Consider the following 202,623-nt stretch of genomic DNA (forward strand, 5'->3'; position numbering starts at 1 on the left):
CTCTATAATGTGCACGCACACTTGATCTATCCATCTATCTATCTAATTATCCATCTGTCTGTCCAACTATCTACCTATATATCTATTTTTTCCAGAACACTTACTTATTCTTTATCACCTTTTTATTTTGTTCTACTGTATTTTGACTGGTCCTATAAAGTTTAGAGAGAGATTTGTGACCTTTTCTAATGTGCTACAATTAATTTTTACTTCAGACTTATAATGAACTACTATTATCCATCACACGCAGATCACTGCCTTATACTAATAAATCATGCCTTACTGTATCACCAGCCACACTAAAGGCGAGATGACCCGTCCCCCTCAGAGCATTCAGACATGCTTGCTGTATTTTTTTGAGTGCAGGCAGCTTATTATCCATAGCCGTGTGTGGAGCTGGAGCAGAAAGGGTCCGCTCGGAGCAGCTAGCTGGAGCGTATCAGGCCATAAAGCTGCGCTCAGGGGTAATACACTTTATTGTATTTTTAATTGCGCTGCTTTGTTTCAAAAGATAACCGCTAAGCCAAGCGGAGTCGCTGTCCCGGGGAGATCATAGTGACAACAAACAGAGCAGTGACAAACTGCACAGGCAGTGCAGCCCCCGCTGCCGTGGGGCAGGACCCCCCCCTCGCAGTGGGGGACTGGGGCTGGGCCCCCCCTTGCCCTCCCTCCCTGCGGCGGGCACCCACCGGCGGGCACCCACCCTGTGAACCCCCCATCCCCGCCACGCTCAGCCCCGGCTCCTCGGGCCCCTCTGCCACCTCTCCTGTCTGGGGGTTGTGCTGGTTGAGATGGGTGCTGCCACCACGGATGCTGCCATCGTGGGGTGCTGCCATCGTGGGTGCTGCCACCACGGATGCTGCCATCGTGGGTGCTGCCATCGTGGGTGCTGCCACCACGGATGCTGCCATCGTGGGGTGCTGCCATTGTGGGGTGCTGCCACCATGGATGCTGCCATCGTGGGGTGCTGCCATCGTGGGTGCTGCCACCACGGATGCTGCCATCGTGGGGTGCTGCCATCGTGGGTGCTGCCATCGTGGGTGCTGCCACCACGGATGCTGCCATCGTGGGGTGCTGCCATCGTGGGTGCTGCCACCACGGATGCTGCCATCGTGGGTGCTGCCATCGTGGGTGCTGCCATCGTGGGTGCTGCCACCACGGATGCTGCCATCGTGGGGTGCTGCCATCGTGGGTGCTGCCATCGTGGGTGCTGCCATCATGGGTGCTGCCACCACGGATGCTGCCATCGTGGGGTGCTGCCATCGTGGGTGCTGCCATCGTGGGGTGCTGCCATCGTGGGTGCTGCCATCGTGGGTGCTGCCACCGCGGTGCCAGGAGCCCCGTTTCCTCAGCCGTCGCGGTGGCGGGGAGCTCGGCGGGATCCTCCCCTCACCTGGGGGGGGTTTATTTCTCCTGCCTCACCCAGCGCGGCGAGCAGACTGAGACGCGAAGTCTCCAGTTCAAATGCAATGTGACACAACCTAATGGAGTAAATACAGATACAACAGGCACTTAAGGTGCTCATAAACTATGTATTGTTTCTTTTTGGATTGCACTGATGTTATTGCAGATACTGTATGAAGTCTGAAATAGGATCGCAGCAACTTCACTGCTCCCTTTCCCAGCTCCTTTTACTAAGGGGAAATTACTTGGCTGACATGCTGCATCCCCATCTTTTAAATGTATTTATTGTTCTATAACATTTCATGCACTTCATATGCGTTCAGGAGAGCAATTCAATATACCTGCCAGAAATGAGAGACGCATCAAGCACACAGAAGCAAGGGAAGATAGGCGAAGCCCCGTGGAGCTGCAGAGCTTGGTGATAACGGCAGCGGGGCTGGGCATTGCACCAGGAGGTTATGGTGGGACTGGGCACCCCGGCTTTGTGGGGACAAACCTTACGCCCAGACCCAGATGGCTCCGTCCCCCAGCACCCCTCGGTTGCCCTCACCCCCGAGCACAGCCAGGGTCGGGGGGTCGGGCTCTCCCCGCCAGCACATCCCCTTGGCCCCAGGTTCACAGCCTGTGCACGGGGCTCCGGGGTTCACAGCACCACAGTGGCTGCGTGGGAGGGGACGTGGGGTTCCTGCCCAGGAAGGGACGCAGGGTTCCTGCCAGGAGAGCCTTGGGGGGTGGTTATTAATGACACTAGTTACTAGTTAATAGTCTCTTTTTGCTCTGCAAGGTGCAGGACCCAGCGCTCAGCCCTGCTCTGCCCCCATTAAGATTCAGTGACAAGTACAGAAACAGCTTAAAGTATTGAAATAGAAATTGCTGGTCTAACAAAACGTTTCAATAAAATAAACCCTTAAAAGCTCCCATTACTTCACAATTGCCCTGCAGATCCTTGTTAACTTTCCACGTGGAATACCACGGAGCCTCACAGCCAGCAGCCGGAGTGCCGGGGACACTGCTGAGAATATCAGGGGTGAGAGGGACCCACGCGGATGCACGCCTCGAGCTGCCACTGCCCCCAATCCCCCCCACGCCCCGATCCCATAGCTGTCTGCCAGCACCCCCGAGTGCTGCATCTCCCGGGGACGGGACAACGCGGACGTGGGGATGCTTTTGGGGCAGAGCTTGGCGTCTTGTGTGGCTTCACCAGAGCAGAAGGGTGGAAGGATGCCCTTCTGCAAGCTGAAGCAGCCCCTGTCCGGCGTGGGCACCGGCACGGGCATGGCAGGAGGGACGCGCAGCGCTGGGGAAGGATCCTGAGGTGCAGGCGAGCCGGGCGCAGGGGGTCCAGCAAAGCCGCCTGTTCTCCCCAGTCATTAGCATGAGAATAGCTTCATTATGTGGTGCCTCCTATTCCCAGTACCATCCTCAGCACCAGAGCCCAGCACCAGAGCTTTGATTGCTCATCTGATCTGCAAAGGCAAAGGCACAACTCGGCGTCACCCCTCTGATCCCCCCATCCGAGGCCCCACTGGAGCGTGGCTGGGCTGGGACTGGTCAGACTGGGCTGGGCTCTGCTGCCCCGTGGGCCCCGGCCAGCACCCAGGCCACGCATGTGCGTGTGTGTGCACATGTATGCGCACGCGTGTGCATGTGTGTGTGAATGCGCGTGTGTGCATTTTTTGGCACAAAGTACACACCGTGCACCTCTGCGAGGCTTAAAGTAGACATTGCCTTTAAACACTCTAAAGCGCACTGTTTAATTTGAATGAAATACACTAAATAGCATGGTGTCAGGTGTAATTACATGTTACCAGCAGTGTGCCAGGAGTAAGTTGCTAACACATTGGCATGGTTACTGTACACTTGGGTGAATTTCAAATACAGTTTTGTTAGTATTGGATCTAAGGGAAAGAAGCCAAGTCTGACTATTGAGGAAAACAAGTGGATGTGCTGTAGACTCATTATTCATCTCTGCTCCTGGAGCTCTTGGATCGAATAACACGCTCCTCTTCCATTGTAACGGAGCCTGCTATCTCACCAGCCGCCTTCCCTCTCCGTGCCCCGGCGCTCGCCGCGGGGCTGCGGCACAGCAGGAGCAGCGGCGGCACAACGCGGGCTCAGAGCCCGGCGCAGGGTGCCCGGCCTGGCCGTCCCTGCCCTGATTTTGCTTCCTCCCTCCTGCGCCGCTGCTTTGGCCTCTCCTCGAGTGCAGGTGGGTACGGGCCCGTCGTGCCAGGCACTGACTGTAATCCTCAGGAGGGACCCGAGCAAAACTCAGGTTGCAACCTCTTGATGCTCAGCGCCTGGGTCTCCGGCACTTTTTGCAAGGTTAAGCCATGACTCAGTGACCGGCAGAGATGAGAGCAGAGCCAGGAGATTCCACCTCGCCGTGAGTATCCTCCCGTGAGCATCCTCCAGCGAGCATCCTCCCGTGAGCATCCTCCTGTCAGCATCCTCCGGCGAATATCCTCTCGTGAGCATCCTCCTCCGGTGAGCATCCCCCCATGAGCATCCTCCCGTGAGCATCCGCTGCGCTGCACCGGCCCTGAGGCTCCAGACTCCCCCTCCCTGGGAAGCTCGGGCAGGCAGCAGCCCTTTGGAGCCAGGGCTGTTGGGCACCAGCCACGCCGGGGCTGCGGTTCAGGGCTGGGGCCAGGGACACCAAGGAGGAGGGGGCTCTGCTTTTCCCCTCCATGGAGCCGCTCCCGGCGCAGGGCTGCAGCCAGCCCCGGCTTCAGCAGGTACCACGGTGCTCTCGGCTCACCGCGCAGACAGGGCGGCCATCTGACTGGGTACAGGACTCACATTAAAATGGAGCTATGACTCCCTAAGTAAAATATTGATGAAGAAGGCCTGAAGCTAGAAATGAAGTAGCCTGACTGTATTTCCTTCCCATTTTTAATAGCTCACTACTTCATGCCAAGAAGACTGAAGTGTGTTATTTGGCTCTGGATGAAAATGATTTCAATTGGGTAGTGAGCCTGTCATTTGCATCTTGAATAAATAGGGTCTAACAAGAAGAGATCTGTTTAATGGAGAGATTTGGGGGATTCAGGCTGAATCCTGCCTGACTTAAGGTCCTGAGACAATAATTGGGATGAGCAGACTAAAGCCGAGAGCTCTTCATGGGACTAGACAGCATATGAGGGTTTAAGTAGAAATTGAACCGTACAACTCTGTCAGTGCGTCTGGAATTGGAAATGGGATGTTTATAGGCCTGGGGATTCATGCTCCCTGCACAAATTGTATATTGTTTATAATAAGCTGGCCTGACTTGTAATGAGTGTAGCTGGAAATTAAGAGACATCATTACGCTTTGAGCAGCAAATTGCAGGCTCCCGTTTTGGGCAGAGGCGTTGGCTCGGCTCCGGCTGCCGGGTTAGTGGCACCCACAGCCGTGTCACCGGCACCGCGGGCAAAAGGCAGAGCCGGGCAGACCCCGACGGGCAGGCAGCCGGGGCTGGGGCTGGGGGAGCCACTCCAGTGCTTCCTGGGGAACCCCCCCTCTCGTGGGGCTGGGGCTAGCAACCCCTGTGCCACTCCTGGGCTTGCCGGGGGTCCCTGAGTGACGGTGCTGGTGAAGGGCAGGGGACAGGGTGCTGCTCCTCCTTCTCCTCCTCCTCCCCCATGGCGGTGGCCAAGGAGCTCGAGGCAGAGCGGGAGCAAAAAGGATAAACAGGAATAGCTGGAAACGGAGAACCTTTGGTGAAACTCAGGAGCCAGGGACTTGCACCCGACAGGGCCGCAGCTCCCACGGGAGCTCCCGGAGCCGGCGATTCAATGTGTGGGGTGTCCCGGAGCTGAGCGAGGCGATGCCGAGCAGAGCCGTGCCGGCACAGAGCCAGCGCGGCCGGGAGCGGGGCTGCAGCGCAGGACTACAGCTCCCACAAGGCATCGTGGCAGCAAAGCCCTTCAAAACGCTGCCATTTTTGCCTGTAATATTTTGGCTTGAGAGAACTGTGCTTTTCAATTCACAGTGAAGATTTTTAAGAGCAAACTGATGCTGCTTGAAAATAAAAGAGTGAAGACACCTCTGTTAGAACCCAGTAGGTGCAATCATTTTCAGTGGCTCCAAAACAAATCAAATTCCTGCTCAAATCGTTGCAGGTTGAAGAGGCAGGATGGGCCTAAGTAGGACAAGGACAGTCACGAGACTTTATATTTGAAGCCTATTTTAAAGTGGTTTGTACCAATGATGGACCCATCGGAGCCAGAGTCTCCTGGCAGAGCAGAGCTGGGTGCTGCCGTGGGGGAGCAGGACTGGGTGCTGCTGTGGGGGAGCAGGACTGGGTGCTGCTGGGCAGGAGTGGGTGCTGCTGTGGCTGGGCAGGACTGGGTGCTGCTGTGGCTGGGCAGGGCTGGGTGCTGCTGTGGCTGGGCAGGACTGGGTGCTGCTGTGGCTGGGCAGGACTGGGTGCTGCTGTGGCTGGGCAGGACTGGGTGCTGCTGTGGCTGGGCAGGACTGGGTGCTGCTGTGGCTGGGCAGGGCTGGGTGCTGCTGTGGCTGGGCAGGACTGGGTGCTGCTGTGGCTGGGCAGGGCTGGGTGCTGCTGTGGCTGGGCAGGACTGGGTGCTGCTGTGGCTGGGCAGGGCTGGGTGCTGCTGTGGCTGGGCAGGACTGGGTGCTGCTGTGGCTGGGCAGGGCTGGGTGCTGCTGTGGCTGGGCAGGGCTGGGTGCTGCTGTGACTGGGCAGGGCTGGGTGCTGCTGTGGCTGGGCAGGACTGGGTGCTGCTGTGGCTGGGCAGGGCTGGGTGCTGCTGTGGCTGGGCAGGACTGGGTGCTGCTGGGCAGGAGTGGGTGCTGCTGTGGCTGGGCAGGACTGGGTGCTGCTGTGGCTGGGCAGGGCTGGGTGCTGCTGTGGCTGGGCAGGACTGGGTGCTGCTGTGGCTGGGCAGGACTGGGTGCTGCTGTGACTGGGCAGGACTGGGTGCTGCTGTGACTGGGCAGGACTGGGTGCTGCTGTGGCTGGGCAGGACTGGGTGCTGCTGTGGCTGGGCAGGGCTGGGTGCTGCTGTGGCTGGGCAGGACTGGGTGCTGCTGGGCAGGAGTGGGTGCTGCTGTGGCTGGGCAGGGCTGGGTGCTGCTGTGGCTGGGCAGGGCTGGGTGCTGCTGTGGCTGGGCAGGACTGGGTGCTGCTGTGGCTGGGCAGGACTGGGTGCTGCTGGGCAGGAGTGGGTGCTGTTGTGGCTGGGCAGGGCTGGGTGCTGCTGTGGCTGGGCAGGACTGGGTGCTGCTGTGACTGGGCAGGACTGGGTGCTGCTGTGACTGGGCAGGGCTGGGTGCTGCTGTGGCTGGGCAGGACTGGGTGCTGCTGTGACTGGGCAGGACTGGGTGCTGCTGTGGGGGAGCAGGACTGGGTGCTGCTGTGGCTGGGCAGGAGTGGGTGCTGCTGTGGCTGGGCAGGACTGGGTGCTGCTGTGGCTGGGCAGGACTGGGTGCTGCTGTGGCTGGGCAGGGCTGGGTGCTGCTGTGGCTGGGCAGGGCTGGGTGCTGCTGTGACTGGGCAGGGCTGGGTGCTGCTGTGGCTGGGCAGGACTGGGTGCTGCTGTGGCTGGGCAGGGCTGGGTGCTGCTGTGGCTGGGCAGGACTGGGTGCTGCTGTGACTGGGCAGGGCTGGGTGCTGCTGTGGCTGGGCAGGACTGGGTGCTGCTGTGGCTGGGCAGGGCTGGGTGCTGCTGTGGCTGGGCAGGGCTGGGTGCTGCTGGGCAGGACTGGGTGCTGCTGTGGCTGGGCAGGACTGGGTGCTGCTGTGGCTGGGCAGGACTGGGTGCTGCTGTGGCTGGGCAGGGCTGGGTGCTGCTGTGCCTGGGCAGGGCTGGGTGCTGCCGTGGCTCCCGGGTGCTGCCATTCTCCACAGCTGACTGCGGCAGCGCAGAGAACAGCTCCGGAGATGTTACGCTCACCCTGTCAATGTGTACTTGGGGAGTCCTTAATCCACGGGTCGCTGACGTGATAAACAATAATGTCTCTTTTGGAGCTGTTACGACTTATCATGTTAATGGGCACTTAGGGAGTCTTTAATTGGTGATTTGTGCATGCACTGTCACAAAATTTTAAAACACATTTACCATCATTTCTGGGGTGTTTTAGAAGCACCAGTTCACTACACTGAGAGATGAACAAGCAAACCCACCTAAAGTCACCCGCCCCGCCTGCTCGCCTGCTGCTTCGGGCTCCGTCTCGCAGGGAAAGGGCTGTTGCTGCCTTTATAAAACCTATGAGGAATCAGGCTGCGATGGTAGCGGCGCCAAGAAGTTCCTCTTGGCAAGTGGGTCCCTACCCACACGCCCTGGCAGCGAGCCCGGCCGTCCCTGGGGAAGCCTCGCTCGCCGCGTTTTGCCTCTCCAGCAGCAAACTGGTCCTGCCTGGGATTCACCAGCGGGGCTGCGGCACAGCCCGCTGTCGGGAGCACACGGTAAAAAGGAATAATGGCAAGAGCTCTACCACCATCCGCCCCAGAGACCTGTTGTCTTCTGTCTAATGTTTGGGTTTGAATCCCAGAATAAAGAAATCTTCCTTACTGCCAGGGTGAAACCCTCTCCGCTCTGCCCGAGGTGCAGAATGCTGAATTACCAAGTTACTGGGCTAGCACTGGGCTAGCTGGGTGAACTGAGCATCCTGCGACAGAGGGGAGGTCAGAATTGCGGGTGCACCTTCCAGAGCAGGTTGCCCTCGTGGAGCCGTTCACCCCGCAGACCCCACTCCGCCGTGCCCTGGATGGGCTTTGTCTGCGCAGCCCGTGCACGGCCCCGGGGCCGCAGGGTGCTCCTGAGCTCCTCGCCGGGCACCAGCACCAGCACCGGGAGGAGCTGTAACCAACAGCACCTGCCCTCGCTGTCGAGTTCTTCATTAGGAATAAAGCGCGTGTCAATGCGTAATTCAAATTCTGCATATTTTTAAAACAGTGCTTTCTAAATAGAGCTCCAGTCATCTGCAGCGATTAATCCAATCAGCCTGGTGCACTCGCTGTCTTCAGGTGAGTTCATCTCGCTCTCCCCATCTCTATTTTTTCCCCAACTCTCCTCCCAGCCTTGCTGGTAACAGGAGTGGATTGAGCCAGAGGACTTTAACTGATGGAGTTACCATAGCAATGCTATTCGTCACTGCTTTGCCATTTCCAGCTCTGCCTACAGCAGATCATATTCTGCTTTCTGTTTACCCAGGACATGGCTGCGAGCAGCCCCAGTGCCGGCTGGCCGGCGAGCCCAGAGGAGCTGGGACGGGCGCTGCCTCGCCGGGGGAGCAGCCCCAGGCCCCCCGGGGAATGTGTCCCGGCACTCCCTAGCCCTGCTCCCCGGAGGGCTCGGGGAAGGGCAGGCACCGCGTTCCACAGACCCTGCAAGGAAAAGCAAAATCCATGACAAAAGAATAACGCTGGATGCGGCTGGGTCCCTGCCATCAAACAGTGACAGCCCGGGGTCAATGACGATCCGGAATGGCTCTCTCGCACCTCTCTCCACCCCTCATCACCCTCAGGGAGAGGTCGCACTGGAAGATGCAGAAACCCAGCTCTCCCAGTGACCCGCAGGAGCCCAAGAACTGGTGCGACTGGGCACCACGTGTCGTCGGGAAGTTTGGGGATCCCGCTCAGCTGGGGATCTTGCACTCGGGGCAAGAGCCCGGCTGGAGCACAGCCCACGGGGACCCTGTCCCCGCCGTCCCCATCGCCCGGTGCTCGGGCAGTGGCCCCGGGGGACCTGCCTTTGTCCCCATCCCTTCTGGCAGGGTGGGGAGGGGGCTTGTGGACCCCTCTCCGGGGTGTCCCCCGCAGACGTTGCTGTGTTCGGCGCACGGAGCAAGTGCCCGGCTGCACGAGATGAGAATGAACGTGGGGCTTCCAGGGGCCGCTGAGCCTCGGTTATTGTTCTGCCAGTGCGAGCTTGTTCGCCTGAGCATCATCTGGCAGCCTGGGAGGGAAAGAGCATGATAGAGTCTGAAAAATTCATTGAAATGTTGGGTTCCAGCCAGAGAGAAAACATCGCTGAATGGCAACATAAAAGGAAATTGTCCCATGACATTCAGAGAGCACTTCAGTATTTGTCCTCTTTATTTTAAAGCGTCGAGGATCTTTGGGAAACACACTGGAATGGGACTTTTATAGATGGTCTAAATTAAACTTCACTTAATATTATAAGCAATAAATCCTCATTGTCAGGTTTTGTTTAGCGGGTATAAAAATGATTGGTAGGTGCTGTAGCTTTTTCCTGAGACTGGAAGATCAGTGTTTTTACTGTACAGCTTTGTCCTCGGCGTGTGAGAAGGAGAGACCCCCCTCCCAGCCCCGGGCGCATCCCGCGGCGGCTCTGCAGGAGCTGCCCGCCGTGCAGCTCGTCTCCCACGCTCCGCTCCTGCAAGGGGACGGGCTAGGAGGCTCCTCCAGTTTGGGGGGCAGATGCACGTTTTCACATGATTCCAGGAGCTGGAGCTTTGAGGAAGCCATCAGCTTCTTTGAGGAAGAACTGAGGCAACCCAGGGGCTTTGGGGGCTCTGCGGGGGGGGAGCCCCGGGAGCTCATCGCGGGTATTTGGCAGATGGAGCAGCCCAGCTGCCCCCCTGGCCCAGACCTGCAGGCGGGCGCTGGACGTCGCAGTGAGATTTTCTGGACACCACAGACCAAGCGTACCCTGGCCTCATTTTTCAGCTGGTGTGAGGCAAGTAAAATAAATGAGAGCATTGAAATACAAAATACTTTCCCTTGCTTGAGCTTTCTGCAACCTGTGGTTTTACTGGCGTCGAGGAAATACATCAGGTGGATTTTTTAATGGTTTTATTTTTAACTCTGACAGTATCGCCAGGTTTAGCCGCCTGTCCCCTGAGGTCACCAATCCAGAAAACCTGAGTCCTTTGGCACTGGGAGCGAGCTGGTTCCCGTGGCTGTGCCGGGAAGCGCTGCCTGCCTCCGCCTGGCACTCAGGCGAGAGGAGGGACCCACAGCAGCATCTGCCAGCAGCCTTTAAAATGATAAAAACCAATTTAGTGCCATTTATGATGGAGGAATAAGAGAAATCATATAACAATTACTTACAGGAGATTTACCCTATTCTATATATTTAGGCTGAACGTGGCGTTTCCAGTGACGTCCTATCTGTGCTCATGGGCCAAGCCGCTGCATCGGGGATGCAATTTCAGAAGAGATCTTTAGGTGCAAATTGATTTTGCTATGAATATTTATGCGGCGTGCGAGGCTGCGCGTGTGCTAAAGGGGGAAATGTGGGGCTCAGCGTGGGATGCCGGAGCAGCCACCTGCCCTCCTTTTGCCTGGAATAATAATTGGAATATTTATAATCTTCTGGTGGATGAAATGCCTGCAGGGAGGGGTATTCCTGGCGTGGCCGGGCCGGGGTGGGACGCCGGGCGGCGGCGGGGCTTGCCCTGCAGCTGATTTGGAATGCGCACAGCATCCTTGCGCGGTGCAGTCCCCGGCAAGAAACCCAGGAAAGACAAGAAAAATGAAGGCAGGCACAATCTCATTTTCTGAGGGCTGCAAGTCAGCCAGGAAATGGCTATTATTCCATCGACACTGTCGGTATTAAGTTATTTCCTTCACTAAATACGAGAATGTTCATGAATATCTATTGAGTTCCAGGTACTGGCGTCTCCCAGCACTGCGGCTCACTGATTGTAGCTTTATATTCCTCCGACAACACACCTCAATCTCACATTGAAGTGAAAGACAATAGTATTTTAAATTGGTTAATAAATCTCTAGATTGATGCTCCTGGAAGGCCCAGGAACTTCATCTCTATTACACGAATAAAAGTGATAACATTTTAACCACTGAAGTGCTAGGAATTTGGGAAGCTCCTTCCCGATGCCCTTCAGGGCGGCCGCGTCCCCACGCCGGGAACGCCTGTCAGGTGTGGCCTCCACAGGCTCTGCCTTTGGTGGAGAAAATGTTTGTTTTTCAAGAAATTAATCCCATCCGGGCAGGACAAGGCGATCGCACTGTCTTGGCTCCTTTTTCCTTGCTCAAGCCTCCACTCGGGCCCATATAAGGAGTGGAAAATTCCCTTTTAACACGCAAAATGGAAGCGGCTCAGCTCGCCCGTGGTGCTCGGAGCCTTATTTGGCTCTGGGGATCCCTCTGCACCTCGTCTCGGCCCCAGCACCCTCCCTGCACCCTTCCCAGGCTCCGGAAAGCAGGGCGGCGGAGGGAAAAACGCAGTTATAACCGTGGGCACTGGCCCCAGCCCGGAGGGGACTGTCCCCATCCAGCGATGCCACTCGGTCCCACTGTGCTGCTGGCCGTGCACGGCTGCAGCACCCACACCCCTCCGTGGGGTCCCGGCCGGCTGCACCCCTGCCCCCCCCCCCTTCCCCAGCCCCACAGCCCCCCAGGCTGGGTCGTGCGTCCCCCCGCCGTGCGCCGGTGCTGCAGCTGAAATGTCAGCAGGCAATTTTCCGCTCCTCTCCTGGAGATCTCCTTTTGTTTGGGTGTGGGGAAGCAGAGCGTGATCCCTGCCTGCTCCCTGCGCCAGCCTGCACAGCTCGGGGTGAAGGTGCAGGATGTGGCCCCTCGTGGTGCCGCTGGTGCCCGGCCCCGGTGAGCACGGCGTGACCGGCACTGCCCCGCACTCACGGTGCTTGGCATCACTGATGCCACCGCTAAATAGGATTTGGAAGAAATAGAGTCCTCTTGCTTCTATGAATTCTTATAAATTATAGGGAGATAAGAATATTTTAATATAAACCAGAGTATTTCAAGTACAAAGAGCTGTTCTGAAAATGTATTGAATATTTTTTCACTGATGTTTAGTGTCTGTAAGATTCCTCAGGGAGTTTACAACAAGTGGAATACTTAAGGATATAGTGCCATAGGTTCTTTCAGTATTTTCTTTTCAAGGAAAGTAACCTCTGAATTATCTAGGAAGTACATGAACAACATGAAAGGAAGATTATGCACAGAAAGAAAAAAATATGCAGAGAATTCAATTATGCAAAAAAAGTGATGTGCTTTGCTTAATTCCCCAAACACATCCCCGCACTGTAGTCAAGACAGCAGAACTCAATGCATGCAGACAAGGTTTCCAGGTCACCCTCCTTGGCTCTTTCTGATCGTTTCTTGTTACCGTTGCTTCTGTATCGTAGGGTGCTTTGCAGGCCTTAGAATATCAAGGTCCATTTATGTCTCTCTCCTGTGCTGTGCCGGGGCAGGGGACCCCGTGGGACCCAACTCTGGAGAGAATCGCCGTGGAAAATCCCACCGTTTCTGGTGGTTGGGGCCAGCTCTGGCTCCGGGGTTACAGGGCAGCTGGGGTCACAGCCCCCCAGATGGGAGGGGAGGTGCTGGGGGTTCCCTGTCCAACTGCGCCCTCCTTATTTTCCATGCAGACACACCTTCCCCACCCATCAGGGCCAGTTTTGCTTCTTAAAGGCATTGCTTCCCGCACAGAGAAGGTGAAACGCTCGCTCGTTAGCCTTCTGCAGGGCTGAACAGGGGGTAATGCCACGTGGCACAGCTGGTGAGCCCCTCTGTCTTTTGGGGACCCCCCTACACCTGATCACCCACTCTGCTCCCAGCGTTCACCATGCGCTGGGCGTCCCTGGGGATGCCCAGACCTGTTATAGATTAAGTTTAACAACTGCTGATTTGCCTTCGGTTTTTCTGAGCCTGGAAGCATCTGAGGAGGCTGGTGCACTGCTGCAGGCTGCGTGGGCTTGCTCAGAGCATCACGGGGAGCCTAAACCACAGCACCCCCCCTGCCACGGCCAGGTCCTGCGCTGGCACCCCCCTTCTTGCTGCTGGGTCTGTTGGCAAATGGGGAAAAAAAAAAAAAAATCCACGTCTTTCTGCCTGAGCAGCTCAGTGTGACTGCCCACAGTGGGGATGGGGCGCTGGCCAGGGAACACTGGGGGGGCTCGGGCACAGGATGGTGGGGGCAGTGGGTGGGAAGCACCCAGGCCCTGCGCAGGGGCGATGGGTGACGGGTCTGCTCTTTATTTACATGTGCTTGCTGTGGGGTCCGGGGCCAGAGGGGGAAGGCAAAGAGAAGCTTTACAAAAGCATCTGCGGCGGTCAAGAGCCCAATTCTTGTTGCTCTGAAGAAGAGAGAATGGGGTAATTTAGATGTCCAGCCGGAGCGAATGTTTCCTTTCAGAGCTGGCTCTGAACTTTTCCTGCGCCCATCGCCCACCGCATCACCCGCCTGTTCTCCCCAGCCAGCTTGGTGCCTGCGGGCACCGCATCCACCCATCAGCCCGCTCACACCTCCAGAAGGGTTTTCTCTGCCGCCTTCATCCTCTGCCTCTGCTGCTGATGGAGGGACCCGGAGGACCTGGCAGGTCCCGGCTGAGCCAAGGACACATCTCCGTCCTGGCTGCCATCCCCTTTCCCAGCCAGCAGCCCTGTTCAGTTATCGCCTGCTTGGCAGTTACTCGGGCTGCTTTTCTGTGATTTTATTACTCTGCAGACACTGCCACTTGCAGCCCTGTTGTGGCACAGCCGCTGCTCCTCCAGCGAGGTGACCCGGCTGGGGCTGTCCCATATTGGGGTGCCGGGCATCGTCCCCCCTCTCCGGGGCTGCGGGGCTGTGGCTGCATCGTGGCTCTGCACTTGTTCCAGCGCTGGCTCAAAGAGTTTTGCAACTAAAACTCCTTTCCGGCCCTGCCTCGCTTTTGTTCTCATCCTCTTCTTCAGTGGAAGAAACAGCCCAAGTCCGGAGCAGCTTTGGGCCAGGGGTCCCTCCCCTGCGCCCCAGGCTCTCCCCTTGCACAGCCAAGTCAGGCTCCTTGGTCTTTTGTTGCCTGTGGCAATGTCATCAGACAACCTGACTGCTAACGAGCACGGTGGTGTCACCCTCCAGGGCCGCGTCCCCCCCCGGCGTGGGGACTCGCAGGTCACGGAGCTGCATTTTGCTGGGTTTGCCCCAGCATTGTGGTTTGGTCTTTGCAGCTCCTGGCTCAAGAGGTGACGGAGAAGGAGGGTTCAGCAGGGGGAGGGAAAAGGCGTTGGGAGCTGCCCAGAGCAAGAAGTTCAAAAGGGACATTTCAAAATAAATCTTCTCTTTGTGCCTACGGCAGCAGCCTGCTGTGCCTGTGCAAGCGTAACTGCAATGCAGCTGCCCAAAAGCGGGGCAGGCCCCAGAAACGTGTGATGCTTCCAGCTGTAAAACACTTGAAAGAGGACAAGCAAAGCACGGAGGAAGCAGTTTGCTGGTGGTGGGGAGAGCCCTTCGCCCGCGCTGCGCTTCCCAGCACAGGCAGGGATTTGCTGCCCAGCCCTGGCAGGGCTCTGCCGCGGGTTCTCCAGCCGTCCCGAGGCTTCTCCTCTGGGTCTGCTCATTGCACAAACTGCCTTTTCTCCATCTCAGCGTGCCCAAAATTTTTCAATTAAAAAAAAAAAAAAAAAAAAAAAGTCCTTTTCTACTGTTTCAGGAGAGCAATTTAACGTCGCTGCGGCTCTTCAGAACTCGTGCCAGGTGACCCGTCCTGGCACACCTCTGGCACCCGCTCACCTCGTGCAGGGGGGTTCCTAACTGCACCCTTGTGAACAAACATTTGCCACCTCCGTGGCAGAGTTCTGATAAATCAGGGATGTTGTTTGTTTATTTATTTATTTATGGCCCCATTAGTTGATACATTTGCATCGAGTCTTGGGGAAAAAAAAAAAAAAAAAAAAAAAAAAGCATCTTCTCCGAATTGAATGACATGAATTATTTCGACCTAACTTACTAATTAAGACCTCATTAGCAGCCCAAATTTGTGATAGATCAGCAGTGGACTTGGCACAGTGGTTTAATTTAATGATTTCTTGCATTACTTTGTTAATCATCTTTAGTCTGATTTAATTTATGCCAATGTGACCATCCTAATTTCTAATTAAGGCATTGATGGCAGGGACACCACCACCGCATAAGAATTTCAATCAAGGATAGTACAAAAACAGCCGCTGCCTCTGGTTCCTCGGGGGGCGACGGGTGGTGGGGGGGGTGCTCTTCGCCCCCTCCCAGGCGCCTGCAGCCCTGAGCCCGACCCCGGCTCTGCCTGGGATTGCTCCTCGTGGTCCCTGGGCTGAGCTGATCCCAGAGCTCGGCAAAGCGCCGGTCCCTGAGCGGGATGCTGCTGGTCCCAGTGGCGGGATGCTGCTGGTCCCAGTGGCAGGATGCTACTGGTCCCAGTGGTGGGATGCTGCTGGTCCCAGTGGTGGGATGTTGCTGGTCCCAGTGGAGGGATGCTGCTGGTCCCAGTGGTGGGATGTTGCTGGTCCCAGTGGAGGGATGCTGCTGGTCCCAGTGGAGGGATGCTGCTGGTCCCAGTGGCGGGATGCTGCTGGTCCCAGTGGTGGGATGCTGCTGGTCCCAGTGGCGGGATGCTGCTGGTCCCAGTAGTGGGACATTGCTGGTCCCAGTGGCGGGATGCTGCTGGTCCTAATGGAGGGACGTTGCTGGTCCCAGTGGAGGGATGTTGCTGGTCCCAATGGTGGGATGCTGCTGGTCCCAGTGGCGGGATGCTGCTGGTCCCAGTGGAGGGATGCTGCTGGTCCCAATGGCGGGATGCTGCTGGTCCCAGTGGTGGGATGCTGCTGGTCCTAATGGAGGGATGTTGCTGGTCCCAGTGGCAGGATGTTGCTGGTCCCAGTGGCGGGATGCTGCTGGTCCCAGTGGTGGGATGTTGCTGGTCCCAGTGGTGGGATGCTGCTGGTCCCAATGGCGGGATGCTGCTGGTCCCAGTGGTGGGATGCTGCTGGTCCCAGTAGTGGGACATTGCTGGTCCCAGTGGCGGGATGCTGCTGGTCCCAGTGGTGGGATGCTGCTGGTCCCAGTGGAGGGATGCTGCTGGTCCCAGTGGTGGGATGTTGCTGGTCCCAGTGGCGGGATGCTGCTGGTCCCAGTGGCGGGATGCTGCTGGTCCTAATGGAGGGACGTTGCTGGTCCCAGTGGAGGGATGTTTCTGGTCCCAATGGTGGGATGCTGCTGGTCCCAGTGGTGGGATGCTGCTGGTCCCAGTGGAGGGATGCTGCTGGTCCCAATGGCGGGATGCTGCTGGTCCCAGTGGCGGGATGCTGCTGGTCCTAATGGAGGGATGTTGCTGGTCCCAGTGGCGGGATTTTGCTGGTCCCAGTGGCGGGATGTTGCTGGTCCCAGTGGTGGGATGCTGCTGGTCCCAGTGGTGGGATGTTGCTGGTCCCAGTGGTGGGATGCTGCTGGTCCCAATGGCAGGATGCTGCTGGTCCCAGTGGAGGGATGCTGCTGGTCCCAGTGGTGGGATGCTGCTGGTCCCAGTGGCGAGGTGCTGCTGGTCCCTGCTCCTCACTCGGGTAGGTGATGTCGGACGGGCGAGAGCATCGGCATGGGATCAGCCGTGGGAAGTCAGAGTTTGCAGGAAAGAACATCTGCTAATGCAAAATGTTTATGCTAGTCGATATAAATTTATTTCGTGCAATAAATGACATAATTGAATTTTTATTTCCTTAATATATTTCACTAAAATAACTAATATTTTGAGTATCCCTGGCCTACAGATGTCTTTCATAGGAATGTATTTCCTGTAATATTACTCTTGTATGAAACTGACATTTAAACCATTTAATAAATGAGCAGTTGTTTGACTTGTTTCAGTTTCAATACATTCTGGTATATTAATAAAATATATTTCAAAAGGAGGCTTGATAGACCATGCTATAAAAATTCGTGATTTATTAGAGATACATTTGCTATTAGTTGGGACAGATACTCAAAATGTCATTAAGGTTAAAATAATAATCAATCAAACTAATTAGACCCTATTTTTCATATGCAAATATAATTAAGCATACATTTCTCAATAACTTTAAAGAGAATTATTGAAGCTGCACAAAGTGTGCTGAGTCCTTACTTGAGCTAATGAAATGACAGCGTCTTCCCTTGCATATGCAAACAAAATTGATTAGCCACTTTGCGCTTCGCCTAATAACTGGGGGGCGGTGGCGGGGGGGGGTGCTGTGGCTGGGGGGGGGCTGTGGGGACCCCGCTGCCCCCCCCGGGCCCCCACAGACCCCCGCCCCGGGCTGGAGGGTGATCTGCCCTCCCGGGCCCCTTCCTGCCGTGCGTCCCGGCGCAGGTAACGCCACCATCTGCAGCTGTGCTTTACCATTCTTTGCTGATGTTTTCCCCGGCAAATCATTCTGACTGTTTATTTCAAGGGAAAAATACCATTTTGCTGTGAGAAGGGTTAATAAGAGATGTTTATTTATGAACTCAGCATATTACTGTTGCATAATTTGAATACAGTGCCTATGAGCTTTTTTTATTGCATGCTATAATTTCATTTTTAAAGCTTTCCCTATGCCATACTTTAAAAATGATATCGCAAACAAGAAATAAATTCTGTTTTGCAGCTGTGCTAACTATATTTACCCATGGGATACACTATTTTGTCCTTGACATAAATCCCTTGGGATTTCACTCAGAATTACTTTGGCACGCCACATTCACTACATCAGGGTATTGTACACCAAGTCTATCACGGGGACTCTGGCTGAGCCGCCCGATCGCTGCGAAGAGAAAGAGGCACTTGTTTAGCATATTACCATGAAAATCAGTCAACTCGCACATTAACGATTGTCAAGAAACCCAGGCGAGGGAAATAAGGGAAATAATAACTGCGGATTAAACCAGCGAGGATCCCCCAAGCAGAGGCGGGGGGGGGTGTGTGTGGGGGGGTGATGCCCTCCCGCCCAGCGCCGAGCGAGCATCGCCGTGCCAGTCCTTCTCCCGCTCATCCCATCACACGGCTGTTGCGCCCATCCTTGGGCACCCCCAAAACATCCCCCCCTCCCGGCTCCTCCGCGGGTCCCCTTCCCCCCCGCAGGGCGGGGGGCCCTGGGTGCTGCTGTGTGGGACCTGCATTCGTTTGAGATTTCTTTGTCCCCCGCCGCTGCTCCGTATGCAAACAGGCGCTAATCAATGTCTGGAGCCGCGCGCGCCCGTCAGCAGCTCCGGGCCCAGCCCAGCCGGCAGCTCGGCTCCTCCACAGCCCCAAGGTGGTTAAGCCAACCCTGGATACAGATCTTGCTGTTAATTGGAGGCCTCATTTTCTGCAGGTGTCAGGCTCCAGGACATCAGATTTAACGAAATTCAGCTTCCTCACTCAACTGTGCAGGCAGGAGCACCGGAGCTGCCATGAAAGGGGGTTTGTGCCTTTTGCACATGGCGGGAACCGGTAGCAGATATGACACTGTCAGCATCTCTCGGGGGACGAGCATATTTTTGTCGATCATGTAGCATCAGGTTCTCGTGTCACTGCATTACGGAGCTTGATGGCACTTAATACACCATGACAAGGTGTAACATCAGAAATGGAACACAAAATGAGATCAAACGGCATCGTGGTCCCCAGAGGGCCCGATCAAATCCAAGGTATGGAAATTTGAAGGGGGAAAAAAAAAAAAAAAAAAAAAAAAATGCATACTCTCCCCCCCGCCCCGCCCCATAGGAACCTTTTGAATTCCATTATCCAGGGCAGCCAGCAGCCAGGCTGGGCTCCCGCAGGGAGGAGGATGTGGGGCCCCGGGGGGTGCCTGTCTCACCCCATCCCTGCACACCCCCGGAGCTCCCTGGCCCCGCAGCAGGGAGCAGCCCCAGCTCCAACCCCGGGGACACCAGGCCAGGTCCCCACTGGAAGGGGGGGACACCCTCAGCCCCGGTTCTCGCCCTACGCCTGCTCCCCTGGGCTTTCCTCGCCAGAGCACCGAGAGCTGCTCACCAGCCTCTCCACGTCAAGACCCAGATAATTAAATGCCCCCCCCCAACGTTGTGAGGCGAGGAGCTTCAGGAGCAGATCCAGGAGGGAGGAGGGGGCAGCCCCACGCAGAGGGGGAAAGCAGGGGGAGGAAGAGGCCCATCCTGGGGGTTGGGTGTCAAACCACTGCTGTGTTTCCTCCCGGGGCTGGGGAGGGTGACCCCCAGGACAGGGTCTTGCCCCGGCTTCACTGGGGGGCTGCGGGCAGCGGGTGCTGCGCAGCAAGAGTGTTTCTTAGAAAGGACCCTGATGGGCAGTTTCTGCTCATACAAGCAGGTTCCTTCAAGAGAATGGGTTAAGGACAGAATAGTTTGGGGGAGAAAAAAAAAAAAAAAAAAAAGAGCAATTTTTTCACATATCTCAGCAATTTTGAAAAAAGGAAAGAAGCTATTTTTCAGCAAAGAAGAACTCTTTTCATTTAGAAAATGTTAACCAGATGTTCACAAAAAGTACGTCATGGAAAGAATGAACGAGATCTCTCGGTTGGGACTAACCCCGCATCCCCGAGGAGCTGCCGGGCTGCGCTGCCGGGCTGCTCTTCGCCGAAAACAAAGGCAGATGCGCTTTGGAAGCCACCGCTGGCAAAAGAATTAACGCCCAGCGCCCCATGGCCGTGGTGGAAACTGCAGCGGGTGAAGAGTGTAATTGCAAGTGCACACTGGCTGGCCCAAAGAACGAGCTCCTTTCATCCTGCCGGCGCCTGAGCCCGCGCTCGGCCCTCTCCTGAGACTAATTTCATCGCCAGTTCGTGGTCCCAGATGCCGTTACCATCCTCGCTTGCTGCTCTCAGGAGCTGCGTCTCTCCCCGTGCTCTGATTAAATTCCCGGTGAGCAGCTCCCGGTGTCCTGCCCCAGCTCTTGAGCCCCGCGACCACCGGGGCTGCTCACGGGAACACCAGCGCCGTTGAAAAATCAGCAGCGATTCAGACCCGGAGCCGCCGCCGCTTGCAGAGTTTTGGGGAAACCGGTGCTGCCATTTGCAGCCCGAAGCGCCGCGTGCCTATCGGCACTGCCGCAGCCCCGGCGTGTCACCGCCGGCCCCGTGTGCTTGTGTGTCACTGCCACGCTGGTCTCGGTGCCGCTCCCGCTGCTGCCACAGCCCCTGCTCCCAGCACCGGCACACGGGTCCCGGTTCACCCACAGCCACGCCAGAGCCAGTGGCCCCGTGCGTGCCCAGGGCTGGCCTGTCCTGCACCCGGGTGGGGACAAGAGGGCCGCAGACCGTGTCCCCAAAGCCCTGGAGCAGAAAGGTCTGCACCGACAGTGTCCCGGTCACCCTGGGCTGCGGTGGGTGCTGGCGATGGGGGAACGTACCCAACCCGCTGCCGTTGCAACCCTTTCCCTGCCCCTGCAGCCGGAGGGAGCTGCCAGACACGGGGCCCGAGGGGGCGGCTCAACGGGGGTCTCCTCTGGGGCTGGGGCTAAGCTGAGGGCTGAGGACCTCTGGTGTGAGATTCAGGGCAGGCGATGACTTTTTTTTAATGATCATTGACACCGCGGACTGTTTGCACGGGGACAAACCTGCAGAGGTATGTGCCCCCCCGGAGCTGTGTGCCCTTCGGGGAGCGGTGGCAGCAGTGCCGGGGTCGGGGCTGGGCTGGAGCCAGTTAGTGCAAATCATGCAGCAAGCCTCGGAGAATCCTCGCTTTTACACTCTTTTGTATTATTGTTTTTTCTTAGTGGCAAAAACTAAATCCAATCACAACAAGAGGCCAAGGCAGCATCTAAACAACAGCCAGCGCCCTGCGAGGAGGGCTAATAACCATGTGCAGGGATCCTGGCGCTGGTTAAATGAGGAGTTTTCAGCCTCTGGCTTCACCCAGGGCCATGAAGATCAGCAAATCGCTAATAGGGCTGAACCTCCGCAGGCAGCCGAAGGGAAAAAACCTGCCAGAGGCGGCTCCTGCGCTGCGCCCCGGCCCTTGCAGCACCCCGGGTGCAAGCCAGCCAGGTCCCCCAAACCCTGCCAGCCCCGACAGGACAGCACAGACCCGGAGGTGAATTTGGGAATAAGCTGAGATACAAACCGGGCAGAGGGACTTAGCAACACTGCAAGGTTAATACTTCAATTAACAGAATTTGTCTATTTATTATGAGTAATAATCACAGTTGTTTTTCCTTTGGATGCCTCAATCTGTCTGTCTCCCCACCCATCCATGTTTGCGCTCTCTCTCCTTCTCCTCGGACTATCCAAGTCCATCACTCTTGTAGCAGAGCAGCGCCTTGCAGAGCGGTTCGTTAGCACAAATGGATTATGATGTTGCATCTGATGAATAGTATCTATAGCAGCTGCCGAGGGTACAGCGCAAACAGGAGCAATTAACGCAGCTTCTGAATTAAATGATAACCCGGGATTGCCAAAGCGAAGCTCTCCCCACGCCCTGCAGTGAAGCTCCCTCCAGCCGTGTGGGACATATCGAAGCAAGAAGAGCGGCTTGTTCTTCCTCCCTCTCAGCTGCCAATTTGGCCATCTGGGCTCCCCACCCCCGGTGTCCCCAGCCCCTGCTCCCGGGCACCTCCCAGCCGCTTCTCCGCAGCCCCGTGCCCCCCCTCTCCCTTTTTCCCAGGGCCTCTCCTTGCACCCATGGAGGCTGAAACTGGGCTCTGCAACCCAGCAGCCCGACTGCCACCTCAGGGACAGACCCGAGCACGAGCGTGGCACCGGGGACCAGCCGGCTCCTGGACGATGCCCGTCCCCACGGCCAGCATCGCCGGTGGTGCTGAACCACCACTGCGCAGGGTCCGCTCCCAGCAGCATCCACCGACACAGCCCCAGGCTCCTTCCAGGGGCATCGCTGGGGCTGGTTCGCACAAGCTTTAGTAGCAGCAAGCATCGTCCCTGCTCCCCGGGCAGGGCAGGACAGCAGGGTGGGCTGAGGACACGCTGGACCCCTCAGCAGATGGCTGCGAGAGGAGCAATTCCCCCGCGTGAGGGGCTGGGAGAGACACCCGCGAGATGAATGCCTGCTGGGGCGGGCTCCGACAGTCATGTGTCTCCATTTCATCCCTAATATACACAATTAATAAACTTAATTACTTGTAAAATTGCGGCAGCTGAGTAATGAGTGCAATTCTTTCTCCTCCAGCTTTGCACCAAGCCTTTGCTGAGGACAAGGGGTGCAAAGGCCTCACAGCAGCAGCCACCCCCCCCCCTCCCTCCTGTCCGGCCACGCAGCCGGTGTCCTAGAGGTGAAGTCTGGCTGCGTACGGGACCTGGCACGAGCTCTGTGCCAGGAGGTGACAGGAGCCATGCAAACAGCCGTGTGGCAGAGCTTTTCCCTCCTTTTACACCATGCCGGGTGTTTGGAAACCCTCCCCGGAGCCCCCTTTGTCTTCGGCACAGCTCCCCCGCAGGGCCCGTTTGCTGGGTCCTCAGCGCCGGCGCGGGCGCGGAGCTGCCTCGTGTCTCTGATTTAGACTGGGCAGGGACGTTCCTTTGTGTCTGTGATGTGCTGCTCGCTGCGCAAAGTAATCAATCCCTGTTTGCTGGAGGATTAAATGAGTCCACAACGCAGAGCATCGCCCCGTGCAGACAGCGCTGATCCCTGACACCCTGCGCTGGTCCCTGGGGGCCTGGGAGATGAGAAGAGAGGGGTGTCCGTCCCCGAGAGGGACGGGTGCGCTCGGGGATGTCGGGGCTCAGGCTCTGCAGGGGTGCAGTGGTGCCCGGCTCCCTCTGGGTGGGCTGCCGTGGGAAGGCAGGAGAGACCCACGCTTGGATCACTCGTGAGCAGCCCACGTGGTGCAGCCGGGAGGGTGGGGATGCTGGAGGTCTTCATCTCTGGTTGCCTCATCCGGAGGAGGATGGGTTAACAGCTCCCTTCAGTGACGCAGCACTAAAGTTCATTACTTTCGCTAATTGCTTTGAAGTCAGTGATTCGGCAGCTAATGGAAAATGTATCTCTTGGTAATAGATTAATTGGCCGCTGCTGACCAGTTTGCAAGGGGGTGCCGGGGAAGGGCTGGGCCGGGCCACCCAGCGCCATCCTCCACGGCCAAATGCGGTGCCCAGCTGGCAACGCCGTGCCGCAGCGGGCTGGTCCCGGCCCATGAGCCCGCAGGTCGCCGTGGCGGAGCCGGGGATGCTGCTGTGTGGCTGCCGTGCTGGGCAGAGGGGTTCGCCGAGGCTGAAGGCTTTCACTCCTGCCTGGTGACAAATGCCTCCCTTTAATCTTCAAAGAACTAACATGGGTGCGTGTGGAAATAATTTAAATGCAGCCCTACTAATGACACCGCCGGTGTCACCAGAGAAGCTTTACTTTCCCATATAATGAATGTGGCCATAAGTACTTCACAACCATATGGTGATTATGTTTAATAAAGGACATTTTCTGTAATTAAACAGTTTTATTAAGGCATTATTAGCCCTTTAAGTTGAAAAATAGCTGAACAGAGGTGTAATAAGGTGCTAGCATCTGTATGTGGTGAACAGACGGATGGGAAGCTCCCATCCTTGTGCCGAGTGCCCGGTTGTGGGCCGGGGGGCTGCCGGTGCTGCGGGGTGCGGCCGGCAGCAGCTGAATGCCAGGCAGCCCCAGCCACCGCAGGGTTTGCTCACTGCCAGCATCTGTTGCTCAGGACCCTGCCACGAAACCCAGGGGGGACAGGGAGGGGACCGTGCTGTGCTTCTGGGGTGCCGTTACCGATGTGCAAGGGGCTGCCAGGTACCACCCGGCTGGCACCCGTTTGCAGGCCCGGCCCCGGGGCTGTGCCACCAGGACGCTGCCGCACCGGTGGGCTCCCGCTCCCCTTCCCCGGTGCTGATTTGAATAATTCAGTGTGGCTTCATCTCGGGGGCACCGTTGTCTTCAGCGAAGGCAAATCAGCAGCCCGGACAGCCTGTTAAGAGGGCCCCAGCCTGCTGCCTTCTTCTGTAAATCAGGATTAATGAGACGGTGGAGGAAACTCAAAGCCCAGCACAGCTCTGCTGGCAGCTCGCGCTGAGCCGCAGCCGGGCTCACGAGCGGCGGCTGCCTCCACGTCCTCGGGCAGTGGCAGTGCCAGCCGGCAGCGTGCTGGTGACCGGTGGTACTGGTCCCTCCCCAGCCTCCCACCGCAGCCGTGGGCTCTCTGGTGCTGGCGGCGGGGCTGTCCCACCGAGCACAGCCTGTGCCATCGCCCTTGGCAGCACCGCACGGCTGGTGGTCCCCGGCACACACCGCGGGGCTCGGCTGGGGGCGAACATGCTGTTGGGGTGCTGAGCAAGGCACGGAGCAGCCGCTGGTGCCCAGGGGACCAGGATTGAGCATCCTTGTTGGCAAGCAGCCATGCACTTGCTGGATATCCTCATCCTCTCAGCCCCGAGACTCCCCTGGGAGCAGAACAAGGATGTGGGAGAGACCCCGCAGGGAGCTGCCCTGTGCCGGCGAGCCGTGCCCTTGCGCTGGAGGAGAGTTCAACGAGTGGGGCTGGGGGGGATCCTGCAACGCAGGTGTCACATTTGGTGCAGTTTTGCGGTCATAAGAAGGTGCAGGGTTTGTGTTAGACCCCACCAGCTCCGGAGCAGAGGAGCCACAGGCACAGCCAGCACTGACCAGAGGGGAGAGAGGTGTGACGTCGCCGGTAACAGTTTTTTCTCCATCTGAATTTGTGCGGCCTGTCCTCTAATCATTTGTACGTTATCCATCATCCTCTGCCTCCCCATCCCTGCTGTCACACAGCTCCAGGCAATCTATCTTACAGTTAAAAAATTGTCTCTCTTACACAGGGGCTTTCAAACAAGACAAATAGAAAGAATAAGATCTGATATTGAGATGCTGTGTACAGGGTGTGATACATAAAGCGGCGGGTAAAAGATCCCATCTGATTGTCGGGAGCAGATCTACAGCGCTGTCAGCGCAGCGCGCTCCCTCCGGAGGGGGATGAGCAGGATTCGGCCCCAGCTGTGAGCAGCAGCTCCTCTCCGCCGCAGCGCTGGGGGCCTGAGCAGCTGGGCCAGCCCCGGTGCTGGTCCCACACAGCTGGACCGGCCGTCCTCGGCGGCTTTCCCGACACCGGAGGATGAAGCCTGGCAGCCTGGCGCAGAGCCCGCCGGCACCATCAGCCTGCGGATCCCAGCCTGCTGGGACTGGCCCTACTGCTGTTGCTGCTGTTGTTATTCTGCCTGTGAAACCGTCTCGGGTATTTTGAACTCTGTTATCGGCGGGAGAGGCAGGGAGGACAGGCACCACCGCGGGCTGAGCTGCTCCGGCGGTTGGATGGAAATCTGAGCAGAGCCAACAGCTCAGGGGTACAGCTACGTGTTTCTGGTACCCACAGAGATGTGCCTGGTCTGTGTTAAGCTCTGTTCCTGCAGCAGCTGAGCGTTGCCTTACAGCATTTCTCCTCTTTCTGCAAGAAAGTTATTGGAACCCCTGTGCTCTTCCTCTTGCCTGGGCAGAGCTCCTGGGGGGGTGGCTGATGCCACAGGGAGCGATGCCCTCGGTGCAGCGGCTGTACCAGTGCTCGTGTGTGCAAAGCTGATGGCGATCTGTGCAAAAGCCTGGGTGTGACTTGAGCAGAGCATTATTGAAACGCTGATGAGACCTTCATCACGCCAGGGCAGAGAAGAGGGGTGCCCGCCAAGCACCCTGCTTCCCCCCAAGCTTTTCTGCTAAAACACACCTGCTTTCGAGGAGGAGTGGATAAATATGCGCCTGGAGCCTGCCAGTGCCTGCGCAGGCTCTGAGTAGCTGGAGAATTGGGCTGAAACAGGCCCTGTTCCCCCCACGCCGCTTCCTGGGGGTCCGGGAGCCTGGGGGGCCGCAGCTGCCGGCGGGAGCCGTGCCGGTGCGGGGCTGCGCGGGCGCTTCCCGTGCGGGGGATGCTGCGGCTCTGTTGCGATGCAGAACCTCGCTTTTTCCTCGCTCCCTAATGAGACAAAATAAATTTACGTGGTGCCAGATTCCCCCCCCCCCGCCCCTTCCCTTCCCTTGCGCTAAAGCAAAGGCAGTTTTACGCTAGTTTAGACAACCTCCGCTCTCGCCTGAGCCGCGAAGCTCGCAAGCTGCCTGCATTTTTATGAGCTGACTTGTTATATGGGGTGGAAGTATGCAAAATATGTCAAGCCCAAGCAGAGATTTGAATCGAAATGACTCTAATTACTTGTAATAATTTTTGCATTCCAACATAAAACAATGTTTAAAAAATTCCATTACAATAGTTAAAAGACAAATCATTTAGTGAGTCCCTTACTTTATTGCTTTATTAGACAATTTACTTTGCAACATTTTGAACATGTGAGTGGGTGATCGCCCAGAGCTATTCCACTGTAAGCTGCATTAACAGAGTTCATCCCTTGTCATTAGCCAAGAAGTCAAACACCATCACCATAGGACCAATGGCCTTGTCAGATTAGCCACCAGCTCCAGCCGTTAGCATGGCACTAAACTGGGGGGAAAGCTGGGTCCTCTCCCTCCACTCCTTCCTTTCTTCATCTCCAAAATAAGCCGGGTTGATCCCTCCTTTGGCGAGAGCAGCCAAAGCCCTGCCCGGCCCCCGCCGAGCTCCCAGTGCCGCACAGCCCCAGCGCGGGACGTAGGAGCAGGGATGGACCCAGTTCATTGTAACTGGGGGATTCACCGCAGCCTTTAGCTGGGAGGTGACAAGTGGAGCGAGCAGGGTGACATGTCCCTCGCAGAGGCTCACCGGTGACCCGAAATTTTACGTTGTCTCAGTGGGAAACTTCTCTGAGCTGGTCCTGCTGGCTACGCGATGGGTTTGCGAAGTCTCATAATGATGCTAAAGCAGAAGGTGTCTCATTATCTGGAATAGAGCAGTGTTTTAGCAGCAAGAGAAACTAAATAATGTCTTGTTGCTGCAATGAAACCATGTCCCCTCCAGTCATTAGTGTTTGGGAGTAACTGGGCTACCAGGGATGACTAATTCGGCTGTGAGCACCAGCTGATGGCCCGTAGCCGGGTTTTAGCACTTTTGGGTTAATGATGCCATAAGAATAAAGCACTGTCTGTTTTCTTTTTCTTTTTTTTTTTTTTTTTCTTCCCTTTTTACGTTTCTATCACTGCACTGGGAAGGCTGTTAAGACTTCCAAAGCCCAGCACTAATCTCTTTCTCTCTCACCATGCCTGAACCAGGCAGTTCCGTGCTCAGCATTTCCCTGTTCCCCCAGGCACCAATGTTTACAAGTCCAGCACCCACTGCAAAGAGCCCAATATTTGCATTTTTGCAAGTATCTTCTGTTTTGCTGCCAAGTGGAATGTGTCTTGACAGGGAAGGGGCACCTTAACCCAGCCCAGTGCAGGCATTGGAGGGCAAGAGCTGAGAGCAGCGTGCAGGATAGATGCTAATGACTGAAGGGGTTATTATGAGCTATTCCTCTCCCTGACACCATGCGTGCCAGTTCAGGAGACCCAGAAGTGTTTGTTGGCTTTGCTGAGATCAGGCAGCGACCAAACCTGCCTGCACTAGCCAAAGCAGGTGAGAACTTTCAAAAGGTCTCCTGGCTTTTGAGAAAATCGTGGCATTGTAGAATCATGGAATGGTTTGGATTGGACCTTAAAGCCCCCCCAGTGCCACCCCCCTGCCCCGGGCAGGGCCCCCTTCCCCCAGCCCAGGGGGCTCCCAGCCCCGTCCAACCTGGCCTTGAACCCTTCCAGGGAGGGGGCAGCCACAGCTGCTCTGGGCACCCTGGGCCAGCGCCTCACCCCCCACACAGGGAAGAATTTCTGCCTTAGATCTCATCTAAATCTGCCCTTTTTCAGTTTAAAACCATCACCCCTCATCCCATCCCCACCCCCTGACCCAGAGTCCCTCCCCACCTTTCCTGTCCCCCCCTTTAAGCCCTGGGAGGCCGCTCGAAGGTCTCCCCGGAGCCTTCTCTTCTCCAGGCTGAACCCCCCCAACTCTCTCAGCCTGGCCTCCCAGGGGAGCTGCTCCAGCCCCCCCAGCATCTTCGTGGCCTCCTCCGGCCCCACTCGAGCAGCTCCGTGTCCTTCTGATGTCAGGAGCCCTCCAGACAGAGCTTGCTGTGCTTTGCGATGTCTTCTCACAACACCTAGTGCACCAGGGAACTGGATCCCTCCCACTCCCTTGGCACTGGGATGCTGGAAAGAGCCCATCAGGAGCCTGTTCCCAATCCCAGCAGCGGCTGGCAGCGGAGCAGCATCACAGCCAGGCAGGGCTGCAGCCTCCCGCACACCCCGGGTGATTTGTAGCTCCTGCATCCAGCCCTTGTCCCTCCGCAGCTCCCGCTCTCCCCAGCCCCTGCGCTGGAAACCACTGAGTGGGGACGCGCCTCGCCGGGCAGCACACGCTGGCCAGGGACCCCCAGGGACCCTCAGCCACGAGTGGGAGAGCCCAGCTCCGTGGCTGAGGAACGTTCCAGCTTGCCGCCCACATCTCGGCTGGTGTTTGTGCAAGGTGGGAGCTGACGCGCGCCGGGCCGCTCCGCCGCTGTTCCCACGCTGGTGACACCCCGTGATGGGGGGAGCTCGCTCCGGTTGCTGCTCTCACCCAAGCCGTGCCGTGGCAAAAAACACTTTGTGCCGCACAGGAGCCAGGGCAGGACCACCCAGCACCACACTCTTGCCCGTACCTGCATCCGTGTCGACAGCATCCTCCCCGGGGGGGCTGGTGCCCACCCTGCACCCCGGGAACTGGTCTGGCAGTGGTGAGCCCAGCCGCTCTGCTGCAAGGTGAAGCCCTTACACCCGGGGGGGGGGGTTTGGCCCCGTCACAGCGCGGGGCCGTGCGGACAGGGGCTGTCGTCGGGCTGCGCTGCCGGGGATGGTGAGGAAGGGAGCGTTGAGCACGTGTCAGCGGCAGCCAACCCAGCCCTTCATTTAGACAGATTAAGCAAGTTGCTTATTGCCTGTGACATAATTTAGATGAATGGTGTGGGTAATCCATCAGGCAGACCCCTGCGCAGGCCCGGCGAGCAGCCGGTGGGGATCCCATTACCTTACATGTGTTAACAGCCAAACTCCTTTGTATAAACAACAAAGTGGCTCTCCTGAAAAGGCCGATTTTCCCTCATTGTCTGGGAGAGGACCGGCGGGTCGGCGGTGATGGATGGCGGCGCTGGCAGGGCGGGATGCGGCCGTGCGGCGGGTGAAGAGGGACACCGTGTGGGGGATGCACCGATGCACCGCGGCGTGCCGCACGCTGCAACGCCGCGGCTGCAACGCTGCATGGCTGCACACACACCCCCCCCACCACCACCACCTCGGAACCCACGCCACTGCACCGCCCCACGGCCCCCACCCCCCCGCGGCCCAGCGGCTCTGCCACGCGGGAGGGGAATGAGTTCCAAATATTGTGGCGCATCTCTCCCCCCGCTGCCCAGGCTCCCCCTGGGTTTGCTGAGCAGAAAGCTGCTGCTTCCCCCGACTCGCCGGGGAGGGGAGAGGCATTGCCGTGGTGGGCTCCTGGCCCGACCCTGCGGTGATTTCACAGGATCTGTGACCACCCTGAGCCAGGTGCCACCAGCCTGCAGCAGAGCTGTTGCAGAAAACCATAAAACCCATCAGTTTTCCTAAGAAATGCCTCCTGGTCCAGAGAGGCTCTGCCTGGGGCTGGTTTGGCAGCCCCACGGCTGTGTCCCCCAGGGAGGCTCGGCTGGGGGGTCCCGCAGCCTCTCCTTCTCTCTCTGTGTTAAGCTCAGTGGCCCCACGTTGGGGTGTCCTCGGGCTGCAGCCTCCCTTGCGCTGGTTAAACAGGGTTTGGTGGGGGGTCAAACACCATGACTGGAGCTGGTTGAGTCCCCTGACAACAATCAACATTAAAAATCTCATTAGGCTTTTATTAGAGGCACGGAAAAGAAAGCAAGCAGTTAGAGAATCTTAAACACTGAGTATTAAGCAAATCTTTTAATTAACAAACCATTTATTTCCTTCTCCCTTGGCAAGAGCCAGGCTTTTAAAAATGGGAAAACCAAAATCTCTCGGGCAGCACAGGAGATGGTGACACCGCTTGGGGCATTCGCTGAGCCTGGCTGCTGCTGCGGCTGCTGCTGCTGTTGGAGCTGATGCCGCTTCCTTGGAGACAAAATAAGAAAAACACACACAAAGGGGAGACAAACAGCAGAGAGAGGCTGCTGCTTTGGTGTGTGGCACCCAGCCCCGCTGGCTGCCTCGGCGAGCACGGGGGGAGCAGCACGGTGACCCCGGCCCTGGGCTGTGCAGGGGCAGTGCCTACGGGACGGGGAGCACAGGCACCGGGGGACAGGGGACAGGCCGTGGCCAGGGCAGCCACTGGGCTTGTCCCCCCAGCGCCAGCGGTGCTAGGGGGCATCGCCGGGCACCCCTGCCCACAGGCACTCCTGCTCCAGCCAACCCCTTCCTCCCCCCACGGGGGCCAAGGGCTCTTTGGAGGCTTGGGGCAGCGTGACGGCCCTGCCAGAGACCCGATGAGGAAGCCTCATCCCCCCGGCACCGCCGGCACCAAGCGCCGGAGCTCAGCCAGCAGCTGAGTCACCCAAGGGCGTCTCCGTCAGGAGCATCTCTGCCTTACTCCGGCCTTGAAACCAGCCACCAAAGTCATTTCTTGCTCCTCAACTCCCCACCAGGAACATTATCCTTTAATTGCTGCATTTATTCAGACTTATTCTGTATATCTAACAATAATGAGTATATTAGATATGTAATTATTACTGTCATAAACGTAATAGTGACAAAACAATAATTGAAATAGTGTCTATGAGGATAATTCACCATTGCAATTAATACTGCCCTGCTTAGTTAATATGTCACAGTTTAAAATAAATGCTGTCATTACTCCATTACTAATCCTGTGTTATAATAATTATTGCGGTAATAATTAAGTGTCTATAGTGATCATGGATTGCCATAGATCGGAATAAAAATCACTGTAAATAACACAGGAGAAATAGCCACCAGAGGAAGGGGTGAGTTTTAGCAGAGAGCTTGACGTGGGGATGCTCTTTGTCTGCACCGGCACGATGAAATTCATGAGCAGCGGCTCTGCTCGCTGACCCCTGCCCGCCCCGGCATGTCAGCCGCCTCGCCGTGCCGCTCCGGCGCTCCCGGCACAGTCCGGCGCTCCCGGCACAGCCCCCCCCCCCCCCCCCCCAAACCTCTCGAGCCTCCGTGCACGGCGCTGGGGAGACGGCGGGGTTTGCAGGGCGGGCTGTGCCTCCCCAGGGCCGCGCGGGCTGGGAGGACGCACAGTGCCGGCAGCACCTTTGCTTTTCCGCGATGCCCGGGAGAGCATCAGCCACCCAAAACTATCAGCAGCCCTTGCTAAGTCCCCCCAGCCTGTGCCTGGCGGGGGTCCCTCTCCTTGGAGCGGTCACCCACAGCCAGATCTCTGCCATCACCCTGCCCTTGCCAGGATGGGCACATCTCTCCAGGGAAATGTCACCCAAGCAGCAGCTCTGGTGCAGAGGAGGGTCCTGCTCTGCGGCTGCGCGTCTGAATAAGCCCAGTTGCAGAAGATGGGAGGATAAAAGACCACCAGCAGCAGCGATCAAAGGCAGATCGCCTAAGCGCTGGCTAGCAGGAGCGAGGAGCAGATCCCCGTCAGCATTTCCCTGCTGCAGCGCCCGCACTCGCGCACCCGAGGTGCCCGCGGGCAGCAGCAAACCTCCCCAGGGATGCCCTAGTCCGTTGGGAAGGGATGGAATTAGCTTGCCTGCTCGGCAGGTTGCTCCCAGCACCTGCAAGGAGGCTTTAAAGCACCAGTGCTGCCGGCATCGTCAGTTGCTCCACTTTGACTTTTTTGGCACAGCAACTTTCACAGTGCCAACCCTCCCGGCCGGTTTGCAGCCGGGCAGCGCTGCTGGAGCCCCGCAGCGAGGTCCCCCCGGCTTCTTTAGCCCACGGTCTCCTCCCGCCCTTTTGTCAAGTGCATTTCCTACCCAATGCAGGTAATTCACGATAACTCAACTTTACTGGAGTTCAACTCAATTTTCTCAGATTAAATAAAATTTCAAAGTGTCACTCACTAGCAAACTATCAGTTGGAAGGTGGTTGATTTTTCTAACCCTATCTCTGGTCCAATTACAATTTTTAATCTATATGTAGATAATGGTGAACAAAACCCCTGTAGAAATGTCAAGAGTGAGGAGGTTATTAGCTTAGTTTTAATTACTGTCTATCATTCTTAGAAAACCGCAGTAACCCGATAAATTAGGTGACAGCTCCAGTTGTAGGAGTTTAGGTGGGCTTTAAAGGCAGATGATTTTTTTAACCAGAGGTATTTGGGGGTGGGCTGTCCCTCCAGGTGGGCAGCATTAACGTTAGCAGATTTTGCTGGATCTCCAGCTGCCTCCCCATCAGCAGAGCAGGCACCCAACCTCCTGCAGCCCCGACGGCAGGAAAGCCCCCGTGACTTCTGCTGGGAAGAGGCTGGTAGGGCGGCTTATTTGTTCAAACCTTCTTTTGAGGTGAGTTTTGTTTCTAAATGAGCAAGGGCCGGCGCCCGGAGCTCATCTCATTGACAAACAGTGTGTCCATCCCTTTTAAGGAGACAAGCTGCCATTTCGCTCCCCTGCAAAGCACATAATATGACAGGTGAAATGTCAGAAATGAGACTAAAGGCGTGGGGCAAACATTCTTCAGCTGGGAAGTATTCCCGCTAGGAGTGTTAAACTGTAGATTAAACGTAAATGTTTCTAAAAGCCTGGAACGCGGCACGCTCCACCAGCCGCGGCCCCCGATGTGTGCACACACGCGTGTGCGTGCGGGGCCGTTTGCAGCTGGATTCGTGTGCCAGCTCCAGCAGCTCCGGAGCTGCCGGGACGGGCGCTGGCCGAGGGCAGGGGATGGGGGCTCGGCGTCGACATTCGCCCCCGCGCTCGGGGCAGGAGCGGGTTCAGGGCAGGACAGGGCTGACCTCCAGCCCCCGCGGCCGGCACGCGGCCCCCGGGTCAGCTCTGGAGGGTTCCCCAAGCCCCCGTCTCTGAAGATGCTGCCGGGCACGGCTCAGAGAGGGGCTGGGGTGGGCTGGTGGGGGGGTGCTCCAGCCACGGCGAGGGGCCCCCCGCGCTCCCGTCCCCGCGCAGGGGCTCTGCGGGCTGGCAGGTCTGCGGGGATTGCCCCCCGTAACAGGGCTGTATCCATCAGCCAATAAACAGTTCATTGCACTGAAAGAATTATCTTTGCTGGCATTAAGGTCGGCTGTAACACAGACATTATTACTAGCAGGAGGCATATAAGTAGAGCCTGTGGCAGATAGCAGCCTGTAACTCTTTATTATTTATACCAAAGCTCCTGGGAGGCGGCAGCGCGGGTCCCCGGAGCTGGCAGGGACGGCTGCATCCGCCCCGGGCTCCGTGGGGACACCCAGGACGGGGACACAGGGGAGCAGAGAGCTGCGGGGCTGGTCCAGTGTGCTCCTGGGGATGGGGTCCCTGGTCCCGACCAGGTCTGCGCACCGCCCAGAGCTTTAGCTGGGAGTAATACCAGAGCAAACAAAACCTGGAAGATGTTTAGGGAGCTGGTGGGGTTTCGGCTGCGCACGCGGCTGCACCGGCTGCCTGTCGGTTCTGCTTGCCGCGGCCCGGTGCCGCCGGGCAGTGAAAAGCATCCCCGTGGCAAAGCATCCCGCTGGCAGCTCGGCTTGTGCTCAGTGAGCCGAGTGCCCCTCAGGAATTCACTAGCCGCGATCCTTCCTGGCAATAAGCTCGATTTTTCTCTGAATAAAACTCCCAGGTACGCGTGCACGCTTGCCTGCAGCACGCTGCCCCGGGCTCCGGCAGCTCCCGCCGAGTCCCGGCGCGATGTTCAATGCCCACGTGGGCCAGAAAACTGCTGCTGCTGCGGCCACCTCACAGTGCCGTGGAAATCCTGACGCCCTTCCACACTTCCCAAAATGAAAATGTGTCTCCGCTATAAGTTGTTATCAAAAATAGAAGCATTTTATCTATCTTTAGTACAGAACACAAATTGCGTGGAGACATTCAATTTGGAGTCAATTTAAATTTCAATTGTCTGTGAAATCTAAATCAATAGGCTATAGTTCAATGGTGCTTTAATAAAACAGGACATAACAGAGAAATCATTAGGGTTTACATATGATAAGAGATTGAAAACAGTGTCTGTGTAATGGTGAAGGAGCCATTAGAGAATTACCTCAAGCATTTGCAAGTAAACCAACAACCTCCTCCTGAGACTAACAAGAAGACTTAATTGTGCTGCGGCAGCTAAAAATTCATCTCTGTCAACCCTGGGATTGGTGGACGATTTACAGGGACATAAACCCATCAGGATGCTCCGCGGCTCCGCTCCCCGGCCACCCCTCGTCCCCTGCTGCCGTCTGCCCCTCTGCCCACCGCGCTCCCGCTGCAGCTCCCCTTCACGGCCCCGGCAGCGTCACCACCGTCCCCAGTTAACGGGAAGGTACCTGGGCGTCTGGGTAGCTCTGGACACACGGCCAGGTATTTAGGGATGGTAACTACCTGCGGTAATGCATTACGCCAGGTTGAACATCCCCCTGATTTATGCAGATGGCGCGACAGAGAGCAGCTCCCAAACAGCAGTATTTAACTTTTATTCGCATTTAATAATAAGTCACTTTTCCTTAGCTCGTTGCAAATTATCGCAATCTGACTGCAGATGAGATTGGGTTTCATCAGCCTTGGTTTCCCACTCCTCGATGAGAGAATCATCTGCATAGAAATGGCGTTCTCGGGGCGCGAGGGGAGGACGGCGATCACTCAGTCGCCGTGCCGCAGAGCTGGCGAGGAGCAGGAGGGGGGACAGACACCCCAGTGCTGCACGGCTGGGTCACCCCTGGGGACATCAGCCGAGAAGGGGCTAATGCTGAGCGCCGAGGAAGGGGCATGGCACAGCGGTGCCAATCCCAGCAGCTGAGAGAGGTGAAGGCAGCGAGGGGGGAGGAAGAGAGGAGATTAGATTAGATTGGATTAATTGGATTGGAGTGGAGAGGATTGGATTGGAGTGGATTGGACTGCATGGCATAGCAGCACACAGAACGGTGTTGCACCTCCCTGCACTGCACATCCCTGCACTGCACAGCACGGCGTTACACTGCACAGCGTTGCACACCCCTGCACTGCACATCCCTGCACTGCACAATGATGTACATCTCTGCACTGCACATCCCTGCATTGCACTGCACGGCGTTGCACACCCCTGCACTGCACATCCCTACATTGCAATGCACAGCGTTGCACACCCCTGCACTGCACATCCCTGCATTGCAATGCACAGCATTGCACACCCCGGCACTGCGCATCCCTGCATTGCAATGCACAGCGTTGCACACCCCGGCACTGCACATCCCTGCACTGCACAGCACAGCATTACACTGCACAGCGTTGCACAGCCCTGCACTGCACAGCACAGCATCGGATGCAGTGGCCTACACTGCGCAGGGAGCTGGAGGGGACCCCAACCCCCGGGGCCACCAGATCGTGTCCCTGCTACTGGCAGGGGGATGCTCCAGTGCTGGGCCCCCCTGGTGCTCCCCGGGGCTGGCCCTGTGCACGGCTTTGCCAGGCAACGTCCCCATTGGCAATTAAACTAAAAGTCATTTTAATTGCTGCAAATCGCATTGGCACTGGTCTAGGGGGGAATCAAGGCAATGGCAGGCGTTGCTGTAATCACGATAGTGGTGCAAGGTTGGCAGAAAAGCCTCAACAGCCAAACCCAAAGCGTCCCCAGCCGCCGCAGGGCCTGAAGCCAGGGCAGAGGTGTGGGGGGGGTGCATGCGTGGGTGCACGGAGGAGTTTGCTAGATGGGAATTTAACACAAAAGTGCAAGGGCTGAGCCAACACGGCGAACTCCGTCCCTCCTGGGCAGTGCGGGGCAGCTGCATGGCCCCAGTGCTGCCCAGGGAGGCACCGAGCTGCTGCTCGAGCAGCTGCCGGCAGGCAGAAAGCTCCGCGGGGCTGGAGAAGTGCCGCTTTTGCCTATTATATACCAGGGTGATAGGGAAAAAAAATTCTAAACCCAAGATTAACAATTTCAATAACAAACCAAGCGAAGTTAAGGGCATTTGAAAAATGTTTTTACAACCTTTGGTTAACCTGCAGTAACAGCTGTTTGAGTGCGTATAAATAAGACTATTCTGTGGAGGAGACAGGAAAAATTGGTTTTATTTTAAAGGACACTGTTTGGCTCCCGCGGTGCAGTGGCATCTGAGGAAATATTGTGTAGCGGTGACTGCGCGTCATGTTTAATACTCAGAAATGCAGCCATGGAGAGCAATACATTTGCTGGCTCCTGACAGCTGGAAAGCTGGGGTGTATTTTAAAAACAGCTTCTCTCTCGGAAGGAAAATTTTGAGAGGGTTGCAGATGAAAAAACCCTTCAATATAGCCAGGACGCTTTTTGGTTGTGAGCCGCCCGGCCCAGGGAGGTGAGGGTCATGGCTTGGGGATGCTCGGGGGGCATGGGGGGGGTTGGTGGGGGCATCGCTGCGGCCGTGTCCCCAGCGCATCCCTCCCTCCTGCACCTCAGCTCGGGACCGAGGTGCCCCGGCCCTGGGTGCTGTCACCCACCCGCCCAGCACTGCAGGGACAGGGGCTGCCACCCGCCACGGCCCTGGGAAATACATCCCCTGGAATAACAGCCATAAAATACAAATAATCCCCATTGCCCCTTTTGTTAGAAAAAATCATGGCCTGGCTTGGAACCAGAGACATTCTTTTTTCCACCTGAAAATAAAAGTGTCACGCTGCTTGCCTCTTCAAACCCTGCCAGAAAGGGCTCGGGAGTCCACTAAAGAGTGAGACTTTAAGCCTCACCATTAAGAATTACAAGAGATCCGCTGGGCAGTGTGGAAATACAAGAAATACTACAATGCCAGTGCTAAAACCTAATGAGAAATGGAACAAGCTGAGACAGAAGCTTAACAAGAAATACTGGACAAGTCCCCCAAGAAAAACTACAGGCAGTGGTGGAGAGGAGCTGCCAGCCAGCTCTGCAGCCGTATTGATCAGGGCCAGAGAAATAAGAGGAGGCCTTTGGAAAGTAGATAAACAGGGAGATATACAGTGGGAGAGGTCCAGAACTGATGAAAACAGGAGAAAATGCAGCTTAAATCAAAGGGCAAATACACAGAAAGAGAAAAGGTAATAGGATTTGTGTTTATGGCTAAAGAGGAGAGTTGTGGGGAGGTGATCAGACACGGTGGTAATTGAAAAGAAATGGAAAATGGAGCTCAGTATAAATATTTTCTTGGGAGAAAGTGGGCTGCAAACTTGAAATAAGCCATTATTAATATCGGTTCTAGCCGGAATCTGCAAGAATATGCAGGGATGTGTTTGTGTGTGTGTGTGTGTGTGTGTGTGTGTGTGTGTGTGTGTGTGTGTGTGTAGGGGGGTGCAGGCAAGGGATGGGGAGCGAAAGTAAGGGGTGATAGTGCAGAACAGCTTCCACCAGCTCGAGGTGGCCAATCTCCGAGCTGTGCTGGCGTGGGTGTGGGGCAGGGACGGCGTGGGGCAGGGCTTCAGGATCCTCTGCCCACCCTGGGGCAGGAGACAGCCATGCAGCATAGCCCACAACCCCTCTGCCTGTGCAGGGGGGACGCTGCCCGGCTCCGGGGGCAGCACGGCGTTAACCCCAAAGCCGTGGGGGTCCAGGGCTCGGGTCCGAGCGAAGGGACACCCTCGGAGCGAGGGGTCCGGGCCGTGCAAGCGTGGCCCGGCGGGGCTGGGGACCGCACGCTGCCCGCTGCTGCCTGCCTCCACCCCCCAGACTCCGGTACCATAAAGCAGGGAGCCCCGTACACAAATTCTCCGCCTCCCGCCTACTAAATCTCGCCTGTCTCTGCCTTGCTGCAAGACGCACTCACCAGCATGCAGAAAATATGTGCCGGGTGCGGGAATTTGCAGCCGCCTTGCTCGCTCCGTCAGCATCGGGCAGGGATGGGAGGGTGCGGGGCCGGGGGCTCAGCATCCCACGCGTGCACCTTGCACAACCGGGGCAGGGCAGGTGCAGCCGGCTCTGCTCGCTGTCCCCGTGGGGGGGGAGGGGGGGGGTGGGATGAGCCCCACTGCGTGGTGGGAGGCTGGGGCTCTGCATCCCACCCGGCTGCAGTGGGTCTGGATGCGTGCACGGGGCCCCGAGCCCCAGGTGGGCTGGGGACCGGAGTGGGGGGGCCCACGGCATCCTACCGGGCACAGCCCAGCCATCCCTCTCCCAAAAGGGGATTTGGGGGGGGGGGGTGTGTGTGTGTGTGTCTATTTGCAGGGAGGGATGCCTCCCCCCCCCGCACCCCTCGCAGCTCTCCAGCCGCTCGCCGAGGTTGCCATGGCAATGAGGGAGGAAGGGTTCCCCTTCGCCTCCCGTGATGCTCGGCGCCCCGCATTCCTCCGCATGGCCGTGGCCGCGCTGCTGAAATATTAATCAGAGCTAATTGCCAGGAAGCCACCCTCACCCCCCCCCCCCCCCGTGCCGAGCGCGGCAGCAGCCGGCACAGCGTCGTCCCCAGCCCACGGCCTGCCCTCCACGCCACTGTGTCATCCTCGGCGGTGGAGGGGGGTCCTGAGGTCCCCAAACCTGGCCCGGACCGGGGCCAGCTGTCCCCGCGGCGGCAGAGCATCATCGGGCTGGTCCCCTAAATCCCGCCAAGCCTCCTCACACCGCTGATATATTTCCCACATCTAAACAAAAAGTAATTAAACGGAAAGGTCGTTCTTATTTATTTTTTTTGTTATGCAAACCCTGAGCTATTAAATAGTCAAATTAAGTCTCGGAAGGGTTTAATGAAGGAAGGGGGCTGGATGCGTGAGGCTGCTCCGGGGCTGGGCTGATGCTGCGGAGGCTCTTCCCAGGGCGAGGGGAGGGTGGGAGCCCCACAGCTCCCCCCGACCGGGGCTTCAGCGGCTGCTGAGAGAGAAACTCCCGGTTCCTAGGTGGGCAGATTTGGGAAAAGCAAAGCGGAGGCAGCGGAGGGGGGGGGGCTGCCAGGAAAACCAGCACCTCACTTCAAACAGCCGATAGCGCTGCAAAGACACGCAGCCAGGGCGCCGGGGCTGCCCCGGGGACGGCAGTGCGGGGTGCAGTGTGGGGGGCAGTGTGGGGTGCACTGCGGGGGGCAGTGCGGGGTACGCTGCGGGGTGCACCCTCGGCGCTGCAGCCCGTGGGCACCGGTGGCCGTGCTGCAGCCGCAGCCGATGCATTACCCGCACAAGAGCGCAATATTCGCAAGGGAAGGCTTTTTTTTTTTTTTTTTTTTTTTTTTTAATAGGGCCCCATGGAGACATCAGAGCAATTTTCAAGGAGGTTTGAAGCCACCGGGAAGCTTATTAGATCCGTTCTGCAGAGTTAATTTGATGTTGGTAATCAGTGAGCAAGTTAAGCAGTTAAGGAGATGGTGGCTGCTGAATGGTTTGGCTGTTTAGCTTGTAAGCAGTGGTTACTAATGAGTGGTTCATGAATATGAATGAGAGATGATTACAGTGTGGAAAGGGCAGTCAGCAAACCATAAACTTAATTTTAATCTTTTTATTATCAAAGTCACGTTATTAATAATAGACTTTACATTAAGGCCAAGCTTCATCAGCCAATTACTGTGGGTCCCTGCATCCCCCAGCAGCGCTCAGCACCGGGCTCTGTGTGTGGCCGAGGACAGGACCCAGCACACTGTGATGTGCCCATCACCAGGGCATCTGGTCTCTTCCATCAGCACAGGCCGGACCACCGGTAGCCTTCACCCCCCCTCCCTGGGGCTGATGCTTTTAGAGCGGGACGAGGAGCCAAGCGCTGAGAGGTCCCTGTCCCTCTCCCCCCCCCCCCCCCCCCCCCAGAGCACGGCAGCCCCGTCCCACCAGCCACGAGCATCCCGGCCACCACCGCCACCACGTCGCAGCTGAGCACTGTCCCTCACTCCTCATAAAAAGATGGTCCTATTGTCTCTGTGTCTAATTAATCATAATTATTTTCTTATGGCACTATCGATATGGGCTGCTTGTGTAATGAGGCAGCAGTTCCTGTGTGAAATGCTGAAGCAAGGAGTGTAGAACATGTTAAAAAATATTAATCTACAAATGAAAATGATTTTAATTGGATTCTGCCTTTGGGGTCGGGTCACTGTTACGTTTTCAATCAGAGTTGTCCAGTCAGCAAAGCAGCTGCACAGTCCTTTCAGATGGAAACGGCGAGTGGCTTGCAGAGGTTAATAGGAATGTTGGAAAATAAATAGGTTATTGATTGATAATAACAATAAGCTGACTCCAGTCCTACCTTGGTGACCTTCCCTCGCCCAACTTAGAGAAAACTCAGTTAGCATCTAATTATGGATCGCCTTACAATCCCGCGTATTAATGAGAGCGCGCAGCAGCGCGGGCCAGGCGCGGCTCTGGGCAGAGGGGAGAGCTCGAGCGCGGGCAGCCGGAGCTGCTGCAGCTGCTCCCGAAGGCACCGTGCCCCAAGGAGTGGGTCAGGGCACCCCACTGCAAGGCAGACCCAGCCTGGGCACCAGAAATCCCCCCGAGCCCTTCCCCAGCCCTCCCGGGGTTTTTCTCCAGTGGGCTTCTCACGCGGGATTAGCCAGGCTGACCTGCCACAGCACGGATCACCGGCTGGGCTTTCCCCCAGGAACCATCCCCGCCGTCCGCGAAGGCGAGTCCCCTCGGGGTGCCGCGGGGTGATGCTCACCCATGCGCTTTGCTCCAGGCAGGACTTAAATATTTATCCTGGTGCCCAACCAAGTCGCAGCCACTGCCTTGGTCTGCAAAGGGGGGAAAGAAAGGACGGTGGCTTTGCACGCGTGGAAGTTCGTAACCGGTATTTTGATTGCTTCAAGATGTGCCAGGATCTCCTGTCTTAAGCTTCGGCTTTACTCATTTTTCCTTGAGTGGCTTTTGGCTCTGTTTGCTGCAAGATACGGAACCGTCAGAACCATCTGGGAAACAAGTGGGTTCCAGCCGCTCCGCACGGCTCTCGTGGAAGGAAGATCTTCCTCACCCGGAGGCGAGCAGCCGTGCTGACCACCTGGGACAGCGAGGCACCCGCTTAAACCCTCCCCACAGGGAGATGCCAGCTCTGCCTGCGCGGCGCTGCCTGCACCGTGCTGTGCAGCAGCGGGCTGATGCCTGCAGGTAACAACAGTTTTCCCATTTAAGGTGCATTGGCCCTTCCCTGCTTTCCCCTGGTTTCCAGGGGTATTGCAGTGCAGATCCCCCCAGGATGGCAAGCAGAGTGATCCGGCAGTTCCAGGCACAGCTCCAGACAGGGCACAGCTCACACTGGAGCACGGCTCACACTGGTGCATGGCTCACACTGGTGCACAGCTCACACTGGTGCACAGCTCACACTGGTGCACGGCTCACGCTGGTGCACGGCTCACACTGGAGCACAGCTCACACTGGAGCACAGCTCACACTGGAGCACGGCTCACACTGGAGCACAGCTCACACTGGTGCACAGCTCACACTGGAGCACGGCTCACGCTGGTGCACGGCTCACGCTGGTGCACGGCTGACACTGGTGCACGGCTCACGCTGGAGCACGGCTCACACTGGAGCACAGCTCACACTGGAGCACGGCTCACACTGGAGCACAGCTCACACTGGTGCACAGCTCACACTGGAGCACGGCTCACACTGGTGCACGGCTCACGCTGGTGCACGGCTGACACTGGTGCACGGCTCACGCTGGAGCACGGCTCACACTGGAGCACAGCTCACACTGGAGCACGGCTCACGCTGGAGCACTGCTCACACTGGTGCACGGCTCACGCTGGTGCACGGCTCACACTGGAGCACGGCTGACACTGGTGCACGGCTCACGCTGGAGCACGGCTCACACTGGAGCATGGCTCACACTGGTGCACGGCTCATGCTGGTGCACGGCTCACACTGGTGCACGGTTCACGCTGGAGCACAGCTCCCGGCGGTGCATGAATCTCTGCAGGGTTCCCTCAGAAATGAGGTTGGGTGACGCAGGAGGCAGAGCATTAGCTGATGCAGATGTGCGTCCCCAGCTGGCACCACTACAGCCCTGGGTGTAAACGCTGTTAAAAGGCACCCAGAAAGTTCCCGAAACAGGTTTCAATTTGCACTGCCCATCTTTTTATCATTTTCTGCATATTAACTTGGTGGAGCATTAGTTGTGAAAATGTGAAGTGGCCAGGAATAAACTAGGAGATAAAGAGCAGTTTGGGACTTCGTGATTTTAATTAGCATTACTTCCACCTTCCTAATGGGGTCAGGCCAAGAGGCTGCGTGTGCAGCCGCGTTTCAATCCTCACCGTGACGCGCGGGCCAGGCGCAGCCTCCCCCTGTGGCAGCAGCATCCTCCCGCATTCCCAATGGTCCGAACGCGGCTGTTTCACCGTGCGCTGCTCCCTGACACCCTGTTTGTCTCCCCCAGCTCCGTGGCCAGCGCTGGGGCGTTTGGGACAACCAGTGGTGCTCAGGGCTCCCAGCCCTTCCCCTCGGCGGGTCCCTGCCCGCGCTGGCCGAGGCGCCCGCGCCGCTGGCAGAAATGCCACGTATCTATTTCGCGGAACCTCTTTCGGGATTTGAAGCAAATGAACAGCATCTCTCCGGCTAGTACACGTTACGTGTCAACACGTGTTGGACAGAGACTTGCTGTGACATGTCAAAACGCTGCTTACTGGGGGGGGGAAGATAAACACGGCGGTTTGGCTGCTGCCTTCCCGCATCGCCGGGAATGGCCGGGCAGGGGCTGGAGCTGGGCCCCCCACTCCCCACAGCCAGGGGCTCCCCAGCCCCCCCGCCCCCCTGAGAGGGCCAGGCAAGCACCACGTCCCCACGCTGTGTGACTGTTGTGCCCCCGGGCAACTCAGCTGCCACCCTGCCCAAACCCTTTCCTCAGCAGCAGCCGTGTCACCGTGCTTCACCCCGGGCAGCACTTTGCCTGGGCAGGGTGGGGGGTGTGCTCTGCAGCACCCAGGTGTCAGTGGCACCTCTTTGCCTGGGGGGGGGAGCTGGTCCCTCTGCCCTCCGTTCCGCTGCTGGCTGCCTGCGCAGGGCTGTGGGCAGGGGTGTGGGCAGGGGGGCAGGCAGGGATGTGGGCAGCGATGGAGGCAGGGATGCAGGCAGGGATGCAGGCAGCGGTGCAGGCAGGGATGCAGGCAGCGATGGAGGCAAGGGTGCAGGCAGGGCTTTCCTGGAACACGAGCTCCACCTGCCGCCATCCTCCCAGGCTGGGCTGGTACCAGCAGGTGCCCAGCACCCATGGGCAGGGTCCAGCAGGGCCGGCAGTACCCTGCACCCCAAGCCTGCCCCCCCTGAACCCCACAGAGGTACCCCTACATCCCCTGGCTGCTGCCCACCCTGGCCCCACTGCCTGTGGCTCCCTCCACCTCCCCTCCCTGGGACCCCAGGCACGTCCCCGCTGCGGTGGGTCCCCAGTGTGGCCCCAGTTTGGGCACAGTATCTGCTGCCGGCTCCATCACCACACCCAGCGCTGCCTGCGCTGGGTCATGTCACAGCCACCCTCCAGCAGTGCCCGGGGGGGGTGACACCCCCTCCCACACTGTCCTGGGGTGAAGCCCCTTCTCCTTGCTGGGCACCCAGGGACTGTGGCATTTCCGTCCCCTCCTGCCCTGACACCCCGTTGAGTGGCACTGGCTGCTCACCGCCTGGCCTGGCCCCACGCACCCCACACTGCGCCCCACGGCACGCTGCGCATGGAAGCCAGGACACCCCCAGCCCATCCTAGCCTGGCTCCCCCCAGCCCCCCACACCCCACAAAGACACCAGACCGCAGGCTCTTTGCACACTTGCCATGTTCACAGCTGACATTACAGGCAGTAGGGACCGTGGGGAGCCGGCGGGACTCCCGCTCGCACCGCTGAGGCAGCCCCAGGACCCCCTTCCCCTAAGCATCCTCGCCCCACGCCAGCGCCCAGCCCCACGGCGGCCGTGCCCACTCCCACGGGCGTGGGGTGGCAGTGGGGTCCCGGCAGAGCCCTGGGCAGGACGATGCACCCCAGGGCAGGACGATGCTGCCCACGTCGCTGCGGGGGTGACCCTGCCCCACGCCCACCATCGCTGCAGCTGGGAATGGGGGAATCTACACATCACGCCCCGCTTGCACTGCCACCTCCCCTCTTTGGACAGCTCTGGGGGCACCAGCCAGGGGGGACGGACAGACAGACAGACTGACTCCTCTCCCAGCCATGGGAAATGGGGGAGCAGGGTCAGGGAGCCCTGAAGTGATGGGGCAGAGCAAAGGAGCAAACTGGCTGTTTTGTGAAGCCTCTGTCCCCCTGCCAATCCCCCGGTTCAGAGGGGGTGGCCCTGTGCTGGTGGCCTGTCCCCACCGAGGGGTCCATGGGCAGCACTTGCTGCCTGTGTGGGGTCACACTTGCCCAGTGCATCCTCTGGGCCATCTGGGTGACTTGTGGTCCCATCGCTCCCCTCAGTGACCAGCCTGGGGGGAGGTCCCCCTGGCCATGGGGCTGGCCTGAGGGCGGCTCTGGAGTTTGAAAGGGGGGGGTTCGTGGGGGCAGGGAGGGCAACCCCTGGTAATAGGAGGGTTCCCAGTGCTCGTGGTGCTCCTGAACTGTGTGGGAGCCCTGAACCTGCCTGCTCCGATGGGCACCTGCCTGCCCTGTGCCCACCCCAGCTTGTCCTCCTGGCCCCACCTCGTCCCTGTGCCCACACCTCTGCTCCATCCTCTGCCCCCCAGCCCCAGCGGGGCCCTGCCTCCCTCTTCCATCAAACACAAGAGTATCAGCCCAAAATCCCCCCTGGTCCCAGCCGTGCCGAGGAAAGGGAAGCGCGTGGTTAGTGGGTTAAGGTGGAGGTCGGGCAGTGTGGAGCTGGATGGAGAGGGGACCCCCATCAGCGTGAGAGCCCAGCAAGACCCCCCCCAGCTGAAGGACCAGGCTGCGGTCGGTGAAGATGCCAAGGGGAGGTGGGACAGTCTTGGGGTGAACCCGGCTGCCCAGGGGACCCCACTCTACCTCTGCCTTCCAGCGGCAGGCAGGAGAGGGGCTGTGGGGTGAGACCGAAGCCGGCCAGAGATGCTGGGTTATCTGGGGATGTCCTGGCCACGGGGCTAGTGAGCACAAGCCAAAGCCAAGAGAGAGCAGCCAGAGCTGGATGCTGCCCAGATCTGTCCACAGAGCCGCCCTGAGCCTTGGCAGAGGCAGCCCCCCCCCCCCCGCTGTGTCCCCCAACAGCCATGCTCCAGGATGTCCCCATGAGCCATCCCCCACCCCGGCCAGCAGCACGGGGCCACCATCCTCTCCTCCTGGCACGCAGGGCTTGGTCCTGCCCCGCCGGTCACCACAGCACCGCTGTGCTGCTGACCGTGGCACCAGGGACCGCCAGCCTGCGGGCCAAACACACACCGACGGGCCAGATCCTGGAGCCGTAACCCCGGCTGCAGTCCTGTAGAGGCAGGGGACGTTTATCCGACTGACAGGCGGACAGAAAGCAAAGCACGGGCTGCGCTCCAGCAGCACCCTGGTTCAGCTGGCAGCAGAGCCACCCTTCACCGCCCACTGCCCGCTCCTGCCCACTCCTGCCTGCTCCTTCCCACTCCTGCCCACTCCTGCCCGCTCCTGCCTGCATCTGCTTGCTCCTGCCTGCTCCTGCCAGCATCTATCTGCTCCTGCCTGCATCTGCTTGCTCCTGCCTGCATCTGCCCGCTCCTGCCTGTTCCTGCCCATTCCTGCCCGCTCCTGCCTGCTCAGCTCGTGGCTGGGGGGGGGGGGGGGACACCCTGCGAGTACCAACCCAGCAGTTAGACGCAGCCCTCGGCGCCGTGCGGTTAGTCGGGACCACGCTGCCGGCAACGGCTTCCGCATGCATCAGAGGCACAAGATCAACTGTGGAGAGACAAAGGGAGTGAAGAGAGGAGCCCGGGAGTGCCCTGCAGCTGCCCCAGCTTTGCGGGGAGCAGCATGAGACCATTCCCCATGACAGGTGAACTGGGGCCCCAGGAGAGCCCCAGGCTCGGGCTCTGGTGGGGCTCGTGGCAATAGCATCGCTCTTTGGCTGAATCTTTCTGCAAACTGGGTTTGCTGGACCTTTACGCCCATTACTGATTGTTATTAACGGTTTCTGCATTGTCCTATTTCCACTCCTCTTTTCCTCATTTAGCCATGTGAAATTTCTTGGAAAACAGAAGGCCAATATGGAAATTTTCAAAACCCTCCAGCCTGAGCATCTTCCTTTCCATCGCACCAAATGGGAGACAAAGATGCTCAGCAGCACTGAAAAATCGGGCTGCTGCAGGTTAATGACCAAGAGTCCCAGAGTGGGCCACTGTTCGTTTGTCATGGCGAATAGCATCCAAGAGTTAAAGTGCAAAGAGTATTTGTTAGTAGCAATAGAGAAACAAGTCAGGAGTGATTAGTACAGGCGGTTAGTAACAGAAGCATGGCACAATTGGTCTGACTTAGAGGACATACGTACTGGAAGAGAAATGAAGAGAAAAGCAGCAACAGTTAGTTTGTTTAATTCAGTTCAGGAATGTGTTAGTAACAGAGATCTACTGGCTTAAAAAGGAACTGAAAAGCTTCTGCTGATAAAACCGTTTTAGGCTCCTAGTCAGCAACAGGCTCCAGAGGCGGACCCGGGCAGGGCGCGCGGGGAGAAACCCTCTGCCCGTGGCGGCGCGGGGCAGGGGCTGCCGGCCCCCCTCCTGCCCGCTGCGGGGGCTGGCGCTGCCCGGCCCTGCCTCTGCAACCTGGCACCGAGGCGGCAGCACCCGGCACTTACAGACCTACTTACCCAGCTTTTCCGTTCCCCTTTAAAGGCAGCGCTGGCTGCCCGTGGTTAGTGGGAGGCGAGACAAGGCCGGTTAGTAGGGCATGCGCTGGAGCCGGTTAGTGGGTTAGTTTGTTTGCCAGGGGCTTCGGCAGCCCTCACCCCCCCCCTCCAACCCCATTGCAGGGGGACAGGGGGCCCATGGGTTAGTAGGTTAATATCGGAGCACAGCGGCAGCATGCAGAGCCCGGCCTGGTTCCCTCCCCCCGCCAGTGGAGGAACGCTTTCCCAGGGGTGGGTCTGCTCGGCTCTCAGGGCAGCAGCAGGGCTTCAAGCCAGCACTTTGGGGGGCTTTGCCGCCAGCTTGAGATTTGGGAAGGTGTTAGTTGAGGGGTTAGCCGGCGTCGTGTAACCTGCTTTCTGAACTAAATGCTTTGCAGGGCTCTGCCCCTTTCATCCATGCGGGTGAGGTACAAAATGCCCCGAGCAGCGTGTGCCCCCACGCAAGGTGTGTTTGCCACCCCCGGTACCAGTGAAGACGAGAGACGGGCTGCAGGGAGGAGACAACCCCGGCAGTGCCGGACTGTGAAGTTGGCATTGGAAGGCTCCAGGGTCGGGGTGCTAAAGGAGCTGGAAGAAGCAGAGAGAGGGAAGGGGTGAAAGCATCGCTGGCGGTGCCTGGGGCAAGGCTACGGCCAGCTCTGCGAGCGCAGGGCTTCTGCCGAGGCAGTGACGGCTGCTCTGGCTCTCCACCGAGCTCCCACTGCCCGTGGAGAGGGGAGATGGGAGCAGAGGAAAGGTGCCGGTAGCTTCTCCCCTCCCCATCATGAGCGGCCCCTCCGTGGGGAGCCGGGCTGATTTTGCCAAGGGGCAGCAAGGAGTTCTGCACCATGCCCTGAGGAATAAGGCTGGGAAGGGGCACCTAGGGCACCCCCCGCCCTGTGTTCCTCTGGGGCGCCTCCTGGAGCATGGGGTCCCTCTGGTCCCCAACAAGGATGCTCCTCCAGTTTGGACTCGTAGGGGCTGTAACGCCTGCCACGAGCTGCGTCTGGCCTCAGCCCCCAGCCCACTGCACGCCCAGCCCTCCCGCCTGCTCAGGGGACACTGGCTGGAGCGCGCAGCGGGGTGACGGTCGCACCCACTCATGGGGTCACTGCTGGCCCCCCACGGCCCCACGGGGGCCATGCCACAGGCTTCTCGGGAGGAGGATGCGCTGCCCGTGTCCCTCCCCATGGCTCCACAAACCAGGCGTTTCCTGAAAGCAGAGTAGAGGCAGGGTCCTGCTGGGACGGGGGACCGGTGGCACTTCCAGAGCAGAAAGCACTGGGACTGTGCTGACAGACAGAGGGACAGGCAGGATCAGTGGGGACAACCCTTTGGGATCTGGCCATGGCGTCTCCTTGAGGAGCTGGCACAGCTCTGCTCCCGTCCCTGTCCCCTTCTCCCTCCTCCTACACTGCATTCAGCAAAGGGGACGGGTCTCATCCTGCCCGTGCCCTGCCCATTGCTGGGGGGGGGGGGGGGGGGCACATGGCGAGACCCACGCGCAGGGTCTGGCCGGGATGGAGCAGCGGGAGGGAAGGGATCCCCAGCACCTTGCGGGAAAACCGCGCGCGCACGCAGACCCGTGTCCTCAGGTGTCACCCCCGCCGTCTCTTCGGCCGTGTCCCCCGCAGCAGCCGGGCCTGCGGCTCCGGCCCGTGGCAGCCGGCACCGGCTCCGGCATCCGTGTGCAGGCAGCGACGGCGGCTCCCCGAGCCCCGGCTCCCCTGCGGGCACGGCCGGGATGGCCAGGCAGGAGCTGGGGCTGTGCCCCTGGGGAGCAGAGATGCTGTGAGACCCTGGGCAGCCCGGTGGCCGCCCCCTCCCCACCACTGGGCACGGGTGGGAGACGTATCCCCTCATGCAGGTGGCCCTGGGGACGGTGTAACCCCACGGACCCCGCTGGAGCCCAGGGAGACCCCGTGAGGGGATGGGACCCTGGGGAGGAAGGCTGGCTCCCGGTGCCCCGAGCCCTCCTGCATCACGAGGGGTGGGGAGGGCATGGGGCTGGCACCATCCGCGTCCCCCCTCCCCGGGGGGTCCTACCTGCGGTCACCGGCTACGCGAGTGCTGTGCAATGTCCCCCCCCATCCTTGTCTGGCTGTTCCACCGCCGCGGGCGCGCAGGGGACTGCGTGTGAACAGACCTCAGGTCAGTCATTAGCAGCTGCAAAAGAAAGCAACCAACGCAGCAAGGGAGAGCAAAGCGGCGCCGGCGGCCCCGGGCAGAGCGGAGCCGAGTCGAACCGAGCCGAGCCGGGGGGGGTGCATCGGGGGGGACCCCGGCAGGAGGGGCAGGCAGGGCAGGGCAGGCAGGAACCCAGGCAGAGCCTCCCACCGCTGCCTCTGCCAGTGCTGCCACTGCCGCCTCTGCTCTGCAGTTAAACCGGGTCACTCACTGGCTGTGGCGGGGGCCAGCAGCCAGCCCACGCTGCCCGCCCCCCCTCCCTCCCTCCCACGCTGCCCCCCCTCCCTCCCTCCCACGCTGCCCGCCCTCCCTTCCCTCCCACGCTGCCTGCGTGGAAAAGCCACGAGCTGGGCTGTGATGACTCTGCAGTTCAGCTGCGGAGCTGCTACAGCTTCCCGCGGGTCACTGCTGCCCGTTGCCGACACTGCCTGCGGGACAGTCCGTGTGTGTGTCCCCCCCCCCCGCTATGGGGACAGCACGTCCAGGCAGCATTTGCAACCCAGCTGTGGGCAGCGGGAACCGGGCTCGGGCTCGGCGGGGGGGGGGCCGGACAGCGCCAGGCACCGGAGATGCCATCGAGCATCTGGCAAGAGGATCCCCTGCCCGGATCCGAGGGGGGGGGGTGGCAGGCGGGATGTGCCAGCACGGGGTGACCGCTGCAGAATGGCCTCCCTCGCTCAGCAAAGAAGCATATCCCAGGAGATGGGGGGGGGGGGGTGGGGGGGGGGGAAAGAAAAACAATTTTGTGCAGGCAGCGCTTGTCCAAATGCTCATCTTGTGCGTGGCGAGTGGCCGTTGCCAGCCGTGAGCTCCAGCTGGCCCTGCTACACATATGGTGCCGCCGGGGCTGAGCACCCAGGAGCACCCGGGATAAATGGGGGGGTAAAACCCCCCTCGAGTGAGGAGGAGGCTGGAGGGGAGAGCAGCTCTGCAGGAGCAGGGTGAGGTGAGGGCTGCAGGACACGATGCCGGCGGCTCTGCTGCCCGTGCCCGGAGAGGTGATCTCCGAAATGCAGCACCCCCGAGCGCCCAGCTCCTGGCAGGATGGGCTGATGCGCCCTCCCCACGGCCCTGCCAGCTCTGCCCATCCCTCACCATCACCCGGCAGAGCCCAGATCTCTGGTGCTGCTGCCGCAGCCGTGCCAGCGCTGCCTCCCTTTGTCTGCAGCTCCCGGGGCTGGGCAGCCCTGGGAGAAATGTGTGTGTGTGTATGTGTGGAGGGGGGGGGGGGGATGGTGAGAAAGCCTCCCTGCCAGCCCAGAAGTGACTGAAGAATCTGATTATTTCTTGTCTCATCCTGGCTCCCCGGGGCAGGATGTGCTCTCACACACAAAAGGCGGTGAGACAATGAGGGCGAGAAAATGGCTCCCCAAAAGGAGCCCGGGCAGCATCTGTCAGGCGAAGCTTTGCAGGGGAAGGGCTGTGCTGACGTGCCCTGGAGCCGTGCTGGCCCCAGCCTCTCCTCTAACCCCCTACCTACGATCACCAGGTTTAGGAGAAAATGGTGGTTTCAAGACAAAGAAGTAAACCAGCATTTTGGCTACATTTCCTTCCAGCAGCATTGCAAATCAGGCAAGAATCCATTTACCTGTCTCGAGCCCTATTCTTGATGAGGTTTCTGAAAAAAAAAAAAAAATACAAACAAGTGGTGCATCAGTTAATATTAACTTTGGGGGAGGGGGGGGGGGGGCTGCAGACGGCGCCCAGTGGGAGCCAGGCTGGCCCAGTGCCTCCAGCTGGACCCAGCATCGCTTGCTGGGCCGGGACCGCGCTGCGGATCCGCTGCTGCTCCTGCCCCTAACAAAGGGAACGGGGCCTGGGCTGCCACCAGCCGGGAACCCCCTGGGAGAAGTTGGTGGCTCCTGCCGCTGCGTGTTGCTTCGCGTGGGAATTATTTATAACCGGGGAATAAGAATATATTGGGGGGGGGGGGGGGGAGGATTTGGGGGTTTTTTGGAGACCGAGGCGGAGGGAGCAGCAGCACCCGCCAGACCCGCAGCCCCTCTGGGAGTGATGCCCGCAGGACCAGCTGTATCCCGGGCAGCACCTCTCCCCACTCCTGTCCGTGCATCCCACCCCGAGGTGGGGGGTGGCCTGACCTCCCGCTGCGCCCCCAGACCCCACCAGCACCTGGCGAGGAGCCACATATCCAGCCAGAAAATAGAAGAGAGGAATGTAAGCGCGGCTTTACCTGCTTTCCCGGGGAGGGCTGGGCTGGGGGCAGCCGGGCTCCGCACGCTCCTGGCCGCCCTGCAGCCTCTTTGTGCTGGAGCTTTCCCGAGAGCATCCCTGAGCAAGATACTGCCACGCAAACTCCTCCTCCCCGCAGCCCCCGCCGGGCCCGCCCGGCCCTACCTACAGCGCAGGAGGATGCTGCAACTCCCATTAAATTTTAATGCTGGAAATGCGGCCCAGTCACCTTCCCCGCCCCTGCACACCCCCCTGCCCCCCCGCACTCCCCGCAGCCCCTCGCCGCTCCCTGCTGCAGCAGACCCCAGGGACGCCCACCCCTCTGCAGCCGGGCCACGGCTCCCGCGCTGCAAAAGCCACCGGTGGCCCCCCCACCCTGCCAAGACCCCGGCCCGCCGTGGTGGGATGGGGTCCCCACAGCCATACGGGGTGGCGTGGGCACCCCGTACCCGTGGGGATGGCACAGGGGCCGTGGGGTGGGGGACACGGGGCAGGGGGCTGCCGGGCAGGCAGAGCTTGCAGGCAAATGGCTTTGGGGACACTGTGTGCAGGATCTGGCCACTCTCGGTGGGGACGAAGGGATGGCAGAGACCAGCCCAGCCTGGGGACACGTCCATGACCACCGTGCCAGCACACTGCCCAGCGGGACAGCCCCCCATCCCGGGGGCCGGGAGGGTTGGCATGGCCCCTCTGCAGCTCTTTGCAGCTGCTGGGCCCTTGCATTGTTTTCCAGGTCCCCACCAGGTCCCCAGGGACCCACCAGTCCCACCTGCCAGCATGCCTGCCGTGCCTGGCTGTGTGCTGGCCCCACTCCCAGCCCCCCTGTGCCCCCCCCCCGGGGCTCTGGGACTGAGCAGGGGTGGGCTGGCCACAACCGGGCTCCCCACCAGACGTGGCCACGGAGGGGCTGGGAAGCTCCGCTCCTCCAGGTCCTGCTGGCTGCCAGCCCCAGATGGGTTTGTCCTGGGGCAGCAGGAGGGTTTTGCTCAGCCCATCCCAAAACTTTTTGTTCCTTCTTCCATTCTGCATTTTTAATTGTGATTTCCTGCGGAGAGAATCCCTTCCTGGGCAGCACTGCCTCCGATGGTGGTCCTTCTGCTGCAAATGTCAGGAATGGGACATTTTCATCACGTCAAAACCTTTTCTCCAGAGCTCTTCTGAAATGAGAATTTTGTTTTCCAAGCCAGCCTTTCCCTGTCGCATTTTCATCTTCAGTTAACCGCCGCTTTCTGGTGAGCTGAAGATGGTTTATCAGCAGCCCCCGGTGGTTTCTTGCTGCCTTAAGTTTCCTGCAGCCACAGTCACCTCACTGCTCCAGGGACAGCACACGGCCCTGCCTGGTGCTGCAAGCTGGGGTGGGTGCAGGGGGGTGCGCGTGGGTGCCGGGGTGTGCACGAGCGCAGGGATGGGTGCTGGGGTGTGCAGGGGTGCGGGAGCTGCAGCCAGTCCCGTCGCCCCCGGCAGGTTCAGGCAGATCAGAGGGGGGTCCGTGGGGCAGCAGGGGGGATGCGGGTCTTGCAGAGCCCCGGCACCAGCAGCCGGGCTGGTGCAGGGGCAGGATGGACGCGGTCCTCGCTGGTGGGATGTGGGGTGCTGTGCAAGGGCTGCACGGCTGCTCCCGCTGGCTCAGCACCCGGCTCCTCACCCCTGCACCGGGCCTGACCCCGTGGCTCCCCGGGGGGCTGGCAGCAGGGCCGAGGGCAGGGGCTTCACCCACCTGCAGCAGGGATGTGTGGGTGCCTTGTGCTGGCTGCAGGAGCAGAAAAGGACGGTTGTTTCTCCCTCCTCACCCCCCATCCTCACCCCTGCAGAACCCCCACTCTGCCCTCGGGCACGCCATCACTCCCAGCCACGCTCCCCCATGGCACCCCCACCCCAACTGCCAGCCTTGGACAACTGAACCTTTATTGAGCTTTGCCCCCGCCGCCCCACGGGAGAGACAGTGCCCAGGGCGCGCGGCCGGTGGCTCCGGCACCGGCACCAGCACCGGCGGTCACTGCTGGACCCTGCGGATGGACTGGACCTGGCCCGTCTGCGCGTGGGAGCCCCACTCCCGCACGTGCTTGTACTCGCCCGCGTGGCTGTCGCTCTCCAGGAGGTACTGGAAGCCCCGGTACCCCGGGTACTGGGAGCAGACCCACCTGTGGCAGAGCAGAGAGCGCTGGTGGCTCAGGGCCGGGGCAGCCCCACGAAGCACCCGGTGCTGCGGGCAGGGTGCCGGCAGCTGCCAGAGCATCCTCAGCTCCGGTGCGTGCCCCCGGCCCGGCGTGGGGTCCTGGCAGGGCACGGAGCCCCCAGGGTACTCACGCGCCGGAGCGGACGAGGAAGGAACCCACGGAGCTGCTGCCCCAGCCCAGGGCAGGCAGCGAGGGGCAGTCGTCGCTCAGCTCCCCCCGCTTGCCCTGGAAGTTCTCCTGCTCGAAGAGCATCAGCCTGCTGCACCCATGGTCCTGCCGCCGAGAAGGGCACGGTGTCGGCATGACCTCCCTGCCTGGCCCCCCCCGGCCCAGTGGTGGGCTGCGGGGACCAGCCCTGTGGCGGGGGGGCTGGGGTGGTGGCACTCACGGCGCAGGTGATGGGACGGAAGGAGCACATCCTCTCCACGTGGTAGGCATTGCTGCCGCTCCACGCCTCCCAGCACGGGTACTCGCCGCGCTCCAGCACAAACTGCTGCCCCTGGAAGCCGCAGTGCTCGAAGCCTGCCCACCTAGGGGGAGAGGGGGGGAGTGGGAGGGGGAGAGTGAGACCCCCGCAGCACCCACCACCCCGCTCACAGCCAGGAGCAGAGCCCGCTGCACCCCACGGGGACGAGGCCATTCCCTGGAGGATGCAGCCCCGTGGCTCAGGGTGGCAAAAGGCACTGGAGACCACGCGTCCTCCAACCCCCACTCCGTCCATGGGGTCCTATAGCACCTGGGGGGTGGCAGCCCCTCGTGACCCCCACTCACGCCCCGCTCTCAATCTTGCAGGAGCGGACGGTGCTGAAGCCGTGCTCCGGGGTGCTGTAGCAGTCGGCGGTGAACTCGTGCTTCTTGCCCTGGAAGAAAGCCTCATCCCACACCACGATCTGGGGAGGACAGAGCGGGTCAGGAGGGGGCTCTGTGGGTGCAGAGGCCCCCAGCAGACCCTGCACCCCCATGTCTGGGCGTTCTCGGGGCTCAGGCTGCGTCGCCAGTCCTCCCCAGGCTCCTGTACCTTCCAGAGACCGGAGGATCTCCTGCAGCTGTGGGTCATGGTGGCTCTGCGGGGGAATGGGACCGTAAAGCCTGTCCCAGGGCTGGTGCATCGCTGGCCCCCGCGAGCCCGGCCAGTGCAGGCTGGGCAGACCCAGCAGCCCTGTGCTGGGGGGCTCGGCCCTTCCCCGGGGACCCCCATGGCCGGGGCCTGGGCTTCGGGCAGCGCAGGCAGGCGACTGCAGCTGCCCAACCCCACGGGGCTCGCTCCAGCCTCCCGGCAGCGCCGTGCAGCACCGCAGCGGGGTGAGCACGCTGCCTGCCCATGCCCGAGTCAAAGCCCCGGCTGTGGGACCCCGCAACCCTCGGCCACGCCACGCCAGCGGCCTCGGACCCTCCTCCACACGTCCCCACGGCAGCTCGGCTCCCAGGATCCAGCCATGGTGGGCAGGGGCAACTGCCACCAGGCTCCCTCTCTTACCTGGGGTGAGGCGCTGGTGCCCAGGGGAGGTGACATGTCCAGCAGCCCTCCGGCTGGGTTTTTATAGCCTCCAGATAGAGACAGAGCCCAGGAGAGCATTACTGAAACCCCTAACTCAGCACATGGCGGGGAGGAGGGACCGGGCAGAACAAAGGCGACGCTGCAGAGAAGCTGATGAGCCGGGACGCCATGGCTCCTGCTCCCCTGGCCCACCGGGCACAGGCTGTGAGCCCCGGCCCCACGGCTCCAGAGCCGGAGCATTGCTCCTGGTGTCCCCCAGCACTCCTGCCCCGTGCCCTGTCCCGGTGTGGGGCTGGGCTGGGACCATACCCCCAGCTCTGGCAGGGCTCCTCCTGCCTGCCCCGTGCCTCGGCTGGAGGCACGGGGAGGTTTTCTCACCCGAATTTTGGGGAAGTAGGAGGAAAGATGTGTCTTTGATTGCAACAGTGCTTGGTCATCCCACTGTGGTGGGAGCGTGCAGGGCTCTGAGGGCTGGGCACCTTGCAGAGGCACCCACAGAGCCTGCCCGTCAGAGGGGCGAGCAGTGAAAGGAGGCTGTCGGGCAGAGTGGTGAAACCCACATTCCCAGGTTGTGCTGCGTTTTGGCACAGCTTTTGCCGGGAAACTGCCGGTTGGCTGAGCTGCAGCATCCTCCTCCGTGCAGCCGCAGCCCCGGGCGCTGCAGGGGAGGCAAAGCAGGAAAGCGCGGTGGGGGGGGGGAGCTGCTCCTGGCTGCAGCGGGGCTGCGCTGGCCATCCCCAACATCTGCAGCCCACAACAAATGTGCCTTTGGCACAAGTTGCCCCCAGCCTCTCGCTGTGGCCCTGAGCTAAACTCAGCTTGCTGCCGGCCACCAGCGGGGTGACCACGGCTCACCCGCTCTCCGGGACGTGCCCCAGCACCGGGACGTGGCCGTGGGGAGCCCGGGCTGCGGCTGGGAGCACCCGCGGTGCTGCTCAGCGCCGGGCAGGGGACGCAGCAGCGGGAGCTCCGTGTGCTGCAGGATTTACCGGGGCAGAACAAACCCTTCGTGCTGGGCATGTGGCTGTGCCGGGGGCTGCCGGGGCTGAGGCGGGTCAGCTCCAGCCACCGGCACCGGGGGTGAGGCTTGGGCAACGCTTCGCTCTGTTTGAGCTGTGCGTCCCACGTTCTGGGGTGGGACGGAGCAGCGAGGGGCTTTCCAAAGCGCCCGCAGTCAGCGGCAGGGATGCTCGGTGGGGAGGGCAGGGGGGTTGTGTCTGGGGGGCTCAGGAACTGCCGAGGGCAGATCCCTGCTGCCAGCCCCTCCACAGCACCGTCTCTGGAAAAATCACCAGGCTGCTGAGTCCTCAGAGTAACGGCCAAAGCCGTGCAGAGCCGCTACCTGGCGCTGAGCTCGGTCCCTCCGAGCACCGTTTTCCAACGCCCGAGTTCAAAGGTGGGGGGAGAAAGGAGCCAGGAGCAGGGCAGCAGAAGCTGGGGAGTGGGTGAGACCTGCTGAGTAATGCCCAGGAGGCAGCACGGTTAAAAAGCCCACCCTAGCTCCGAGGGGAAGAGAACGCAGCTTAAAATAGAAATCTGTCTAACAAACATGAAAATGAATGCAAATTGAAAGCCGTGAATCACAAAAAGCTGCCCGGTGTTAAGGTGAGAGACCGGACTGCGGGGAGTGCCCAGGGGAGTCAGGGCAGCAGCACCCACCCCCGGCCACGCCGGCGGGCACGGCGCAGCCCGCCAGAAAACCCCGGGAAAAGACGAAGGGATCAATAAATGCTTTTTGTTCAGGATTTTGGGCAATAGCCCAGAGGGCGCAGCTGCATCCCACTGCTGCTGGTTGACATTTCACACTTGAGGGGAACAAAAGATGACGGCAAAATTGAGGGCTCTCAGCTTTCTGAACGCGCAGCCTCGGGTGGTTTATGCTGCCAGTGGTGAAAAGCCAGCCCAGGAGCGCTGGTGCTGGATGCTGTGGGAGGCTGGGGGTACTGGAAAAGACTGGGAGGAAACAACTGTGCAGGTATTTACACGATGAGCAGGATCACAGCAGGCAAACAGGGAGAGCAGCGGATCGGGGGCTTGGTGGGAGTTGGGAAAGGTCCCCCCAAAATGCCTCCTGGTTCGGGGAGCAGCCGTGGGGTGTAGGAGATGTGGCATCACAGGCTGAGCCACCGCAGGGACCGGTGCCCAGCGTGTCCCCACCCCGCAGCCCTCCCCGCTTCTGCCAGCGGCCAGAGACAGCATGGATGCGCAACCCTGCGTGGGATTTGGTACCGTGCAGCGTGGAGGTGGCAAAACCAGGGGTGGTATAGAATGAGCACAGCTCAGGTTATAAATGGGCTGAAAACTAGCTAACGCCCACACAGTGAGCAGCAACATCCTCAAAGGACACCATTTTCAGGGGCTGAGATGGTTTGGAAAGTGTCAGCTTCAATTACATGTCATTTGTGAAAAAAAGAACAAAACAAAACAAAACAAAAAACGACTCAAAGCATTTCTAAGTCTTGCATCCCGGCATCTTCAGGGCAGCTCACTCAGGTGTTTGCGGGTACGGAGTGAGGTTTAAAGCCAGAGATTTGGTTTTTGGAGGGGAGGAACGAGCACGGCGCAGCCGTAGGGGCGGGCGGCGTGTGGCCACGGGGCACTGGGCTGGTGCAGCCTCCCCGGCCGCAGCGGCACTGGAACTGGGAGCCCGTGTGGGTCCGGTACTGGGGGCGGTGGGCAGGGGAGGGTGGCGTGCCGGCTCCGGCCGGGCCATGCGAGGGCTATATATGCCCTGTCGGGGCGGCCGCACACGGGGCCGCGGGTGCTGCCGCGCGCTGCAAAGTGGCACGGTCAGGTCTTCTGTTGTGCCGCGGGCACAAAGGAAAGTGCTGGGTTCAGCGGCTGGGCACGGGGCCGGGGAGAGGCTTCCAGCTCGCCCAGCGCTTTGCAGGATGTGATGACTGGGCGGCCGCGCAGACACTGATGAGCTGGCAGTTCCTTTGTGCGCCCGCCTGGGGGTCTGCCCTTGCCAGGCTATAAAGTGGGGGCCTCGCTGCGCCCCGAAACACAAGCCCGCTCACTCCAACAAGAAGCAGCAGCTGCCCAGGTAAGAGGACAAAGTCCCTGGGCACCGGGCTGCAGCCGGACCTGAGGGGGGGAGAGGGAAACGGAGGGTGACCACCGCTGTGGCCACCACCTCTGGGAGCGCCCAGTGCTCAGTATCCCGCTGCCCTCTGCTCCCCTGGCAGCCGCTGGTGACACTCGCCTGTGGGGCCACCGGCCCCAGTGAGCACCGGAGGGCTTCAGGCACCTTCCCAACCCCCTCACACGCTGCCCCGGTGCTCAGCCGGGCTCCCAGGCACAACCCCATGTGGGACGGCCCCAGCACCCAGCGCAGCGTCAGGCCCCAGCCCGGCTGAGGAGAGCAGGGATTGGCTGGGCACCTGTGTTTGGGGCTGCCCCTGGCACCCCTGCAGCGGTGGGACCTCGCTCAGGGCTCTCCTGGCTACAGAAGGAGAGTGTGGGACCCTCCGCAGTCCTCCTGGTGAAGTCAGAACCCCGCTGCCTGTGCCTGCCTAGAGAACCTCCCAGCCGCCCACCCCATTGCTGAGCCCCCCCAGCCCAATGCCACCACCCCCGGGGCAGGGGTGAGGGCTGGGGTGGGTAGTGGGTGCCCATGGCCATGCATCTCCCTCTAACCTACTGCTGGCATCTCTGCCTGGTGCCCTGTCCCAGACTTGAGGCCAACACCACGATGTCTGAGACCACAAAACCCGCTGCTCCCGGCCAGGCTGCGGAGGAGAAGGAGAAGGCAGCCCCAGTGCCAACTCCATCCCTTGACCCTGCTCCCGTCGCAAACAGCAAGGGCGAGGAGCCCTCCACAGAAGCCTTCAGGGTAAGCCCTGCTGCCCCTCACAGGCAGGGACGTGGTCTGGGGGTGAGGGATGGCGATGGCATCTCCGGGGCCATCAGCAGCAGAGTGTGGATGGTGCCAGCCCTCCCCGCTGCGTCTCCCCCCGGGGCAGCAGCTCTCTCCATGCAGGATTTGGGCAGCTGCTTGCAGGGCTGCTGCAGGAGGGATGCTCCGGGTGTCCGGGACGGCTCGTTGGGGACCCCAGGCTTTGGAAATGCTCTCCCCTGGGTTATAGCAACAGGGCTGGGTGCTGCCACCCACTCCCTCCAGTCACCCTCCTTGGGGGGGGGGGGGGGGGAGCGGTGGAGGAGGAGGCTGTGGGTGACAGGGCCAGCACCGAAACGCCATGGTGACGCCAGGGCAGTGTGCCACCGAGGTGCTGCAGTGGAGCTGGGGACAAGAGGTGAGTGATGCGAGGGCTCCGGTGACACTTTGCACATGCCAAGCAGTGAAGGCCACGGCGCGGATGCAGCTCCTGGAGAAGCAGCTCCTCCCCAGCCTGGCTGGGGCCCGACGTCGGCACCGGCACAGGGAGACATGACTTTGCAGCAGCAAAACCACGGGCAGGATGAGGCCGTGTCACCGTGGGGATGGCTGTCAGGAGGGGATCTCCCTGTGCTCAGCCCGTGCTGGGATGGGGCTGCTCAAGCTCAGAGCCCAGCTTAGCTTGCCCGGGTGGGCACCAGACCTGAAAAGCTGTGGGGAGCCCTGGAGAGCTGAGGGGGACGCGTGGGGCAGTGGGCTTGTGCAGGGTCCGTGCAGGGACACACAGCACTGCCCTGACCTCCCCAAGCACGCTTGTCCCTCTCCAACCCTTTCTCTCTGCTCCCAGATTGTCGTCTTCGATCAGGAGAACTTCCAGGGCAGGCAGATGGAGTTCACCACCGAGTGCCTGAACCTGGGGGACCGCGGCTTCGACCGGGTGCGCAGTGTCATCGTCACCTCTGGACCGTAAGTGACCCCAGCCACGGAGGGGACCGTGTCCCTGGGGATGCCCCGGGGAGGTGGGGACACAGTCCTGGGGAGCAGCGTGACGTGCAGGGGCATTTCCCTGCAGCCTGGGCAGAGCGGGGAGCAGAGCTGGGGACCCCGGGTCACCTTCGGGGATGTCAGGGCCATTCGTAAAGCAAAGGGCAGGAGAGGCAAAGCCAAAGGTGTCCATCGGATCCGCTGCCTGACGTCCACAAAATGCAAGAGACCTGTAGATTTTAGGGAAGCCAAAGGGAAGCGAGGTGGGTGCGCTGAACTGGGCTGGGGCTGCTGTGGAGACAAGTCTGGAGTGGGAAGGGGGTGCAGGCAGGCAACCCCCCACACCTGCCCTGGCAGCTGAGCAGCGATAAAGGGGCTGGGAATGACCGAGAGCCACGGGAACAGCTGACACAGGCAGGGACAAAAATGATCGCCAAACTAGATGATAACTGCACAGGCAGATGATCTTTGTGTTGAAAGAGCATCTCCCAGCAACCACGGGACAGCCGGGGGGGGCTGGCAGTGCCGTGGCAGGATGCATGGGACACGGCTTGCCCTGACAGCACCTGGAATGACACCATGTGGCACCGATGACAACTTTTTATTAGGAAGCCAGAATATCCAACTATTTTTGAAACAAAAAGGGGATGGAGCAACCCCGAAGGAGCTCAGTTGTGACGCGTGGGCAGCTGCACTAGATGTAGAAAGGGTGAAACTGGGAGAACAGAGAACTGATCTGTCACCGAGGTCCTCAATCCTCAGAGTCTTCTTGAAAGTCACTGGTGAGACTTTGTGCCCCAGAATTTACTTAGGGAAAACCAGCAGCACAAGCAGGGCTATTGTGGCGCCGGGGGCTATTGGAGCCCTGAGCCTGTGACACGCACAGCACCGCAGCACCTCGCGGCATTGCTGAAGAGGTGACTTTGCAGCTGAATAAGCCCTGAGCGCCCGCGCCCCGGTGATGGGATGAATGCAGAGCGGGATGAAGCTGGCGCAGTGAAGCCCGCAAGCGTGCCAGGATTAGAGAGCCCAGGCAGCCCTGGCCGGGGCTCTGTGGTGCAAGAGGGAAAACAGTCCAAGTCCTGGGATAAGGCAAGGATGAGTGTCCGGTGTGCAGCTGCCTCGAGGTCCCACTGCTCCCCTGGCCGAGGAGGGGGGAGCACTGTGAGCACGCTGCTTCTGCCTGTGCGCTCAGGGCTTCACACCAGCTACAAGCTCCACGTGTGCTGTAGTGCTCTGAGAAAGGTGGAAGCAGGATAGTGGGGCCCTCTCTGACACCCGCAGCCTTTTTGGGTGCTGGGAGCCCGGCGCCGGCACCCTGCAGGCTGGCAGAGCAGGAGAGGAGCTGCTGGGTGGCATCTGACCCGCCGTCTTATCCTTCCCCTCTCCCCAGCTGGGTGGCCTACGAACAGGCCAACATGCGTGGGGAGATGTTCATCCTGGAGAAGGGCGAGTACCCTCGCTGGGACACCTGGTCTAGCAGCTACCGGAGCGACTGCTTCATGTCCATGCGTCCCATCAAAATGGTGAGTGCTCCAGGAGCAGAAAACACCCAGCGGGGGCCGGAGCCGTGCCACTTGATGCCTCGCTGCAGCAAGCTCCAGGGCTTCAGCCGCGCAACCCGGTGCCTTCCCTCTGTCTTCCCCAGGAGGCTGAGGACCACAAAATCTCCCTGTACGAGTCTGCTGACTTCAAGGGCAACAAGATGGAAATCCAGGAGGATGACGTGCCCAGCCTCTGGGCTTACGGCTTCTGCGACCGTGTGGGCAGCGTGCAGGTGCCCAGTGGAACGTAAGCTGGGCTGCAACTGCCTTCTGCCAGGCTCCCCGTCCTCCCCCACGCCCCGGCTCGCTGCCCACTGATCCTGAGCGCCCATATGGGGCTCTTGGGCAGCCAGAAAGGGCCGTACGGCTGGTTTTGGTGGTGCAGCCCATCGCCCACGGGTTGCACCCAGCACCCAGGAGGCAGGGGGGGCTCTGCCAGCTCCCCCGGCCACGCTCCGACCCCGCTCAGGTGCCCTCTGTTTGCTTTCCCTGCAGCTGGGTCGGGTACCAGTACCCTGGCTACAGAGGCTACCAGTACCTCTTTGAGACCGGAGACTTCCGACACTGGAACGAGTGGTCTGCCTTCCAGCCCCAGATCCAGTCCATCCGCCGCATCCGGGACATGCAGTGGGACCAGAAGGGCACCTTCGTCACCCCGGACGCACCCTCCGACTGAGCGTGTCACCTGCTAGCTGCGAGTCCTGCGCCCCGTGGGGCACCCCCGCCTCCCCTGCTCAGCACTTTCCTTGTACATTGCACATTCCCTGGATGTACTCTACCTTGTGAGGCAAATTAAAAAAAAAAAAAAACAGAAGATTAGAGCTGCTCGGGAGTCGGTGGTGCACGAGCGTGGAGTGGCGGGTGGGGGACGGGGGGGGGACGGGACACGGACACTCTGCGCCCTGCTTTTCCATCCTGCCCGAGCCTCTGGGAGCCGGGTGGGACGTGGCGGGGGGGGGATTTTCCCAGGGGAATCGATCCCAGGCAGGACCCCCCCTCCCCCAAAACCGACCGGGGCTGTAAGGGGGTAGAAGGGAGCCCCACAGGCTCAGGCATGGGAAGAGGGGGACAAGAGACTCCTCCAGCCTGGGGGGCTCAAAGCACCCTGGGACTGGGGGGGGGGGGGGGCTGATGGCTCTGTGGGGGGCAGCCGATGGATACGCGCCAAGGGGTGAGCGGCACGCGGTGAGGTCCACCTGAGCAGGAAGTAATTAACAGCAGTAATTGCAGTCAATCAAAGACCTATTCACTTTCAAGGAGTTTCTTTCCCCCGCCCTCGGGATCTGTCGCTCCCGGCCAGGCGCTTCCCCTCCTCCCCCCTTTCCCCCCGCGCGGCATCTCCCTCCGCTCCCGCTTTGCTAATTAGCAAAATTAGCGGGGGTTGGGGGGCGGGGGCGATCACTGCAGCCGTGGGCCCTGCCCGGCCTGGGACCCTGCGGGGTGATGGAAAGTCACGGTCACGGCACGCGTGTCCCGGGCACAGACACGTACCCACGCCCCCCTCCCAACCCCGGTGCGGGTACACGCGTGTCCGTGACGGCCCCGCACCCGGTGCCGGCGGCGGGGGCGCATGCGCGGCGGGGCGGCGCGCGACGCGGGGATCCCGGCCCCTCGTGCGCGTGACGTCGCCGCGTCTCGCGCCGCTCCGGGCCGGCGGCGGCCCCGGTGAGTGGGGGGGGTGGAATCGGGACCGGGATCGGCACGGCGGGGGCTTCGTGTCCCCACGGCGGCAGGTGACAGCGGCGGGTCGGCGTGGGATGCTGGGTGCTCCGTGCGTGGGAGGCGCACGGGATGCAGGGCGCACGGGGTGCTCGGTGCGGCGTGCGTGGCGTGTGGTGCGGGGTGCTCGGTGGTCAGTGCTGGGTGCTCAGTTCAGGGTGCTCAGCGCTCAGCGCAGGGTGCTCGGTTCAGGGTGCTCAGCGCGGGGTGCACAGTGTGTGGTGCGGGGTGCCGGGTGCTCGGCGCAAGGTGCTCAGCGCAGGGTGCTCAGCATGTGGTGAAGGGTGCTCAGCGCAGGGTGCTCAGCATGTGGTGAAGGGTGCTCAGCGCAGGGTGCTCAGCATGTGGTGAAGGGTGCTCAGCGCAGGGTGCTCAGCATGTGGTGAAGGGTGCTCAGCGCAGGGTGCTCAGCATGTGGTGAAGGGTGCTCAGCGCAGGGTGCTCAGCATGTGGTGAAGGGTGCTCAGCGCAGGGTGCTCAGCATGTGGTGAAGGGTGCTCAGCGCAGGGTGTTCAGCATGTGGTGAAGGTGCTCAGCGCAGGGTGCTCAGCATGTGGTGAAGTTGCTCAGCGCAGGGTGCTCAGCATGTGGTGAAGGGTGCTCAGCGCAGGGTGCTCAGCATGTGGTGAAGGTGCTCAGCGCAGGGTGCTCAGCATGTGGTGAAGGGTGCTCAGCGCAGGGTGCTCAGCATGTGGTGAAGGGTGCTTCAGCGCAGGGTGCTCAGCACTGTGGTGAAGGGTGCTCAGCGCAGTGTGTGCTCAGCATGTGGTGAAGGGTTGCTCAGCGCAGGTGCTCAGCATGTGGGAAGGGGGCTCAGTGCAGGGTGCTCAGCATAGGGGTGGAAGGGGCTCAGCGCAGGGTGATGGGCATGTGCGGCAGTTGCTCCTGCGGTGCTGGCTTGTGCGCAGGTGCTCGGTTCAGGGTGCTCTGCGCAGGGTGCTCAGCACAGGGTGCTTGACGTGTGGTTACAGGGTGCTCAGCGCAGGGTGCTCAGCACAGGCTGCTCGACATGGTGGTGCAGGGTGCTCGGTGCTGGGTGCATGGCTTGTGCTGCTGGTGCTCCGGTGCTCAGTTCAGGGTGCTCAGCGTGTGGTTCAGGGTGCTCAGCGCGCGATGAAGGGTGCTCAGCACAGGGTCCTCAGCATGCGGTGCAGGGTGCTCAGTGCAGGGTGCTCAGCGCGTGACGCAGAATGCTGGGTGCTCAGCGCAGGGTGCTCAGCGACATGGCTCCAGGGGTGGTGGGTGCTGGGCACGGGGTGCTCCACGTACCTTTTTCCCCTCTTTCCTGCCTTCCAGCACGCTCCCCTCAGCCCCAGTCTCCCCAGCACCAGCCCGTGCTCTCCATCACCGCGCAGCACAGCAGTCTCGGGCACGCCACCCATCAGGAGGGACCCCCTGGCCGGGGCTGTCCGTCTGTCCGTCCGCCCGGGCACCCAGGGCTGGGCTCGGGGTGCCGCTGCCTGCACCCACGGGTCTTGATCAGCATCAGCCTCAACTTTTGGGACAGAAGGATTTGGCGGCAGCTTCAGCTCCTGTCGGGTGGCTTCGGGGTGCGGGTCCCTGAGCCGGGGGGGGGGTGCAGACGGGCTCCCAAGCGGCTGCGCCAGGGCCTCGCAGCCCGCCCAAAACACCGACAGTCTCCCTGCGGTGCCCAGCTGGTGCCAGGCCCTTGCCCTGCGGTGCTGCATGGTGACATCCATGCTATTTTCGTAGCAAGTTCAAGTTCCTCAGGACTCGTGGCCGGAGTCGTGGCCCCTGGCGTGGCCGGCAGCGCGAGCTGGGCCGCCGTCTTCCATGGGAAGGGTACGGTTTGCATCGCACAGGCCTTTGTTCTGTCCCTCGCTGTGTTTGTTTGCATGCTCGGGCTCTGTCCAAAAAACATCTCTCAGCTTGAAACCCCTTCACACGTCTTCCTCTGTGAGGCAGAGCCTGGCTCCACCAGCTGCTTGTACTTAATATCCGGGCGGCGAGTCTCCCCTTCGCACAGCTGCGCTGTGCTCTCAGGCTCGGGTGCCGAGCAAGGGTGAGCGGAGAGATATTAACACGATTCGTGCTAGCAGGTTTTCCAAATTTGACGTTGCTTTTCTGGGAATGCTGCAGTGTGCTCGTGGGGAGCTTGTCAAGCGCCAACGCAGGTTGCGACGTTTCTTCCAGGCGGGGGTTTTGTAGCAGCGTGCCTGCCCGCGGGCTCGCGCTCGGCGGCTGCCCGCGTGTGGCACCGGGTGGGAGTGGACGCGCTGGGCTGCCCGCGGAGAGCCGAGGGTCTGCAGGGTGCTCCCGCGGGGGGGGGGGGAGGCAGCCCCTGAAATTAGGGGGAGTGGGGGGGTGGGGGGTGGAATTTCCAGCACCGACCTCCATAACCACCCCACGGTCCGTGCGTGGGACCGGGGAGGGGCAGTTCGAGGAAGGGGCTGGTGGATCTCGCCGCTGCACCGATGAACGCCCACCCAGCAGCCGGGTGTTTAGGTCCAGAGCTGAGCTCTCTCCATTCCTGCGAGGGGCTTCTGTGCTCGGGGGGGGGGGGGGGGGGGGGAGCAGCGCCTGCCCGCAGCCCCGCGTTTCCCAGAACACCGGCGCGTCGCTGCTGGGACCCGGCCAGGAGAGCCAGCGTCCGTGCCTTGATGTTTGGTGGCCCGGGGCGAGCAGAACCGTGTTCCCCCACTGAGCTGGGCACGGCACCGTGCGGGTCCTTCCCGGCATCACCTGGAGCCGGTGCCGGGGGGCACGGCTGCAGCGGGGTAGGGGTGGAATGATGCCCTCACACCCGCGCTGGCGAGACATCCCAAGTGGGGACATGGAGGCGGGAGCTGCTGTGGGTCCCCGCAGGACACAGTTCACTGGTGGGCTCACCAGGATGGGCAGGCTCGTGCTGCTGCCATTCTCTGCCTGTAGGTTTTAAAAACCGTATTAGTAATTTCTGTCACTATTTTAGGAAGATACTTCCAAAGGCAGTTTGCATTACGCTTACGCTGAGCCTTCAGGGGATGTGCAGGATGGCAGGAGCGCTGTAAAATGCAGTGACTGTCGAGAACGTTTTTGGAGCGAGAAAACAAACACCCAGCAGGTTGTTTTATTTGGCACTGTACAGATGCGTCTTCTGACGAATTTGTGATGCCTTTAGGAAGAAGCCTCAGCCTCGTGCCTCAGCAGAGCGTGTTTCACTTTGGATTTCACAGCCCTCCGAGCACAGGCAGGAGAAGCTTGCTGTGCTGTCCTCTGCCTGCTTTGTTTTGTACCATTTTGCAAGCCTTTAGTGTGTGCAGTTCTCCTAAAGCCCTGTCTGCCTCCAGTATCACAGGGATTCTCCTCAAATCCTATCGAAAGGTGAACAATGCTTTGCCTTTTTTTTTTTTTTTTTTTTTACCCCATTTTCAGCCCCAGTCCGTCCTTTTGTGCTGGCCTCGCAGTGCGGGTGCAGGCAGGAGCCGGGGGGGCTGGCCGTGCCCGTAGGAGCCGTGCAGCGGGTGGCAGGCCTGGCTGAGGACCCCACACCCCACACCCCCTCGCAGGGTCTGCCGACGGGAACCGCCGGTAGCTGCAGAGCGTTGCTCAATCCACGGCGCTCGGAAGTTAAGCAAGCGGCTGGTTCCCATCGCGCCTTCCCAAGCCAGTGAGCCCAAACCGAGCGCGGGGAAACCCGCACGTGGCTGCGGCGTCGAGGGGCTTCTCCGGGGAGGAATGACCACCGGCTCGACGGCTCCGGAGCCGCTGGCATCGCAGGCTGCTGTGGCGGGGCAGGGAGGAGCAGCTGGGGATTTTCCAGTGCTCCGGTTCCTGCTCGGTGCAGGGGGTGGATCATTTCTGGCAGCGGCTGTGCCCGGATACGCTGCAAGGGGGGTGGGAGAGCCACTCGGTCCCCCCCAGCTCTCCTGGGCTGCAGGCCAGCGCGGCTGGGTGGCATGCAGAGGAAGGGTGGCATGCAGAGGAAGGACAACGTGCAGAGGAAGGACGGTGAGCAGAGGCAGCCCTCGGTGGCCCGGTGTTTGCACATGTAAACGGCAGCAGAGGACCCAGGGCTCGCAGCTGGGCTGCTGAAGCCAGGAACCGAGCCGGGAAGCACTCGGATGCGCTGTTCAGGGTAATTTGTCTTACGGGTTAGCCACGCCGTGCATGGAGCAGTGCGTCTCAGAAGGACCCGCTTCCTTTTTTTTTCCATCCAGTTTCACAAGAAGAGCTTCTCCCGCGCCGGGGCTTGGTGGGAGGTCGTTGCACATCCTCGCTGGGGGCTGCGCAGGCACACGGGCTTTGCACCGTGTCGAGCGGGAGGCCACGTATTCACACGCTGGTCGGCAGCGCTCTGTGCCCTTCCCAAAATTATTGGCTTTGTGAAAATCCCGAACACTTGTCCTGTGGCAGCTGGCGTGTGGAGCCCGGTGGAGATCCCAGGGCCGGTCTGTGCTCAGGACCGTGTTCCCGCAGGGCTGACCCGCACCGGGAGCTGCAGGAAACGGGGCAGGGACGAGCAGAGGGGTGCGGGGAGGTGGGGTACAGCACCATTTCTTCCTCATCTTGCTGCCCAAGGGGTGTGCAGCGTGCCCCTCTGGCCCCGTTACCCTCTCCTCAGTCAGTGCCTTCAGCTCTGGGGATGCCTGGTGTTGCTGCATGGGGAAATAAAATATTTTGATTTTGTTTCTTAAGCAAATTTGAGGTTTTGGGGTTTCTCTTGCAGAAACAACCTTTTATTTGCAAAGCCTGATCTTTGTGCATGCAAGAATGGAGCTTGTTGAGACTTACGGTTTGGCATGTCAATTTGGAAAATATTTTTTTGAAGATACTTAGTAGTTTTTCTAGCCGTTCCTCCGACTTTATTTTTTCTCCCTGTTGTATGGCGGGCTCTGACCACCCATGTTCGAGCGAGGAATCTTTGTTCAGCTTTTGGAGGGAAGATTTGTGTTTGCACCGAGGGTGGTGGGTTAACGCAGAGGCTGCAAACTCCAGCTCCCCTCACCCTGCAGCACTCCCTGCACCCCTCGGCAGTGGGGTTCCCCCGGACCTACACTGGGCCGGGGGTGGGAGCTGGAGGGACCCTGGTTGGAGGAGCAGGGGAGCATCTCTGTGCTTCCTGAGAGCCCCCACATCCCGCTCCGTGGGGGGAGCGGGACAACGGGGCCACTGGCACAAGGGGAGCGAGCATGGGAGTGCGTTTGTCTGTCTGTGTCACCGTCCGCGCAGTGGCACCTGTGCTGGCTTTGCCTTTGTCCCCCTGAGGTGGCGGCTGCGGAGTAATTAAGAGGTGAAGCTCTGTGAATTGGAGCTGCAGGTTGATTAAAAGTCAGGAGCATCCCTGGGAAGTGTGGCGCTCCTCTCCCGTTTTGGCAGAAGCCAAAGGAAGAGCGAGCCGATCAGGCAGGTGGCCCCATCCGTTGCTGGGGGTGTCACAGACACCCCTCCTGCTCCGGCACCCATCCCTCATGGCACGGGGTGGCGGGTGGCTCTCCCTTCCCTGCCCGTACCCCTGCACCCAGCTCGGTCCTTCCAGTGGCCTCTGTGCCTCCCGACCCTGCTCCTTGAGCCGAGGGGGGGACATGGTGAGCCCCCTCCCTCCCAGCTGTGCTGGAGAGGTGGCTACGGTGGCCTGTGCCAGGTCGGTGGGTTGGGTGCCTCCATCGCCACCTTCTGCCAGCAGCTTTCACTTCAGGAGATTCATAATTAATAAGCCAGTTTGAAACAAAGGCTGTTGTCTTACGGAGAGGTTGGCAGAAGTAGAGACTGTGGTTTCCATCACCGGACAATAAAATGCCGTTGTTGCGCTTGGAACGAGAGGCAGGCGGAGTGAAGATGCTGTAAATTGGTGGGATTTTTATTATTTCAGGAACATCATAGCACTGAGCAGGATAATAAAATGTTTTTCTAATCATAACAGCCTCGAGGCAATAAACAAACAGTACATTTGTGCTGTGAAATGCCTGTCGATTCTCTGTTGATGTGATTTAGAGCCTGTTAAAGCAGGCTGGCGCGCCGTGCGCGCATCCCTGGCCAGGCTCTCCGGGGATGGTGTGCCGGGGTGCTGGGCTGGGAACACGCTGCATGGCTCAGGGCTTCCACCTCGCAGGCTTTCCTGAGCGAGAAAGTGGTATTTCAAGCTGGTGCGTGCTGCCTTAATCCTTGGGGCGTCAGATTCTGCTAGTTTTATTTTTCTAGGTACTCGGCAGCGAGAATAAAATCCCGTGTGTCCGCCCCGGAGGAGGGCTTTGTGCTTTGGGAGGGAAACGGTCTTTTGTGAAACCTCAGCATCTGAGCAGAGGTCCCAGAGCCGCGGCGAGCGCCTTTTGGTGTGGAATGTGAAGAGGGGACGTTGCAGGGACTCTGGCTGAAAGGAAGTGGGGCAGGATGTAGGAGCGTGTCGGCGTGCCCTGCGGATGCTGAGGTGCGAGCTCAAACACCTTCCTTGTGGTTTGGGTGCTGAGGTGGCTGCTTAAGCCCTCGATCTTGCAGTCTTTTGGCTTTTTCTTCTAATTTCGCTTGGGATGATGTTGGCGGTGCAAATGCAAACCACAGTGCTGTTTGCTCTGTTTGGGGATTTTCAAAGGGACGCGTAACCCCGCAGTGCTCTCAGACCCATGCATTTTTACAGGGCTTGGCTTCTGATTCCTGTAAATGCGCCTGGGTTTGTGGCCTGCAATGCCTCTTAGCTTTAATAAGCAAAAACTGTTGTGCCATGGATGTTGCTGTTCTCACCACTTGGTGGCCTGAAAGCAACTTTTTGGTTGGTTTATTTTTTTTTTTTTTTTTTTTGAGTGCCGTGGGTACTGTTCAACGGCTTAATCTCATGCACACAGAAGCGGGCTCTCCTCTTGTTCAACAGCTTCATTTCATGCGTGGAAAAGTGGGCTCTTCTCTCGCCGCCCGGAGCCTCAGGCCATTGCTCACCTCCAGCAGAGCGTTGTACAGAGCTCCTGTTCTGCTGCGAGCGGCTGCAGGATGGCTCGGGGTGGGCAGCAAACCGCAGCGTAGGTCGGACCTCACTCCCACAGGCCGGCGGCCCCGCGGCCACCGATCCTGGGCGAGCACGAGCCGCAGGGTTGTGCAACGGGGCTGACGCTGCCCTTGGCTGAACCTCGGCCGTCCCCTCGGCCGCCCCCGCGGGCATGCAGCTGCCAGTGGAGATCTGGTGCTGGCGCCGCGCTTGCTGCTTTCCGGGGCTGCTCGTCGACCTCTCGGTGAATGCTTTAAAATTTGGGGAGCAGCTTTCACGGGGGCTGCTTTGAAACAGATGAAGAAACACCCCGTGCGTCTGCGTGCCAGCAGCCCAGCACTTCCCACTCCTCACCCTCAGCCCCCGCCGGCTCTTCCCAGCTTTCCCGGGGCTCGTTTGACCCCCCGCCTGTTTGCTGTGAGCACTTCTATCCTGCCTCCGAGTCCTCGAGTGTTTTGAAATGAGTTGGCACCAGGAGAGATCCAGAGAAGCACTGGCTTCGTGGTGACAGCGCTTCTGGGCGCCTCTGAGCTCAGGTTGGGACTTTGGGACGGCAGCAGTCACCCTCAGGCAAGCTGTGTTTATTTTTGTGTTGCATGCAGCATGTGAATTAACTGGAGACTTTCAATTCAGTAATTAAATTTTGCTGATTTGTAAAGATGCGAGCTAGATATATTAGGGTATTTCTTGCTGACCACAGCTTTTGCTGATGTTCTGCCACAATGACGTCTGCAGTTCCTCATCCTTTTATTAAGCACCAATGATTTGAGCTAAAATTTTCCAGGCCACACCTATGTCTTTTGGGGAGCTTGCAGTTAATAGCAGTCATTTCTGGGAATGGTTTAAAGAAAAACGCATTTTTGGATCATACGGAGCTTCTCGTGGAAACTGGTTTTGTTGTTTGTTTGTAACACTTTGCTGCTTTAAAAAATGGACTTGAGACATTGCTTCATCACCGGGGCTGGTGCACGGCTGCCTCGCTCCTGCCGTGCTGGCACGAGGGGCTGCTCTCCGGCAGCGGTGGTGGTTTGTCCCTGTCACGACAGCAGCAGGAGGAGGACGTGGAGGCTGCAGTGGGTCGGTGCTCGGTTGGCCGCGGTGCCGCTGCACGGCCCTGGGCTGCGCTGGGAGGCATCAGGAAGGAAGTCTGCAAGCGTGTGTGTGTGTCTGTGTGTGCACGGGCAAGAGCGGGAGCTGTTTCCGGAGCAGGGTGTCTCGGGGCTGGGCTGTTAAACCGCTGCCGCTCCGTGCACCAGACCGTTGTGGCACTGCAGAAGCGCATCCGGGGATGCGGCTGCTGCTTCGCCGACCCGCAGCCTTGTCCGGACCTGAAATCCCGTGGTGGATGGAAGCCAGGCCAGGGTCGAGCAGAAAGCTTGGCGGGGAAGGAGGGCGATGGGTGCAGTGCGGATGAGTTCTCGCAAAGTTCATGCTGGGTGGAGTTTCCCTCTGATTTCTAATTAGTGCTAAAGTGGAGGAGCCGCGTGATGTTTGACGGCAGCTGGGCAGGAGAGGTGGAGACTCTTGGGTGGCTGGAATAACAATTAGTGTCCGTACTTGAAATGTTCTCAAAAACATCACCGGGATGCTCTGTGCTTCAAGGACAGACTCAGCCGAGGCGGCGCGGGCAGCCGCTGAGCTCCTCGGGATGGATGCAGAGCTCGTGGGTGCAAGCGTCATGTCCTTGTGGGAAACCTGGTGTTTGGGTCGACGTAGGGGTTTTGGTTCCCTGCCTGGTGGGGTTTGCGTGCCTTGAGGGGCCAACGCTGCTGCCTGGGCGGGCGGTGAGGCTGGAGGGAACTTTGCTCCTGGGGCTGGAGCCGGGGAGGTCCCGCAGCGTGGGCAGCTCTGAGCGCAGAGGTTGGCAACGCCGTGACCTGCTAGAGCTGGGCAGTCCGTTGGGCCCCATCTCCCTTCGCTGTTACTGGTTGAGGGACTGACCTTTGCCTGATTTCAGCGTTTGTACCCAAGCCTGCAGCAGGCAAGCCTGGAGCTGCTTCCTCTGGGACAGGCTGTTGCGCCGGTCGCTTGTGTGCGATGGCAGCGTGCCACGTTCGGACTGTCGTCCCCTGGGTTTGAAACATCCCAGCTGCTCCTGTCCCCAGGAGGCTTCTCCCTTCCAGGAGGCTTCATTCCCTAAAAGAGCAGCCGCCTTCCTGCTTCCCTTGGTTTCTTCTCTGGCTCAGCCCTGCGAATGCCACCGCGGTGGAGCAACGCCAGTGCCTCGGGGCGGGCGACCGGGAGCTGGGACCACCAGCTCCACTGGGACCACCTCTCCCCAGGGCTCGGAGAGAGGCTGTGGGCAGGAGGGGTTGTGTGTGGCAGGAGAAGGTGCTGAGGAGGAGAGCACCACTCCCCACCGCGCGTGCAGATGTCTGCGACAAATAAACTGACTTTGTGGCTTTTCTTCCCCATTAGGTGTTCTCGCGGCCAGCTGTGTTTCAGCATGAAGCTCGGCTATCAGCAAGATGAACTTACCGGGGGAAGGTAAGCACATACGGGTGCCAGAGCAGTTGATTCCCCTGTGATGCTGGGTGCAGACTGGTGAATATTTCATATGCCTGTCCACACAGCCACTGATGCCCCGTTAATACTGTATTGCCTTCGCAAGCTGACCAGAAATAGTTTAAGCCTTGTTTATGCTAATGTCCAATCAGCATGCAAAGTAAGGAAGGCTTTCTGCATGTAGGACCTCTTCTGTCCTTGTTTGTCGCTGCTCTGCTGTCACTTCCCCACCAGCTCCCATCCTCCCCTACACTCTCTGCTCTCAGTACCAGCCTTGCCCTGATCGCAGTCGGGGACAGAGCCCCTGGCTGTGGGTCACAGCCTGTCACTGTCCTGAGGTGTCAGAGCTGCACTCGGGGGCTTCAGGCTGGGGCCAGCTGCTGGCACTTTGATTTCCACTCCCCGTCACCAGCTGCAGTGGTTTCAGTCCCTGCTGTGATGTGCCAGAGAAGCCCTTGAGAGCTCCCTAATTCCTGCTGGAGTGGAAAGCTCTCGGAGCCAGCTCGGGCGTCTGAAGGACTAGGTCATCTCTGATCAGACAGCCGTGCCGCCTAATTATGCCATGATATTTTCTACCAGAATATCTGCGGCGGAGGAAATTATCTATCCCTCTTTCCTCATAGACTAATAAGCCCCATAAATTTTGTGAAATTCTTAGCGGGGAATTGCACAAAAGAGTTGAAAATAATCTGGGATCGTTCACAGTTGCTCAGCAGCCCGGTGCTGAGCACACTCGTGGGTGGTTGTTGAGCCTGCCCGGGTACCCCAGACTAATCCCACTGGAGGTGTTAGTTCTGCTTCAGCCCGGAGCAGAGCAGGAGAAGCCGTGCTCGCCCCAGCAGCCATTGGCACCTGCGTCTCTGCCCGTCCCGTGCCTTTCCATGCTGGCAGCGTCGGGTGGGCAGCAGTGGGGGCTGGGTCTGCCCTGGCCGGGCAGGCGGGATCATCCCCGGGGATCCCCCGGGTGCTGCCGGAGCGGGGCCGGTACCGCAGGCTCCCAGCCAGCCCCTGGCTTCGTACAGCAAAATGAGTGAGTCCCTTTGTTCCCCTCCCGCCGCCCTCGGAGCGGAGCTACTGGGAGCATCGCGGTGGGAACCGCTCACTGTAAGCCGTTTTTGCAAAGAACAGAGCACTTCTGTGCTCACAGCCTCCTTTTTAAACTGCAGATCTTTCCTGCTAATTAGCCTGTCTTGGTCTGCATAGCCATAATTATTCCAGTTGGCCTTATATCCTGACTGCATTGAAATGGGTCTTGCGGCATTTGCAATTATTTTTAGGGTGAACATTTGAATATATTTACATAACTGAAATGGATCAAGATAGCAGGAAGGAGCGGACCAGCGCTTGTCTTTTTAATAGGTCTGACTCTGCACTTGGTGCTGCAAAAACGCCAGAGCTGTTTGTTGTTCCCTCTGATTTGCATCTAAACAAATGGGACCAGCGTTTGACTTTTTGACTTTTATATAGTATATGGGCATGCATTTGGAACTGTTGAACCGTGGCATGTTAACCAAGCAGTTGGCCGGGATGTTAACCGTGGTGTTAAAGAGCCACAAAAATAATTCTGGTGGTGATGTTACTTTGCTGCTGCGATGGGGAAACACATACCTGGGCAGGCAGAGAGGCGCTGCCTCTCCGTGTCGCGGTAACCCGATGGTGTGAGCAGAAGTGGGTGAGAGCAGGGCGGGTGGTGATGGGCAGCCGGGCGCTTCACCAGTCTGGGTCGATGGAATGGGATGTCTGTCAGGGGAACGGAGCACGTCCTGGAGCGCCGGCCGATGCTGGGGCTGGCAGGGAGGGCAGGGGGGGGCTGCCTGGCTCAGGGGCCGCTCTCCTGCTCGCTCCCCGCCGCAAAGCGCCTTTGCACGGGCCACTGCTAAATGTGCTCTTTCATGGAGAGGGTCGAGAGGAGAAAACGTTTCCCCGAAGCAGTTCTTTGGACTGTCAGCAAAACAAAACGCATGGACGTCCCGTTCCTTCCACTCCATTCAGCTCCCGCCCCAGCCACATAATCACAAAGAACTGGCAATCCCCGGGTGAGCCCCGGGGAGGATTGCAAAACCTGTGCTCGCAAATGGAGCAGAAGTGGGGAGGGTGTGGGAAGCGGTGCCAGCGTTCGCAGGAGTCCCTCCCTGGTAGGCAGCAGAGCGGGGGACTTGCAGAAACTGCAGGATTCCTGCTGGATATCCTACCGAGAGGCAGAAAACCCCCAAAGCCTTAATGCCAGATGAAGTCTTCAAGGATTTTTGTGTAAGGTCAGTCTCTGGAGGAAGGGCATTTAACGCTGACTCTGTGTGTTGCTGTTAGCTTTCAGATGGTTTAATTTCTCAGAGTGTTTCATTCTAATGGGTAGCTGCCTCTCCTGACTCAGACCCTTAAAATTTGCATGAGATGCCTTTGTTTTTCTCTTATTTCAGCTTTCACCCTTCCCCTGTGACAGCATATTGAAGCTAAAGAAAATGTAGGAAGGAGGCAGGTGGCTGAGAGAAGTGAGAAGACGGTGGTGTGCTGAGCTCAGTTTTTGGAAGGAAGGAAGAACTGAAGGGAGGGTTTGAGCTTCATCTGGGGTGGAACTCTCTGTAAAGATTTTTTCAAAGGACTGACTGGGTACGCGTGGCCCCTCCTCTCCAAAATGTTCTTAGAGCTTTGCTCCAGCTGTAAACCTGTGTTTCTGGGTTCACAAACAGTCCAGAAATAAGATCTTTGGGTGTGCTCTGAGGCAGACTTTAATTACCTCCTGGGTAGAAGGCACCTAGCCTGGAAGTTGCTGATAAGTGAAAGAGATGATGAAAGCCTGGGATGGTGTCAGCACCCCGAAGGAGCTGGACGCTGAGGTGCCAGCGGGCTGGGATGTGGCTGCGGCTCCCCTGACCCTGCTCTTGTTTCTCTTGCAGATGCCCGTCGGGTTGAACGCTTGCTAGCCGAAAGCTGAAGCGTGGTCACCAGCCTGTGCGGAGCAGAACAGGATGCGGGTCACCATGAGGAGGGTTTTGCTGGTGGTGGGCTCGGTGGTCGCCCTGATGGTGACGCTGCACCTCGGCCAGCAGGTCCTGGAGTGCCAGCAGGTCCTGAGCGAGAGGAGGCACAGGCTGATGAGACCCGAGAACGAGGAGCTGGTCATGGTGGACTCCAACCACGTCGAGTACCGTTACAGCAAGGAGATGCCCCTGATATTCATTGGCGGGGTCCCGCGGAGCGGCACGACTCTGATGAGGGCCATGCTCGATGCCCACCCCGAGGTGCGCTGCGGAGAGGAGACCCGCATCATCCCCCGCGTGCTGGCGATGCGGCAGGCCTGGTCCAAATCGGGGCGAGAGAAGATGCGCCTGGACGAAGCGGGGGTGACAGACCAAGTTCTGGATGCCGCCATGCAGGCCTTTATACTGGAAGTGATCGCCAAGCACGGCGAGCCAGCCAGGTATTTATGTAACAAGGACCCCTTCACGCTGAAGTCTTCTGTCTACCTGTCCAGGCTGTTCCCCAATTCCAAATTCCTCCTGATGGTTCGAGACGGCCGGGCTTCGGTCCACTCCATGATCACGCGGAAGGTGACGATCGCGGGCTTTGACCTGAACAGCTACCGCGACTGCCTGACCAAGTGGAACAAAGCCATCGAGGTGATGTACTCCCAGTGCCTGGAGATCGGGCGGTCCCGGTGCCTGCCCGTCTACTACGAGCAGCTGGTGCTGCACCCCGAGCAGTCCATGCATGCCATCATGAAGTTCCTGGACATCTCCTGGAGCGACACGGTGCTGCACCACGAGGAGCTGATCGGGAAGCCCGGCGGGGTGTCGCTTTCCAAGTGAGTGCCTCAGCTCCTGCCTCGGCTTTTTGAGGAGCGTCGTCATTACACGAAGCAGGTCAAGTCTAAAAGTGGGGGCAAAGACGCGTTGCTTGTGTTTACGCATGCTGCTTCAGGGGCAGAAGTGGCAGCACGTCCAGTTTTGCTGCAGTAGGTTTTGTGTTTCTGAGTAGAAGACAGCTTGAATACTAGCAATCTGTTGTACCCAGCTTGTCAGGCGAGGATTTTAGGAGCAGGTGACTGCTTTATTCACGTCTCTTGACAGTGCAGAAATGATTTTGGTCTCTAATTTGAGAAGAACTGCTTGCTCTGAAACGTGAGCTCTTTAATGCCTCTTTTCTCCACCCGTCCTCAAAATACCTCCTTACTGCGATTAGTTTTGCTGCTAATGAATGGCTTTCAGCAGCGAGCAGCAATTCTTGCCGGGTTTGGTGCTGGTATTGCAGAATAAAAGAAATACCTGCTCCATGGAGACACACCCCAGCACTCTCTCCTTGCTGGCTGGCTCTCTCTGGGTGCCAGGGGAGTGCTTGCCTTCTCCCGCCTTCTTCTCCTTTTTTAATGTTCTTTATTTTCTAAATAGAGGCTTAAGTCTAACTTAGCAAAATTTAATCAGTGGTGAAAGGGAACTGTACAAGCGCAGTCTCTGTATAAATTGCTCGTGCCCAAGTGGGGAAGGCGGCTGTGGTGTAGGGGAGAGAGTTGCAGGCACCTTCGATGGCTGAAGCGATGATTTCTCCAGGGCTTTCAGCACTATTTGCTCAGAGTAAATTTTACCAAGGTTGCCTAAACAGATAAGGTTTTGGATTTTCAGTGGGGTCACATGGTGTATCTGTGCTACAGAGCACACGTCTTCCATTATTTAACTGTAATAAGCGGAGGTGTCCTGGTAACACCCCAAGCCCGGTGCAGGATGGATCCCCCCCATAAAGGGGACCCAACCTTTGGGGCTGTGGAACCCCCTGCCAGGGTTCGTGCCCCAGAGCAGAGCTGTGAGTGGGAAGGGGCTGCCCCGCTGTGCCTCACACCGGCTCTGTCCCAGGCAGACCCGGTGGGTGCTGAGCATTTGCGCTGCACGCGCGTCTTGGCCATGGGAAGCAAAATGTTGAGGTGGCAGTGAGCCTCTAGCCCTTCTGTCTGAGCCCAGCAAATCCGACTTTGGTGTCTGGGTTTGGGGTTTTCTTTATTATTTTTCCCCAGGATAGAAAGATCAACAGACCAGGTTATCAAGCCGGTGAACATGGAGGCGTTATCTAAATGGATCGGGCACATTCCGGGAGACGTGCTGCAGGACATGGCCCACATCGCACCGATGCTCGCCAGGCTCGGCTACGACCCCTACGCCAACCCGCCCAACTACGGCCACCCCGACCCCTTAGTTGTCAACAACACGCACAGAGTGAGTGGCGCTGCCTGCGGGGAGGGAGCGCTGACGGGGGGGCCGTGGGTCTCTGCACCCACAGAGCCCTCTGGAGCGGAGGAGGCCGCTGAGCCAAAGAGCAGCGGAGAAACAAACGCTCTCTTCCTTTTGGGAGACTGGGAGTGACTGACACGCAGTTAGAGCGAGATGATTTCAGACCAGATGTGTGCGGTAGATTGAGTCTGGCGTGGCTCAGGCTGATGAAGTTCCCTATGATTTCGTGGTGGTGTTCGTTTCTTCTGTTGTGGCAGATAGTGACCTGTCCCCCCCTGACCCAGCGCTGCCGCTCGCAAACCCAGGCGTGGGAGTTACTGGTGTGTGCTGATGTTATCTGGGCGCACAGCCCGGGGCACTAGAGACGCTGGTCTGGCCCCAGGAGGACGCCCAGACTGTGCCATGTCCGTGGGTAGCTCACCAGCCACTCCCACAAGTCCCGCAGGGAATGCGAGTGGAGGCTCGTAATGCATTCAGGCAAAACCAGAAGAGGTTTGGGGTTCTTTTTTTTTTTTTTTTTTTAGAATATTGACTCACAACCCTGGAGCAGAACTGGAAGGAAAGAAGCTGTGGAGCCACAGACAGCAGTTACTAAACAGGGAGTTTCTCACGCTTTGGGGTGGACTGGTTCCTCCCCAGCCAGAGGCTGGACTCTGCAGCCCCCCCAGCTTTGCACGTGCTCCCCATGACGGTGCCCTTGGACGAGGTGTCCTTTGTTACACCAGTGGGAGCAGGGGAACGCCTGCGGGTGGGACTGGTCCCCATGTGAGCAGATCCTGGGCAGGCAGGCAAGTAGCAGCACTGACCTGGAAGGTCGGAAGAGCTTCTCTGGAGCTGGCCTGTGCTCCAGGCTGGTCTCTTACAGCTCCTCCTCGCTCTCTCTGCTTGCTGAGAGCTGTTCAAGGACAAAGGTGATTTGGGTGAATGTCTGCCCTGGGCAGGGTTAGGGACTCTGTGTCCCTGATGTGGACCTTTCAGTACTTCCTGGGATGATTTTGGAGAACTAGCATGATGGCAAAGACAAAAATACTCTCCCCTCCCAGGCTAAGGGGGGGAACCAGAGGATTGCTCGTGTCGGTTCCCTCCCCAGAAGGATGCCACTCCCTGTTTTTGCTTAAGGAGGAAACTTCCCACTTTTGCCCCAGTATAGCACCACAATGTAGAGCAAACACGCATCAGGGTATTTCAGCTGGTTCAGGTATACTGGAACACAGGACACAGTTAATGAGGTGGACTTGCCAATGGTCACAGGGCCACTACCCCAGAATGGTCATGCCAATTTTCTCTTTTCCATAGGTTTTAAAGGGGGATTATAAAACGCCAGCCAATTTGAAAGGTCACCTGCAGGTAAGGGTCTGATGTCCCTTTGAGGGCTTTGGCCTGCTGGTTTAATCCTGGGTGCCTGGTCCCTTGCTCCCTCTTATGGGCATCTGCAGGCTGGGCAGCCGGCTGCGGGAAGCATCCCTGCTCTCTTGCCTGGGTCTGTGGGGACAATGTCCCTGTCCTTCCTGCTGTGCGCCGCTAACACCCACGCTCGTTGATGTCCCCTGTGTTCTGTGCTCCTCAGACCCTGCTCGTTCACCTCTGCCACCTCCTTCCTGGTCTGCTTGTGTGTGTGGTTTCCTGCTGTGGAGTTCTGTGTTCACTCATTAGAAACTTGTGCTCTTCATTCTCTTATTTTAAGACACTTTCTGCCTTGCTCTCTGTTCCAAAACTCTTAAAGTTTTCATTGCTGTGGGTCTTGCCTGCCTTAGGGAGGGGTGGCTTGTCTGATTTAAAGGTTATAGATAGGTTTTCTAGTTGTGCTTGGGTGATTGTGTTCGGATGTCAAAAACACACTGTGGGGCTCCCTCCCTAAGGAGCAGTGCTTGAAATCAGTTAATAACCATCTTTTGTAATGCAGAGCAGTCCGACAGCCATTGCACATACAGACTGAAAAAAAAAAACCCCAAAACAACAAGACTTCTTGACTCTCCAGAAGGCGCTACCTGCACAGTATGGAGATGCCGTAGATTGGTGTTGATTTTTCGATCAAAGGTGCCAGGTTTTACCTGCCTGACATGTGGCCTCCTAAAGAGAGCAGGGGGATTTAGCTGCATCGCCTGCGTCGGGCGAGAAGGTGCAGAGCCCGGTCCCTGGAGGAAGCAGGGCCACTGCTGAAGCAGGCATGCAGTGGCTCTCCCTGCGAGACGTGTCGCCCAGGGTGGTTCGTGTTGCGCGAACAGTAGCGAAGCCAGAGTCTCCAGTCTCGTGGCAGCATCTCCTGGCTGCTGGTTCTCTACCTTTGTGCTGATTTCTGTCCCTTAAACATTTCCTTTTCTTGCTGCTGGGAACGCAGCGGGAATGTTTTCAGTTGCAGATGGTGGCTTAAAGCTGACCCTTCTGTTTCCGGGTTATTCTAGGTGACTCAGAACACATCATCTTCTCACTAAGAAAATTAATGATTTCCAGGTAAGACCTTGTACTTCATGTGGGGACTCAGGCAAATCTTCCTGCTTTGCTTCAGGGGTAGCATTTTGCTTGTGTAATTTCTTGTGCCCCTGGATTAGCCAGTCTGCTCCAGGCACGCTCGTTATGCAAATGATCCCTTTCACAGTTGCTTTAGGTTTTGAGAACAATACTGTTATGTGAGACAGTTTGTCAGAAATTATTTTTCTGAGCTCTGGAAACAGACTTACTTCAGCAAAATCGAAGTCAGCCGCTTGGGAGAGTTATTACTGACTGTCCCCACGGGGAACATAGAGAGGGGATGTGGAAATGTGTAGATGAGCTGAGCTGCTCCCCAGCTGTCTTCTAGGACGTGCCGTGGACCCGTGGAAGGGAAGATAAAGCAGTCACATCTGCCGTCGGTTTGGAGAAACAAAGCTGCTACTCTAGGTTTCTGCTCCAGATGCAACTGTTGATGTGTTGGATGTTTTTCCTTCTCTCTTTTCAGCCAGCCTCTACGCTAAGTCATAAAATGTCTAAAAATTACTAAAAGTGACCCTTTAAAAACTAGCTTCTATGTAAAAGCAGTATATCATTCCAAAAAAGTATCAGAAGCGTTGCGTGAGAATAGAAGTTGTGTGCCCATTATCCCGGAGCTGGGATTCGGGTTTTTCTAACCATTTTTTTGTTATCACAGCTGCTTTAAAACCACCCGTCGGGCACCTGCTGTGCCGGCGTGACCGGCTCCTGCTTCTGACTCCGTGTTTCTCTCTTTCCAGAATGCTGCAAATGGCCTTTTGTTGCCCGACAAAGAAGAATTTGCAACGGCACCCGTGGAAATCGGTTATCCAAGCATATTGCTTGCTCCTACTCTTGCCAAAACGACTGCCGCGTACGATGGATGCATTTGCATTTATTTGCAAAGGCCGAGCGTTGGGCAGGCCGCGCGCTGGGCGGTGGCATCGCCTGCGGGAATCCCGTCCTGGCCTGGGGGGTCGGCGGGTTTTGTCGCATTTCAACGTCTCCTAACGCGGGTCAGAAATGGGCGCGCTGACCTTGGGGAGCCTTTGTCGTGCGAGTGACACCCCCACACCCCCCCCACCCCGCTCCCCACAGCCCTTCACTGTGACTTACAGAGGCTATTGCAGAGTTAATATATGAGCCCGCCCCCCCCCCCGCCTCCTTCCTTTGTTGCACACCATTAAAATATTGTTTTAATAAGCACAGGCTCTGCCCTTTATGCTCCCGGGGGGGCCCGGCCTCACCCCCACCCCGTCCCAATAGAGGGGCAGGCCGCCTAGGCCCGCCAAACCATAGAGGAGCCGCTGCCCGTGAGGCCCTAAAGTGGGCGGTACTACCGGCTCGATGGTGGTGGGCGTGGCTAAAGCCGGAAGTAGGCTGTTCACTTCCGGGAAGAAGCGGGAGGAGCGGGGACGGGCTGGCGGAACCGGTGTCCCCGTGTGCGGGCTGGGGGGTGCTCGGGAGGTTTTTGGGGGGGTCCGCGTGCGAGCCGGGGGGTGCCCCCGTGTGCGGGCCGGGGCGGGGGGGCGGCTGCCCCCAGGCGCCATGTCCATGTCGCACCTGTACGGCACGGATGGGGAAGATGGCGTGGAGATGGAGAACTTCGAGGTGTCGGACTGGGACCTGCAGAACGAGTTCAACCCCCACCGGCAGCGCCACCGGCAGAGCAAGGAGGAGGCCACCTACGGCGTGTGGGCCGAGCGCGACTCGGACGAGGAGCGGCCCAGCTTCGGCGGCAAGCGGTGAGGGCCGGGGGCGGCGGGGAGGGGGGGGTAAGGGGGGCCGGTGGAGCCCCCCCACGGGTGGGTCCGCGGGGCCGCGCCGCTTCGGGGAGGGCTCTAACGACCCTCCCGAACAGCACGTCTCGAGGTGGGGGCTGCCTGTGGGGGCTTTGCCTGTGCGAGCATATCCCTGCTGCCCGGGGGGAGAGAACGGTTATTTCGTGGCAAAAACAGCATCAAACTGCGTGTCAGTTTTTAATAGTTCTTCTGAAGGGCGGTGTCTAAGGCACAACGGCCGCCGGGCTTCTGCTGGGACAGAACTCACTCACAGGTCTTGTTTTGGTGTAGCTCCCGGGATTACTCGGCCCCCGTGAACTTCATCAGCGCCGGGCTGAAAAAGTCAGCAGCTGAGGACGTGTCGGATGAAGACTCTGATGAAGATGAAAAGCCTGTTAAGCAGGAGGAAATCCCTAAAGAGTTTGTGCCAAAGAAGTTAAAAACAGTGAGTTATCCAGGAGGTTTTCAGCTCCGCGTAATGTGTCTGTGAAACCTAGGCTATACCCAAAGGCACTGAAACAATAGTAGAGCACTAAAGAAAGGGAGAAAAAATTAAAACCAGAGCCCCACACGTGATGGCGTGCAGTTAAGGGAGATGTTTTCTCTGTCTTGTGGAACTATTCTGATGTATCGTTGCATGTCCTTGGTAACATCAGTCTTTTTGGGCCCTTTTATCTTCCTTCATACTACTCCCTTTGGTCAGTTCAGGTTAAAATAAAAGAATTCCCGTGGTTTACGTCCTCTCTTTTGGTAGCTAAAATTCCAAAGACTTTTTTATTAATCCCACAGAACAGTATGGCAAATCTAGGCATGTTGTAGGTTAAAAATCAAACTCTTTTGATTTTTATCATGAATCGGCTTCAGCTACAGTCAGGGGTAGAGCCTAATAACTGTTAGGTTGTCAGTCAAAGCTTTTCAGGACTTTTCTGTTGTATCTAAGGAATTTCAGGAAACTCTTCAGGTGGTAGGCAGCTTAGATGGATGCACAAGTGGCTTTTGACATAGTGAACTGAGCTCAGAATCAGCTGAGACACCTGAATTGCTTTTGGGAAGAACCTTCCTTTTGAGTGAAATTATACACAGCTTGGTTATTACAATGCCTTATGGTTGCGTGGGGTTTTTTGTTTATTTGTTTTAACAGGGTGGTAATTTCAAGCCTAGTCAGAAGGGCTTTGTCGGGGGGACAAAATCTTTTGTGGATTTTGGCAGCTGGGAGAGACACACTAAAGGAATTGGGCAGAAGCTGCTCCAGAAGATGGGTTACGTCCCTGGAAGAGGTCTCGGGAAGAATGCTCAAGGTACTGTGATTGTGTGTCTGGTTGTTAGCTAGTAATTTGAAGAAGAGAGGATTCTTCTAAAGAACTGCCATCTGCAGGTGGCTTACAACTTTGTGTTTTGGTGCATCTCTTCTAAGTGATCTGGGTCCTCATGATAAGAGTCTATTGTATTTAATTTAAGATAGTCCTGTTTTATGCTCTTGTTATTTTGCCAGAGAGAAAGAGGAGGAAAGAAGGGAGATAAAATTCCAACGGTAGTCAGCTCATCTAGAAAAGGAGATGTTATTCTGTGTGATAGAATAAAAAAGCAGTAAAATGCAGATGTGAATAATACTCTGCTTTGTTTTTTTTTTTTGTGTGTGTGCTAGAATTAAGTGATTTTATAGCCACTAAGAAATTAGTGAAGTGGTAGAAGATATCATAGTGATAGAGGCAGAATACCAGGCTGGATGTTTGTTCTGATTTGATAACTTAGGGTACTGTAAGAAAAACGCTTGCTGTTCCCTCTCAGTAAATAAACTGTTCTTTCTGATCAAACTGTTGTCCTCTCAGGTATTATCAATCCGATTGAGGCCAAACAGAGAAAAGGCAAAGGAGCTGTGGGGGCATACGGCTCGGAAAGAACCAGCCAGTCTTTGCAAGACTTCCCTGTTGTGGACTCGGAAGAAGAAGCTGAAGAGGTATTTGTATGATTCTTGGGATATCCGTTTCCCTGTTGTGTTGTATGTGCACAATTCAGCGCTAATACTAGCTTCTATGTCAGAGCAAACTGGGCTCATTTTAGAGAAGCCAACGACATAGCACTTGAATTTCATTTAGACATATTTTTCATGTCACTGTAACGTTCTTTTTGTTGTTTCTCGCTCACTTGTGCCAGTAGTCTTGCTAGAACCCCGCCTTTGAGCGGTCCCCCCCAATAAATAGTCTGTCTTTTGTCTAAAATAAAAAAAGACCAGAAACATACTGTTAGCGTTGTGAATAGGGTGGTTGACTGGACCACAGCATCCGTGCTGGTTTGTCACTGAACCTTACTACTTTTCCAGTTGTTTTGCTGCACAGCATTCTTCATTGGTCCGATGGTTATTTTCATGTAGAAAATAGAGGCAAATTTGAGGCATGAAGGAGAACTGCAACCACAATTCTTCTTTGTTGTTGTTTAGGAATTTCAGAAAGAGCTCAGTCAGTGGCGGAAGGATCCTACTGGAGGCAAGAAAAAGCCAAAATACAGCTACAAGACAGTAGAAGAACTGAAAGCCAAGGGTAGGATCAGCAAGCAGCTTTCAGCCCCTCAGAAGGAGCTGTCTCAAGTCAAGGTAAGGTTGATGCCATCTCTGGGAAACGGTTTGTCCACTTTGGCATTGTGAGTGCTTTTTAGCCATTGGTAATCTTAATGGGAGCCAGCTGTAAGAACCGCTTGTCTGCAGCCTCATGAAAATCAAGGTCTTGGACTCCTCAGCGAATCATGTAATAGACCACAGTGTCACCTGGGACATTGGATTTGTTCCTAAGCAACTTCTTTGGCCTCAGGAAAATGCAAATTAGCTTAAATGTGTAAGGAGGTTAAATTGCAAATCAAGTTTAATTGTTTCATGTTTCCCATAAATAAAATGCTCAGCTACTTCTGAAAGCACAGTTGTCCTTACTGGGATTGTGCAACTAAACACCCTTTGAACCATCTACCTAAAAGGGACAGTAAGGGATTTGTCTTTTATGCACTTAATAAAATTATTCATCTAAAATCAACATGTCTTTAAAAAATATAAAAGTACCTGGGACTTCCATGCAGTAGCAAATAATATAGCACTGGAATCACACCTGCTTGTAGAATTACTCAGTGAAATGGTAAAACTGAGATCAGAAGAGGAGACTCTTCCAGCTCTGATTCCAAATTGTTTCTTACTCGTTCTGAGTCTTTATTCTGGAGTTGGCCTTTTTGGAGGCGGTCTGCAGTTGCCTCATTTGGAATACCAGTGTGTATTAGTAGCCTCCTGGACTAATTAAGGTACTCAGAAACCTCCAGGTTTCCATTTGGAGTCAGGGAGTTCCTTCTTTTTTTTTTTTTAAACACAGGATACTATTATTTTTTTTAAGACATGCTTGTTCTTGTTTGTTGGAAGGTTATAGACATGACGGGCCGGGAACAAAAGGTTTATTACAGCTACAGTCAAATTAGCCACAAGCACAATATCCCAGATGACAGTCCTCAGCAGCCACTGGGCAAAGACTCCAAGCCCCAGGGATTTGCCTTGCCTGAGCTGGAGCACAACTTGCAACTTCTCATTGACATCACAGAGCAGGAGATCATCCAGAACGACCGGCAGCTGCAGTACGAGAGAGACATGGTTGTCAACCTGACCCATGAGATACAGAAGATGTCTGAAGTTCTCTCCCATGAGGAGAAAGCCATTAGCAATCTCAGCAAGGTGCTGGAGATGGTGGAAGAGTGTGAGAGACGGATGCAGCCCAGCTGTGAAAATCCCTTAACCTTGGATGAGTGTGCAAAGATTTTTGAGACACTTCAAGACAAGTACTATGAAGAGTACAGAATGTCTGATAGGGTGGACCTGGCAGTAGCAATAGTCTATCCTCTCATGAAAGATTACTTCAAGAACTGGGATCCCCTCAAGGTGTGTACTAGTTAGATTTATCTGTAGTTCTTACTTGATGGCTTAAGTTGACTTTAATGTCTTAACTGCTGCCCCCACTCCTTGTCCCAGATTCCTGATCAGTCTGGAAAGAAAAAAAAAAAACAACCCAAACAAAAAATCCATTCTGCACTCCCTCTCAGATATTAGCTGTGACTGAAGGCTGCTGTTCTGCGGAGTGGCTAACAATTTAGGAGTTTGTAAGGTTAAAATCCCTTTCATGGGTGCTGGGAAGAAAAAGTAGATGAAAGCTAAGTCTCTAGTTCTTGTTTTTTTAGCAAAAGCAGAAGTCTGTCTTTCAGGTAGTCAGATACGCGTTGTCTGTTCTTAATGCCATTTTGGCTCTGATAGGTAAGAGTCTGAATTCTCTCTGTACACCTAAAAAAGTTCTGCCTGTCCTCTTCCCCGCTTTGGAGGTATGTTAATTCCATAAAGTGGGATTTTCCTCTTGTGGGACTTGACCAATCACAGCTGCAAGCTCCTGGCTTGCCTTTTGAGTGGGTGAGAAAGCTGTCTCTAGCCAAACGTACTGTCAGCCTGCTCTTTGTAGATACCAGCTGAAATTAATGAAAAAGGATCAAGACTGCTCATGCTTTATTTCCAGGACTGTACGTATGGCACGGAGATCATAGCCAAGTGGAAGAGCCTTTTGGAAAACGATCAGCTGTTATCACACAGTGGGCAGGACCTGTCAACAGATGCTTTTCACAGGTAGAGAGCAAATGCGTTGTACTTTGTGCAGCATCTTCAAGTGCTGCTTCCTCAGGGATGGAAAAGCACAGATACACGTGTGCTTTCCAGATGATTCTCTTGATGTGTCTGTTAAAATCCAGCTGTCAGCTATATAAAAAGAAGTAGCTTTTAAATAACAGTTGCCATTTGGTTTATCTGCGCCTGGGGCTATGGCTTTAAGCTTAACTTTGATTTATTATGGGTTTTTTTTCCCAGGCTGATGTGGGAAATCTGGATGCCATATGTCAGAAACATCGTGGCGCAGTGGCAACCGAGGAACTGTGGATCGATGGTGGATTTCTTGGATAGCTGGGTAAACGTCGTTCCTGTCTGGATACTGGATAACATTCTGGATCAGCTCATCTTCCCCAAGCTACAGAAGGAGGTAAGACGAGAGGGCTACGTCGGAACAAGGCAGTGCTCTGAACTAGCATTTGAATTTTGGTCAACTAGAGCTTGTTAAATACCAATTTGCTGCCTCTGCCAATGCATTTAGGATTTAGGAGGTTGTGTTATGGCTCTTTTTGTGTCAGTCAAGACTTACTGCTAATGGGTGGACTTAATTTCTTCTTTCCTGTTTTACGTCAAGGTTGAAAGCTGGAATCCTCTGACAGACACAGTCCCAATTCATTCGTGGATCCATCCCTGGCTTCCCCTGATGCAGGCTCGATTAGAGCCGCTGTATTCTCCCATCCGAAACAAACTGGCGAATGCTCTGCAGAAGTGGCATCCCAGCGACTCCTCCGCCAAACTTATCCTTCAGCCCTGGAAAGATGTGTTCACACCTGGGTCCTGGGAGGCTTTCATGGTCAAAAACATCGTGCCTAAACTAGGTGAGACAAGCCAAACAGTGCTGAATTCTGGAATCCGCTGGTTGCCACCTTCCCCCTTAGACCTAGAACAGATTCGTGTTGACCTGGTTGCCAGTGTTATTTCAGAGAACATTATTAGTAAGTTTAGACCAAGCTTGCATCTTTTTTTGTGCTCCTAGTACTATGCGGCTTTTTGAGGCAGACATTTTAGAAAACATGGGGAAGTTCTCTGATTATTCTCAATGTTTTCTGTCTTATTTTTCTAAATCACCCGATTTCTCTGTTCTTCAGCTGACAGGACTATCTGATAGCTGTCAGATAGTACCAAGCTATAAAATGTCTCTCTGTTACTCCTGTATTCTTTGCTCTATGCGAATGCTTTCACCAGAAGATTTTGTACTTCACCTTTCAGCCATGTGAACTGGCTAAAAGGCTCTGTAGCCTAAAAAACAGTCGAACACTTTAAGTGCCTCAGTTCTGGCAGCAAATTGTAATCACTGGAAGTGTGCTGTTTTGGTGGCAGGGATCAGCCAATCCATTTAAAGATCCTGAATGTCCCTTAGGGTAATACGCAATACAGGTGCTCCTCAAATCACGCGTGTTGCTAGTGAAATAGGTCAGGGCACTGATAAAGCTGAACCAAGTCCTTTTCTAACTCTTTTCCTGCTTTTCCCAGGGATGTGTTTGAATGAACTCATCATAAACCCTCACCAGCAGCACATGGATGCCTTCTACTGGGTGATTGACTGGGAGGGGATGATTTCTGTCTCCAGTCTTGTTGGGCTGCTGGAGAAACACTTCTTCCCAAAGTGGCTGCAGGTGAGAAACTATGGAGGCTGAGTAAACAGGCTGGATTCACTGTCAAGTGATTTAGTGACTGCTGCCCCAGTGCTGAATTGGTTTAACTACCACATGGGGGTGATTTCCCCTCACAGCTCCATACGTGTCAGAACAGACTATTTCCTAAGACTGTCAAAGTCCTTTCTTTTCTCAGTAATAAACTAAGTGATATTAAGGACTCTCCTCCGTAACTGTACCTGACCTGCTGCATTTGTGTTGTTTTGCAGGTGCTGTGCTCTTGGCTTAGTAACAGCCCCAACTATGAAGAAATCACCAAGTGGTACTTGGGTTGGAAGTCCATGTTCTCAGACCAAGTGTTAGCACATCCATCGATCAAAGACAAATTTAATGAAGCTCTTGATATCATGAACCGGGCTGTCTCCTCCAGTGTGGGTAGGTGGCTTATGGTAACGGCTCCACTTGCTGTGATGGCAGCACAGCCATGTCTGGTTCTTGTGAGTCTGTTTAGGCACGGCCCTGCTAGTGGGGAGTGTAGCAGCTCCCATGAGCAGTGAAATTCAGAGTGTATTTTACCTTGCTGTGTCCGTAAGTAATACCTGCAAGGTGCTACTTGATGATTGGCTGTGCTTCACTGAAGCAGAAGCAGATTTTTGGTGACTGGCTGCCTGTGCCATTAAGCAACTGATTCTTTCAGCCTTACCTGATTATGGTGTATTTTATGTCAGTCAGAGACCACTGTTTAAAGATGTTGACTTCCAAAGCGGTAATTTGTTGCGGTTTTTTTCTTTATTGTGAGATACCAGTGGTGCTCCTTAGCTTTAGAGCAGCACCCTTTCCTTCTCCATGACCCTCCCCGTGACCTAAGAAATTGTTAGGAATGTGCTGGGAATTAAACTCTGTAAAAGAGAAGGCTGTGCCTGAGGGAGCAACACCTGAGGTTTGCCTTGCCCTCTGAGACCGAGAACTCCTTTCCTGCTGCCTCCTGCTGTACAGCGTGATGGAGAATCTGCCTCAGAAGTGGAGGATTCCTTGAGGCCCATTTTAAGCGTTATGTTTATTTCTGTGGTAAAATGATACAGCTACAGGCGAGCGTTGCACAAGGAGGAGTTCACCTGTTGGGAAATTTCTGGCCTGATAGTCATGCAGCCAAAAAGTGAACTGGGGGGGGCTGGTAGCGAAAGTGCTCCTGATGCAACACTGCTTCCTGCAGGAGGGTTCTGCTCCGGCCTCGGCCTGATTTTGCAACAGCCACTGCCTGTAACTCAGCAGTGGCGTTTGGAGACCACGGGCTGGGTTTTGGCTTTGGGGAGTATTTTTTTTTTTTTTTTTTTTTTTTTTTTGTTGCTGTTCTTGTTCACGTTTTTCCCTTTGCCGGTAGCAGTGCAGCATCCTCCTTTCCTGTGCATGCTCAGATACGATTTGGGATTGTATCAAATCCTGTTGCTTCTGATGCAGTTCTCAAACTCACCTAGCTAGTGTATGTTGTATTAGCAATAACAGTATAAAACGTAATGAATTAGAATGTGTAAAGGAGGGTCCGGAGCATTATTGATTGATGCCACTGTATGTGTCCTGGACTGGGTTTTACCCATACACCCTCCACCAGAAGCAGCCTGGGACCTTGTTTTCACATGTGTCTCTCCACACAGGTGGGTACATGCAGCCAGGCGCTCGGGAGAACATCGCCTACCTCACTCACACCGAGCGGAGGAAGGACTTTCAGTACGAAGCCATGCAGGAGCGGCGCGAGGCTGAGAACATGGCCCAGCGCGGCATCGGCATGGCCGCCAGCTCTGTGCCCATGAATTTTAAGGACCTGATTCAGACAAAAGCAGAGGAGCACAACATTGTTTTCATGCCTGTGATTGGAAAGCGGCACGAAGGGAAACAGCTGTATACATTTGGACGGATTGTCATTTACATCGACAGAGGCGTTGTGTTTGTACAAGGAGAAAAGACTTGGGTGCCAACCTCTCTCCAGAGCCTCATTGACATGGCGAAGTGAGGGCCCCGCTTTGAACTGTGAAGACCATCGTGATAGTAGTTTTAGTGTAACTGTCTTAAAATAAAGAAGTTACAGATTTGTAAATAGAGTGAAACTCCAGCTGTATGCCGGGATTTTTTTCTTAGAAGAGCTGTTCAGGCACTGTCAGGAGATGAAATTAGGTGTGGAAGTTGGTGCTAAGGGAGGCACAGGCGGTTCTGATGCTTGTGTGAGAGGTTTTATCATCAGGTTAGAAGGGACCGTGGGAGGCCTCTGGCAACAGAGATGTCACAGCTTCTCACCTGCTGCACTGCTCTGGCAGTGAGAGTTACTGTCCCCACGCAGCGGGCTCCTCTCCACTGTGCCCAGCCAGGACTTGTCCCACCTCGCTCTGGGTGTGCTGGGGGCTCCGTGTACCCCTCTACCCTGTCACTGCAGAGCTGGAAGCTGGGGGCGTTTTTTCCAGCCAGTTCACAGGCTTTATTTCCTTAGAGGGAGGTGACCTGATTCTTCACAGAATGCATAAAGAGCTGACTTCAGCTGAAGGCCCCTGCCTGTGAGAGCTTTTATAAACCAGCATTTGAAACTAGACACTGCTGCCTTCAGCTACCCACCCCTCTCAAATAATTCCCTCTTCCTGATGCTTCAGCGTGTGCACAGGCTTTGAACTGTGCATGAAAGGGGAGGGGATCAAAAGAACAATCATTCAGTACGGATGGCTTAAAAGGCAGGTTTTAGTTAAATTTGTTCGCTGTAGTTATGTGAGTGTAAGTCAAAGCACAGCTTTACCTTTTATTGAATAATCAAGATACAAAAATGTCCCAGCACGCTCAGTGCTGGGGTGCCGCCACTCTTGGCGGAGCACGAGGACACTCTGGGTGCTGGAGCTTCACCTTGGCTGCGCAGAAGGTGCCGTGAGAAGAGCTGCAGCCCTGAGGCCCCCCCGCTGCAGGGAGCGGTCAGGACTCGGCGGCAGCCGGGCTGCGCCGCTCGGCGCTCACCTCCTTTCTGATGATCTCCAGGTCGTCACAGTCTTGGTACGTCGGCTCCTCCACGCAGTCCCAGACCTCAGGGGAGAGCTCCTCCAGTTTTTGCAAGGGAAACCAGTGGACGGCGGTGTCGTTAAACGTGTCCAGGTACCGAGGGTGAGTGGGGAGCGCCACTTCCTCAGCCCCTTTCAAGACCTAAAGAGCATTTGGGCAAAAAGTTACGTACGACATGGCAGAAAAGTTCCCCTAAGTTCAGAGTTGGTGAGGATGGTGTTACATTAATCCAGGCCCCTGCCTGCAGCATGGTCTGCAGGTAATGTAGAAAGATCCTAAAGCAATTCGTTTTTATATTGTAGCAGCCAGGAAAAAAGGCTTCAAAAAAATCACAGAACCATGGAATGGTTTGGGTTGGACCTTAAAGCCCCCACCCCAGTGCCATGCCCCGGCACCTTCCCCCAGCCCAGGGTGCTCCCAGTCCCGTCCAACCTGGCCTTGAACCCTTCCAGGGAGGGGGCAACCACAGCTTCTCTGGGCACCCTGGGTCAGCGCCTCACTGCCTGCACAGGGAAGAATTTCTGCCTTAGATCTCATCTAAATCTCCCCTCTTTCAGTTTAAAACCATCACCCCTCGTCCCATCCCCACCCCCTGACCCAGAGTCCCTCCCCACCTTTCCTGTCCCCCCTTTAAGCCCTGGGAGACCGCTCGAAGGTCTCCCCGGAGCCTTCTCTTCTCCAGGCTGAACCCCCCCAACTCTCTCAGCCCGGCCTCCCAGGGGAGCTGCTCCAGCCCCCCCCAGCATCTTCGTGGCCTCCTCTGGCCCTGCTCGAGCAGGTCCTTGTCCTTAAATACCACTCTCTTCTTTTCAACTCCAATTAATGTCCTTTCTCAAAACAATAATGTTAAAAAACTAGTGACTCATACCTTTGCTATGTAAGAATAATCTCTCTCCAATATTCTTGACAACAATCTAGAATGACACAAGGTAACCAGCATTAGGCACCATGCTCCTGTGAACTTCAGACAACTTTTTTGAACAGGGTTGTGGGATGGAAGAGGTAGGAGAGGGTTGATGACAGCAAGTTGAAAAGGAGCGAAACGTGGAAATCATTGTCTGAAGCAATAAGGAGTAGGGGAAATGGTGTTGGAGGCACCAGACCTGTCCCAGCGGGGAGCTGCACGCACCTTTCCTCGATTCCTTTAAAGCTGTTCCCGATGATGATCATTTTGGACAGGGCCCCTGCAGACCAGTTCCTCCACAGGAGGTTGTTGTACAAGGCTTTCCCGCAGTGCACCATGTAGAACAGCGTGGCCGAGCCCTCCACGCTGTGCTTCCCCTCCTGCCCGGGAACCCCGTGCTTCTCTGTTACAACCGCAGATGCCCCGTGCCCCCCCCCCCCCGCCCCACATCCCGGGGTGCTCTGGCTCGGGGAGCCCCACTGGGGGGTGGCCAGGGGCTGCGCTCTGGCCCTGCTGACCCCCCCCCCCCCCCTCACCTCATTGTCCGGGAGCAGCTGCAGCCCCAGTTGCCCCAGCGCTGCCGCCTCCAGGGAGGAGAAGGCGGGATCGAAGAGGCAGCACTGCCCGGGTGGCACCTGCGGGGACCACCCCCCCCTTGTTACAAAATCTTAGGGTTTCAAAAATTGCGTTTAACGATTTAACTAGATATGTAAGTAGAGCAAGTGCAATGAGTAAAGCTGGGCCGTAGCAACAGGGTGAGCTGTTCCCATGGGAAGGGATATGCAAGAGAAGTTGAGAAGAAAGGGAACATGCTGTGATGTGATGCTTTGCTCAGAGTTGTAACAGGGCCATAAAACATTCAAAAGAATACTGGGAGAGATGGTTCTAAGAGGAGAAAACAGAAAGAAAGTGTCATTTATTGTACTATTAAGTTGATTATCGCCCAAAACCCTGAACCGTGGTGACCTAAGAGCCCAGGTAGTCAGTAGTTTAAGATAAATGGCCAAATGACTTTGTAACTTTTATGAATATGTATGGTTCAGAGAATAAGGAACTGATAATCCAGTGGTGATGTAATAAGTAAAAACTAATAGTAACCAATGCAGGTAAAGGGCAGCTTTTGAGCAATTAAAAGCGGACAGTGTATGCACATAATGAGCAATTAAAAGCAGACAGTGTATGCATGCCTATTATAATAAAGGAGAACAAAGAACATTGGGGTGCAAGTATTACACAGTTTCAGTGGACACCTTTGGGCGTGATCCCGCGTCCCCGCTGTGCATCGTTAATAAAAGACCTCCCTGCTTCTCTGAGTTTGGGTGGGTGAGTTTTTCTTACCCTGCAGATTTGCAACATGCCCCCCCCGGCCCCGGTTCTCACCCCCAGCTCCTCCAGCAGCAGCAGCAGGAAGGCGAGTTGGTGCCGGGCGGCCGGGCAGGCGCCGAACCGCCCCAGCCCGTAGCAGACGCAGCGGGCGGGCGGCTCCGCGCTGCCGCTCAGCGGGGCCCGCACGGCTCCTGCGGGCGGGGAGAGGGGGGGTTAAGGGTGCCGGGGGCGGGGGGGGGGGGGGGGTACCGGGGCCCGCTCCTTTCCCCCGCACGCACCGGCGCTCGCCGCCCAGAAGCCGGAGCTCAGAAGATCGTCCCTGCGGGGAAGGGGGGGGGGGGGGTGCGGGGTCAGCGGGGGCCGCCGGAGCGGGAGCGCCCGGGGCGGGAGCGGGCACTCACCGCGCCTGCCGCACCCGCCGCAGCACCGCGCCCCTCGCCGCTTCCTCATCCTCCTCCTCCTCTTCTTCCTCCCGCCCGCCGCCGCCGCCGCCTCCTCCCGCCCGCCGCCATCTCCCGGCCGCTCACGTGCCGCTGTCATGTGACGGACGGGGGTGGGGCGTATCCCGGAAGCGGCGGCGGGAGGGCCGGGACCGCTCAGCCCCGGTGGCGGCGGATCTGCCCCCTCCCCACCCCCACCCCCACCCCCCCCCAAAAAAAAAAAACTACACGACACCCCCGGAGGGTGACAGCCCGGCACCCATGGCCCGACCCGCCGCGCCGGACCCCGGCTCAGCGCCGTGGTGAGCCCCCTCGCCCCGCCGGTCCCTGTCCCGCCCCCGGTCCCCTTCACCCCCCCCCCCCCCGGTCCCCTTTTCCCACCCCCCTCGGTCGCTGCCCACCCGGCTCGTCGGTCCTCAGCGGACACCGGCGCTGCTCCCGCCCGGCCGGGGCCGTGGGCGGTCACGCGTGGCGGCTGGCCGCCCTCACTGCTGCCCCGTTAATGCGCGTTTCTCCCCGCGCCCCCCCCCCCTTTTTTTTTTTTTGTTTGTTTGTTTGTTTGTGGTTTTGGTTTTTTTTTTTGGCAAGGAAACGTTCCCTGGCCCCGCTCGCAGCTCGGCGGGGCTCCGGCAAAGCCGGCGGCGGGACCCGCGTCTCCCGGGAACCCACGCAGGGTCCGCACAGCGAATCGCAGCGGGGGGACCGGTCGAAGGCCGAATTCTGCCTTTTTTTTTCTTGGCCAGACAGTAACTCCTGTTCTTCAGCTTCACCTGTTGAGCTGCCTTTTGCTTTTGTTCCAGGCTTGCCTGCTTTTGCTGGAAAGCTCTTGAGTGCAAAGCTTGTAATGAGCTGTAACCAGCTACTTAATAGTAACAGCAGACAAAATTATTACATATGTACATCCTTGCAGTGATGAGCTGAATAATGCTACGATGTAGGTCATCTGCAAAAGGAAACCTCCACCTTGTGCTCCTGTCACATGCCGTCAGCAACTTAATTAAAAGCAGCTGATTGTGGGAGCTGTTTGGACCACGTGGTTAATTTTAATGATCATTATCCCGTGTGTTTGGGATAGGAGAATATCTCACAAGCACGTATCTCCTTCCTCGTGTCTTAGTTGTAGAGTTATGGAGTCTAGCTTAAATTTAACAAAAGTGATCAAATTTAATAGTATGGGACCCTTTTAGTGCTCCTTTCATGTCTAAACTCAGTGTGATTGTGCAAGAACCATGTCTCTCTTCATTTGTAATAACTTTTATTGCTCCACCTGAAAGAGTAGGAAGGAGAGGGAGAAGCGTAACAGTTTTCAAATATAAAGTTGTTTCTGCTAATGCTTTGCTTTTTTAGGTGGAATTACTTTTTCCTTTACGATGATTCAAAGGTTAAGGAAGAAGGAGATCCTACAAGTGCCGGGATTTGTTATTTTTATCCTTCTCAGGTAACATTTGCTTTTATTTTGGTGCCTGTGTTGTGAGTCAGTGCTGGTAATTCTGGTTCAGGAATGGTCGGGCTTCCAGGTGGAGCTCTGGATTAATTCTTATTTATTATTCACAAAAGCTTTCTTAAAACTCATGCAACTAGAACCAGGCTTGGTGGCAAAAGTCCTTGGGCTTCTGAGTCTGGGCACGGTGGTGTTGCGCTCTGCTCCCTCGCTGTGGGTGCTGCTCAGTGGAGTCGCCCGGCTGGTGATGTGAATAAATACACGAGGGATGAAAGTGCCCCTATATAATTTCTAGGCCCTTGTGCTGCCTGAAAAAAAGCAGTCTGATTATTTTTTTCCCCAGAAACTTGCCTGTCCTACTGCATTTGATTTGTAATTGAATTGAACTTATAATTAATTTTTATTTATACCCAAATACAATGCTTTTGCCAAGTCCTTTTAAAAGGATTAAAAAAAAAAAGTCTTTCTTCCCTGCCTTCCTCGACAGACTCTCCCCGACCAGCAGGAACTGCTGTGCGGACAGATTGCCGGAGTGGTGCACTGCATGACTGAGATTTCTGGAGCTCCTCCAAGCCTCGTTCGCCTGAGGAAGCTCAAGTTTGCAGTTGTAGTGGATGGAGATTATCTGTGGGTGAGTTCTGGAGGCAGTCACAGAGCGAAAACAGTGAGAGAGTCCAAACTGCTGTATCAAACAAAGAGGTCTCTTTTTTTTTTTTTTTTTTTTTTTTTTCTTTTTTTTTTTTCCCCCAGGGTATGGGCTTCGCACAGATAGACCCGGGGAGAGCTAGGGTGGGAACTTGCAATGCACACAACTTTGCATTGCAAGGTAACTTAAATTTTATTTGCCTCAGCCTACGACTGCGTGATGTGGCAGTCACTTCAGCTGTTCTGTAAAAAGCTTCACGTGCCTCATCTGTGTGTCCACACCCAGCGTGTTTTCTTAGGATGTGCCGGGCAGTGGCTGTAAAGCATTGAGCTCTGTGTCATTATGTCTATCTGTGTGTTACCAGCAATGGCTGGAAACAGGATTCTGTGTGCTGCAGCTTATAATAAGGACTCAGTTTCCCTATTTTGATAGTCTGATTGTTCTTTCCTTCTAACCCCCAGTATTCCCTGCTGCAGAGCTTTGTCACTGTCAACAGACACTTAGTACATAAGGAGCAGTGTGCCACAGAGTTGTGACAAAAATGCCCCACACCATCCCCTGGAAATTGGGGTGTCACTGGTCAGACCTATTTAATTGGCAGTGCTGCCTGAGCCCTCTCTGAGGCACAAAGCCTGATGCTTCTGTTTCGGCAACTCAGAAATTAAATGAAGCATCTTCATCACTGTAAATGATGAGTGAATTTGAATATTTTTAAGTACTTAGTTTCAGGAAAACATTCTTAGCTATTAGAGCACCATGCTAGGTCATCTAACGTGGGAAGGGAGTGTGTCTAAAACACTGGATTTCTGATATCATTTATTTATTCTGTCTGTGCCAGGGCTCTTCTGTGGGTATTTTTGAATTTCCTTTTCATCTGACTTGTGAATCCGGGGGATGTCTGCCTGCCACAGAACTGCCTGTATGCCTTTGATACTCATTTAAAAGCGATAAGAGTTGTTCTCACCTGCTGTGCCTGGGTTTTGTCAGTAAACATTCTTCATTCACAGCTTTCTGTATTAAAGGTTCTGGGCTGTGCTGTTGAGCTCCCTGATGTCAGCTGTAGGCGGTTTCTGGAGCAGCTGATCAGCCTCTTCACCTTCTACAATGGACCTGTGCACCGTGCGTACATGGTAATGAAAGATTAGCAGCCCTGATGTTTCTGCTTAGGAAGAAATCTTAAACACTTCCCATATTGGCCAAGCTCTGCCCAGGCATGTGCACGCTGGCATGTTCCCTTACGTTGCCTTCCTGCTAGCAAGAGTCAGAGCAAGCTCACGTATTGAAGAACTGGGAAACTGAGACTTGGAAAGGTGTACAGGCCCATCCTATTGCACTGAGGTACTGTGGGTATCTGCTAAAAGTTCCCTAGGTGTTCAGTCTAAAGCAGTTTCCTCTCTATACCATTATCCTCCTTCTCCTCACAAGATAGGGCACATAGGTACCATCCCAGGTTGATTGCATCTAACATCCTGAATGCATTAAGGCCTGCGCAGTGACGGCCGTTTGGATTTTTGTTGTCCACAGGCATTTTCTCAGGAGGAACTGAGCAGACAGTGGGACAGATACATTGAACATATCCAAAAAAACACCAGTGACCTCCACAAGATTTTCAATTCTCTCTGGAATCTGGACAAAACCAAGGTAAAAGCCTGTCCTCTGCAGTGTCTGGCTCTAGAGCTGCCCTAGTGATATTGGGTTTGTGTTTATTTGCTGCTTTGAGCATTTTCCAGCATTCTCTGGACTAACTTCTTGCGGTTCTCCCTGTCTAGGTAGACCCCCTGCTTTTACTGAAAGCAGCTCTCATCTTGCAAACTTGCCAGCGGTCTCCCCATGTCTTGGCAGGCTGCATTCTCTACAAAGGCTTGTAAGTAACCAGGCATTACCTAAAGGGCTATCCTACACATTAAATCTGCCCCTTCCCAGGGCTGTGATCCTGGGAGCAGAGCGAGGGCACTGGCCATACACACAGGGCTGCTCCTTGTTACTGGCAGGAACATGAATGCTTCAGGTAATCCCTGTCTGCTGGTGTGTTTCAAAGAGGAGAAATGGAGTTTGTGTTTATCAGTAGGAGAAATTGGAAGCGTGAGGAAAGTCAGGATTTGGGTTTTAGTGGTAATCTGCTGTCTCTGATATTTAGCAGGACCTGAACACTGAACTTCTTGGACTTTTTAGGTGGAAGTCACCAAGAAAAAGAAAGGTGTTCGAATATTATTCTTTCCCTTTAGCGTTCTCTTTGCAGTCTTGCAAATCCAGTGCACGTGTGTGTCTGTCTGTATTTTTGACTGACATGTTAGCCAGGACCACTGTCCATACGGGTAGAATGCCCGCAGAAGAACGAGCCAGAATTTCCCATGAGAAACGCTGGCTTCTTTCAACCGAAGATTAAACATAGCTGACAGTGCTGCAGATGTGGCACTGAACGACATCAGGGAAAGCCTCAAAGGTGGCCTTGAAAGGCAGGAGGTGGGGGATTCTGAGAACTTCTTGGCAATAACATTCAAGCACCGTTTCTTTTGGTGTAAACTGTTCCTATGACACCTTTTACAAGCGCTGGCAGCGTGCAACAATGTGTGCATCTTGCCAGGTCTGACAGAGGCAGGCCAGGCATTTTTAAGGGAATGATCTCATACCTGCAAGCAGGACGCTGAGCACGAGTCTCTGCATCACATTACAGCTGGCAGCATGTTGCAGTGGAAGTGGATGTCTGACTTGAGAACGGAGCCTTGTCCTGTGTCTGCCCGTCACCAGTGTGCGTGTGTGTGTCCTGCTGTATCGCTGCTCTGTCTGCTAGAGACTTCACCAAATGTCATCGGAGTTCTCTGAACTCTGAATCTTACTACAACACTGGAAACAGCTTTGTACTTGAGCTACACTTCCCCTTCTTTAGAGTCTTTTGGAGATTCTCCAGAATGTGGATCTCAACAAGATGTAAATGGAAAGACAGAGAATACCTTTGGAAGCCCTGTCCAGGGGGCCTCTGTTGCAGTACTTTGTGTGCTGGTTTTTCCAAATCTTCTCCACTGCCTGCAGCTCTTCATGGGGTGGCAGGAAGCCTGTGTGGATTGGTCTACCAACATCATCATTGGTCTGACTCGGCAAAACCAGATTTGTTGGCCCAAAGTAAATGCCAGCAGGCGGTTTTCCTGAGTTTAGAGTGGAACTGGCCCAAAGAAAAGAAAACGAGAGTCCTGACGGTCACTCCATTTGAATTCCTGTTGCGTGGGGATGTGTTAGCTCCAGCCCGTGTCTGGGGCTGGCCCTTCAACCCTTGCAGAGGTTCTAGCAGGACTGGGAGAGGGGGGTGCAGTGGAACCTCGGAGGCTCCCCCAGCGATCTCCCAGCTGTGAAGTGGGGCTCTGCAGCTCCGTCGCTTTTGCTCAGAGTACAAGTATCAGTCTGGTGTGAACGTCGCCGCTGGCCCTGCCTGTCCTGGGGCACTCGTGGTGGGAGGCTGGGGCTGAGCTCCAGGAAATGCCGCGCAGCTCACGGCTGACTTTCTTCTGTCCTTTCAGGATTGTGAGCACCCAGCTGCCACCTCCTCTTACTGCCAAAGTCCTCCTCCAAGGCAATGAGTTTCCAGGCCAGGTATGCTGCCAAACATTCCCTGCATGCAGAAAACCCTCCTGTGAGGATGTGGTGTGGGAGCTCCTGTCACATAGATCCTACGTGTGCTCTTGCTGGGAAGGACAAATATTGATGCCTGTGCTAAAACTCTTTATTGGTTATAATTGAGTAAGGCTTAAAGACTTCTGCATTAGGAACTTGATTTTTTTTTTTTTTTTTGGTATTTAAGTTACTGAATTAATGAGTTCTAATCTGTGTGATGTCTTGATTAGCTTTTTATCCAAGCTTACGTATTTAGCACTAAATATACAAAATAAATGTCTGAAAGTGACAAATAGATCAATTTCTGTTGCCATTAAAACCTGTCAAAAGTAATTATTTATGTGGTCGAGGTCTTCTACACAAAAGATAGGAAGAAGGCCTCTGGCTGAGTGAACAAAGTTTTTTGTGCCCAGAGCAGGCAGTAATAGCAAATTGTTGTATTTGTCCTTGTGTTCAGGTGTATTTTGGTTCCTGGAAAGTCCTCTTGACTTTGAGGGCTACCTAAGGGACAAATCACTGCCCGGCATGGTAAACCAGTCATTGCATCTGCAGAAGGGGATGGTCTGGGGTCTGCTGTAGTCACAGGGAGGCCGAGGAGGCTGGAAGAGATGTCCTGGTGGCATCGATGGCAAGTGTTGAGTCACGCCACAGAGCTGATTCTTGGCTTTTCTTTCAGGGTGAGCCTGGAGGTGAGGAGCAGCGGGAGCCTGGTGAGCATCCAGCTGCAGAGTGCTGGTTGCCAAGTGCACAGCAGCAGCATATGGGCAACCTTCTGGGGTTGCATTCTCCACAGTGAGAGCGTGAGCTGGTTCTCTGGGATTCCCGTCAAAGCTCTTGCTGGGTGCAGGAGTATATCCCTGAGGGTGTTGCTGCCACTAGTCAGCATGTGCCAGTGGGTGTTGTGCAATCAGAACTAGTCCCTTTGGCTAAGCAAACGAATATGCTCTTTTGGGTTTAATTATCAGTTCTGCAGATTCCCAACATGCCTGCTTTAATTCCAGTTACCCATGTGCCTACTTGGCCACTGACAGAGCCCTGAAAACAGATGGCTGATGCTTTCAGTCCAAACCTTCAGTCATCGTTCCTGAGCGTCAGTTTATAGATATTCTGCCAGGATGGTTAGGAAAAAACACCGAGGGAAAATTTAAGTGTCAGGCATTAAGGGTATGAGAGAGGTGGGAAAATGCTGCCTAGGCAGACATGGTCAGTTTGTGGTCACCCAGGATGCAGGGGGATAGCATGCCTTCTCCTCCTGCAAAAGCCTTTGGGCTGATGGAGTTTGGCTTCTGTTCTTTATGCTGGGGCGTGTTTATTTAACCCTCAAACCTCCATTGCTCTTGCAGATTCTCCGCTGCCGCAGGGTGTCCGTATCATCCCCGTATTTCTAACAGAAGATGAAGTCTCAGTGCTCCGAGACTTTCCAGTGGAGTGGATGACTAGGTAGGAAATCAATCTGGCGCATGGAGAGGCTTTTGCAGCAAGGGAGGTGATGCGGTGCTGTGTCCTCACTAGCCATCGTTACTGTTTTCTCTGATACTAACTCAAAGTCTGTCATCTGGCTGCTAAAGCTGCCTGAGGTTTTTCAGGCTGGACAGAAGTTATGGTGGCCATCTCTCTAGTGTGAAGCAGCCTAAAGCAGAACTGTTTCCCGAGACCAGCTGTGACCTCCTGTTCTTTCTCAGCTCACAGTGCTGCCTTTGTGCTTTGTAAGGAACAGAATAGCACTCCCAGGAGTCTGCAGTGTAAGAGGCCCATGCTTTTCACCTGTGTTGGCGCATCCTTTTCTGAGATAGATTCACCTATTGAATGCTACCAGGAGGTGACACTGTTATTAGGCATGTAATAACTCCAAACAGATCCTACTCAGAATTTTAATCAACTTGTCATCTCCCACTAGGTCATCCGTGTCCCCAGCAAGCCCTAGAGAAGAGAAGAATGCTCTCTGCTCCCAGGCAGTTTCAGAATCAACAGGAGACCTGAATAATATCTCTGTGCAGGAGTGCCCTGAGCAAGCTTCAAGCACAGCTGCACCAGAAGATGCTGTGCAATCAAGCAGCCTTGCAAACACAGGTCCTTTGAAGGGCTTCCCCGAAATGGAAGCCGGTACAAAGAATTCTCCAACTGCAGGATTGAGCAGCCCAGACAGCAAAAGCTCAGAGTTCAGTAGAAAAGCACCCTTCCCATCAGAGAGAGACACAAAGCAGCTGCCGAGCCCTTCCACACTCCATACTGCTGAATATGCTCAAACTGCAGGTCTGTATCTGGAAGGCTTTTCCTTTCCAAATCCTTACGCCCAGGAGCAGGAGAGTCAGAGCATGGGCAAATCCCTCGTGGACTCTGATGTTGAGCAACACGGTTTCCAAAGTGATGCAGCCAGTGGCAGCCCAGCTGTTTGCTCGCCTGCCCAAGAGTTGAGCAGAAGGAAAGCAAGTGAACAGGCCGAGCAAGGGACTCTGAGCCAAAAGAGTGTCTCTGGAGAAAGCAGTGGTGCAGCTGGTGGCAATGTGAGGGGTTTGGATTGCCCAGCCCCGGCGGTACAATCAGAACTCCAACAGAAGAGTCAGCTGCCAGCTGTAGAGGCTCGGGAGAGTCTGCCCGGTGACCCAGCAGAGAGCACAGACTGTCCCCGGAGCGGGGAGAGCGGCTGGCCGCCTCGGGGGGACAGCCTGGGAGCCCAGGCTGGTGTGGAGTCAGGCAAACGGTGCAAACCGGTTCAGATGAGCTTGTATGTTCACTGCATTAAGGGGCTCGTGCTCTGCCTGCTGGCTGAAGATCACCTCCGCGAGGACCAGAGCTCCACTGAAGACGTGGTAAGTGGGAAAGCTCTTCCACACCTGCAGATACACTCGCTGCTGCTCGTCCGGTGGTGGGGACGGGGGTTACGACTGAAGAACGCGTGTTGGATCGCTGTTCCCATCTCTTTCCTCACCTGCTCTGTGTTAGGCAAGGCAAAGCCATTTGGCTCGGGGTTCGTCACCGCACCCAGTGCTACGTGGGAGGCTGTTCCCAAACGTCAGGCAGCGAGCCTGAGAGGTGAGAGCGTTGTCTCACAGGCGACTCCTGTTGCCTGTTGTTGTCTGTCGGTGCCAGCGCTGGAGCAGAACGTGTAGGTGTGCCCGTCAGACAGCCCTGCGGGCTGCCAAAGGCCTGTGCTGGATTTGGGATTTGCTGGGAAACCCCCATCGGTTTTGTAGTGCTTTTTGGAAAGCAAGGTTTGTTCTCTCTTTAACCTCCACTTTGCGTGTCACAGCTTCTCACTCTGGAAGCACCAGAGAGACGTGTCTGGCAGCCAAGTCCCTGAAGCGTTTCCTTTCTGCGCGGAAGTCTGGCTCTCTCTGTCCCCAGCCTGCTCTCCCTGGAGCTGCTTTCCGGGGGCCGGAGCGAAGGGTGCCCTTTGGGTGCTGCAGATAGGTGCTGTGTCAGAGCAATCCCAAATCACTCTGCTGCGGGATTTGCTTCGGTGCACAGGCTTCCCTGCCAACCGGCGTGGCTCATGGGGCTGCAGGGGAAGGACGTGCCGTCCCCCAGTGTTTCCCGGTGAAGCATTAGTCTGCAGAGCTGGAGCTGCTGCCTGGCCTCTGCTTCCCTACCAGGGAGCTGAGTCAAAGCTGCAGAGGCCTGCTTGATATGCCAGTTGCCATAGGAACAACCTAATTTCTTTAACCATCAGACTGGAAGGTGGAGGGAAGCTCAGACTAACGCTGGCTCCCAGCATTAGCAAGGTTGCTCCTTTTACTTCTGAGCTCTGGGACTCGGAGGCTGTGGCTGTGACCCCCCTCCAGCCCTATAAACATGGGGACGCCACTTCCACACAGCGTGTGAGAATTGGCGTGCCCGGGAAGGGATTGCTGCAAAATCAGCAGAGGCCAGGAGGTGCAGCCGTGGGCTTTTGCGCCAGATGAGGCACCTTGCTCTGTCCCCTTTCTGCTTGTTTCCAACAGGCAGCTGTACAACGGCTCCTGCTCTGCTGTGTCCTCTCCGGTTGCGGGGAAGGAGGGAGGGGTGGGCAGGTAGGAACTGATGCTCCGGAGAGCTGAAGGGTGTCCTCATTGCACAGGCACCCTCAGCTTCTCTGGGATTTCTGCGGTTGCAGCTCTGCTGTGCTCGGAGGCGGTGCGGTTCCCGGCAGCCCGTGTGGCACCAGCAGCTGGAATCCAGCCTCTGCTCTGCTTCATGTCTAACCTGCCGTGAGAAGCAGCGTCTGAAGGATGTAGCCAGCGTGTGAAATGCCTCACCGGGGGGTGGGGTTAGCTCTGCTAGTGACATGTTGCACGTCCTCCTCCCGTCAGATGCCTGGGCAAGGCCAGCCGTGCGCCCGGCCTGGCTCAATTTGTCATTCAGTTCATTAAGTCTCAAGATCAGCTGCCTGACACTGGTGCACGGCATTTCAGTCAATTTTCCTTTATGCATTGCCCGGGGGGTTCCAAAGCCCAGTTCCATCCAGGTCCCTCTTTTCCCAAACACGCTGCTTCCATCTCACATACTCTTGCTTTGGATCTCATCTTGGCAAAACTACTTTCCCACAGCTTGGATTTTGACTGTGGTTGGGTTCTTCCACCTCTACCCTTCCTCTGGGCGCAGGTGTGCATTATCTGTTGGGAGAGATGCACTGCGTGTCCCGGCAGCCCAGGAGGAAGAGAATTGTTCGGGGAGGTAGAGCCGGGCTCTGCCACCAACGTCGTGGTGGATTTGAGGCGTAACCTCAGTTTGTCTGTTCCTTTGTTTATCTGTAGATTAAAAATGACCCTCAGCTCTCAGGGATGTCAAAGCTTAGTTATAATTAATGTTTGTTGAATGCTTGGAGGCCCCTGAATGACACCAAAGAAGGGTAAAATATGCTACTTGTGCAGCTGAGAACAGCGAGCAGTACCGATCATCCCTCTGGGAGGGCGGTTTCCAATACAGGCTTTCCCTGCAGAGCAGGAGGCTTTGGAGGCTTGCAGGCTCGCTTTCTGCCTGTCTTTAGGTCTTATCCCTTCATTTCACTGCACAGAAAAGAAAATCTGTTCCATGACCAGATGGGTCAAGGGTAGGCCAGGCACTGCTGTCCTGCTGAACTGAGGCTTGATCCTCTCCGTGGCAAAGGAAAGCCCACGGGCAGGCTGGAGGATTATGGAATTAATCTTCCCAGCCCTGTCTGGGAGGCTCAGCAGGGTCAGAGCAGCTGGGCTGCTCCGAGTCCAGTCGGGAAAGCAGCTTGGCTTTCATGTTAGTATGTTGTTGTGTGAATCCATTGCTCTGTGCTGGGCCTGTTGTTACCCCCCAGGTGAGGCTGTTTCCTTGGCTTTTTGTTTTTTTTCCTTCTGGTGATATCCCAGTGCCCGCAGTCTGCAGCTGGCCAGAAGCTCAGCACAGAGGCTGGGTGCCCATTGGAAGATTTATGCATGTGTTGAGAGGGTGCTGCAGGAAACACTGCAGGCAATTAAATCCATCCCAAGTGTGTGAAGCTGCATCCGGTGTTGTAGTGTCTGTCTGGTGTAAGAAGGGCTGGTAAACAACGAAATATTCCTTGCTGTGGCTGAAAGTCATGGCCGGGATGTGGAAATGAGCCCTGGAGAGTAATGTTTGATGGTAAATTAATGGAGTCGTGCATTTCCCTGTAATTAATAGCATCAGGTGGTTTAATGGCTTATTTTTAGGTTGGAGTGCCCTTTTCTGAGTCCCCATCTCACTGACTTGTAAGCTGAGAGACTTGCCTGCTCTCCTCTGTGCCCGTTTCTCAGCCGTTCCTGGGGGGAGTGTGGAAGGGTCCAGCCCCGCTGTCATCAACATCGGTCACCCCAGCTGCCTCCGGGACCTCCTTGGAAGTCTAGGCGAAGCAGGACTTCAGCTCTAACACTTGCCTTTTTTTTTGCCCTGTCTGCAGTACCACAGCAGTCTGGCTTCTCTAAATGGCCTTGAGGTTCATCTGAGGGAGACTCTGCCCAAGGGCTCCTCATCCTCAGCCAAGACAACTTACAGCTTCGCTCACTACGACTGCGTTCAGAACGTACTCACAGGTAAGCCTTCATCTTGTGGAGCAGCAGCTGCTTCAGAGGGGGAAACAAGGAGGAAAGCAGGGTTTATGGTCACCTTTTCTCATGCATCAGGCAACTTCTCAGAAACATTGCTTGCTATAACTCCTACCAGACAGCCTAGATATAAGGCCCTGTTGAGGGAGCTTTCTCTTTTCCAAGTTTATAATCTGCTGAAGCCTTGTTGATCGCTTTGCTTGGATGAGAGCCAGAGGCTGCTGGGAGATGGAGCAGCTGCCACCGGCGTTTTGCTTGGAAAGATGTCGCTTGGGATTCTGCTGAGGGCCAAGTCCGAGGACAAGACTCGATACCCTCTTCAAACCCGCCCTCCTTCCCCCAGCTTCATTCATCCCTGGTGTGATGCCTTTTGTCCTGCGGTACAACAGAGTTGGCTACCAGAAAGCAGGAACTGGAACAGGTAGTAGCCAGCAGTTCAGAGACTGCTGCCCTGATTGATGGGTAGACCACTGACATGCAGAAAGCCCTGTGTTGCTCCAGTTCCTTCTAATGTTTCCTTTTCTCTGGCAGCCTCACAGGCAGTGTCCCACCTCTCTGCAGCTTAGAAGTGCTTTAGGGAAAGAGACAAACGGCAGTGATTTTAGGGAACCCAGGTCTCAGGCCACCTTGTCACCCCTCTGACGTGTGGGGTGGAAAGGTACGCCGGGCTTTTGTTTGGGCATGGCTGAGCAACGGTGTGAGCCGCTGTCTGGTTTCACAGGGGTCACACTGGGGCTTAGGGTGTCACCTAGTCTGTAGATAGCGTCTGTGGGAGAGGCCCACAGCCTTTTCCTGCCCCAAAAATGGGGGCACACTCCTCTACAGAGCGGGCTTTTAACCTGCAGCCTTACTCCTACTCCGCAGCCAACCTGCCCCATACACCCGGCCCTCTGGATCGGCACTTCCTGAGAGCTGCCACGCTGATCCACTCCGACTTCCACCAGCTTCCGACTGCTTCAGAAGTGATCGTTAGGTAAGGTGTGCTTCTAACTCCCTCCTCTTCCAGGCGCAGGAGTGCTGTGTGGCATGCAGAATAGGCAGAAGGGGGGAACCCCTTTTCTAAGGCTGGCTGAGGTTTGGCACGCGTTGTAATCACACCGGTGTCTCTTGTTGAGGGTCAGTCACGTCGCCGTATTCCCTGAAGTTCTCTTAATGTTTAATATTCTGCCTGCAGTGTGATCTGGGTGTTGAGATGCAGTGTGTTCTGGGCTAGGATAGCACCAAGGCGAGTGACCTGAAGGCACAGCCGAGTTGTGCCACGGGTTTGGATTAAGATATAACGCTAGAATATTGCCAGTTCCTGGCACCATAAGGTTCTAAGACACAGTTTTAAATATAGCTGTTCTTAATAAATTTGTGTCTCGGCTGGGAGCCAAAGGCGCCCAGAATTGGCAACCCAGATCTTGTTTTCTTGCACGGCTTGTTGGGTTGGAAACACACTGTAGTGTGCGTGGCAAACTCAATTGTAATGCGCCAGGCAAGATGGTCTTATCACAGCCAGAGCCCTCCCGCACAGCCGTGGCTAAAGCTGATGTGGGGCTGCAGCACTCCCCCGTTCCTGTAGCTTGATCGCGGGGAGGTTGGCTGTGTTGTGAGTGTGCAGAGATTCTGCTTGCCTGGCCACACTTGTTTGACCAAAACACGACGAAATAAAGATGCTTCTGGGAATTACTCGGTTTCACTTCTCTGACACAGCTTGCCAAGGAAATGTGAATCATCCACTTCGATGCTGGAGGACTCCTTGTTTAGCGTTAGTTTGACTGGCTCCTTAAATCCTATACCGGCTAAGCTTGGCGTATTCTGTGTTGCCCCAAAAAAAGCAACTCCATGTGTGAATCAGACTGAGTAACAAGATGACTAAAACTGCTTTCTTTTACGGGGAGTTGTCACAGAAGGGTGTCAGCAAACATATCAGTTGCTGCTTTCCTCCGTCAAAGAGGAATGCAGAGTCCTTTGCTTTGCTCCCTGCCAGCCTTCTTGCAGGTAAATACCGAGTGGTAGTTTTTAATCAATGACTTGAGTTTTCGTGGTTACGGTATCTGACTATGGTGACTGAACAACCTCGTATGGTTCCTGCTGCAAGGGTGCTTTGCTGGGATTTGCTTACGGACAGCAGCAGTGAAAGGTTCCTCCGGGAAGGAAGGGATGTTAGACACGTGGAGTATTTAAGTACCAGCTCTTGATGTACTGGGCTGGTCTGCCAGCAAGGGAACTACTCAGAGGATGGTTCCATGCAGGAGTGTTAATGCCGCTTGGTAGGTCCCAGAGGATGAGACAGAGGACACTTTCTCTTTTCGGGTGCCAGGACCCTTGAGCAGGAGTGGCTGGTTCCCTGTGGCCCTTCAGGCAATGTACTGCAGGGCTTTGGGGCCCACTTTAGCTCTGCATTCCTTTGCTCCGCTGAGAGACCTAAAAGTCCCTCTCAATAGGTGGGAGTCTGGTGCCACAAGCATCCCAATGCCCAGCCTGGTGAGTTGAAGTGGATCTTGCACAAAGCCGTAAATCCTGACCGCTGCCTTCTCTCCTGCCCTGCTAGGAACGCCTCCACGGCCGTGTACGCCTGCAGGAGCCCCGTCCAGGAAACCTACTTCCAGCAGCTGGGTACTCCACTCCGCAATTCAGGTGTCCCCAACCCTCAGGACAGTGCGTTCAGCTTGCCGAGCAAGGCCAAGCAAAAGCTGCTGAAGCATGGCGTGAACCTGCTTTGATGCACTGAGGCAACGTGTCTCGGCCCGTGCGGAAAGTTAGTTCGTCTCCAGTATGTAAAATCTCAAGGCTTTTTATTCTGTAGGAGGCACGAGGCTCTGCGCTATGTCTGGGGGGTCTCCAGCCTGCCTTGCCCTGAGGAAGGGGCACTCTTACTGCCCTGTTCCTGCAGCACACTTTGTGCTAGCGCGGGGTATTGTTGACGTTAGCACTTACCAAAGACTGAAGCTAGAACATAGCTGTGGTGGGGTGCTTGGTTTACATTGACTCTAGGACTGTTGCTGGGGCTCTGCCGCCACAGGCAGAGGCTCCTGGAGTGCCTTGACCTAAAGTAAAACTTCTTCTTGCTCTAAGCTACACCGACACTGGGCTACTGGGCAGTGCTGGCTTTCAGAGGTGTCAGTCAGACACTGCATCTGCCTGGGCTTCAGCGCCTACATTTGCCCTGGGCAGACTTGGGCTTTATTTATATCTCTTGATCTATAGAAATGATCCCCTGTCACAGCAGAGCCCTGATTAACAGAGCCTGCGTGTTCTCAGACTAACTGGAATAGAACAAGTGCTGCAAACCTCAGAATCCTCCTTCAGGTGCTGTCTGGAGGTTTTTATACTGTAGCTGAATCTGGGAGATCCTTGTCCCTCCCCGCCGGCCTGACCGGTGACTGCGGCGCAGCGCTGCCTTCCCCGCTGCCCACCGAGGCAGCTGCAACCTGCCGGCCCCTCTCGGGGGTCCGTGGGGGTGGTGGCATGAATGCCCTGCACCTCCTGCCTGCTCCTCGGCCTTCTGCTGCCTCCCCTCCCTCCTCCTGTTTCACCTCCTTGCTCTCGCTGCTCCGATTCTCTGTGCTGCCTTGACAGCAAAGGCGAGGGGGAGCCCCTGAAGCTAACGGGACCAAAGAGGTTTTGTATCTCCTCGGCGGCTGTTTTTCCACTCAGCTGGTGTGTGAGTGTGCCCTCTCAGCTGCTGCTGGGGGGGTTGGTGGTGGCAGCTTAGACTCAAGGTACCTGCGTCTGCCTGTGCTGCGTGTTTCAACGCCCGCTGCTGTTACATACACACACACACATCGCTGTGACTGTGAAAATAAAAGAGAGTCTCCAAGACTCTTCCAGTGTCAGGGGCTGGAGTCCGACTTCACTGCTTGGTCGTCGCGTTTGTGATTCCTGGTGTGAGGGCTGGGGGCTGGGTGACCCGTTAGCCCCAGTGAGCTCCGTGCCGAGGGCCAGTCCCTGCGCTGGTGGGGTTGAACGGGCAGGGCCTGTTGCTTCGATCGCTCCTGCAAAGTAGCTGCTCGTCAGGGTCTTAGAAGGTTGCTGAACGTGGACGTGTTACCGGCTTTCCTGTGAAACGGGGAGCGGGCTTTGCGTCAGTGTTGGCGGGGCCCCCCCAGGAGCTGGACACGGTAAAGTCACCGTCGTCGCAGCTTCTCGTCCCGCTCTGCCCTCGCAGCGCTCCTCTGCAAACCGTGGCTGGGAAGCTCGGTGCGCTCCGGAGGAAGAGCCAGCTGCTTGCTGGGCACGGATTGCCATCTGCCTTCCAGCTCTGGCAGCTGAGGAGGTGTTTCGGCAGCAGGAGGAGCCGTGTGGCGGGGGACCCTGCTGCTGCCGCCCTCCTCCCGGAGCAGCGGAGCTGCTCTGCACCGGCCCACCATCGGTTGCCCGTTGGCTGGCGGTGGTGTAGATGTGAAACCTCTTTGGAAAGCCTGAGCTGCAGCCGTGGGGGGAGACTGCCCGCCTCGGTGGTACCCCGCTGCTGGGGGGGGTGGGGGGGGGGGCACAGGGTGAGGCACTGCTTCCCAGAGTTACGGCTGAGCTGCTCTGGTCCCGGAGCGCGGCACAGAGAGGCGGCCGGCGAGGGGCGAGGTGGTGGGAGAAGGCGGGAGGGTGGATGGTGGGTGCTCCAGGCCTCTTGAGATGCTCTGGGCTCCTCTGGTGCTGAGCCAAGAGGCTCCCTCTGGTAGACAGTGCTCGGCCTGTCTCTGCATGCTCGCAGCGCAGATCCAGCTTCCCTCCGCGGCGCTCGGGAGGCGAGGAAGCCTCGGACTGCCGGGAAGAGCAGCGAGACAGCAGGCAGAGCTGCGAGGCTGCTCCAGGCTGCTCCGCTCCCCCGAGGGAGATCCTGCTGTCTCCTGGCTGGGTGTTTGGGGAAGTGGTTGTGTGCTCTATCAGGAAACACGAAGTTGAAGGAAAAGCCTGAGAGGGACAGGAGGGAGTTTTGGCAGAGCAACAAAGCACAAAATCGATGCTTTTGCCTGCTGTCGTCAGGAATCTTCCACGACAATCTGCTGTGCCGTCTGTCGGCAGTGGAACAGCTGGGGCAGCTTCAGTCCCTTTTGCTTCTTGAACCGCATCTGGCCACCAAGACCTATTTCTGTCCTTTGATTGTGAAGAGGAAAGTTGTCTTGGGGTAGTATAGCAAAGAGCTCCAGGCCCTTGACTTAAGGGTTGCGTTGTAGAGAGAATATTTAAAAACCGGTCCTTTCAAGTATAACAGGATGAGGAGCAGCTGCTGCACTGGCTGGGTCCTGTCTGAGTGAGTGAGAGTGCTGCTAACGAGGGCCAGGGGCCGACTTCTTGCGTTGCCAAGCTGGCCCCATGCTTGGGCACTGGCTTTCGGGCAGGAATGGAGCGATAGCCCAGCACCCTCCTCCCCAGAGCTGCTCCTGAGGCAGCTGCCTCCTGCCTTCCCTGCGTCAGCGCAGGCAGCTGGAAGCATTTTCTGAAATTATTTGTTTGAAGGCTCTCCAGCAGGCTGGTGGCCCTGCTGTGGAGCCTGGAGAGCTGTAGGGGAGGGGGGGGGCTGAGCTGGGGGGGCTGGGCTGGGGGGCCCGCAGGGCTGCCCAGGCTGTCTGGCTCTGCAGGGTCAGGAGATGCAAAGCAGATACTCCCTGTGCTCCTTGGCAGCGTGGGCTGTGGGGGAAATCCGGGCCAGGGAGGCTGTAACCAGTCAGAAGTGCCACGGGGCCGGGTATTTTAAAGCACTACCCCTTGCTCACCTTGCAGGCTCAGCCCGGGCCCATCCCCTCCTCCCATCATGGAGCTCCGGCTTTTCCAGCGCATTTCTCCCCAGCAGCAGCCGGCTGACCTGGGGTACACAGGACCCAGCCCCTCGGGGCTTTGCTTGACCCTGGACTAGTTACAGCAGCAGGCAGAACCCTTTCTGTTTTCAGCACGACTGTTTATTGATTAATCTTTGCTTTTCCACTGTATGAATGTTACCAAACTGTAAGACAGTTACCAAGCCAGCCTGCTTCCTCAGGGTCTGGTTCCAGGTAGTCAATGCGTGTAGAAATCATGCACTTCAGATATTCTGTATCAAGACAGGTGTAAAAAATATCTCGGATGTATTTGAAATCTCTGCCTTAGATTGCAATCTAATCACTGAAAACTCTGTAAAGAAACCGTAGGGGAGGGGGCTGCGTTCCCTCCCGGGCAGGGCGTGGAGGTGAGCGGTCCCCAGAGCTGTGCCGAGGCCACCGAGCCCGGCGCAGCCGCTTCCCGGCCAGAGGCACATGGAGAGCGGCCACGACACGTTATAAATCACACGGCAGCTCTGCACCCCGGAACCCCCCAGAGAAAACCCCGGGTGCTGGGAGACTTCAGGAGAAGCGTGTTGGTTGCTGGGTGGGCAGGAGTCCCGGGGGATGGAGGGCTTGTTCCTTGGGCTGCAGAATTAAACACCCCTCGCCTTTGGAAACCTTTCTGTTGCTATCAAGTATGTGAGCTGCCTCTCTGTATGCTTGCCCTGGTTCAAGGAAAGAAGAAGATGGAGCAGCAGAAGGAAGCTGACCTCCTTTCTTCCCTGGCCTTTGTCTAGGGACAAACAAAAGCTCTGCCTTCCCAGTGTCCCTGCCCCTGCAGCTTGAGCTGCAAAAACCGAAGGTTGCAGATAAAGCAAGGAGGGGATTTAGGCAATTGCTAATGCCCTCGGTCAGGTGAAAAAGCAGGGCTTGAGGTGTGTTGTCCCCTCGACCGGGTGCATGTCAGGGTGCTCCTGGGCTTGCTGGGGCTGGAGGCACCCGCAGCTGCGAGGGGGGCCGGGGAGCCGGCGCCGTGCTCTGCTCCCTGCCCGGGGGGCAAAAAGATTTCTGGGGGCAGGAGGGTTGGGGACCCCCGGGCTGGGGCCCTGCTGGCATGCGAGGGAGGAAACGGGAGCCCCTGGGCTCGTGGTGCGAGAGCTCACTGCTGGCAGAGCATTGCCCTGCCTGCCTCAGCCTAGGGGCGTGCACTGTGCCCGCTGCAGCATCCGTCTGTCCGTCCATCCATCCAGGGACTGCAACCAGGACAGGGGCAGGCTGTGCGCAGCACTGGGCTGTTTGGCTGGTTTGCTGTTTTGGTGTGTGTGTGTGTGTGTGTATGTTGTTGTTCTTTGTGATGACCACGACAAGTTTTACATTATTACATTCAAACGAACACCCTTGGTTTTGTTACTCTACTTCGGAACACCGCAAAACACAGTAGCAACATAACACGTACGAGAGTGGTGCTGCAGCTAACCACGGAGGGAAGGCGATGCGCTGTCATGTTGGAAAATAATCCCTGAAGCCAACGATGGAAGGAAAGAGATGGGCGTTGATACACGTCGCAGTTTCCATTTACAAGAACCCCCGGGAGGGAGGAGACCCCGCGGCCGGGGGCTGGGAGGAAGCCTCCGCTGCGGTGCTGGACCCGCGGCGGAGCCGAGCCGGCACGGCCGCCCGCCCGCCGGCTGCCCTCGAACCCACGACACCGGGCAGCGCCGTCATCGTCCCGGGGCGAAAATAAAGTCGAGGGCTTGGCGCTCCGCGGCGGCGACGTTGGGGTGCCACAGGTCCACCATGAAAACCACGCGGGGACCCTCCTCGGGGGGACCTGGGTGGGATGCAAAGTGCGGGGTGAGGTTGTGCTCCCCCCGGGAGAGGCCAGCGCTCGCCCCGGCGTGCGGGTTCTCCCCAGGGGATGGTGCCTGTACCCCAAGGGGATGCTGCCTGTACCCCAGGGGATGCTGCCTGTACCCCAAGGGGATGCTGCCTGTACCCCAGGGGGATGCTGCCTGCACCCCAGGGGGATGCTGCCTGTACCCCAGGGGGATGCTGCCTGCACCCCAGGGGGATTCTGCCTGCACCCCAGGGGGATGCTGCCTGCACCCCAGGGGGATGCTGTCTGCACCCCAGGGGGATGCTGCCTGTACCCCAAGCAGAGCGTGCACCCAGCAGCAGGACCAGCCTGCGGCCGCACCGGACAGCAGGAAAGCGTCTGCCCAGTGCAACTCCAATAAACACCTGAACTGCTGCTTCCTGGGAGCCCAGTGCCAGGGCTCCGGGCTTGCTTTTGAGCAATCAAACCCGAAGGTTTCCCGTCTCAGGGCAGTGGGCACACTGCTGAGCTCGCCCTCCTTTGCAGCTGCGTCGCAGAGCAGTGCAGGGAGCTGCTGCTGCGCTCTTCCAGCCCTCCCAGCCCCGCGGCTCCGCGCTGAGCTGTGCTTCCCAATTCCACAGCAGGGTTGATGTGGCAGCAACAGCTTTTGTTCTCCCACTCTCTTCACACGCTCCCCTGCGTAAAACAGCTCTGCTTGATGCTTTTATGCCATCAGTGACTAATGCCAGTTAATCCGGGAGAGCTGAAGCGGAACAGCCTCAGTCAGTGACGGAGAGAGGCACCAAAACAGGCCGGTGCAAAGCTTTTCTCCCTGCACGGGAGACAAAGGCACCTCTGGCACGTCAGCACTGAGCTGCTGCCTTGAAACAGGGCTGCTGCAGCCGCCAGCGCTGCCACCAGCAAGGGCGAGGGGATGCTGAGGCTGTCGGCATCCGAGCTGCCCCGCCAAGCTCTGAGGGACGAGGGAAGCTTTTCTGTGCTGGCTGCCACGGCGGGGAGAGGATTGCCAGGCCCTGTGCTGGGCTGGTAGGGCTGCAAGCAAGTCAGGATGGGAGCGAGCCCTGGGGAGGGGGCTCCAGGGGCTCCACCACCCTGCAGCAGCGGGGAGAGTGGATGATGCCAGGAATGGGGCAAACCAGGGGCAGCAGCGGCGGAACCCACCCCCCCCCTGGGGCTGGAGGTGCCTCCAGCCCTGCAGACGCCTTGGCAGGGGAAAGGACGGGGCACGGCTGCCCTGCCCCGCTCCTCCCCAGCGCAGGCATCAGCGCGGGACGAGGCCCCGCGTTGGGCTTTACCTTCGTGGAACGCCGTGTGCAGGAAGGAATCGTCGAAGAGCAGGCAGCGGCCCTCAGCCCAGCACTGAGGCTCGCCCCCCACCACCAGCTCGCAGTTGCTGGGCGTCTTCAGACCTTCAGGCACAAAGAGAAGGGGACAGGGAAGGTGAGGCGGCGCTGGGCAGCCCTGACACACGACCGGCGAGCTCCACGGTGCGCTGGACTCGCCACGCGGGTTCAAACCGCGCGCGAAGCTCGCCCAGCGTTTGCAAGCTGAATTCCGAGCCCGGCGCAGCTCAGCCCCTGCCTGCACCCCCCCACCCCCCGAAGTCACTCGCTGCACCCCGACGAGCTCAGCATCGTGGGCTTTTGCACCTGGAATGGCCATCGAGTCCCCGGAGGCCGCAAACACAGGGTGTGGGTAGGAAGCCAGTTTCTGCGTGCGTTTTCTAGCTACAGGGCCAAAAGCAGAGCCTGCCCCCTCCTCCCCCCCAGCTCTGCTGCAGTCACTCTGCCCGCTGCAAGGCTGGGCTGGGAGGAAGTGCTGCACTGGGACTCGAGAAATGGGCTCAATTCCTGGCTCTGCCACACGCTCCCCATCTGGCCTCCTTGTCACTCGGTCCCCCACCCGAAATGCTGCCACACAGTGACCCACCAGGCAGCTACAGGGACAGAAATTCCAGGGGGGGAGGTCGCAAAACCCTTGTGGGAAAGAGGCTCTGCGAAGGCCACGTGAAGGAGGATAATCCTAGAAATAAAACGGGCCTTTTCCTAAAATACTAGCCCCAGTCAGGCCAGTTTGACAAGGGTTGATCCCATCACCGCCTACGTCAGGAATGTCACGCCCTGCAGAGCTGGGGACCGTTGGAGCTGGTGCGGAGTCACCCTGCCCCGAGGATGCAGCCGTGGCGGAGAAAGGGGTCGGGGCTCACGTGGCTCGCAATCGGAAACGATGCAGCAAACGAGCAGGAACGGATCTTGCAGTGGTGCCAAAACCAAGCGAGCGCAGCAGGGACTCCCAGCTGCCCGGGAGAGCCAGGAGTGCAAAAAAAAAAAAAAAAAGCCGCTCTGATTTTCTAACGGGTGTTTTCAAAGCCTACAAAACCCAAAGCCGTTCCCCTGCACAACGGCTTCAGCTGGGGATGCTCCAGCTGGAAATGAGGAGCTGAGCAGCGGGGACACGCAGCGGGTCCTTCGCCCCCACAGCCCGGGGGACGCTGCCCTGTCCCTTGGAGGGGCAGAGCCGGTGCCTGGGCTCGGCCCGGCACGTTCAGCAGAGTGGGGCTGGAGTTAAATCCTGGAGAGCAACTGGGCTGTGCTGACAGCTGTTCTGGCTTTTCATCTGAAAGGGCAGATCTCTTAAACGCACCCGTGCCCTGGGCACAGCTAGACTGAGGTGGGGGTGTCGGGGAGGGGATGAGCAGCCCCCCCGGCGTGCTCCAGCATGGTGCTGTGTCCTGGCTGGAGGGCCAGCAGCCGCGGAGCAGAGGGAGCTGGAAAACGTCGTCACAGGACAAGGGAACGACCCGCATCTCTCATCTCCCCTGGGGCATGCGGGGCAGGGTGTCTTTGAGCCAGCTTGGACCTCGCCTCTCTGGCCCCCTCCCAGGAACCGCTCTCAGCCCCTTGCAAGGGAAGCGCATGGCCCCGGCGCCCCAAAAAGAGAGGAGAGCCGGTGGGCGGGTGGGGGCCTGCCTCCCGGCACCAGCAAGGGCAGATCCCCAGCCCTGGAGAGTTCCCCAGATGAGCTCTGAAGACTGATCCCCCATTCAAAATAAATGGCCAGCCGCCGCCTGAGCGTGTTTACCCAGGAGGAGTTGGCTGAACAGGCGCGTTCGGTGTTTGCCAGCAAGGCCCGTGCGGTGCCTCCCCCGGCACGATCTGCGCCGCTTCCAGCGCGGCAAGTCCCGACCATCTGTGCCGTGTGGGCTCTCCCCATCCCCGCTGCCCGTGGGGTGGGGGGAGCACCGCGCCGCCAGCCCCGGCGCTCGCCCCGCCGGCGGGGATACCCCGGCACCCCCCACCCCTGATTTGTACCCGAGCAGCAGCGTTGCACACATCCGCCCGTGTCCCGCGCAGAGCACCCGAAATCCCAGCAGCGGGGGGAGCTGCCGGAGGGGTGGCGCTGGGAGGCAGCTCGGACCCCGGAGCAGCACCCCAGGCTGCCCCCCCTGCATCCCGTGACGGGGAGGTGGGGCTGCCTGCAGAGCGGGGGTCGTTCAGAGACCCCCTGCACAAAATCAGCCCTGTATCCCGCAGCGGCAGGAGCCCACGCCTCCAGGTCGGCGGGAGGAGGTGGCGAAACGCTCCCGCTGCTGAGCTGGGGACCCCGGGGAGGTCGGGCACCTGGGGGGACCGAGCACCAGCCTCTCCTGGGGAGGCTGCCCCTGCCAAAGCCCCAAAACCTCCCTCAGGCCAAAGCAGAGCGGGCACCCGAGCCGGCCCCGGGGCTGCAATTAGTGGCTGAACTCAGAGAGCACGGGGTGAATGAGGCCTTTTGTGGGCTCCTGCACCCAGGCCCCCCCCCCAACACCGCCCGTGGCGGGGCCACCCGGCCAGGATGAACCACCCCGCCGGGCGCTTACCTAGATGGCAGCGGATGCGGATGTTGGTGGGTCCGTAGTGCTCGGCGATGACGGTGCCCGGGCTCAGCACGGAGATGCACGCGTTCCCAAAGACGTTGTTGCCAATGCAGGTGCGAAGGCTCCCGAGCAAGCGGTACGTCCGTGGGCATCTCCTGCAGTTCCTGGGCACGCACATGCCCTGGTTCACCAGGTAGAAGGTGAACCACTCCCCGCTGGGCGTGCTGTTCATTTTCCATCCTTGCGGGAGGCTGCAGTTTGAGAAAGCTTTGTAGAGGGTCTCAAACTCGCACAGGATGGTCTGGAAGTTGCGCTCCAGCAACTCCACGTCATGCTTTTGAGCGTCCCGGGAGAAATAGGGCATGGTCGGCAAGTCCGGCAAGAAGAAGACTTCTGGCTTCTGGATGGAGGGCCGGCTGTTGAGGTAGCGGCCCTGCTCGCGGATGCCTTTGTGGATCCTGCCCATGCCCGACCAGGAGTAGCGCTTGGCGTATTCCTGGAGGTTGTGGTAGAGTTTCTGGTTGAGCCCGTCGTGGTGCGTGCAGCGCACGCACTCGGGCGAGTGGCAGTAGACGTACCCGTTCTGCACGCCGTTGGCCTCGGCGCTCTGCATCAGGGCGTTGACGGTGGCGTAGGCGCGGGGCTGCTCCCGGCCCACGTGGTAGCAGTACCACACGAAGAGGACCAGGAGGCAAGCGACGGCGGCCAGGGCGGTGGCGTCGCAGTCCCGGAAAGACTGGATGCCAGTGGCGATGAAATCCCGGAGTCCGTCCAGGGACCAGCTCCAGTCCATCAGCCACTCCAAAGACATGGTGGTGCAGCGGGTGGTGGGTGCGCGCAGGGGGGCCCGGCGGTCAGTCCTCGTGGTCCTCAGGGGCACCCACACCATGCAGCTGGGCCGGGGCACGGGGGGAAGGGGCTGCCATGGGGAAGCGGAGCTGCGGCTCTCCCCTGCACACCCGGGAGCTCTGCATTGGCAGCAGCGGCCGGCAGCTCCCGGGGAGGCGGGCGGCCAGGCTGCCCGGGGGTCCCAGTACCGTGGGTCAGCAGCGACGTGCCCGGAGGGTCCCCGCTGGTGCTCCTGGGCTGGTCATCCTGAAAGGCAGCGCTGGAGGGAGGCTCTGGGGAGAGAAACCCGGAGGCATTAGGGAGGTGGTTTTCCCTTGGGGTCCCTGCGGGGGGCTCGGTGCACCGGGTGCAGCCAGGGCCGCATAGGGAACCAGCTCCTTGTGAGGGAATGACGGACGAGGAGCCCTCCTCTCTGCCCAGGAGCCCAACATCATCCCATGTGGAGAAAAACCCTCATCCCTCCCAACAGCATCTTCCAAAAATATCCAAATGGAAGGTCAGGGGAGAGAGCCAGGTCCCTCCGCTCCCACTGCCCCAGGGCAACCATCTCCCCTCCTGCTCCTTCCTCCTTTACTCTCCTCCGTTGCTGCCTCCTCATGTCTGAAATCTGGCTGATAAGGCAGCAGGGCAAAACTGGGAATAGACACTTAACAGCCCTGTCTTGCAGCACATCAGTTTTTCCCCGGGATCTAAATGCTCAGAAATGACCCTCCGGAGGCTGAGCTGCCAGCCCTGAGCCCCCCGGGGATGCAGGAGCCCGGCACCCGGCCAGCTCGGGGAGGGCACGGTGGCCATGGGGCAGGACGGGTTTGGCTGGTTTGATTTCACCAACTAGAGGTTACCAGCTCATAGGTCACAGGAGCTGAACGGCTCCCAGCACCACCGCAACATCCTGCGCGTCCAGCCCGAGAAACAGAGCCTGTCCCTCTTCCCCGGGCAGGGGACAAGTCCGCTACACAAACAGCGGCCACTGTGTCCCTTCTTCACTGACCTCCTGGCACCTCTGTCCTGTCTCACTGTCCCAGCTCCTGAGAAAGCAGCTCGGTGTAAAGAGAGGGTGCTCTGACTCCTCAAAACCACGAACTCCATCCCTCGGCCCCTCTGGGCAGTGGGGGCAGAGGGGTGGGCAAGGCAATGGATGAGAAACAGAGGGGAAACACAAACCAGGTTGGGAAGCACGCTGAGAGCCTAAAGCACGCTGCCAGCACCAAAGGAGAGATTGTAATCGTGGATGAACAGCATTTAAAGCAGCTGAGCAGGAGTGTGCGTGGGTCAGGTCTCCACATCGAGCAGATGCTGGGGCTGGGCATGCTGGGGGGTACTGCACGCCCTGGGCAGGGCAGGAGCTGCAAGGCAAACGCCTCTCCATCTGGGAGGACTGAAATGAGGACGGTCCAGGTGAGGGGAGGGAAGGTGCCGTGGGAGCTCATCCCTAAGAGCACTGACCTGAAGGAGCAGGATGGATTTATCAGCCAGGGAAACCATCCAAAGCCTTCCCAGCCCTCCCCGCCAAGGTCCTGCAGCTCGTTGATGAATGTGCATTTCCCTATTGATCGCAGTGGTGATGCACTTCAGCTGGTGGAGCTTTGGCTGGGACCTGACCCTGCAGCTGTGGACCTCGGGCAGGGCGGGGGAACACCGGCTTCGGGGCAGCTTTACACTCCTGGGGCGGGGACTGACATCCGCACGGCCGACCTCCCTCCAAGCTACTTCCTTATAGCAAGTTGCCTGTGTGCCCCGTCCTGGGATCTGCAATCCACGTGGCACGTCGCAGCTTCCTGGGAATTTTAAGATAACTTTCCTCCATCCCCACCGGCTGGCATCCCTCCAGACACGCCAACTTCTCCAGCCCAGGCCTTGCTGGGGAGCTGGTCCCAGGGGGTGTTCCCCGAGCCTGGCACAACCACCCCACCGCTGCTCCGCGGTGCCGGAGCATGCCCGGGAAGCAGGCAGAGCCCTGCCATGATCTGTATTCAGGGTGGCTCTCGCCCTGACAGGCGAGCAGGGAGCTGCCTCAGCGCAGTAACCAGGCTCGTCCAGAAGCCGACTGACAAAGCCCGTGCACGGGGAGGGTGGGGGGAAGCAGAACTGGGGGGTCCGACAGCCTCAGGGTGCCCAAGCCCAAGTCCCTCACACCCCTGCCAGGGCGGCACAGAACAAATACATCCCTACTGCTGCGCCGGGGCTGCTGCCAACACCTCAAAGGGGGAAAAACGGGGGGAAAGCGTCAGAGCAGTAGGAGACCAAAGCCCCCGCGCCCACGTGCTGCCTGTCTCGCCCCGGAGCCTTCGGGTTGCGCCGAGGATGCTTCGGGCAGAGCCTCCGGCCGGGATCCAGCCCTGCAGCTGCACAGGCAGCCCCGCTGCAAACCCACCCAAACCCACCTTCTGCAGGGGCAGTGCCGGTGGCAGAGCAGGGCCCCAGACACTCGCACCGCTGCCGGCAGAGCCTGGGACCCGCTGCCGTCACCCTTCCAGCCCGGCGCGGCCCTGCGCCGAGATGGGTACCTGAGTAAAGCACCCCTGGCCTGACGTCCAAGAAAAGGCTCGTCGGCTAATACAAACCAGCGGAGCCAGTCCGGAAAAGTGGAAATCAATTCCACATTGCACTGAAGTTGTGCAGGACGTGGAGGCGAGCACCGTGCCAGGCAGCAGCGGCGTTACATAATGAAGGCAGAGAGGCTTCGATGCAGCAGAAAGTTGCATCTCGGTGGCTCCGTGGGGGCTCCGGCATCTCCCCGAGGAGGTGGGTTTTATTCAGTCCGGCCGGGATCCCCCCCCCCCAGGCCGTGGGCCCCGTGGTGACGGGGACGCGTGGCGGGGCTGTCCCTCGGCTCGGCACAGGCGCCTGTCGCCTTCGGGAGCGGTGCGAGGAGGGGTGCGGGAGCGTTTGGGGTGCCAGTGCTACTACGGAGCTGGAGGAGGGCCAGGCGGGCGCCGGCTTCGCCCCTTCCTCCGGTGTGCCACCCCCGGCGGTGTCACCCAGCGCGGTGGTGTCACCCGGCACGGCGGTGTCACCGGGTGCCGGTGTGGCAGCGCCGGTGTCACGTCACCCGAGCGTGGCGGTGGTACCTGCCACCGCGGTGTCACCCGCTGCGGCCGTGTCGCCCGGCCGCCGCCGAGCCGGGCTGCGCTCCCCGCTCCCCCCAACACCTTCCCCCCCCCCCCCGCCATGCGATGCGGTTCGGGTGCGATGCGACGCGGCGGTACCGACCTGCTGCTGCCCGGGCCGGGCCGTGCGGGGCCGCCTCTCCTCTCCGCGCCGCTCCGCTCCTCTCCGCGCTTCTCCGCTCGCCGCCCGCGGAACCACAACTCCCAGCAGCCCGGGCAGGAGGGGCCCCGCACCGCCCCCGCCGGGACCGCGCCGGGCAGGCAGCCTGCGGGCCCCGGGGGGAGGCACCGCCCGCCCTGCCCTCCGCTGCGGGCCGGCCCCCGCCCCCGCGCCCGCCCCTCGCCGCGGCCTCGGGGCGGCGCGGCGCGTCCCCGCAGCGCGCAGCGGGGCGGGGCTGCGGCACCTGCGGGAGAGGAGGAGGAGGAGGAGGAGGAGGGGGGGGGGGGTGTCTTGGAGGACGGAGGGGTTGTGAGGTGGGGGTGCAGGTCCCCATCCCGGCTGCGGGCACCCCCGGGGGTGGTGGGGGGGGGGGAAGCGTTTGGGGCTGCGGCAGCTGGGCTGCAGAGGCACCGGTTGTGGTGGTGGTGGGGGGCTGGTGCAGGAGGACACGCGGGGAAAACTGGCTCCGAGGATACAGGCACTGGGGGCTGCAGCAGTGGGGGATGCTGACCCCGGGGTGGTTGGCCCCAGGGGTGGGAGCACGCAGGGATGCGGGCACCCAGGAGGCAGGAGGCTGGCTCCAGAAACACAATCTATCCAGGGATGCGGCAGTTGGGATTTGCGGGATGCTGGCTCCGGCGATGCAGGGAGTACCGGCTGCGGGGGCGCACGGGCACCTGGGGATGCAGCACCCAGTTTGCAGGGTATTGCTGGTCCCTGAGGATGCATGCGCCTGGCACTCAGGGGACAGGAGCGCCCAGGGAGGCAACAGCCAAGGGGCAGGCAGCCAGGGGATGCCTCAGTGAGGATGTGAGGGTGTGCTGCAGCACCTGGGATGGGGGGAGGCTCCTCCCAGGGGTGCTGCCTGCTGGAGATGCTGGCCTGGGGGCACCTGGGACGCAGCACCGTGGAGGCAGACACCTGGGGAGGCAGCCCCCAGGGATGCTGGGCATTCCTAGGAGGTGGCAGAAGTGTGTGAGCCTCTCCCCTTCCACCTCCAGCCAGGTCCTGCCCCTCCAGTTAGGAAGATCCCTCGGTTGGTAAATGACAACCTGTCTGCTGGTGTCTCTTGCTCCCGTTCCTGCTGCTCCGAGGTGCTTCCTCCCTCAGCTGCGGGCAGTGTTGGGACTGAGGCTCCCAGGATTTTCCTCTGAGAGCCCGTAGGCAGTGGGCACAGGATCTGTGGAGCCCCGGCAGCTCCCGGCCGTGTCTCAGCACTCAGAGCAGACAGGCTGTAAGTGCAGCACGCACTGGGCTCCATCCAGTTCAGCCAGCCCAGGAGGGTTGACAAAAATGTTCTCTTTCTAATCTGACCTTTCATGCATCCTGGCTTTGGCCCTATGGCAAAGAAGAGACCAGCTTTACAGGTTGGCTGTGGAAGAAGCACAATTTTTAGCAATTTGGGGTGTCCCTTAACAACACTTACGTGCTGATGGAGAAACAGTTTGTTGTGAGCCTTTCTGCTTCCTGCTTGCTTGATTTTTTCCTCCCCAACGCCTTTCCCATTCACCTAAGCGAGCACTATCAAATCCAGGGAGCCCCAGGGTCCAACCCTCCCTCCACTGCCTCTGGAAGGGTCCAAGGCCAGGTTGGACTGGGCTTTGAGCAACCTGATCTAGCGAAAGGTGTCCCTGCCTGTGGCAGGGGAGGTGGAATGGGATGATCTTGAAGGTCCCCCCTGACCCCAGCCAGTCTGAGGTTCTGTGATAAGCTGCTGGGCCGAGGTGACTGCAGGCAGCGTCCGGGCGCAGGCAGAGCCCTGGCAGCACTGCCCTGCCCTGTGGCAAAGAGCCACGTGGAGCTGTGTGGGACACGTGTCACGGCTCCCGGCGCGGGGGAAGCCCTGCCTTGCTGCCTTGTTTCACAGGTTTCGTCACCCAGTGCCTGCGCGTCCTCCCCCGTCACGGCTCTAGCTGGGTTTTAAAAGTGAAATAAGGGCTGCTCTGCTCAGCCCCTCGGATGCATGTGCTTGCCCCGGAGCAACCCCATCCCCGGCTACGGCAGCCCTAGGCTGCTCCTTGTTTTCTCTCCTGGCACATTTTCCACCTCCTGTCTGCTGCTGCTGTTCCCCTGTGCTCCCCCAAGCACATTCCCCACCCCGGCCCCCCCGCAGTTTGCTCCTGCAGGGCTCTGGCTGCGTCGCATGTTGCAGGGTGCACGGAGGGTGACTTTATTCCTTCCTGCTCTTTCCCAGACCCCTCTCAGCCTCAGCCCTCAACTCCTGCCTGCTCTTGGCAGACAGCGCGTCCTTGTAATGGCAGTCACAGAGTCCCCTGCCTCTGGGTGCTGGGTGCTGGGCTCTGGACTCTCCCATCCTTTCTTCCCTCCATCTGCTCCCCGTTGGGCCCCTCCAGGCCCTGCTCCTCAGCTCTGCTGCTTGTCTCTTCTCTGCAGGATGAGCTGCTGCTCTTTTGCCTCTGCCCTTAGCATGTCGCCCGGTGCTCGTCACCCTCCAGCGCAACAACCCCCTTCTCAACACTGCACCCACCCCAGCAACCGCTCCACCGTGCAGCTGCCCCACAGCTCTGGGCAGAGGAGGGAGTATCGGAGATCTGAAGGACTGGGCTCTCATCCTGACTCGCTGGGGTGCATATCCCCAATAACGCTAAGCCCACCGCACGCAGCACAGAGGTTTCTTGCAACATGACCTGTACTACCCATGCCTGTCCCAGGTGGAGGGTGCAGGGACCAGATGCTTCTGCCCTGTGTGATTCTGAGGGGCTGGCAGGGATGCAGTGAGGGTTAATCCTCCTCCTGGGTTTGTGCAGGTCCCTCCTCTGCCTTATCAACTCCTCTCCTCTTGTTTGGCCTGGGTGATTCACCCAGCCTCGGTTGCTCAGGGGAGATGTCATTCCAGCAGGAAGGTCCTGGGCCTGGGATGGTTCAACTGGGATCCCCTGGAATACTGCAGGCACAACCCCCTCCACCTACGGGGAGCACCCCGAGCACCCTGAGCCCCCACCCTGCAGCCTCTGCAGCCCCCACTTCACCGGTGCCAACAGCCACGGGGCGTCTGTGGGATGGAGGTGTGGGGAAGGGTCGCAGGGCTCGAGGCAGGGACAGCGAGGGTCTGGCAGGGGCCAAGCAGGCAGCAAGAGCAGGCACAGGATGTGTCCCATGGCAGAAGAGCTGAGCACAGCCCCGGGGTGCGCTGGGCACGGCTCTGCCAGCGAGATACCCTGGCAGGAGCCCTGCCTGCGCGGCAGCCTCCTGGCTCCAGCCGTTCCTTCTCCCTCTTCCCCAGGCGTGCTCCCGGGGCAGACACGGCCCCGTGTCCTCCCCTGCGCCGCTGCCAGGACGTGCCTGCAGCCAAAAATGCCCTCATGTTCTGCCAGGGACAGGATTTCCCCCAGCGTTTAGGCTGGAGCTGGGACAGTGCTGCTGGAGGGGTCCTCCCCGCACTCCCCGAGCCGACAAGACCCCCACCACGCACCCTCCTGTTCCCCAAACCCCCTCCAGAGCAGCTTCTGCCCCGGCACAGTGCAGGAGCCCCTGAGCATGGCTTTATCCCCCAGCCCTGCGTCCCTCCTGCAGCGTTTCTCACTCTGGGTGCTGCTTTGCCAGCCCAGCCCTGAGCCCCTCACTCTTTGCTCTTTGGTCATATTCTGCCCTGTTGCTCTTTTCCGATCCTGCACTGAAGGGTGTCAGCGCTGGCCCCAGGGCTCTGTCACCACCGACACTAGTGACCGTGGGCACCCCGCGGCCGGTTCCTGCCTCCCAGTGCAGAGCAAAGCCCTTAGCAGAGCCGGGGTGGGGGAAAGGTGGCTGGGGGCCAGCCACTGCCCCAGCTCTCCATCCTCAGCACAGCTCCCCAAAAACCTCTTTTGGCTCCTGCTGAGAAACAACCCCACGATGGGGGAAGGTGCAGGAACGTGGCCAGCGAACGGCCGCGTGAAATCCTCCTGGGGAGCACGAGGCCCCCACGCCGGGGCAGAGCAGCTACTCTGCTTCACCGCCCTGCGACACGGCTGGAAAGGGGGTCCCCGGTCCCCCAGATCGGGTGGGTGGGTGCGGGGGGGGGGTGAGTCCTCACGGCTACATGACCGCCAGGGGATGAGCACCCTGTGTGTGTGTGTGTGTGTGTCCCCCGGCTCACACCCGCCGCAGGGGAGAGGCGGGTAATGGCTGTGGCTGCTTCACCCAGACAAAGCTTAATCCACGGCACAAAGCGAAAGGCCAGAGATTGGCTCCTGCTTTACGTCACCGAGGAGGAACGGCAACATCGAGATTTTTTTTTTTTCTTTTTTTTTTTTTTTTCTCCTTCATTTTAATTCTCTTGCAATCTCTGTCCAAAAATAACCCAAGCTTCCTCCCCCAGGAATGCTCTGCATCAGAGCCTTGGCTCCTTCGCCCCCCTATGCATTAGCCTGGCAGCTGCTACACAAAGCTATTATCTTATGTCACGTCATAACCTTTTTTAAAAGCACATTTGCAGAGTGCAGGATTATTTTATTGTTTCATGCGGGGAGGTGCAGGGATGGACGGGAGGCCCCAGGTTTCCTCAGCCGGACAGCGGATGCCCCGAGAAAGGGCATTTCCCAGGGTGCTGGATGGGCTGAGCATCCCCGTCCCTCCCCGTCCCAGGAAATGGTGTTTAACCTGGGATGTCCCGGGGTGTCACTGCCCGGCCAAGGAGTGGGGCTGTGCTTGGGGATGTCCCCCCCAGACTCCCAGGGGGTCCCCCCAGGGCACCTTGCCCACGCCTGATGTTTTTTATACTCCCTGCTCCCCAGGGATGTGGCAGGGCCTGGCCATCTCCCGGAGGGCGGTTCGAGGGGGGGGAAACCTCCTGGGGCCAGGCGGGCAGGGGGCAGAGATGAGCCCCCACGGGAGCAGCACAGCCCGGAGAGGCTCCCAGGGAGCAGAGGGCGGGGGTGTGGATTTTTCCTACCCAGCCCTGAGGTCTTCCCTGAGCTGAGCAGCAGTGCAGGATGTGGTTGGTGTGGGGCTGCTCGGGGGGCAGGCAAGGCAGCCCCCCCGCCTCCCCCCATGTTCTCCCTGGGGTTTTGGGGCGCTGCCCTGCCCCAGCCGGCACACATCCCATGGGAGCTGCTGAGCGGTGGCCGTGGGGCATCAGGGCGAGCAGGGCATGGGCAGGATGGGTCCCCAAAGACCCCCAGCCCTGCTGGGCTGTGCTAGTGGGGCTCCCCCAAAACCTTCCGCACATCCTCTGGGACGTGGCCACGGGTGTCCAGTGGGGTCCCAGTGCCCTGGGACAGGACCCAGACACCCACCCCCCCCATGGGGGGTACCGCTGCAGCTGGGCTGGCACAGGTGATGCTTGGAAGGGGGTGAGGCTGGGTTTGGGAGGGTGAGGGGGGAGCCGGCGCTGGAGAGCTGTCCCCAGCTCACCCCATGTGTCCCAGCAGGGCTCAGCCAGCTCCAGCCCGTGGGAGCAGGGAGACACGATGGGGTTGCAGCAGGGCAGGATCTGGCCCCCACGCTCAGAGCCAAGCCCCCGTCCCGCAGGGAGGTGTGCCACGTGCCTGGCGCTCGCCCTCTCTTGCGCCGCTGCATCCCCCGTGCCTGTGCAGCTGGCCAGATCACGGGCCTGCCTGCGGTCCGAGCCTCTGCAAAAGTATTTCAGACATTTAAAAATACAGAACGATTTGTATTGAGGTTAGACTGAATGCTAGAGCTTCCCACGGAAGTAGATTATCATGTTCAAAAATATTTAATCCCAGCAATTTTCACATTGTTCTTATAAAAACAGACATGTATGAAGGGAAATGAAATGCTTAGTACATTTTTGGCACATTTTTTTTTTCTATTTTTTTTTTAACCTTTACAAATTACAAACACACATTCATTGTTTTTAAAGGAAAAAACCTAAGTCTCAGCTGTACACTGCGGAGATGCACTAACCATCCCAAAACTAAACCAGCCTCCCGTGGTTACAATTGCTGTTCTACAAGGACAGAAGAAAGACGCCAGCAGCCAAGGACACATCGGTGGCTTCGTTGTCCTCCCCAAGGCCTGGCTGGGGGGCCGGCGGTGTGTGGGGGGAGGAGATGGCCCTTTGGGGTCCGTGTCCTCACGGACAGGGGGGCAGCCCCGCTGGTGTCTGGCTCTGGCAGGGGTGAAGGCAGCGAAGGAGCGCAGGGGGATGCTGAGGCTCAAACTGGGGTTTGCCTGCACTGGGACCAGTTCCAAGAGGCTGATTTCAGCCTGATCCGCTCCCCACAGGCTGGTCTCCTGTGCCGGAGCCTGGCCACGCTGCCTGCTTGCCTTTCCTTCCCCCGTCAACCTCCGATTTCATCCCCTGCCCCTCTCCCTCTCCTGCCCAGCTGCGAGCCCCACCTAGGTGCCAACCCCGGGGGGCTGTGGGTGGGAGCTGCAGCCCCACGGGGGGGGCTGGGTGGGAGATGCCGGGTGGGCTGCGCTGCCTCGATCTCTGCCCAGCTCCGTGCCGGCGCGGCTGCCCGCACGCCGGGGTAGGCAGCGGATCCTCCCTGCAGCGCCGAGGAGCTCCGCAGCCGGGGGGAGCGGTGGCGGGGAGCCCACTCCGTCCTGCTTACCCTGAGATGCTACCCGGGGCGGGGGTAAGGGGTGACCTCCGGCTGTTAGCGGGAACGGGGTTTTCCTGGCAGGGGTCACGGTAAGTGTCACTAAAGAGGAACAACTGGCGTGAGCAAAGAGGCACCGGCTGCGGAGCTCCCCGGCGCTGCAGGGGGGGTCCCCACGGCTCCGCGGGGCTGCTGGGGGGTCACTGGTTAATGCTTCTGCGTAGAGCTGTGAGTCCTGGCTCGCTGCCTCTCTGGCATTCAAAGCAAAGCGGGAAAAGAAAGCGGCGTGTACCTCGTGTGTGCCGGGCCGTCCCCTTGCTCCCCGGCGCAGCAAGCAGGGCTCTGCGCCGGCCGGCAGCTTTCCTGAGCCACACTCCGCTTCCCCGCAGCAAGGACCGTCCCTGCGCCGGTGGCACCGGAGCCGGTGACACCCGAGCCCCTGGCTGCAGCTCCCACTCGAGGCGAGGGGAGCCAGGAGCTGCGGGATGGGGAGGGCTGGCAGCGCCGGCGAGACCCTGCGGCAAACCCTGCGCCTACCTCAGCTCCCAGCAATCAACTGCAGGCTCTTGCAATGGAGACATTTTTAATTTTTAACAACACCAGAACTGCAAAAATCCCGCCCCCCCCCCGTGCGTGTGTGTGGGCAGTGCCGGGGGATGCGCCGTTGTGTGTGTGTGTGGGGGGGACACACACAGCGGGTGCCCCCACACCGCCCTGGCCTCGCCGGGACCCGGCTCTGCCCCGGCTCCCGCTGCTGCTTGCGCCCAGAGCTCTGCAGCACACCTATCGCAGTTTAAATAGAATAAATACAGTGAAGAAAACAGTAAAATCTTCAATAAAGAGGCTAAAGGAAAGACAACAGCAGGTCCAGGGGTCCAACCAAACTCCACGTGGTCTCTGGATTAGTTACTGAGGAAGTTCTATGAGAGCACATTAAGTTCGCAGCCGGAGACTCTCTTACCGCTGTCCTTATATCGAAACTTCGTATTCTCTTGTTTCCTGAAAAGAAAGAGAAGCCAGTTGAGGGCAGCAGCTACATTTCAGGATAATCTCCCTGTTCCCAGGCAGCAGGAGAGGCTCTGGGTGCCGTTTTGCTCCTGGGAAAGCCGTGTTCTCCTGCGGCCCCTCTGTCTCCTTGAGCCCACCCAGCCCCTCGGGAGCGACTGGTGGGGCTGGAGCCGCACACCCGGAAAAACCCGCGCTTCCCCGTCACCGCGGTCCCCAGGGAGGAACTCACCCCTGTCTCATAAATTGGGTTGTCGAACTCCGTTTCTACCGTGATCTGGCTGTAGGGGTGGGAGTACATGAGGGGCAGGCGGAGGCTGGAGTAGTACCGACACCTGCGGGGGAGATGCAAGAGTCACTGGGCTGCACGGCATGACCCTGGAACAAGGCACGACCAGCCCCGTCCCCCCCATCCCGGCTCCCCACCAGCCCCCTGGGGACCCCGGAGCAGGAGCTCAGTGTTCGGGGCATGTGGCCGGTGAGGGCACGGCAATGCTGAGCCAGCCCTGGCCCCCCCAGCCCCACTGCACACTCCACCTTGTGAGATAGACGTACGCTCCTCCCAGCAGCAAGGAGATGATCAGCACCGGGATGAAGATGGCTAACGCCATATTTCCCCCCTCGAGCGATGTCTCTGCAGCAGCTTCTGCTACTAAAGGGACAAGATCTGTTACGCTGGCATTTGCAAGCACCTTGTGATCCTCCTGCTGCCTCTGCTTCTCCCCTCCCTCCTCCCGGGCTCTGCACAGGCTCTGGCTGAGGGCCCTGCGTGGGGCTCATCCAGCAAAGGCATGTCACTCACCTTCCAGAGCATGTTCAAAGCTGTCTTGATTCACTGGAAGAGAAATGGAGGGTTACTGGTACGTAACTGGGTTTGACTGGGTGCTGGCAGCTGTTGGATGCGTGGGGAGCCCAGGCTTAGCATCTCCCTGCCCCATTTGGTCCTAAGCCACGCTGCAAACTTTTGGCCTTTTATAAGCTCTCGGTCTCTGTAAGCGCACACACGGGACTGAGCAGGCTGGGAAAGCGAGGCAAGGGCAGGACAGCTCTGCCTGGGGGGTGGTACCCTCCCAAGAGCCCTGCTGCCCAAGAGACAAGGTTTCCATGTATTCTCATTAAGTAGTAATTAAGAACAATTCATCCCTGCAGCTTAATGGCAATGGGAGGGTCCTCCTGTGTCCAGAAAGCATGGAACCCAGCCCTTATTTAGACCAGTGCCTAGGGGGTCTCCTGGGGCTGAGCTCTCCCATCGCAGCGGGTGCCGGAGCAGAACGTTCCTGCTGAGCCTGGGCAAACCACTACGGGAAGCAACTAAGGCAAGGAAGCGGCCAGGCCTGCCCCACACCCCCCCCACACCACCAGCACGGTGGCCAGAGGGTTTGCTCCCCCTCCCCGGGGCAGCAGAGCCAGCTCGGCACAAACCTGGAGAAGCATCCAGGTCTCAGGTGAGTTTAGCTCCCAGCTAGAGACCCGCTGGGGGTCTGCAGCCAGACAAAGGTCCCCAGGCTGTCCCGGGGTGGGGACAGAGCCGTTGGCTGTCCCCACGCCCCCCCCAGACACCCCCACCGTTACCTTTGCAGATGGGCAGGGGCCCGCTCCAGTGGGATGGCTGGCCCAGGATGCATTTGATGGTAACCTCCCCCATGAGTTCAAAGCCCTCATAGCACATGAAGGTCAGGGACTCTCCTGGCAAGTAGAGGCGTTTATAAAGTATTTGGTAGCCGTTTTCTGGCAGTCCTGGATTATCGCAGGCCAGCGACTCCTCGGCTGAAAGGGAACACATCCCAGGGTGAGCCCCAGGGCTTGGGCTGCCAAGGGAGAGAAGGAGCCTGGGAGGCAGCACCCAAGATCTCACCCCCTCCCACTTTCAGGTAGCTCAAAGCTCTGCACCACCCGGCCCGGCTGGGGAAGGTCTCAAATGCAGGAAAGGGCATCCCGGGACCCGCCAAGCCGAGCTGCGGGAGAGCAGAGTGCCCGAACTTACAGACGCAGTGCGGGAGCCGCGAGGTCCAGATGGGCGTCCCCGTCTCGCGGCTGTAGCAGGTCAGCAGCGAGCTGCCCTCCAGCACGAAGCCGGGGTTGCACGTGTACTGAATGGTGGTCCCCACCAGCAGCACCGGGTCGGAGATGAGGCGGGTCGAGTGCTCCACCTCCCCCGGGTCCGTGCAGTACATAACTGGGGAACAGAGGTGGCCTGAGTGGGGAGCCCCACCATCGCAGCGGGGACCAGCAGCCGCTACGAAGCGGTGTGGGTCGCGGGGATGCGATGGGGACAGCAGCATGTTGCTCGGGGCACTTACTCTTTTCACAGAAGGGGGGGTCGCTGCTCCAGCTGAGGTCCCACTGGCAGGTGAGGGTGTCGCTCCCCACGATGTCGTAGCCGGGGTCGCACTGGTAGGTGATCTTGGCCCCTCTCACCAGCTCCGTGTGCGACGTGGTCTTCCAGCCGTTCTGGATCTCGGGCAGGTCGGAGCAGGAGTCGTTGCGGGACACCTCTGCAGCCAAGAGAGATGCTGGCTGTCACCCACCGAGCGAGACCCCGCGGCTCAGCCCTCCCTGGAGCCGCTGCACGTGGACACACAGCTCTTCGCTGAGTGCCTGTCCCTCCCCGAGAGCCCTCCAGCCCCCTGCACCGCCAACAGCACAGCCACAGCCAGCAGCCCGGTCCATGGGTGGCATCCCCAGGGTGGCAGCGGGTAACAGGGGCTCTTTGAAGCCTCCGCAGCCCTGACCCTAAAAGCAGGCAGGGTGAAAAGAGGTGCTGCTGAAAAGAGGGCAGTGTCTTTGCTGGGGTCGGGACAAAAAGAGCAACCTGGGAATGCCAGGCTCAGCTCTGGCTGCAAGCACAGGAGAGGAGCGGTGTGGATGCCGTGGTCGCGGCACGGCTGGTTTGCTCTGGTGAGGGGTTTCTGCCCAGCCCCGTGCCCACCGAGCGCTGAGCCCAGCCCCGTGTGCTGCAGCGCAGCGAGGAGGGGACCTGCAGCCTCGCAGGTGATCTGCATTGCAGCTTGCTGTCTGTCTGTCGTAACCAGAACCGTCAGCAGTGGAAAGAAAACACACTGGGAAGAAGTCTGCCGGGGGAAAGACAGGCAGCGGGACACCATAGGCAGCCGTGGGGAAGAAATGCCCTTCCCAGCCCTTGTCCCCTCCTTGAGCATCAGCCGCCCCAGCCTGGCAGACGTGGCTGCACCGAAGGATGATGCGAACAGCCGTCTCCAGGCGTAGTCTAAGGCTCTCTGGATCTGGGAACATCCGTCTCAGGAGCCCACCCAGTGACGTGCCCTGGGAGGACACCTCGCTGCAATGCCTTTGTGCCATCAGCTTTGTGCCTGACAGAATATGTGGGGGGATCTTGCACCCCTATTTCCAGCAATTCCTTTCCCTGTTCGGCTCCGCAGTTGCACTGGGCCAGACCAGGGCCAACAGGGACCAAAAATGCCACTGCCTTCTTGCCAGCCTGGAAGAGGAGAGATGCACGGGGCCACCCCAGAACTGACTGACTCAGAGACCTTCAGTGGGGTTTGGGGTTTCTGCAGGAGCTCAGCGGGATGTGGAGAGGAGGGTTGGTGTCACAGCAATTCTTCCCAGTTCCAAACCCAGCACCTGGATGACTTGGTCTGGCTGTGTGTCACGGCCCCCGACTGCACAGCAGTGTCAGGGCAGGGGCCGCAGCCAGCACCCCACTCTCCCTACCTATGTAGTTCATGATGAATCCTTGCCCCTTCCCGAAGATGAGCCCGGCAGGGTCTGAGTGGAACTGGATGGTGAGGTCGGGGCTGGAGGAGTAGAGCTTCTGGGGACCGCTGCTGCCCACGTACTGCCCCAGGATGCGAGCAGTGAGCTCGTCCCCGTCGTAAATGGTGAGGATGTCGCTGTTGGTGAGGTTCAGGCTGGAAAGGAGAGCTTGGTGAGAGAGCAGCCAGGGCAGGGCGCGACGGTGGCGGGCTCAAGGGACAGCGGGGTGACCGCCTGCCCCTGGTACTGCAGCGCAGCAAGCCTGCCTCGTGGCCTGTCCCTGTCCCCATCCCTGTCCCTGTCCCCATCCCCAGGCAGGCTGGGCAAGCGCTGTGGTGCTGCCCGGTCCCGAGTGGGTCCACAGTGCTGGTTTTCAAACGGCAACCCCACAGCTCACCCCGGCTCCATTGTCCCCGCCGAGAGCTCTGGGTGGCTCAGGAGGAAAATGAGCCCTCGCCCGCCACCCCGATGCGCGGTGATGGGCTGCCCCGCGGCGTGAAAAAAACACTAAAAACTGGGCCCACCGCGGCGCCTCCCCTTGCTGCAGCTCCCGGGGAAGCAGCGGGGGAGGCGGGACAGAGCCCCGAGCCCGGGACCGGGTTTGGGAAGCGGCTCCGGCGCCCGGGACCGGCCGCGCTGCCGCGATCGTCGCCGCGGCCACCAGAGAGCGGTGGCGGCCCGCGGATGGCACCGGGGACGGCGGCGGTGCTGCCGGGGGGGCAGGGCGGGCAGCAAACCCTGCTCCAGGGCCCGACCCAGCTCGGGAAACAGCCCACCCCCCCACCCCCCCACCCCCAGCCCGGCTGCTGCCCCTCGGGCAGGAGGGGCCGGGGGGCTCCGGGAGAAAGCCGGGCTCCTTCTCTTGCCTCTGCTGCCCTAGCGCCGGCTGCCTGCTCCGGGCTGGTAGCACGGGTCAACCGATCGGACCAACCCCGAGGGTGGGCAGAGACATCGCTTTCCCCTGCTCGCCACCCTGCCTTATCAGCAAGGCTCACCAGTGCCATCCCGTGTGCCAGCAAGGCTCATCAGTGCCATCCTGCACACCAGCAAGGCTCACCAGTGCCATCCTGCACACCAGCAAGGATCACCAGTGCCATCCTGCACACCAGCAAGGCTCACCAGTGCCATCCTGCACACCAGCAAACCTCACCAGTGCCATCCTGCACACCAGCAAGGATCACCAGTGCCATCCCATGTGCCAGGGAGGCTCACCAGTGCCATCCTGCACACCAGCAAGGCTCACCAGTGCCATCCTGCACACCAGCAAGGCTCATCAGTGCCATCCTGCACACCAGCAAGGCTCACCAGTGCCATCCTGCACACCAACAAGGCTCACCAGTGCCATCCTGCACACCAGCAAGGCTCACCAGTGCCATCCTGCACACCAGCAAGGCCCACCAGTGCCATCCTGCACACCAGCAAGGATCACCAGTGCCATCCCATGTGCCAGGGAGGCTCACCAGTGCCATCCTGCACACCAGCAAGGCTCACCAGTGCCATCCTGCACACCAGCAAGGCTCACCAGTGCCATCCCATGTGCCAGCGAGGCTCACCAGTGCCAGGAAGCACAGCCAGCACCCAGCGCTTTGCTACCAGGCAGCGCAGGAGGAGCTTGGGCAGCAAGAGCTGGGGGGCAGGGGCACCACATCCTCCCCTTCCCCATGGGGGAGAGGGGCAGGGGGACAGCACCAGGATGCCCCTGGCCCCGCAGGAGGAGTGTCCATCAGGTCTGAGGCTGAAGTAACATTCCCAGTGAAGCTTGGGCTCACGCACAGCACCGGGGGCCCAGGACCTGCTCGGCCGCTGCGGGACCCCTGCCCTGCACGTCAGCCCCTCTAATTCAGCCTTGTTTGGAGATCCTTGAGCCAATCTCCACATGTTTTATTAAGAATGTTCTTGGAAGGCGCCCAGCTAATCCCCGTGGCAAGCTGACATTTGTAGTAAATCTCTGCTTTCTGTCAAACATGATTTTCTCAGTGACATTTATGTTTGATGACTTCAAATTGCTTGGCCTCCAGTTCTGCTCAGCCCAAGCACCCACAAAGCTGGGAGAGGTGCACTGGGAGCTCCGACTTGTGGTTTTTACAGAAAGCTTTAAAACCTTTATGACTCTAAGCCCTTATCTGAAACACACCCTCCTCTTGAAAACCCAAAATAGCATCGAAGGAGACTCCCTTTGCATTGGCAGCATTGTCACACCAAGGGCTCCCAGCCTGGCGCTGAATCCCATACCCCCCTGACCCCTCCGTGTGCCGGCGCAGCCGGGGGTTTGCATGTGGCTCTGCTCTGCAGCCCCGCAGCTTTCTGAGCCATGCTGCTGAACACAATCAGCAGTCGGGAGGGGGAACGGATGCATTTTGTGAAGACGTAGTAGTGCCACAAAAGAAGCCAGGGCACAGGAGGGAGGGCTGGGCAGAGCCTCCCTGCGCCCTCCCCCAGCTTAGGCATCCCGTCCGGCCTGTATCACATCCAGTCCAAAGCTGAGGTTTGGAGCTCATGGGTGTCCTGAGGCTCTCCAAGCCCCGTACGGACCAGCTTGTGATGGTGCCTCGTGTCACTCGGAGCTGAGCGTGGCTGTGTGCTGCTGTGGCACCGCTCCCTGCGGCTGCGCTCCGGAGGAGTCCAGAAACCATCTCAGGAGCAATGAACTACAGTAATGGATGGTGTAACAGCGCTTTGAACTCGAGGAGCAGCACTTGGTACTGCCCTGCACCTCCCCCTGGGTGCCGAGTACGTCACAGGGGGATGAGGAAAGCTCCAAGGGAGTAACAGGGAAATGGTGAGGGTCCCTGGGGACTCTGCAGCAAAGCTGGCTGAGCACTGGTGGGGCAGAGACAGGCACCGAGGTCTGGACTACTCACAGCTGGATGTCCAGGAAGAGCCGCTTCTCCTCGCCGACGTGGACCCTCCAGATGCAGTCCTCCCCCTCCGCATAGGGCTCCGGCCAGTTGGGGGACAGGATCACCCCGGCCATGGCGGTCAGCTCCCCCCCACACATGGCTGCAGGAGCGAGGGGTGGGCAGGGCTCAGCTGGGCTCCCAGGGGTGCTCGCACCCACCGCCCCGCATCGCCCTGCGGCACTGGGACTGACCTCGGCACAGCGGCTCCGTGTCATTCCAGTACGGGTCCCGCATGTTGACGCACTCGATGACGGCGGGGCCCTGCTCCAGGGAGTGCCCGGGGTCACACGTGAACTCCACCGTGGTGCCCAGGTTGTAGGTGGGGTCAGAGGTGGTGAAGTTCCCGTTCTGGATGTAGGGCTCGTAGCAGTGGCCCCGCTCGAAGGCTGGAAGAGAAACGCCCCCCCCCCCGTTAGCCCCTCAGGGGCACGGCGCTGGCTGGGGGGAGCGCTGCCTCCCCCTGCTCCTCTCAGCCTCAGCTCCGGGGCTTTGCTAGATGAGCTGCCATCCCCAGCTAGAAACCCATCTCTCCATCCCCACCATGCACAGATAGCCTCTTCCATGGTGTATTTTACAGGCAATTAGGATTAACAGCAGTTTATCTGCCCTGAGCCACGCAGGTTTAACTAAACCCCACTTCCTTTGTGTATCAGCATCAGTAACACACTCGCTGTGTTGCCGGTTGCTGTATTTGCTGAGCAATCTCCCCTGGGATTACTGCTCATTATTGAGCTTGCTCAGAGGCGTGGGGCTCCCGCGGGACTGATCCCAGCAGCAGGACCCACTTCAATGTTAAACTGGAGCAAACCAGCATGAGCTGCCCGGGGCTTGCCCAGCGTGCCATCCCGGCTGCTCCCCGGCGGAAGGCAGCCTGGTGAGCAGCGAGGGCTCCGTACCCATCGGTGCCGTGCTACGGGAACAGCCTGGGCCTTCAGCGGTGACGGTCACCGCAGGCTGTGGGATTCCCACAGCACGGATGGCCTTTTCAGCCCGGGTTTGGAGCGGCCCCACCCTGGCCACGGGCACCCACTGCCCCATGGCAAGCACAGGAGCCGTGTCCCATGGACACTCAGCTCACCAAAGAACCTTCCTGTTGGAATAAACGACATTTAACTATTTATTTTCCTGTTTCTCACTAGGCTAAGCTACTCCAGCCCCAGGTGAGGGTTGGGTTGCTTTCATGCCTAGAGCGATGCGGGGACAGTGGAGCAATGGGTCTGCTGGTGCTGGAGGCAGCTGAGACCCTTCCTACGGCTGTCCCTCTGCTAATAGCCCGAACACCCCGAGGCCCGGGAGTGTTGGCTGAGGCCGGCTGCTCCCAGGGGTACTGAAAGGAGAGCCCATCACCTTCGAAGCGTATGTTGAAAGCCGTGGCGGCCGCGGGCTCCTCTGCGAGGAAGTCGATCCTGATGGAGGAGCCGTCGCTGATGACCCCTTCGAAGGGCACGCTGTCGGCACGCAGCGAGTCGTAGAGGACAGCGGACTGGTTTGTGTCCCCGCTGTACACCACCATCCTGCACGGGAGGACACGGCACGTTACGTGGGAGAAGTGTCCCCACACCCCCCCCCCGAAGCATCGCCCGGACCCCCTCCTCACCTTCACCCACTCTCTGGTGATCCAGAATATGGCATTTTAAAGAAATTGCGCAAACAAGAATTCACTAACCTGATAAGTCTCTTTTACTGTGTCATAAACAGGGGCTTTATTCTTTGATTTTACCACAAGTCATAAACCCGCTTTACTGCCTGTTTCCAGCCTGAATGTTAATGCTGTTTAAACACAAGCATCAGCACCATAAGCGCGTGCTTTGTGTTAGAGATGCTGAGAGCGTGGCACTTGCAGCTTCTTGCGCCGTGGCGATGAGCAGCGCTGGGCACTGGGTACCGGGCGGGAGGAGGGGACAGGCGTGACACAGCACACCGCATCACCCCGCAGCGGGGAGACCGGCAAAATGCCACTGGCATGAAGCGGGAGAGCAGGAGCTGGCGCTCTGCGCCTGCCTCTCGCAGCTCTTTTTGCTCCGAGACCCATCTTGCCTGCTGAGCGCTTGAACAGCTATATCAGGAACCAAATCTTCTGCACCAGGACCCTTCTCTGACGCCATCCCCACCATCCTCTCTGCCTGGCAGCCTGCACCCCGCGCCCGGGTCGGTGCTGCCTGCCGAGACACCCGCAGCCCGGGTGCTGGGAGGGCAGGAGGTACTAGGCAGAGACCAGCTAGGACCTTCCAAGCTCTGATAATATTTTAATGCCCACAAAGCTCCCCGCTCCTCACTCTGGGCAGAGCAAATCTCTCCACAGTCCCGGCGGTGCGGGGAAATGGGCTCACCGTGGACCTCGGTGCTGGCCAGCAGCTCCCAGAGCCTTACCTGTCCTTCTCGGTCAGCAGGAGCTTCTCGAAGTGTAGGTGGAGCTTCTGGCCCGGGGGGGCCCCGATCGCCCACACGCAGTACATGCCGCTCGACTGGTTGCCGGTGGTGCTGGGCGAGAGGACGCGGCCGATGGTGGCATTGTGGACCGTCCCGCCGCAGGGCGCTGCCGGCACAGAGCACAGCCCCGCTGAGACGGCAAGGCAAAGCGCACCGGCCGGCACTCGCACCCGGGGCTCCTGCACAGCCCCCGGGGATGAGGCACAGAGAGCCGGTGCCCGCCCGGCTTTTCTCACCAGTCTGTCATTCGCGAACCTCTGGCCTGGCGTGGCTCTGCTTTGTTTTATGCATACCCACACACCGCTCACACATGCGCATCAAATCTGTGATTTCCTTTCCTTACCCGCCTCATCAGGAGGCAGATTCTGCTGCCACTGATGTGAAAACCCGCGGTACCTCGGGCTGCCCTGTGCGCAGAGCCGGGCGTTGCTTTCACACGCTCCCAGGACCGCCTTCAACTCACAGCGCAGAGCAAGCCACTCTGATTTTTTTTTTTTTTTTCCTTTGGGGGATTCCTAGTTTTTCTGAGCACCGAGGCTAACTAACGAGGAGCGTACCTGAGCAGATCGGCTCTGGGCTGCTCCAGTGCGGCCTCGATGCATTGATGCACGTAAGCACCCTGGGGCCCTGCAGCTCGTAGCCCAGGTGACAGTGAAAATGAGCAATTCCACCGGAGTGCAAATCCATCACGGTGACATCTCCGAAGTCAGGTCTCCGTGGAAAGTTGCAGCTCAGCATAAACACTGGAATAAGCACGCACATTTCTGAGCTCAGGGATTGTTTGCTCCAAGTCACCCCGCAGTCGAGGGGGGAGTGCTGAGGATGTGCTGAATGTGCCCACAGTGCCACGGACAGACCCCGCTGCCGGGTGCCGACAAACCACCACGCTGCTGCTTCTCCACCTGTTACTGCTTTTGCCTAGACCTAGTTTCTATTTTAAAAAAGAATTTGCTTGAACTCATCTATTTTTTATAGCTCTTCAAGGAAAAAATAGACTCGCAGGCTGAGTACGCAGGAGGAGCTGCTGCACGGGGACACAAACGGGGCAAGGCGGGTGTGAGGAGCACAGTGCTGGAGCTGGGGATGTCGGGGGGCCCGTTGAACCCTCTGCCCGGGGCACGACACGAGCTGCTGCTCGCCCCCCCTCCCAGCTGACGCTCTGAGCACCGGCACGCTGTGAAACGGGCGCCGGCACCCTTCCACCCCCACAGCCCGCCGGGGCTGAGCCCCACGGGACTGACACCCCGTCCCACCCCTACTCGCGCGCCCACGTCGGGGAAGCACCCACCCTGGTAGTGGAGTTGGAAGGTCCCCACCACCTCGTCCTGGAAGGTGCGGAAGTAGACGGAGATGGTGTTGGTGGGGCTGCGGATCACCTGCCCCTCCACCAGCAAGGTCTGGTTGGCCAGCACCACGAGGGTATCGCCGTCCACGCCGCGGATGGAGAGCACCTCCCCGTCAGACAGGTTCACGCTCTTCACCTGGGGGTTGGAGGAGGGTGAGCAGAGACCCCCGAGCAGTGGGGGTGAAGGTGGGGGTCCCGGCGGGGTGCCAGGCGAGCAGGCACATCCCAGAGCACTGCACCACCACTGCCTTCGCTCTGAGCTGCTCTAGCAGCTCACTGGGGGCAGGACCTGCTCCTTCAGCAGCGATGGAGCAGCCTGGACCCCACGCAAGCCCAAGGGGGGGGCCCCCCCATGAGCGCTGACCCCTTCTCCCTCCCCCGGGGCAGCGGGCACAGGCAGCTAGAGCCGCTCCCTTCAGAGGCGTTTCAAACCTGGATGCTTCCGTGGGGCACAAGTTGACCCACATCTACTTCCCTGCTGAAAGCGGGGATTTGGGCAGGCGGGTGGAGGCGGTGACGGTTAGACAGGAGGAAGGTGGTGGTGTGGGGGGGTATAACATGAGTCACCAGTGGGGTCCCAGTTTACCCACATCAGCCCCAGGAGCACACCAGTGCCCCAGGGCACCATGGCATGGAGCACAGCCATGGCCTGGGGTCACCGGTCCCAGGCACAGGTCTGCAACCGAACCAGGGTACTTCTGTAGGGCTCGGTGCTCACCATCCACCCCCTGCACCAGGGATACTCCCCAGGACCCCTCACCCGCACCGGGGAGAGGATGGGGAGTCACACGGCGAACACGACTAATGAGTAGTCCCAAAAGGCTTTAATTATTATTTGGAAATAGCTGAAAAGTAACCTCACATTTGCATTTCACGTCCATTTAGCTTAATAAATGGGCTCATATTTCAGCAGAAAGATGCTCATCAGATCATTTGTTTCCTTAAGTGTGCGAGGACCAGGGCTCTATATTTAGCACACACCACAGCCTTAGCCCGTAATTGCGAGAGCTCCCGACGATGTTGTGACTAGAAGGATTTGTTGCTGTTGTCACAACCGTGCCTGTCTCCCCCACCCGGCACACGAGGCGGGGATGTGCCCGGCACCCAGGGCCACTGGCACTGTGCTCAAAGCCACCCGCAGCACTGGGCATCCTCTGACCTTCTGCTGGAAGAAGGGAGATTTCTCCAGGAGAAATGACTCCAACGCCATTGAGTAACTCCCTGCCTGCCCCGAAGGTCCGTAAGTCCTGAACAGTGCCTGGAGAAGCCCAGTCCTCACTGCGGGAACGGGCTGAGCATCCCCCAGGCTGGGTCAGAGCACGCCTGTGTTCACCCCAGCCCACGCTTTTAACCCTGGAGGAGCTGATTTTGCCTTAATTTGCAGCAGGGTGCTGGGTCACTGCAGAGTCTCTGGTCCTCACCACAGGGAGAAGCAGCCCTCAGTCCTCATGGGTGCTGTGTGTCAGAAACACGGGCCAAGTGATTGTCCCAGGCCCCAACCTGCCCCGAGTCACTTTTTCTCCAGGGTTTGTCCTGAAAACGTGCCTCCCAGCACAGCGTGCTCACATCACATCTAGTGGGATGGCTCAGATCTAATTACTAATAAATGGAATGAATTAAATGGTATTGGGGATGAATTATTTGGAGGATGAGACCCAGGGATGCTAAGTGGGCTACATACAACACTGACAATTTCCCTCCAGCTCCCGCTGGGACGGAGCTTTGCTTCCCGAGGGGGGCTGAATCACTGCAAAGATGTTTTCAGGGTGTTTCTAACACATTTTTGTTCTGAAATCACTCAAAGACAGACCTGCTCCCCAGCTAGCTTCCTCCAGCGATGACTAGCATCAAGCACGCTATCTAGCACCGAATCACTCTGGCAAATTAGAAAGAGAAATGTTCTGGGGTGCCAGCTGAGCAGCTGATGCAGCCGAACTGCTCTGCTCTCCCCCCTGGCTCTGCTGCTGGGAAGGGGTTTCCGAGGAGCAGCTCGAGCAGGCAGAGTTCTGCAGAAGCAGCTGGTGAACGCTGCGGCATCTCCCCGGCCCTTTGTGGGGTGCCCTGGGGTGGGGGGGCACCCCCTCGGCTCCGCCGGCAGCCTCCCCCCTCCTGTAAACACAGGCCCAGAGGAGCCTGGAGCAGGGAAGGACCCGCCGTTCCCGGTGCCGGGTAGGCAGACATCCTCAGGGGACCCGTCCGCTCTGGAGTAACCGGTGGGTACAGACGGATGCAGTGGCCTCATGCCAGGGACCGTCAGCCGCTGCGAGAGGGACCATATGTGCGAGCTCCTGCCAGGGGCTGGGGAGGACAAGTTCTTGCTTTAATCAAAGCCTGCACCAATGTCAGCTCCTAAAGAGCCTGTTGGGAAGACAGGAGGGATCCTTGATTCAGACTGCCAGCCTTGCTCACCCACTAGAAAAATCTCTTTAGGGAAATTCTATTTCCTGCCAAGAAGATTCAAGAATTTTAAAAATAAATATAATTTAACTAAGCATTCGGAGAATGGCTGCTCCGCAGCTCCCAGGGCTGCGATGGAGCGACCCGGCTGGCGCGGGGGCAGGCAGGCTGAGGCACAGCTCTCTCCGGGATGCTGCAAAAGACGCGGGGGGCTGCCAGCAGCGAGCTGAGCAGGGACCCTGAGCTCTCATGCGGCCCAGCACCGGGCAGGTTTGCAGGTAGCCTTTCCCAAGACCACGCCTGACATCCAGGCTTTGTGCCCGCTCCTCGCCAAAGGCAGATTTTCCCCTGCAGCGAGCGAGGGTCTGACTCCAAAGGGTGCAAGGGGGAGGAACCGGAGGGTCAAACGGCTCCAAGTGCCTGCAGGAGCAGCCCTGGGGCTCTGCGCTCCCCATCTCTGTTTCAGGGCAGGGCTGCAGTACCACAGTCATTCCTGCCACTACCGAGCTCTCCCCATGGTCCCTGCACAGAGAGTTGACCCCCACCCCACCCCAAGCAGGGCCAGCACCTTTCTATCCCAGGGGCTTCTCTTTTCTCCTGCAGATGCCTTTAAAAAGGTTCACAGAGGTAAGAGGCAGCGCTTCACCATCAGTTGATCAGCTCATGCTCCCCATGCTGAATCCTGGGGGAAACCTTCCTCCATGCTCTCCAGGTCATCCTCATGCCCAGCCTCCAGCAGGACCTGCTGAGGCCGTGCACCACTCATGACAAGGGAAAGCACAAGCCCAAGGCTCCACGCAGAGCCCATCCAACCCAACTCCCCAGGCCACCCCCCCGGCAGAGCAAAGCAGCACCTCCGCAGCTCTGCTCCCCAGCCTGCCTTCTCCCAAACCAGCACCCCAGATCTGGCCTCTGGAGCTCCCAGCCCAGCCCCAGCACACCTCCACAAAAAAAAGGAATCCCCCGTGAGTCACTTCTGCATCACACCATCCTGGCAGGAGCACTCGACCCCACTCCTCACCCAGCAAAGTCTCCCCTGCCCGTCTCCATTACAGGAGCTGTGAATTAAATCCAAATCACTTAAATGTTAACCAATTACCCACATCACGGTGAGGCAGCTGAGGAAGTTGCACTGCGTTACTCTAGCACCTGCCCGATGTAATTAGCCTCGGAGCCACTGAAGCTCACAGCACTTGTACATGGGTAATAATTAAAAAGCCATGGAAGAGAGTCCATCAGCGCCAGGCAAAACAAGGGGAGGGGGGGTGGTGAGGGCGTAACAGCCATCCCACCCTGCTCAGGGATTCGCATTGCCCCAGCCAGGCTGACACAGGGGGGAGGAGCTGGGGTACCCGGGACCCACCAGTCGCCTGGGCCACCTGGTGCACCCCGTCCTCTGCTTCCCGGGGCTGTGAGCCATCCCTGCAGTCACCGGTCCTCCCCGCCACCGCCAGCCCCAGCCCTTCTGGTAGGAAATAATACAGAATTAGGACAGCCACCTTCCAGCCTGGCTGTGCTAATTACTCCCCACAGTACAAGCTGGAGAGCAGCATGGAATGAGGCTATGGGTCTTGGTTTACAAGTGGGGAAACTGAGGCACAGTGCTGGGATGGTCCCCAGCGCCCTACACTTTGCCTGTGGACTGCTGTGGGTCCTGGCACCTGGGTGGGGAGGCAAGGGCTTGAGATAGCCCAGACCCCACGTTTACTGGCCCTTCTGCTGTGCTGTGCCACAGCTGTGGGACCAGAGCCTTCTGCACCAGCCCCACTGGTCAGGGATGACACCCAGGGCGGACTTGTTTTAAAATCAGGTTTGCATGCAAACACAATGTTCCTGTACCGCGCTGCCTGCCTCCTCCGTCAGCACATACCGTGGCTGCCGTTCTTTGTGCAAAGTAAAGAGAGGGGATAAATCTGTTGTCTTGCTTGCCATGAATGCGATTTCTAGCTTCCTTGGGACGTAAATCATGTTGCTGCTGCTGCCTAAATGGTTAAAAAGCCGTCTGTAGAGCTCGCTGCCTGCCTGGAGCGCATCAGTCCCCTCTGGAGGGGCCCTGGGGTGGCCGGGCAGGGACTGGCAGCCCCCTCCCCTCCTTGGGAATCTCTGCTGAGCTGCTGCCCGCCCTGGGCTGGAGCTCAGCACCCCAGGGCCCATCCTCCTCCAGCTCCCAGCGGTGCCCATCCAGCCGGGGTGGCTCAGCCCTGCCCGGCTGCCTGCGGGCATTTCGGGCACCCCAGGAGCCGCTGCTGGACGAGCTGCGCAGTGCGTGCTCGGCCAGCTCCAGACGAGGCCATACTCAGCCAGCACAGACCTGCTGTTGTGATTTAATTTGTCTGAAATACTCAGAAGCATCAGCAATGCGAAATGCAAAGCTCGGGGCGGGGGGGGGGGTGGGTTGTGGAGAGGCTAATTTTATGCTCCGTTAAAATCTCAGTTTAGAATGGAGTGAGGTCAGGAGTGGTGTCACCTGATGGATTATGGACGGAGGCAAATTTACAGCAGAGCAGCCTGTCTGTAGCACCCCGCGGATTTGGGGAGACAGTTACTGCCACGGAAATGTGTCTGAGATGGGCACACAGCCCAGAGCTCGCCCTCGCGCCGCTGCCCTGCTCTGCCGGCACCGGGGCTCGCTTCCACATCATGCCAGAGGTCAGCCCCTCGTGCCCGCCGGAGGGACGGCAGGGACAAGCTCGCTGGAGCTACTACTCCTTTTAATGCACATTCTAAATTGCCTGGATTAACAGTTAATGGATTTTAATTGGATGCCAATGGTGACACGGGGAAAACGCAAAAACAAGAAAAGATTGCACACCGGAGCGTGGAGACGGTGGATGGATGAAACGTGCCGAGGCCCCAGCCCCGCTCCCAGCCTCGCCAGGCTGCGGGACGCGGCGGTTCGGGGAGAGCTGATGGAACACGTCTGCCTGCGCCAGACCCTCGGAACGGTTTGCCGGCGGTGCCCGCTGCCCCGTGCTCCCCTGCGTGCCACCTCACAGCATTTACAGGCGCCTTCCTGCAGAAACTCAGCCCTGGCTCTGCTGCAGCGCGCAGCCCTGCTGCTGCCGGGCTTTGCTGCATAACGCCTGCTTGTCCGCGCGGTTTTTATCCTTCAGTTGTCAGGCACGTGGCCCTGCTTCGGCGGAGGAGCCGTTCATCAAAACCAGCGGCAGCTAGAGAGGGGGGTTTGTGCTGCCCACCCTGGCACCCCGGGGCTGCCCACACACCTCCCGGCTGGCGGAGGAGCTGCTGCTTCACCCCTTCCCACAAAGGCTGAGTGCCTGTATTTTGCAAATTGCCTGCCAGTGCCTCGTTGTTAAATTAATTGCATGGCACTTCAATGCTTTGATCCCTGGTGACGTTCAGGATGTACCAGTTCCTTCATACAGTTCATTTATTACACAGCCTAAGAAAAATCTAGTTTTTTTTTTTTTTTCCCTGGGAAGGGGTGTTTTTGCAAGTGCAGGTGCCCGGGGCAGCCGTGCGCAAGGCTGTGGGTGCTTTGGATCATTTGCTGCTGCTGAGCAGGGGGGTCAGGCCACGGTGATTCCCTCCCCCCCCCCAGCCCCGGATGTGCTTCTCACCTGGAGCTCGACGCCGTAGCCGGTGTAGACGGTGACGTTGTAGGTGCACTCCAGGTAGCTGTGCAGGGGCAGCGGGGGGTAGTCTGTGGAGTCGATGTAGCCCTCGGGGTCGTGGAAGCTCATGCTGCAGAGGACTGGGAGGGGGGGGGACGCTCTGTCAGCGACTGCCCCAGGGGAACGGCTCAGCTCCCTCCCACTCCCCGGGGGTGTCCCGCTGCCCTGAACCCCAGCACCCTGGCCCCTGCTCCAGCAGCCGAACGCCACTGAACTGCAAAAGGTTTTAGGCAGCCCTACGACCCCGGGGGGTGCAGAGCTGCTCCCCATGCGTGCCCGTGGACCCCCACGCCCGTGCTCCCCGGCCCCGCGTGCGGCTTACCCGGCGCGGGCTCCGTGGTTATGACGGTGGTGGTGATGATGGTGGACGTGGTGGTTTCTTGGCTCTCTTCCGCCTCGGAGCCGGGCGCCTCTCTCCCCGTGCCGCTCGTCCGGTTAACGGCGACGCCGGTGGGAGCCGCGGTCGGAGCTTCGCTGGCATCGCCCGTGGTACCCGGGAAGGGCCGAGGGGCCGCCAGCGGCAGGGTGGACGGGGAGATCTGCAGCACGGGGCGGCTGGTGGTGGCCCAGCCCCCCCAGGGCAGCTCGGGGGGGCTCTGCTCCACACCCCCCACCCCAGCTGCTGCCTCTGCCGGCGTGCGCGGCTCCTGGGAGGCGGTGGGGAGCCCGGAGCCCAGCGGGCTGGCGGGGGAAGCAGCCCGGGGGGCCCCTGGCAGGGTGGGCTTGGGCCTCGGGTGCTTCCTTGCCGTATTTACTTGCTTTAGAGTAGGTGGCTTTTTCTTAACAGGGAAAGTTTGTTTTGCATCAGTGTCGGGGGCGGCGGTGGACACTGGCACGACGTGGCTCTGCACCAGCAGCGTCGTCTCCTCCGCCGCCGGCTCGGTGCTGTCCTCTGCGGCCGGCAGCAGGTTGAGGGCAGTGACGTGCCCGAGCTCCCCGGCTCCGCCAACCGCCTTGTCCACCAGCTCATCTGCAGCCAGAGGGTCCGGGCTGGCGGGGACCAGCGCTGTCCCTGATCCGCTGTCTGCAAAAAAACAGGGAAAAGTGAGACTCGGGTGATTCTGGGCATGAAATTATAGCTGTGCTGGTGGTACAAAATCAGCCCCCCGGGGAGCTGCGGCTGATTGAACGCCTGCCGCTCTCCCAAACGGGCTCATTATGGGAAAGCAATAATGAGCCTGCACCGATTCCCTGAAAGTTGGGTTTCTGCTGAAACTCGGTGGCCTTATCTCGCTGTTTCAGAGCTGCTATTTGGTCTCTTTATCTAGAGGTCACTTGTTCAGGGAGGTTCACTCGCTCCTGCTGAGTTTGTTGCTCTGGCTCGGCCTCTGAAAAGCCTTTATTTTTGCAATTGTCATCAGCAAACACGGCTATTTCAAAGCGCGTGATTAGGCCGCGGCTCTTTCCATTGTCTTCCCCACTCTGGTGCCTGGCAGGGAACAGACGCCGATTAACCGGCTTCCTCCAGCCTCCCGCGGCACAACACCACCCGCTTCTGCAAAGTCTCTCCTCAGGCAGCCACCAACCTTTTGTGTTGGGCAACGCAATGCGCGGGGCAAAAAAGAGTAATCAAAGCCACACCACCAGCACTTCGGCCAGGGAGTTTAATTGCAGGAAATACTGATTTATTCACCACCAGTGGGTCTGGCTGGGCTGCGGTGTAAAATAAGCTGGAAGCAGCGCTGCGGCTCTGCGAAACGCCGCAGAAAGCTCGGAGAGGCAAGAGAGTCAACATTTTCCATGGAAACAGCAGTTGCCAGGGAAGGCTTTTAATGCACGGTACTTAAAGACCATAATTCCAGCCCCCTCAGCTCCCCTGGGAGGGTTTGGAGCCCGAGTCCCCGAAACGCAGGGTCTCTGCCCTCGGCATGGGGGTCTGCAAGCCCTCAGCCCCGCTGCTGGCCCGGGACTGCCCGGGCACATGCTTTTCTTCACGACAGCAAACAGAAGCACCGACCTGCTCCGAAAAGGGGCCCGAGCTGCTGTGAGATGCCCACAAAATGGGGGGCTGGAGCGGCAGCGGGGGGTTTCTTTCTCAAGCAGACTCCAGCAAAGCACAATAAACCTCTGGCACACCCTGGGCACTTCATTCCAACTAGTTTTGCAGCTACTTCAAACAAAAGCACAATGCTTGTGTTAAATTTAATTTATTTTCTGCGTTTCAAGTTCTACTAATTAAGGTAGGACCGGAATGAAAGGGAAGAAAGGAGCTTTTGGATGGGAAACCTGACACATGGGGCCACTGCCAGGTGATTGCTGCGGGGGAGTACAGTTCCCCCAGAGTCCAACCACTGTTTACATCACCCTGTGATTTTAATGCCTTTCAACTTCTGCTTCTGATGCCTTAGCACTGGTTTTGCCGCCGCGCAGCCGGCGAGCGCCGTGCTGGGCACGCCGCGGTGCAGCCTGCCACAGCAGCGGCTTTACCAGGGCTCCGCTGGCACCGGCTGCCTCAGCTCCTCAGCCCGAAGCACAGAATCCTAAATTCATCTCAGATTATTGCGTGAGCGCCGGGGCAGAACTGGGCGGAGGATGGGGAAGCAGGCGAGCACGGATGAGCTTGCCCAGCTTTGCTCCCCCCTGCCCGGCGTGGGCACCCCAACGCCGCTCTCAGCCACGCTCCCCCTTACCCTGCCCGAGGATTTTGCAGGGAGGACAGAGCGGGGACCTTAAACCCACCGCCGGCAGTGATGCTGCAGAGCGTGGCTGCTTTTCTGCTGCTCACGATCCCCGGCCCCGCTGCGGCTCCCCCGGCGTGTTCGTGCCAAACAGTTTTTCCCTCTCGTGCCGCGCTTCAGTGCTGATCCTGCAAACACTCGGGTACCCGCTCTGCTTTCTGCAGAGGCGCGCACTCACTCCGAGCTGACTTGGTGTGCGTTAACGCTCGGCCCCTGCATTAGTTGGGTGTGCGGCTTTACAGGACTCGGGCTCGTACACCATAAGGTGACAACACCCACCTAGGTGGACCAGGGACCCCGGCACTGTCACCTCCACAATTGCCAGGGAGAAAAGGAACCCACAGTGGCAATGGGGTAGCAGAGTCTGGCCATGAATGCCCCAACCATCTCCCTTTATAGCCGAGCAGTTATTTTTCTTGCCGCAGCTTGTGCAGGGATAAGCAGCGATCACTGCTCCAAACGGTCGCTCTGCAGGAAAATCAGCTCGGTGTCACCCTCGGGGGACACATCGGGGGACCCATGCGGGGCAGGAGGGACGGGCACAAGCAGCCCGCTGAAAGTTGACTTCACTCCATCTTCCGGAAAATCGAAGCAGTTTCTGGCAAGAACAGACGATAAGGGAACACGCCAGGGAAAGGCAAAGGCTGGGAGAGTTAGCCTGAAGGATGGAGGTTCCAAACTCTGCTTGTCGGAGGCTGGAGATGTATTTTTGCCCAGGTCTGTGCAGTGAGCCTTCCCCTCACAGGCCAGCTTGCCTCTCCTCTCTGTGCTGTGCCAGGGCAGTCTCCAAGCTGCTCCCTCTGCTCCACCCCCGGGAGCCCTTGCGGGCGCTGCCAGTCCCCGCACTGCTCCTCGGCTCTGGCTCCCGGGACATCCCCAAGCCACTGCTCCCTGCTCCCAGCCCCCCGGCTGCAGGCAAGCTGGTCTCAGGTACCAAGGGCTTCCTGGAGTCTCCCGTTGTACTTCCCAAGACTTAAAAAATTAATTCCTTAATTAGCAGCGGTTCAGCCAATTCATTAGCCGATTCCCTTAGCACATTAGGAGACATCTCACACACATCGTCTGCAACCACCAGCTTGTGTCAGCTCTGAATAATCTCCCCCAGCGAGGCTGGGTGCCTCGGTGTCTCCACGCACGCTGCTGGGGGGGGGGGGGGGGGGGGGGGGGGGCCTGGGAGCCCCCACACCCTCCACTCATTTCTGAGTGTCTCTGCTTCCCTCTCCATCCTGCCCCCGGGCTGAGCCTAGCCTCCGTGGGCATCCTGTCATGGGTCCACGGGCATCCTGCTGGGGGGTGATGGGGGGGAATCAGTCCCCAAGGCAGTGCCACTGTCAACTCTCCGTCCCTGACAACTTTTGAAGGGCTCTCAGATGTTTTAGGCTTCCTCTCCCAGCCCAAGCCTGCGGCCAGCGGCTGCTCTCCCACTCCCACTGCTCTGGCCACAGCTCAGCTCAGCGGTTTTAGTGCTCTGCAGCAAAACAGTTTTCTCCGTTGTGGAGGAGATGGGGCTGCCAGACAGGAGGAGGCGGCACGGCCTCAGGAGGTGAGGGGAAGGGACAGGTCTCACTGGCTACTGGGACATGGTGGGACAGTCAGCTTGTTCCCACGGGAACCTGAGTCCTTCAAGCTGGTGTGTGTTACCAGAAACAGCAAAACAGCATCCCCAGGTTATTTGTCACGAGAACTCTAATTCTTAACGGATGTTGCCGTTAAACCATATTTTATGCTTTCAGAAAGTTGACTAATTTCTTATTAGATCCTTTGCCAGGATGCATTTAAATGATTCTGTCCTTAACAAAGCATGAAATAAAACACTCTGTATAGCGATTCTGTAATGAGATACTTAACATGCTTTAGTTTGTAAAGGGCAAATGTGTATTTCAGGGAAGTGAAGAACGCAGCCAGGCTGGAGCAGGGAGATGGAGGCACAGGGGGGGCCCTGGCATCAGTGATTAATAAGGGCATATTCCACGTTACCAGAAAGAGAAGCGACTAACGATCTTAACTCCAGATTGCATCGCCACCCCCAAACCGGCGTCGTGCTCCAGCACATCCCCGAGATGCTGCCAGCCCTGCCTGCTGCCTCCCCAGCCCTGCCCGGCCCCCCACTCCCACCCCACAGGCTTCGGTGCTTGCCCCACATCCCCCCGTGGTCCCAGCACAGCCCCATTCCCGCTGCTTGCCCTGCTCGCTGGGCTTTCCTCCACCCACTCGTGCTGGTGCCCATCTCGGGAAGGGAACCACCAGCTCTTCCCTCCCGGGGGGCACACGGGGAGGGTGTCACTGCCCGCAGAGGTGGGCTCGCCTGCCTACAGCCTCTCCAGGGTGAGCCAGGCTTTGGGAAAAGCAAAGAGCAGGAGAAGCAGAACTGAGTATCCTCATCCTTGTGGAAGGAGTGCGGTAGGTTTCTGTATTTGATATTAGGATGAAGGTGGGCTTTGGTAAGATACCAGCCTGCATGCAGCAGGCAGTTCTCCCACCCCCAAGGGCTACGGGGTAATCACGGTGAGAGATGAGACTTGAAATTGCCCGAGCACCTTCAGGGCGTTTCTGTGCAGGAGCTCGTGGCTCGAACTCCTCGCTGGAGGCTCAGCAGCCCCTCTGCCCACCCCTGGGCACACGGTGAGGCAGCCCACCCACCCCATGACACCGGAGTGGTTCAGAAACCACCAGGGATTTACCATCAATTCTGCTGATATACTTCGAGCTGCAGTAGCAAAACTATTAGCGTAACAGCAGGAAGGAAGCGTTGTCAGCACGGGACGGCTGCCTGGGGTGCTCTCACGCTCTGCTGCCCACTCCCACCATGGGACTGGGCACCATTTAATGGCTGTTTAACGTCACCCAGTGCTGCAGGATGCCCATACTCCCCGCCACCACCCCAGACTGCTCGCCTGGGGACCTGGGCAGGAGGAGCAGGACCCTCCCCAGCTGCCAAAATCCATCCTGCTCTCCACAACCCATCGATCTGGAGACACTGAGCTAGTGGAAGAGAGATGATCGCATTTGACCTTGATCTAATCTGCTAAACCAGCTCTGGAGAGAGTAAATGCTATCAAGATGTACAAGGGGTTTATCTTGTATCTTGATCAAGAGCACTCTGCAGGCGGTTCGAGACTGGAAAGGTGTCTCTAAATCCACAAAAGCCTCCACAAGCAGCCCCCACAGCCCTTGCTCCCCCCGGGCACGGTGCAGCACCTGAGGCACCATGCTCTGCGCAGCAGCGTTGGCGCGAGAGGCTGCTCCTGAAAGATGGGACAGAAACGTCCGGGACAGTTTAGAGCACAAGTGACCTTAATGCAAAACGACAGCTCATCTTCAGGTCTATTCTGGGCTCTGCCTAGATACCGGCATGTAAACACCGGGGAAGGAAGCTCAGCTCCGGGGAGGACGTCTCCAACCAGCTTTCACTCCCCCACGATTTATACTTAGCCGCCGTCGGAAGCACTCGCTCCTCTGCAGGGCACCGGTGCTGAGCTGCGCCGGGGAGCACAGGGGCTGCACACCAGCCAGGGCTGGCAGAGGGGACGCAGCCCCTGTCCCCGGGGCTGGGGGGGTGGCACGGGGCTCCTCAGAGGCAGCGGGACAGGAGCGGTGGCAGGGCAGGGGCTGCCGAAACGGCTCCCGTCACCCAGATCCAGCACCGACCTGGGTGCTTGCAGGGCACCGGCCACCCGCCCACCTGAGCAGCACTGTCACCTGCTCACGGAGGGCCCTCGGCACCAAAAGCATCCTTAAATATACATAAATGAGTACAAATGCCTCTTTGAAGCTTGTTTTTGGAGCGAGAAAAATTAACGACCTCCAAGACCGACATACCTGTGGTCTGCGCTCTGTTACCCATGCAATCCTTCTGCCCATACAAAGAACAACAAGTTGTTCTGACAATATTTTTTCGGCTGCAAACAGCCTTTTGTTTTGGTATTTAGGATAGGTCTATCACACTCTTTTGAGGAATTTTGTTTTCCTGCTACTCAGAAATAAATCTGCTTATTGCCCATGATTTGTGAGCACACAGCGACAGATTTCAGGTTGTGTCCTGGAATTTGCCGTGATGGCCCAGGCACATTAACTGAGCGAAGTGTCATGTATTAAGCAAAAGAGTGAATGAGATTGCAAGGCCAGGCGAACGGAAGAAAACTAATTAAGCTTGAGCTCAAGCTCTCCCCTTTGCCACAATTTCATACCCTATCAGCTCTTGTTCTCCATAAAAGTGAAACAGGCTTTTTAGTGGTCCCTCTCAAAAAGCAGCTTGCTTGTGTTTTGCACAGGGCAGGGACATGGCACATGCCAGTGGCCGCAGTGCCAGCATCCCCATGTCCCCGCTGAGGGGGACCTGGCTGCACTCCTGGGCACGGGGCACCCCCAGACTCTGCCTTTAACTCAGCACCAGCACGGCAGGAGACAACGTTTTCAGCTTCTGGACCTTGGATTTACAGACAAAACCTGCCATCAGACCTTCAGACTGCAGCCTGGTGCCTGTGCCGCCCCCCCCTGCCCTGCAGCAGAGACCCCGTTGGGACGGCAGGATTGGTGCCAGCACCTCGGCTGCAGGATGCGCTCAGCCTCAGGGATGGAGCTCAGCTCAGCTCCTGGGGACGGTGCCCGGGGGCAGCAGCCCCCTCCTCAGAAACAACCCCAGTGACCGAGATCTCTGCAATGTCAGCTCCAGCCCGCAGGAAAACCAGCAGCTCTCGGCGCAGCCACCCTGCCAGCGGGTCTGGGCAGCCCCTGGGGCACGTCGGGTCCCCACGTCCCTTCCCGGGGTCACGCTGCACTGGAGCCCCCCACGGTGCAGGGACCCACTCGCCATGGCCTCCCCAGCCCCAAAGCTTCCACCCCCATGAGAGAGGGTCCCCGGGACCCCTGCAGCCCCAGCCGGGGCCGTGTCCCGTGGTGGCGGACGCGCCTGTGCTGCTCCAGAGGTGCTGCGGCTGGAGACAGCCGGGCAAATCTGATTGCTGCCGATATCTCAGCCAGAGGGGCTTAGAGGAATTAGGGAACTGCAAATGCTTGATAAAAGGATGCTGAAATAATCATAAAGCACTCATTTTGCTGCCGCGCTCCTGAAAGAGCTAAACCATGAGTAGCTGTATCGCCAGGTTCCCATTACTAATGCCGATGGTATCGCTGCCTCGCTGCGAGCGCCCGCTCCCAGGCTGCCGGCGGATGGCAGCTTGATTGCTCGAGTTCAGTAGTTACCGTCCTGAAGGTTTTAGCGATCTGATTATACCAGAAACCCTGAGAAGCTTATACGGATGCTATTAATGGTGGCGTTCAGCCCCCGTGCTCTGCCTGTGTGACGGGCTTAGGCGGATTGACAATGTGCTGGGACTGGCTAATCCTGCCCCGAGCTGCTTCTGCTGCAGATGCCTCACCCGAGCCCCCCCCCCCCCACACACACACACACACACACACCCCTCGAGAGCTGGGACTGATCCTGCACCCCCCCAGCACCGTGCCAGCTCTGGGGGTGCCCTGCTCTTGGGAACAAGCCCCCTTTAAGGGGCTGTGGGAGCAGCTGACCCCACTCTGCAATAAAGCCAGGCCCAGGTGGCTAGGCTTGGTTTATATGTGGGGCTGCTGAGGAGTAGGGATGAAGGTTCAGCTTCTAATACAGGGTGCTGTGGGGATTTCCTGAAGTCAGGGGATGGTGCTGAGGTGTGGTGCTGCTCTGGGGTGAGCTGCCTGTAGCACAGCCCCCCTGCCCTGTGGGGGGGCTGCCCCTGGGACGGGCTGCTCGGGAGCAGGGAGGTGTTGCAGCCCCTGCTGCAGGGATGACTGTGAAGACCCTGACCCTTGTGCGTTGGTGAGGTCTGGGGCTGGGGGGGGGGGGGCGGGGTGTGTGTCTTCAAAGTGGGGGTGCTTGGGCACCGTGTGTGGCACTGCCCTGGCACAGAGATGCCCAGGGATGCTTTGTGCCAGCAGACCTACTCCTCCAAGCCAGCTGGGGATAGGCAATAAGTTTTCTTTTTAAAAGGTGCTACCTTGATTTATTGGCAGAGTATGGTTCAATTTCTTATTGTGCTCCCTTCCTTGAGTGAGGCCCTCGGAAAGGTGAGATGGATGGCGCAGCAGGGACCAAGGCTGTGAGGAGAGGGGACTGAGCAGAGCAATGAACCCCAACTGACCGTTCATCTTGGCCTTGCCGTGGGCTCCATCGGCAGGTGAAACAGGGCAATCAATAGCCATAATGAGCATAACTGCCTCTGCAGGCTGGCCAGCCCCACTCGTGGGACGTGAGGGATGAGCTCTGGAGCAGAGCCTCCCTCCTCCCAGGCTCCGATGAGCAGAATGCCAAGGCCAGGGTGCTCGGGCAGGTCTCCCAGCACTGTGCCCTCCCTTGGCACGGGGCACCCTGTGCTGCTGCGCCCATTCTGCCATTAACCCAGAGCCCAGCAGCCTCCGCTGCAGCTCGGGTTGTAGGATGCTGTGGCCGCTTTGATTAGGCACAATCTGCCTTCCCAAAGATAGAGGCATCTTCCTTTATCTCCACGAAGCCTGCAGTGTGTGCAGAGAGGTAATCGACAGCCCCCGACGGCGGGTGAGCAGGCTGAACCCCCAGAATTACCAATTACTGCCAGGTTGATGGAGGAGGGTCAGCAGGGGCTACCACTGACCGCAGTGGGGGAAACTGGATCGTGCTTGCATGGGGTGGGGGGCGTGAGCACTTGCAGGGGGGCTGTACCGTGTACCCGCAGGCAGCCGTGCCGGGCTGGGAGAGCTCGCTGCCTGCCTGCAGGCAGAGGCAGGGGTGCCCGGGGCTGAGTTTGGCGTGCAGAGCTCCTGCCCTCCAACCCGGCCCTCTGCACACCACGGCAGCTCAGGACGGTGCATGCTGCTAATTAAATCCAAAATCTCCTTCTGCCAGTTCACACGGGGCTGATCCAGACCTCAGGTAAAGGAGGGGTTTTGAGGTCTGTCTCCGATGCAATCCCAGGGCTGTGTGGGTGGGAAGGGGCAGCAGGGGCTCTGAGCACATCGTGCTCTCCCAGGCCCCCCGTCCCATGCTGATATCCAGCACCCACCATAGAGATTTCACCATGAGGGAGAAAAATATAGACAGTTTGAGTGGGAACCAAGGATCTGAAAAAAAGCAGGTTGGGTCCGTCAAAACACTCCGGTGTGATGGATTGGAAATGCTTTGGTTTGGTTTCAGATTTTAGAAGGCTTTTGCCTTAAATCTTGAAGAGCAGAAAAACTTGAATCAAAACAGTCTTTCATTTTCAGAATGTCAAAACAGACCAATACAGCCTTGATGGCCACCTGCCTCCAAACAGGAGATGTGAAACCCGCTCTTTCCTGCGGTTACAATTTCAGCAAATTAAGTTTTTCCAATGGAAAAGAAGTTTTCCTGAAGAGCATCCTGACAGTTCAACCTGTAAGCAAATAAAATAGTAGCAATCTGATCATCGGTGAGTCATCCATGTGGGAGTGTAGATAAACACAGCCAGAGCAGTATCTGCCCGTCGCATCGGGTGTTTCTGAGCCGCTCTCCTGGGTAAAGGTGGTTTCATGCCACCTACAACTGGCGAGGCAGGAGGGGGGAGGCTCGGGGATGGCTTTCATCCAAGTGTTCATATCGCAGTTGGAGAAAATAGAAAATAATTCCCCTGTGATTTGGTGCCCAGTGCGGTGCAGGGGATGCAGGAGCGGTGCTGGTGCCCAGGTCCTTCTGCCCTGGGGGAACCCTGAGACTCCCCTGCTCGCTGGGAAGACACGGGTGTTGTGCCTTCAAGGGCGGTAAGAGTACCCTGCAGTGATTCCCAGTGCTTGTGCAAAGTGCATAGCTCTTAAAAATAAGCTCTGGAGTGCGTGGGGCTCCAGAGCTGGCTGCAGCGGATGGAGCAGCCCAGCCTGCCTTCACCAGAGCTGTCCCAGAGAGCAAATAATAGGCAGCTAATTCAGAAGCAGAGAGATGCCCAGGCTTTGCTCGGGAGGAGGCTGCAGCAGAGGTCAAGGAGCTTCAGGACCTATCTGCCTCCTGTTCCTGTGGGCATCCCTCCTGGGCAGTCCTCGGGTGCCACCTCATCTGCAGCACCCCAGTTCTAATGAGCACCTTTCCTTGCTGATGCAATCCTGCCCTGGAGCTGGGCTCTGTGCTGGGCTCAGGCCAGGGAACCCAGCTGGGCACTGGGCTCCCGGGGTGGGATGGGGTCATGGCACTTTTCCTTCCATTTCCATGAATTTCCTGATGCCAAAGAGGCTCCCATGGACCTGGGGAGATTCCGAACTGCTTTAGAATGCTGTTAAATTGGCCATGTGCAGGGGTTTATTTATGCTCCTAGGACCGTGGTCTAAATATTTCATTTTAAAATTTACATCTGTGTCACGAGCAATGCTCAAATAAGGTTGCCATGGAAACCCCTCATTACCGGGCAAGGATGCTGGCAGCGGTGCCCAGCCAGAGGAGCCGTGGCCGGGAAGGACCGGGCTCTCCTCCCCGCTGCCCGCCCGGCAGCAAACCTGCTTTTGTTGATAAAGGCAAACAAGTGGAAAGACGCTTCACCGGCACCTGCTGCCTCTGGTCCGGGTGGGGCTTGGCGAGATGCTCGGGGACCTGCTGTGTCGGCAAGGGATACCAGGCTGGGACACGGTCCTGGGTGGCAGCGGACACCCACGCTTGGCCCCAGCTCTGGGCTGAGATGGGTTGGAAAAGCCCCACGGACTGGCCACGGGCAAGGGGGTTTCTTTTAATGGGTGGGAGTGGTGGGTTTGGGCTCTATGGCAAGGACTGCTTGCAGGCGGGGGTAATATTCCAATAATGAAATGCTCTTTTAAAAACCCTCTTTAGTGGCGAATCTATATTGCTTGCATCTGATTCGCTTCGCTCAGGAGCAAGGATGCTGCCGGGAATGCAGGAATTAAACTTGCAAACCTCTCCCTCCCGTGCTCCAGAGAAGCTCGTGATGGCTCGAACGATCTGCAGTGGCCTGACAGATGCCTGGAAATTGCACACTTCTCCAAGCTACGAGGAAAATGGATTTTCCTCCCCAGTGCTGCTTCGCGGAGCTGGAATCGATGAGACTTGGACTCTGAGATATTTGTTTCAGCCATGCCAGGTCCCCACGGGCAACTGCTGCACCTGTGGCTTTGGGGGGGACCCGCTGATGCTCCCCCCTCGCTCCAGGAGCTGCTGCCTGGGGGTCCCCACGATGCCCTGAACTCCCGTGCCCTGGTACCCGGCACCCCCGGCACAGAGCAGCCCTGGCAGAGCCCCCCCCCCCCCCCCCCCCCCCCAGTCCCTGGGGATGAGGGATGAGCAGAGCCTGTGCTGGGAAATGCCCGGCTCCTTCCCAAAGGGATGTAAGTGCCCCCAAGCCGGGTGGCTGCTCCTCATGGCAGCAAATGAGGAATTGGAATTAAAGAGGCTCATCCAATTAAGGAGGAATCAAGAGATTTACAGTGTGGAAACGATAAGACCTGTCACGTGCTGACTTGTCCCGGCTCCTCCGTACTGCTGTTGCTGCCTCCCTAGCTGATGGGTGTTATTAATTATTCTGATATTTCAGCAGAGATACACGGGCTGCTGGGGACTGTGGAGCAGGGGAGCAAAGCCATTAGAGATAGCAGTACTTTGATGCAGATGTTTACTTGAGTTCACTGCAGTTTTTTATAGTATAAAATGTAAGGAAGACATGGTCTGTGCCTTGTTATGAGTGGATAGGCCTGTCTGAAACAAATAACAGGGTGGTTTCAAGGAGTAATTAATTTTTTTTGAAAGCTGAGCCTCACTAGGTACAAATAGTTTCCTGTAGAGTTTTCTAGTCTTCCTGGTAAATCCCTGGTGCCAAACCTCCGACCTTGGCCAGATGCACCCCCAGGCTGGCCCCAGCCAGCACCAAACACAGATACCTCAGGGCGAGGGAGACCGGCCGTGCCCCTGATCCCTCCCATCTTCTGCTGCCATGTGCCCCCGAGCATCCCTGCTCCAGAGGGGTTTGTCATAAGGACGAAGGCAAATCGATCCTGTGGTTCTCCTGGGCTCCACGGCCAGGATGCTCATTCCTCAGGTCCTGCCCAGGGAGAGGAAATTGAGTATTTTGGCAACTTTTCAGGATACAGATTGAACTGGGGGAAGAGGAGCTCCTTCTTTCTCAACCAATCATCCAGCCTAGTTGTCTATATCAGGGTATAAAATTAAATGGATTCCTAAAGAGAGAGTATATTTAGATACAAAAAGCCCATTCTAGTCAGCTATCTGAGACTAAAATAATTAATCTCCCATCACTGTTAAGATGCAGCGGAGCAGATCTGGAGAAGTGAGCGCTGCGATTAACTGTTTGGGAGCAGGTCAGCCCTGTGAAACACAGCTTGTGCTCCGCTCTGCGCCACGGGAGCTCCTGCCCCGGCTGGGCTGGGCTTGGCTTCGCCCGTGCCGTGCCACGCCAGCACCCCGCGAGGCCTGTGCTGTGTGAGCCAAAGCGTTGGCAGGGCTGCTCTGCCCTGTCACTGCCTTTTGGGCGACGGAGGGGATGCAGGAGCCCCGGCAGGACTGCCGCCCAGGTTTCAGCAGCTCTGCTCTAAGGCGAGACGTTGCTCCCAGGGAGCAAACCAGGAGCCCCCAGTGCCTGCAGCCCCGAGCCCAGTGCCGTGGTGATCCCAGCTGCCTGGGCAGGTGAGCCCACCACGGCCAGGGGGCTTTGCCCCCCAACACCTCCTCTCCCTGTTGCACAAATGTCCCTGAGCAGCAGGAGCATCCCTTGGCCATGCCAAGCAGGGGCTCTGCGGGCTCCAAACAGGGTCCCTCGGTCCTGAGCACCTGCACTGCACCGCGCTCGTGTCCCCGGCCATCCCTCCCTTGGCTGAGACGGGCACCCATCAGAACCGCACAAGCTATCGTCCTCTGGTTTTAGTTAAAACTCCCTGTGTCTGGGGACGGCTGGGAAACAATTACAAGATACACAGCCATAAAACAACTGGAGAGACAAAGTTTAGTCTAATTATAATAGATGGCTATTTGTCTGCCTAGCTATAAATCATTTAAGGTCTCACTTCCAGGCAGTCACATCCATGAATTATCTGACTATTCAAAGCCTCCTTACATTGTTCTACCTGTCTGGAGTGTGTTCACGGCTTGTTTTGATTTGATTTCCACTCCAGAGTGGGAAATATGAAATGACAATAGAACGTTAGAGATCTGGGTGACCAGAACAGCCCTGAGCTCGTGCCGCAGCATCGCTGCCCTGCGCTCCTCGGGCTAGGGAAGCCGGAGGATTTGATTTCTGCCCGAGCTAACGGCACAGCTTCTGCATCGACTGCAAGGCATGGGGTAGAGCTGAGCTGCCTTTTGCCAAATCTGTTTGGCAATGCTTTGTATTTCTTTTGCAAGATGTAAGAGGAATCACGGTGTGGCTCTAGTCCAAGCTCCTGAGGGAAGAACAGATCCAGGCAGCCTCCTTGGGCTCGGATCTCTGCCTCCCCCCGTAGCAGCAGGGGAGGATGCAGCCAGCACTGCTGCTGCCCGTGGCTGCTGTCCTCCCACGGGTTTTTCCAGGGGTACCCCAAAAGCATGTACTTTTCTTTGGATTACCCCAAAAGATGCCCTGAGGCATCTCAGGGTGGGATTTGAAGCCCACCAGGTCCTGGCCACCTTCCTGGGGTGCAGAGGTGCCTTGGAACAATGAGGGCAGTGCAGGCGAAGCCTGGCACAGTGGTACATGATATTTTTCTGGTCTCCCCACCGAACAAACTGGGCTTTTCCCACCGCAGGGATGCAGCACCCGCGATCACACCATGCACAGGGGAGAGGCAGGCAGAGCTGGGGATGCTCAGGGTGAGGGAAGGGGGATAGGGCTGGGGATTCCTTGTACCCCAGGCTGTGCCTTCATCCCCTGGTCCCCGTGCATGGCCTGTTTCTCCCTCCCTAGGGACAAAATGGGATTTCAGCTCTGCCTTTTGCTGGGCCGGGCATTGGGGTCAGTAAGTCCCACTGAAAGTTGCAGCCCGCATCTCCCTGAAGGAGCTGCCCTGGAGGGAGAAACTTTTTCCCAACCCATGCTTTTCTTTGTGTTTTATCCCCTCATGGAGGCTGTGCAGAAACCTGCCTGCCTGCTGCCTGCCACTGCCTGCAACTGCAGAGTGCCCTTGAAAAGACCCTGTTGTACTCCTCTGAAATTATGTAGCTCTGGCGTCTAATGATTCCTGACAGAATGCGAACAGTCCCGCTGCTAGCAATCAGGAAGGCAGGGAAAGTGTTGGGTTACTGATGTTTGTGGTTATTACAGTTATTGGACTCCATCGATTGCAGGGATGGGCTGCGCCGCCGAGGCTGTTAGTAACTAGGGCAAAGCCCGGTGCTCCCAGTTCCCAGCAGAGCAGGGTGATCCCAGCTCAAAAACGTGCGGGGACGAGGGACAGGACACGCTCTGCTCCCCAACACCACTTAACCACCCCAAACGCCGCCGGGCAGACGAGATGCCGTTTGTCAGCCAGTCACCCCCTCCATCACTTAGTATTTTCCCTCTAAAGAGAGTAATAAACTGCATTTCAGCTGCCGAATCCTCATTATGTCAAAACAATTCTGGGGTTGGCAGCACGGCAGGTCCCCCGTGGCAGCCGGCACAGCCCGCCGCTCAGCTCCGTACGGCACCGCAGCGCCCAGCACGTCACCGCGTGTCCAGCCTCGCCGTGCCGCGGGATGCACTGGTGCACTGGCTCACTTTTCCAGAAATGAACCTGTTTTCAGACAAGATTTGGCTGAAGAAATATACAATTTTTTTTTTCTTTTTTATTTTTTTTTTCTCATTGAAAATGGAGCCTTTCAGCTAGGAGCAGAGCCACAGCTTGGGGGTGGCACTGGCTTCACCACCCTGCCCTGCCCTGGACCCTGGGCCAGTGCCCAGCCCACCCCAGGTCCATCATTGCTGGGAAGCTGGGCCGCTCCTGGTGCTCATCTCAGTCCTTGCTTCATTTCCACTGACACTATTTTTTTTTTAATATAATTAATTGTCAGCTGTATCAGTCATCAGTGATTTGTGCTTTAAAGATGTCCTGGCAGAACTAATTCCATTTCTGCACTGTGCCGTGCTGGATGATGATAACCTATGTACAACTTCTCCCACAGAGCCTAATGATGAGCCGCTGCACTTTATTTTAATTAATACAGATAGCAAATATATTTTCGTTAGCTATCGGGATGTCAGGAGAGAAGCATGGTGCTCCTGCATGGCAAGCACCAGCAGTGCCTTCACTCCTGGGGTAGGGTGCAGCCCTCAGCCCTGCCTGGTCCTCTGCCTGGTTCCAACCACCTCTGCATCCCTCTGCATCTTTCCACATCCCTCCGCATCCCTCCACATCCCTCTGCATCTTTCCACATCCCTCCGCACCCGTGTGCACCCATACAGCACCGGCTGGGCAGGCACAGGGCACAGAGTTTCCTACCAGCCCAGTGTCGATGACATGACCCAGCAGACCCTGACAAAAAGCTAATTCCCTGGTACTGCCCCTCGGGTGGGGGGTGCCCTGCTCTCAGGGTGAGAGCTCTCCATGGGGCCAGGCAGTGTGCTCCAAGACAAAGCCTCTCCCAGGTCCCTCCTCCCTCCAGTGCAGGAGGACATGCAATTATAAGGCATGTTCATAATTTCTGAAATTTAGAACAATTAAGCTGGCTCCCTAGCATTTCTGACAAAAGCAGCCCCTTGTTCCCTGAAGAAGTAACAGCCTTCCTTGACCTCTGCTCTATTATTCCGTTTGATTGATCTTAATTATATCAGAAAGGATAATGATAGTCTTTGTGGGGGTACAAGTACATTGGGAACAAAGATGACAGGCTCTTTGTTGAGAATGCACGAGGGCTGCTCGGGCAGCGATGGCAGGCACGGCTGCTGGGCCCCACTAACGAGCCCAATGAGGTGCTGGGCATCTGGTCCTCTGCTCCCAGGGCACCACCAGCGCCCAGGAAACCCCCGTGTTCCCCCAAAACGGAGAAGCAGAAGGCTAAAAGCGTGTCATAAACAAGCAAAGAGGATCTGGTCCTCTGGCTGGACCGTGGCAGAGACCATGCCCCCGCTGTCGTTCCTCGCAGCAGATGCTCACCAAAGGTCACCCCCCTACTGATCTCCTGTGCCCCCCACATCAGAGCTGCCCCACCTGCACCCAGGCTCCAGCTGGGTCCCATCAGGCTCAGGGCGCTCTCACCCCTCCCTCCCCATCCCAGGTGAGGGGTGCTGTGCCCCCCCCAGGGGCTTTGCTGTCCCTCTGCTGTGATTCACCCCGGGAGCACGTACAAGGATGCTGACAAAGGTCACAGAAGCACATCTCTCTTTTGAGGGACTAGGCAATATCACCTTTCCACACCCCCCAAGAATTCCTTAAATAGAAAAATCAGAAGCCACAAAGATGTAAATGATTGCCTGGTTTGTTCATTAATCACAGCTGGATTGAGTTAAATGAGAAAGCCCTTAAGTGCCGGCCCTTGAGGCTTCTCTCTGCTACCAGCCCTCCCGTGGGGTGGGTGTGCTGGACCCTGTTGTGCTGTGGGAGTACTGGGCTCTCTTGCGGGGGGACAGCTTTCCAGTTTGCAGCTTTTCTGCTCCCATCAAAGCGGCTCAGGCGGCGTGTGACACCGGAGCTGCCGTGCCACCCCAGCTCGGGGAGGAGCGGTGCTCGACAAGCCTCTCCGGAAAAGCTTTGATATTTGAATCAGCGTGTGGAGAGAGGGGGCTTTGTCAGATGTTCCTCATACATTCTTGTAAAACACGCATGTCACATCACCGGCGCCTGTGCATGTCTCCTGGCAATATTATTATTTTTGACACACCCTGCTGATTGGGAAATGCAGTGAGAAAGTACCTGACTCTGTTCTTCCCAGCAGGTAATGAATCAGCAAATTATAAAAAACAGTGTGTCATCCGGCTCGGAGAAGTTTTTTTTCTACTGCTGCTATTGTTTATGTTCCTACAGGGTAATCGTAATTTTTAATGCACTTTTGATAGTAATATAGTATGATTAAAATAAGCACAGCTGAGAAGTAAACCTGGTTTTAAGGATTGCCATTCTGACATGCAATATTAAATGCTCAGGGAAGGACCAGCTGCTGCTGAAGGGGACCTGGGCTGTCCCTGCGTGGGGACGGTCCCCTCAGGTCCCACTCCGAGCTGGCAGGGAGGGTGGGCAGCGGCCGCAGGGCTGCCTGGGCTCAGGCCCCACCGTCTGCCTCTTGCAACCTGCCCCATGTCTCAGCACCTCTCTGGGCATCACCCCCCCCCAGAGAGATGGTCGCATCCTGGGGCTGCAGGTTCTCGGTAGGAACCCACAAGATGCAGCGTAGCCCAGAGCAGCAGCTGGTCAGGAGGCTGGGGGTTAGGGCTGTTTGCTCATGAAAAACACAGCAGCTGATTTTATCGGAGCAGGAAGAGCAGCAGCAGGTTCAGCATAAGCCTGCAACGTGTATTTTCCACCAGAGAATGCTCTCGCCTGTAGCCAGGAACAGTGCTGGGGTCTTAGGAGGGAATTTTTCAGAGCCGAATGCCTTCTTCAGAGTTGACTCTAACTCTGGGCTCACAGTCCTGACTTTAAGCAGACTGGTGCCTTCACTGTTCACTCAGGTTTCTTGTTTTGATCAAAGATGCAAAGCTGTATAATTTAAGAGAGGCTTTGCTAGTGAGGCCAGTTTGATGCATGTGGAGTGAAAATGTGGAAAAATACAGCCCTTGCCCGTGGAAGCCCGCTTGGATAATCTGAGTCACTCGATGAGACGTTATTTGCCATGACTCAATTCAATTTGTGTGGTTGGGTGACAATGTCCCAAGGAGGGCAGATGAGTTGCAACCGCCCTGTGCTGCATCCTCTCTGGCAGAGCCGGGCTCTTCCCACCACGGAGCATCTCCCCATCGTGTTTCACCAGCAGCACCTGGTGGCCCGGAGCACCCAGCACCTCCTTCTTCCCATCGCCGCGTCCGTGTTTCTGCTGTGTTGCTTTTATCTCTTTGGTTTGCAAGAGCTGGCTCCTCGCGGCACGGGTGGCCAAGGCAACAATGCTGGGGCTGCAAACAAGCAGCCTTGATGATTCCTGAGGCTGGCACTTTTTTTTCCAGATCCAGGCGTAACGCTGAGGCAGGCACGGTGCCCGAGCCTGCAGGAAACGCTGGATGTCTGGTGGGTCACGGGTGAGCAGAGGGAGCTGCTGGTGCTGCTTCAGCTTGGCTCCCCGGGGACCATTCCTGGTGGCTGCTGAGGGCGATGGAGCAGCAGCGATGCTGTCCTCGGAGCGTGGTGCCCGCACGCCTCTGCCAGCGGTGCTGAGCCTGTGCTCCACGCTGCCCAGCCCCTCGCCACGCTGGTAACACCTCAAAACGGCTCTGCAAATGCTCTGCCCTTGCTTGTGCAGGCTGGTGGGCACACAGAGCTCCGCACCTCGGCTCCATGAAAGCTTTGGGCATACGCAAACGCCACAAAAGCCTGGAGAAGAGGGGTGCAGATGCCAACATCTGGCATAGCTACCCCGGCTCCGGAGAGGTGGTGGCTTCTGCCAGGGACCACGGCTGTGGCGATACTGGAGCGAGCTGCTGGGCTACTGGTGGTGCAGCCTGCCTTTCAGTACAGACTCTAGATAAAGCCCTAACTAGAGGGATGGAATATGCTTTTGAATTTAGATGTTGTAAAAGACGTTGTGCAGTGAAAAAACTGAAAAGAATTGCCTCTGGGGAAGCAGGCTGATCCTCCCCTGTGTCGCTGTCAGGAGAGCCTAAGGCTGCAGCTGCAAGGGCTCTTGTTTTGCTGCACCCTTCCCTCCCTACCTTTCCTAATGAATTCCAAGAAAGCCTCAATGCATTCCTAAATGGGAACACAGCCTGTGTCCTTCACAGTCATCTACACAATAAAGACAGCCATTTCACCGCTGGCAGGCATGGGCTCCTCTGTGTACGGGGAAACAAAAGCTGAAAAGAAGCCTTTATATTTTTTTATTAGATAGCTTAGAAAGTTTGCTTTTAATTGAAATTGCCTCGCTGATTTAATCCAAGTGTCAGCTCTAAACCTCTTCTGGGAGAGCAGCCCCAGCTCCTGCACGGATCCTGCGCTGCCTCTCGTGGTGCAAAGGGCCCAGGAAAAGCAGGAATCGTGCTGGTAGGATGCTGCGCTGGGTTGGGAGACCAAAAGCTGTTTTCTCTCCAGTGCCGTTGCCCAGCAAACACCAGAAAGCTCGGCTCCCCCGAGAAGAGCAGTGCTGCTGCCGGTCTGGGACGGTGGAGCATCCCACCGCGCCCCAGGAAACCCCCGGCCCCCGCACCCATCGCTGCACAAACAGCCCCAGGCAGTGCCGGTTACTGTCCCAGAGCCCCAGCCACCCACCAGCACCGCCCCACCCCGGGGATGCGCTGGCTCTGGTGCTGCTCCAAGAAGTGGAGGAGAAACTAAAATGATTTTTTTTTTTTTTTTTTTTTTTAAAAAAAAGAATCAATGAGGAAGAGAGATTATTGGGAAAATTTTCTTTTGGGGAAATTCTGGCAAAAAGACAAACTGAAATATTTCACTGCAGGCTGGGGACTGAGTCTTGGATAAAAATAAAGCAGGAGGCGGCAGCACCTTCCCAATGACATTAGCTCCATTCATCTCCCCGATGATGCTGCAGCCGTTTCACTGGCAGTGTACAAAGGCATTAGAAGTTACATTTTCCTTCACTATTTCTCAAATATATTTATGCTGGGAGATGTTTGTGGAGGTACATCGTGTGCCTCGGGCAGACGATTAATTCCAAACTGTCACCTCGCTTTTTGATGGGTTTGTAAATTCTGCTCTGTTGATTTGTACTCTCAGTAAATTGATAAAATCCTCTTTCCAAAACCTAATACACCATTTAGAGCTCACCAGGGTTTTAGACCTCATTGGCTCACATATTTATGTAAATATAGTGTCCAACAGCAATTTAGAAACTGCTGCATGAATAATCTAGATGGATGCTAAGGGACGAAGAGAACCAAGGTGTCTGACGGGGCTCGTGTGGTCTGGAAAGCAGGTTTTCCACATCTCGGGGTGCCAGGTTTGGGGGCGGCTTTGCAGGCCGGGGGCTGCTTTGGGCAGCATTACCCCTCTGCTCTGGGGCTGACTAACCCAGATTAATTCCTGTTGGGAATACTCTGAGGTCTCTAAGGATGCTCTCGGGGCCGGAGCACCGTGTCGCATCCCACCCCAGGCCTGCCCGGGTACCAGGCTGCCAGAGCCGTGCACCCCCCGCCCCGCCAACAGCAGGGATCACAATTTTAAAGTTGTTAGCACCATCTACCTTTCTTATTTTAAATCCTTCCCTCGTTTGTAGCCTGTGCAATGGGGGAAAGGACAGCTGATGTGTCCCAGCAGACATCTGCTCTGCTGTATTTGCAGAGCTCCTCGCTGTGGGCGGGGATGCTGCCGGTGTGCTGAGAGCACCGGGAGGCTGTTAAGGATCGTGCTTTTCAACTCAGAGACTCGGTATCTTTGCAAATGGAAGTTTAGGACTGTCAGGAATAGCCTGATTTTTTACTGAAATTGCATTTAAACCATCATCAGAAAATGCAAGCCCTGTTCCTACGTCTCGTCATGCAGCCCCGCTGCTGGGGGAAGAGCTGCAGGCTGCAGGAAGGCAGTGGAGGGGATATCAGTAGTGATGTCCTCCGGTATTGTCCCCCAGCCACCCATCTACCCGAGATGAAGGATCTCATCCACAAAATGCTGACATGCTCCATTAATCCACCCTAAAACGTCAGATGGAGATTCTCTTCTGAATTTTAAATATTTTCAGCTGTTCTGGCTAGCTCTGAAATCACCCCAAGTTGACCACTTTCCAGAACATTCCCTCACTCCCCCCCCGTTATTCCTGTCTCATTAGTGACTGGATGCTCAGACTGATTTAGTATCTTTATCAGTTTATTGCTTTGCCCACAGAACTACACAGAGCCCAACAGCGACTGCCGAGGACCCCGCAGGAGATTCCTCTGGCCGGCTCCGCCATCCCCCCAACTCCTGCCAGCCCAGAGGGGACCCAGCTCCTGCCCGTCCGCTCCTGCCCGCTCTGCCCCAGCTCTCCACGGCAGTGCCAGGTCCCTTGCTGATGGGCTGACAGACGTCCCCGAGACATCCCCGGCAGCCCTGGGGACCACGTTTGCTGTCCCTTCTCTGGGGTCACCAAGCTGCCACTCCCAGCGTCTCGGCTCCTTGCTTTGGCACTTCACGCACGAGTGTGCAAGACAGTGAGATGGGGATGTGAAAATCCTTTTTGCCGAGCAGATTACACTGCTCCGGGATCATCCCCACAGATATTCCTTCTGTCACACTTGAATTTTTGGATGCCTTTGCATTTGGCATCAAATTCCCTTTCCAGACTAAAGCTTCGCATTTGGAATCACACTTTCAGAGCCAGGTTTAGTGGCCAGGCTGCTCATACGTTCCCTCCCCGCTGCCTGGAGCTTGGTTTTTGGTTGCAGAAAGTTTCCTTGTACCTTCCTGCTGCAGCCATCTGTCCGGGGGGCTAATGCCCTTTTCCTTTCTGCACCCTTACCCCTGCCAGAAGGGATGAAGAGCCAAGCCCATGGCCCTGCCTTGGGGGAGTTGCTTGGGCTATCCAGGGGTTGGACACCTTCTAGTGCAGGTGATGGATCCTGGGATCGGGAAAAGGGAGGAAGGTCTTGACAAATTTGTGCTTGTCCCTGCACAGCACAGACCTGGGGAATGTAGGCAGGGCTCCCTTGCTTTGCATCAGGAAAGCGCCAGGTTCAGCCAGCACTTGGGTCTCTTTTGGTCAGCTGCTTTTCTGGCCTCTCCCCAGGGAAAGAAAAAGGAGGAGAAAAAAAAAAAAAAAAAAAAAAAAAGACTAAGTCAGGGCTGTGCTCTCTGCCCTCACTGTGAGCACATCAGCCACAGCTGCACCACAGCCAGGAATTTCAGCAAGCAAAAGAAGGAACGGAGGGGAAAGCAGCTCCTTAGCACACGGTGGCGTTACTCCTGTGTGCCCACAGCCCTGACCCCCCCCAGCCACCGCGGGGACAGAGCACTGCAGCGGAGGGTCCCCCGTGCCACGGGGCTGTCACCCCCCTCTCTGCTCTTGTACCCAGCCAGGCTGGGACGATGGGGCCAAACTCCGGCCCCCCCTGCACGCTCTGGCCGCAGACAAGGACGGGACCGCTCAGCTGGGTCCCTGCTCTTACAAATCAGCTCAACTCCAGCAGCTTCACCGGCGTGACGCTAACCCACAGCAGCACCCTTCAAAGGGTTGGTTATGCCACATCCATGTCATCTAAGAAAGACGTTGGGCAGGAATAGTGTCTTCTCAAAAGCACAGGAGGAGCCCTCCCTGTCTGCACCAGCAGCAGCCCCCAAATTTTAAAGTTTCTGGCATTTCCTTGCTGATCACTCGCACTCCCGTTTTTTGGGGGTCCCAGGGCTGCCAGGGTGCACCGAGCTGTGTCAGGACGCAGGTGCCAGCTGTGACTGCTCAAGCATCCCCCCAGCCATAGGGACCGTGGCTAAGTCGAAGATAAACAGTGTACGCACTTCCTTATCAAGCCTGTGCCATAGGCTCTGCTCGAAATCCACCACGCTTCGCTCTCTGTTACAGAAAATGTGTCTCCCTTTCCCCAGCTGTTTCCCAGCTTTGCCTCTTCCACCCCAGGCTCCTGTCGGCTCCTCCAGCTGCCCAGCTCGGTGGATCTCCTCTGATCTCTGAAATTCTTATGGATGAAATCTGAGAGGTACCAGAGCCGGGTGACAAGGGGGTCACTGCAAGTATCAGAAGTTCATTTATTCCCCTTCTTCATCTTCCCAGCGGCGCGGTAGCTGTAGCAATTGCTCTGGAGGATGGCAGCAGGCGAGCAGCCCGTCCTGCCTGAGCAGCTCCGCTTTCTTCAGGAGAGCTGCTGAAAGGTGTGGGCTCAGGGCTGGCAGGCAGAAGCTCCCCGAGTGAGTGTCCGTCTGTCCTGGGCTCTCCTCTCCTGCCGGGGCAAGGCTGGAACAGACAGATCTTCACCAGAGCAGGATGCGGAGTGGACCAGCCCCACAGGGCAGTGCAAGAACATCCTTAACAACTTGTCTGTTAACAAGCTGTGAAACGAGACCGACAGACAGGCAGCTGGCGGCCTGTCTGCCGAAATTAAGGACACCCTCCCGTAGCACCTCAGCAGAAAAGGGCTGCTTTCTGAAAAGCATTTCTCCTTCACTTCATGCTGGCCCACACAGAGTGAGTGACCTGGCTGCTGAGCTGGACTCGGGGCTGCAGAGAGAGCAGCCGAGGCACCTGTGTCACACAGGTCTCCCCCCTGCACCCGCTCCAGGCATCGCTCATGTGTGCACCAGCATGAAAAATGAACTTGTGAAGCAGCTCCTTTTGGGAAGGGCTCTGGAAAGCCACCGAAGACAGTTACGAGCAGCAGCTGAACCACAGCAACCTGAGTCCGAGTGATGCCAAACCCTCCCTCGCCCCCCTGCAGCCCCCCCTGGAGCCTTCCCGGTGCTCTCTGCTTTGCTCTCCCTCCCGGCGGGCAGCACAGACCTGTCCCCAGGGCCTCGCTGCAGCACGGCCTGGCTGCAGACATCCCAGGCTGGGATCACAGAGCTCCAGCTCTGTGGGGACCAGTGTTTTAGGACATCTTAAAGCCTGTCCTGGCTCTTTTTGAATCACATCGTTTGCCAAACATTGCTTCCCTTCAGCTGGGCAGAGGTAGAAATGAGCCCCCTGCGCGGCGGGTGCTGCTGGGGGGGTGGCAGGGGGGCTCCCTGTCCTCCTGCGCCTCTTTGCCAGCGGTCCGGTGGCATTTTCTTCTGGCTGGTTTGGCCGGGTGTGTGTGACCTCCCTCTGAAAGCATCAGTGGAAAAGCAGCTTTACTGGGCTCTGCTTGCTCCCTCCCTGAGGGACGTCGGTCCTGGCCCAGCACTCCAACGCCAGGACGTTGAAACGCTTTTGTTTGCAGCCCAGCTTGCTCTGCACCCCCCCGGGCAGACCTAACACCCCCCCCCCCCCCCCCCCCCCACACACACACACACCCCGGAACACACGCTCCTCCCCATTGCTGCCCCGAGGCCATGCCTGGAGGGAAGGCAGGTCCCCAGCCCCACAGCCATGGGTGCTGCACCCCGGGGTTTCTGTTCCTGAGCCGCAGCCCACTGGAAACATCAACTTTGACCCCAAACGCTGCTGAAGAGGAATGGCCCGTGCCCCGTACCGGTGTGGTTATCCTGGTGCCTGCTCTGCTGAAGCCCTGACGGGGGGCTGGGGGGCTGGGACTGACCCTGCCTGTCTGGCGGGCGAGCCCCCCCAAACCCGCTGGGTCCCTCGGAGCGAAGCAGAGACACTTCCCACCTCATGCAGCCCCCCGCGCCTGGCGAGTCAAGTGGTTAAAGACACAGAGCTCTCACCACTGAATTCAGCAATTTCATACCCCTGACAGGAGTGTAAATCCATCCTGATGGACTGGAAAATTGGAAAGCCAGTGCTCCCGCTGTATTTTCTATAGACATCTATCTGAACTCCCAAAAGATGCATTTATTGGCAGGCTCCAGTTCCAGTCATGTAACTGCACGTTATGCTAATTAAAATATAGCCTGTGTTTTGTAACAGGATTTCCTTGGAGCGTATTTTACTGTTCAGTAACCACTTTCAAATATTTGAAAAATAAAATCGCATCAAGTAAATAACTTTTGGATTGCTCACAGAAGGTTAGTCTTTTTTTTTTTTTTTTTTTTTTTTTTTTTCTTTCCAGAGCCCACTGGAACTAGCTGTACTCATTGCAATGACAGAAGATGTAAAATACACTGATTTCTGAGGCTGCTCATAGACTAAATCAAAAGCTGCATGTTATTTAATCATATAGAGCCCATTTCATTGAAAAAAGAATAAAAGCTGTTTGTACAAAATGGGATAACAAAGCGCCGCCGTGCTGGGCTCTGACCCCCTGCCCACCCCAGGAACAGCCCTGCCCTCCCGCTGGCCATGCCAAGCTCCCACCAGCCAATATTAATGCCTGCATTACCCACCCAGCGATGCCCTGGCACACCTCTGTGCGTACTGCCTCATATCTGCCTTATTATCTATTAATTTCTGATCCCAGCATGATCTGACTTAGAGCTACAAGGGATGAATTATACACTGATATGTTCCGTGCTTGCCTTTTTACATGGTTTGCTTTTCTAAGACCTCTGTGTGGCATTCTGTATGCCAAGTGAGCATATTTAGCTTCACTGGTCTACAGCCTGCCTCTTCAGCCCCAAATACTTGTACCAAACTCCTCACTGACTGAGGAGTTAAAAATGTATAGCAGGAAACATCTGTGACACCATAACATCCACAAAACATACACTTTAAATAGTATCTTTATATATTCATAATGGCAAGAATACAGGAGAAGTAGAAGGATAAGAGGTATTAAATTCATTTGCTACTGATCCAGACTTTCCTCGTTCTTCCTGCCGAGGAGAGAAGGAAGAGGAGATATTTATTATGGCCTCTGATACCCCCCCTTCAGACAAATTCCCTTCCCCGTTATCGCCGGCCGCACAGCCCGCTGGCAGTACTATTATCTCACTGCTTGCGGTGTCACGGTTCGCGGTGCAGTCAGAGCAACCCCGCGCACTTGTTGCAGCCCTCGCCGAGTTCACGCTCCGTTTTCCTTCCTGCTGGACACACCTGATTTTCTGGAACCATTCTCCCGTGGTGCCGCGCTCACCACAAAGCCGGCGGAATCTCTGTGACTCGCTAATCCGCCGTGACAACTAGCCCCCGGAGGGGCCCGAACGCCTTGAAGAAAAGAAGGGGGAGCGCAGCTGATGTGGCTATGGAGGCGCCGGGTGCTCAGCACCCCCCCCCCCGCCTCCCCGAGTCGCACTTGTGCTCCGGGAGGGATTTGCTGGTCTCATCACAACCTCTAGTGGACACGGCTCTGCATCGCCACCACCACCCTAAACGGGATCTGTTCGGTAACCCGGGATCTCCCGGGGTGTCCGGCCGTGCCCCCGCTGTCCCCAGAGCCCGGCTTTGCCAAGCCCGGGTCCCAGCCTGAGCCCTCCCAGGCAGCACCGACAGCCTTGCCGCCTTCCTTGCCCGCAGCCGCCGGGCTGCCCGTGCACCCCGTGTTTGCCTGCCGCATTCACACCGTGCCAAAGAAATCTCTGTGCCCATCTACCCGTGCACGCTGCCGCCCGGAGCCTCCTGGCACAAGTCCTCGCCAAGGGACGTGCCTCTGCTGCCTGTTCTGTCGCTGTGCTCCGCGCTGGTGGGTGGGTGCAAGCGGATGCCGGGAGGAGAGGCTTTCACACCTCCTCTCTATTGATCTAAATGGCTCCACGGGTGCAAAGCACCAAAAAGCCACCAGCCGAGCAAGCGATGGGTGCAAGTCATGTGAAATTAGTTATTCCTTGAAAGGACGAACCGAAAGAGCAAGCAGATGGAGCACGACAAACCATCTCCCTGCAGGGTCTGATCCTGCTGCCCCTCGCAGTTTGCCAACAGCGGGGTTTGCTAATCTGGGCCCCGGCTGTGACCTCCTGCAAACAGATCGACAAACCTCCCACCCCACCCCCCCGCCAGCACCGGGAGAGGTGCCACGTCACTGCCGGCTCCGGGGCTGCGTGTGCAGGAGTTTGGGATTTTACAGCAATAATTCACCAAACCCTGTAAAGGGTCAACTATTTATCAGCTCCCTCTGCCAAGGAAAGAGGAGTTCAGTACGTTGCGTTCTGCTACCCTGAGATTGATGACAGATCGTGCTTGCCATAAGGGCCAAATCTTGTTCCGGAGGAGCTGGGCTGCCTGCCGGGGCTCCCCGCGGCTGCTCGGGCCTGGGGCAGCCCTCCTGCCTCCAGGGCACGAGGCAGTGGCAGAGCTGTAAGCCCCATACTGGGCCCTGCACTCGCTCCGTTTGTTCGCCCAGCTCCCCCAGTCCCCCCCCCCAGCACCACGGGGACTATCGCTCTCTCTGCACACACATCTCCCGCAGCAGCTCACCAGCAGCCTGGACGAGAGCGTTTGTGTAACACGCTGGAGAAACGTGTCTTTCCATTTGTTCTGACGCTGAAACAGGATGCCAGCAATTGTGGGTAGAGACTTCAGATCTGATTCCTTCATATGTACGAGCACGTCCATACACCATGCAGGTGAGAGAGAAAATGCCATAATCTAAAGCCCATTTTTGTTGTTACCCAGAAAGAAGGATGGATTCTGTAATACAGTCTCTTTGTGGAGAGCTGGGTTTAACACAAAAAAGTCCAAGTCTTTGAATGCAATCTGACCAGAAAACAAAGCCAGGCAGGCAGCACTGCCCAGCACTCCTGACACCAGGAGCTGTTAATCTTGGCTACAACCACACTGTCGGCCGCAGGGGTCAGCCTCCCGGGCCCTGCACAGCCACTGCAGCACAGGCAGGCACCAGCCTCTCCCGTCTTCCTCTGCCCAGTCTGTACTGGTAACCAGCACACCAAAACCCGGTTGCTGCGGGCCCGCAGCCTTCCAGTTCCGAGAGACCAGGAGCAGGCACCAATTTAACGACCTCCGAGCACCGCGCTAGTTTGCCATGACTTTGTCAAGTCACCCGCAGCCGGGTCCCGGAGCCTATTCTTGGTTCTGTCATCACGGCAGTGGGAAAGTGAGAGGGAGCGGATTTGTGTGGAGACGTGAAACACGTGGAATGAACACGCAGCCCCTGGGAAAAACACTCACCACCCCACGGCCATCCCCTGTGTGCCCAAGCCGCTGGGACAGGAACATCGGCAGAGAGCTGGCACTGGGGGGGTTGGGGACACACACTGCGGGGCTGGGGACACTGGGGGGCTGGGGACATACACTGTGGGTCTGGAGACACCAGGGGCTGGGGACACTTGGGGGCTGGGGACACACACGGGGGGCTGGAGACAATGGGGGGATGGCAACACCGGGGGGATGGACACACACACCGGGGGGCTGGAGACACCAGGGGCTGGTGACACTGGGGGTCTGGGGACACACACTGGGGGGCTGGAGACACTGGGGGGATGGGGACACCAGGGGGCTGGGGACACCGGGGGGCTGGGGACACCGTGGGGAGGGGGACACCCGAGAGGTGGGGACACCGGGGTCTGGGGACAGCCGGGCTGCTGTCCCTGCGGGAGGGAGGCGGAGGGTCCGGCACAGCTCCCCGGGGGGCACACGGTCCCCGGTCGCAGTCGGTTGCCGGGCAGGACGCGGCTCCGCGGAGCGGCCCCGGCAGGATCCGGCCCCCGGCGGCGGGAGCTGTCCGCCCCGCGGTGCTGAGCCGCCGCCGCCGCCGCCGGTGCCGGTGCCGGTGCTGAGCTCTCCCGGCAATGCCAGAAGTTTCATCCCGGCCCGGGGAGCAGCAGAAGCCCGGTCGGGGGGTGGCACAGCCGGTCCCGGCTGCATCACCCCCACCCCCCCCGCTCCCTCCCCTCCCCCCCCCCCCCCCCCATCCTCCGCCTCACCCCGGTCGGTCGCTCCCCGCTCCGCCAGCCCCGGCCGGGAGCCGCAAGGGCCCCGGCGGCCGTTTCGCGGGGAGCCCCGCTCGGCTCCGCGCCGCAGCCCCGGCCCGCTCCGCCCCGCTCCGCCCCGCTTACCTGGGCGCGGGGCCGCGGGGCTGCCCAGCAGCAGGGCGAGCAGGCAGAGCCCGCGGGGCCCCGGCATGGTGCGGCGGAGCCTCCGCGCTGCTGCGAGCCGAGCCGCGCTGAGCCGCGTTGAACCGAGCCGCGCCGCGCCGCGCCGAGCGGGGCCGGGGGCGGGCGCTGCCGCCGGAGCCGGGGCCGGCGCGGGGGAGCGGGCGCGGCGGGAGGGGCGGAGAAGAGCGGGGCGGCTCGGCGCGGAGCGGGCGCGGAGAGGCGCGGAAGCGAGCGGCGGGGGAGGGCGCCGCCGGCCGCCCCGGCCCCCGCGTAGCGCCGTGCGCTCCGGGCCCCGCCCGCGGCTCCCCCGGGCCCCCCCCCCCCCCCTCCCCGCCCCTACCCCACCACCCAGCCGCGCCGACCCGCTGCTCTGCCCCAAGCCCGGGGCTCCCCCGGCTTCCCCCCCAGCCCCCCACGGCTTCCCTCACTCAGCCTCCCCGGTTCTCCCCGGTTCCCGGAGCCCCCCAGCCTGATCAGTGCTCCCCACCGCAGGCCCTGGCCCAGCCTGTGCCCAGTCTCTTGTATCACCTCACTGACCCTTGTCCCCAAACCCCCATGGCACCCCGAACTCCTCTCAGCACCTCAAGCCCCCCCTTCAGCACCCCAAACCCCTCTCAGCACGCCAAGCCCCTCTCACCTCCCTGCTTAAGCCCAGCCTTACCCCCCCTCCCCTCCCCTTGGGCTCCCCAAAAGCTGGCTGTGAACAGGGCAGCGGTGCTATTGGGGGGGGGGGGGCTGATACCACCCCCATGCACCCCTTGAGATCACGAGTGCACCAAGGTCTGGTCCTGCTGCTGAAGGCAGCAAAGCCGGGCTGGGAGGGGGCTGACCAGCTGCGGTGGGGCGATGGGCTCCGGGCACATGGGGAGCTCCCAGTCTGTGGAAACTGTGTGGGCCCCCCCCACCCCCCGACCCCCAAGTAATGTGGGGCTGGCACTGTGGCCACGGGTTAGCCCCGGACTCTCCTCAGCCCTTCAGCAAAAGAAGCAGCGCACAGAGTCCCTGCTCAGCACCCCACCCCGGAGCTCCCTGGCCTCAGTGCCTGATGGCTCCCAGGAGCTCCCGGCCCGCTCTGGTCCTGCCTGTCCCCCTGCCCCGGCCACTGGCAGCTGCAGCAAGCTGAGAGCCCCTCCCGAGCTCCTCAGAGCACACACTGTAATTACACTGGCTTTGATAAGAACAGGAACAGAGGCTTCTTTCTCTTGATATCCCAAATCCTACCCTGAATTGTTTACTGTAAATCACCTCCCGCTGAGAGCTCCCTGGTTCTCCCGGCCACTCTGCCTGTCAAGTCAAATAGCCAGAACAATGTCATGAAGCACGACACGAGTGTCAAACACCACAAGATTGAGGCCAGCCTTTCCCCCCAAACAGCCAGTTTGTTGATGCTGCCATCTGAGAAGTCCCTGCTACCTCTGAGAGAGCAATTACGCTGATTCGGTTACCTCAGCAACAATAATCACATACTGGTATCACTACAAATGCCACCACGCAGAACACAGCAAGTCAAGAAACCGTCCAAACACGGGGACGGATCCTGCTGCCTTTTTCCCTGCTGGGCTCTGCAGAGTTCCTCCACCTGATGCTGGTGCAAGCGGGAGAAGCAGCAGCCGGGGGATTTTGCGGCGGGCGAAGAGGCTGTGCGGGCAGCGGGGTCATTTGCATTCTCTGTGTCACTCCTCGCTGCTGCCAGCTGGGAGCCGTTGGGCAGCAGGCGAGAGAAGGACAAAATAAGAAAGGGAGAGAAATCACCGAGAGGCGCAGTATATTATTTAACACTGTCATTTTCATATATAAAGTGGGATTCGCTTGCTCAGAGTTTTAATTTGGTCTAACAAAGCTATCTGCAGCAGAGCGAGCTCAGCCTGCTCTGGTCCCCCCTCTGCTCCATCACCGGCTTCCCTCCCGACCCGCCGTTATTAAAGATAAAAGTTGTCTCTCATTTAGCAGTTTTCCTTGAGTGATTTTTATTGTGTTCATCTGCATTGTAGTAAACTCCTAAGACAGCCAGATAATAACACCAGCGCCATGGTAACAGGCAGGAAAAAAAGAACAAATGCTGTATGTTTGTGATGCAGAAATGCCCACTAAGTGGCAAAAGTTCTTAGTGATGGAGAGGGAACGGTTAAGCTCAAGCCTTGGCTCATCAGCCAGGTTTAGGGAGTGCATCTGGGCCCAGCTCACACCCCACGGGCCCTGGACATCACACCTGGCACCAGCTGGGGTTTCTTGGGGGGCACTTCCCAACTTCCCGCAGTGCCTGGGGGGTCAGTGGGTGCTGGGGATGGTGCTAGGTGAGCCCGGGGGGTTGGGTGGTGCTGGGATCCCCCCTCCAGCAGCTCCAGGGGCCGTGGGCGAGCAAGGAGGTGGGAGCATGGGGGGGGGGGGGGGGACGGGGTGGGATGCACAGCAGGACGTGCTCCCCAGAGCTAGTGCAGAACAGGATGATTTGAATAATTTTCTTCCTGCAGCCAGCACTGTGGCCTAATGGCCTGTGAAATTTCAGTCTGAGAAACGATGGTGATGTGCATGGTGGAGGAGCCGGCGGCCGCGGTGCTCTCCGGGTCAACATGCTCCTGCTGCCCCCACTGAAAAAACAGGGCACTCTTTCCTGCAGTCAGGACCCACCACCCCAAACCCTCGCTGGCCAGACCAGCTCCTCCAGCACCATGCATGGCCGTGCATCGCTGTGCATCACCATGCATCATCGCCGTGCATCTCCGTGCATCATCACCGTGCATCTCCGTGCATCATCACCGTCGTGCATCTCCGTGCATCATCGCCGTGCAGCACCTGCATCGCCATGCATCGCTGTGCATCACCATGCATCATCTCTGTGCATCACCATGCATCATCGTCATGCACCGCTGAGCATCGTGAGCAAGACGGTGGCTCTGGGAGCAGGCAGGGTAGGCGGCCACAGGGGCTCATGTAAGAAAAAGAGAAATCATTACTGCTCCTTTGGCAGTGCTCAGGGCTGGAGATGTTTGCGTGGTCAGAAACCTGGGGTATTCCGAAGGAAATAGAGAGAAGCATCTCCTGAGGCCACTTTAGTGGGCATTGCTCTAATTAGCACCGTGTTCATTGGCAGTTACCTCAGACCTTTGATTAACAGTGAAGAAAATCAATAAGCACACTAAAAATTCAGATAAGTTTCACAGCCAATTTTAATTTCACATTTTAATCTTGTATTAATGTCAATCTTAATTACCATAATTAAGTCAGATGTGACTTAGGGAGGGAAGCTTGAAGATAAGACGTTACAAGGAAGACAGTGCCTTTCTGGTGAGCAGACAAGTGCAACTCACCACGGCTTGGGATGCTGCTGATGTCGGCGAGCCGGGGGCTCCCATGGGGGAGCACGGGGCACCACGCTTCCCCATCCCTCCCGTTGTCCCCAGCCTCGCCTGGGGTCTGTCCCCTGCGATGCCAGCGGGAGCCTGAAGCCCCTCAGACCTGCTTTGCCCCCGTTTCAGGGTGCCCGCGTCTCCGGCCGCCTCACAGCTGCCTCTGCCCAGCGCAGTGAGGGCAGGGAGGCGTCAGCCCCGCCATGCTGGCCGTGCCTGCACCCCGCTTGTCACCGCTGGGGAGATCCATGAGATCCAAACCACCCGGAAAATCAATCTCTCATTTATTTTCATGATGGCGATGCAGCAGCCCGGCGCTGCTGCATTTGTTCTGCAGTTACAGCGATCGATCGCCGCCCGCTCTTGGCTCCCTGCACCTCATGGGGCAGGAGCTTGCGGGAGGCTCCATCCAGCCTGAGCATCGCCCAAGGAGCCCTTGGACACCTCCACCTTTGCAGGAAACATCCCACAGCCTGGCAGCATCTGTCCTGCAGCAGGGTGGGACCGACCCTGCGGCCGTCGGAGCCCCCCCAGCACCTCCCAGGCAGCTGCTGCCACATCGGTGGGCAGAGACCGGGCTGGCACAGGGCACAACACGGGCACTGCAGCCCAGCCGAGCTGTTTGCTGGGCTGAAACCTGCAAGTGCAGGAGCTGGATGATGCAGAGACATGGTCTGTGTGTCTGCACAGCCCGGGGCTGGCCATCCCCCTCCGGGCAGGGGGGCTGCAGGGGTTTTGCTGTGGTGTTCGTTGTGCTGCCAACACAGGAACCAGCATCCTTGAAGGATTTTACTCTCCCCCAACTGTTCCATGACCCTTGCCCAGCCTGCGGAAGCACTAACAAGCCAGCTCCCTGGGTCTGAAGCTCTCTAGCTCAGCTGAGAAGCTGGGAAGCCTTGGCTGCCCCTGATGATTTTATGGACAGTGACACATCTCTGGGCACTGGTTCCCAGCCCTGAGAGTGTCCCCTGCAAAGACATCCAGGCTGCTGGAGCCCAGGCCCAGCATCGCTGCCGGGCAGGTGGGGATGCACCAGCTGCAGCTGAGCAGGGATGCAGAGAGCAAACCCACATCAGCTGAGCTCCAGCAGCATGTGCCAAGAGCAAGGTGGCACCTCCAGTGCTGTGGGAAGGAGCTTTCCCCATCTGGGCACAGGAGTTTCTCCTGATGAGCTGAGACCTCCACCCCGAGCTACCAGAAACATCACAGAAGAGCATCTCACAGCTTAAATGGGAGTTGGGTTCAGGTCCCTTGCCCCTGTGCCACTGTAAAGAGAGCAGGGGCTCAGAGCAGAGATGCTGTTGGGCAGCAGCAAGGTGGGTTTTCTGTGGTGCATGTGGGGCACTGAGGCTCCATTTCTGGGGGGTGCAGGGCAGCCCTAGCTGGGAGAGGAGGACAGAGGTGCTGGGAGGACAGACCCCAAGCAGGGTATATCTTTAGGTTCCTGGCTCCAGACCCAAGCTGAGCTGCCCCAAAGCGCTGCGAGGGTCCCGTTTAGGACCCCAGGCTGGCTCAGCTGCTCTGCGGCACGAAGTGGAGCCCCTGCGAGGACACACGGGGGTAGGCGTGGGGTGCCAGGCTCCTGTTCCCCCAAGCCCTCGGTGCATACACAGGGCCAGCCCCCTCCCTGCAGCTTTCCTGGGAAGCTTTCACCCCCTCCTCTGCAGTGCCTGGAGGGGCTTCAATGGCAGAAGGAAGCAGAAAAATAACTTCAGCTTTAGATTTGGAAGCTGAGGTCTCCTGTAGCGAAGCTGAATGGTGGCTCTGAGGAGCGGTCTCCAGGCTCTGCTGACTGGGGGGCATCGCTGGTGAGTGGCAATATTGTCCCAGGGCAGAAAAGGCCTTTGTCCCTCTGAGATGGCAGAGCCACTCTAGCCTTTGGCTTTCAGAGCAGGCTGTCTCCCTGCTCTGCCTTACAAACGCTGGCGCTGAATGGGGGGTTTGAGTCTGAGGCCAGGCTCCGTTCCAGCCCCTTTGAGCGAGTGCCTGCGGGCACAGCTGGGGGCCCTTTCAGGAGGGAAGTCCTTGTTCCTTGTCAACAGAAGAAGACTTTGCACGGCTCAAAAATAGGCTTCCTATTGCCCGTTGAGGCTTGGAGGGGGCCAAGAGAAACAAACCCTCTGCGGGGATGGCAGGCAGCAGCATCCCTGCGGCGCGGGAGGGAAGGGACCCCGCAGGCAGCCTGCCCGGGGTGCTGGGCAGCCCGGCCCCTGCACTGCTCCTCGGCCAAGCACCCGGCCAGGGCTGGGGGGCTGTGACCCCCAGCATCACCCCTGCATCCCAGCTCGGCATCCCTCGGCCACGCAATGCCCCTGCGTGGGCGGTCACAGCACGGCTTTGCAGAGATGAGTCTCTGTGGCACATCCCAGGCAGCTGTCCCGTCGTCGGAGCAAAGGCTTTCATCGTGCAGCAGGGTTGAAGCCTGAGAACACTCACCTGAGGCCATGGCACCCTAATTCTCCAGCCATTAAACAGGACGTTGTTTTATCCTCTATGCATAATTCACAGCTTAATTAATTAAAGCTCCTTGTGGCAGCACCCAGAGAGGCTCCCACCAGCCTCGGGCACTGCAGCTCTTCCAGCCCACTCTGATCCATGGTTATCAGGCTCTTTACCAAGGCAATAGTGCTGGTCTGGTTGCCATATCCATAACTCACTGCTGTGCTGTGCTGTCCAAAAGTTTTTAAAAGACTTTTTAGTTGCCCTTGCCAGTCTTTTGTTCTTGCAGGATTTGCATCAGGCAAAGCAGGCAGGAGCCATCAGTGTCTGAACTCTGTCTGAGCTCCATGGCCAGCCCATACTGACCATCTCCACCACAGCCTAGAGAAAACAGCCTTCTACACACTGCCAGCTGCCAAAAAACACCTCTTTGAGGTATCTGTTGAGGCTTTCCTACCTGGGCCTCCCTTCTCTGTATTCATTTCAAAATTGGTATTCATGCCAGGAGACTGCTGGTATTCACTCATCGCATCCCATATAAATTGCAAGATGAGTTACTCTGCACCAGACACTGTTACTGATATGGAAAACTGGATTTCTAAATTCATGAGTGCACAGAATTATGTTGTACTATCTAGCAAATTTTTCTTGAAGAATAAAAAGAAGTTCTGTTAGAAGTTTTTTTTTAAAGTGAGGTGAAGTGCAGCATTACTTTAATGCTATCCTACCAGCCTCTAGAAGAAGTGATTTCTTTGCCTCTGCATTATGCTACACTTACTGTACTCTATTCATTGTCTCCAGGAAGATGTCCTGGCTCTCTCACTTACACCAGCGTCTCCTCATGCTTTTTGGGGTCCCCTGGGTCTGGGCAGGAGGGCACAGCATCGGTGCTCAGCACCTCGAGCCAGGCAGGAACTGTGGGACAGGCTGGGTGCAGCCTGTGGACCCTGGCCCTGAGCACTGCCTGGGGGTAAATATTTTTAATCCAGCTGGCCCAAAGAATTTCCCCACAGGAATCTTTGAAAGCCCTCTCTGAGGAGCTGATGCAATCAGCATCTCTCGGTGATGCTGACTGGGAATAATTCCCGAGATGCTGGAGAGACGGGAGAGAGCTGGTGAGCACAGCCACAGCACCCCGGCCACTGGGCAGCCCGGGCTGGAGATGGGCAAAGCGAGGGCACGGTGGAAGAAGGGAAAGAGGGAAAAGAAGGACAGAACAGATTACAATTAACACCAGTAACCATGGCATTATGAAAACTGGATTTTGTGAAATAGCTGATTGTAATCTTTGAAGAGATTATACATTTGATGGAGGAAGGTACCTGAATTGCTGTTATAGGTGGTTGTAATGTATTTGATGTGGTATCAAGCAGTATTCTCACGAAAAGCAGCATGGTGCAGTATCAGTGCGGTGCATCTTAAGTGGGTTAAAAACCGGCTCATTGATGTATCTCAGAGAACAGCAATGAGGAATCATCTTCAAATGGAGGAATTATTAATGAGTCTGTTCAGAACTGGTGCTTAGCTCTGTCACTGCTTCACATTCTCACTTACGAGCTGCAGGTAAATAGAAAATCACTAGTGATTAGATTTACAAGCAGGAGATTAGCAGGCTGGTTAACTTGTGTGGAAACGTGCAGTCATATGGCACAACCTAGATCACAGCGCAGGATGAATTAGTGAACCAGATGTAGTTTAGCCAGACAAATTCTGTGCTATGAAACAGAAGGACTCGGGATGGCAGAGCTGGCTCTGGGCAGCAGCGAACGGGACTCAGAGGTCCAAGAGACTGGAGGGTCCCTCTGCAGCGGCAAAAAGCAGTCAGCATCACTCAGGTCAGGAACCCCCGTCGCGACAGCAGCTCCTGCAGCCGGAGCAAGGAGCGGTGCTTTACTCAATCCCAGCATGGCAGGGCCCACGGCAGCCCTCGTGCACAGCAAACTCCTGATGGGGCCAGCACCAAAGCCCCGGGCGAGCAGGGACAGACCTGCATCTCCCCTGCGCTGGGCATCACCTGGGGAGCCAGCACCCGTGACCCGGGGTGACACAGGGACAGTGGCACTAACTGGCAGCGAGTGGCTGTGCCTTGCAGGGGAGGCACCACTCCGCTCCCAGCCCACCCGTGGGTACTTCCCAGTGCCCCGGGGGCTGGTTTTCTCTGCAGGGGCTGGTTGCTCTCTTTGTGGGAGAAAAGGAGATTTGTTCTAAAGCTCTTTTCATGAGAAAAAAAAATCCATACTGTGCTGCTTTGCTCTGACCCGTCTTCCAAGCTGTGATGCTTTAATTGATTAGCTTGTAAGAGCTTGGCAGCGGAGCCTGGGCTTTGTTGGTAGCGTTTCCGCAGCTCCCGCAGGTGGAAAGCCATTAGCTGCCTCCAGACTCATCTCTCCTCCTGCAGAGTGCCTTTGGGGAGGGGCTTCTCAGTTGTTTTAAGAGAAAAGCCCCTAAAACACACCGTCCCCGTGGCTGCGGCTGGGCCAGCCCTTGCCCTCTGCCTCGTTCCCTGCACATTTCCACCCCCACTCACAGTGCGGATACGCTGCCCGTCCTGCAGCACGGTGAGGTTACATGGATACAGGCCCACTTATTCCCAGAGATCTTAGCAAAATAATAACATTTCACTGGTGCAGAGCTATTATCAAGGCTTGCTCTAACTTCATGCTGCTGAGCGTGTCAGTATGATGAGGGGTTGGTAATAAACCTACCAGCAGTCACTAAGTGCTGCTATATAAATGCCTCCTCTGAAATAACAGTACTTTGGCTCCCAGCACCTGCTCAGAGTCCTGCGAGCAGGGACTTGTCAAGGTGGGAAGGTCCAGTGTTGGTTCCCAGTACTTCATACCGCAGGTTATGGGATCCAGCAGCTTTTCCCAGAGGGGCTTGTCCATCGGTGCCAGCCCCATGGCTCTGGGCTCCCGGCAGGATCCAGCCACAGCTCCACACAGGGGGTTGCTCTGAGCGATTTGGAAGGGTGGGTGGCAAGCCCGGCTCTGCAGCTCCAGCACCGTGCCACGGCAGCCAGCGTGCAAAGGCATCGGGGCCCCCAGCCCCGCCGTCCTTCCCAGTTTGTAGAGGCATCAGCAGTGGGGGGGGGGGGACTCCACTGGGGATTCAGGCACGCCTCGGAAAGGTGGGAGGGAGGTTGGGGAGGAGGGAGGAGCGGGTAGACTGGAAACAACACGTGTGGTGCCCTGGCAGGGCTTCAGCATCGCAGTGTGTGTGCGTGTGCATTCGCACGGTGGGAGATGTAGCGCAAGCTGAAATGAGATTAGCTAATGTACTGCAAACACAAACCATCTAGTAAGGAAATCTCTCCCTCTCCAACAAATGCAAATCTTTCTGCCTAGTTTACTGTGTAATGTTGCCCATTAACCCCCGTGCCCTGCCTGCCGGCGACGGGAGGGGAGGCAGGCGGGGGGCTCTTGGAAAATGTTTGTGCTGGGAACGATCCCTCGGCAGAAAGCACCCAGCACTGTTTCCCGCGGCTCTGTGCCTGTCTGAAAGGTCCTGCCTCTCGCCGCTGGCTCCTGGCACAGGCGTCACAGGGTCCCAGAGCTGCCTGTCACCTGCACCCACGGGCAGGAGCTCCTGCCTGCACCTACGGCCGGGAGCACAGGCTGTTTTGCTGGGCACGTTGAGCAGGTGCCATGCGGGGTGGCAGCAGGATGCCTGGAGGGCAGAGCCAAAGGGCCCCCCGGCCGGTACACAGCCACCAATAACCAGCTACACCCCCCCGTGCCTCCGTTACAATGAGCACGAAGCCACGTGTTGTCAGATGACGCTCTTGGCCGGGCTCTGAGATGCTTGGCAGAGAGAAGCAGTTGTCATGGAAGGGGCTTTCACGGGCTGCAGGTTTGCTTTTAACCTGCGGTATGTACAAGCCCCAGGGCAGAAAGATCTCTTCGGACACGTAGCTGCACTTGTAACGTTGATGACAGTGACAACTGCAACAACAGAGACTATTTTTCTTTCTCTCCCTTACATACACGTGTCCCACAAGAGGACAGGCTCTTTTCGAGAGCAGAGCAAGGGCTCCGTGCCAGCTTTAAACTCCCCTGTGCCTATATCGCTCTGCGTGGGAAGCGAGCAGTCGCTGCCCTGGGGCTGCGTGCGTGCAGGAGCGATTGGATTCACCCTGGCTGGACTTCGGGACTCCCCGCTTGGCCCAGCCTGTGGCCAAGCCTCCCCGGCCATCCAGCCAAACCACGCGCAGGGTTTCTGTGCCCGTCCTTGCTGCAGACACCCCGCTCCTGGGCCCGCAGCTGCAGCCTGGGGCACCCGGCAAGCGATGCTGCCTCTGCTGCCTGTCGTGCTCAGCCGTCCTCAAACCTCAGTTATCTGCAGGGGGAAACAGCCTCTGCCCTCTGAGGCAGCACCGGCTGCCCAAAACCCAGCGCTGCCCTTGCTGGTGGCTTCAGCGCAGCTGGAAAGGGTTTGGGGCTCTCCAGGGTGGGTCTGCAGCAGCACCACTGCTAAAACCCTGCAGCTCTGCTCATGTGCAGCTTTATTATAGAGATATTTCAAGGCAAGGGGTGGGGGATTGTTGCAGAGGAAGGATGCTAGCTGGCATTGGCATGGGCACACGTCCATGGCCCACTCGCTGTGAGTCACCTCATCCCACCTGGCACAGACCATGGCATCTCCCCGGGATGGCTCTGGCCCCAGTTTCTGATGAGGTGATGCCAGCCCCAGTGCCTCAGCCTGCTGTGAGGACTGGGAATCCCAGAGCTTTCTGTGCAAGTGAGAGGCTGGAGCAGAGGGTGCCTTGCAAAGGGACAGTCCCCACGAAGGGACAGTCCCCAGCGGTGGCATTCCTCCATGCTGAGGAAGATGAGCATGGTCGTGCGGCAGGGATCACAGCTCCAGCCACTTGCCAGCCCGGTGAGTTTAGTTGCCCATCAGGGAAACACAACGGCATTAAGAGACGTTTGCAATTCGTTCTGTGGTGCCTTGCCCTAAGAGCTCAGCACCTCTGCTCAGCCCCTACCCTGCTGCCAGCACTGCGGAAGCGGTTTCCAGTTGCACATAATCACTGTGCAAAGCAAGGAGCCTGCTGCTATTGTCAGCTGGATGACAAGAGCGTGCTCAGCAGCAGCTCAGCTCTTTTTGGTCCCTGGGGAGATATCCTGACCGGGCCTCTCGCCCTGAGATGGCACCAAAGCCCATAGCTGCACGGGCTGCGGCTCAGGCAGGGCTGGGAGATGGGCTCTGCGCTGGGGAACGGCTGGGAGAGCGGAGAAGGAGCAGTGTCTGCGGGTTAAAGGGAGGTCATGTTATTGCAGACATGACCGCTGGGCTCCCTGGAGCAACCGCAGGGTTAATAGAATAAACCAGTGAGATTTGTAAAACTTTCCCCAGCACCCAAGAGATCAGTTTTTGCTTTGTGTTTGGTAGTAGAAGCAAATGCTGTTCCGCTCACCCCTGACGTGGCCATTAGGATGACTCGGTGAGGGCTGGTTGTGATTCCCAAGGGGTTTTTATACACCTGGGCAAAGCTCCGTCGGGGAGGGCATGCTGCCTGGGCTCCACACGCCCGCTGGCTCCCCAGCCCTGCGTGTCCTGGTGGTGATGATGCCCCTTCACACAAAACACCCTCAGGGTGGTTTGTTCTGCACTTTTATACCGTTGCCAGCTGGGACTGAAGAGGTGAAGTTGAGGGTACGTCTCTGAGAACCTTAATGCCACCCACCACGGACCTGCTTTTTGCAGGATCCTCACCCAGGAGCTGGGTGAAGTGGGGTTCAGGGGGAGCGACCGGCTGCAGCAGCTTCAGCTGCGGGGAGATTGTCCTGGGGCTGCGCCTGGCCCCGGGCTGTGGCTGCTGCTGGGGCAGGTGCCCTCCAAACGGGGAATGCTGGGGCTCTTACTGGTGCTGGGAATGGTGGGGGGCTCTTACTGTGCTAGGAATGGTGGGGGTCTTACTGCTGCTGGGAATGGTGATGCTCTTACCGGTGCTATGAGTGTTGCTGCTCTCACTGGTGCTGCTCCTTGGCCAGGGCAAAGCGTTCTCCCCGGCACCAGGGTGTTCCCAGCTGCTTTTCTTCCCTGTATTTCAGGGAACGATGCCCACTGACTGTGCAGAACCAGCCCTGCTCTGGAGCAGCTCAGCAGGGGATGTCGATCTCAAATATCTCCAGGAATAACCGTGTCTTGCCGATACCCATGCAGCACCACCACCTCTCCTCCAAAGCACAACCCTCCTTTTCAGGAATTCACCCCCATGCTTTCCCCTCTCCCTGCAGGTGTGTTTATCCACCCCTGAGCCCAGCGTGGTCGCAGAGGGACGAGGCTCCAGCCCCACAAACCTCATGGAGGGGCAGAACACAGGGACATGGTTCTCCCCCGTGGGCAGGAGGGATGGGTCCACACAGCCCAGCTGAGTGCAATGAGTTAACAAAATTGTGGGCGATTTAAAATGGAAGAAGCCTCCTGACAGCCCACATGCAGGTCTAATAATTTACTATAACTGCTTTTATGGCAGACCGTAAAAATCTAAAATAAGGCTGGGAATTGTCAGAGAAACCCGCATGGAGCTGAATTTCTGCATAACCACAGTTTTTTTAGGCTCCAGCGCCTTCCTCTGGAAAGCCTCGGTCCCCGGGGGTGTGCTGGGGACCAGCCCTGCCGAGGGCTCCTGCCCCCGAGAGGCCTTTCATTTGTGCGAGCAGAGTTTCACATCAGCGCTGCTGCCCGAAGCCCAAGATGTTCAACGGGCTCCCTTGGTGCCGGTGCAGGGTGGCTGCTGGATGGAGTTACTGATGGATCTGGACCAGGAGATCTCAAGCAGTCTTGTCCAACCTGAGTGATTCTGTGATTCGAAAGGTCCCCACTTCAAGCCTGGAGGCTGAAGAGCATCTCCTCACCTTGCACCCTCTGGACCATCCTCCTGCCGTTTCCAGCCTCTCCCTGAGGGCCAGAATCCTGGGGGATGCAGAGAGGGATTTTTGTTTCCCAGGCCCAAGCTCTCCAGTTCCTTCTGTACGGCACCGGGAGAATATCATCTGTCCCCAGAGGGTGACATTAAACACCGAGGCAATTCTGTCTCTGAGAGCTAACCCCGAGCCGTAGTTACTGCAATTACTCTGAGTGCCACTGGATGATACTTGGTAATTACGTGGCTCTTTCATCTGGGATCTCTGAGCACTTACTGATCAATTAATTAAACTTTGCAGCAGGCTTTCACCACAGCACAGGATGCTGGTGGATCAATAATCCCTCTCCTGAGACACGGCCGGCCCTGCACAGTGCAGCCATGCCAGCACGGGGCTCAACCCCAGAGCCGGAGGGCAGGAGGGGCTGGGGGGCTGGGGTGCCCTGGCTCCCTAGGGAAGGGGGAGGATGGAGTCATGAAAAGCTCATGCATGAGAAATACCGGAGAGACCAGTCTGGATTCCTGGCTTTTCTCCTGGGAAGGAAGGAAAAAAGTTGGGAATTTTGTTGGTTATTTTGTTCATTTGCTTGGGCTGTGGCTGTAAAAGTCCTCCTGAGCCTGAGCCTGAGCCTGAGCCTGATCTCAATCCCGATCCCAGAGCTCCGAGCAGCACGGAGATCACAAATCCCTTTCTGGACACCTTGCTGCCTGTGCTCAGCGGGGTGCAGTCCTTGCAGTTCAGTAGGGACCCCTGAGCCGCTGCCGGCTCCTGCCCACCCTCCCAAGGCTCCGTTCACCCGCCGCCGGGGACGGCTGGGAGAGGGGAAGCGCCGACTGACTCCTCCTCATCCTCACAGCCCCGAGACGAGCTGTTTACATTGAAAGCTTTGGGCACAACATAAACCGCTGCTGTTCGGAGGAGTCCTGGCAGGAGCCTCACTATTAGCACAGATTGTAAATCTCTTCCTAACGAGGAGCCTGGCTGGGCCCGAGTCCGGATTTCTAAATATGAATAAGATGGAAAGCAGCAATTCCCCTCAGGGCATACAGGAATGGAAACCGCATGTTCTGCCCAAAAATGCACCTTTGAATCAGTTACTGCCAGGAGGAGAAAACCCCCAGGTACAGGGGTTTTTTGGTACCTTGGGAAAGTCTATTGGTCCTATGGTGTTTGTCTTTTGGTCACCCTAATAAATCACCCTGTCCCGGCAGCCCAGGGCAGGCGGGCACTGGGGCAGGGCAGGATCTGCAAGAGGCTTTGCTGGGAGGCTGGGCAGGCTGCGAGGGAAGAGGGCTGCCAAAAGCTGCTGCTCTGAGGCAGCCCCATCATCCCCCCCCGGCAGCCACCAAAGGATGGGTTCGGGGGGGGGGGAGGCAGCCAGGCTCTGCCCTCGGCCGGGGTGCCCATGCAGGGGCTGAGCCCAGGTGGATATGGGGGTTTCTGGGGTGTTGGGAACCCAGGGCACTAACAAGCCTATGGAGACTCTTGCCTCTTACTCCAACGACCTTTTCCTCCCAGAGTTGTCTTGTGTTAAGCTAAATGACACAACTGGGGACTTATCTCTCTTTAAAAATATATTTTCCATTGCACTGCCACAATATGAACTGCTCAGAAATTCAAGAGAGAAAACCAAGGTGAAACGGGCGAGGGGGCTGTCCTCCATCAGGGCGCCAAAGCTATTTGACAACTTGGAACTAAATTCAAGCAATTGCAGCCCGTCCCTGCTAGAGGAGCTGCAGGTTGGCCCATCCCTATCCCAACTCATTGCTGAAAATCGCCAGTTGCAGGTGGAGAAACACGTCCCGTCCCCCCCGCCCCCCCCCAGCGGGAGCCCCCACGGCTCAGCCGAGCTGCTCTTATTCCCCTCCTGCTACGGCCAAACGAGATGCATCATTTCTCAGCCTGACATCCTTTTCCTGGCTGTCCTCAGCGGACGCGTCCTCTCCCCTGCCATCCCTGGCTAGCGGAGCCGCGGTGCCTTCCCGCCGAGCCCGTGGCTCCCAGCCCCTCTTCCCCACGCCGGCGGGGGACGGCGGCACACGATGAGGAGGGGTGGGAAGCAGAGCCGTGTCGGGAAGCCTTGGGGGGGGGGGGTGGGGGGGGTGGGCTGGAAGCGGGACAGGTTTTGCTCACCCTGGTACGGTGCCCTGCGCACTTGGCTGTCCTTCCTTCCAGGCAACCTTTCAGCCCAGATGGAGAGCGCCATAAGGAGTTTTGTTTCCTTCCCCAAACACACAACACATTCTCTGCCTGTCTAACGAGGTGTCTGCGCAGGGCTGCGCTACGTGGTGCAAGGCACAATTGGCTCTGCCGGAATCATCCGTGCTCCTTCCCTCAGACGCCGCGGTGGGGAGCGATGGGGTGCTCTCTGCCCCCCCCCCCCCCCCCATGCCTCAGGGTCCAGCTGGAGCAGAGCCGCACACCGTGCCTTGCGCTCAGGGATATTTTGTGGGTGCGTGGCACGCTGTGCCCAGAAAACACCGTGCATCTGCCCCGCAGCAGGCGTGGGGCCATGCTGCGTGGAGCGTGCAGCGGGGAACGCGGCTCCACCAGCCTTAACCCCAGGGCTGGTGTCTGTGCACGGCGAAGGGCTGCGGGGAAACGGCAGCGGGGGGCCAGGCTGGGGCCACCTGAGCTCCCCTGGGGGTGGCCACCACCTGCCCACCCGCTCTCCTTGGCACCGGCGCAGCAGGGAGGAGGTTCTGGAGCCGAGGGGCAGGTCTGGGATGCAGCCCAGCTGGAGATGCTGGCTTCCACCTGGGGCTGGTTGCCGAGAGCCCTTGAAAAAGGCTGGGGCTGCCTGCCCCCCCCCCAGGAGGCTGCTGGTGTGGAGGGGCTGAGGCTGGCGGATGCTGTGTGCTAGCAGGGCTGGCTTGCAAGAGGATTTCTCTCTAACAGAAGATAGCTCAGCTCAGGGGTTGGTATCCTGTGTGCTCTTCTGACGGCGGGTGCTAAAGCCCAGCTTTGCTGCTCTCCCAGCCTGGCTCCCCACACCAGGCTGGGGTACGCAGGGTGCTTGCTGGAGTCTGCTCCCTTGGGGGGGTGAGGGAGGGAGCATGGCATGCCAGGCTCCCCAGGGATGGGGAGGGGAACCCTGGCTGCTTCCCAGGGTGGAGAAGGGCCCCTGGAGCAAACTTGGGGTGCCCAGGCCTGGCTGCTCCCCCTGCTCGAACCAGCACTTGGGGCACGGGAGCGTCCCCAGCAAACACTTGGCTTCAGATGGGGGCATGGTGGGTTTACGGCAAGTGGGGGCTGCCCCAGAGCTGGGGAGTTGCAGTTTGGTGCTGTCTCCCTGGGGTGATCCCTCCCCGCAGGCCTGCCTGCAAATGGCTTGTTATAAAAGACAGCTGCAAAGGTCTTTTAATGTCTTTTATTTCTGAAAAATAGCCTTGCTCAGCTCTTGGGAAGTTCAGCTCTCACTGTTTCCATCTTCTCTCTGCAGTGGGTGCAGAGGGAGCTGGAGGATTGCCTGCCCCAGTCCCTGCTGCTCTCGCCAGCCCTGGGAAGATGAGGCAGCGCCTTTCCAAGGTCAGCTTAATCCCATGGGAGAAGTGCTTGCTCTTGAGGGGAGGGTGGTTTCTGATCCCAATGACATGTCCATTGCCTCCCTGTGCAAAGGACTGATTTGAGATCCAGCAAAAGGCTAGGGAAGGCTCAGGACAGAAGCGTCATGGTGCTTCTTAAGCCCCCTGCCATTAAAGCAAAGTTTTGCACTAATATCTTCAATATATTTGTTCCTTTTGCTGTGCCAGAGCCCGCGTGCTGCCCTGGGCTTGGTCAGGGCTCAGCCATGATTGCATGTGTGGTCTGTGGTAAATGCAAAGCTGCTCAGAGATTGTCCCCGAGAGCATCTCTGCATGTCCTGGCGCGGGTGCTGCAAGCTGCTGCCTTGGCAAAAACCAAAGGGATTGGGATAGGGAAGAGGGTCAGGCCCAAGGAGGGGGCGGCTGCAGGGATGCTGGGGTTCTGGGGTGAGCAGGGGGATGGAGGGAGGAGCTGTGAGCCAGGATTTCTCCAACGCTTAAAAGCCGACTTCACATCCTCTGCTATGAAACACAGCCATGATTTTTGCTTTACAAGTGTGCTTGCTTATAACAGCATGAAATTACAGCCAGAACTGATCAGCCTGGCAGCAGATAAGGGAAGCTGTCAAGTGTGGCAGTGTGTTATTACACAGGGGGATCGGAAGGAGGGAGGCTGGCAGCCCCCAGACACACCGGCTCCAGGACAAGCTGCTCCAGGCTGTCCCGGAGAGATGGAGGTGATGTGCCCGGGGGGTGACGGCTCCACTCGCTGCGGGATTTAACCTGGCAGTGATGGAGATGGGGGTAGGCAAAGAGGATTAGGCAAGCTGTGCATACAGAGGGGCTCAAACTTGGAATAAACGTGGCCTGCCCAGTCCAAAGCATACTCAGCCTTTCACTGGGGGTCTCCAGCTCTGCACACCCTGGTTGTAAGGATCCTGTGTTAATTAACTTTGTCACTTGAGCAGTGCTGGTGCATGGCCTTGTCCCAGGCTGAAAGATGCTTCCACGCAACCTCCTCTCAGGCTCTCAAACTCTTTATTTTGAGCAAGTACTAAGTTACCATTGAGCAATTTGGGCCTCAGACGAGCCTCATACATGAGGCTTTGTGAGGGGGACACTCAGAGGAGCCCCTTCCAGCTCCTTGGTGTTGGGACCTGCCCCTCTGATTCTGGCTACAGCCCACGGCCAGGGACAGTCACAGATTGATCTGGCTTCTGCTGACATCCACACTGGGTGTCTGGGGATGAAATCATAGCTGTTTCAAGTAAAGTGCTAATTCTGCAAGAGTTAGATGTAATCACCATTTCTAGAATTACCTGGGGAGGGGGAACTCTAAGCCTGCAATGTAAAGCTATGTATAGGGACACAGGTCAGATGCATGCAAACCCAGAAGAGCAGAGCTTGAATGCATGCAGGGGTGGATGGATGCATGCATGCATGCATACTGTGTGTGTGAGCACAGACACCCGCAGGTGTTCCCAGCACGTATGAACTCGTGTGACATGTCCTGATGGCTCACAGGGCCTGGCCCTGGCTGGTCCTGTGTGCATGGGAGGGTGTGATGGGACGATCACCAGTCACAATGACACACAGCCCCGAGTCATGGAGACCTCCCCCAGCCACATGCGTGGCTTCCTGGGTCTGAGGATGAGGAGAGGATGAGCTGTATAAGCCTTCACGCCTGGAGCCGAGGGCTTGAGCGTGTAACATCAATAATGTAACGTCTGTAACCAGAGACAGTGATTTTTCTCTTATGGGTCTCCAAAAATTAAGACTTTTTGTAAAGCCGTTGCATTTGCTTCCTTTTCTGTACATGTGGTGGCAGATTTGTGCAGTGTACGTGCCCCTACTTAATGCCGTCTCTGTTTTGTACCTGCAAAGCCCTCCGTGATCATCAAACCCTCCCCCTGTGCGTACGAGCCCACGCTCGAAGCTCTCCAACATCCCCGAAGAGCCTTTCTGCTCAAGGCAGGGGCTGCCTCCTGGATTATCTCCAGGATCCCCTTCCCCTTCTTCCCGGAGCTGGTAAAAGCCCCGATGGCATGAGAGGGCTGGAGGGGAGCACAAGGGGGGGTCACTGCTCTGAACACCTTTGGCTCTGGGTAGGCTTGAAGGGGCTGCAGACCTCTGCCCCAGCTCCCAGTGGGAGCTCTCCTGCTCGCCCTCTTGGTGTGTCCCTCTTGTGCAAAGGCTGCTGCGTGTCCCAGCGCCTCAAGGAATGTCTCGGTGGCCATTGCACAGCCTGACTGTCAGCAAAAGGGGCTGCTCAGGACCCCTGAGGCTTGAGGAACCCGGTGGCTGGATGTGCTCCATTGTTCTTCCCTGCAGCTGGTGGGGATGGGCCGTTGGTCAGGGCTCAGCCATGATTGCATGTGTGGTCTGTGGTAAATGCAAAGCTGCTCAGAGATTGTCCCCAAGAGCATCTCTGCATGTCCTGGCGCGGGTGCTGCAAGCTGCTGCCTTGGCAAAAACCAAAGGCGTCTGGCCAGGGCATTGGGGCTGGTCCTGCCATCACCAGTTGGACTGGGACGTGCCGAGGGGCTTGTGCTCCAGTCCTGCTGCACCAGTGCGAGTGGTGGGGAGCTGAGCCGGGACAGTGCTGGTGCTGGGGGAGGTCAGGGCTGTGGGTTCTCGTGCAATGCCAGCCGTGCTGCACAACGGCTTGACCGCCTTTTGCAAACAGAGGTTGGCCCCGCGGCGAACGGGAGCTCCCCGTGCCCTGGCCGAGGCTGCTGCCACAGTCTGCAAACCCCAGCACTCCTTGAACAAAATCTCTTTGGGGATTGCTGAGCCTGTGCTTCAGGGATGCTGCGGAGGGATGCTTGCGTGCTGTCACAAATCTCCATTTACACGTGTCCTTGCAATGGTGTGTGGTCCCTGTGGCTGGTGTCTCCAGGCTGCAGTACCAGGCTCCCCACAGAACTGTGCTGCTACCAGCGCTGCTCTCTGCAAGCTTCCTCTCCGCTCACAGCCGTGTCCCACACCTCCTTAAAAACCAGTCATTCCTGGCATTTTCTTGCTTTCCTAAGCTCTTTTCCACTCTGAAAAAAAGGTCTTCATTTACTCATTGCTGCTCTAATTCCATTTGCAAACTGTGGGTGTTGATCAGAGGTGGGTTAGCGAGACCCAGGATGGATTCCTGGCGGAACAAACAGCGGTTTCCAGCAGAAATGCCGGTATGTGCAGGGTGGGATTGATTTCATGGTGCAGAAGTCACCCGTCAGGCAGCCCCTGCCTGTCCTCTTGCGATGCGCAGCACTGTGGAAAATGCACTTATTCGCATATTAGACCGATTCTCTGCAGTTCAAGCCTTCCAGGTGCTTCTGGTCCCTCCCCATCCTGCCATCTGCTTTCATCCCCTTTCATCCTGCTGCCCTTGCGTCTTTGCATTTCCGAGCTGCTCTGCTTCCCTTCCCCGGTGTTTTTCAAGACAGAAAATAAACAAGCCGTGGGATGGCACAGGTACCACTGTGGGGCTGGGGGATCATTTTCCGAGAGCCTGCACTGTCAGCCTGACCTTTTCAGTATGCAGCCCTGAGTGGCCCTGCCAGAGGCTCTATTCTCGGTGCTCAGCTTTCCCCGCAGCGCAGGCAGGGATGGCAAGGTGGCCCATCCCAGCGTCTGGATTTGTGCTCTCTGCTCAGCAAAGCCTTGAGCACCATGGTGTAGCAGCAGACGCTTTTCTGGGACCCCATGCTGTCGGTGGTGCTGCACCCCAAATCACAGAGGTGAGGGGCTGGAGGGGGCTCAGCTCAAGGCTGCTCTGGGCCCTGGGAAGCAGTGGGTGCCTCTGCCTTTGCCTTCAGACACTGACAGATCCCTGTGACTGATGGTTCAGTATTTCACCCTGAACCATGCTGATAGCTTAAAAAAAAAAGCCCCGGTGATGGATAGTCTCATTAAACAGGGGTGCACTGCGAGGGAGAGGAGCAGATGACTTATTGCCTTTGCTATAGGCTTTTCTGGCAGCGCGAGGCACGGTTCATTCCTTCCTCCCCAAAGCCGGGGGAACAGCAGGTACCTGCAACACGGCGGGTGGGTGCCGCCGGCCTCGGCGCACGGGGGGAGATGCCAGGCTGGGGCTGGAGTGCCGTGCAGGGCTCAGAGGTGCGTTGCCAGCTCCGATGCTCAGCAGGAACCGGTGAGATGATCCGAAGCTGGGCAGTCTGATCCACAACCGCGCTCACAAGGCAGGCGAAAGGACTTGGCTAGAGCAGCGGCACGTTGGAAACCCAAGCCCGCGCTGCCCTCCCAGCCTCCCACGATGCAAACCAGCTTCTGTGTGTGCAGGTGGCATCGGTGCTGGGCTCGGGGGCTGGATGTCTGCTCACCGGCCGGCCATGCAACGCATGCTGGCCGTGGCTGCTGCTGCAGACCCCCCCGCTGCAGGGGTCTGAGCTGCATGGGGACCGTCACGGGGCTGGAAGCCTGCCCGCAGCCGGCGATGACACCCCGTTGTGCTGGAGAGCCATCTCCACGCTAGAACACTCATGGTTATTTCATAGCCATGTGCTCACAGCATGGACATCTGACAAGGTGATGATCCAATACAGGAGTGGGAGGTATTTTGTTTTTTCTTTCTGGGATCCTGTTTGTTTTCTTGGCACACTTGGAGAGTTTCTGGTTTGGAGGTGTAGAGGATGAGCAGGCTGTCCCCAGGGGTGGTTGGATGGAGGCTTCAGCAGGGGACTGGGGCTGCAGCGACGTGGTTCAAGCAGCCCCTGAGCAGAGATTGACTCAGCCCTTCATCGCTGCTGGGCTTTGCCTGCCTGCCAGGGATGCTCCAGGGATCTTGGCCTTGGTGGACCCGAGACACCATTTTGATTTCCTCAAGTTTGCTTGGTCTTGAAACGAAAAGTTAAAGGGAAATCCAGAGCTTGAGCAGGGAAATGTTCTTGGCTGTGTTAGGAGGAAGATTTTCAGTCTCCAGCTGGCTAGGGGATCGAGGACTGCATTAGTATTGACCTCAGGTATGGTGAGCCGCAGAAATTTCCTAACTCAGCACAAGGCCATGCTCAACTCTAAATCTCAGCTAACACTGTGCATCGATAGCACCTGCCTTGCAGGAGTGTTTAGGGCCTTGATTAATCAATGTCTGCAAAAATGCATTTGTACCCAGAGATGAACAATGCTCCATCAGTGTGAAGCGCTATTGTGGTTGTTAATTGTGCATCATGCACAAACATGGCATCTGTAATCACCTTGTGCAAAACAAATGTTCTGCTGAGCAGGATCCCAGCTCCTCGGCTCTGGTTTGGGGGAGGGAGTGAGAGGGTCTGCCTCCGAGCTGGGCTGGGGGGAAATAAATCTCCCCTGGCCCCTCTGTGCGGGCAGCAGGCTTTGTGCAGGGGGGAAAGCGGCAGCAAAGGAGCACCGGGGGTTCCTGGGGAGGGTTATTGCAGCTTGGAGAACACCTGCAGAAGGACTTAAGGTGAGAAGAGAGATCCTCAGAATAGCCCTGGGACTTGCCCCACGAGGGCCTTATGCTGCAGTTCTGCCTCATCACAGCAAGTTGTCCTGTGCTGGGCTTGAGTCAGAAAGACCAGGGGCTGGTTATAAAGTCTCGTGCCACTTGCAGGAATGAATTCTCCAGGAAAAATGCAGGCTCTTCCCCTCCGTAGGTCCCAAACTGCTTTGGCTTTTATATGTTTTTTCTGCAGGTGAGCAGAGCCAAAGTGAACATGAAATCAGCACTGACTTCCCACAGGAGTTCTTTCTCTTTAGGCTTCACTTGGTGTTATAATGACCCAATCAATCTCAGGAAGCTCCAAATACTTATTAATTAATGCAATGATTGGGTGATTTGACCATCATTGCAGCTGTCTTTCACAGGGAGAAAGAAAAGCATATTCCTTTCTTATTTTTTTCTAATGCCTGGCTTTCTGATGGCATGCCGCTCCTCCACCGCAGAACACAATGTAAAAGCAGGGTGACTCACAGTCAAGGATTTGTATTCAATATCAGTTCAGATTACATTAGCTTTGCCTAATGCCTTAGCAATAAAGTGCCTCTTCATTGTATAGCTGCAATTTATTTCAGCTCCTGGGTTGGTATGGAACAAACATCAGTCATGCTGCAACACGCGTGCCCTGCGACAGGAGCAAGCGGTGGATGGGATGTTTGCAGGTCTTGGAGGAGGTGGAGGACGCTCGGTGCCGGCTGCTGCCGCTGCCCGGCGTGCTCTGATGGCAGATGGGCTCTTTAACAAGGGCAGTTTTTAAAGCCCGCACTTGGAAGGCAGGACAGAGATGCCTGTGGAGGAGACTGGCCAGGCAGAGTCACGCCGGGGATGCACTGGTGGCGAGACGCCTGGTTCTCCGTTTGCGCAGCCGTAAAGCCTGCCCCGAGCTGCACAGGAGACGGGCTGAAAGGGCTGGTGGCCAGTTCCTCGGGTGTGCTCCTCCAGCTCAGCCCCGGTGCTGGGCGCTTTGCTCCAGGAGCAGATTCTTTAATCCCTCTTTGTAACAAGCTGCAGGTCTTAGAGCAGCATTTCAGCCCCTCGCCTCGCCGGGGTCGTGCTCCCTGCCGTGCATAGGCTGCGACTGCTGCCTCGCAGCAGTGAACAAGGGCTTTTGTTGGGGTTTGAAGCCATCTGAGACCCCAGAGCCCTCCTCTCCCTCCATCGGCTGCGTGGGCTGTGCAAGAGAGCAGCAGGTCCCTGAGCTGGTGACGTTCAGGTCACTTCCCTGCTGCAGATGCCGTTTCCTCCCCTCTGGCCAGCCTCGCCTCGCCTCGGGTGCCTTTCACACTTGTGCTTCTGCCCTGTGGGCAAGTGCCTTTGCAGAATAAAAGACGTGCAGAAAAAAGCAGCAAAGACTGCTGAAAGCACAGTTAATTCTGTGTTTCTGCACTGGCTGCAGATGCTTGGCAAAGGTTTCTTGTGCTGGGGTTTTGGCAGCTCAGCACCGCCAGCAGAGCCGAGAGCAAGGACGAGGGGACAGCGAGGATTTCTTTTTTTAGTGGGGATGCAGAGGCCTAGGAAAATTGAGTGTTTTCCTTTAACGCCCTTGTGGGACCCACCAGTGATTCACATGGACAGCAGTGAGTAAGTCATATCTTTATTTATTTGATGACTTCTTGATGCCACTGTGGGACACCTCTGAGGAGGAGCAGGTCCACAGAGACCCTCCTGGAGCAATTCCACAAGGTCCTGGCGCTGGTGAGCAAGTCATCAATGGTTTATGAGCCTCCCCTGTGCGGGGGAGAGGTCCACAGTCTGCCTCGCACAGAGGCTCCGGTCTTGCCGAAGGAGGACACCGGCCTCTGTCTCACTCAAAGAAACAGACAGAGATCTTCCTTATTGCTGAAGGAGCACCCCCCCTCCCACGCCCTCCCGTGTTGTGGTAGGTGTTGCGTGGTCTCATCCTGTCTGTTTGTCACCCAGCCAGGAAGCAGGAGTGACGCCGTGTCTGCACACAGGCGCTTGCACAGCGCCAGCAGCGAGCCGTGAGTAATCCCCGCCGAGCTCTCAGCGGGCGTCCCCCGACCTGGAAATCATCCACGGCCGCTGCCTGGTGAATACCCACCGGGGCCGAAGGCCCTTTTGGGGGGGCTGCTGCCCACAGTGACACGAAATCCCACGCAGTATGGGGGATGGAGAGCAGGGCTCCAGGGCTGGGCTGGAACGGGTGGCCCTGGCGATGGGGTCGATGGGGTCGTTAGGGCCAGCAGATAGATTAGTGACGCAGGCTCTGTTAACGAGGCAGCACAGTACTACCAGAGCGGTGCTGAGTCCCTGGGACAGGCTGCTGGTGTCAGCGGGCAGGGAGCAGAGCTGCGCTGGTAATGACGCTGCAGTTAACCGAAGACATCGTTAAGGGGGGGACATATAATTGCTGAGAACACCTCAGGCTTGCAACCCCGTGCCTGCAAGCAAGGCTGGATTAGTGCCAGCACTGGGCGCTGCAGCATCCCAGCCCAGCACTGCACTGGTTCCCAAACCAGAGCCCTGGGAGTGGGGGACACTGTTGCCCCCCCCCCACACACACACACACATCTCTGCCTTCCCTCGGTGGGTGTCTCAGCCACCCCTCGCACGCCGGTGTGTGCCGGTGGGGCAGCCGTGGGGAGAGCTGCAAGGACCGAGCAGGGCAGGGAGATCCCCTGGTGCTTCCCTGGCTGCCTTTGCGGATGGGAGTGGGGGATCCCTGAGCAGGATCTCCCCGAAAAAGCAGCTTTACTCCCACTAAGGTGCTTAAGCCACGGGACCCGCTGCTTGACCCATTAGTGGTGGCTTGCTGTCAGTGCCAGGGGCTCTTCTGCGGGATTAAGAAACAGCTTGAGCTCACGGACAAGGTTGCCTTCGTGCAAAGCTTGGGTGCTGCTGGAAAGCAGCTCAAGAGCCGCGTTTGCTGGGACTGCTGGCGAGCAGGGGGATCTGGGTTACTTGGTAAATTAACTGCCGTCCGAGAAAAAAGTACCTTTTAATACAATTTGGAGCAATGTTGCAATCTAGAGACAGAAAATATAGGCCACGTTCACAAACTGGGAGGCTGCGTCCCAGAAAACATCAAATGTGAAAATAATTTAGAGGCTGTAGGAAAAAAGCAACTCAACAGGCGCTCTCAGGGCTGAGCTTTGTGCTATATGTGTAACGCACGGGCTGTGGTGGAGCAAACAGCCCCGGCACGGCCACAGCCCGTGGCTGGGGTGGCTTTGCTGTGGTCCTGTCGCGCTTGTGGGACCAAGGGGAATATTCCAGGCAGGTCTGGGAGCTGTGGTTAATTAATGAGGGGTTTGGCCAAACAGGAGAGGATGAATGAAAGAGGTAGGAAAATCCTTTGAGGTCTGGAAAACTGCCTCTGAGTGGTGAGGGGGGAGCACAGGCTGAGTGGTTTGGCAAAAGGAGGATCCAGAGGTGCCTTGCATCTACTGTGCAAAAACCTTCCCTGGGATAAAGCGGGCTCTGAAAGGGCCCTTTAATCTAACAGGGAAATAATAACAAGAACTAAAGACTGGGAGCTGGAGCCAGGCACATTTAAATTAGAACAAAGGATACATTTCTAATAGTGAGGGTAATTAACCACTGGAACAAATTATCAAGGGGAAGTGGTGCTTTCTCCATCTCTTGAAGTTTTCAGATTAAGACGGGATGTTTTTTTCTGAGAACAGGCTTTACTCGAACACAAATGACTGAGCTCTGTCCAGAAGCGACTGGAAGAATTTAATTGCCCATGCTCAAAGGTCAGCCCAGACCCTGCAGAATCCCTCTGGCCTTAAAATCAGCGTGACCACGTTTTGATGAGAATGGTGAAAGCTTTAAGGCAAAACAAGGTTCAAGTCACTGGTGTGGGCCGGAGGGGAGGAGACGCTTCCCAGTGTTGTCCCTGTCCCCAGCAAAACCAGGACTGCCAGTCCTGCCAGTGTCCCTGCTTTTACACTTGCCACCCACAGGGCATTCCCTTTGCCCTTTGTAAAATGGTGCCCTGTACAAAACTTGAAGTTAGAGAGCGGTCTGGGTGCAGCCCCGGGGTATCAGCTCTGTCTGATGGGACTGCAGCACTCTGGTGCAAAACCAGCCGGGAAGGGGAGCCCTGTCCAGGCTGGGGCTGTCCTTGCAGGACTCTATATATGCATATATATATATATATTCAACCTAACAAGCTGCTCTGCTGCACCGGCATTCCCCAGCTTGGGGGGTGCTGGCAGCGTGCGGGAGCCCAGGGAGGTTGCGGGATGCTCCTGGCAGGGGCTGCAGCACAGTTGCAGAGGCCGTGCCCGATGCGAAGTTGTCCCTGTGTCTGTTTGGTGTCAGACAGCGTAGCCCTTCCCGTGAGCTGGGGCTGATCTGGGCAGGGAAGTCAATCAGAACCTCTCCGTAGTGCCATGGTCCTGTAATTACTCCGTGATTAAATAAAAACGTAATTCCTTCAACACCTCCGCTCTCCTGCTTTATTGCAGGAGAGCCCACACAAGGAATTAATGTTTAAATAATGTCTTTCCTCCCCAGAGCAGACTCCAAAAGAGGCTGGAGTATATTAATGCTCTGTCCTGAATATGGGAATGAGCAGCTCTTTGCTATGGGGCTGGGGTGGGACACTGGGGGCCATGGGGGCTACAGTGCAGCATTCACCAGGAGCTTCCCAGTGATCACAGCATCACCGGATGGTTTGGGTTGGAAGGGACCTTAAAGCCCCCCCAGTGCCACCCCCTGCCCCGGGCAGGGCCCCCTTCCCCCAGCCCAGGGTGCTCCCAGCCCCGTCCAACCTGGCCTTGAACCCTTCCAGGGAGGGGGCAGCCACAGCTGCTCTGGGCACCCTGGGCCAGCGCCTCACCCCCTGCACAGGGAAGAATTGTGATCTGTATCCCCCGTGTCTTCTGCCCTCTCCAGACGTGGCCAAGGGGTCCCTGCAGGCAGAGCACATGGGTGCAGCCCCCCCAAACCGCCGCCCAGGCACCTCTGCACCCCTGCACCGCGCTGCCAGCTGGTGCAAGGCACCTTCCTCGGCGCAATGCCAGCTCACGCCAGCTTGGAAACAGCCCAGTAATTTTTGCGATTCAGATGAAAGTTTTATGACTGAAGGAGTGCAGAGAATTTCAGCCACTAGCTGCACTGATTTTCTAAGTTGTCCATCTTTTTATATCAGCAGATGCCAGCTGAGCGTGCCTTGTGAAGAATAGTCTCTCCCTGCAAAGGGCTACGCTGTCTCCAACCTCTTTATTAAACCGAGCACAATTCTGTGCAATAGCAGAGATGAAGAAAAGCCCCCGATAAACGGGACTAGCCGTTTCCCCCTTTCCAATCTCCTTGGTTACAGCAACTCCACACAACATGCGATACGGATGCGGTTTCGAGACCAGGTTGTCAGCAGCAGCTCCTCAGCTGGAGAGTTTGTGTCCCAAATTGGAGAGATTCCCCATCTCGCCGTCCCTCACTGCTGCATGTTCCTGTGCTGGGACCCCGTGGGATTGGTGACGGCGCTGGAAGGGTGCTCTGCAGAGGAGGGGGTCGCGTGGGGGGCTTGGGCTCGTTTTGCAGAGGTGGCTGAGCACCGCAGGCGGAGCAGAGCTGACGGGCTCCATGCAATCACCGTTCCTGGTACATTGTGCCAAAGTAAAAACTGTAAACTTAAGAATTTAGAGGCAATTTTATGATTGCCTAAGCACACCAAAATATTACAGACATTGTCTCAGCAATCTTAGATATTACAGACACTGCTTTAAGACAGCAAGGTGTAAAAATAGACTTTACAAAGGAAATAAAGGAACTTGTGATCAAGAAACCACAGATTATGGAGTAAGAAGAGCAGTGAGGGCATACTGTGCATGCCCAGGATGCCCCTGAAGACCACCAAGGACCCCTGAAGAAGATCCCTGAGGACTGCAAGTGCACGCATAATTAGTATGCAGATACTATAATGAGTTCCAGGGAATAGAATGCATATGTATGTAACAGGATAATAAAAGCCTTCCTTGATGAGATGTTTGGCACGCACACTTTTGAGACACGAGTCTGCGTTGCGTCCAGCGCTGCAGCACTGCAATAAAGAATGCCTGCCTTCCAAAACATCGAATTAAGTCTTAGTGGGTTTTCCTGACCGATTTTATGGTATCATTATCACCAGCTGCCATTGCAGGGGCTGTGTGGGGTTGTTTTTCGGTTGCCCTCAGCCATGTCAGGGAAGGGAATCGCTTTGGACAAAAACATCTCTGCTCTTCTACGGCTGCGGCAGGAAAGCTGTGCCGGGTCGTGGGCTCGGCTCTTCCCACGGGAGTGGGAGCCTCATTTTCTCTGGCAGCAGCACCGGCTCCGTGAGGCACCTCTGGAGATGCTCCCACAGAGCCCCAGCACCCAAACGTGAGGATTTGCTTTGAATTAGCTGGCCCAGCCTTGCCCAGAGACCACCGGTGCCTCTTTGGCTGCACCCCTGTGCCACACATTGCTGCAAGGTGAGATTTAGGGATCTGTTGAGAATTTGTGTGTTTAATGTCTCTTCAAAAGTGATTTTGTTTATTTTTACCATTAGAGGTATCAACAACAAGCCCCAACCTAAAGCTGAGGCCAGGAGATAGTGTGGGAGAGGGATCTGATGGGTGTTTGAAGCCAGAGGTGCTGGAAAGGGCAGGGAGCGGTGCAGGACATCTTAGCTGCCTCCCCAGCAAGGAGGGGAGTTTTCTCCCAGCAAAACCTGCTCTGATTTCCAGGAGCCATGCACAGACCCCTCATCCCTGGGCTGGGCAGAGAGACGGGCTGCCTTGGCACACACCAGGAGGGATTTCAGTGCAGAAGCCCAAAGCTGGCGGTTCCTTCCCCGCAGCTTTACTGCTGGGCAGGGATTTAGGCTAAACCCATCAGCAGAAGGAGCCAAAAGCTGTCCTGTAACAAGTTTCCCGAGGCCT

At 57.8% G+C, this 202,623-nt stretch overlaps 8 protein-coding genes and 1 long non-coding RNA gene across 17 annotated transcripts; 4 read left to right on the forward strand and 5 right to left on the reverse strand.

Annotated features, from left to right (window-relative positions):
- Nucleotides 1-43,727: 43,727 nt before the first annotated feature.
- LOC116962329 lies at nt 43,728-51,248 on the reverse strand. 3 transcript variants are annotated; one of them, XR_006166748.1, is made up of 4 exons: nt 51,100-51,248; nt 48,768-50,526; nt 47,210-48,494; nt 43,728-45,796 (listed from the first exon to the last, which is right to left on the reverse strand). It is a non-coding gene; the product is annotated as an uncharacterized LOC116962329 (long non-coding RNA). The 3 variants fall into 3 exon arrangements; XR_006166747.1 differs by lacking the exon at nt 43,728-45,796 and having other exon boundaries at nt 46,565-48,494; nt 48,768-48,851; nt 50,497-50,526; XR_006166746.1 differs by lacking the exon at nt 43,728-45,796 and having other exon boundaries at nt 46,565-48,494.
- A 1,843-nt stretch (nt 51,249-53,091) lies between these two features.
- On the reverse strand, nt 53,092-54,332 carry CRYBA4 (crystallin beta A4). The gene is made up of 5 exons (XM_032995722.2): nt 54,294-54,332; nt 54,047-54,165; nt 53,664-53,805; nt 53,406-53,548; nt 53,092-53,239 (listed from the first exon to the last, which is right to left on the reverse strand). Exons 1-5 carry the CDS (start codon nt 54,330-54,332, stop codon nt 53,092-53,094), a joined length of 591 nt encoding a protein of 196 aa, XP_032851613.2.
- Nucleotides 54,333-58,454: 4,122 nt separating this feature from the next.
- CRYBB1 (crystallin beta B1) lies at nt 58,455-62,351 on the forward strand. Its single transcript, XM_042805476.1, has 5 exons — nt 58,455-58,608; nt 59,459-59,577; nt 60,989-61,121; nt 61,244-61,386; nt 61,635-62,351. Exons 1-5 carry the CDS (start codon nt 58,468-58,470, stop codon nt 61,813-61,815), a joined length of 717 nt encoding a protein of 238 aa, XP_042661410.1. The 5' UTR covers nt 58,455-58,467; the 3' UTR covers nt 61,816-62,351.
- A 359-nt stretch (nt 62,352-62,710) lies between these two features.
- TPST2 (tyrosylprotein sulfotransferase 2) lies at nt 62,711-81,143 on the forward strand. 4 transcript variants are annotated; one of them, XM_042805474.1, is made up of 7 exons: nt 62,711-62,804; nt 72,193-72,261; nt 75,174-76,081; nt 77,282-77,480; nt 78,792-78,842; nt 79,898-79,946; nt 80,702-81,143. In XM_042805474.1, exons 3-6 carry the CDS (start codon nt 75,246-75,248, stop codon nt 79,925-79,927), a joined length of 1,116 nt encoding a protein of 371 aa, XP_042661408.1. In that variant the 5' UTR covers nt 62,711-62,804; nt 72,193-72,261; nt 75,174-75,245; the 3' UTR covers nt 79,928-79,946; nt 80,702-81,143. The 4 variants fall into 4 exon arrangements, with proteins under 4 accessions (XP_042661408.1, XP_042661409.1, XP_032850874.1 ...); XM_042805475.1 differs by having other exon boundaries at nt 62,788-62,872; XM_032994983.2 differs by lacking the exons at nt 62,711-62,804; nt 72,193-72,261 and adding exons at nt 74,396-74,534; nt 74,697-74,886.
- Nucleotides 81,144-81,364: 221 nt separating this feature from the next.
- TFIP11 (tuftelin interacting protein 11) lies at nt 81,365-90,087 on the forward strand. Its single transcript, XM_042805192.1, has 12 exons — nt 81,365-81,685; nt 82,013-82,166; nt 82,863-83,019; nt 83,551-83,678; nt 84,159-84,311; nt 85,116-85,625; nt 86,248-86,354; nt 86,592-86,760; nt 86,965-87,208; nt 87,864-88,006; nt 88,255-88,420; nt 89,638-90,087. Exons 1-12 carry the CDS (start codon nt 81,489-81,491, stop codon nt 89,991-89,993), a joined length of 2,484 nt encoding a protein of 827 aa, XP_042661126.1. The 5' UTR covers nt 81,365-81,488; the 3' UTR covers nt 89,994-90,087.
- Nucleotides 90,088-90,688: 601 nt separating this feature from the next.
- On the reverse strand, nt 90,689-93,948 carry SRRD (SRR1 domain containing). The gene is made up of 8 exons (XM_042805638.1): nt 93,945-93,948; nt 93,647-93,767; nt 93,524-93,564; nt 93,300-93,436; nt 92,456-92,554; nt 92,145-92,299; nt 91,884-91,929; nt 90,689-91,156 (listed from the first exon to the last, which is right to left on the reverse strand). The coding sequence occupies exons 1-8, from the start codon at nt 93,946-93,948 to the stop codon at nt 90,932-90,934; spliced, it is 828 nt and encodes a 275-aa protein (XP_042661572.1). The 3' UTR covers nt 90,689-90,931.
- On the forward strand, nt 93,810-109,210 carry HPS4 (HPS4 biogenesis of lysosomal organelles complex 3 subunit 2). Of its 2 annotated transcripts, none has more exons than XM_042805194.1 (13): nt 93,810-93,987; nt 95,033-95,123; nt 95,614-95,757; nt 96,780-96,902; nt 97,297-97,413; nt 97,542-97,636; nt 99,285-99,357; nt 100,055-100,088; nt 100,722-100,818; nt 101,276-102,188; nt 105,245-105,377; nt 106,254-106,362; nt 107,926-109,210. In XM_042805194.1, exons 1-13 carry the CDS (start codon nt 93,947-93,949, stop codon nt 108,095-108,097), a joined length of 2,142 nt encoding a protein of 713 aa, XP_042661128.1. In that variant the 5' UTR covers nt 93,810-93,946; the 3' UTR covers nt 108,098-109,210. The 2 variants fall into 2 exon arrangements, with proteins under 2 accessions (XP_042661128.1, XP_042661129.1); XM_042805195.1 differs by having other exon boundaries at nt 96,795-96,902.
- A 2,043-nt stretch (nt 109,211-111,253) lies between these two features.
- ASPHD2 (aspartate beta-hydroxylase domain containing 2) lies at nt 111,254-121,101 on the reverse strand. The gene is made up of 4 exons (XM_042805679.1): nt 120,868-121,101; nt 116,809-117,926; nt 114,245-114,358; nt 111,254-112,943 (listed from the first exon to the last, which is right to left on the reverse strand). The coding sequence occupies exons 2-4, from the start codon at nt 117,692-117,694 to the stop codon at nt 112,834-112,836; spliced, it is 1,110 nt and encodes a 369-aa protein (XP_042661613.1). The 5' UTR covers nt 117,695-117,926; nt 120,868-121,101; the 3' UTR covers nt 111,254-112,833.
- A 5,413-nt stretch (nt 121,102-126,514) lies between these two features.
- SEZ6L (seizure related 6 homolog like) lies at nt 126,515-174,233 on the reverse strand. Of its 3 annotated transcripts, none has more exons than XM_042805457.1 (17): nt 174,061-174,233; nt 145,200-145,901; nt 144,824-144,957; nt 138,789-138,981; nt 138,058-138,243; nt 137,441-137,606; nt 136,418-136,584; nt 135,262-135,456; nt 135,032-135,170; nt 132,129-132,325; nt 130,736-130,930; nt 130,420-130,611; nt 130,008-130,202; nt 129,238-129,270; nt 128,991-129,087; nt 128,668-128,770; nt 126,515-128,429 (listed from the first exon to the last, which is right to left on the reverse strand). In XM_042805457.1, the coding sequence occupies exons 1-17, from the start codon at nt 174,125-174,127 to the stop codon at nt 128,400-128,402; spliced, it is 2,991 nt and encodes a 996-aa protein (XP_042661391.1). In that variant the 5' UTR covers nt 174,128-174,233; the 3' UTR covers nt 126,515-128,399. The 3 variants fall into 3 exon arrangements, with proteins under 3 accessions (XP_042661391.1, XP_042661390.1, XP_042661389.1); XM_042805456.1 differs by having other exon boundaries at nt 128,973-129,084; nt 174,061-174,232; XM_042805455.1 differs by having other exon boundaries at nt 128,973-129,087; nt 174,061-174,232.
- Nucleotides 174,234-202,623: the final 28,390 nt, after the last annotated feature.

Source organism: Tyto alba, unplaced genomic scaffold, assembly GCF_018691265.1.
Source record: "Tyto alba isolate M040663 unplaced genomic scaffold, T.alba_DEE_v4.0 Super-Scaffold_44, whole genome shotgun sequence".
In the NCBI taxonomy this organism is placed as follows: domain Eukaryota; kingdom Metazoa; phylum Chordata; class Aves; order Strigiformes; family Tytonidae; genus Tyto; species Tyto alba.

Coding starts and splice junctions, on each gene's coding strand:
- CRYBA4 (XM_032995722.2), bottom strand. CDS start 54,332: ATGACCCACAGCTGCAGGAGATCCTCCGGTCTCTGGAAG. Junction 53,549..53,663: donor TCCGTCCCATCACCTGCGCC/GTGAGTGCCACC, acceptor TCTCGGCGGCAG/GACCATGGGTGCAGCAGGCT. Junction 53,240..53,405: donor TTCCTCGTCCGCTCCGGCGC/GTGAGTACCCTG, acceptor GCTCTGCCACAG/GTGGGTCTGCTCCCAGTACC.
- CRYBB1 (XM_042805476.1), top strand. CDS start 58,468: ATGTCTGAGACCACAAAACCCGCTGCTCCCGGCCAGGCTGCGGAGGAG. Junction 58,609..59,458: donor CCTCCACAGAAGCCTTCAGG/GTAAGCCCTGCT, acceptor CTCTGCTCCCAG/ATTGTCGTCTTCGATCAGGA. Junction 59,578..60,988: donor GTCATCGTCACCTCTGGACC/GTAAGTGACCCC, acceptor CCCTCTCCCCAG/CTGGGTGGCCTACGAACAGG.
- TPST2 (XM_042805474.1), top strand. CDS start 75,246: ATGCGGGTCACCATGAGGAGGGTTTTGCTGGTGGTGGGCTCGGTGGTC. Junction 77,481..78,791: donor TTGTCAACAACACGCACAGA/GTGAGTGGCGCT, acceptor TCTTTTCCATAG/GTTTTAAAGGGGGATTATAA. Junction 78,843..79,897: donor ATTTGAAAGGTCACCTGCAG/GTAAGGGTCTGA, acceptor GGGTTATTCTAG/GTGACTCAGAACACATCATC.
- TFIP11 (XM_042805192.1), top strand. CDS start 81,489: ATGTCCATGTCGCACCTGTACGGCACGGATGGGGAAGATGGCGTGGAG. Junction 83,679..84,158: donor CGGAAGAAGAAGCTGAAGAG/GTATTTGTATGA, acceptor GTTGTTGTTTAG/GAATTTCAGAAAGAGCTCAG. Junction 85,626..86,247: donor AGAACTGGGATCCCCTCAAG/GTGTGTACTAGT, acceptor CTTTATTTCCAG/GACTGTACGTATGGCACGGA.
- HPS4 (XM_042805194.1), top strand. CDS start 93,947: ATGGCCCGACCCGCCGCGCCGGACCCCGGCTCAGCGCCGTG. Junction 96,903..97,296: donor CTGTGCACCGTGCGTACATG/GTAATGAAAGAT, acceptor TGTTGTCCACAG/GCATTTTCTCAGGAGGAACT. Junction 105,378..106,253: donor CGTTCAGAACGTACTCACAG/GTAAGCCTTCAT, acceptor CCTACTCCGCAG/CCAACCTGCCCCATACACCC.
- SRRD (XM_042805638.1), bottom strand. Junction 93,565..93,646: donor CGGCGGGTGCGGCAGGCGCG/GTGAGTGCCCGC, acceptor CCTTCCCCGCAG/GGACGATCTTCTGAGCTCCG. Junction 93,437..93,523: donor CTTCTGGGCGGCGAGCGCCG/GTGCGTGCGGGG, acceptor CCCCGCCCGCAG/GAGCCGTGCGGGCCCCGCTG.
- ASPHD2 (XM_042805679.1), bottom strand. CDS start 117,694: ATGGTGTGGGTGCCCCTGAGGACCACGAGGACTGACCGCCGGGCCCCC. Junction 114,359..116,808: donor CCGCATCCGCTGCCATCTAG/GTAAGCGCCCGG, acceptor TTGTGCCTGAAG/GTCTGAAGACGCCCAGCAAC. Junction 112,944..114,244: donor GCACACGGCGTTCCACGAAG/GTAAAGCCCAAC, acceptor CATCCCACCCAG/GTCCCCCCGAGGAGGGTCCC.
- SEZ6L (XM_042805455.1), bottom strand. CDS start 174,127: ATGCCGGGGCCCCGCGGGCTCTGCCTGCTCGCCCTGCTGCTGGGCAGC. Junction 138,982..144,823: donor GCTACGGCGTCGAGCTCCAG/GTGAGAAGCACA, acceptor TCCAACCCCCAG/GTGAAGAGCGTGAACCTGTC. Junction 129,271..130,007: donor GCCCCTGCCCATCTGCAAAG/GTAACGGTGGGG, acceptor TTTCTCTTCCAG/TGAATCAAGACAGCTTTGAA.